The 263,054-nt window shown below is 60.0% G+C and overlaps 22 protein-coding genes across 45 annotated transcripts in view; 11 read left to right on the top strand and 11 right to left on the bottom strand.

The window, feature by feature from the left end:
* Window positions 1-1,361, top strand: part of PGAM1 (phosphoglycerate mutase 1) — a 2,597-nt gene extending 1,236 nt beyond the window's left edge. Inside the window, exons 3-4 of the mRNA XM_040563049.1 lie at window positions 58-238; window positions 332-1,361. Of these exons, the coding sequence (XP_040418983.1) occupies window positions 58-238; window positions 332-501 (351 nt within the window). The 3' untranslated portion in view covers window positions 502-1,361. The remainder of the gene's footprint in view (window positions 1-57; window positions 239-331) is intronic.
* A 522-nt stretch (window positions 1,362-1,883) lies between these two features.
* EXOSC1 (exosome component 1) lies at window positions 1,884-3,811 on the bottom strand. 2 transcript variants are annotated; one of them, XM_040563052.1, is made up of 7 exons: window positions 3,633-3,810; window positions 3,482-3,556; window positions 2,971-3,059; window positions 2,694-2,727; window positions 2,497-2,547; window positions 2,332-2,416; window positions 1,884-2,148 (listed from the first exon to the last, which is right to left on the bottom strand). In XM_040563052.1, the coding sequence occupies exons 1-7, from the start codon at window positions 3,780-3,782 to the stop codon at window positions 2,042-2,044; spliced, it is 591 nt and encodes a 196-aa protein (XP_040418986.1). In that variant the 5' UTR covers window positions 3,783-3,810; the 3' UTR covers window positions 1,884-2,041. The 2 variants fall into 2 exon arrangements, with proteins under 2 accessions (XP_040418986.1, XP_040418987.1); XM_040563053.1 differs by lacking the exon at window positions 3,482-3,556 and having other exon boundaries at window positions 3,633-3,811.
* A 2,279-nt stretch (window positions 3,812-6,090) lies between these two features.
* ZDHHC16 (zinc finger DHHC-type palmitoyltransferase 16) lies at window positions 6,091-9,814 on the top strand. 2 transcript variants are annotated; one of them, XM_040563047.1, is made up of 10 exons: window positions 6,091-6,373; window positions 6,574-6,768; window positions 6,955-7,043; window positions 7,245-7,273; window positions 7,477-7,610; window positions 7,860-7,907; window positions 8,487-8,572; window positions 8,838-8,961; window positions 9,035-9,105; window positions 9,325-9,814. In XM_040563047.1, the coding sequence occupies exons 1-10, from the start codon at window positions 6,137-6,139 to the stop codon at window positions 9,428-9,430; spliced, it is 1,119 nt and encodes a 372-aa protein (XP_040418981.1). In that variant the 5' UTR covers window positions 6,091-6,136; the 3' UTR covers window positions 9,431-9,814. The 2 variants fall into 2 exon arrangements, with proteins under 2 accessions (XP_040418981.1, XP_040418982.1); XM_040563048.1 differs by lacking the exon at window positions 7,860-7,907.
* Window positions 9,815-9,999: 185 nt separating this feature from the next.
* On the bottom strand, window positions 10,000-23,363 carry MMS19 (MMS19 homolog, cytosolic iron-sulfur assembly component). Of its 5 annotated transcripts, XM_040563035.1 has the most exons (31): window positions 23,235-23,363; window positions 20,872-20,920; window positions 20,292-20,392; window positions 18,714-18,799; window positions 18,265-18,339; window positions 17,626-17,695; window positions 17,315-17,443; window positions 17,046-17,107; window positions 16,715-16,801; window positions 16,342-16,416; window positions 16,072-16,149; window positions 15,674-15,812; window positions 15,089-15,243; window positions 14,782-14,860; window positions 14,377-14,502; window positions 13,976-14,057; window positions 13,566-13,663; window positions 13,082-13,222; window positions 12,783-12,938; window positions 12,512-12,611; window positions 12,275-12,377; window positions 12,090-12,164; window positions 11,839-11,965; window positions 11,656-11,756; window positions 11,520-11,576; window positions 11,235-11,421; window positions 11,051-11,133; window positions 10,792-10,956; window positions 10,651-10,710; window positions 10,433-10,533; window positions 10,000-10,356 (listed from the first exon to the last, which is right to left on the bottom strand). In XM_040563035.1, exons 1-31 carry the CDS (start codon window positions 23,335-23,337, stop codon window positions 10,329-10,331), a joined length of 3,078 nt encoding a protein of 1,025 aa, XP_040418969.1. In that variant the 5' UTR covers window positions 23,338-23,363; the 3' UTR covers window positions 10,000-10,328. The 5 variants fall into 5 exon arrangements, with proteins under 5 accessions (XP_040418969.1, XP_040418967.1, XP_040418972.1 ...); XM_040563033.1 differs by having other exon boundaries at window positions 12,512-12,938; XM_040563038.1 differs by lacking the exon at window positions 17,315-17,443.
* A 329-nt stretch (window positions 23,364-23,692) lies between these two features.
* Window positions 23,693-27,488, top strand: UBTD1 (ubiquitin domain containing 1). The gene is made up of 3 exons (XM_040563050.1): window positions 23,693-23,847; window positions 26,410-26,637; window positions 26,776-27,488. Exons 1-3 carry the CDS (start codon window positions 23,781-23,783, stop codon window positions 27,159-27,161), a joined length of 681 nt encoding a protein of 226 aa, XP_040418984.1. The 5' UTR covers window positions 23,693-23,780; the 3' UTR covers window positions 27,162-27,488.
* An 81-nt stretch (window positions 27,489-27,569) lies between these two features.
* Window positions 27,570-30,235, top strand: ANKRD2 (ankyrin repeat domain 2). Of its 7 annotated transcripts, XM_040563046.1 has the most exons (9): window positions 27,570-28,354; window positions 28,465-28,578; window positions 28,653-28,814; window positions 28,913-29,020; window positions 29,113-29,211; window positions 29,400-29,498; window positions 29,596-29,694; window positions 29,867-29,965; window positions 30,041-30,235. In XM_040563046.1, exons 1-9 carry the CDS (start codon window positions 28,097-28,099, stop codon window positions 30,143-30,145), a joined length of 1,143 nt encoding a protein of 380 aa, XP_040418980.1. In that variant the 5' UTR covers window positions 27,570-28,096; the 3' UTR covers window positions 30,146-30,235. The 7 variants fall into 7 exon arrangements, with proteins under 7 accessions (XP_040418980.1, XP_040418977.1, XP_040418979.1 ...); XM_040563045.1 differs by having other exon boundaries at window positions 28,047-28,578; XM_040563043.1 differs by having other exon boundaries at window positions 29,596-30,235.
* Window positions 30,236-30,915: 680 nt separating this feature from the next.
* On the top strand, window positions 30,916-33,095 carry HOGA1 (4-hydroxy-2-oxoglutarate aldolase 1). The gene is made up of 6 exons (XM_040563055.1): window positions 30,916-31,201; window positions 31,346-31,680; window positions 31,787-31,921; window positions 32,077-32,173; window positions 32,286-32,419; window positions 32,813-33,095. The coding sequence occupies exons 1-6, from the start codon at window positions 30,973-30,975 to the stop codon at window positions 32,960-32,962; spliced, it is 1,080 nt and encodes a 359-aa protein (XP_040418989.1). The 5' UTR covers window positions 30,916-30,972; the 3' UTR covers window positions 32,963-33,095.
* Window positions 33,096-33,439: 344 nt separating this feature from the next.
* MORN4 (MORN repeat containing 4) lies at window positions 33,440-36,290 on the bottom strand. The gene is made up of 4 exons (XM_040563054.1): window positions 36,130-36,290; window positions 35,017-35,131; window positions 34,807-34,916; window positions 33,440-34,606 (listed from the first exon to the last, which is right to left on the bottom strand). The coding sequence occupies exons 1-4, from the start codon at window positions 36,194-36,196 to the stop codon at window positions 34,458-34,460; spliced, it is 441 nt and encodes a 146-aa protein (XP_040418988.1). The 5' UTR covers window positions 36,197-36,290; the 3' UTR covers window positions 33,440-34,457.
* Window positions 36,291-36,534: 244 nt separating this feature from the next.
* Window positions 36,535-42,858, top strand: PI4K2A (phosphatidylinositol 4-kinase type 2 alpha). The gene is made up of 9 exons (XM_040564081.1): window positions 36,535-36,975; window positions 39,225-39,425; window positions 39,682-39,813; window positions 39,899-40,052; window positions 40,634-40,695; window positions 41,156-41,255; window positions 41,517-41,650; window positions 41,938-41,997; window positions 42,118-42,858. Exons 1-9 carry the CDS (start codon window positions 36,550-36,552, stop codon window positions 42,277-42,279), a joined length of 1,431 nt encoding a protein of 476 aa, XP_040420015.1. The 5' UTR covers window positions 36,535-36,549; the 3' UTR covers window positions 42,280-42,858.
* An 871-nt stretch (window positions 42,859-43,729) lies between these two features.
* Window positions 43,730-44,750, bottom strand: AVPI1 (arginine vasopressin induced 1). 2 transcript variants are annotated; one of them, XM_040564083.1, is made up of 3 exons: window positions 44,675-44,750; window positions 44,143-44,437; window positions 43,730-44,071 (listed from the first exon to the last, which is right to left on the bottom strand). In XM_040564083.1, the coding sequence occupies exons 2-3, from the start codon at window positions 44,424-44,426 to the stop codon at window positions 43,999-44,001; spliced, it is 357 nt and encodes a 118-aa protein (XP_040420017.1). In that variant the 5' UTR covers window positions 44,427-44,437; window positions 44,675-44,750; the 3' UTR covers window positions 43,730-43,998. The 2 variants fall into 2 exon arrangements, with proteins under 2 accessions (XP_040420017.1, XP_040420016.1); XM_040564082.1 differs by lacking the exon at window positions 44,675-44,750 and having other exon boundaries at window positions 44,143-44,522.
* A 780-nt stretch (window positions 44,751-45,530) lies between these two features.
* MARVELD1 (MARVEL domain containing 1) lies at window positions 45,531-47,708 on the top strand. The gene has a single exon (XM_040564204.1). It carries the CDS (start codon window positions 45,739-45,741, stop codon window positions 46,264-46,266), a length of 528 nt encoding a protein of 175 aa, XP_040420138.1. The 5' UTR covers window positions 45,531-45,738; the 3' UTR covers window positions 46,267-47,708.
* Window positions 47,709-47,953: 245 nt separating this feature from the next.
* On the top strand, window positions 47,954-52,609 carry ZFYVE27 (zinc finger FYVE-type containing 27). Of its 2 annotated transcripts, XM_040563712.1 has the most exons (12): window positions 47,954-48,189; window positions 48,273-48,343; window positions 48,457-48,643; window positions 48,815-48,910; window positions 49,091-49,203; window positions 49,528-49,658; window positions 49,838-49,909; window positions 50,082-50,102; window positions 50,277-50,421; window positions 50,705-50,751; window positions 51,599-51,680; window positions 51,817-52,609. In XM_040563712.1, exons 1-12 carry the CDS (start codon window positions 47,969-47,971, stop codon window positions 51,879-51,881), a joined length of 1,251 nt encoding a protein of 416 aa, XP_040419646.1. In that variant the 5' UTR covers window positions 47,954-47,968; the 3' UTR covers window positions 51,882-52,609. The 2 variants fall into 2 exon arrangements, with proteins under 2 accessions (XP_040419646.1, XP_040419647.1); XM_040563713.1 differs by lacking the exon at window positions 50,082-50,102.
* Window positions 52,610-54,476: 1,867 nt separating this feature from the next.
* On the bottom strand, window positions 54,477-56,760 carry SFRP5 (secreted frizzled related protein 5). The gene is made up of 3 exons (XM_040563718.1): window positions 56,161-56,760; window positions 55,476-55,553; window positions 54,477-55,138 (listed from the first exon to the last, which is right to left on the bottom strand). The coding sequence occupies exons 1-3, from the start codon at window positions 56,684-56,686 to the stop codon at window positions 54,798-54,800; spliced, it is 945 nt and encodes a 314-aa protein (XP_040419652.1). The 5' UTR covers window positions 56,687-56,760; the 3' UTR covers window positions 54,477-54,797.
* Window positions 56,761-58,338: 1,578 nt separating this feature from the next.
* On the top strand, window positions 58,339-64,948 carry GOLGA7B (golgin A7 family member B). 2 transcript variants are annotated; one of them, XM_040563722.1, is made up of 5 exons: window positions 58,339-58,832; window positions 62,356-62,481; window positions 62,837-62,989; window positions 63,118-63,219; window positions 63,356-64,948. In XM_040563722.1, exons 1-5 carry the CDS (start codon window positions 58,593-58,595, stop codon window positions 63,458-63,460), a joined length of 726 nt encoding a protein of 241 aa, XP_040419656.1. In that variant the 5' UTR covers window positions 58,339-58,592; the 3' UTR covers window positions 63,461-64,948. The 2 variants fall into 2 exon arrangements, with proteins under 2 accessions (XP_040419656.1, XP_040419654.1); XM_040563720.1 differs by lacking the exon at window positions 58,339-58,832 and adding an exon at window positions 61,512-61,623.
* A 331-nt stretch (window positions 64,949-65,279) lies between these two features.
* CRTAC1 (cartilage acidic protein 1) lies at window positions 65,280-75,798 on the bottom strand. Its single transcript, XM_040563707.1, has 15 exons — window positions 75,701-75,798; window positions 72,189-72,385; window positions 70,649-70,845; window positions 69,658-69,788; window positions 68,876-69,032; window positions 68,259-68,393; window positions 67,939-68,084; window positions 67,669-67,805; window positions 66,993-67,075; window positions 66,801-66,901; window positions 66,549-66,717; window positions 66,239-66,384; window positions 66,085-66,127; window positions 65,747-65,890; window positions 65,280-65,519 (listed from the first exon to the last, which is right to left on the bottom strand). The coding sequence occupies exons 1-15, from the start codon at window positions 75,749-75,751 to the stop codon at window positions 65,407-65,409; spliced, it is 1,950 nt and encodes a 649-aa protein (XP_040419641.1). The 5' UTR covers window positions 75,752-75,798; the 3' UTR covers window positions 65,280-65,406.
* An 8,766-nt stretch (window positions 75,799-84,564) lies between these two features.
* On the top strand, window positions 84,565-95,467 carry R3HCC1L (R3H domain and coiled-coil containing 1 like). Of its 2 annotated transcripts, none has more exons than XM_040563710.1 (7): window positions 84,565-84,618; window positions 89,432-90,843; window positions 94,068-94,243; window positions 94,339-94,409; window positions 94,546-94,641; window positions 94,769-94,909; window positions 95,031-95,467. In XM_040563710.1, the coding sequence occupies exons 2-7, from the start codon at window positions 89,446-89,448 to the stop codon at window positions 95,084-95,086; spliced, it is 1,938 nt and encodes a 645-aa protein (XP_040419644.1). In that variant the 5' UTR covers window positions 84,565-84,618; window positions 89,432-89,445; the 3' UTR covers window positions 95,087-95,467. The 2 variants fall into 2 exon arrangements, with proteins under 2 accessions (XP_040419644.1, XP_040419642.1); XM_040563708.1 differs by lacking the exon at window positions 84,565-84,618 and adding an exon at window positions 85,173-85,408.
* Window positions 95,468-97,021: 1,554 nt separating this feature from the next.
* Window positions 97,022-102,555, bottom strand: LOXL4 (lysyl oxidase like 4). The gene is made up of 15 exons (XM_040563697.1): window positions 102,461-102,555; window positions 101,863-102,164; window positions 101,542-101,720; window positions 101,221-101,432; window positions 100,667-100,705; window positions 100,353-100,578; window positions 100,062-100,245; window positions 99,751-99,905; window positions 99,278-99,445; window positions 98,960-99,122; window positions 98,598-98,841; window positions 98,146-98,261; window positions 97,926-98,062; window positions 97,610-97,721; window positions 97,022-97,512 (listed from the first exon to the last, which is right to left on the bottom strand). The coding sequence occupies exons 2-15, from the start codon at window positions 102,140-102,142 to the stop codon at window positions 97,442-97,444; spliced, it is 2,286 nt and encodes a 761-aa protein (XP_040419631.1). The 5' UTR covers window positions 102,143-102,164; window positions 102,461-102,555; the 3' UTR covers window positions 97,022-97,441.
* A 1,859-nt stretch (window positions 102,556-104,414) lies between these two features.
* On the bottom strand, window positions 104,415-109,494 carry PYROXD2 (pyridine nucleotide-disulphide oxidoreductase domain 2). 3 transcript variants are annotated; one of them, XM_040563700.1, is made up of 15 exons: window positions 107,942-109,494; window positions 107,660-107,753; window positions 107,513-107,586; window positions 107,269-107,415; window positions 106,976-107,129; window positions 106,783-106,844; window positions 106,561-106,658; window positions 106,286-106,427; window positions 106,058-106,192; window positions 105,880-105,952; window positions 105,616-105,772; window positions 105,357-105,511; window positions 105,117-105,223; window positions 104,915-105,035; window positions 104,415-104,728 (listed from the first exon to the last, which is right to left on the bottom strand). In XM_040563700.1, the coding sequence occupies exons 1-15, from the start codon at window positions 108,206-108,208 to the stop codon at window positions 104,658-104,660; spliced, it is 1,857 nt and encodes a 618-aa protein (XP_040419634.1). In that variant the 5' UTR covers window positions 108,209-109,494; the 3' UTR covers window positions 104,415-104,657. The 3 variants fall into 3 exon arrangements, with proteins under 3 accessions (XP_040419634.1, XP_040419632.1, XP_040419635.1); XM_040563698.1 differs by having other exon boundaries at window positions 107,660-109,494; XM_040563701.1 differs by lacking the exons at window positions 104,415-104,728; window positions 104,915-105,035 and having other exon boundaries at window positions 105,116-105,223; window positions 105,616-105,698; window positions 107,660-109,494.
* A 19-nt stretch (window positions 109,495-109,513) lies between these two features.
* HPS1 (HPS1 biogenesis of lysosomal organelles complex 3 subunit 1) lies at window positions 109,514-114,058 on the bottom strand. 3 transcript variants are annotated; one of them, XM_040563695.1, is made up of 18 exons: window positions 113,864-114,058; window positions 113,578-113,715; window positions 113,368-113,510; window positions 113,042-113,150; window positions 112,653-112,813; window positions 112,468-112,570; window positions 112,277-112,381; window positions 112,082-112,151; window positions 111,903-111,970; window positions 111,422-111,589; window positions 111,175-111,351; window positions 111,036-111,103; window positions 110,815-110,937; window positions 110,664-110,729; window positions 110,363-110,507; window positions 110,154-110,267; window positions 109,961-110,043; window positions 109,514-109,715 (listed from the first exon to the last, which is right to left on the bottom strand). In XM_040563695.1, exons 1-18 carry the CDS (start codon window positions 113,966-113,968, stop codon window positions 109,553-109,555), a joined length of 2,109 nt encoding a protein of 702 aa, XP_040419629.1. In that variant the 5' UTR covers window positions 113,969-114,058; the 3' UTR covers window positions 109,514-109,552. The 3 variants fall into 3 exon arrangements, with proteins under 3 accessions (XP_040419629.1, XP_040419630.1, XP_040419628.1); XM_040563696.1 differs by having other exon boundaries at window positions 111,036-111,097; XM_040563694.1 differs by having other exon boundaries at window positions 110,363-110,729; window positions 111,175-111,589; window positions 111,903-112,151.
* Window positions 114,059-114,264: 206 nt separating this feature from the next.
* HPSE2 (heparanase 2 (inactive)) lies at window positions 114,265-220,922 on the bottom strand. Of its 4 annotated transcripts, XM_040563705.1 has the most exons (14): window positions 220,846-220,922; window positions 219,731-219,839; window positions 212,427-212,470; window positions 211,322-211,479; window positions 200,253-200,414; window positions 144,480-144,653; window positions 143,795-143,966; window positions 135,610-135,657; window positions 128,016-128,109; window positions 125,647-125,753; window positions 125,060-125,174; window positions 116,246-116,391; window positions 115,292-115,438; window positions 114,265-115,215 (listed from the first exon to the last, which is right to left on the bottom strand). In XM_040563705.1, the coding sequence occupies exons 2-14, from the start codon at window positions 219,797-219,799 to the stop codon at window positions 115,050-115,052; spliced, it is 1,602 nt and encodes a 533-aa protein (XP_040419639.1). In that variant the 5' UTR covers window positions 219,800-219,839; window positions 220,846-220,922; the 3' UTR covers window positions 114,265-115,049. The 4 variants fall into 4 exon arrangements, with proteins under 4 accessions (XP_040419639.1, XP_040419636.1, XP_040419637.1 ...); XM_040563702.1 differs by lacking the exons at window positions 200,253-200,414; window positions 212,427-212,470; window positions 219,731-219,839; window positions 220,846-220,922 and adding exons at window positions 213,753-215,231; window positions 218,924-219,057 and having other exon boundaries at window positions 144,480-144,649; XM_040563703.1 differs by lacking the exons at window positions 219,731-219,839; window positions 220,846-220,922 and having other exon boundaries at window positions 212,427-212,958.
* Window positions 220,923-222,984: 2,062 nt separating this feature from the next.
* On the top strand, window positions 222,985-240,133 carry CNNM1 (cyclin and CBS domain divalent metal cation transport mediator 1). Its single transcript, XM_040563693.1, is given in 15 exon segments — window positions 222,985-223,382; window positions 223,384-223,435; window positions 223,437-225,003; window positions 234,631-234,774; window positions 235,136-235,276; window positions 235,602-235,771; window positions 236,001-236,100; window positions 236,236-236,283; window positions 237,410-237,472; window positions 238,272-238,435; window positions 238,543-238,720; window positions 238,822-238,935; window positions 239,019-239,135; window positions 239,306-239,433; window positions 239,795-240,133. Coding segments are annotated over 14 exon segments (3,336 nt in total). The 3' UTR covers window positions 239,386-239,433; window positions 239,795-240,133.
* A 2,206-nt stretch (window positions 240,134-242,339) lies between these two features.
* Window positions 242,340-246,486, bottom strand: GOT1 (glutamic-oxaloacetic transaminase 1). Its single transcript, XM_040563714.1, has 9 exons — window positions 246,223-246,486; window positions 245,882-246,063; window positions 245,191-245,314; window positions 244,889-245,001; window positions 244,625-244,729; window positions 243,875-244,025; window positions 243,572-243,737; window positions 243,323-243,465; window positions 242,340-243,025 (listed from the first exon to the last, which is right to left on the bottom strand). The coding sequence occupies exons 1-9, from the start codon at window positions 246,341-246,343 to the stop codon at window positions 242,886-242,888; spliced, it is 1,245 nt and encodes a 414-aa protein (XP_040419648.1). The 5' UTR covers window positions 246,344-246,486; the 3' UTR covers window positions 242,340-242,885.
* Window positions 246,487-263,054: the final 16,568 nt, after the last annotated feature.

Genomic DNA, 263,054 nt, shown 5'->3' with positions numbered 1-263,054 from the left:
GGTGCACAGCGGCGGCTGGGAGTGCAGGGCCGTGGTGTGAGCGCGGTGTTTCTGCAGGACCGGCGCTACGCTGACCTGACGGAGGACCAGCTGCCCACGTGCGAGAGCCTGAAGGACACCATCGCCCGGGCTCTGCCCTTCTGGAACGAGGAAATCGTCCCGCAGATCAAAGAGGGCAAGCGAGTCCTCATCGCAGCCCACGGCAACAGCCTGCGGGGGATCGTCAAACACCTGGAAGGTAGGGCAGCTCGGGGTGCCCCACGGCCCCAGCTCTGTGCGAGCGGGGCTCTCCCTTGCACTCCCCGCGGGTGACCGGCCCCTGTGTTTGCAGGCATGTCGGAGGAGGCCATCATGGAGCTGAACCTGCCCACCGGCATCCCGATCGTCTACGAGCTGGACAAGAACCTGAAGCCCATCAAGCCCATGCAGTTCCTGGGGGACGAGGAGACGGTGCGCAAGGCCATGGAGGCTGTGGCCGCTCAGGGCAAGGTCAAGAAGTGAGGGCAGGCGCGCAGGCTAGCGAGTTAGTAGAGTTGTCCCCCCTCTGTCCCCACCCCTCTGTGCACACCCCACAGCCGTAGGAACTTGGAGCTGCAGAGCTGGAGCGGGGAGCAGCTCCCCAGGACTTGGCCCCTTCCCTTTGGACCAGGCTTCCCTCTGCAGGCAGCCTGGGAGCCCGGGGGCGAGGGGCTGCGTGCACGGGGGTCTGGTGTGAAAGGGAGCCCTCGCTCTGCCAGGCAGCGACTGCACCCCTCTGCGTTCTCTTCCCAGCCCTCGGGGGATGCTCTGCGCAATTCCTTGCCGTGCCCGGCTTCTCTGCTTTGCTTCCCCAGCAGTTCTTGTCACTGTTACTGTAGTTCTGTTGCTTGATTTAGTTATTCCCGGGGCCCGACAGGAGCGGTGGGGGGAGCGCGGCGCGGGCGGTGACCGGGATGGGTGCCCTCTCCCCTTGTGGGAGCGTGGCGTGAAGACCGGTTTGCTTAGATACTGCCAGGGTGGTTTTGTGGCGCGTGCCCCACCGTGCTCCTGTGTGGTGCGGCACCCAGCGGTGGTACTCGCGAACCTGGACCTAGCTCCACCAGCCCATGCTTTAATTTATTGCCTTTGGACAAAGGAGGGAGCGTGTTGTCTGGAAGTTTGTGTCCGCCGCGCGCTTCCCACGGCCAAAGCCAACCCTAGCCCCGCTGCCTCGTGGTGGGGGCGTAGATGCCGTTGAGCCCCATCCCGCAACCGTGTACTTGGCACCGTCACTGTGGCCTCCCCCGCCGCTGGTGTAGTGAGCCTGGCCTCGCACTGGGTCATTGTAACTGTCCAACAGTAGCAGCTGTCTTGTTCCAGTTCAATAAAAGATTAATATGCAATAAGGAGCTGGTGGTGATTCCTGCTAACGCTGCGCCACGTGCGCCCGGGCCGCGTGGGGCTCCTGCCTTGCCCCCCGCCTCCTTTCCGGCTCTACCACGTGTCCGCGGTGCGGCAGGTGCTGGTGACTTGCAGCTGCAGAAGGTGCTTGGGCTCCGGGGAGCGAAGCCACGGCTCTGCAATCACGGCAGGAGGGAGGGAGGGAGTGATTCACCGCCGCTCAGCCGGGCTTCACTGGCTCGGGGTGGGGCGCTCCCTGGGCCCCAGAGGCACGCGGGGCACGCGTGGCCTGAGGTGATAACGCAGGGTGAGACCAGCTGCGGCCTGCGCTGGTTACCAGGGACCTCAAAGCCGCTTGGTGCTTCCCCCTTCCCCAGCCACAGGCTGGTTAACAGACATCTCCTCGCGCCTGCACCCCTGTGGGAAACGGCCCCCTCAAACAGCTCCGCTGCAGCAGCCGGACCGGCGGGGCTACAGGCAGCCAGAGCAATTCCTCCGGGCAATAACCGAGCGGAGCACAGAGCTCTCAAAAAAGGATTTATTACCTACAGCAGAAACATAAAACCCACCCTGCCGTCCCAGCCTCTCACGCCCGGAGCTGCCTGGAGGAGCCCCCTCTGGCCCCACAGACCCCAGGGTCCCCGCAGCTCCTGGGGGTGCAGGCCGGTGGGCGAGGGGGCTGCTAGGTCTGCAGGAACTGCGGCTGCACGCGGGCCACCTTGCGGAACTCCTTGGTGTGCGTCTGGGGGCACTGCATCTCGCACCAGCTGATGGGCACCATCTGCACCCCTGCGGACATCCCCCGTCAGGGGGCTGGTTCCCTCCCTGCTGGTTCCCTCCCTCCTTTCCCACCCCCAGCAGCCCCAGGCCTCCTCCCACGGCACGCGAGGCTCAGCAGGACGAGGCAGGGAGGAGGCCGTTCGCTCCCCGAGCTGCATCAGCTGCTCCTCACGCAGGGCCGCCCGTCCCTACCTGCCTCGCTGCGAGCCACCACCACGCCCAGCTCGTTCTCCGCCGTGCTCAGCAGGTAGTTGGACTGCGCGTCCCCCAGGGAGATCTGGGCGGAGGCGGGTTAAGGGAAAGGTCTCCCTGCACAGACCCTCCGTCCCCCACTGTCGTCCCGAGGGGAAAGGATACGACTTTGGCCAGGACTATGTCACCCGGGCGGAAACTCTTGTAAACTTCGACCTGCGTGGGACAGAGCGGACGCGAACGCACAGCGTGTGAGGGCGCTGGTCAGCGGCAGCCACCCCAGGGCCCGTGGCAGGACGAGCGCCCCTGCCAACAGGGCGCCGGAGCGGAGGCGGCTCAGTTCCCAGCAGTGCCTTGCTGACCTTATCTTTCTCGGTGGCTCGAATATCTTCTCTCCTGGAAAAGGAGGCACAGGAATCTAATACCAAGCAGGTCTCTCTCCCCCCTCACCCCGTGGCAGGAGCTGCCCCAGCCTCCCTGGACACCATCCAGCACCCGCTGGACACGTCCCAGCAGCTGGAGCACAGCTCCTGCCAAGTGCCAAGGCAGCAAACTTCCCCCAGCTGGCCGGGGCCAGGCGGGGCAGGCCAGGACACCCCTTTGGCCGGCGGGCAGTCGCACGCCCAGCCCTTTCCTTACCGTATGGTGCCGCGGAAAGTGGATTTGAGCGGCGTGGAGCCGACGTAGAGGATGTGCACCTTGGCGAAGCGCGAGTTGATGCTGCAAACCTGCCGGGAAGAGGGGCGGGGGGTCGGCGCCGGCACAGGCGGCGTGCTCCGGTCCTGGTGCTCCTTCCCAGGGCTCCTTCCTCGGCGCCCGGGCTCCAGGGCAGGGACGCCGCAGGGCGCGTGCCGGCATCTCGCGCCCCACGCTCCGCCTGCGTCCTCCTGGCAGCCGAAGCCGTCGCAGCGGAGGCGGGGCGCTCACCCAGCGTCCTCCTTCCTCAGAGAAGTTTCCGGAAGGCAGAGCGCCCAGCAGCCCCCCGGGGCGGGCGGGCAGCAGCCCCCCCCCCACCACCCCACCGCCCTCCCTCCCTCCCTCCCTCCCTCCCTCCCTCCCTCCTTCCCTCCTCCTCCTCCTCCTCCTCCTCCCCCCCCCCCCCCCCCGAGCGATGCGGGCCCTGCGGGACCCCGCCGGCTCCCGGCCGCACCTTGCAGGTGACCACGACGCCCACGTCGGGCAGCAGCTGGGCCTCGGCGTCCCTCAGCACCGACACCACGGGCACCTGCGGGGCACGGCGGGGCTCAGCGCGGCGTCCTCCCCCTCCGTCCCCTCACGCCCCCCCCCCCCCGGCGGCTCACCCCGCCGTCCTCGCCCCCCCGCCGCAGGCAGCCGGCCAGCGCCGAGAAGACGGAGCCGTGCCGCGTGTAGGTGCCGCTGCCCGCCGCCGCCTCCGCCGCGCTGCACAGCCGCTCCCCCGGCACGCAGTACCGAGCCGCCGGCGGCGCCATCTTGCCCGCACAAAAGCGCCCCCCCTCCCCCCCGCGCTATTGGCTGTTAGTAAGGGACGGAGATGAAAGCGGCGCGGCTATTGGTTGCGCTCCGGGCGGGGAGGGAAGGGGGAGCGCGCCGCCCGCTGGGAGTTGTAGTTCGGCCGGGGAAGATGGCGCTTCACCGGCCGGCGCGGCGCGCAGGCGCCGCCGCGGGGCCGTGAGGGCGGCGGGGAGCCGGGCATGGCGGCGGCGGCGGCGGCGGGCGGCGGGGAGAGGGCGGCAGGTGGGCGGCCGCGGCGGGGGGGGGGGCTGGGGACCTGGGGGGGGCGGGGGCGATGGCGCTGGGGGGCCCATGGGTGCTGGGGGGGCCCAAGGGTGCTGAGTGCCCGTGGGGCTGGGGGTGCTGGGGGGGGGGCGCGGGGCTGAGGGTGCTGGGAGCCCCATGGGGCCGTGGGTGCTGGGGGGCCCATGGGTGCTGAGTGCCCGTGGGGTGGGGGTGCTGGCGGGGGGCGTGGGGCTGAGGGTGCTGGGAGCCCCATGGGGCCGTGGGTGCTGGGGGGCCCATGGGTGCTGAGTGCCCGTGGGGCTGGGGGAGCTGGGGGGGCCATGGGTGCTGGAGACCCATGGGGATGGGGCCCTGGGGAGGCCCCATGGGACCCGGGGCGCTGAGAGACCCATGGGGCTGTGGGTGCTGGGGGTCCCCGTGGGTGTTGGGGGTCCCCATGGGGCTAGGGGAGCTGGGGGGGCAATGGGGGCTGGGGGACCCATAGGGCTGGGGGTGCCCCGTGGTGCTGGGCTGGGGGAGGCCGGGGGCTGGCAGGGGTCCGGCCGCTCTCAGGTGCCCCCTTGGCGGCAGCGGGGGCCTGCCCGAGGTCCTGGCTGCGCTGGAGGCCGCGGGCAGGCGGCCCCGTCGTGCTGGGTGCCCCGCCGGGGCGCTGCGCTGGCTGCAGGGGGACGCCGCCCTGTCCCCGGTCAGCTGCTCACCCCCTGCGGGCTCCCTGCCCGCCTGCTGCCGTCTGTCAGGGAGGGAATCCCCCTCGGCTGCGAGCCTGGTGCTCTCGGGAAGGGGGGAGCCGGCGTGGCAGAGAGGTGCTGGGCGTCCCCATGGGGCTGACCCCCAGCTGCTGGCCGCAGCGTTGCGTCTTCCCGCGCTGAGGACGTGTGGGTTGGTGCCACCCAAAGCCTGCCCAGACCGAAGTTGTTAATCCGCTTCTCGCCTGAGGTTTCAGAGAAACGCCCTTGGAGGGGCTAAGGGGAAACGGGAGCTCGGCGCTGGGGTTTGCATATCCCTGATCAGGGTACAGGAGACGCGGAAACCTGGGTAGGAGCTGTGCGTGGGGTGCCGTCCTCGTGTCCAGCCCCACACCGCTCATGGGGCACAGGCACAGCTGACGGAGATGGTTTTGGGGCTGGGGTGTGCTGGGGGCTGCCGCCAAGCACGCTCTGTGGTGCAGCGCTGTGGACGAGCGCTCGGCCCCGGCTCGGAGCGTGCCTTGGCAGGACCCCGGGGCGGCCGCGCTGGTTAATATTGATGGCTGTGCCCGCGCGGAGCCTGGGGGCCCCGACCCAGCAGATCGTTTGCCTCGTTTCTGGGCCGGCTCGGGTTCCTCCTGGCTGCGGCACGGCTCCTGAGTGGGACGAGGGGCTCAGCGGGAAGGCGAGCGCTTGGCTGCGCGCGCCCCTGCTGCCCGTGCGGCCTCGCCTCGCCAGGGGCTCTCCTTCGCTGCCCTTATCCCAGTTACACTGGGGTTCTTGGAGCGGGGCCGTGAGGTTGGGACAAGCGTGGGTTGGCCTCTGCAGCTTGGTCCGGAGGTTGAAGCGAAGGGAAGCAGCGTGCAGGTGCTGCCTTCCGGGGGTGAGGAGGGGGCACGTGTCTTGTGGGGGCTCCCCCCTTCCCGAGCCAGTCGGGACGGGCTGGGGCTGGGGCTGGGGCTGGGATCACCCCGCTCTGCGAGCAGCCCTGGCGCACCCCTGCCCTGGAACGGGCCCAGCACCCCGGGTGCCCGCGCCGTCTCTGGTTTCCTCCGAGTCAGACTCTCCGTGTCGCTCCCCGGCCCCCTCTCCTCCGGGAAAGATGAGATGGGACCAGGGAGCGCCTGAGGTCAGGCGTGGAGGGCTGGGGGACCCGCGTCCCCCCACTGCACGCCCACGCAGCCTCACAGCCTGGCCTCGTGGAGCTGGGGCTCAGCTCCCCCTGCTGCTGCTGCTCTGCGCGGGACAGAGGAGGGCCCGGCCCCGCGTCCTGCAGAGCTGCACCGGTGGCGTCGGCGCACCCAGGAGGGGACGCCCACCCCGAGGGACAGCCGGGCCAGAGGGTAAGAGGACGTCCTGCCCACGCCGAGCCTCTCCCCGGCAGGCGCGGCGCGGCAGGGATGAGGAGCCGGCAGCGGATGTTCGCCGCGGTGATGCGCCTGCTCCTCAAGTGCCTGCGGCTGGGCCGGCGGCGGCGCTTCAAGCTGGTGCGGCAGGGGTGGCAGCTCTGGCACTACGGGCGCCTCTGCCTCCGCTCCCTGCTCTACAACTCCTTCACCAACAGCGACGTGGTGCTCGACTCCCTCTTCGAGCCGGTCTACTGGCTGGTGGACCACGTCACCCGCTGGTTCGGCGTGGTGAGCGCGGGAGGGGGCTGGCGGGGCGCTGCTGGGGCAGACGGGGCTCAGGGCCGGGCGTGAGCTGCGCTGCTCCAGGAAAGAAGGGGCAGGGGCCGCGGCGCGGGTTCTGCTTTTTGCCCTGCGCCTGCGTTCTGTCTCTCCTGAGCAGCACGGGGCAGACGCTGCCCGCTCTGCTGACCCAGACCCCTTTCCCGTAGGTGTTCGTGGCGCTGGTGATCGGGCTGACGAGCTCCATCGTGGCCATCGTGTACATCTGCCTGCTGCCCCTCATCCTGCAGACGTACACGCCTGCCTGGATCTGCTGGCACCTCACCTACGGGCACTGGAACCTCATCATGATCGTCTTCCACTACTACAAGGCCATCACCACCTCGCCTGGGCACCCTCCGCAGGTGGGCACCGACAGGCAGCTGGGTGCTGGCACCGGCTACAGCCGAGCCCTGGGAGCGCCTCGAGCACCCTGAGGGCTCCTCCAGGCTGGGCAGCGCTGGGAGGGGAGGCAGGGGAGGCGCGGAACGCGAGGAGCAGGGGACAGCGTGGGGCTCGGGTGCACATCCCCTCTTCTGACCTGTGTGCAGGCCAAGAACGATCTCACAGGCGTCTCCATCTGCAGGAAATGCATTGCCCCCAAGCCGGCTCGCACCCACCACTGCAGCATCTGCAACAGGTAGGGCTCCCTCGCTGCCCGGGACAGGACACCTCTCCTTCCCTGCCACGCGCTGGGAGGGCTGAGCCCCTTCCCCTCTGCTCTGCTGGCTTCTCGCCCGTCTCTAGCACAGCGTGAGGGGCCGGGGGGGGGCTGGCTGCCCCTTCCCAGACGCGGTGCTTGCGTTGGTGCTGACAGTTGTGCTGCTCTCCTCCCTCCCAGGTGCGTGCTGAAGATGGACCACCACTGCCGTATCCTTCCGCAGTACTACCCAGCGGCGCCCTCCCGGGGAGCCAGCCCTGCTTCCTCCTCCTCTCCCTGCCCCTCTTCTCTCCCGAGTCCCCCGGCACGGGGAAGGAAGGGTGCTGGGAGCCTGGCCAGGGGTCCTGATCCCCGCGGGGCGGGTTTGGACTTGCGACCTGTAACAGTTACAGACCTTTAACCCCGGAGGCAGCCTGGCTGAATAACTGCGTGGGACACTACAACCACCGCTACTTCTTCTCCTTCTGCCTCTTCATGACCATGGGCTGCATCTACTGCAGCATCAGCGGCTGGGACATGTTCCGGGACGCCTACGCAGCCATCGAGGTGAGCAGGCGGGCGACCAGAGCCCCTGCTCTGCCCCAGGAGAGGAAGCGCTAGCGTGCTCAGAGGCTGCCTGGGCTCCCCGGGCTGAGCTTGCAGAACAGGGCTGGACCAGCCCTGGTGTCGCAGTGACTTTGCTCCCCTTCTCCCTCCTCCTGCGAGGCCCGTGCTGCCCTGGTCCGGTGAGGTTTGAGGGGAAAGAGCCCTCCCCTCCGAGCCATGTAACTGGTGCCCTGTTTTCCATCCCCCTAGAGAATGAAACTGCTTGAGAAGGAGAGACTGCAGGTGGCTGCCAACCAGGTGGGACATCCCTGCTCCCCAGCTGCTCCAGGCAGCGCGGGGCAGAGCTGCCCTGCAGGCTGGGTCCTGCTCTCGAGGTGCAGCCTGCGGCCGGCACCAGCCCCCCTGCTTGTCTCACGGGGTCACAGAGCCGGGGCTGGCTGGGCGGCTCTGCTGCAGGCACTGCCTCCAGCAGTTAGGGGCCTGCTTCCCTGCGCACCGAGCTTTTCCAGGGGCTTTGGCTGGTGGCGGCAGCAGCCTCGGGCAGCAGCTGCTTGGCACGTGCTGCTCAGGCCCTGCTCTCCTGGGGAAGCAGCAGCGGGTACGCCTCTCCCCCCCAGCATCACCGCTGCGCGGTGCGGTGACCTGCCCCCCTACCTCCACCCCCCCCTGCTCGTCACTCACGTGCCAGCTCTCGGGTGGTGTCCGTCTGTCTCGTGGCTGTCGGGCTGCCTCCCCGTCGCCCTGGCTGTTGTGTTGGTTCTGGCTCCAGCCCTCTCCAGCCGCCTGATCCCCGCGTCAGCGAGGGGCACAGCGGTCCCTGCCCGGCTTCGCGCTGTCGAGCAGCCGGGGTGACCCACCTCCTCTGTCCTTTCGCAGACGTACTACCAGACCCCGCCGCCCACCTTCTCCTTCCGCCAGCGAGCCTTCCACAAGAGCGTGGTCTACCTCTGGGTCCTGTGCAGGTAACGGGGCACGGGCTGGGCGCGAGGGTGCTGCAGGACGCAGAGTGCGGCCCGCTGCAGTGCTGCCATGCACCGGCCCTCGCACTCCACCTCCCCTGGGCCACGCTGCCTCGCTCTAGCACAGATATCCCTGCCCTGCTGGCTCTTGGGCCTCCGGAGGAGCAATTTCAGGCCCCTGGCACAGGATGAGACTCAGGGAGGCAGCCGCAGCCCCTGACACTAGTGAGGGTGTTACGTGCAACCTGCTGTGCCTTGCTGTTCCCAGCTCAGTAGCCTTGGCCCTGGGTGCCCTCACGCTGTGGCACGCTGCCCTCATTACCCGCGGGGAAACCAGCATCGAGAGGCACATCAACAAGAAGGAGAGGCAGCGACTGCAAAAGAAAGGCAAGGTGAGCGCAGCCCCTGGGGCGGGAGGGCCAGCCGGGCAGAGCCGGACCTGATGTGCATCTCCCTAACGTGCAGGTGTTCAGAAACCCCTACAGTTACGGCAGCTGGGACAACTGGAAGGTGTTTCTGGGCGTGGACGTGCCCAGGTAAAGCCCCTGTGTGGGAAGGTGGTGGCACAGCAGCGGGTGGGGGTGCTGGGGGTGAGCAGGACAGCGCCTGGCCCCCTGCCAGCCCCCCTTTCACCCACCTCTGCGGGCAGGGAGGCTGTCACGGCACCCGAGGGACACGGGCTCGCGCTCCTCGCTGCTGCTGACAGCCCCGGCTCCGCTCCCCAGTGCCGAGACCTCAGCTTTCTCTCTCCACAGGCACTGGCTCACCCGCGTCCTGCTGCCCTCTCCTCACCTGCCGCACGGAACGGGCCTGAGCTGGGAGCTGCCCCCCTGCGTGCGCGAGCCGCTCCTGGCCATCTGAGGCCTGGGTGCCGCAGACACGTCCCTCCCCGCCGGCAGGGGAGCACGAGGGGACCCAAACCCACCACCGCGGCTCTGTTCCGGCCCCGGGGGTGCTGGCAGGCGGGTGCTGGCACGCACCGCTGACCCCGGCCGGAGCCAGAGCCCTGGGAAGCTCTTTGCACTCGGTCGGCGCCTGGACGCCTGCTCTCCGGCACCTCGGGGGCTGCGGGCGGCCCCGGGGGAAGGGGCAGAGCTGCTGCGCCCTGGTGTAGCTGGAGGTGCCGCCCTCGCCGTGCACGGGTCCGGGGCCCAGCTCAGCTTCCAGCAGGCTTGGGGGCAGACGATGACTTACCTGCTCCCCAGGCGGGCTTTTTAAGACCATCCAATAAATGTGTTTTTGTTTTGTTTTTAAGGGCTCTTTTCTGTGGTGGGGGGCACAGCAGTCTAGGGGCAGGGGAGGAGAGGGAGGCCGGTGATTCCCCAGTGAGTAAAGAGGAGTAAGGGCCTGCACCCAGCACCTTTAGCTGTGCAATGGCTGGGAAGGACACTGGAGTCCCAGCCCGGGCTGCCCTGAGATCCCTCACAGCGTTACCAAAACAGACGTTTATTCCTCTTGCAGAGGGGTTGCTGCACACCGCACCCGTGTGCACAGGCCTGCCCTCTCCCTTCACGCAGGGCGAGTCTGTCCAGCACTGTCCCTGGCTGCAGGCAAGCCACAAGCAGCACGAGTCCTTCCCTCCTGCGGGCGCGGGGAAGATGGGGGGGGGGTGCCGGGGTGTCGCTGTCTGCTGGCCCCCACGCTCCAGGCAGTACCAGCTCCGAGGGAGGCTGTGCCCGTGGCGTCAGTTGCACGGCTTGGCAGGGCAGCAGCATCCCCGTCAGATTGTCGGCCAGCACAGGGGGGGGATGCGGGGCGCTCACCTGCCCGGGCTCCCCACCAGGAACCTGAGGGGACAGAGACGGTGCTGAGCCACGTCCCCAACACCCCAGCTCCTTCCCAGCTCCAGCAGCACCCGCTTACCATTCCCCCCGTGCTGCTACCGCCTCCTTCCGCACCAGCCTCTTCTTGTCATCCAAAGGCTTGGCCAGCGCCCGGATCACTCTGGCCTTGTAGGGGAGCAGCTGTAGGAGAGAGACGGCTCTTAGTGAGGGTGCCGGGGTGCTGGGTGCCCCCCAGGAGGCCTGGGAGCCCCCCGCACACCCGCAGGGGCAGGCAGCGGGCTCTGCAGGAGCACTTACCACTATTGTGGGCAGGCTGGTGAGCGCGTGGGCGCAGCGCAGGGCAGCGATGCGGACAGCCTGCAACAGACAGGGGTGAGGGGACGGAGGGGACAGGGGCGCAGGAACGGGGAGCACCGTGTAGGAGAGGGGTGCACCCACCATGGCGGGGCTGGAGGTGAGGCTGAGGAACTTGGTGACCAGCGTGTCGACGTGAAGGCTCATGATCTGGGGAGCTTCGAGCAGCAGCGGCTGGAGGCAGCTCAGGGTGGAGAGCTGCACCACGCGGTCCGAGCAGGACAAGGCCTCAAGCAGGAGGGAAAGCAGCTGCGGGGGGGGTGGAGGACACAGGAGATGTGAGCGGCTCCCAGCTGTGGGGTCTGTGCACTGCCACGGTCCCCCCGCTGGGGCTGGCTCTCACCGTGGGTAGCTCTGTCACCAGCACGGGCTTGGGAAGGTGGTTGAGCACGTGGGACAGCCCCTTCAGGTAGTTGGCCTTCACGTCTGCGGAGGGCAGAGACGGTTACGGGCAGGAAGGAGAGGACGCTGGCTCAGACCCCCGGGGTAAGGGGGCACTGGGTGGCGGGGCTGGGGCCAGCTCTCACCGGGGCCAGCCCCGTGGAAGCCCTGCACCAGCTTGGGCACGTTGTCAGTGAAGAAGCGCTGGCGGAACATGATGCGCACGTCGGCGTGGCAGCCCTTGTGCAGCACGTCCGGGGACTCGGCCATGAGCAGGGAGAAGCCATCGGCCGCAGCGGGGCCCAGCTCCACGTCGCCCAGCAGGCCCAGCAGCTGCGAGAGAGAGAGCGCTGAGACGGGGTGCCCGCAGCCAGGGGCACGGGGGGAGCAGGCGGGCTCCTCCAGGAGCACCCGGCCTCACTGCTGCCTACCTTGTCCGTCAGGTGGGAGCTCAGGGGGTGGTAGCGCAGCACCAGGGCTTTGGTCACCTGTGCAGGCAGAGCAGAGTCAGCACCACGCTGCCCCTCGGAGGGGGGAGCCCTCTCCCACGCGCAGGGCAGGCCTTACCCAGAGCAGCAGGGTGAGCGCCTGCACTCGGCGGGGCCCCTCTGCAAGGCCAGGCTCCATCCTGTTCACTGCAAGCTGCAGGATCTCATCCAGCTGCTGCCCTGGGGACACAGAGGGGACAGGCTGAGCCATTGCCCTGCCATCACTGTGCAGGGACCCGCACACCCTGCCCAGCACCCTTACCCGCTGGGTGCTTGTTCACCAGCCCCGCGAAGCACTTGGCGGCCGTGGTGGCCGTGAAGGGGCAGTTGCAGGAGCAGCTCAGCGCCAGCAGCTCCCGGAGCAACCGTTCCTGCTGAGGGATTGCCACCTGAGAGAGAGACAGAGCGTGTCACAGCCTGGGTCCGTAGCTGCTCCCTTCCTCTGCCCATGGAGCTTGCGGTGGATCTGGACAGGATGGTGCTCAACCAGGACCCTTCTCCCCACCAACTTACGTTGCGAGGCAAGGAGCAAACGAAGGCCATGAGGAGGGCGACCAGGCGTCTCTGTGCCTCCAAGCACTCCCCCTCCTGTGGGGGAAAAACAGCGCCCACATCAACCACGGTCCCTGCTGGCAGCCTGTGCCCACACCCTCACTTCCTGCCCCTGTTCAGTGCCCCAGCCCCAGCGCCCGACGCACCGCAAAGGGCTGGAAGGAGCAAGGGAAACTGTTCTGGGGCAGGAAGGAAACCTCTCCATCCAGGAAGAGGGGCACCACGTGAGACACGCTCTGGGCAGCCAGCCTAGGAGGAAGGAGACATTGCAACGTGCTGCTCTGGGAGCATCACCAGAGAACTCCCCGGAGGCACAGGACCTCCCCCGTGGAGCAGCAGAGGGGAATGCAGCCTGCCCCGTGTCCCACGCCAGCACTACTCACTCAGGGCTGAGGTGGGTGGTGGCAGCGCTGATCACGGGGACCATGGCAGCCAGCACGTCCTCCTCCAGCAGCGCCTTGCCCAGGAGCGGGTGGGCGCTCTCTGCAGACGGCAGGAGGAAAGGGACGTGGCGCTGCCCACCGCAGCTCTGCCTCTGGCAGGGGGCAGCAGGGCCCGCAGTGCCCGCGCCTGCCGGCGGGCGGCAGCAGCAGCGCTCTGCAGGGCCCCAGGGAGCCGCCGCCGTCCCCGCCGGGGCTCCAGCGCCGCGCCTACCTTGCATGGCAGCCAGCACGGCCGTGGCCAGCAGACAGGGCACCGCCGCCTGGTGGAAGTACCAGCAGCCCTCCGCGTCCTGCTGGCACTGCAGGGCCACGCGGTGCAGGCTCTGGCACGCGGAGACCACCTCTCGGGCGCTGCCGGCCTCGCTCCCTGCGGGGCACGGTCACCGTCACGCCGCGCAGCCGCTGCACCCGCCCCCCCCCTCGGTGCCAGCAGCGCCCCAGGGCAGCCACCAGGAGCAAGAAACCCAGCTCCTGCCCGGCCGCGCTGTGCAGAGCCGCCCGCTGCGTTACCTTTCTGCACCTGCCGGAGATGCTGCAGCAGGACGGGGACGGTCTCCCTCACGATGCTGGTGTGTGTGGACACAGCTGCCAGGGCCTGCAGGCAGCGCTGCCGCAGAGAGCGGAGGTCCAGGGATCTCTCCTCGTCCCGCTCTGAAGGGAACGCACACCTCAGAGGGGCGTCAGGGTGGCACCCAGGCTCCCTAGCCCAAGGACGTTCAGGGCCCAGCCTGTGCCGGGGCAGATGGGGTGCAGAAGCTCGGAAGGACCACCCCAAGCCAAGCCCGAGGCTCCCTGCCCAGAGCACGGCCGGGCAGCTCCTCGAGGGCAATGCCAGCTGCAATCCCCAGACACAGCCCTCCCCGTGCCAGCACCGCAGCACTTGTGCTGGGAATTTCACGACAAGGCCAGCCATGGATGGACCTGTGCCATGCGGCACGGCCTCACGGCTTCACCCCAACACCCGAAGTCGTTCCCTTCCCACCACCACCCCTACCTGACCGCAGCTCCTCCCCGAGCCTGGGCACCATGCGCCCGGAGAAAACCTCTGGGTAGATGGGGGCCAGAGATCCAGCTGCCTCCATCGCTGCTTCGCTGCCAGGAGGGAAGAGAACAGAGGGGGGTAACGTAAGCAATGCAAACCCTGAGCTGCTTGTACACCACCTGCAACGGTGTGGGCCAGAAGGTGCCTCCAGAAAACCATTTCTCAGCAATCTGCCTTTTTCATGCTACTGGCTAGCAGCGCAGAGCCCCCTGCACTGCGGGCCCAGACTTTCTAATTTTCAGACCACAAACTACTGGTTTAACCCTTTGCTTTTACACCCGTGCCTCCACCGCCCCTCTCTGCAGCAAAGACGAGTTCTGTTCCTCCTCCCAGAGTGTGGGTGACTGGAGCGCAGCCCTCACCTGCTCTGGGAATCCTCCTCGTGCAGAGCGAGCCGGATGAGGTGATCCACAACCAGCTCCAGGTCAGAGGGAGACAGGAAGCCTGGAACAAGAGCCGCAGAGGAATCGTGCCCTTGGCCAAAGGCAAAGATCCTGGCGTTCTGGCCAGCACCCTCCCCCCGTGTCCAGGCTATTCGCAATGCTGCAGTACGCAGACTCCGGAGATACCCAATATGAACAGGCAAGAGAGAAACCGAGTGTCCCTAGAGATCACGGCCTGGGTAAGAAGTGCTGCCACTGCTCCCGTGTGCCTACGTGCAGCACAGGCGGCCAGCCAGGGTGCCCCAGCAGCCACGTGCACCACGGCTCCCAGAACGGGGTGACACCACCCCCTGCCGCCCCAGGAGAAGTGCGGCACCAACCTTGCAGGGAGCCCAGGACGGTCAGCGCCCTGATCCCAACCAGCTGCAGCTGCACACTGGGGTCCGTCAACGCTGAGAACACCACGGAGCAAACTGGGGCTCGGAGGGACAGCAGCGCACTCTCATCTGGAGACAGAGGCACAGACGGAGTCACTGTTGTCATCCGGCTGTCACAGCAAAGCCACCCCCATGGCACTGGACAGACTCTTCCCGGGGCAGACTCTTTTCCCTGTCAGTTGACACCCACCCACCCACGCGGGATCCCTGGCACAGGCAGGTGGGCTGCACAAGCAGCTGCCCAAGTCGATGAGCTTTTGTTCTCCGTCAGGGTAGGGGAAGGTGAGGGCAGTGCCAGGGACACAGCGGGGCTACGTGGGTACCTCCGGGGGGACCAGCAAGCCTCACCTTCTTCCACACGTCCCCACTTCTGCTGCAGCTCCAGGAAGCCCAGCAGCATTTCCAAGATTGTCCTCCTCTGGCTGCTCTGCAGGGACACGAAGGCATAACCCAGCCCACCGTGACTGCTGGGACCCAGCTACGTCTCGGCCCAGTGCCAGGAGGCCAGAGGGTGAACAGGGGGTGCCACCCACAGCCAGGGAAGGACGCCCATTTCAACTGATGCCCACCCACCCTATTCCCACCGAGCCAGGCAGAGCAACCGGGTGCATTCAGCCCTACTGCGCGTGACCCCTGCGCCCGGGGTGTCCCTCACCTGCGAGTGCTTGGTGTACTGCTCCAGCAGCAGGGGCAGCACGCTGTGGGTGAGGCGGTGGTAGGTGCGGAGGGAGGCGCCCGCTGCTGCCTGCAGGAGTTTGGCACTCGGCCACACCAGCTTCATGTCGGGCTCGCACAGATGGTGCCTGCAATCTGAGATAGGCCGGGCGTCAGCCACGCCGGCAGGACTGCCTCTGCCTCGCGTGCGGGGCGCAGCTGGTAGCTGGGCTGGGACACGCTGCTGGGGCACAGCTCTGAGCTGCAGCGCGGCCTCCTTGGCAGAGCTGCTGCCTCCGGTTCCAGGCACGCAGCACAGCTCTGGACTCCCCAGTCCCAGCTGCGAGGCAAGCAACTCGATCCAATTTGCATTTCCTACTGTACCCTCTTCTCCTCCCTCCTACAGCCAATTCCCTCGAGAGAATTCCCTCAGAAGCCAATGCTAGGTGCGAGACCCAGAAAGAGAAGGAACAGGCTTCAAAGAGAACACGAGGGCAGACCTCCTCTGGCTAGGAGGATGCTTGCAGGCCTGGCAGTGCCCGCAGGCCTGGCTGCTCAGGGCAGGGTAGGTCTCCCTGCCAGCTACCTTGCAGGATGCTGCTAAGGAAGGAGTCCAGGAGGTCCTCGGCGTCTGAGCTGAGCACGGAGCGGGAGAGGCAGGCGGAGAGGGCGTGCAGCGCGGTCAGGCACTCTGCCTCAACCTTCTCGCTGGCTGTCTGGAACACCTGCAGGAGACGCCGTGGGATGAGCTACGCGCAGTGCTGACCCCAGCCGCAGGCTTCACGTTCCCAACACGGGGCTGAAGGGCTCAGGCTCCGGCACGCAGGAAGCCATGCTTCAAACAACGTGCCCCGCAAGCCCCGAGGGGTGGCCTGTCCCCCCATCCCTGTTTTTCAGCTGGGCCGTCCGAGGCCACTGGTGGGGGCTGGGAGGAGATACGGGGCCCTTGAGGACTGCCTTTGTTAGGGGCCCCGCAGTACTCACCTCCCTGCGCAGGGATGACCAGAGGCTGGGGAGGAATTCCTGCAGCTCCTTCTGCCCGTAGATGGCACAACAGGCAGTCTGCAAGAGGGAGCCAGGAGAAAGGATCAGAGAGAACTCAGGACCAGTAGCACACAGAGCAGGGACACTCTGAGACAGGAAAATGTGGACCGGGCTCTGCAAGGGAGAGTCTTCGGCTGTCAGACGCAGGAGAGGAGCTACTGCTGGCACAGGCCAGCTGTGGGCTGAAGGCAGTGGGGGATCCCTCCTTACCAGAGTCTGCAGGGAGTCGAGCTTGGCACTTTGCAGGTCTGAGTCCATCTTCTCGATGAGCAGAGGGAGCAGGAACTACAGAAAGAGGCGGTTAAGACAACCCGCTCCGTGCCACATTGTCCCTGGCCCTGCAGGGCTGCAAGCTCGTCCTCTGCCGGAAGAGCAGAGCTAGAGAGAGACATGCAACAGGCAGCCCCTTCCCAGGGAGCCACCCTCCCCACGCCCAGCCCCAGCGACAGGCAGGACGCAAGGGCTGCCCACGGGCTCCTGCTCCCAGTTGTTCCCTTCCCACAGAGCTGCCCTGGGAGCTGCAGAAGTAGGAAATGCAGCCTCTGCTCAGGCATGGTGCTCGGGAACCCGAGGAGCCACCTACCTCAGCAAACTGGGGCGTGGAGGCCAGGACAGCCCGAAGGCTTAGGATCAGGTCTTCTCTCTGGATGCCATGAGGGTCGTTGGGGGGGCTGGAAGCACAGAGAGCAGGTCGTGAAACAGCAGCCAAGCCTGCGGCACCTCGTCTCCAGCAAGGCAGCAGCAAGGCCAGTCTCTACAGCCAGCTTGGCACTGGCCTGGGTACCGCAGCTGGCAGCACAGCACTGCCCAGCTCAGACTCTTGCCCATCCTCTCCTCCCAATCCCTGGAGGGGACATGAGACCCTGGGAAAACACCAGAAGGAAGGGGTTATGGCACGGGGCAGACTCACTCACTGGAGTAAAATCAATGGGGAAGTAGCAGGACGTCACTTCAAACAGCTCCTCCACAAAGGGACCTGCGGGGAGAGGACGGTGTTAGCAGAGACGCTGAGCAAGGGAGGCACAGCAGCTACGCCCAGCACCCGTGACGGGTCGGCTCTACTGCTCCTAAATCACGTCAGGGACAACCCAGCCCTGCTCGGACCCAGGAGCCATCCCTCCAACGGTTCAAAGAGAAGCGATTACGTCCCTCGATTGGCTCTGCAAAGCAGGCCCAGGCTCACCCAGGGCATAGTTCTTGGCAATGAGATCGCGCACGATCTGGAAGGCCACCAGCAGGTTGCGGGGATCCTTCTCCCCATCCATCACCTGGATGAAGCCAAAGGTGAAGTCAGCACCCAGGCCCTTCAGCTCTGCGGAAAGAAGGTGCAGGACACGAGACCTCACCAACGCAGCACGAAATCAGCCCAGCTTCCCCAGTCCCACGGCCCGTCCAGCTCTCCTCAAGCAGTGCCACAGAGCCCTCGGAGCAGGAGAAAGCAAGCCATGTCCCCAGCCCGAACAGCCCCGGAGCGGTTCTGGCATCTGCCCTCACCTTCCTCCCTGGTGACCATGAAGTTGGTGATGATGCTGTAGACTGTGTGGCGGTCCAGCTGCAGCAGGGACTGGAGGGAGGAGCAGAGGAATCAAAACAAGCCTCCGTACAGGGCAGCACTGCTACCCCCCACCCAGGGGCGCACGCGTGCCCTTGAGAAGCGGGCAGCGCCCCCGCAGCTCAGCTGCTGCTTTGTGGCGTGCGGGTCCCACGTACCACATGCAGGGCGTGCACACGCTTGTGCGACTGCACCTGAACGCGACCGCGTCCATCACTAAATGGACACTATCACAATCACGCCTGGGCCACTTATGCTGCCCAAGGCCTTCCAGCATAAACAGTCTTAAGACGGAGGAGAATTTGGGAGCTGGAGCCACCTGAACACTGCCTGGAGAACAGAAAAAAGGAAATAATCCCCCTAGGGCTGATGCAGGAAAGGACAAGGGCCAAACAGGAGTCTCAGCCGCCTTCTGCCTCTCGCGCTGCAGCGAGCCACGCTGCCTGAGCTCTGCAGGAGCACCGCGCTGCTGCCGGAGGATGCGCTACGCTGCGCTGCTGCTGAAGGTGCTCGGCCCTAAAGCAGGCAGGCTGTCCCCCGACGCACACAGAGAACAGGAGGAAGGAAATCACACTGCTCACCTGCACGTGCACCTCCTGGAAGATGGCTTTGAGCACGGATACTGCTAGCCCTGGGGCTAGTACCTCACACATGCTCTGGGAACAGGAAGAGAAAAGCAATAGCAACGATGACTCTGTACTCGCAGGACCCGCTCCCTCCTGCCCTGGGGGGAGCTTGTCACCCTCACAGAGGAGGAAGGACAGGACGCCCGTCATCCGTGCTGCCCCCAGGGTAGGCAGGGTGTCCTTGCCCCAATGCCAGCGCGGGGCAGAAATTCATGGCATTCTCCACGCCCCTGCGAGGGGCACAGCAGGAGCAGGAGGAGGCAGGGCGACGCTGCGGGGCAGGAGCTGGTGGCCCAGCTGGTCTCTGCCCGGCACGCTGCTTCAACTCGCACCCAGGAGCTGCACCCCCCCAGCACCACCCCGGAGCCACGCTCGTGCTGAGGGCCGGGGGCACACAAGCTCACCAGCGCACGGAGTCCCTGGAGCACCGAGGGGATCACGAGGTGATGGTCTTGCAGCCGGTTCTCATAGAACAGGACCAGGTGCAGCACTGTCAGAAACAGACACCGACGCGCGTTAACCCCGGAAGAGGCTGCTGGGTGAACAGCGAGAACGTCTCGCGCTGGTAAAAGGGATGAAGCGCCACTGCTGGGTGCGCCCCCTGGGTGCCGACACCGTCACCCTCCCCGTGAGGGACCCACAAGCGGCCGCAGCGGGGCAGCACCCGCCTCGGGAGGTGCTGCAGCCACCCGAGAGGCGCTTGCCCCGGCCCGTCCAGCCACGCGGCTGCAGCCACGGGCAGGGAAGCGGCAGCCGCCCGCTTGGCCGAGGCCGCAGGATGTCACGGGGTGGGGCAGGAGCCCCGGCTCCCCCCGCGCTCAGCTCCACAACACGTTCCTGGGGCCTGAGTCACGGCCGCGGGCGCCCGCACAGCCCGGCCCTGGGGAGCGGCAGCAGGAAGCAGACTGGAAGAGCCGGCCGGCAGCATCCTGCGCCCACAGCTGCTGCAGAAAGCCACCCCCCCGGCAGGCAGCCTGACGCAGCGCCTGAGAAATGAACTGCGTGAGGAGGGCCACGAAGGGAGACGGGCTGGCCGCGGTGCCGCAGCAGCTCCCCTCCCGGGGGAGGTGACAGCTGCTGGAGACTTGGTTCTAACCTGGCGTGCTCCCCCGACCCCGCCAGGCCTTCCCCCGAACCTCACCAGCTCCTTCTGTTCCTGCAGAGCTAACCCATCGCCGTCACAGTCACCACACCTGACTCCAGCTACGCCGGTAGCTCGGAGCGCGTTCTCCCTCTGCCCCGCCCAGCGCCAGTCTGAGACTTACACAGAGCCCGGCACGTTCCAACTCCTCCCTTCCCGTCCTCCGCCTCGCCTACTAACTACTCCCCTGCCCTCCTGCCAGCCTGCAGGCGTGGGTTCAGCCACCCGCCAGCAAGGCCCCCAGTCCAACTCAAAGCCCGGCAGCGCTTAACCGGGTTTCCCTGCTGCCAACCAGCCGCCCTGAGGCCTTTAACGCAGCCAAACCTTCTCCTTGCCTCCACGAGTGGGGCATCTTCCTCTCCTACCCCGGTCCCCTCCTCCGCTCTCCTCCTCAGGCTGACCTCCCCTCCTCCCCAGGCGACAGGGGTCCCCCAGCGTTAACCCGGGCAGCCCGAGGGCTGCGGCGTGACTCGCTTTGCGAGCGACGGCTTTCCTGCAGCGAATCGCCACCCGGGGACTTCGACATGCAGATGCGTCCCCGAGGCTTCCCACGTGGCGCTGAGCACGCCTGGGTACGCAACACCCACACGCTGCCGGGGGCACCGGCTGCAGCACCAGGCCCCTGCCAGGCCCCGGCACATTGAGGGAGCCACCCGAGTCGCGTCGGGAGGGTGGCAAACAGGCTGCGGCGCGAGGCCCCGCGCCCTCGCCGGACTTTGGCTCTCCAGAGACACACGCGGAGTTGCCGCGGTGCTAAAGCAGCCCCCTCGCCAAGCGCAGGACGGGCTCTGAGCGCCCCCAGCCTGCCAGCAGCCACCGCGGGGCCCAGAGCAGCGCTTACCCTCCTTCTCCTGGAGCAGGGAGCGACACTCGAGCAGGACCTGTGACAGCAGCTGGATGCCTCGCGCTCGCGTCCGAGGATCCGCGTTCTCCAAGCAGGACCTGGCCCACGCACGGCGAAAACCCGAGAGGGCCGTTGTGAGCGGGGACCCCGAGCGGGCAGGAGGCACGCCCCGAGCGAGCGCGTTACCGACCCAACGGCGCCGCTCGCCGGGCACGGCCCTGCCCGACGGCGCTCAGGGGGGAGCCGATTCCTCCTCCTCCTCCCCGGCCACGCTGTCCCCAGCAGGAGCCGCCTCAGCTGCAACGCGTTCTGGGGCTCGCTGCCTGCCACGACACCTTCCCACCGTGCCGGGAGGGCCTCGTGGGCTGCTCCGGCCCCGTCCGCCCCCAAATGGCTCCCCTGTCCTGCGAGGGCACCGATGGGGCCCCGTGCGGCGAGCAGACGGCACGCCTGCTGCCCAGCGGCGCTGAAGCCAGCCTGCCCTGCACGAGCCGGCAGCACGCACGCTTCTCCTCCCTGTGGGGGCGTCCCCGCAGTCCCCTCACACGAGGTACAGTGCGTATAAGGCTCTCCTTACCCCAGCGCCTCCACGAGCTGCAGCACAGTCCAGCTTCCGTCTTTCACCCCTGGAGAAAAGAGGTAAAGAGAGTGAGCCAGGGACTCCCAGACCGTCCCTTAGGCACGGCGCTACTGAACACCCGGCTGCCCCAGCCCTGCGCCGAGCAGCACCTGCACCAACTCCCTCCAGGATGGAGGGCACGGAGAAATATGGTTTTGTGGTGGGAGTAAGGCAGCGCCGGGACTCCTGGAGCCTATTTCCAGCTCTGACTCAGACGCCCCGGCCGGGTTGCTTCACTCACCTCCTGCCTCAGCGTTCCTGCAGCTGAACCGGGGGAAGAGTCACTCCCCGGGAGGCTTTGGAAAGGGCTGGCTGCGTCCTACGGGAGCCCTGGGGAAGGGCAGGTTCTCCTCTCCCGCCACCCACAACCGCCCCGTGCGAAAGCTCTGCGCGTGCCTTGTGCTCGGGCACGAGGCACGGCGCTGCTCTGCCCAGCCCACTAAGCTGTACCCCAGGTGGCACGGGGCGTTGCTCGCGCCTCTCCCCTCGACCAGCCCGCAGGAGGTCCGAGCAGCGAGCCGCTCCGCGTTTTCAAAGCGGCACCTCCACACAGCTGCCCGTGACCTCAACGGGAAAGAGCGAAGCGTGAGATCTGGCCACAGCCAGCTGTTAATGCTCCCGCGGTCGGGAGCCCCTCGCTCTGCCGCAGCGAGCGGGCTCGCCCCGGTCTCGGGGAGCGGGGGGCCGCAGGGCTTTGCCTCTCACGAGGTGACCGCGCCAGCCCCAGCGGCGCCACCCCTGCCGGCTCGCAGGGACCTGTGCCCTCCCTGACACCTCCCCTCCCCTTCCACACGCCATCCCAGGCACCACTTCTGCACGCTTTCTGTTCCTCCTCTCTCCCCCTCTCCCTGAAAACCTGAGCCCGGTATTCCGCCCCACGGGGAGCGTGCGACGGATCCCTGTCACAGCGCCCTCCCCCCGCCCGCCTTTTAATACCAGCAAACTCAGCCTCCTCTGACACCTGTGCAGCCCGAGCTGCCCGTGACAGCACCGAGGTCCTTCTCCCTACGCGACGCGTCACTCAGCGCTCAGCAGCACACGCGAGCAGCTCGCTGTGCCTCCTCCAACACCTGCACAGGGGCCACGAGGTTAGACAAACCTCCCCTTTCGCTCAAGTATACGTGACGCAATCTAATGCTCTCCGATGTGCGGTTCTGCGCGAGGTCAGAGGGGCCCGAGGTGCTGGCTTGTCAAGGTCGGTTTGCCACAAGTGCCATACGGCTGGCGGGAGCTGGGGACCCCTCTGTGTGTGGCTTTGAGGAGACAAAGCTTTCTCCGGGCACTGCTGTGACGTGACCACGGATGACAACGGCAACTGTAAGGTTATCTTCCCTTGCCGCTGTGTTTTCCGCCCCATCGCAAATACGTCAGGGGCTTTGTGCAACTCTTTTGCGGTCTCTTCAATGTCCCATAGGTTAGTGTCCTTTCATCTCCTCCAATTTCCCTCCATTTTCCACCAACGGTCAGTTCGCAGCCGAGCATCTCGGGAGGGGTCTACGAGCTGCTCCTCTCTGCAACGCAGCCTACGGAGCCCTTCCCTGCTCTCTCAAACCCTTTCCACAGCGTGCCGAAGCCGCTGCCTACAAACACAAACGTGCCGCCTTATCCTTAAAAAGCCACCCTCCCGCAGCTACGCATTCCTTAACGCAACGAAGTCACCAAACCGCTGCTCCAAGCGGAAAGAAAATCGTCCCAGGAAACCAAACGCCTAAAGCCCTGCCGGAAGAGGAGAACCCACAGAAAGGGCAGCACGAGCCTCGTGCTCCCGTCAGCTCACCCACCCCCACGGCCCGAACTCCCGTCCCCTGATCCAGACCAGCCCTGGCACCGCTGCTAAGCCGCGCGCCTTCAGTCCCGCCTCACGCTCTCGACCGGCCCTACAAAATCCTGACCCCACAGCCCCTGCGGCTCCGCTTCCACCGCAGCCCCCAACAGCCCTGCCTCGCCCCGCACCCCTTCCCGTGCTGCTGCCGCCCCCCGTGCGCCCCGCAGACCCCGACCCTTCCCCCTCAGGTGCCGGTTCCCAGCCTCCGACGGGCACCCCCCTGCGGTGCCGCTCCGTTACCCGCGGCCCCCAGCCCCCGCCCCTATTGCTCAGCACCCCGGGGCTGCCCCCACCCGCGTCCCCCCGCCACCCCAGGGCCGCGGCTCGCCCCCGGCTCCAGGCCGCCCTCCCCCGGCCCCCGGCCCCCGGCCCCGCCCCGCTCCCTGAGGCCCAGCCCCAGGCCCAGCCCCCGGCCCAGGCCCTGCCCGCAGCCCCCCCCCAACCCCCTCAACCCCTCCCGCGGCCCGGCCCGGCCCCGCCGCCCCCGTCCCGGTACCTGCCGCCACCTCGGCGGCGGGGCCGTCCTGCTGCCCGCCCGCCGCGTCCCGGACGAGGCCCCCGAGCCGCTCGGCGCCCGCCCCGCCCGCGGCCGCCGCCATGACACCCGCACCCAGCCCGGCGGCCGGCGCCGCTCCCGCCGCGCGCATGCGCGGCCTCCCCCTCCCCGTCCCCCTCCCCCTCCCCTCAGTGAGCCTTGGCGCACGCGCGCACCGACCCCCGCCCCGCCCCGCCCCGCCCCGCCCCGCCCCGCCCTTCTTCCGCCAGGGGTACGGCGGCGCGGGAGGGCCACGCGCGGCGGGAGGACGGCTTCGCGCACGAGGGCGGGGCCGGCGCCGGCGGCGGGGCGGGCACGTGCGCACCTGTGGGGGCGGGGCGGGCCGCGGCGGGGGCGGGGGGGGGGTCCGGCGGCGGGGCGGCCCCGGCGCTCAGAGCCGGGCGGAGGCGGCTGCGCGGCGCCGGGGTCCCGCGGGTCGGGCGCAGCGCGGAGCCGGCCCGGCCCCATGCCGAGCCGCCCGCCCCGCCGCCGCCGTCGAGCCCCGCCATGGGCGGCTGCGTGGGGCGGCAGCGCCGGGAGCGGCCCGCCGCCGGGAACCCCCGCAAGAGAGCAGGTGAGCGGCGCCGGGCTCCGGGGGGGCGGGGGGCGCCGCGCCGCGCCCCCGGGGCGGCTCCGGTGCCGGCGTCCCCGCGGCGGGGCCGTCCCGCCGCCACCGGGGACGGGTTTCCGCGGCGCTCCGGTGCCGCCCGGGTCGAGGAGCCGGGCCCGGGGCGCGGCGGGCGGCCGGGAGCGGGCCCCGCAGCGCTCCCGCCCCGTGCGCCCCGTCGGGGCCGGGCGGCGCCGGCCGGGAACGGGCGCCCCGGCGTGCGCCGGGGGGGCGCTGCCGGTGTCCGCGGGCAGCCTCCGGGCAGCGGCGGGGCGCAGGGGGGGGCTCCGCTGCCCCTGCTGCCCCGTGCCGGCGTCGCGGGGGACGCGGGGGGGCACCGGGAGCCGCAACCGGAGGCTCCCCGGGGCCGTGCCGGGACGGGGCACGGTGTGCGGCTGCCCCCGCCCGCGGCCGGGGACGCGGCGCCGGGCCCGGCACGTCCCGGCACGCGGCGACCTGCCGCCGGCGGGCAGCGGGGCTGCGCCCGGCCGCTGCGGGGTGCTCCCGGTGCGGGGGCCGGGAGCTGAGCCCCGTGGTGCGACCGGGCTGGGGGCGTCGCCCTGCGCCGCCCCGCCGCGTCCCCTCGGGTCCCGGCCGGGGCCGCGAGCTGGGCACGGGGGGCTCCGGGGGCCCCGGGAGATGCTGGGGACCCCCCACGGGACCCCCCCACGGGGCGCAAGGCGCTGGGAGCGGCCCTGGCGCGGGGGTGCCGGTGCCGTCGGGGTGAGGCTGCCAGCCCGCTCCTGTCGGCTCCCGCGTGGGCGCAGCGAGCGGCCGGACGCGGCCGGGCTCCCCGGTACCCCCCGCGGGCACCGGCTTGCACAACGGGCCGGGAGTAGCGCGGCACGGGGCGATTACAGGCTGGGCCCGGGCTGGGCGGCGGCGATAAATAGCAGAGGCTCAGCTCCTGCCTGCCTGGGCAGGGCTGGCGTGGGGCGGCCACGCCGCCGGCTCGGGCCCCGCAGCCCCCGGATCCCGCTTCCTCACCTGGGCCGGCCTCTTCCCTTTCCTGGAAGCCGAGCGGGGGGGGCTGGGAGCCCTGCCGTTCGTCCGAGGAGAACCCGGCCCCATGGGAGCCTCCTGCCCTGGCTGCGGCAGGCCCTGCTATCTGCCGTGCCAGCCCGCGCCCGCCTCCGGGGCCGGTGAAGGTGGCAGCGCCGGGGCTGAGCCGTGGGACGCGGGAGGACCTTCGTCACCCTTTAATCCTCGCGTGTCCTTGTCTACCTGGCTGCCCTCGCACCCGGCCGGGGATGTTCCTCTCCGGCCCCGGCCACCTGCAGCAGCAGCAGCCGTGGCGCTGGTGGCTGCCTGCCCTGCGGTCCCCGCCGCGTCCTCCAGGCCGGTGCCGCCCAGTGCCCGGGGCGGGTGCTGTCCCTGACCTCGCTCTGCCACGCTGCAAATCCCGACGGCCCAGCGCCGTGACTGCTGAATCGGCAGCGCTGGCTGCAGCCGGCTGCCCTCGCTCCTCGGGGATGCTCAGCGCCCTGCCCCAGCCCTCGGGGTGGCTGCGCTGCCCCGTGCTGCACGGGGACCCTGTGCCATGTGCCCAGCTCCAGCCCGGGTGCCCGCTGGGTCCTGGGCGAGCAGGGGACGGAGAAAACGGTCGTGTGGTGCCTTGTGTCACCCCGACGAGCCTCCCGGGGGGGTGGCGGCTGTCCCCAGTAGCAACGGGCGGCATCACCCCGCCCTACAGGTCACGGCGGGCGCTCAGCATCCTTCCTGCGCAGCCGGGGTCCCACCTTCCCCCCGCGCCCCCCGCAGGATCGGTGCCGGCTGGCCGCCCCGTGGGGCGCGGAGGCAGGAAGGAGCTGTTGTCACTCATTGTCCCCAGCTCAGCTGGGAGTGACAACAGCTCCTTCCTGCCCCACGCTTCCGGCCGTGCCGTGGGGCTGGCGGCACGGGGCCGTTCCCACGGGGCCGCAGCCTGGCGCGGGGCTGCTCCACAGCTCCAGCCCGCCCGGTGCCCCGCGGCGGTCTCTCCAGCACCGCCACCCATCCTGGGTGTCCCGTGGGTGGTGACACCCCCGTCCCCTGCCGCAGCAGGGTGCTGCCAGCCTGGGAATGGGCTTTTGCCACCGCCTGGGGTGACATCCTGGTGCGCTCGCCCTGCTGATCTGTGCCCCGGGCGGGCAGAGGACCCAGAAGTCGTGCCCCCCCCCCCCCTCAGCGGGGCTGCGGCTCAGCCCCCGTAATCCTTTTCCCACTCCGGCGCACCGGCTTATTTCCTGGCTAATTCCCCAAGCTATAAATACTGCTCTGCCTCAAAGGGCCCTGCAGTCACCCTGCTGGCCCCCGGCCCATCCTCCCCTGGCCCCAAAACATGCGGGAGAGAGCCCTGCTCCCTGCTGGGGGCGAGGGAAGCTGCTGGGGGGCAGCTGCTGTGCTGGGGGCTGGCTGGGACAGACACTGCTGTGCGTGGTGTTTGGGGTCCCCACCGGACTGCGGGGCAGGGTGCCCTTCCCCGGGCTGTAGGGGCTGGAATTTGGGGTTTCGGCCCCCCTCCCCGAGCTGCCGCTGCCCCCCCCCCAGGCCGCAATGAGCCCCTGAAGAAGGAGCGTCCCAAGTGGAAGAGCGACTACCCGATGACGGACGGGCAGCTGCGCAGCAAGCGGGACGAGTTTTGGGACACGGCGCCCGCCTTCGAGGGCCGCAAGGAGATCTGGGACGCCCTGAAGGCGGCCGCCTACGCCGTGGAGGCCAACGACCACAGCCTGGCCCAGGCCATCCTGGACGGAGCCAGCATCACCCTGCCCCACGGTGAGGGGGTGGCAGCTCGGGGGGCGGCGGGGATGAGCGCCCCACATCGGGCTGCGGAGCCGGGGGGGGGGTTCCAGGAGCCTGGGGGCGTGACGGGGACGCCCCACAGGGCACAGTCGCTCACCCCGCTGTCCCCAGGGTCGCTGACGGAGTGCTACGACGAGCTGGGCAACCGGTACCAGCTGCCCGTGTACTGCCTGGCGCCCCCCGTCAACCTGATCCTGGAGCGGGGCGAGGAGGAGGCGGCGGAGCCGGCCGAGCCCCTGCCCAGCGCCCGGCGCGAGTTCGCCCTCAAGGTGCGGCTCTCCACCGGCAAGGACCTGCGGCTCAGCGCCAGCATGGGCGACACCATCGGGCAGCTGAAGAAGCAGCTGCAGGCGCAGGAGGGCATCGAGCTGGCCTGGCAGCGCTGGTTCTTCTCGGGCAAGCTGCTCACCGACCGCACGCGGCTGCAGGAGACCAAGATCCAGAAGGATTTTGTGGTGCAGGTGATCATCAACCAGCCCCTGCCGCCCAGGAACTGAGCTCTGGCGGGGAGGCCCCTTCCTGCGACGGAGCACGGGGGCACCTCAGGGATGTCCCAGCCCTGCCAGAGCCACCGGGTCCCCTCCCCGGGGCCGTGGCGCCGCGGTGGCCCCGCTGGGCTGGAGGCACGGGCACAAATTTGCAGCGGAAGGTGTGGGACCGATGTGTGCCGGGGGGGCCCCGCTGTGGGGCCGCCCCTCGGGGAGAGGCTGTGACCCGCCAGCCCCGGCCACGAGACCGGGATCCCGCTGCCAGGGGGCTGCGCGGAGATGTCTCCCCTCTGTACATAGCCTGTGTATTTATCAATAAAGCCTTTTCATCCTTCAGCCACGCGGGGGCTGTCCCCATGCATCCTCGTGTAATGGGTGCCTGCCTTTGTGCAGCCGGAGGCTGTGGCACCCGTGGGACACGGCACCCAAGGGACCTGCCCGTGGCCAGGAGGGTGCCGTGTCCCCGTCTGTCCCTCCCCTGTCCTCAGCCCGGTCCCCGGGGGCCAGGTCCCAGCGCATTAACTGTCCCAGCACGGGGCACGCTGGCCTCATCTTACAAAAAGGGAAAGCAAAATCCAGGGGGGCTGAGCAATGTCCCCGGCACCGGGAACAGCTGCGGGCTCTGCCTGCCGGCCCCGTGCGCGGCGGGGAGACCAGGTGGCGCTCGGGATGCTCCGGCCCTGAGGTCATCCTCCAAAGCAGCGCGGAGCCGCCGCGAGCATCCCGGCTGCCCGGGATGGGTGGCACGGGCTCAGCACCTGCGGGTTAACGCACACCGTGGCCCAGCTCCATCCAGCCTCCGGACCGCCGCTGAGGGCTCTGCGCGCCCCAGGTCCCCCCAGCCCAGCGCGGGGGTCCCGGGCGGCCGGCTGGCTGGGCCGTGGGTCGCTTTAAGGGCGCGCAGGAGGTGAGCCAGGGGCACCAGAAAGCGGCAGGGTGAGCTCATGGCTAAGCTGCCCCAGTCATGTGGAGCAGGCACAGCTGTCGGTGCCCTTGGGCAGCGGGACAGAGGGGCCGGCGGCATAAAGCCCCGCCGCCAGCGGAGCCGCCGGCAGCGCCGGGAGCTAACACCCGTGGTGCTGAAGAGGAGGAGAGGCCGCATCCTGCCCGGGGCTGCGCACGGGGCGGACATGGAGCTGGACGTGGAAAAGGCCAAGGAGCTCATCGACCAGAAGCTGGCGGAGGAGGAGGAGGAGGAGAAGGTGGGTCCCGCGGGCTGCCGGCCATCCCGGGGACCTCAGCAGTGCCCGGGGATGGATGCTGGGGCTGCCCCACGCACCCAGGGCTCTGCAGCCCCCCCGTGTCCCCGCAGAGGCTGAAGGGCGATGGCCCGCGGGAGCCGCCGGCCGTGGAGCGCATGAGCACGCCGGAGCTGGAGGAGGAGAAGCGGCAGGGCCCCCGCAACAGGGGCATCGAGGCCATCAAGGTGAGGGCCGGGTGCGGGGAGCGGGGCGCAGGAGGGCACGGCGGGGACGAGCGGGGCGCCGCGTGTCCCCGCAGGGCCAGGAGCGGGTGCGGAGGAGCTCGGTGGACCTGCGCCGGGAGATCATCGACGTGGGGAGCATACAGCGCCTCATCGAGCTGCGCAAGCAGCGCCGCAAGCGCCGGGAGGAGCGGGCGGCCACCCCCGAGCCCCCGCCGCCGCCGGAGCCCCCGGAGATCGTACGTGCAGGGGCTCCCCAGAAAGCCGGGGTGCCCTTGAGGAGCAGGACACGGGGCCCCCTGTCGTCCCCGCTGCCCCAGCCCTGCCCTGCCCTCAGGACGGTCCCGTGGAGCCGGAGACCTTCCTGCGAGCTGCTGTCCAGGGCAAGATCCGCGTCATCGAGAAGTTCCTGGCGGATGGTGGCCCCCCGGACACGTGTGACGAGGTAGCGCAGGGTCCCCGGTTGTGCCTCGGATTGTGGTGGGGGGCACGGGGGGGGCAAAGCCAGCCACCAACGCGGCACCTCGCCCCCCCCAGTTCCACCGCACGGCCCTGCACCGCTCCTCGCTGGAGGGCCACACGGACATCCTGCAGAAGCTGCTGGACAGCGGGGCCACCGTCGACTTCAGGGACCGGGTGAGGCCGCGTCCTGCCCCCATCCCCACGCCCCAGCCTCTGGGCACGAGGCAGCCGGAGCGAGCGGCAGCGGGGTGGGGGTCCCCGCGGCAGGGCTGGCTGTCCCCAGGGCGGAGGTGGCCGTGGGCTGGGGGGGGGGCACAGGGTGGTGGCGTCCCCCCCCCGTGACGCAGGCTCTGCGTGCCCAGCTGGACTGCACCGCCGTGCACTGGGCCTGCCGGGGGGGGCACCTGGACGCCGTGAAGCTGCTGCAGGACCGCGGGGCAGACCTCAACCTGAAGGACAAGGTGAGGGGGGCAGAGCCTGGGGAGGGGGCTGTGCTGGGGGGCACAGCAGGGAGGGGGGTGCTGATCCCTTCTGGTGTGTGTCTCCCCTGAACCCCAGCTGCTCAGCACCCCCCTGCACGTGGCCACCCGGACCGGGCACCCCGACATCGTGGAGCACCTCATCCACTGCGGGGCGGACATCAACTCCCCGGACAGGGTGAGTGCGGGGCCCTGCAGCCGGCACGGGGGGCAGCGCCGAGCCCCCTCCGAGGGCTGTCACGCATCCCTGCCCGGGGTGCTGCCATCGGCACGGCCGGGGCTGGGGTGGGCACCGTCCCCGCGTCCCCTTGGGGACGTGGGTGCGCAGACGGAGCCGGGCTGTCCCGCAGGAGGGGGACACGGCGCTGCACGACGCCACGCGCCTCAGCCGCTACAAGATCATCAAGATGCTGATCCTGCACGGGGCCGACATGATGGCCAGGAACCAGGTGGGCGCCGCGGGGCACGCGGGTGCCCGTGCCATTTGCTGCCGCCCCGGCCCCAACCTGTGCCCCCGCTCGCAGGCTGGCAAGACCCCGACGGAGCTGGTGCAGCAGTGGCAGACGGACACGCGCCAGGCGCTGGAGACCAAGGAGCAGCCGCAGGGGGAGGCCGAGGTCCCCGCGTGATGGCACCGGGCAGGGACCGGGGCTGGGCTCGGCGCCAGGGAGCGGGACCCAGCTGAGTCAGCCGTGTTAATAAAGCCAGCACAGAGCAGAGTTTGGCTCCGGCGGGCTGCTCCGGGGAGGCGGTGGGGCCGGCAGGGGCTGCGTGGTGCCCGGACACCGAGTACAGGGGTGGGTGACACCCGCGGGGCCGTCACACGAGTGGCTCGGTGGCAGGACTCGTGGCTGCGGGACGCCCGGGCACTGTTTGCACTGCTTCGCAGCCCCGCCTGGGCACACTCGGGGAGGAAAACCATCGAGGGCTGCTCAGACAGCAGGGGCGCCGCCAGCCCCTCAAAACACGCGGTGCTGGGGAGCAGCAGCACTGCTCTGCCTCACCGGAGCCGTGCCAGGAGGGACGCAGCAGCCCCCTTACACGATGTGCCGCTTCTGCTGGGCACCGTGCCCCTGGCTCGCTCCCCACCGATGTTCCCACTCGCCTGTGTTTACAGGAGACCCTACACCAACACCCGGAGCAGGCAAACGCTGCTCACGGCCCTGGGACTCCCTGCAGTGCTTATTCCCTTCCCTGGCCCCGCAGGTGCTGCAGCCCAGCTCCAGCCTCGTTAGGTGGGAAAAAGAAGGGAAAGCGCCGTTGGCGCGGCCGGGGCTCATCCGGAGGGGTGCTGAGCTCCTTCTGCAGGCCCCTCCTGCAGGAGGGGAGAGCTCACCCGGTCCCACCCCCCGCCCCGTCTGCCCAGCGGGGCCGCGGCTCCCTCACGTGCCCCATCAAACATTAACAGCCCCTCGGCGGGGCGGGTGGCACGGGCTGGCCGCAGCACCCAGCCAGCATGGCGCTCAGCACCCGCCTCGCCTCGGCCCTCCGGCCGGCCCTGGCAGCTCTGTGCCGGGCAGCCCCCGGGCAGCGCCGGGGGCTCAGCACCCCTCCTGGCCCGGAGCCCACGCTCGACCTCGGGGGCATCTTCCCACCCCTCGCCACCCCCTTCTCGGCCCTGCGGGAGGTGGACTATGCCCAGCTGGAGGCCAACCTGCGCCGCTACGCCAGCATCCCCTTCCGAGGTAGGTGCTGCCCCCGGCCCCGCCGCTCTCTGCGCAGACCCCTGCCCACCGCGGGCGTCCTGCCGCCCCCCCGGGGGTGCTCAGCCCCCAGCTGGGCTTCGCTCGGTGGCGGGCAGCCCCTGGGGTACCTGCCTTGCGTTTCAGGGCTGGTGGTGCTGGGCTCCACCGGGGAGCACCCGTACCTGGCACCCCGCGAGCGGCTGGAGGTGCTGAGCTGCGTGCGCCGCGCGCTGCCCCGGGACCGCCTGCTGCTGGCGGGCTCCGGCTGCGAATGTGAGCGTGGGGAACGCGGGGAGCACGGCGGGGCTGCATCCCCCCGGGACGTCCCTCACCGCTCTGCCACCTCCCCAGCCACCCAGGCCACCGTCGAGCTGACGGTCAGCATGGCAGAGGCCGGGGCTGACGCGGCGCTGGTGGTGACGCCCTGCTACTACCGGGGAGCCGTGAGCAGCGCCGCCCTGGTGCGGCACTACACGGAGGTGAGCCCTGCCCGCTGCCCGCCCGCGGCTCTGCCTGGGGCAGCAGGGCTGGGGACACGTCCCGCCTGCCCCCATCCCACCCGCAGCTCTGGCTGGCTGCCCGCAGGTGGCCGAGGCGTCCCCCATCCCCGTGGTGCTCTACAGCGTCCCTGCCAACACCGGCCTGGAGCTGCCGCTGGAGGCTGTCCTCGCCCTGGCTCAGCACCCCAATGTCATCGGCATCAAGGACAGCGGCGGGGATGTGAGCGAGGCAGGGCTTGCCAGGGGAACCCAGGGCTGGCCCCAAACCTGTCCCCGAGCTTGGAACAGGGTGTCACAGCCCTTCCCCGAGCCACCCCCAGGACCCCGTGGTGGGGACGGGGTGACGCGCGCCCCCAGGCACGCCTCTCTCCCCAGATCACCCGCGTGGGTCTGCTCGTCCACAAGACGCGGCAGGAGGATTTCCAGGTGCTGGCGGGATCGGCCGGCTTCCTTTTGGCGAGCTACGCCGTGGGTAGGTGCTGCCGCTCGCCTGGGGGCGCGGAGCGCCAGCGCGGGGGCACCGCAGGGCGGCGAGGGGCAACGACGCCCAGGAGCTCGCTGCCAACGTGCCCCCGCGTCCCCAGGTGCCGCGGGGGGGGTCTGCGCCCTCGCCAACGTCCTGGGGGCCCCGCTGTGCCAGCTGGAGCGCCTGTGCCGCCAGGGCTGCTGGCAGGAGGCCCGCGACCTGCAGCACCGGCTCATCGAGCCCAACGCGGCGGTGAGCGGGCAGCGCACCCGGAGGTGGCCCCGCAGGGCTGGGGGTGGTGAGGACGAGGGTCCCTGGGGGCTGTGGGGCAGCCTGGGCGGGCAGTGCAGCGCCCGGGCGGGGAGCCAAGCCCGGGCTGGAGGCAGCGGGGTGGGAAATGCCAGCCCTCTCGTGCCAGGAACAGCGCGTGCCCTGGCACCGGGCACCCGTCCAGCCCCAGCGTGAGACCTGCAGGCTATTTATGGGCGGTGACGGGGGGAATTGCTGCGCCTTCCCGGGGGCCCCGTCCCACCGTGGGATGGCTCCCGGTGCCCTGCAGGGATGCTACACGAGTGGGGACCCACCTCAGCCCCGCGTGGCCCTGCCCCGGGGACGCGGTGGATTGCCGCGCCCTCCTTCCCGCAGGTCACCCGCCGCTTTGGGATCCCGGGGCTGAAGAAGGCCATGGAGTGGTTCGGGTACTACGGGGGGCCCTGCCGCGCGCCCCTGGCCCCGCTGAGCCCGGCCCAGGTGGAGGAGCTGAGGGGCACCTTCAGCACCAACGGCTGGTTGTGAGCACCCAGGACGTGGCCCCGCAGCGCAGGCAGCACCGTCTCCCCCCGGCCCCTTCCTGGACTGGGAAGCCAGGGAGCTGGGGACGTGGTGGGGACGCTGGGATCGTGGCCGGGAGGAAGCCAGCCATCTCGCTCCTTCCCGCTGGACAGGGCTGGTGGAGGGGAAGCTCAGCACCCTGTGGCCACCCTCGTGTCCCCCCTGGGCACGCGCCCAGCCCCGCCAGACCCCGGGACAACCCACCCTGGGCTCCAGCTGGGTGCCCCTCATCCATGTGGGCGCCTGCAGGGAACAGGGCCTGCAGCCCCCAGCTTCTCGCTGTCCCTGCGTGGGCCGGGTGGCCCCGAGGTGCGGAAGCCCACGCTGGCCCAGCTGCCCTCCAGAGCACCGCGAATAAACCCGCTGACTCCCCTCCGCGCCTGCGTTTGTGCCCATGCAAGCAGCCTCCCGCCTGCTCCCCAGCAAACAGGACACAGCCCGGGCGTTTGGCAACGTGGTTTACTCAGCTGAGGCCTGTGCAGGCGGCAGCACAAGGCGGGGGCGCAGCAAGGCACGGGACTGGTGTGGGCACAGACCGGCAGGGAGGGCTCGGCCAGGCGGGGAGGGACGCCAGGACCTCATGTCCCTGCGAGCCAGAGCATGCCAGGGGTGAAGGCAAGCACGCGTGCGGATGAGGGATGCACATGGGGAGCGAGGCGGGGAGCTGTGCGCGCCCCGCCTGCACCCCTGCCGTGCCCCTATCCCTGCCCACCCAGCCCAGACCCCCCTGCAGCAGCCCCGGCACCCCACGCTGCCCTGCCCTGGCCCCTTGCCCAGGCTGAGCCTGCTTCCTGCTCGCCATCGCTGCCGTCCTCACCCAGCTCCCCGGGGACGCAGCGTGAACAGGCCAGGCCAGGCATCCCCTGGTCCCCTTTGGCGGGGATGTCCCCAAGGCAATGGGCAGGCTGAGCCCTTCGGGGGCACGGCAGTCACCCAGCGCCGAGGGCACAGGCCACCGGGTGCCGCCCCGCCGGGGGACCAGGGCTGGAGAAGCGGGGCCAGGCGCTGCCCCTCTGCAGGCACGTGGCCCGGCCTGCTGCCCTCCGGCATAGGCACCCTAGGCAATGGGGCCAGGAGCCAGCCCCAGCCCCTAGCCACCCGCCCGGCTCCCCGTGGCATGGTGGCGGCCCCGACCACGCCGTCCCCCAGCCCTGCTGGCGGCTGCTCTGGTGGAGCCGGGGGCAGAGCGGGGGTTCTGGGGAGAACCAGGGCTGTGGGCAGAGGGAGAAGGCACCACGGCGGCCTCAGAGCCGCCCTGGGGCACTTGGGTGGGGGGCAGAGGGGTCCGTTCTCCCACCAGCAGGGTTTTGGCACAGGGGCCCGCCCGGCGTGGCGGGGGGACCCCTGGCCCTGCCGAGGGGGTGGCTGGCAGCGCCATGGTCCTGCCGCCCTGTAGGGCCAGCCGGTGCCCGGTGGGGCCCTGCCGCAGAGGGAGGGAGGTGCGGGGGCCAGGGCGCCGTCACGCCGTGAGGTTGTGGGCAGACTTGGAGGCGCTCTGCGCCCTCTGGATCACCGCCTGGCACTTCTCCCGCCGCAGCAGCTTGTTGTTCTCGAAGAAGCCCTCGTTGCGGGGCACCCCGTGAGAGCCGTCGGGGAACGTCAGGAGCCCTGGGGAGGGAAGGGACGGGAGTCACGGGGTCGGGAGCAGCGGACACGGGGGCCAGGCCTGGGCAGACACGGCGGGAGACACTGGGAGGGCAGGACAGCAGGGGCAGGGGCGAGCGGGACATGCTGAGCTGCGGCCGGCACAAGGCGCCGGCTGCACATCCCGCACCGGCGAGACCCCCCCCGGTGCGCCGGGCACTCACCGAAGCCGTCCACGCGCCCGCCTTTGAACTCGCCCTCGAAGGTCATGTTGTCGTAGCGGGTGAAGACGCCAACGCCGCTGAACTTGCCCTGCACGAACTCCCCCTCGTACCTGCGCGGGACAGCGGGGGCACGGGCGGGGATGGATGTCGGGGGGGCGCGCGCCCGGGGCTGGGCAGGGCAGGGCGGGCCCCGAAGGGTGCTGAGCTCACCTGGAGCCGTCGGCGAAGCTGAGCACGCCGCAGCCGTGGAAGAGCCCGTTCTCGAAGTGCCCCACGTAGGCGCTGCCGTCGGCGAACGTCAGCTGGCCGGTGCCGTGCCGGCGTCCTGGGCAGCGACAGAGAGAGACGGTGAGAGGCGGAAAGAGCCGGGACCGGCGGGGAGCGGCCACCCCTGCACCTGCGGGCTCAGCACCGGCTGCCCCGTCCTGCCCCATCCATCCCATCCCGTCCATCCCTGTCCTGTCCATCCCGTCCAGTCCGTCCCGTCCATTCCATCCCTGACCCATCCCATCCCATCCAGCTCCATCCTGTCCCCTCCATCCTGTCCATCCCCATCCCGTCCCGTCCCGTCCTGTCCCGTCCAGCTCCATCCCGTCCCCTCCATCCCCGTCCCGTCCCGTCCAGCTCCATCCCGTCCCCTCCATCCCATCCATCCCTGTCCTGTCCCGTCCCGTCCCGTCCCCTCCAACCCGTCCCGTCCATCCCTGTCCCGTCCCGTCCCGTCCATCCCCGTCCCGTCCCGTCCATCCCTGTCCCGTCCCGTCCTGTCTGTCCCGTCCCCTCCATCCCGTCCCGTCCCGTCCCCTCCATCCTGTCCCGTCCATCCCTGTCCCGTCCCGTCCCGTCCATCCCCGTCCCGTCCCGTCCCGTCCATCCCTGTCCCGTCCCGTCCTGTCTGTCCCGTCCCCTCCATCCCGTCCCGTCCCGTCCCCTCCATCCTGTCCCGTCCATCCCCGTCCCGTCCCGTCCCGTCCATCCCTGTCCCGTCCATCCCGTCCCCTCCATCCCGTCCCGTCCCCTCCATCCCGTCCCGTCCATCCCGTCCCCTCCATCCCGTCCCGTCCATCCCGTCCATCCCCGCCCCGTCCCGTCCCGTCCAGCTCCATCCCGTCCCCTCCATCCCATCCATCCCCGTCCTGTCCCGTCCCGTCCCGTCCATCCCCGTCCCGTCCATCCCCGTCCCGTCCGTCCCGTCCCCTCCATCCCGTCCCGTCCCCTCCATCCCGTCCCCTCCATCCCGTCCCGTCCCGTCCCCTCCATCCCGTCCTGTCCCGTCCCGTCCCGTCCGTCCCGTGCAGCCCCGCGCCGTCCCGCCGGCCCCACCTTCCTTCCACTCGCCGCGGTACTCCTCCCCGCTGGAGTACGTGAAGGAGCCCTTGGTGAGCGTCATGGCCGCCGCCTCCGCCACCCGCCGCCGCCTCCGCTCCGCGCCGCGCCCCGCCGGGGTCCCGCCGAGGGGCGGCGGCGGCGCGGCCCCCCCCCCGCCGGCCCCCGCCCCCCGCCGGGCGGCGCCCCGCCGCCCCGCGTCCATCCCCGCTCCCCGTTGGCTGTCCCCGCGGCGCCGCCTAGCAACGCGGCCTGCCATTGGGCGGCCTCCCCGCCGCTCCCTCCGCCGCCGCCATCTTCGTGCGGGGCGGGGCGGGGCGGGGCGGGGCGGGGCGGCCGCCCGGGAGGGGCCGCGGCGGAGCGGGGCGGTGACGCGGCGGCGCCGTGCCGGGGCGGAAGCGGCGGGGCCGTGCCGGGATGGACGAGACCAGCCCGCTCGTGTCCCCGGAGCGGGCGCAGGGCCCCAACTACGGCCTGCCGGGCGGAGCCGCGCGCGCCCCACCGGCCGCCGCCGCCGCCGTCCCCGTCCCCCCACCCCCGCCGCCGCCCTCCCCGCCCGCTTCCCCCGGCGGCCGCGACCGCGAGCGGCAGCCGCTGCTGGAGCGCGGCGCTCGGGGCCCGGCGGCGGCGCAGGCCCAGGCCCAGGCCCAGGCGGCGGCGGCGGCCCAGGCCCAGGCGGCGGCGGCGGCGCTGGCGGCGCAGCGGGAGCGGAACGAGTTCCCCGAGGACCCCGAGTTCGCCGAGGTGGTGCGGCGGGCGGAGCTGGCCAGCGAGCGCGGCATCTACCCCGAGCGCATCTCGCAGGGCTCCAGCGGCAGCTACTTCGTCAAGGACCCGCAGGGGGTGAGCGGGGACCGGGCCGGGGGGGGGGCACCGGGGGGAGCGGGGACCGGGCCGGGGGGGGGGGCGCCGGGGGGAGCGGGGACCGGGCCGGGGGGAGCGGGGACCGGGCCGGGGGGGGGGCGCCGGGGGGAGCGGGGACCGGGCCGGGGGGGGGGGCGCCGGGGGGAGCCGGGCCCGGGCAGCCGCGTGCCCGCAGCCGCGGGATCGGCGCGGGGCGGCCCGTCTCGTGACCTGCGGGGCCCGCTCGGCTCCTCCGGCTGCCGCTCCCCCCGGTGCCCTCGGAGGGTCCGTGCCGGGGTGCGCCCCGGGAGCAGGACCCGGCTCCTCTGTCCCTCGTGCCCCCGTTTTTCGGCCCCGGGTGGAGGCTGGCTGCTGGCCGGGCCCCTGCCTGGGGGGGGCAGCGCGGGCTTCCCGCTGCCGCAGCCGCCCCGGCGCCCAGGAGCAGCCGCGGGGGCGGCCGGTGGGGGCTGCGGGGCAGAGCGGGCCCGGCTGTGAGGAGGGGAGGCCCGGCTGGGAGGCCGGGGCTCTGGGGGCTGCCGGGGGACGCGTGCGAGGAGCCGAAGGCCGTGCCCTCCCGGGCGCGTCACCCGGCGGGTGCCCTGGCTGCCCTGCCGCGAGCAGGCGGGGTGCGCGGCCGGTTGCTGTGGCTCGCTGCCCAGGGTCAGCCGAACCTCCCCGCTGCCGCCCGGGAGGGAGCGCGGCGCGCTGCCCCGGCGGGCGGGTCGGGGGCGGAGGGCGAGGGCACCGGGGGAAACCTTTCGCCTTGGGGCCCGCCGGGGACCCGAGCTGTGCCTTTGTCGGATGTGCCTCCCCCAGCCCCGGGGGCTGCGGCAGCGCTTTCGTGCTGGCCCGGCTCCCTGTGCCCTGGCGCCGGGCAGAGCTGTCTCTGCCGCGCGGTTCTCGGAGCGAGCTGCTGCCCGCGCTGCTCCCCGGGCACCGTGCTGTCAGGCTCCGCTCCCCGCTCCAGGACCGGCGTCGCCCCGCTGTACGTACTCCACGCGGCGCCGTGCTCCACGCTGCCAGAGCTCCCGGCAGGCTCAAACCCGAGGACACGTTGGCAGCCTTTGTGGGGCTGATAAGGGGATTGCCTGTCTGTCCCCTCGGCCTCCCGCACCTCAGGAGGGGTTCTCTGTGTGGTCGTGGGACAGCTGACCTGCTCCCACTGCCTCAAACCTTCCTCCCGGTAGGCAAAGCCTTGCTCCCGCCTCCCCTGGGCTGGCCTCTGGCCCCGGCACAGCGGGATTGCCGTGGGGTTCCCCACCGGGCTCTTGGGACACGCACGTCGCGCTTCCGTGCCGTGGCAGGAGCTCGGCTTGGGGAAGTGCCACCCGCTCTGTCCGGGGCTGGCCGGCCTCGGGGAGGAGCGCTGGTCCTGTGCGCTGCCGACTCATCCCGGAGGGGGCTGTGAGCCCGGGCTGCTGTGCAGACCCGTGGGGTGCCCGGCCCCGGGGTGGGCGACCTCGCTTCTGCCCCGAGCCCTCATCTCGGCTGCGTGGCTGGGCAAAGCCGGCTTGGTGACAGCACGGCGCCTAGCTCGGGGCCTCCGAGCCCCTCGCAGCGGTGGGGGTACCTGTTTGGGAGCTGCCCGTGACCTCTTACATACAGGACCCACAGAGCAAGCCCCTCTGCTGACTCTGTTGGGCCCCGCATCACAAAACTTTGTTTTCTGCTAAGGTCCTCCAGCTTGCTTTCTATTTCGGCCCCGTTTTCTCCAGTCAGTTGGGGATTGGCTGCATTCGCTGGATTTTGGAGCCAGGGAGCCCTGTCCCCCTCTGCTCCCCTGCGTGGAGGCAGTGAGCGGTAGCTCCCCCCAGCCCCATCGCAGTGACCTTTGGGTGGTGGGATATTTACCAGGGGACAGCGTCATCAGCGCTCTCGTGTGGGACGAGGAGGGTGGGGGCAGGTTGGAAGGCCGTCGGGCACTGCTCACAGCAGCTACGCAGGGAATGGAGAGGGAGGCACCTAAAAACCCAGGCCTGCACCCCTGGGCCGTTTTGTCCCCAGCTGCTCTGGGCGGTGGTGTCCGTTAGTGGGGGGCCGCAGCAGCCCCCAGGCTCCCTCCCACCCCGGGAGGAGTCTCCTGGACCTGGGGGTGGTGACGGGAAGGGCACGGCAGGGCTGGGCGCTGCGGGAGCGTGGGCTGGGCTGAGCTGTGCTGGTAGGGCAGAGCCTGTCCCCGCCGCGCGCTGGCTCGGGGCGAGTGCCCTGGCTCTGCCAAGCCCTGAGCGTCAGCTCTCTCCCGCTCACAGAAAATCATCGGCGTCTTCAAGCCCAAGAACGAGGAGCCGTATGGGCAGCTGAACCCCAAGTGGACCAAGTGGCTGCAGAAGCTGTGCTGCCCGTGCTGCTTCGGGAGAGACTGCCTCGTCCTGAACCAGGGCTACCTGTCGGAGGCGGGCGCCAGCCTGGTGGACCAGAAACTGGAACTCAACATTGTCCCTCGCACAAAGGTGAGGGGATGGCGGCTGGCACCTCGTCCTGGGGAGGCTTTCGCGTGCTGCTGCCCAGCTCCGCTTGCGCCCTGTCGTGTGGCGCTGCTGAGCTCGGGGATCTTGTGCTGAGAGCTCTGGACCAGGACTGCTCCGGCTCAAGCCGCGGGGATCCTTGCGCAGGGCAGAGCCCGCAAAATGCTGCGTCCTGTTTTATCGACGAGCCTGCGACAATTGCCGGCTGTCCCTGCTGACCCCTGTGCTCCTGTCCCCCCAGGTGGTGTATCTGGCCAGCGAGACCTTCAACTACAGTGCCATCGACAGGGTGAAGTCCCGAGGGAAGAGGCTGGCCCTGGAGAAGGTGCCCAAAGTGGGCCAGCGCTTCAACCGCATCGGCCTGCCGCCCAAGGTAGGGCTCCCAGGCCCTGCACGTGCCTGTCGCTGCCCCCCCCGTCCTCTACGCCCCTCCGTAACGCGGCCTCTCCTTGCCTCAGGTGGGCTCCTTCCAGCTCTTTGTGGAGGGCTACAAGGATGCTGACTACTGGCTGCGACGGTTTGAGGCTGAGCCGCTCCCCGAGAACACCAACCGGCAGCTGCTGCTGCAGTTCGAGCGGCTGGTGGTGCTGGACTACATCATCAGGAACACAGGTAGGGCCAGCCGCCTGCTCCTTTGTGCCCTGGCAGCTGCAGAGCAGGCAGGGGCTCGGCATCTCCTCCTGGCGCCCAGACCTCCCGGCAGCACCGCCTGGCTGCTGCCAGACGGCATCGCCTCTGGAGGGAGCGCGGCTTCCGGGGCTGCTCGCCACCGTGGCCGTCCTGTGCCCGGAGGTCTGGAGCCAGCTGAGACCCACCCAGGTGCTGGGGTGAATGTTTGCCAGCCGCAAGGACCTGGGGACACCCAGAGACCCAGCACCCGGCTGTGCCACTGTATCCTACCTGTATCCAAGCCCCTTCCGGGCAGGAATGGGTTTGAGGCGCACCCCAGGGCTCGCAAGCTGACCTCCCCCCCTCTTTCTCTCGAGAGCTGGGGCTGTGTGGATCTCTGTAGTATCCAGGGCGGGTTGCGTGGGGGCTGATGTGGCTTCCCAGGCCTGCTGCAGGCTCAAGGACTCTGGGGCGGAGGTTGGGCCTTGAAGTCTGTATAAACCTGCCTCGCCTCTGGGTCGGAGGAGGAGTCATCTCCTGCCCAGCACGGGCAGGCCCCCACGGCTGTTTTTCTCTCCCTGCAGACCGGGGCAACGACAACTGGCTCATCAAGTACGACTGTCCCCTGGACAGCGCGGGCGTGCGGGTGAGCGGCTCCTCCTGGGCAGGGGTGCGCGGGGCTGCTGCTCCCGCGAGCTGGCGGACGGGGAGGGGATTTCCCAGCTGGCTTGGGATCCTGGGCGTGCCGGGGCCTGATCTTGTCTGCCGGGCTGCCTGTTGCCCCCCGCGGCGGCGGGTTGTGGCCTGGTGGGACTTGGAGGATGCGCTTGGGCTCCGTGGGGGGAAACTGGGCGTGCTGCGTTGCTGGACTTGTGCGTCCTTGGCGGGAGGCCTGGTGGGGGTAGCTTCGTTTTCGCCCGGACCGGAGGTGCCCTAGCATTTGTCCGCAACGCTCCCCGGTGGGCGAGGGACTGCATTACTGGCGAAAGGCTGCTGAGCCTCCGGTAGCCAGGGCCAAGACCCTGACGGTGGTGCCGCAGGGAGTGGGAGATGGGCCGCTTCTGCTGGGCGGCCTGCCTTGTAACTGGTGCTCCGCTTCTTTCCAGGACAGCGACTGGGTGGTGGTGAAGGAGCCCATCATCAAGCTGGCTGCTATAGACAATGGCTTGGCCTTTCCTCTGAAGCACCCGGACTCCTGGAGAGCATGTGAGGCCCTCAGGCTGTGCTGGGGCACCCTGGCGAGCCGTGCAGCAACGCGCTGTCTGTCCTGGGGACGTCTTCCTCGGGGGCTGGAAGAGGCAGTAGCTGGGCTGCCTCTCTGCAAACCTTCCAGGGGCGCAGACAGCTCCGCCTCGGGGGGGCCGTAGGAAGTGGGTGCTGGACCTTGTGTCCCAGATGCAGGCGGTTCCGTACCCGAGGTCACCTTGCACCTTCCCTGGCTCTGACGTCTTGTGCTTCCTCCCACAGATCCCTTCTACTGGGCATGGTTGCCGCAGGCCAAAATCCCTTTTTCACAGGAGATCAAGGACCTGATTCTCCCCAAGATCTCAGATCCCAACTTTGTCAAAGACCTGGAGGAAGATCTGTATGAGCTCTTCAAGGTGAACTGGGGAGGGGCCGAGGGCGGCTTGGGAAGAAGAAAAGCAGGGGTAGCGCTGGGGGTGCTGCGTCAGGGTGGTGGTGGACAGAAGGGTGTTCGAGCTCCTCACGGTGTTGCTGGGCCGAGGCATAGCAGGGTTATCCCAGTGCCAGGAGCTGAAGATACAGCTTGGGGAGAAGCAGGAAGCCTATGGGACAAGAGGGGAGAAGCTTGCTTGGGAAGTAGTCGTCTCTTGAGTAGTGTGGGGCAGAGGGTGGATACTACCGCGGTCTTCGCTCTCTCTTGCAGAAGGACCCTGGCTTTGACAGGGGGCAGTTTCACAAGCAGATTGCTGTCATGAGAGGCCAGGTAAGGCAAATCGGAGAGGCTCCAGAGCCTCGTCCTGCCTGTCTGGCGGCGGGGGTGCTGGAGTGCCAGCTCTGTTCCCCCGGTGGGACGGCTCAGGCTTCGCTCCGTTGTGCTGTACAGATCCTGAACCTGACTCAGGCGCTGAAGGACGGGAAGAGTCCCCTGCACCTGGTTCAGATGCCACCCGTGATCGTGGAAACGGCGCGTTCCCACCAGCGCGCCGCCAGCGAGTCCTACACGCAGAGCTTCCAGAGCCGGAAGCCTTTCTTCTCCTGGTGGTAGCTGCGGGAGCCGCGGGCAGGGCTCAGCTGCCTCGGACTGGCACTGCGAGAGGAGCTGGGCCGCTCCTGTGGCTGGGATTTGACGTTCCGGGTAGAGCAGCGAGCAGGTGTGGCTGGAGGAACCTGCAGCTGGAGCGGAGGAGCCAGGCAGGTTGGGCACGGTCCCTCTCCGGCTCCCCTGGGGCTGCGTGGTGCGCGTACAGCCCTGCCTGGGGAGGAGCCCAGGGGGAGGCGCGGGAAGCGGCTGCGAGCTGCAGCGTGGCTGGGACCCTGCCCGCGCCTCCTTTCCCTGGCCTGCACGCGGTTCTGAGCGCGCCTCCTCGGGCTGGGACGAGCTGGCTCCCCGGGCCAGGATCCGTCCAGCCCTTTACACCGGCTGCCGGCCTTCCTCTTCCCTGCCGCTGGCTCCGGGGCTGGGAAGGCCTGGAGCGGGTTGTACTGCCCTCCCCTTCCTCCAAGGCGTGCCCTTCTCCTCCTCGCTTTCTCTCTTCTGCCCCAACCCCGTGCAAGCTGCTTTCCTCAGGGGGAGTTCCCGCTGCCTGTCGGTGCGGTGGGGACCACAATGAACGGCTGTTCTCTGGCTGGGGGCTCGAGGAGGGGATGTAAGGAGGACCCTGCTCTTGCCTGCTCCCCGGGGCAGGCTTGGGTGCGGTTTGACACTAAGTGGAAAGGGGTGCTGGCTCGTCCTGGTGCAGAGCAGGCGGCTCTGGGGGGTGCTGGAGCCTAGCCCACCCCAAGCAGGGGTGCAGCAGCCTCGCCCTCTGCTGCCCCGGTCCACCCATCCTGCCAGGTCCCCACAGCTGCTGCTGCTTGGCTTTTGCCCCTGCTCCCAGCAAAACTCCCTGGCTGCTGTGCAGCCGGCGTCGGGCCAGCCAGCACGGCTCCAGCCTTGCTGTACCTAGTGCCGCCCTTGAGGGACAGGGGCGCTGCTGGGGACAGGGGACAGCTGGAGGGGGCTCTTCCTGCTGCGTGGGTGGGAGCCACGCAGGAATTAGGGTACTGGGAGCACACGGGGACCAGTGCGGGCTCCTGGCTGCCCCTGTGCTGACAATCTGATGGGGGGGGGGGGGGGGGGCGAGGCAGCGAGCATCCCCTCTCCCCAAAAGCTGCTGAGCTGTGTTGTATGAAACGGTACCGGGGCTGCTGCCTGCGTCTGCTTGCCTTGAGCTGTGGCTTTCCCTGTCGCTGAGGAGAGCCGGGGGTGGGTCTCGCTGCCCTGTTTGCCCGTCCTTGGGGGGGGTGGGAGGGAAATGAAGGCTGGCTGGGGCTCTGCTGGGGGGGCTGGGAGGGGAAGGCAGCTCACTCGTCTCCTGTGAGCGGGGGGGGGGGCTCGGCCCCGGCTGTGCTGAGGATGCTGCGAGCACAGGGGAGCGGAAGCGAGGCCCCAGCTCCCCAGCCAGGCCTGGCTGCGTCTCCGCCTGACCCAAACCGTATTGTTCTAACGCACTGTAGAAATGTACGTAATGTATTTAAACCACGCAACCGGCTGAATAACAGAGCTGCCGTTCACCTGGCCTCCTCCGTGTCTCAGCGGCAGCTCCGAGCGGCTGTGGGGACGTCCCTCGGGGCCGGCTCCAGCGCAGCAGCCGGGATCCGGGTCGCAGCCGCCTCTGCCCCCCTTTTAGTAACCGCTGCGCTCGTGGCCCGTGCGCTCGGCGTCTGGGGCGAGCCCAGCCAGCGCCGCCGTCCCGCAGCCCCCCGGGGCCGGTTCCCGGGCCGCTCAGCGCCGCCGCGGGGACCCCGGGGCCGCCTCAGCCCCTCCGCCGCCGGGCTCCGGCTCCTTCTCGGGGATCCTGCGGGGAAGCGGCGGGTGAGGGCGGCGCGGCCCGGCCGCGGTCCCCCCGCCGTCCCGGCCCGCACCTACCGCGGGCGGCCGAAGCTCCGCAGCGCCGCCGTCCCGGGGCCGTGCTCGGCCGCTCGCCGCCGCCGGAGCCGCCGCAGGGCCCGGGCCATCCGCCGCTGGCCGCCGTACCGCCAGACGAGGCGGGCGCGCTCCTCGGGCCGCTCGGCCCCGCCGCTCCGGAACAGGCTCCGCAGCTCCGGCAGCCCCACGCCCTGGAAGATGTTGGCCGAGGCCCGCTTGCGGCCGCGGGCTGCGGGCGCCGCCCGGCCCGGGGGGTCGCTCACCACCGAGGCCGGCGTGCCCATGGCCCCGGCCGCTGCGGGCACCGGAGAGAGACGGCGCGAGCCGAGGGCGGGCCCCGGCCCGGCACGGCCCCGGCAGGCGGCGCGGGTCGCGGCCCGCCCAGCGCGGGCGAGCGCCGGTGAGGCCGGGCGCCGGAGCCCCCCCGGCACCGGGCGGGGACGCGGAGGGCCCGGCTCAGGCCGGCGCCCGCCGTCCCGCCCCGCCCCGCCCCGCCGTGACCCGCTTTCCCCCCGCCGCCCCGCGCCCCGACCCGGCGGTGGCTGCCGCTGCCGCTGCCCCCGCCCCGTCACCGCGCCCGGGCCCGCTCCGCTCCGCGGGGTCCCGGCGCTGCCCCGCGCCGCGCGCCCCTTCCATTCACCCGCCGGGCCCCGGGCCCGCCCCGCGCCGCGCAGCCAACCCGCGGCCGCCGCTCCCCGCCCGGACCGATCGGCGCCCGGGGGGGCGTGGCCGCGCCGCCTCCCGGAGGGGAGGGCTACGTGGCGCCCGTGACGTCGGCGAGGCGAGGGGGGCGGGGAGCCCCGGAGGGCGCGGCCACGCCCCCGGGCGGTGCCCGCCTGCGTCACTCCGAGGGGGAATCCCGCGTGACGTCACCGGGGGGACCCCGGCGCGCGGGGGCCCGCCAGCGCCCCGCGGCCCCGCGCCCCGAGCCCGGCCCCGCGGCGGGACCGGGGGCACGGGACGGGACGGGACGGGACGGGACGGGAAGGGAGGGGACCGGAGGGGACCGGAGGGGGCCAGAGGGGACGGGCCCGGAGGGGGGGACGGGACGGGATGGGACAGGACGGGACGGGATGGGGCCGGAGGGCACGGGACCGGTGGGGACCAGAGGGGACGGGGCTGGAGGGGAGGGGACGGGACGGGACCGGAGGGGACGAGAGGGAGGGGGCGTGACGGGACCGTAGAGGACGGGACCGGAGGGACGGGGCTGGAGGGGAGGGGACGGGACGCGACGGAGCTGGAGGGGACGGGAGGGAGGGGGCCGGAGGGGACGGGACGGGACGGGACGGGCCCGGAGGGGACGGGAGGGAGGGGGCGTGACGGGCCCGGAGGGGACCGGAGGGAGGGGCCGGGCCGGGCCGGGTCCGGAGGGGAGGGGACGGGAGGGGCTCGGCCGAACCCCGCCCGGCGGCGGCGGGCGGCGGCAGGCCCCCGGGCGTCCGGTGGGCCGTCGGGAGGCGGGGCGGGGGAGGAGGAGAGAGGCCCCGCGCGGGGGGACCGCTACGCGCCAGATGTTTGGCAGCGGCCGGCGGCCCGAATCGCTGCCGGGGCGCTGAGTCCCGCCCGAGCCGCGCCGCAGCGAGGCAGGGCCCCGCCATGGCCCGCACGGCTCCCCCCGCCGCCCCGCCGCCCCCGGGGCCGCCGGCCCGCGGCTCCCTCAGCCTGCACCGCGCCTACCTGCGGAGCCCCCTGGGGCTGCTGCGCCTGGGGCAGCTGGTGATGGGCGCCGCCTTCTGGGTCACCGTGGCGGCCCACAAGTACGAGGGGGCGGCCCACTTCGCCCTCTTCGCCGCCGTCCTCGTCTGGCTCCTCACCCTGGCCCTCTTCGGCCTCAGCCTGCTGGGGCGCTGGGCGCTGGTGCCCTGGCTGGGCTCCCGCTGGCTGCTCGCCAACCTGCTGCACGACCTGGCGCTGGCCGTGGGGCTCTACGCGGCCGCCACCGGCATCATGGGCTACAAGGCCGGGCGCAAGAGCTACTGCAACCTGCCGGGCTACAGCCAGCACTGCCTGTACGGCGCCTACCTGAGCGCCTCCGTCTGCGGGGCCGTCACCGCCTGCCTGTACCTCTTCTCCGGGCTCTACTGCCTGTCACGGCGCTGCCGGGACCAACGCGACATCATCTGAGACCCCGCGGCGCTCGGCTCCCCTTCTCCCCGCGCGTGGACGGACCGCAGCCCCCCTTCAGGACACAGCGACCCCGCCGCCTGTCCCCTCCCGGCTGACTGCACCGCGCTTCCTCCGGAGACTCCCGCACGGACGGGCGGACAGACAGAGGCCTCCCCGAGCACGGCTTCCCCCGCGTCCCGCCGGGACAGCGTGGACACCCGCCTGCTGCTCGGGCCCCTGTCGCACCCCCGGACAGAAAGATGGACGGATGTAGGCGAGTCGAAGGACCCGAACGGGAAGCCCTCAAGAGGGACCGTGATTTCTGGGAGCCCCGCGGGGCCCTGTCCCACTCCCCCTGCCCCAGGCCCTGCAGATGCCGCGTGCTCAGGTGGGTGCCAACTCTGCCCCCAGGGGGACAGGGAGACCGGCCCGGAGGAGCCGAGCGAGGCGAACGGGTGGGCACAGCCCCCCCACCCCGCCGGCAGCCCCTCGTGCCTGCGCCCAGCTGCGCGGCACTTCTGTTGTTCTCTAATGGAGGCTCTGATTTCGGCTTCCCCAGCCCGGGCCCCTCCTCCTGCCCAGCCTGAACACGTCTGCTTTCTTCCTGGAACTGCGCGGGGCGCAGCCCCTCCCTGCCCCGCGGCCCCGCAGACACCCGGGTCCCGCTCCGGATGCTCGGCACAGCCTCACCCGGCGGTGCCCCCGCCCCGTCCCGCTCCGCGGCCGAGGGCAGCAAGGCCTCCGGCGCTGCCAGAGCCTCCGGCGCTGCCAAAGGCTCCAGCGCTGCCGTGCCCGCGGCCGGTGCCCCCCGGGCAGGGGGATAAATTCCTCCGCCCGTGGGGTTTGAGCTGCCCCGGGATGGAGCCGGGTGCCCCCTGGGGAGAGGGGGGCTTTTGTCGCCCCAGCCTGAAGCTCGGCGCTGCTGGCCCGGCCTCGGGGCTGCGCTGGGGAGCGGGGCACGCGGCGAGTCCCCCGTGCCCCCCTGCAGCGGGGTTCGCGGCTCCCCTCCCACCCCGGCGACCCCCCGAGCCCACCCAGGGCTCGCCCCGCGGGGCCGCGCAGCTCCTCTCGCTCCCTCGCCCTGGAACGCTCCCGTGCGGGACTCTCCGGCTCCGTCTCTGGCCTGCGACGAGGCGCAGGAGGGGAAGGGCGAGCCCGAACCACCGGGGGAGGACGCCGGCGGCGGGGCCGGGAGCAGCCCCCACGGCCCGACGGAGGCGGGGAGCGTCGGGGGACCGCGGCCGCGAGCCCCGCCTGCTGGCGACACGGCCCCTGCCGCCGCGGGGCCCGCGCCCGCGGCCTTCTCCGCTGCCTTTGGGGGCTCCGCGGCCCCGTGCCGTGCCCGGGCCGGTCCCAGCACGGCGCCCCCCGCGCCCGGTCCCCGCTGTCCCCGCGTCCCCGCTGCAGCCCCTCCCGGGTGCCTCCGGGCTCGGCTCCCAAATAAAGAGTTGTCGGCGCTGCCTGCGTGTCTGGGCCTTCACTGGGGGGGGGCGGGGGGCGGCACCGGGAGGGGGGGGGGGGGACCGGGACCGGGACCGGGACCGGGGCGGGCCCCCGAGGCGGCCGCCAGCGCGACGCCACTTCCGCCCTTCCCGTTGCCCTCACGGGGGCGGGGCGAAGGGAGGAGTCCCCGCCCCTCCTCTCCCTCCTCGCTCCTCCGATTGGCCGCGCCCGCGCGACGTCACGCGGCAGCCGGGCGCGCACCGGGAGGCGTCCCGCCATGCAGGCGGCCGAGCGGGACGGGGCGGCGGCGGCGGCGGCCGGGGGAGGGGGAGGCGGCCCCGAGCCGGCGGCGGGCGGCGCCGAGCCCTCCCCGGAGCCCCCCCCGCCCGGCAAGGCGGCCGCCTTCGACCTGCTGGGGCTGGTGCGCAGCTACCGGCGGCTGGAGCTGTACCTGGAGCCGCTGCGGGACGCCGCCGAGGCCGTGCGCTGCCTCCTCCGGTAGGTGCGGGGCGGGCCCGGTGCCTCCCGCTGCCCGTACCGGTGCTGCCCGCCCCTCGTCCCATTCTCCCCCCCCCCCCCAGGTGGCAGCGGCCGCTGTGCTCCCTGCTGGCCTGCCTCGGCCTCAACCTCCTCCTGCTCACCCTGGACCGAGGTAGGTGCGGCGGGAGGGCGGGGGGGGGGGGGGGCACCCCTCCGGTGCGCCGCTCCCGGTGTAACGGGGTGCCGCTCCCCCCGCCCCCCCCCCCCCCATCCCACGTCCCGCAGCCGCCTGGTACTCGGTGCTGGCCCTGCTGGTGCTGCTGCCCGCCCTGCTGGGCTACCTGCAGGAGACGTGCCGTGCCCGGCCGGCGCAGCAGGAGCTGGTGCGCAGGAGGCAGCACAGCGTGCGCAGGGAGGAGCTGCGCAGCGTGCGGCTCTCGCACCAGGAGGCCCTCGCCCAGGTCAAGGGCTTGTGAGTGTCCCCCCCACACACACACGCACTCCCCGGCCCCTGCCGCGGGGCGTCGCCTCCCCGTGGGGCTTACAGGGGCGCCCGGCTGCACGCTGGCCCGGCTGCTGGGGTGCGCCTCCGGGGTGGGGGGCGGGGGGGGGATTTTGGTGAGCCCGAGGGGTCTCGTTGCAGCCTGATCCAGCTGGAGGGCTTCCTGAGCGGGCTGTGCTGCAGCTGCGAGGCGGCGTACCGGGTGCTGTACTGGGAGAACCCCGCCGTGTCTTCCCGGTGAGTGGGGCCGCGGTGGGCATCCCGCGGTGGGCTCAGCGGGGAGGGGGGGCGGGTCTGGGGGGCGGCGATTGACGTGCTTGGAGAGGGTAGGCGGAGGGCCAGGCAAAGGAAAGGGGGGCTTGTGCTGTGGGGGGCGTTGATCCGCCTCGACCAAGGCGTCCTGCTGCTCCTCCCCAGGTTCTACGGGGCGCTGCTGGGCTCCGTCTGCATCCTCTACCTGCTGCCGCTCTGCTGGGTCATGGCCATCCTCAACAGCACCCTCTTCCTGGGCAACCCCCAGTTCTACCAAGGTGAGAGCCTTCCCTGGGGGCGGCCCGGGTGGGGTGGGTCGGGGAAAGGCCCTCTGAAGCTGGGCCCCCTGCCCTCGCCCTCTCCCAGTGCCCTCGTGTGGGCCCAGTGTCCCGTGCTGGGCTCTGCTGCGGGACCCGTCCCCAGCTGAGCAGCTCCTGGCCGGCGTGTGAGCAGAGGAGGGCTCAGGGCACTTGGCAGAGAAGGCTTGCGTGTGCCGATGGCCTTCCTGCGCCCTGGAGGCTGCTTCTGGCGGCCAGCTGCTGCGTGGAGGGGCCGGGGGAGTGGGAATGCCCCTCGCTCCAGCCCTGATCCCCTCTCGCCAGTGATGAAGGAGCTCAAGGCCTCGATCGAGCAGCGTCTGGGCACCAAACCCCTCGAGAGTGCTCCGGAGCCTGCCGAGCCCCTGCCAGCCGCTGCCCCGCCGGACCGGACCCCCACGCCCACCAGCACGGAGGTGAGGGGCGGCAGGGCTGGGACGTGTGGGGTGGGAGCTGTGGGGCCGCCAGGGCTGGCTGTGCCTCCGTCCCTCTGCCCGCAGGCGGCTTTGGTGCGCCTGGCCTGAGAGCCCATCCTGAGCTACCGAGGGGCTGCCCTGCCCTGCTGGGGTCTCGGCTCAATGCGAATCTCTTGCAGGACCTTAGCCCTGGCAGTGTGGAGGAAGCGGAGGAGGCAGAGCCCGATGAAGAGTTCAAGGACGCTATTGAGGTTTGAGCCTGGCGGGGAGCGGGTTGGTCCCACAGGGCAGCCGAGAGGGGCAGGGGGGCTGCTGGGGAGGGAGCAAGGTCGGTGCTCGGGGAGGGCAGGAGCGGGGCTGGGCGCCCCTGCAGCCTGACTCCCCCTCTGCTGCCTGTCCTTTCTGTCCCATGCTGCGGGGAAGGAGAACCAGCTGCTGGTCCTGGTGAGTAGCGCCTTGCTGGGGTGCGCGAGGGGGCATCGGCTCCGGGCTGCAGCCGGCAGCCTGCTCTTGGTTTGGCGGTGACTTGTGGCGACGCCGGGGGAGCACCCTGTTTTCCCGCCCGTCCCTGGGGGCGGGCTGTCCCACAGCCCCCAGCCGCCCCTCCGCTCTCTGCAGGAGGATGATGAGGGCTCTCAGTGCTCAGCAGACTTCGACCTCAGCCTCCCAGACAACGGCTTCATGAGCAAAAACGACGTGATCCGCAGCAAGGTGTCGCGCCTGACCGAGCGCCTGCGCAAGCGCTACCCCAGCAACAATTTTGGTGAGGCTGGGGGCCCGCGCTGGTTGGGGAGGCGCAGCGTAGCGGGGCCTGTGCCGCTCCCAGTGCGCAGCGGTGCCGGAGTGGGAGCGAACAGCGTGGCGTGCTGCCCGCCAGGGCTGCGCTGGCACCTCCAGCGACCTCGCCCTCACCAGGGGGGTGTTCGTGGCCCTCCTGGGACGAGCAGGGGTGGCGGGGTCTTTGCGGCAAGCAGGCGTGGGTGCTCCCGTGCCTCTCGGGTCCCGGGGAGCAGAGCCCTGCCTGACCTCTGCCCTGTCTCTCCCAGGGAGCTGCACGGGCTGCGGAGCCACCTTCTCTGTGCTCAAGAAGAGGGTGAGTCTTCGGCTTCTCCTGCTCGCCGCCCAAGTGAGCTGTTAACAGCGGGTGTCTGGCTTGCTCTGGCTGTCCTCAGTCACGGCCCGGCCGTGGGTGACCTCAGCTAAGTGCTGGGTGTTGTCACGTACCGAATGGTGCCAGGGAGCCTTTGTGCCTTTGGAAGCTGCCTCAGGCCGAACCCGCACGTGCTGCCGTGCGAGGCACCTGCTCCTGTGCCCTGGTTTAGCTGTTGTCACCTGGGTGCTTCCCGGGGAAGCAGAGCATGGTCTGCCTGGGGGCTCGTGTGGAGGTGGGAACGGGGCTCAAAGCCACTACAGCGTGTGCCCAGAGGAGCGAAGGCCACCCCCGTTGTCCTAGCTGAGTCCCCCTGCGTGATGCTTGTCACGCAGCCCTGGGCAGGTACAGGAAGGCTGCATCTCAGCCCTGCTCCGGATATGTATTGCTTGCTGTCTGCCTGCTGCCTTCTGATCTCCAGACTTGGGGCTCCCTCCCTTTTCTCCTGGGTTAGTCTGATGCGTGCCCGGGACTCTTCCAGAGCTTGCGTCCCTCCCGGGTTACAGCATAGGAAATTACAGTCTGTGAACCTCCCCGAGCCTGTGGCTGCAGTGCTCTCCTGTGGCGTTAGAGCATACTCGCATGCGGATCTAGCATTGGGCCTGGGCGCTTTGTCCTGCTGTTGTTGTCAGGCTGCCATTCTGTGACCAGGGCTTTCCCCCCCCTCTCCCCTCCAGCCGGGGTCGCTGCTGGCAGTGCCCTGGCACTGGAGCTTGCTGGGGAGGGCTGGGACCTGGCCCGGCAGCTCCCGGTGCTGCAGTTAGCGCCTCACCTCTGTCTCTCTCCCCAGCGGAGCTGCAGTAACTGTGGGAACAGCTTCTGCTCCAGGTGTTGCTCCTTCAAAGTTCCCAAGGCTGTGATGGGAGCCACGGGTGAGTGGAAGGGGGAGGAGGGCGGCGCGTTCCCCCTCCCTGAGGGGTTTGCAGCAGGTCGCGGCTGCGGTCCTGAGCCCTTAGTGGGTGCTGTGGCGGAAGGGGGACGTCTGACACCTGCTTTCCTCCTTTCCAGCCCCGGAGGCTCAGAGGGAGACGGTGTTTGTGTGCGCGCTGTGCAACCAGGTGCTCACCAAGTGACTGCGGCAGCTCGTGGGCGCCGTGCTGCCTGCTGCAGGCCCTGCCCTTGCTCGCCAGGAGCCCGCTTCCCAGCGTGGCGTCACCGCCCTGCCGGAGGACCTCTGTGCTCGCTGCTCCCCCCGCCAGCACGGGGCTGGGGGCGGACCCAGGCGGTGTGTGCAGCACCGTGGGTCCCTGCAGCAGAGCGCTGCCCGCAGCTGTGCCCCCGTCCCTGCGGCTGCCCCCCCCCCAGCCCCAGTTGCTCAGTGGGGCTCCCCAGCACCGACTGCACCCTGCTGAGAGCTTGCCCGGGGCCTGGCTCAGTGATGGAGCAGCCATCCTCCCTCCTTCTGGTCCTACCTCCGCCTCCTGGCAGGGGCAGAGCAGCCTCGGGGCTCTGTCCCCACCTTCCTGAGCGCCGTGCGGGGTGACCGCTTTTGGGATCGAGTCGGAGCTCTGCCTGCGTTCCCAGGAGATGTAACCTCGGTCCTGGCTCGGCTGAGGCCCTGCTCATCACTCCCGTGTTCCTTGGCCTCGCTGCGTTCAGGTTTAGTCCCCGTCCCCCTCCCCGTCTGGCTGTAGCAGAGGAGGCGAGAGGGTGAGTGTGGGCTGGGCTGCGTGAGCGGCTCTCGGCTGCGGCGAGAGAAGAGGCGTGAGTTGGTGCTGCTCTGCGTGCGTAGTGACTGCTGCTTCTGCTGCAGGTTAATGCGTGTGTATATAGAGAACGACCAATAAATCTCTTGCCACCAGCTGGACCTTGCCTTGCCCCAGCGAAAGCCGCCCCATTCCCTGATGTCTCTGCAGCCTTGGCTCCTCTGTCCTGCACGTGGCCGTGGAGGAATGGTGTCTGCCACCTTGTTACTGCGGCTTCCATCGTTCTGGCATCCAGCAGCCTTGTTGCCTGGGTCCCGGGGCTGCGTGGAGCTGCTCCTCCTTGGCCGTGCCAGGGCCTGATCCTGCTGGCTGGGGGTGAGGCTCCCTGCCCTGCCGAGGCGGTGGTCCCGGCAGCTGCCCGCCCGCACAAGGGTGACCTTTCCCTGCGCGAACAGCAAAGCTCGCAGCTATCCCAGGAATGTGACCCTGGCTGCTGTGCAGCTGGGAACGGCCGCGGCCGGGCCCCCCGCCAGCCAGCTGCAGCTCCCCGGGGGGGCCGGGCCCTGGGGCTGGCAGCGCCCCCGCCCCCGGGCTGACACCCACCGATGCTCCGGGAGCACGGGTGTTGGGGTACCCCGCGGCGTGGGAGCTGGTGTGGGGCAGCCCCTGGGCTGTGGGCTCCTGGACCCCTTTCTCGAGCCCTGCCCTTGGGAAATTTGGGGAGAAGCTGAACTCTGCGTGCCCAAAGTGTGCTGGGCGTGCTACGAAGCTGGGGTGTTTGCTGGGGGGACGCTGGTGTGCGGAGGGGCAGGGGGTTGAGCTCAGCTGGCTCGGGGTGGGGGACAGGGAGCAGTTACTCATCTTCCCAGAGAAAGCGCTTGGCGAGACGAATGCGATGTCCATGTATGCCTAAACGCTCCTCAGAAGGAGGCTGGTGACGCAAAATACAGAGGGCTACAGATAAACGCGGGCTGTGGGAGATGGGGATTTATTTGCGCACTTCAAGTTTTGCTGTAAATGACATAATTGATGATGTTTATTCCTATGGCAGCGCGCTGAGCAGCCTCGGTCGGAAAATACCTCCTAACACTACTCGAGTTTTTCTTCCCCAGTTTTTTTCCACCTTGGCTGTGGCAGAACCCACCTGCCCCTGTGCCAGGCTGTCGCGGGGGCTGCCTGCGCCCTGCCCCTTGCTGGCGGTGGGGCAGGAGCACGTCCCGCTGCTGGGAGCAGGATCAGTGCCCCCTGGGGCTGTGCCCGGGGCGGGGGGGGCAGCAGGAGCAGGGCTCGCCCTGGCGTGGGGCAGGTGCTGGGAGAAGCCAGGCAGAGGCAGCCCGCAGCCTCAGCTCCCCTCTCGTCCCCAGGGGCTCCCCCTGAGGAGCCACAGTGTGCCGCCGCCAGGCGCCGGGTAAATATCCCGGCCTGGGATCTTCGTGCCTGGCTAGGCGGCCAGGACACCCTGTAACGCAGCAGGCTCAAAAATGCGCTGGGTAAACAGGGCTGGAGCAGGACGGGGGAACCCTGCTGCCCCCCGAGGAGCCAGCCCGGGGCTGCCCTGGTCCTGTGCTGCAGGGCAGGAGCCGGTGGTGCCCGGGGATGGGGGCTGCCCCATCCAGGATCTGCAGCCTCCTTGTGTGCGCCCCAAAACTCCCAGCCCGCTGCAGCTCCTTCCCTGGAGCTACAGATCGAGCCAGGACCCTTGGCTGCCCTGTCCCCTGCTTCCCGGGGTCCCGAGAACCACAGGGAGCAGGACGCAGGCTTCTCCGAGGCAGAATAATTTACTGGGGTGGGGTCAGGCTCGGACGGGGGGATGAGGGGTGCAGCGGGGCCGGGTTGGAGGTGGACCCCCACTATTGAGCTGTGTGGGATGGGTGGGCTGGGGAAGCCCAGGCAGCAGCTGTGCACCTCCAGGCACTTGATCGTGGGAGCTGGGGGGGCAGTCTGCGGGCACGGAGGGCAGCAAGGAGCTGCCTTGGCTGTGGGGGGGTCCCTGCAAAAGGGAGGGGGGGGATCCAGGGCTGGGGCACGAGCTCTGCAGGAGGGAACACGGCATGGGGATGCTCTGGGGGGCTGGAGGAGGGATTTGGGGAGGCTGAGGGTCTGAGTCACGTAATTAGGAGCTGGGCAGGGGGTGCAGGGTTGAGGTCTTGGGGCAGCCAAGGGAGAAGCAGGGGCTGTATGCGCAGGCAGGGGTCCTGGGGGTGCAGAGCTGGGGGTTCAGGAGGGGACAGGGGTCCTGGGTGCAGATCGAGGCTCCCTTGAATGCAGCTGGGAATCTCCGGGGTCCTGGGGTGCCACCAAGGGTGCGGAGCAGGGCGAGTGCAGGAGTCCCGGGGCAGAGCCCTAGCGCTGCCCGGCCCCGTAGAGCAGGGGGTGGTAGAGGGGGCAAGGGTAGGAGAACATGAACTTGACGGCGAACTTCATCTCCTTGTTGTGCTTCTGCCAGGGGTAGATGGCGAGGAGGAGCAGGCGGCCGCCCACCTTGCGGCCCATCACCAGGAAGCTGCCGCTGAGGCTGTCGAGCTGGGGACAGGGGCAGGAGCCCGCGTTCCTCATGTGCAGCACCAGCTTCTTGGTGTCCTTGCGCTTGAGGGGGCCCAGCTTCAGCACCTTCTTCTTCTGGGCGGCCACCAGGCGCCGCTCCCCGTTCTCCTCCGTCACCTCCTTGATGCGCATCTTCACCACTGCGTGGGGACAGCCGGGGGGGCACTGCTGGGTGCTGTGGGGTCTGGGGCAGGTGCCTGTGCAGGACAGGGTGCGGCGAGTCCCTGGGGCTGGGTCCTGATGAAGGGTCTTGGGGGAAATCGCTACCTCATGTCCCGTTCTGCCTGTCCCCCACGCTGCCCTATTTCTGAGGCACCCCAAATCACACAAGGTCCAAGGGAAGGGCTCGAGTGGGTTCCCACGGGGCTGTCCCTGGACAGCGGTGCCTTTTGGCCAAACCCCTGCCTGGGCTGCTCTGGGGGCAGCTGGGGCTGTCAGGGGCAGGGGGGTGTCGGGGAAGGGGACCCCAGCACTCACCGAAGTCGCTGGAGCACATCTGCTGCATCATGCCGTCCGCCTTGTGCTCCATCTCGCACTGCGTGCAGATCCTGGACACTGCGGGGTGACACCAGCTGCCGTCACCGCTGGCTGTCACCGGGGTCAGCTCGGTGGGGACACGCTGAGGGAGCCCTGGCAGCCCCCGGGAGCTGCGCCAGGGTGACGGGGGGCACCCAGTCCCAGCACCCGCTTCCCAAGAGGGACAGGGAGTGGGGTGACCCTGCCAATGCTCTGGGGCGCAGCAGGGAGGGTGGCAGCGGGGCGAAGGGTGCCACAACCCTCAGTGCCTGATCCCAACCCTGCTCTGCATTTGGGTGACGTCCCTTCCCCTGCCCGAGGGGACAGCCACCAGCAACCTGCACGGGGCGAGGGGGCAGCACAGGTGCAGCGCTCAGCGCTGGGTGCTTTGGGCTGCTGTGATGGGACGTGGTGAGAAGAGAGGGACACAGCTCCCGTGGTCACCCCCAGCACCGCTCCCTGCTGCCCTGGGGCAGCTCTGTGCAGGCAGCGAGGGGCGCCCAGCCAGGGCTGCTGCCACCCTGGGGGCTGTGCTCCTAGAGGAGGAGCGGGGATGGGGGCTCCGCGGTGGCATCCCGTGTGGGTGTCCCTGCCTGCATGGGTGTGCACGTGTCCCATCCCCTGTCGCAGTGCCCTGCCCGCTTACCTGGCGGCGGGGTGGCCTGGCTGTTCCCGAACTGGACGGCGATGCAGAGGTCGTGGTCGGAGGGGAACTTGGCGCAGTGCAGCATCTCGGGCCAGGGGAAGCCGTAGGACTCCATGACGGGGGCGCAGGAGTCGCGCACCACCTCGCAGAGCGAGCGGCACGGGTAGACGGGCCGGTCGAGGCAGACGGGGGCGAAGAGGGAGCAGAGGAAGAGCTGGGTGTCGGTGTGGCACTGCTTGGCGAGCAGGGGCACCCAGCTGCTGGCCTGCTGCTTGGCCTCGGCCATGGACTCGTGCTCCAGCAGGTTGGGCAGCCGCATGCGCTTGTAGCCCACGTCGTAGCAGAGCTGCATGTCGGCCGGGATGTCCACGCACTGCGGCTCCCTGCCGTAGAAGCGCCCGCGGGGCACGCTCTCGGGCTGCCAGCCGTAGTAGTCGTAGTGCTGCCCGCTGCCCAGGGCCAGCAGTGCCAGCAGCGCCAGCACCGCCGTGCCCGCGGTCCTCGTGGGGCTGCTCGCCCGTGGCATCGCCGCAGCCGTGCCGTGCCGAGCGGGACCGAGCCGGCTGCCTGCTCCCCAGGCGCCTCCCACGCCGCCCTTTCAAAGAAGCCCGCAGGCCTCGCCGGCAGCCAATCTGCTCCGGCTGCCGGGCCCCCCCGGGCATGGCCCCCCGGCCCCACGCCAGGCCGCTCTCCCTCCCTCCCCGCCGCCAGCCCTGCCTCGCACCGCGGGGTGGGCGCACGGCGCTGCTCGGGGTCCCCCCGGAGCCGTGTCCCCACCGGGGGTGACGTGCTCCGGGAGGATGGCTCAGCACCAGGGTGCTTCGTGCCTCCCTGCCCCGTGGGGAGGTGGTTGTGGTGCCCCCGTTACCCACAAGCACAAGCCCAGCCTGCCTGGTCCTGGCGTGGGGTGGGGGACCCCGGTTCCTGCCCTGTTCCCCTCCCCTGGAGAGACCCCCCCCCTGGAGTAGGGGTGTGGGGTGCAGGGGCTGGGGGCGCAGGACAGCCCGGGGACCCCGTGATGCTGGAGCACCCACGTGCACAGTGCCACCTGCAGCCTCCGCTCCTGCTCCGTCCCCTTCCTCAGATCTGGGCTCTCTGTCACCCCAACCTGTTGCTCCCCATTGAGACAGGACGAGGGGGCTGGGGGGGGGGGGACGTTCAGACACTTTCCCAGGCACTGCCAGTGCCTGGGGCACGGGAAGAGCCGGAGCCCAGCGGGACGTGCCGGGGCCACATTCCCCCATCCCCTTGGAGATGGGCCGTGCTGGGGGTGCCGGGCTGAGGACCCCATTAGAAACCCATTTGTCTGCAGGGGTTATCTGGGGCGCCCCCTCCCCTTCCTGCGATCGATGCCCTGGCCTGGCCAGCGCCCCCGTGCCGCCCCCAGCCCCTGCCCGCCGGATAAGGCGCTCTGCTAATGGGCGGCAGAGCAAACAGCCCGCTGCAGGCAGGCGATAGCAGCTGCCCTTTGCCCCGGGCAGGGGGCAGGGACGGTCCCCAAAGCCCCTCCAGGAGCCATCCGCTATGGGGCCGTGCTGGCAGCCTCACCCCCGCACCGTGCCCGTGCCTGCAGCCCGCTCGCCCTGCCTGTTTCCACCGTGCTGGGCGCAGCGCCTTGGTCCACAGCCCCCAGGGATGCTCGCTGCTGGCCTCGGGACTGAGCTCGGCTCTCCTGGGCCAAGCCCCGGAGATGGCACCGTTAATGTGTAACCGCCGGGAGCACGATAAGATAGAGCGGCCCCGTTATCAGGGCTGCCCGGTAGCAGGAGGGGAGGGCGTTGGAGGCATCGGGTTGTCCCAGGAGGAGCGAGATTGCCCGGGGATAAATGGTGATGGGAAATAGCTAACCTGTGATGGATGGCCTGGGGCAGGGCAGCGGGGAGCTCGGCTGATTGCTGCGGGTTCTCCGCTGGGAAGGGGCCAGGGAGCAGGAGCTGCAGGGGCAGGGGTGGGAGCCTGCGGGATGGAGCCGTGGGGGCATGCGGTGCCCGTGCGTGATGCTGAGCCTTGCCCTGAGCCCTAACCGAGGAGCAGCCTTGGCTAGTGGGACTGGGGATGGCGGGGGCGGGGGCAAGGGGCTCCCTGCCCGCCCCTGGGCCCCCCGTCTGTCACGATGCCTTCATTAGAGCCACTGAGTCACCTCCTGGCAGCGAGGCTGGGGGCAGCAGGGCTGGGCTGCAGAGGGTGTTCGTAGGGACCGAAAAAAAAAAATAAAAATAAAAAAGGCACGCTTAAAGGGCAACGGCTGGGATGGGAAGAAGGACCTTGGCTCCTGGGGATGTGTCCCAGCTCTGGGGGTCCATGCTGCACCCCTCAGCCCTTCCCAGCGGGGCTGCCACCCAGGTGCCCCCAGGGCAGGTGGAGCTGGGCCGTGGCCAGGGCGATGGGATGGGATCAGCGCCCTCCCGCTGTGGCAGCTCCCACGGGTGGGGATGAACGGCGCTGCCCTTCCCCGCGCCCTGTCTGCGCAGGCTGTGCCCGTGCCCGCGTCCCCAGCCGGCACCGCGCAGTGGGCCGGAGGTGTGACACTTGCGCCTGTCACTCGGTGCAGCGAGGCCACCAGCCCTGCCACCGCCTGGGTCACCCTGCCCGGCGCTGAGACCAGGACAGGGGCTATGGGGGCTGCCCCCTCTGCGGTGGGGACCCCAGGGATGGCCGGCCACGGGGACACGGTAAGGGGACGTCCCCTGCAGGGGGGCTGCCCCCAGCCCTGCCCCACTCCCCCATCAAGGCACCGGTGCCGGGCTTGGGTTGCACCCAGCGTAGAGCCACCGCCCAGCTTGCCCCGCGGTGGGGTGCCGGAGGGAGGCGAGGGCAGGGGGAGCACGGTGGGACCGAGCTGTCTGGGGGGGCTGCGGGACCCCCAGGGCGGTCAGGATCGGCGGTGGCCACGCACTTGCCCTGCGCCCACACACGCTCGCGCTTGTCTCGCGGCCCCAGGAATGCGGCTGGCAGCACTCCGGGCACAGCTGCGGGGCCGCGGCCACCCTGGCGCCCTCCCAACCCCTCGGTGGCTCCTGCCCCGGCTCGTAAATCCTGCGAGCACACAGAGCCGCTGTGTGCTGCCCGCCCGACCCCCGGCCCCGTGCAGGGCAGGGACCGCGTGGGGACCCCTCGGCGCGAGGCCGGGGGACAAGCCCCTTCCCTCGCCTTGTGCCTGAGGACGTGGGGACCTCTGGGCAGCGCCGTGCAGGGAGCAGGGGAGGTGTGGGAGCCAGCCCTCGCCCGGCCTGGCTTCCCAGCAGGAAGCTTTACAGAAGCTGGTCCGTCATTTTGGGCACCTCCTGCCCAAACCGCATCCCTCCCTGCCCGCTTGCTCGCAGAGCCGGCAGCACGCGGGACCTGGTGCTGCGTCCCCCCGGCCGCACACCCCTCGGGTGGATGCAGCCAGCCCTGGGGACATCAGTGTCCCCTCCCTCAGGGTGCTCAGACTGCGGGCAGTTCGAGGCAGCGTCCCTCTGGAGCAACACCTCCTGCACCAAGGGCCACGCTGGGGTGCCTGGAGCTGTTTGCTGGTGGCTCGGGGTGTGGGGGACGTCCCCCCCCGTGCTGACACACACACACACCTGGTGCCTCCAGGAAAGGTTATCAGCTATCCTCCTCGCCTCCCAAATGTCACCGTTGTCCTCGACAGGGCGGTGAGCTCATGCTCCCCCCCTCGCCGTTCATTCAAGGCCCCCCCAGCGCCGTGTGAAGCGGCCGCCAGGGCTGGCACTGCCCTGGGTCCCTTTGAAGTGGAGCCGGGAGCTGCTGACAGCCCCGACGGGTGGCTGCGGGCTGAGGAGGGGGCTCTGTGCCCCCCAGATGGGCAGGGGCTCGGTGCAGGATGGGGCTGCACGGGGCTCCCCTCCGATGGTCCACAGCCAACGTGCTGGGAGTGCGGGGAGGGTCGGGGCTGTGGGCAGGGGGTGCAGCTCCATGCACCAGGGGACGTAGTGGTGGCACCCCCTGCTCCTGCACCCCTGTCCTGTGGGGAGGATGGCTCTGGAGCAGGGAATAACGGGAATAAAGGCAGCTCCCGCAGCAGCCGTGCGAGCGGTGTCCGCCTCTGCTGCCAGACAGCCTAAAAATAGCCCCCTGGCAAAGCAGGGGGAGAAGGGCCGGCCGCTTACAGCTGGAAAGCCCACGGTGGGGCATCAGGTGGGGGGTCTGGCAGGCTTGGGGGGGCTCTGGGGAGCTGGGGAGTGCCATGGGGCAGGTCCCTGACGCTGGGCAAGGCTCGGTCCCAGGCAGTGAGGCTGCACGGCAGCTCCCTAGGGATGGCAGCACCGCGGGGTGCACGCAGGTGGGCAGAGCCCGGGGGATGCATCTGGGGGCGGCGGGGACAGCTGGGCCCCCCCCCCGGCTGCTGTCGGCCCCTCGCCACCGCGTGGGAGAGCGAACCTCATCTCCTGGCAGGGGAGACATTGCCATGGAAACTGGCACGGCCGCTGCCAGGCGGTGACGTGGGAAGGGGCTGGCGAGCGGGGCCTGGCTCTGGGGGCATCCGGGGACACCCCGGGGTGTGCGAGCCTGTGCCCGTGGGTGCACGGGTGGGTGCACGCATGAGTGCGGGTGCACGCCTGTGCCTGTGCACATCCCCAGCTGCGTCCGTGCGCATCCCCAGCTGCGTCCGTGCGCATCCCCAGCTGCGTGTGTGCATCCCCAGCCGGGTCTGTGCACATTTCTATTTGTGTGCCACCCCCAGCTGTGTGCCCGTCCCCAGCTGTGCGCGCACGTTGCCAGGGCTCTGTCACCCTTTGCCCTGCCCGGTGTCCCCAGGCGCTGAGGGACGGGCTGGCCGCCCTCCTGCCCCGCACAGGCCCCGAGCCCCCGGCCACCAGCCGTCACCCCCTTCCCTGCTGCGCCACCCCCTCCTCCTCCTCTGGGGACAGCGCCTGTTTTCTGCCCGTTTGCCTTCCCCTGGCTCCAACTGAGCCGTCACCGGGCAGAGACAACAGGGAATTCGTTAGCGCTCCCCTTTGACGTCTGCCTGCGCCGTGACCGCAGCCCTCCCTCCGCAGCCGCAGTTTCTGCCCCAGCAACGCGCCCCGGCGGGGCGGGCTGCCAGCCCCTCTGCCGGCCCCCCCCGCACCCTCCCCAGGGCAGTCAGCTCCGTAAGCGCCCCGTGCGCCCTCCCCGGGGCAGCCACCCCCGCGCACCCCCGGCGGCACCCCCCCGGCAGCCGTTTCCCCGGCCCCCCGCGGCCCCCCCCGGGGCGGGGCGGCTCCTCCGGGGGTTCCCCGCTAAGGGCTGCGGGCGCCCACCCCCGCGGCCCCGGGGCCGGCCCGGGCGGCTGCGCACACGGGGCCGTGCCGGGCCCGCCTCCGCCTCCGCCGCTCGGCTCGGCAGCACCGCGGACAGCGCCGGTCCCGCCCGCCCGGCTCGGCCCGGCCCGGCCCGGCCCGGCCCCGCGGACAGCTCCGCTTCCCCTTCTCCCGGCCCGGCGCGGCGCGGGGCGCACGGCGCGCCATGGCCACGGAGGTGGGTGCGGGAACCGCCGGGCGGAGCGGGAGCCGCCCGGTGCGGGGCTGCGGCGGGGACCGGCCCAGGGGGGACGGAACCTCGGTCTGCCCCGGCTGCCCGGGGCTGGGGGTCGGAGGGGTGCGGGGGGGGGTGGCAGGATGGGACGCGCGTGGGGCTGGGAGCTGGGGTCTGCGCGCACGGGCGGGTGCGGGGCTGGGGTCGGCGCGGGGTGCCCTTGGCGGAGGGGGCCGTGCGGGGCTGGGGTGCGGCGCCCTGCTCGCTGCGGGTGGGGCAGGTGGCAGGAGGCGATGGCACGCCGCACGAGGGGTACGACATGCCCTTGGCGCCGCCGTCCTCCTCTCCATCCCCGCTGCGACCCGCGGCTGGGGGAGCTGGTGGGGGGGTTCTCATCCCGCGCGGGGTGCCAGGGCTGGCCGGGCCCTGCTGATCCCTTTTGTGCCACCGTTCCCCCGCTGCACGGCCGCTGCAGACCTGCTTTTGCAGCCCCGCTTTTGCAGCCCCCTGCTCGGCTCGTTGCCCTCCTCCTGCTGGGGACCGAGGGCTGTCCCCGTGCCTGTGACACCCCAGGGGACGCACAACCACGCATGCAGCGGCCGGTGCACACGGGGACAAGCGCGTGGCCCACACCGGGGGCTCCCTGGGGGAACGGCGCCGCCGCCGGGCGCTCTGCCTGGGGACCCTCTCCCTGGCCGCAGCCCCCCGGCTCACCCCGCTGCCCCCCGGCCCCAGGTGCACAGCCTGCAGGAGCTGCGGCGCAGCGCGTCCCTGGCCACCAAGGTCTTTGTGCAGCGGGACTACAGCGACGGGACCACGTGCCAGTTCCAGACAAAGTTCCCCCCCGAGCTGGAGAGCCGGGTAGGGAACCCAGCGGCGTGTGTGTGTGTGGGGGTGCCCTATTTTCGGTGCCCTGTGGGGCCTGGGGGGTGGGAGAGGGGTCTGAAGGCATGGGGTGTTGCAAGGCCCTGAGCCAGCTGATGCAGCTGGGGCAGGGTGTGTGCTGTCACTGCCCCCCTGCCTGGGGTTTGCAGGGACCGGGAGGCTCTGGGGGAGGCTTGGTAGGTCTTGGCATGCAGGGGCCAGAGAGCTGAGACAGCGGCTGAGCAGGGAGAAGAGGTTTAAGTGGTCCCCAAGGCACTCCCTGGAGCGGGACGGGGGCAGTGCAGGGGGCAGCTGCTGGCCAGGTTTGTCTTCACTGCAGCTTCTGCCCTAGATCGAGCGCCAGCTCTTCGAGGAGACCGTGAAAACTCTTAACAGCTTCTACGCTGAAGCGGAGAAGATCGGGGGCAGCTCGTACCTGGAGGGGTGCCTGGCCTGCGCCACCGCCTATTTCATCTTCCTCTGCATGGAGACGCACTACGAGAAGGTGCCGGTGCCCAGGGGAAGGCGCAGGGAGCGGGGGGGCTGGAGGCCAAGGGCAGGCACCCAGGGACTGCCGGGGTGGGGGGGGTGTCCTTGCTGGCGGGCCCCGAGCATCCCTCTGCATGCCGGCAGGTCCTGAAGAAGATCTCCAAGTACATCCAGGAGCAGAACGAGAAGATCTACGCGCCACGGGGGCTGCTGCTCACCGACCCGCTGGAGCGTGGCATGAGGGTCGTATCCTCTGCAGCGGGGCGGTGGGGTGGGGAGGACATCGCTGGGGGGAGGACGAGGGTGAGGGAGGGAGGCAGTGGGCAGTCGGGCGGCGGGTCTGTGTCTGGCGTGTCCCCGGCTGGTCCTTAGCAGTGCCCAGATCGAGATCTCCATCTACGAGGACCGGTGCAGCAGCGGCAGCTCCAGCAGCGGCAGCTCCAGCAGCAGCAGCGGTGGCGGGGGGGGCGGCGCGGGGGGCCGGTGACTGGCAGAGAGTCCCTGCAGGGACTCGTACTGCCGGGACAGCGGCCTCTCCGAAATCCGCAGGCTGCACTACCAGAGCACCCGCTTCTAAGCCCAGAGCGGGCGGGCGGGCAGGGGGGGCCCAGGGGCTGCCCGCCCCCCCTCTGCGACGTGCCCCCCACAGCGGCTTTGCCCCTGCTCAGATCCGCTGCGGGCAGGGGCTGCTGCTGGGGCGTCCCAGGTGCTTCCCACTGAGCCAAACGAGTGCCAAAGGGCTCCCGCAGCCCCCACCCCGGGGTGCTCTGCGCCGCCGCCCCTGCCCCGAGCAGCCCCAGCGGGCAGCACCCCAGTGCCCCTGGCAGTGCTAAGGATGGGGGGGCTTAGCCCCGTGCCCCCGGGGCGCCCTGCTCTTGGTGCCACGGGCCCGTTGTCCCAGTGCCACTTTGTCTGCGTGTCGGTGCCGTGCGCGCACCCCACACGCTGCTCCTGGGGGCCCCGACTGCTCCGGCAGCACCCCGCTCCCTGCCCGACCCCGTGCTGTCCCCAGCGAGCTCCCTGCTCCCACTGCTGAGCCCTCCTCTGCCCCACACATCCTGCATGCGTCCGTCACCTCCCTGCATCAGGGGTGCCCTGCTCCCTGCACCCCGCAGGCACCAGCTCTGCAGAGCCCCCCGCACCCCAATTTTCAGCCTGTGGTGGGGACCCCTGGCTGCAAGACAGGGCCAGGTGGGGGGTTGTCAGAATGGGGGGGCAGGAGATGAGCATCCCCACTACGCCCAGCACCCCAAGGAGAGTGGGTGCAGGGTGGAAGCGAGCTGGCGTGGCTCTCCCGGGGCTGCAGGGGGAGGGCTCTGCCCCCCAGGACCCCCCTCAGCTCGGTCATTGTGTGCGTGGGGACCCCAGGCCCGTTGTTCCCGCTGGGGCACCCTGCATGGAGCCCTTCAATAAACCTCACGCTTCATCCCCGCCACCTGCCCTGCCTCCTCCTGCGCCTCAACAATGCCGGGGGCTGTGCTGGGGCCGGACTCCCCCTGGCACAAGGGGGGGCACCGAGCAGGCTGTGGGGGCAGCCCCGCAAGGAGGGTGAGCATGGGGGAAAATGAAAGGGAGGGATGGGGCATCACAGCCCCAGCAGGACACGTCCCCACAGGAAAGGGCTCGGTTGGCAGCGGGCAGAGCCTGCATGGGGACCGTGCTCAGCAGGGCTGGGGGGGAACAGAGGCAGGTTAGGGGGGGCCGGCGGCGTCCACCCCCAGCCAGGGAGACGCCACAGCAGCATCAAGAGCATCACGCACACGCCCCGTGGGTGGTGGTGCAGAGCTAGATGTGGTCCTGCAAGCCCTGGGGAGCAGCACCCAGGGGCAAGGTGGGGGAGAAGCAAGGGGAGGCGGCACAGTCCCCAGGAGCAGGGACCCTCCAGGCATCTCCTGCCAGCCTCCCCCCAGGGTCAGGGGGTGCTGGGGGTGCTCCCAGGCTGCGCAGCCCAGTTACTAGACAGTGTATAGTTTATTGGGGGGATTCTCGGGGACTGGGGCTGGAAGACTGAGCAGGGTCTGACTCCAAACAGTGGGGTCAATACGTTAAAAAACAAACGGGGGGGTCCCTCCCCTGCCAGGCTAGGGGGACCCTCCTCTGGTGGTGTTGGGGAGTGGGGTCCCCCCGCTGCAGAGGGGACAGGAGAAGCAAACACGTCGCAGGCCAAACCAGCAGGCACATGGTACGGTATCAAGTCGACGGAGCAAGCGACCACCAGGGAGGCGCCGGAGAGGCGAGGGGAGCGCTGGGGCTGCTTTCCCTGGCTGCTGTCCCGGGGAAGGTGCCGCCTTCCCCTGCCCTTCCCGAGGCGGCCGCCCCGGCACGGCGCAGCCGGCGGTTCGACATGGAGAGAGAGAAAGAGAGAGAGGAAGAGACAGGCAGAGGGCGGCCGGTCCTTCCGCCAAGGCTGCTCTGGCGAGTTACGGGCAGGGGCTAAAGTGCATAGAGGCAAAAGCAGAGTCCGAAGCCTAGAGGGAGGAGGGCGCCTTGGGGAGGCCAGGGCCAGCTCCCGGCAGAGGGGTATCCCCCAAAAAAGGCCACTTGAGCTGCACAGAGAATGAGAGAAGGAGCAAGAGAGAGAGAGAGAAAGGGGAGTCAGTGGCAGCTCGATGGGAGGTGCAGGACCAGCAGGCATGGAGGCGAGCAGCTACGGAGCCGGGGTGTGGGTGACGGGGCAGGTGCCCAGCGGGGTGCAGGAGGCAGCCGGGCCCTGGGCTGGGGCACAGCACCATCCCGGGGTGCAGCACCATCTGGGGGCCCCGCCGTCACTCACCCACGCAAGCCGTGCCATCCTCGTTGGGCTCGAAGCCCCGGCTGCAGCGCTTGTTGCTGCGGCAGCGGTACCCGCCGTAGGTGTTGATGCACACGGGCTTGTCCCGGGGACAGACGAAGGGGAACTCCGTGCACTCGTCGGTGTCTGCAGGCAAAGGGATGTGGGCTGGGAACTGCTAGCGGTGGCCCCCCCGGCTCCCCCTGTGCCCATGCGGCTCCCCGCTCCCTGCTGTGCCCCACTGCTGCTCCATCCTCTGTGCCAGCCCCACGTCCCCCTGCCCTCCCCACCAGGTCCCCACACTTGCAGGCCACTTGCCCGTGTCCCCAGCAGCCACTCACCTACACAGCGTCCGTTCTCGTGCTGGGAGAATCCCTGCCCGCACTGCAGTTGGGGGAGAAGCGGACACAGCCAGGATGGGGCAGGAATCGGGAGAGCCCAGCCCCTCCTTTCTGCCCCTCAGAACTCCCCCTGCTCCCCACAGCCGGCCCTCACCTCCAGCGGGGTGGGCGCCAGCGGCTCCTCGGTGTCCTGGGGGTAGGGGACCTCCAGCACAGAGTTGGTCTCACTGCTGGCCACGGCTCGCACCAGGACGCGGCCGTCGGGCCAGGTCACCTCCAGGCTGCTGGCCTCGTCGCGCCCTGCAGGCGGGCAGCCTGTTACAGGGGTGCCTCTGGGGTGGGCAGGGACAAAACCTCCCCTCGCTCCTGCAGCTGGTCCCTGGGTGCTCGGGCCACAGAGCTGGCCCCTGCCCGGGGGGCGCTGGCAGGGTTTTGTGTCCGCCCCCCCCGCCACTCCAGCTCACCCAGCCCAAAGTGGGCCACGGGCTCCATCTCGCACAGGTACCCCGAGCCGCCGTCGATGATGCGCAGGTGGGCGCCGCTGCGCCGCGTGAACAGCACCACCTTGGCCCCCCGCGCGAAGGCCCCGAAGCGGGTGCGGGGAATGACACGCAGCCAGTTGTTGTCAGTGCCCTGGGAGGGAGGGACGGGCAGGGGGTGAGCCGGCAGAGGAGGCAGGGACGGGGGACAATGCGAGGAGCCCCTGCTTGACTCACCTGGGAGCCCTTGAAGATGGAGATCGGCTGTGCCATGGACTCGCCATGGGACAGGATCAGGTCCAGCATCCCATCGCCATCAAAATCTGTCACCGCACCCCCTGCAAGGACAGAATCAGGTCGTGCTTCGTTATGAGGGCACATTATGAGAGGCACACCCCAGCACAGGCCACCCCTGACCCTGGGACCCACCCGTGCCCCGTCCCTCGGGCTCCAGCGCGTCCCCTGGGTTCAGCTCTTCCACGATGGGGTCTGAGTGCTCTCTGCGGGTGAGCCTGCCGGGCACAGACAGGGAGTTAGTGGACATGGGGGCTGGCACATGTCCCCCAGCAGCTCCTCCTGGCAAGTGCTTGCTCCCTCCTGGAGCAGCCCGATAGAGAGGTGACAGCCCCGGTGGCACCTGGAGGTGATGGGGTTAGCAGGGGTGCTGCTGATAGCTGTGCAGGGTGGTTGGGGGACTGGCCCTGCACCTCACATCCCCAACCGCTGCCACAACCCTCAGGGATCGGAGAACCCCCCCCAGGGGCTCCCAGCTCCCCACAGCCCCCCACCCTCCACCCGCCCACAGGGGCGGCAGCAGGCAGACAGCAGTGAGGTGAGGGGGTGCCACCAGGCAGCAGTGAGGAATTGATCCCCACAATTAGCAGCAGCCACGAGCAAGCTTCCAGGCAGCTGCTGATCAGCAGCACGGGGACCCCAGGGGCTGCTGCAGGCACGGCCGCAGCAGCTGGTAATGACGCGGGGAAGGGCTCAGGCATGGCTCCTTCTACGAGCAGAACCGGAGCGGGGGGGCCCCCCCATGTGCCACCGGTGGAGAGCGGCGCGGGCTGCTCGGCCCCCCAGTACGGGGCACGTCCCCCGGCCCTACCGGAAGAGGCGGTTGGCGGAGGAGCCGCGGTAGGCGATGTTGTTGAAGAAAACCTCCAGCTCCTGGTCGTTGTCGAAGTCGGCGGCGATGACGGTGCGGACGGGGGACGGCATGGAGAACTTGGGGGTGGCGATGTCCTGCGCAAGGGACGGGCAGGGGCTGCCAACGTGTATGGCGAGCAGGACGCCGCTGGCGAGCAAGGCTTGGAGCCAAAGCAGGGTGAAGCTGGGGTCCCCCCAGCAGCGAGGGCTCAGCAGCCCCAGCCCTCACCCGAAATCGGACGCGGCCGGGGGCCCCCGCCTGCAGGTAGAGGCGGTGCGGCCCGTTCCAGTTGCCGTAGACGATGTCCACGCGGCCGTCGCGGTTGAAGTCAGCCAGCGCCACGCCACGTCCGTGCTGGTAGGGGTCATCCAGCCCTGCGAGCAGCAAGGGGACAGGGAGACGGGACCCTCCCTGCTGCTGTCTCCCCAGGAGATCTCCGGGGACGCGGCCCTGTGGTCTCCAATCTCAGCCATCCCCTTCAGTCAGTGGGGCTGTTGGTCCCCGTGTCCTCTCCACCCAGGGTTGTCCCCCCCCGTCCCCCTACTCACCCACAGCAGCTGCCACGTCCCGGTACGTCCCGTCCCCCCGGTTGTGGAAGAGGAAATTGGGGCTGTTCTCGTTACCGCAGAATATGTCGGAGGCACTGTCACTCAGGATGGGGCCCACGGCCACCCCACGGCCCCCTGGAGACAGCAGCCAGGGGTGAGGGGACTGCCCTGCCCCAGGGGGGCGCGTGCCCCTGTGCCAGTCCCGGTGCTCTTGGGACCCCCTGCACCCCCTCCTTGCCCGTCTCCCTCCTTCAGTCCCTCTCATCAGGAGAGAATTGGGGCTGGCAGCCGTTTGTGTCACTTCCAACCTAATCACTGCCATCACCATGGTGACAACACTCCTAATTAGTGACAATTTACCACCACAGAGACAGGGCACAGCGGCGGTCCCCGTGGTGGCATGGGGCACAGGCTGGCACACACCTCTGCCAGCATCCCTAAGCCCTGCTGATGCCACGGGGGCGTCAGAAGGGTGACAACAGGCACGGGGGGGGGTCTCACAGGGTGGGTGCCCCACGGGTCCTTCCCACGGGCCGTGGGGCTGCTGATAGACAGGGTAGGCAGGCAGATGCGTGGCACGGGTTGCGGCAAGGGGCTGTGCCCCGTCCCCTCCGTACCTGTGTACCTGCTGACGCCCGCCTGGGCGGCCACGTCCACCAGCACCACGACGCCGCGGGCAGGGTCGCTGGCGGCCACGTCCATCTCGATGAGGGCGTGGGGGCCCACGTTGCCGCTGGCGTAGTTGGCGATGTAGATGGAGTACCTGCCCGAGCCCTGCGGCCGGCGGCACTGCCTCAGCGCCCGCCAACGCCCTGCGGCTTCACCCTGCTCCTCCCGGCCAAAACCTGGGCCCACGGGGATGGGTTCGGGCTTAATCCTCCCTGCCGTGGGGCTGGGTGCTCTCATAGGCGCTGGGTGCCCGGCATATAGGTAACAGTGCCTGGTGAGGGCTGGGTGAGACCGTGGCTAAAAGCACATGGGACTGGGGACAGCCACATTGTCACTCTCCAGTTTAGGGCACCCTGTCCCACCAGCTCCCCAGTGGGGCAGATGCCCCCCCTCCCTCCCATCCCCACCACCCTCCTTGTCCCACGCAGCAGCAGCTGAGCCCTGATTTAGCGATAATCGTTTGGAAACAAACTGCTGGGGGAGGAGGAAGAAGAAAGAGCAGGTGACAGGAACATAAATCACCTCGACAGGCGCGTTTATCAGTTAGCGGCAACCGCACGGACAGGCGCCCGGAGCCCTGACAACCACCGGCTGCTGGGAGGGGGGGACGCCCCCAGCCCTGTCAAGGGTGGGATGGGGATGGTGCCCATGCAAGTGGAGAGCTCCAGGGGGCTGGCCGGGCAGTGGGGATGCGGGGATGCCCCCTGGCCACCCTGCCCTGCCCGCTCACCGTCCGGTCCACGCAGGCGACGGAGCGGCCGGCGAAGCGGCTGGCCACGTCCCTGTTCACCTTGTCGCTCAGCAGGTCCTCCCAGCGCCCGTTGCGGAGCTTGAAGAGCTTGTCCGTGTAGGTGGCCATGCCTGGGGGAGCACGGGTCAGGGGGCTGCAGCAGCCATCCTCCCCCTGAGCCCTGTGTGCAGCCCCCTGGGATGTGAGCTGGTGGTGCCAGATCCCAGTTTGTTCCCCGAAAGCAGGGATCAGTGCAGAGTGCCCCGTGGCAAGGCAAGCATCCCAGCCCCCTGCTCCTGTCACTGTGAGAGCTCCCATGGCTCTTAAGTGCCACCAGGAGACGGAGAGAAGAATCAACTCATTAAGGTAAAATGTGTCCCAACAGGGCACAGCCCCGTAGATCATCCCTGGCAAGGCAGAAACCGATGTGGTGCCAGGCGCAGACAGCGAGCTGTGCTGCCTGTCACAGTGCCAGTGTCGGATTTAGGGACAGGCGTGCCGGCAACCTGGGTAATTGGGAGAATCGGGGACATACGTCTGCTGCCGTGGGATGGGGACAGGGCAGAGCCGGGTTGGAACAGAGACAGAGGGAGCTCTGAGGGTGCCTGGTACCAGCCTGGGGCACACAGGTCCCCTCTCCAGGAGGGGCATCCCCAGGAGCTCAGACAGCACCAGCAGGGCAGGATTAGCTCCTGGCTTTGTCCAGAGGGCACAGCCGCTGCCAGGCACACCGGGACTGGCAACACAAGGTCCAGAGCACACATCCCCAGCGGCGAGGGGACACTGCTGTCCCGCTCGGGGTGCCGCGGGGAGGGCGATGGGCAGCGGGAAGCGCTGACTCAGCAGCTGGCCGGGCTCCGCGTCCCACCCGCGCTGCCATCAATCAATGGAGCCACTCAACTGAGAAATTAACTCCAGCCCGCACACATCCCTCACGCGCCGAAGGTCGCAGGCAGCCGCGCCGGGAGCCTCCCCCCTCCCAGGGGCTCACCGGAGAAGGCGTTGTTGGTGTTGAGGAAGTAGACCTCCTCGCGGCCGTCCCCGTCGATGTCACAGGCTGTCACGCCGATGGCGTTGCCCTGCCGGTCCCGCAGCGCGTAGTAAGGGGAGCTGCGCTCGTCCTCCGCCACGTTCACCAGCCGGCCCCGTGCCTTGTCGTACTTGAGCACCAGGTTCGGGCCGTTGTACCTGTGGGTGCGAGCAGGAGATAGCTCCCCAGGGATAGGCAACAGGATGAAAGCCCCTGTCCTGTCCCCACGTCCCCTGGCACCGCACACTCCCCACGGTGGGCACAGCAAAGACCTGCGTGGTTTGTGGTGGCTGAGGGATGCATGCTGCCCTCAGCACCCAGGTGTGGGTCTGGCTGCCCACGGGGAGGGCTCAGCCTGTGCCCCTTCCAGCACACATCGGGCATCCTGTGTCTGCCCAGCCTGGGCACCCAGGTAGGATGGGGCACAGGTCCCTGCTTGCAGCCCTTTGGCAGGGCAGGGGAGGCAGCACGCAGGGCAAATCCTCTTGGCACGCTGCGCCCCACAGGCTCCCCGCCTGCTCCTGCCCTGCGCACCAGTAAACAAGTTATACAACGGGCACCGCTGCTTACAAAACCGCTGCTGGCTGCGAGCGGTGGCCTGTGCCCCTCCAGGAATCCCCAGCTGCGTAGGCTTGGTGCTCCCTTGGGCAGACACCAGCAGCCCCTGCAGGGATGAGCCCCCCTCGCGGGGGGAGCAGGTTGCTGAGCCAACCCAGCAGCACACAGCCATGCCTGTGCCCCTTGCCCCAGCATCACGTTCTGTGCCATTGAGGGACAGCCGGGCTCCTGCAGCCCCATATGGGCTCACGGGTGAGGGATCCCCCCTCCAGGTGAGGGCACGCGTGTGTGCAAGCCTCCCTCATGGAGGAGTGTGCTGCACACACAGCCTGTGCCACTGCCCCCATGGCTGGACCCGCTGGCAGCAGCTGCTCCGTGTCCAGCCCTGCTCTGGTGCTGGGGCAGCGCAGCACACGGCTCCTGCCTTCCCGGTTCCTGCCAGCCCTTCCGAGCCATCACACCAATAAAGTGCTATAAAAAACCTCCAGCCAATTAAGCGAATCTCCAGAGAGCGCTGAGTCCTGTCAGCGGAGCCGAGCCGGCTCAGGGACACGCTGGCTGTGTGCTGCGGGGTGGGACCTGGCCACTGGGAAGCTTTCACAACCCTACAAAGGGTACCTGGCCCCAAAGCTGGGCTCAGGGCACCCGTGTGGCCCCACACAGGTGTCCTGCCAGCAGTGACACTGGGGCACCACACACCTCCTGCCGGCTGGAGGGGCTCGGCAGGGGATGGGGATTAGCAGAGCAGTAAGCCTTCCCACAGTCAGGGAACTCAGCTGGGCACCACGTGTGCTTTTTTGTAGAAAACAGAGTTTGAGAAAGTCGGGAAATCAGCAGGGAGGCTGCCAGCACCAGGACACGGGGCTGCGAGGAGCTCCTGCCCCTGCAGGGCCACCACATCCCGCTGCCCCCAAGGCGCCGCGTGCAGGCTGCCCCTACTCACCCCGCCACCACGATCTCGAAGTCACCATCGGCATCCAGGTCGGTGACGGCCACACCATAGTTGAGCTGCGTGGGGTTGCTGTCATAGTCGGGCGGCAGGAGGCGGTGGGTGACGGCGGTGAACATGGGCTCGCTGCGCTGCGAGCCCTCGCTGAGCCAGGCCAGGGACAGCAGGCACAGCGCCAGCATCCTGGGCACCTGGGGGAGACCTGCAGCCTGTTGGCTCCCCCCGCCAAGCCCCCGCTCCTTGGAGCCTGAGTACCCCTCTGCCCTTGCATGGGAGCTGCTCTCTTTCCCCTCCTCGCCCCCCACCCCACAGCCCCGCGCTCCTCCAGCCCCAAACCCCCCAGGCACTGCCACAGCACTGAGCCCCCATATGCACGGCCCTGCCTGGCTGCAGCTCACCCTCTGGGCTCCTCAGGGCAGAAGTGTGGCACAGTGAGCTGGGAGCAGGGCCGTGGGAGCCCATCCCATGGGAGGGACCAGGGTGCTGACGAAGCTGGGCTCAGCCACTGCTCACCCTGCCCCAAGGGGCTGCGGGCACCCAGGATCCCAGCAAGAGATGTGGATCACGGGGTTGGCAGGGCCAGGGGGAGCAGGCAGTCGCCTGGCTGGAGAGGTTGTGCCCTGCCTGGCCAATCCTCCAGAGCTGGGAAGGCCCTGGGAACAATGCCTGGTGACTCCAGTGTGCCTCAGTTTCCCCGTCCTGACCCACAGAATGTCCTGAGTTGGAAGGGACCCCCCAAAGGATCATCGAGTCCAGCTCCTGGCTCCACACAGGGCCACCAAAAATCAGACCGCACACCTGAGTTGTACAAACACTTCTTGATCTCTGTTAGACTTGGTGCCATGACCACTGCCCTGGGGAGCATGTCCCAGTGCCCGACCACCCTCTGGGTGCAGGGCCTTCCCCTAGCACCCAGCCTGACCCTCCCCTGTCCCAGCTCCATGCCGTCCCCTCGGGTCCTGTCGCTGTCCCCAGAGAGCAGAGCTCAGCGCCTGCCCCTCCGCTCCCCTCGGCAGGAGGCCGCAGGCTGCCATGAGGCCTGCCCTCAGGCTCCCCTCGCCCAGGCTGGTGCTGTTCCTCCTGGGGACCCCGCGGGGCCAGCTCCCCCCCGGCTGGCAGGGAAGGTGCCTGCGCGGGGATGTGGCCACGGGAAGGAGGTGCAGGGAGGAGAGGCTCGATTAACCCAGACTGCGGAGAGCAGTGGCTGCCAGCACTGCTGGCAGGGCTGCGGAGCTTCTGGAGCTGGCTCTGACCTGGCTGTAGCGCAGGTGACAAGTGAGGTGGCACTCGGGACAGGCAGTCCCCTCCAGGGGACAAAACCCCAGCAGCAGCGAGCTGCACATCCCCAGCAGTGGGCAGTCCCATGAGCTGGCTGGGAGCAGGAGAAACCAGCCCTGCTCCCATGGCCTGGAGGGATGGCTGGGTGGCCCAGCAGGGGACATTGCTCTGTGGTGCCATTTGTCTGCTGTCCCTGCTTCCCCAGGGCAGCAAGGTGTCCAGCAGCAAGGGAAGGGGAGCCTCTGCCCCCAGCCCACCTGGGCTCACCAAGGCAAGCTATCCACACACAGAGACAGGGGTGCAGGGCTGCCCTGTGACCCCAAGCCCCTCTCTCTGTCCCCAGCCTGCAGGGACAGTGGCTGTCCCCATGCCACTGGCAGGGCTCTGCCTCCCCTCCAGCTCCCCCTCTCCGCAGCTTGGCCCGCTCCCTGGGTGGCCCCCCCACCCCATCCAGCTGCAGCCAGAATCCCTCCAAGTTGGATGGAGCTTTTCCAGGAGGAAACAATGCTCCTGATTAGAGACAAAGGGCCCTTCCCCACAGATCCGGTGCTGGGTGCCACGGTGGGGGCTGCCCGGCCCAGAGCCAGGCCATTTTGGGAAAGGAGGAGGAAGATCCAAGCTCCTCGTGGCGGATGGGAGAGGCTCCGTGCCTTCCAGCATGGCAGGAGCCTCCACCGGGGCTTTGAGGACGCCAGGCACTGCTCACACAGCTGGCGCAGGGCTCAGTCCCATCTTGTCCTGACAGGGCCACATCCTGGCTCACGTTGTGAGCGCCTGGAAGCAAGGTGACCCCAGGAGCTGCGGTCACCCCAGGGCACCTTGCTCTGCATGGCAGGGCCTGGTGGCACCGAGCCGAGCTGCGGAGGACAGGTAGAGGTGGCAAGAGGACAGGAGTGTGGTAGGAAGCAGCATGGGCGCCCACGCAGGGGACAGCTGAGCAGCACGGGGACAGGGTGCTGGCCCCACAGCTGCTGCATGGCAGGGAGGTGGCTCAAGGCTCTTCCATCTCCATGCATGGCCGCTGCCAGCAGTGCCCCGTGGGGACGAGGGGATGGGGCTAGGGTAGCAGCAGGGTGTGTGGGACCAGGAAGGGGGCTCTGGGGCAGGCAGGGGGTTGCACCCCACAAACCCCTCACCACAGCTGGGGAGGTGATATCCTCAGGGCTCCTCATGCACATCCCCATGACCCTCAGCACGGGGAGGCAGGAGCTGGCTGCCTGCACAGCCACCCCATCCCATGTGCCACCATGGCGTCGCCGCCTGCTGTGCCTCACATCCCAGCCATGTCACGCCCCACCGCTGCAGCAACAGCCCATCCCGGGCCACAGCCACCACCAGCACCGCTATAACATCGCGTGACATCGCGCAGCAAGGGCCCTGTCACACCCCAAAGGCACCTCAGAGCGGTGACAACACGGTACCATGACAGTGCCCCATGGCATCCCGCTGCCTGTGTCCCAGTGACATGGTTTTCCCCTTCCTGCCACAGCCGTGCCTCCCAGGGAGGAGCAGGTCTAGGCGTCCTGCAGACTCGCTGCCCTTCTCCCACAGGGGCCATGGTACCATGGGGATGCCAGCAGCACCCCTTCCACAGCGCCTCGACCCCAACCAGCCCAGACCCTGCAGTGCCTTTACTCCAGCCGAAACCGTGTGCCCCAGTCCGGGCTCAGCGGTGCTCCCTTCCACACTCCCTTGCAGGCCCTGGCCCGGGCACGCATCCCACCAGGGGTGCTTCTGACGGGCCCGAAGCCCCCGGTTCCTGCCTGTCCCCATCCCCGTCCCCTCCCATGCAGGACTCCTCAGCGCCGGACCCGGCGCGCTGGGGCTCAGCCAGCAGCGGCTAATGCAGTGTGGAGACGAGCAGTCACCTTAGCCTCGGAGCTCAGCCCGAAGGGACACCGGGTCCTTGGGGGGCTTGGCTGGGGCAGCACAGGCGGTCCCCTCCCGCACAGCCGGGCACACCGAGACCCCTCTCCCCACGTCCCCCACCAGGTGGGAACGCCCCCGAGAGAGGGGCTCCCCCTTCTCCCCTCTGCCCCCCCCCACCGCCACGTCCCCAGCGCCCCCGAGGCCACCTCGCACCCCCGCACCCCCTCTCCCACCGCCCCGACCCCACCGCCGCCCCCTCCCCAAACCCGCCCCCAACTTCCCTCGCCACCCCAAGTCTCCGACAAAGTTACCGGGGGAGGGAAACGGGGTCGGGCCGCGGGGGCGCGCCCCCTACTCACGGGCGCGGGGGGCTGCCCGGTGCCCCCGCGGCGGCGGCGGGGGGAGCGCATCCCGCGGCGCCCTCCTCGCCGCCCGCCTCCGGTTCCTCGGCGCCCGGCTCCCGACGGCTCGGGCCGCCCGAGCGGGGTTTATGTAGGGCCGGGGCGGCCGCGGGCTCGCCAATGAGCGGGGCGAGGGGAGCCGCTGCCAATGGGGAGCGGGGAGGTGGGGCCGCGCCGCGCTGATTTACTGCCCGAAATTGCAGTGGAAGCACGGCCGGGCAGCGCCGCTCGGTACGGAGCCGAGATATTACGGGGGGACCCGCTGGGGGATGCGCCGGGAGCGCGGCTCGTAACCTTCACGGGGTGGTGGCTCGACCCGTCCCACCCCATCCCCCCCTATCCCGTCCCACTCCACCCCATCCCGTCCCACCCCACCCCACCCCACCCCACCTGCCCCCAGGACCCCCCGGCGCACAGGTCCGGGTGCTCAGGAGCGGAGCCACCCAGCGGGCAGTCCCCGCAGATTTCCAGCCGGGGCACGGCGAGGGTGGCTCCCCACCAGCTGCCCACTGGGTGCGTGTGGCCGTGGGTGCACAGACCTGCCCCGTCCCCTGTGCCTTGCCCGGCAGGACAGTGTGACTGTAGGCAGGGAGGCGAGAGGGAAGCCCCCAAAGCTGCACCCGAGCGCTCAGCGTCTTCCCCGTGCCCTCACCTGTGTGGCCCGTGGGTGCTGCTCCACTGCTGCCACCTACCCTGCGGGGGCCCTGGACCAGCTGTGCCCTGTCGGGCAGCATGTAACAGAGGCCCCATCTCAGGCCACGCAAGTCATGGACTTGCCAAAACCTCGCAGCCAGGGGGTACCTGAGCCGGGGTCACGCACAGCCCCCAAGGGCTGCCTTCCCTGACACATCTTCCCCCTGGGCAGCCACTGTGCTGCACAGAGCATCTCGGGATGCAGAAAGGGGTTGCGGCAGGGATGGGGGCAGCGCTGGTGGGGCACTGCCTGGGTCACCCCACCGCAGCACGTCCCCAGGCACCGCAGTGCAGAGGCTGCAGCCACACCACTTGTGCCGGGAGGCTGCAGGAGCCCACGGCAGTCTGGGCTGCTTCGAGTGGCTGCTCTCGTGCCCTGCTGAACCCCTTGTTTCTCACCAGGACGTGTCTGGCTGCAGCTTCTGCCCGTTTCTCCCGTTTCTCCTCTCCCTGCTGGATTCGAGAGCTCTCAGTCCTGGTGATTGTCTCCCACGGTGGTGCTGCCACGTGAGCATCAAGTACCCCTCCACTGCATTTCCAGCGATCCCTCTCCCAGGGCGCCTGCCTGAGCAGTGGGCTTCTGCACAGCTGCCTGAGCAGGGTCCCCACGGCTGGCAGGATGGTGGCCAGGCGTGGGTGGCCAGGGAACCCGCTGTGGGGCACTGCTTTGGGGCAGGAACCACCACTGCCCTCAGTGTTCACCGTGAGGAGGCCAGGATGCCAGGCAAACGTGGTGCGAGGGTGCACATGTGTGTGCAATGCTGTGCTCATGTCTCCTTGTGTGCCCCAGTGCTGTGGGCGCGCCGTGTCTGCCGCCTTGCACACACGTGTGCACTCAGGGCAAGCACCCCCCTGAGCCCAGAGCCCCGCTGAGCCGTTAGCTCGTCCCCGGTTTGGTAACCACCCCGGTAATTATTCGCACAAACTCTTCCAACACCGTCCTGGCGAGCGGCAGGTACAGAAAACAAACACAGGCAGCGAGCCACCTCCGGCGTGCCGCGACTGCGAATGGTGCCGGCCACATGGGGCCTGGGGCATGTGTGTGGGGCCACAGGGTGCCCCCCGATACGTGCTGCCTCCCCCAGGGCCCTTCCCATGGGCATTGTCCCCCCAGCGGGCTGGGACATTTCTCTGGGGGGACAAGAGCAGGACCACAGCCACAGTGGCCGTGCTTCAGTCCCTGTGCCCCTGTGCTGGCTGGGGACGCGGGCGAGCACCCAGGAGCTGCAGAGGGGAGCGGAGGGTGGGCAGGAGATGAGCCGGGCTGTGCCGGGGAGGCGAGGCAGGGCGCGGGGCGCATGGAGCCTGGCTGCGCTGGCGACCGGTGGCGGTGGCGGCAGGGACAATGGACAGGAAATTAGAGCGAGGCGGCAGTGAGACATGCTGCGGGGGGGAGGGAGCCTGAGCTTCATGGAGGGCTGCAGGCAGGCTCCGGGAGGCTCTTTTCCTGTGGCCCTTGTGTGCTCGCTCCATCCCTGCCGACCCAGCCCCTGGCACCCTGCAGCCCTGTGCCTGGTGGCTCATCCCCCAGCAGGATGAGAATCAGCCCGGGACCAGCTGGGTTCATGGCCCCCCAGCGTGTCCCCTCCAGCAAACCCCAGGTGGTGCAGCACGGACTGGGCGCAGGTGAGCAGAGCAATGCTGACTCTGAGCACTATCCTCCAAGACACTTTGCTGGGGCTGTCCTTGCTCTTTTTGGAGCACCGTGAAGGCCGAGGCACCTGCACACAGCCCAGCGAGCACACAGCACCCACACGCAGTGTGCACACTCGTGCATGCATGCAATACAGCCTGCGTGCAGCACCCCTGTCTGCACACACCCTGTGCACACACATCACGTGTGAGCACCCAGCACAGTGCCCAAGCACACGTGCGGCCTGTGCACACACCCGGCGTGCACACCACATGCACACACTGTGCATGCTGCGTGCATACACCGTGCACACTGCCCTGCACACACCGTGCACAATGCCCTGCACGCTACTCCTCGCTGCATCTCCTGCCCCGGCTGGTGGCTGCCAGCACAGCTCGGGCAGCAGCCTGCCAGGCCTCACCATGCACCCTCGCTGCTTTTTGACAGTAGAAGAGGGCGCATGATGTCGCCAGCAGCACGCCGCAGGATCCCTCGGCTGCTGAGCTGCCCCTGGCTCCTGGCACCGCTTCCTTCTCCGGAGGGGCTGTGCTGGGACCTCCCCGCTCCGAGGGTCTAATTTCCACCCTAAATGTATTCATGGATAATTTATCCCCAGTTGTTCCTGTGCTAATGTTGTCTTTTAGCTGAAATAGCTCTTCTCCTCCCTGGCGTTTACCCCGCTGATGTATTTATAGTGAGCGCTCTGTTCCCCCGCAGCCTGCGCCGTGCCGTGCACGAGCCGCCGGCCTCCCGCTGCGGGTCCCCCGGGCTCTGCCTCCCCCTGCGATGTCTCTGTTCCTCTCCTCCCAGCACTTGCAGGTCCCCGAGACCCACAGAGGGCCACAAGCGAGTCCCCAGCCCCGCCAGAAATGCCTCTCCTGGTGCCTCCTAGGATTGCTTTTGCCTCTCCCATGACTGCACACCCCTCGCACGGTGGCTCACAGCCTGCAGGCGATGGATGCCCGCACTCGGCAGGCTCCTCGCTCCGTGCCTCTCCTCCCTGCATCCCTCCCCACCACTGTCCCATGGCACCCGCCCTCCTCTCTTGCACACCGACCCCTGCCAGCTCTGCTCCTGCCCCTGGCGCCCAGACACCTCCCAGCCCGGGTCTCTGTGCCAGGGCTCGCAGTGACCTGCGGGCTCCCACCTGTCCCAGCAGCCCCCCAGGAGCACAGGGGCTGCTGCCTCCCACTGGCGACATCATTATGGCCCTTCCTGGGTCCCTGCCTTCTGCCAGCCAGCCTGGCAGCCCCTGGCAAGGGGCTAGCACTGGGGCCAGGTCAACCCCGAGGTGCATTTTGCCTCGTCTTCCAGTTCCTTTCATCACGGGCTTGCCGTGCTCCCTTGGCAGCAGCAGGGCACAGAGGCAGTGCCCCAGCACCCTGCCCCTGGCTCTCCCCGTGCCCAGACCTGCACGGCCCCCAGCCACTCCTGTCCCCGTGTGCAGTGCCCCCGGGTCCCCACGTGGACTCTTCCTGTCGCCGGGACATCATTAGAAATGTTAATTATTAATTATCACTAAAAGCCCTTTTTGCTGCATTGCTGTTCTCCGCCGATCTCTCTGCCCCGTGCTGCCTGTAACCGGATCTGCCCGCGATCGGCTCCTGCCTCGCGGTGCCTGTCCCTGCTTTCCCTCCCTACCTGCGGGGGCTCGTGCAGGGCAGTGACAGCAGGCAGAGCCCCTGTCCCCTGCAGGACACTGCCCCGCGGACGAGCTGGGCTTGTGCCACCTGGGGACATGGAGGAGATGCGGGACCGCCCTGCCCTGTGCCAGGAGAGGGGACGCAAGGCTGGGGAGGGAGCTGGTGGGTGCCGCGATGGGGCCTGGGCCCATCAGCTCTTCTTGCGCAGGGCCATGGGGTCCTCATAAGGGGGCACGGGGACGGGGCTGCCTTGCTGGGGGGGTCTCAGGTGTGTGGAGGCCCTGGGCCGTACCCAGATGGGGAACAGCAAATGGAGGCTGTGAGGAAAGCTGGGCGCTGCTGGCAGCCAGCTGGGGCTGGCAGGACCCGTGGGGCGGCTGCGTTGGAGGAGCCGTGCAGCTGTGGAGAGGCAGGGAGATGTGCAGCCTGCTCCGCTCGGCCTCCTCTGCCAGGGCTCCTGCAAGATTTATCAGCTCCAGGTGGGTCCCGCAGATGGATCGATTCAAATCACGGACCACGGAAAGCAGCCGGGTTCCTGCCCACGGGGCAGTGGCTGTCACCCACGGGCAGCAGTGTCACAGCCAGCGCCGGGCGAGACACGGACAGAGACCCAGGCACGGCTGGCGGGCAGGAACCACCTCCCAACAGCATCCTGGGTGCCTCCCAGGGACCACAGCCACAACAGATCAAGCTGTGACAGTGACAACAGGGGCTAACTTGGGCAAAAGCACAGCCCGTATCCCCCCGCGGCGTCTCTCCTGCTTATCCTGCCCATTTCCCAAGAGCCGGGCTGCCCGGGTAGCACGCTCCCCTGCTCGGGGGTTGTCACCCACGCCCCCAAGCTGCTGCACGGCCATCAGGCACGGTCCTGCTGAGCAGGCTGGCAAACAAGACAGTACCGGGAAGGAGACAACAGCGATTGCTCAGGGAGATTGCGCTCGGGGGCAGGCTCCCCGGGGGAGTGCAGGGAGGAGCACCCAGGCTGTTCCTGGAGCGGTATTGATTCCTGCAGCACCGGCGCTGCTTTCCCTGCCTATTTATTTTCGATGTGCAGGAGAACAGAGGGAGCAGGAGAGCCCTGCTCATCCCCCCAGGCCAGACCTGTGCTCCCAGGGGCATGGCCAGGGCTGCCGGCCCGCAGCCCCATCGCCTCCCTGCCCGCCAGCCGCCGGCAGCACCGGCGCCTGCCCGCACCGCGGGCTGCTTCCTCGCATTATACAGCGCTGTCACGAGCCGCCGGGTCCCCAGGTGTTTGGTGCAATAATGCAACGCAGATCTAATCTGCCCCAGCCCCGAGCTCTCCGCAGTCCCCTCCCCTGGCTGCTGCAGGCTCCCAGGCCAGGCGTTGGGGAGAGCTGGGGTGAGGGCGCACACGGCTGTGATGGGCGATGCCCTGTGTGCCCCTGCGTGCCCACTGCAGCTCCCGGGGCTTTTCTCCATCAAAAGCACTCTGCTAGCACTTGCTCTGCAGCAATAAATCAGCTGGGTGCTCACGGCAGCGTGGGCCCACGTTGGGTTCCCTAGAACGGCTCAGCAAGGTGGGAGCTCAGTGCCAGCTCCCGGCTGCGCTGCGTGACCCATTTATTGCCCGGTGTTTCCGCAAGAAGCGCGACATGCACAGCTCAGGGTTCACGGGTCGTCCTGGCACCTCTCTGGGCTGTACCTGGCTCTCGGTGCGTGGGGAGCCCCCCCCGCTGTGATGCACCGTGTGTGTGTGTCGAGCTGGCAAGTTCTCAGCTCCGAGGACACGGGAGCCCTGGGGCCACGGGCAGGTGACCAGCACTAGGGCTCAGAGGCAGGGCTGGGGGAGAAGAGGCTGCTCGGGGAGCAAGGGCAGAGCCGAGGTTGTCCCGCGCCGCCTCTCCTCCCCGCTCCTGTCCCCGGGGCTCAGCGCAGCGCAGGATGCTGTGCATGCAGGAGCTGGGTGCACGACTTGCCTCCGATCGGAGCCGGATCTGGGGCTGCCGACAGCCCCTTTCTCTCCCGCGCTGCTCCTTTCAGCCTGTGCCTCCCCGCGGCCCCGGCTGACGCAGCTGCAGATGAAGAGACAAGGAGAGGCAGGCAGCACTCCCGGCCCGCTGTGCCGTCCCCTGGGAGGCACAGGCACGGCAGCTTCAGACCCAGGCTCTCTGGCAGCCCCGCTATCAGCAGAGAGCGGCCGGCCGGCTGGCTGCCCGAGCTGTGCCGGGGGGGTTAAGATGCCCAGGCAGCCAGGGCTGGGGTGCAGGTGGGGGTCTGGGACCCCTGGTGCAGAGCCATGGGGTGCTGCAGCTCCCACCAGCGCTCTCCCCACCTGGGATGACTCCCAGGAACCCTAAAACCACCCTAGCCCAGGAGAAGTGAGGGCACGGCCATACAAAGCCCTGCAGCCCCATGCTGGGGCGGCCAGCCTCGGGGCTTGGTGCAAGCAGGGTGGCGGTGCGAGGGGACCCTGTCCCCTTGTGGCACTCTGGAGGGGACCACAGTGTCCCTTGCGGGAGGCAGGAGCACACCAGGAGGGGACACCTGAGGATGTCTCCAGCAGGGGGAAGCAAGGGGGGGGGTCCTCCTGCAGCCCACACCTCGCAGCGCTTGGACCACGCTGCTGCTGCCATGGAAACTGCCTGCGGAGCATCGTGCTGCCTCTCCGTCCAGGGAGACAAGGCCACCGCTGTCCCCAGCCTTCCCAACCTCCAGCCAGGGTGCTGTGACGCCCTGAGCTCAGCCAGGAGCACCCGGGAACAAGCGCTGCTCAAGCCCGGCAAGCCCAGTCCCCCCAGCTGCTGATGGCTGCTGACCCCAAGCACGGAGCTGGGCCCATATGGGGTTTTGGGGTGGGCTGCATGGGTTTGACTGGGCAGGCATGACTGGGTGCTGCGGGGTGCTGTGGTGGGGTGGGGGCACCCCGGAAGGGACACCCCGGGCGAAGCAGTGATGGAGAGGCCAGGGAAGTGCTGGCAGGGGCTGCCTGGTGCCGTTCCCAGACAAACCCAGCTCCCACGCGGCCAGGGGCTCCACGCTGCTTGGCCTCCCACAAACATAAATCATTTTCTAATTTATAACATGAATAATTGATTTTGCCTCCGTAGCTGGCGATAAATCTCCTGTGCGCACATGCATAAGAAAATAATAATAATGAAAGCGATCAGGAGCTGCTGCCATCGATTACTTGCAAGAGGGGCCACGGTCCCCTCTGGGACATGGTGGGCTAGGGCTGGGGCTGCTCCCGACGGGCGCCGGGTGACCCTGCTCGGTGTGAGCCTTCCTCATCCTGCCCTGGGGCCATGGGGGTGGCAGGGATGGCCCTACACATCTCAGTCTTGCCCAAGGGTTGCCCTGCTCAGCTCCCAGGAGAGATCCTGCAGGGCTGCGGTGATGGAGCATAGCCTCCTTGTTCCCCACTGAGCCCAGATCAAGGGAAATAAAAGGAAAAATGCATCATCGCCTGGGCCTGCCACCCAGCATGGAATAACCAGGTCCCGGTGCTCAGGTGCCCCCGGTGCTGAGCCCTCAGGGCTGTACTGGCACGTAGGCGCAGGCACGCAGCTCCGTGTCCCCCGGGCTGTCCCCTGCCTCCAGCAGAGCCCAGCCGGTCCCCGTGCGCCCCGTCCCTCCAGCCCGGGAGTGCTCGGCGGCGGCAGCGCCTCATTAGGAGCCGAGGCTGCGCTGCTCCCCGGCGCGCTCCCCTGCCGCCCACGCCGCCGGCGAACGCGTGCGAGCGCCGGGGCCGCGTTCATTATCCGCTCGGCAGCCAGCCTCGCTCCACGCCAAACCCCAGGAAGGATGCGGAGCGACGCGGCCCGGCGCAGACACCTTCCCTCCGCCCGATCGTCTGGGCCTCCAAGGCGCTGAGCACCCCGCAGCACTCCGCCTGCAGCGGGAAGGCAGGATGCGGCCCGAGGGGCGCCTGGGAGCCTCCGAGCAGGCAGCAGCGCTCCCGCTGCCTACGTGACATTAAAAGCTAATGGGAAATCAATGGCAGCCTCCCGCGGGGTCACGCCGGCGGGCAGCGCTGCGGGAAGCGGGAGCCCTGCGCCCACCGCTCCTGTTGGCCATGGAGCCCCGTGTCCTTGTGTCCCTGTGTCCTTGTTGCCCCATACCCTCGTGTCCCCATGTCCTTGTCACCCCATGTCCTTGTTACCCCATGTCCTCGTCACTCCATGCCCTTGTGTCCATATGTCGTTGTCGCCCCGTGTCCTTGTTTCCCCGTGTCCTTGTCACCCCGTGTCCTTGTCGCCTCACGTCCTTGTGTCCCCACGTCCTTGTGTCCCCACGTCCTTGTCTCCCCATGTCCTTGTCTCCCCATGTCCTTGTCACCCCATGTCCTTGTGTCCCCATGTCCTCATGTCCCCGGGTCCTCGTGTCCCTGTGTCCTTGTGTCCCTGTGTCCTTGTTGCCCCATGTCCTTGTTGCCTTGTGTCCTTGTCACCCCATGTCCTTGCCACCCCATGTCCCTGTCACCCCATGTCCTTGTCTCCCCATGTCCTTGCCACCCCATGTCCTTGTGTCCCCATGTCCTCGTCCCGCTGCCCCCCAGCACAGCTCCTGGCAGCACATCCCAGATGCCCGTCGGGGTTCCCGTGCCCACGGACGCCCTAAAAGCCAGCACCGACGACCCTCGGGGGGTTCCCTGGGGGACACGGAGCCCCCATAACGGGGAGGGAGCAGCCGGGCCACCAGGGTCACCCGCTGCCGTCGCCTCCCCGGCCGCCGCGCTGTCCCCCGGGGCCGCCCCGGCGCGCTTCAGCCCGGTGGCGCGGGGCGGTGCCGTGCCCGCGCGGGTGCCGGTGCCGGTGCGGGTGCGCGGGGCGGTGCCGGTGCCGCCGCACTACAGGTCCCGGCGCACCCCGCGGCGGGACGGGGCGGGCTCGGCGTGGCGGAAGCGGCGGCGGCGGCGCGGAGCGGCGGGGGACCCGGCGAGGCCACCGGTAACGCCCGCGCCGAGCCCCCCGACGGGCGGCCCCCGCTGCGGGCACGGGCACCGGGGGGGCACCGGCGAGGGGCGAGAGCGGCCCGGGGGGGCGCCCCCTGCCCCGTCCCCGCCGTCCCCGGTCCCGCCGTCCCCTTCCTGTCCCCTGCCCCAGCGCGCCCGGGCGGCTGCCGGAATCCCTCCGGCCGTACGGCCCGGGTGCCTCGTCCCCGTTCCTCACCCGACGGGGCGGGAGCCCGCCGTGGTGGGCGTCCGCGGGCTCCGTGCCCCCGCACCGGGGGCTGATTCTGCGCCCGTGCCCCCCCGGCTCCGGTGTTGTGGGGCTCCGTTTTGGGGCTCGCTCGCCCCGCCACCACCGTGCCCCCCGGTCAGCCCGTGTCGGGGTCGGCGGGCACGTTCCCGCTGCGAGCCGTCCGGGTGCCCGGCTCTGCCTGGCCGCGCTGGTTTTGCTTCCCTGCAGCTGGCTTTGGGAGGCCCCCGCCTCATTTGCATTTTTCTGGTTAAAAACGGTAATTCTGCCCTTTTGAGGCATCTTTATTTTTGAGCCGTCATTAATTTTCCCTCCCCCCTTATTTATTTATAGACCTCCTCGCTTTTGTGCTGATCCTGCCCTGGTATATTTGTAAAGCCCTTTGTATTCCCCGTACCCCCCTCGCCTACTAACTCCTTCTGCTTTTGTGTTGTCCCTTTTTTTTTTTTTTTTTTTTTTTTTCCCCTGCAGCTGTTAAGGGACGGTATCGACCTATAAATCACCTCCTGCCTGAAACGTCCCCCTTCTCTTGTTCCAGGTATCTCCTAGGAGCATCGGGAGCGAGAGGCGCGATTGAAATCTCTCCCTTTTCTCCGCGTGTTTCCCTTTGGCAGCCCGCCGGTGTCGGCGCTTCGCCGTCTCCTCGCGTGGTTCCGTGGCTGGTGCCGTGCCTGGAGCACGTCCCTCTCCCGGGAGCAGGGCAGGGAGGTCTTAGAGCCCCAGCAGCCGCGGGGCCGGGGCAGGCGTAGGGTGGGCAGCAGCCCCCCGCTCTCGGGGCGCTTTGCTTGGCGTCGTGTTGTGCCGGCGGCCCTGTGCCATTGCATCACCCCGTAGCCAGTCCGGCCTCACCCTGCTGGGTACCCAGGTCCTTCCGTGGCCCTGCTGCATGAGCCCGTCCTGCTCTGCTTAGAGCAGGAGAGGTGTGGAACGGCTGATATCTGTGATGGGAGACACCTGGGAAGCCTTGCAGCTTTCTAAAAGGGCGCAGGGAGGTGGCGGGTGCGGACGGGCAGCTCCTGTCCCCGTTCTGGGTGCCAGCGCCGTGCAGCCAGCGAGCACTTTGAGGTGAGCTTCCTAATCGGGGCTGTTTAGAATCTCCTTGTAGCTTCGTTTTTATTAGTAGTTGTAGGATTTTTTTCACCCGAACTGCGGCAGGCTGTAAAGAGTGACATTGCCAGCGTGTGAGCTGCGCGCCGAGGCTGCGCGCGGTCCCCCAAGGGCGCTTCCTGCTCCCCGAGCAGCGCTGCGAGCCGCGGCCCCCGAGGTGTTGCCGTTCCCTGCCCACCGTCAAGGCTTTAAGGTTACGTGCTCTATCGATGGCAGTATGGATTGAGTGGAATTAGAAACCTCGAAGGCTAAAAATACAGCGCCCTGCCAGGAAACGAGGCAGCCTGCTGGGAGGGCGCTGGGTGGCACTTCAACTTTTCCAGGAACTGGCACGCTGCGTGCGAGCCCGACAGCCCGGCATCCGTGCGTGGCCCTAAGAGAGGGAGGAGACGAGCGCTGCCCGTGCACGGTGCCGGTGGTTGCAGAGGAGCAGCACGGGCCGGCACGGTGCCCAAGCAGCTGCTCAGACCTCACAAACTCGTGCCGGAGCCTCGTGCGCCCCAGCTGAGCCCGCACGGCGCAGGGGAGAGGAGATATAGGGCGAGCGGTGACTTGGTCCCCAAGTTTGGGATCCATGGGGCTGCCCTGCCCAGCGTAGTGTGAATGAGACCTGCAGCCAGGGCTGTTGCTCTGCCTCCCGGAGCGTGAAATCAGTCGGAGGTGACGCGTGGCCGTGGCATCTGATGAAGTGTGTAATAGACCGGGGGCAGGAGCTGCGCTGCCCTTAGCAGTAAAAAAAAACCCAAACCCTCTGTGCTGCGGTGTCCCTGCCAGCCCGGGCTGGCTGCTGGGGGCTGCTGCAACCTTGCTGTGTTTGTGCCTTGCTTTGCCTGGTGTTCCCTGCGTGACATGCCCGGGGACAGGAGCTGCCTGCCGCATGGCTGCGGGACGCGGCTCGTCCCTGGCAGCGCGCGGGGAGAGGATGCTCCCAGCACCGCCCGTCTGGCTAATGCCGCACCATCTGCTCTGGAGGGTGAGGCAAGGTGAATGGCAAGCTTTCGAGGAGCCCATAAATCCTGCGTGCGAAGGCTCTTCTTGGAGGTGACTTGGGATGTGCCTGGAGCGATGCTGCTCCTGGCTGGGCTCCCCGAGCGGCGCTGGCACGTGCGGTGGCTGAAGGGAAAGGAGAGCACCCTTGCTGGGCAGCGTCCCGGGGCTGGAAATCCTTGCTCCCGCTGGGGAGCAGCGCTGATGGGGCTCAGCAGTCCCCCCGCAGGCTCAGCCCCTTTTGCTGGAGGGGAGCAGGAGCAGCACCAAAAGCCCCGGCTCCTGCACGGGGCGCAGGTCGCACGGTTGGCGCGGTGGCACAGCCACGTTGTCTGCCAGGCCTGGCTGCTGGGGGCATTTCCCTGGGGAAATTCCCCCCTTGGAGGGAGTGGAAGCAGCTCCGCAGCCCTGCGAGCGAGGCGAGTGGTGGAGAAAGCTCTTTTCCCTACTTTTTAGCTATAAAATGCCCTCAGCCCCATGGCCGTGCCTCCGAAACGGCATCAGGCGTGTGGCCTCGCAGCCGGGCGCTGCTCCCCGTGGGCAGGCAGATGTGGCTGGAAGGTGTTTGCTGAGGAAGCGTGTGTTAGATAGCATTACGTGTGCCAAAATGCTGATGGCCGGGGGCTCCCGGTGCCCCCTCCCCACCGGCACACGGCTAGGCTGGGCTGCCGCTCGGTGAGAAAATGTATAACGCCTCGGTGCTGAAAAATGACTAACCCAGAGCTTGGACGGTTTATAGGATGCGTTGCTTTTTTCTCAGTCGATAAAGACAAAGGGGACCATTCTGCCAGCGAAATTAGTGTATCAAAGAAGGGAAAAAAAATGACAAGCGCCGCGTATGTCTCTGCAGTGAGAAAAATGGTGGGGGCAGCGTTGCCCCGGTGCCCCCTCCTGCCCAGCACCGAGTGCCCACGGGGGTGGGCAGGGGCATGGAGCTCCTGGGGAGCACCGGGGATGAGGCTTGAGGTGTGGGGTGAGACCCTGCTCTTTGGGGGCTGTGCTGGGTTGGGAGGTGTGAACAGGGGGCAGCCGGGTCTTTGCCGGTGGTTTCCCCACTGAAGCCGCCGAGCCGCCTGCTGTCTCCATCTCCCCGTGCCGGGCTTGCTGGCGGTTTCGTGAGAGCCGGGAGAGACCCATCCATCACGCCAGGGCTCTGCGGGGAGCGCTGCCTCCATCCGTCTGCCTGTCTGTCCGTCCATCCGGCAGGCGCGGGCAGCCCCAGGCGCTTCCCGGCCGGCCGCGGGGCACAGCGGGCTCTGGCAGCCCGGCACCGCCGGCTCTCCGAGCGGGGCCACGGGCACCAAGCGTGCCACCGCCGGCCGGGGCCGCCCGTCCCGGAGGCTCGGCGTGGTTCGCGGGGAGGGGAGAGGAGCCTAATGTACCGGAGGTGCCGCGGAAATGAGAGCCTTGGACGGATTCCTGGCCCTATTGATCCGCCGGCAGTTTATGCATCCTGACATTCATAATCTCGGTAGGCTCTGATGTTCCAGATTAATGGGCCCAGGGGCTGTCCATCCGTCACTTCACATTAATTACTGAAGAGGTGTTTTTCCAGTGATTTACCTGACAGCGGCCCGTGATGAATACCCCTAAACAGAGTGGGCAGTGATTAATCACGGGGCCCCGGCCCGGCCCCGCTCTGCCTTACCCTCAGCCACAGCACAGCCCCCCACCCCATCCGTCTCCATAAACGCTGCCTGATGCATATTTATAGGGGCACGGGGCCTGGCAGATAGCAGCGCGCCTGGTTGTGCCAAAGATGATGAAAAATAAATCTCCGCCAGGATGGGGCAGCCCGGGAGCCTGGCATGGCCACGGCTTCTTGCCAGGATGTCCCCGTCCCGACCTGCTCAGCGTGCTGGCACCGGGGATGCTGCGGGTGTGTGCTCAGCGCCATGCATTCAGCAGGAGCTGAGCTCCCCTGCCTGCAGCACCAGGGCTGGGGTGGGCATTGGGGTCCCGTTTTTGCTCTCAGCACCTCCTGTCTCCTGTGCGATGTTTGCACCGTGATGGTGATGGTGAGGCTGGTCCCCTCCAGGGGACCTGGAGCACGGTGCCGAGCCACCGGGAACTGTCCTGGGAACCGCAGGCAGCCCCTGTCCTCTGCCCAGCTCCTCTGGCTGTGCCGGTCCTTGCAGCAGCGAGTCCTGCTGGTTGCGAGGCGCTGCAGGCGGCGTGGCTGCCTCTGCTGGCTGGCTTTCAGCTCAGCCGGACCTTTAGTAGTTGCATGTCAGCTCCTCATCTCACACCCGTGTGCCAGGTCCCCGCTGCAGCTCCGTCTCCTCCGTGCGTGGCACGGTCACTGGCTGCCCCTCGTCCCTGCCCTGCGATTCCTGGTGCCCTGCAGCCTGGTGCTCCAGGGATGGGAGCCCTGGGACTGCCTCCTACCTGCCCACCCCGCTCCTGTGGTGCTTGGCCTAAGGGCTGCTCGGGGCGCGGGTGGCACTGACGCTTCTCCCCTCCGCAGGTGGCGGCGGCACCATGCAGCCGGAGGCGGAGGGCGGCCGGGCGCGCCGCAGGAAGCCCGACATGGCGCTCTACGTGCCCAAAGCGCGGCGGGAGAGAGCGGCGCAGGAGGCGGCTGCGAACCACCGGGAGCCCGAGAAGCAGCGCCCGGCGCTGGACGTCGGCCGGGGCGGCTCCGAGGGGCAGAGGCGAAGCCCCGGGGCCAGGACGCACGTGGGCAGAGCAGCCGGCAGAGAGAGCAAGGCGGGCGCTCGCCCCAAGGAGCCCCGGGCAGCCTCCGCCGGGGATGGAAGGGTACCAGGTGCGCACAGCCGGGGCTCCAGGGCTGGCACGGAGCCGGGAGGCAGCCCGGAGAACGCGAGGGCATTGCCCAGTGTGCAGGAGCCAAGCCTGGATCTGAGCGCTGCCCAGCCCTCGGACAGGCAGGGCAATGCATCACAGGACGCAGGGCTCAGGGACCGAAGCTGTGGGGTGCTGCGGACGGTGCCGGACCCGCTGTCCCCGCAAGGTGCCCAGCCTGGGGATGCGGGGGTGACCCCTGAGCCTGGGGGTGACCCCGATAGCCCAACGGCAGCTCCGCCGAGCGTGGTGTGTCGGACAGAGCCAGGCGGGTCGGAGCATCTGGGGGACAGCACCCCGGGTCCGGGCAGGGACCTCTCGGGGTGCCCGGCACAGGGTGGCCTGCAGCCGGCAGGGGAGGGCAGCACGGGCAGCACTACCCAGCTCAGCTGCAAGGGTGCAGGTCTGGACGCCCAGGAGGAGGAGAAAAAGGAGCATGGGGTGTCTCTCCTCGCAGGGCAGAGCGAGGGCTGTGCCCCCAGGGCCACAGGGGAGGAGGAGGGGAGGCAGGGAGGCAGCACCGTGGCTGCCCCAGGAGGAGCTGCCTGCGAAGCTGGGTGCTCAAGGGGGGGCGTGGGTGACGGGTTGGTGCCACTGGGGCAGGCTGCAGGCAGCACATCCCAGCTCCTGCCGGAGCACACAGGGCAGCTGCCGCCTGGCAAGGAGCAGAGCGATGCCCGTGCCGGACATGCCGGTGGGGAGGGAGTCCCTGCGCCCCATGGCAGCACCGGGGCTGGGAGCAGCCCACCAGGGGCGGAGAGTGGCACTGGGGAAGGGGCTCCCCCGGGAAGCCCCGAAGCCCCGCCGTCCCTGGAGCTGCTGTGCTGCGCTGTGGAGCGGCTCTCGCCCAGGACCTGGGCTGAGGAGCGGGCGCAGGCGGATGAGGACGAAGACTCGCTGCAGCAGCACCGGGAGGAAGAGGAGGAAGAGGAGGGAGGTCTCCGTAGCAGCTCCCCAAAGCCAGGGCCCGCCAGCACCGAGACCCAGAGCCACGGCAGCCCGGGCGGCGAGGAGAGCTGGGACGCGCTCTTCAATGATGACGGGGACTGCCTGGACCCACGCCTGCTGGAAGAGGTGAGCTCGGCGAGTCGGTGAGCCTGGGGGTGGCTGGGGGTGGCTCTGGGCTCTGTCCTTGGGGTGCTGCCTGGCCGTGCAGCGTGCTGTCACTTCCAGCCACCCCCAGGGCACGAGTGGTGCCGAAAGGTCCAGGAGGGTGCTGCTGGGAGCTCCTCGCCCCTGCCTGGACCCATTCCCCTCCTGTCCCTCGGTGCCAGCGAGGCCCTGTGAAGGCTGGGGGAGATCTTCCCTCTCTAGTACATAAAGTGCACCCAGTAAAACGTGCTCGAGAGCCGTAAACTGCAACTGCACCCTCGTGAAAGCAGGGCTGGTAATAAAGAAATGGGCTGAGACGTATGGGCTCCCATTGAAATAGCAACATGAAGTTTCCTGAAAACTACATCTTCTTAATCAGCTGTGGCTCATTACCATGCCCTCCTGTAAGCGTGTGCCTAAATTTACTACAATTAGCTGCTTAGCACTGGGGGCCGTGCTGTTCTCCTGCCGTTCGCAAGGAAAGCTCGGCTTCTGCAATGAGCCTGGAAATCCGTTATTGCATTTTAAATCAGCAGCGTAAAACTGGTAATGTTCAGAATGACATCAATGGACCCAAAGTAACAAACAGCGCTAATATTAAAAACGAATGTCCAGCCCTGACTGAGAGCAGGGCTCCAAGTGCCCGATAATAGCGGTGTGCAGAAATGGGATTAGCTCCGGAGGGTTTTCCCTGGGCTTGCACGGGGACATGGCTGTGCCGTGTTATGGTGTGGCCGTGGGATGCTGTGGGCAGCTTGTGCCACTCGGCGTCAGTGCTGGCTCTGAGGAGCTCTGGAGCACCCGTGTTACATCCCCCGTGCACTCGCTCTGAGTCAGGGTTGGCCTTTCCAGGGAGCTTCCCCAGATGGGTGAAAAAGGACCTGAAAAAGGGATTTATCCGTGAAAAGTTGCTGTTTTTCCCCCCTCCACCCTCGGAGTCCCGTGCCGAGCCTGGTTGCTTCCCGATGCCTCCGAGCTGCTGGGAGGCAGATGCGCCTGCTCGGGGAGGGTTCGGGCTCTTGGGGAGATGTAGCTGTTGTTAATTAACTAAAAGGACAAGAAAATTAGTAGCGTTCTTCGTCATAACTGAATCCTTATGCGCTGCGGATAGCCGGCAGAGAGCAAGATTTATGACGTTCTGTGTCGGGAAGAGATTTCTGATAGCAGACGGCTCTTTAATCTAGCAGGAGAAAACATAACGAGATCCACTGGCTGGAAGCTGAAGCCAGCTGAAGCCAGACTCAAAGCCAGGCGCACGTTTTTAACACGGAGGGTACTTAACCACTGGAACAATTTCCTTGCAGCCTTGCTGGATTCTCCACCAGCTTGCCGTGACTAAACCCAGGTGTCGGTGTGCGAGGGACCCGCTGTGCCTCCCCGGGGCTCTGCCCTGCAAGAGGAGCTGTGGGGTGAGGACAGCGCCTGGGGCACTGCGTGCTGGTGGCAGCAGCTCTCCAAATCCGTCCCTGCAGGGCGGGGTGGTGGCTGAGGCACCTGTGCGTGCTCCTGCACCTCTCAGCACCTGGATGGTGCTGCTCCGTGCTTCTCTGGCTGATCTCTTGGAGCAGGAGTGTAAGCAAGGTGGGATGGGTCTTTGGAGAGCAGCGAGCCGCGGCAGACAGACTTCATGTCCTGGGGCGTCCTGCCTTGGCCATCCACGTCCCCCAGCTCTCCCCGGAGCCTATCCATTGCAGGGGGGGGCAGGCTGAATCTGCCCCACGTCCCCTTTGATGGTGCCCTGGGATGCAAAGCTGCACCACTGCTGTTAATCCTGCCTAGCCAGAGCATCCTTGTGCATCGGTGAGCTCGGGCTTGGGTCCTGCCCTGGCTGAGCACGGCTGGGGGCCGTGCTGCTGCGGCTGGGGGGCTGCGGGCACAGGGGGACCTGTTGGGCCATGCCTGCCGCGCAGCCGAGCCCGGCTGCCAGCCGGCTCCAGTCCTTGCCGCCCCGCCACACTCGGTGATTTGTGAAGGTCAAGGACCGCGCCGGCACTCCGCGCTCCGGCTCTCCAATCATCGTCCCGGCGCCTGGCGCTACCCCAGTGCCCTGCTCCCTCGAGCATCGCGGCAGGGCTTCATCCTGCTCCCTCGCGTCCCCCAGAGCAGGCAGGGGGGCTGGAGCCCAGCCAGCTGAGTCGCTCGGCCGACGGGAGATGGTCCTGTCCGGCAGCGCTGGGCTGTCCCGCAAGCTCCATAACTCAGCTCTCCCCTCCGCCGGCATCCAGCCGCCCCGGCGGCACCCCCTCACCTGCCGTGAATCCATCTTCCCCATAAAATTGTCGGAACGAGCACTTTTTATTGACTGAGCTGCCCGGGATTTATGGACTCTAACCTTCCAGCCGTGGTGCGCTCCGCTACGACAGCTTGGGGGATCGGGCTGGGGACCCGGCTGAGTTATGTGCCTGCTCCCCGGCACCGCGCCGCAGCCCCTTGTCCCCCTGGCACTACATATTTTGGGAAGCTGAGGTGCAGCGAGTGGTGCTGAGGGGGCCTATTGGCACTGGTGCTGTTGGGACACAGGGGAGCGGGGTGGCTGCGTGCCCCCGCCGCGTTGTGCAGCTGGCAGTGGGAGACTGATGCCTGTATTTTAAAGTGAAGGTTGAAGAATTGGAGAGGTAGAAAAGAGCTACAGCTGTCATCTTTTAGGGCTGGAGAAATGCCCCGCTGTGAGATACTAAACGAGCACAGCCCGTTCAGCTTATCAAGGCGAAGGCTGAGAAGTGACTTGATTACTGTGAGCGAGTGCCGTCACGGGGAGGGGATGCCTGGGACCCAGGGCTCCTTAATCCAGCAGAGAGGCAGAACGAGAACCAACGGCTGGAAACTGAAGCCAGACAAATTCAAATTAGAAATAAGGCATAAATTTTTAGCGGCGCAAGTAGTTAACCGGTGGAACTGGCTCCTCGGGGGAGCGGTGGCTTTCCCAGCGTGGTGCCGCTGGTGTCTGGCAGGCGGCGGTGCGGGGAGGTGGGACGGGGCTCGCCGATCCCCGTGTTCCTGCATGGTGGGGTGCTCGTAATGGGAAAAGCAACCGCGTGGCACGAGTGTCCTGGTGGCTAACTCCCAATGTCCCACCGCTGTTAATCCAGCAGCAGTGCTGGTATGTGGCACGGGGGTGAGACTGCTGCCCGGGCAGTGCTGGTCGTCCACCAGGCGCTGGTGCTGGTGTCGGGGTCACTCAGCACCATCCCTCTCCCACCCCGCAGCTCTCGGGGGGCGAGAAGCGCCGGCAGAGCCTGCAGGAGCCCCGCTTCGACTACTACGGGGCCGAGCCGGCCGCGCCGGACCTCAGCGATGCCGAGCTGCCCCACGTCATCGAGATCTACGACTTCCCCCCGGATTTCCGCACCGAGGACCTGCTGCGTGTCTTCTGCAGCTACCAGTGAGTCCGCGGCTCTGCCCAGCGCTGCGGGCTTGGCGCCGGGCCCCGCTGGCAGCACCGGTGCCTTGCTGACCCTCCCTCCGTCTCTCCGGCAGGAAGAAGGGCTTTGACATCAAGTGGGTGGACGATACGCACGCCCTGGGCATCTTCTCCAGCCCCATAACAGGTAGCAGCCCGCGGGGTGTTCGGTGGGAAGGCAGAGGGGGGACGTCCCCTCCTGGCACCGTCTGGGCGCACCCCTCGGCTCAGCCGTGCCCCGTGGCCGTGCCGGGCTGCCCGGCAACGTGCCGCCCTCCCCACAGCACGCGACGCCCTCAGCACCAAGCACCTGATGGTGAAGACTCGCCCGCTGTCCCAGGGCACCCGCGCGGCCAAAGCCAAGGCCAGGGCGTATGCTGGTGAGTGGGAATGTGGGGGCACCCCCAGCGCGCTGAGCACTCTCATCCCAGTGCCGTGGCTGAGCTGGGGCCATGCCAGCCCCCTGCGTGGGTGCCCGCGCTGACGCCCTCCTCTGCTCTCCCCCAGACTACCTGCAGCCGGCCAAGGAGCGCCCCGAAACGTCGGCCGCCCTGGCACGGCGCCTGGTGATCGGCGCCCTGGGGGTGCGCAGCCCCCAGACCCCTGCCCAGCGGGACGCCGAGCGCAAGAAGCTGCAGGAGGCTCGGGGTGAGCTCTGGCCCCGGGAGCCTCTCCCTGCGCTGCTGTGGTTTTCTCCTGACCCTGGGGAAGAGCTGTGGGCAGCTGGGGGGCGATGGGGGCTCGGGATTTACCCGGTTTTTCCCCGCAGAGAGGAAGCGGCTGGAGAACAAGCAGCGGGAGGATGCCTGGGAAGGCCGGGAGTGAGCTGCCTTCGCTTTCAGCCCTGCTGGAGGTGCTGCCGGGGGCCCGAGCCCCTCTCTGCGGGCAGGCAGGGCACCGGCACCTGGCGATGGAGCTGGGCCTGCCGCTGCCCCGCGGGATCTGTGCAGGATGGTGCTGGGGCATGGCCACGGGGTGCTCGAGGGCTCTTTGGGGCCGTGCAAGCGCTGTCCCCGTTGGGCGCTGTCGGCCGGTGCTGCCCGTCCTGCCGGCGCAGGCTCCCCTGGTGCTGTGGTGGCAGCCAGCGGGACGCGGGGAGCTCGGCGGCGACAGCGCCGGCCACGCATTGCGGGTCAGCCATGGCCACGCTGGGCCTTGTGAACGAGAGTGTCTTTTATTTTGCTAATAAATACCATTTATTTTGCCTCGCCTGGCCTCCGAGGAGGGGACACAGCAGCGCGGGGTGCCGAGCTTGTCCTCCCCTGCATCTCCCTTGGCGTGTGCCATGTGTGTGCTGCGTCCCCCCCGCCGCTGCTGGGGCTTTCCCCACTGCGGGGTGGTGGGCGAGTGGCAGGAGGGGCAGGGAAGGGCTGGAATGTGCTGGCAGGGCCCCTGTTTACATGCGCGGCCCTGAACAGCGGGGCCCTTGTTGGGCTGCGGGAAGGGCGGCCCCGTTCCCACCCCGGCCCTGTTCCCGGCCCCATGCGGGGCTGTGATGTGGGCTGCGCACCTGGGCCCGGCGGCGGGGGGCTTCCTGCCCTGCCCCGCTGACCTGCCTTTCTCCCAGGGCCGTGGTGCATCAAAACCCTAAAACTACCCCTGCTGCCGCTGCCGGAGGAGCACAGCCTGCCCCGCAGCCCCCAAAACTCTCAGGGCCCTTGTCTGGGGGGCTCTCGTGCCCGCAGCAGCAGGTGGGGAGCGGTGCTGCTGCCTTTCCGCCGCCCGTGCCAGCGGGTTGTGTGTTTTGGGTCACCTCGTGGCAGCCGCCCCGTGTCCCCTGGCTGTCCCCCAGCTCGGTGGCGGAGGAGCTGGTCGTGACCCCGCGGCGGTGGCTGCCTGCCCCCGCTGCCAGCTGGGAACCGTCTCGGCCGTGGCTCTTGGCAGCGAGCGGCCGGGTGGCTCGGCCAGCGGAAAGTTTCAGGGCGAGAGGATGCTCTCACACGGAAAGCATCTTCCCCCGGTCCGGCGGGGAGCGGGGGGAGCCTTGGCGGGGCGAACCTCCGGCAGCACGCGCCTCGCCACGGGCCTCGCTCGCCGACATCCCACAGGGCTGCCAGCCCTTGTGGTCCTCCACGTGCGGGGACAACACATGTGGAGCCTGTCCTGGCTCCGGGGAGGAGACGGGGGCTGGCCAGTGCGAGTCCGAGCCAGTGGGATGGGGACAGGGATGGGGATGGGGACAGGGATGGGGTTGGGGCAGAGCGGAGGTTCGGGCTGCAGTGCTGCCAGGAGGGGGTGGCGGTCCCTGGTGGCTTGCTAGGTGGGATTCCCATTTATATCCTTAAAAAAGTAATATATGCTGGAAACCACCCAGCGGAAAGAAACAGAGGGCAGGGGCACGTTGTCCCCTGTGTCCCCACCTTGCCCTGAGGAGCGAGAGCTCCCAGGGGCAGAGCAGCCCCATCCCTGCTCCTAGGGCTGCTTTGGGGCCGGGGAGCTGCCAGGAACAGCCTGGGAAAGCCCAGCAAGGGCTGCAGCTGTGGCGGCCGGCGGGCTGGCTGCCGGCCCGCGCTGCCGCAGAGCTGGCTGTGCTGTGCTGTGCTGTGCTGTGCTGCTCACGGGGTCAGGCAGTTCAGGGACAGGGTGCCCCGGCCTGTGGGCACTGCTGGCCGGGAGCCGGAGCCGCCTGGCACCGGCCCCACGCAGCCTGCACGAGGGCTGGTGGCCCTGGGTGGCAGGGAGGGGACCTCCTGGGGGCAGGATCTGTCCCTGCAGGGACCAGCTGCGTGTCCCGGAGGGGAAGGAGCAGTGAGAGGGGAGGTGTGGGGAGTTGGGCTGGGCTGCTAATGGGCTACGTGACCCTGTGCCACTACAGCACCCCCGTCCCATTGCACAGCACCTTTATTGAGGACGCGACTGCTGCACGGGTGGCAGTGCCCGGGGCCTGGCCTGAGTCCGGGGGGGCGGCGGGGCTGGGCGGGCAGGCTGAGGTAGTCATCCTGGGGGGCACCGGAGTGGCAGAGCTGGGGGCTGCTGCGGCACCGGGGCCCCTCCCGCGCGTCCTGCTGGCAGCACGGGGCTCGGCCCCCCTCCGGCCACGACGTTCATCCCCATCATCTGTGGCAGCATCAATAAATACAGAAGGCTTCGAGTCCCTGAGCTCAGTCGGGTGCTGCCGCGGCCGGGACACAGGCTGGGAGGCCCCCGGGTGTTGGGGGGGCAGCGTGGCGAGGCGGGGGCTCACACGAGGTTGTTGGCCAGGCGCTCCCGCCGCTCCATCTCGCTCACCACGTCGGCGCCGTAGGCATCGCCTGGGGAGGGTGATGGTGGCAGTGAGGGGACAGGACCTGCGGCACCCCTATCCTGGGTATTTCCCACTGCCCCCTCTCTGCCCCCGGCCCTCCTTACTCGTGTGGCAGCCGTGCACCCAGACGCGCTGCCCGTCGTACTTGCACTGGCACCGCATCACGTTGTTGGAGAAGTCCGACTCGGCCACCTCGTGCTTGGGGTTCACGACCACCTGGGGAGGGCAACGGGCACGGCTGGGGGCACCGCGGCGGTGCCACCGTGCCTGCCACACACACACCACCACGGGCACACGTGGGTGGCCAGGATAAACCCCAGAGCAGGCAGCGGCATGCGCCCACAGGGTGCCGGTGGTGCCCGTGGACCCCAGCCCTCACCTCCCGTTCCCGCGTCCCCCCCAGCCCCTCCGTGCCCGTACCTGGAAGGTGTAGCTGCCCGGTGGCACGTCGGTGATGTCGATCCACTGGCAGTCGATGTCGTGCCGGTAGGTGTCCCAGCACCCCACGCTCACCCCCTGCTCCCCAAAGTTGGCGCAGGCAAAGCGGCGCTGCAGCCCTGGGAAAGGATGGGGGGGGGGGGAACGTGAGGAACGGCGGGGCTGGGGGGCTCCCTGTGCCCTGCCTGCAGCTGCCACCTACCCTCGGGGCAGTTGGTGTCCTCCAGGCAAAAGCTGGCCTTGTGCCCTTCGGCCACCTTGGAGCCGTTGAGCGTCAGCAGGTCGTAGTGGGTGAAGACCTCGATGCTGTGGAAGTGCCTGCGGAGACAGGGGGTGAGCGTGGGCCGGGGCAGGACGGCGAGCGTGCGGCTAGCCCCGACGCCGAGCCAGGAGCAGGCAGCACCTAGAGACGAGCGGCTCTGCACAAATTACAGCCTTGCAGCCAAATAAAGCCCTAATGACAGTGCCGGCCCGGACGCTGCTAATTACCCCGGGCGGGCCGGCCTCTGCCAGGGTGGGGGCCGTGTAGGAGGGACGTCGCCCAGTAAGCGCCCTGCAGGGCACCCGCCCCGGGCAGGGGGGACGGGGCTGCCAGGTCCCCCTGTACCCAGCCTGGCCCTGCGCAGGGGCAGTCCTGGGACGCAGGGCACCCACCGGTGGCACTGGTGCCAGGTCCAGGCGTGCCGTCCCATGCGGGGTCGGAAGTCGGCTCTGCCCAGGTTGTGGATCTGGGAGGAGAAGCGCAGCAGGCGGCGGTGGCCGTAGGGCCACTGCATGCTGTCGGCCGAGCGGGAGAGGCAGCGCTCCTCGTGGGCGCAGTACAGCAGCCCCAGCGGCCGGTCCTCCAGGTAGGCCGTCTCCTGCACCAGCTGCGCGTTCATCACCAGGTCCGGGGCGTCTGGCACGGATGGGATCGGTGGGGACAGAGCTGCTGGCCACCAGCCTGCACCACCCCGGCCACGCAGGGCTGGGTCCCGGGAGAAGGACGGGCGCCCTGTGGGCTGCCAGGTACTCACGGGTGGTGCAGGTGACCCCCGCCGAGAAGCGCCCCCCGCCGCTGGGGCAGTGCACGGGGCCGTGGCGCTGGCACTGCTGGAGGGCCAGCTCGGTGCCCGTGCAGCGCACCCCGCTCATCACCACCTCGGAGGCGTTGGGGCTGCCCGCCCAGTACCAGGTCTCCTGGGCAGGGAGGAGCACAGCGCTCAGACCAGCCCTCGGGCTCCCCAGCACTGCCACCAGGGCTTGTCACCGTGTCCCCACGTGCCCTGTCCCAGCTGCTGAGCCATCGCAGCACGCCCAAGCTGTGCAGCCCCTCGTGCCGGGATCCAACTCACCTGCAGGGCGTGGCTGGCGAAGCCCAGCCCCAGCTGCCTGCAGACGACCATGGCCTCATTCAGCCCCCACTGAGCACCACACACCGCGCCCCACCGCAGCTTGCCCTGCACCGGCACCAGCACCTCCACGACGCCCTCCTCGGGGCTGCGGCCCCCGGCCAGGCGCACCTGTGGGCAAAGAGGGGCTGAAATGGGGCATGGGGCAGCCCCCCAGCCCCCTGGGAGTGGGTCAGGTAGCACCATCCATCCAGCTGAGCATCTTTTCCACCTTCCTCTTCCTCCCGTGAGAGCACTTTCACCACTGGCTCATCCTGAGGCTCCCACATCAGCGTGGTTTGGGTGGCTCTGCCTGTCCCCATCCCCTGGGCCACACTCGGAGCATCCACGCTGGGCGGGGGGCTTGGGGTGCTGGGGCAGGGGCTGTGCAATGGGGCCGGGGCTCAGCGGGTGCTGGCAGGGAGGCAGGGACTCACCTGGCTCTGGAAGTCCATGTGGGGCACGTGGCAGCGCACGGCCGCGTCGTTCTCGTGCTTGCACCCGCTCTGCTCGGCATCCTGGAAGCGGCACTCGCCCAGGGAGCGCTCGTGGCCGGTGCAGCGCACCTCGCTCATGTGGATGGGGCCCAGGCCTGAAGCAGTGGGGGGGACGTGAGCGCTCCTGCCCCTGTGCCCATCCCGGATCCCCCCGCACACCCCCGGATGCTCCAGCAGTGCGCAGAGGGCTTTTCCCCATGCGCTTCCAGGCCCAGCAGCACCCCAAGTCCTTGCCCCATCTCCCGCCTCACCTTGGCCCATCCGGGCTCCCACCAGGGCTTGCTTCGCCGTCCCGTAGCCCAGCTGCCGACACACCACGCTGGCCGCCGCCAGGTCCCACCGCTTGTCACACACGGTGCCCCACTGCCCGTGGCGCAGCACCTCCACCCGGCCCTCGCCGGCGTGGGCGCCCGCTCGCAGGCGCACGGGGAGGCCCTGGCACGGGGAGCGGCCCGGTCAGCGGGTGCAGGGGGGGGGGTGCCGGGGTGCTGCCCGGCCCCAGGAGCCTGCCTCAGGGGGTGCGGGGCCGTGCCGGAGCTCACCTTTCCCGGAGAGGCTTTGCGGGGAGGTTTCTTGCCCCTGCCCTTGCCCTGCTGGAAGGCAGGGCCGGGGATGCAGCTGACGATGGCGTGCATGCCGCGGGGACAGGCGTGCTGGCGGGGGGCCGGGGGGGCCAGCTGCGTGGGACAGCGGGCCAGGTGGGGCTCCGTGCCCCGGCACTGCACCTGGTGCACCCAGAAACTGCTCTTCTGGCTCAGGTTCTTCAGGCTGCCGAGGGAGAGGAGCGGGAGCGGCGGTATTTTGGGGGGGGAAGAAGCTCCCCTGCAGGTGCCCCCTGCCCAGAGCTGGGCCCTACCTGGAGCTGGGGTCCTTCAGCTTCATGTTCCACAGCTTCCTGCAAGGAGCACGGCCGGAGGTCAGGGGGGGCTCAGCGCCCCCACCCCGTACCCCTGCCCTCCCCAGCACCCCACAGCAGCAGCTGGGGCTGGAGGGTGCTCCCACAGCACGCTGGGGCCTTCTCCCCAGTGGCAATTCCCGCACCAAAGCTGTGCCCCGGCGGGACAGCACGACGCCTGGCACCGGCAGGGACTCATTATGGGCTGTATTTATAGCCCCAGCACAAGGCTTGGCTCTCCTGTGCCTGCACCCACGCTGTGCAGGACAAGGTTGGGGAGCATCCTGCAGCTCCCTGGCTGCTGCCAAGCCCAGCTCTGCCCCGTTGAAGCCCCCAGGAAGGGGGCACAGGCATGGACAGGTGCCCACACACCCAGCCATGGGTGCACCCCTTCCCTGGCGCCCCCCCTTCATCACCCTACTGACCACCGTGCCCCAGCTGCTTGTCCCAGGAGCCCCACGGCATGTCCCACCAGCCCCCTGGCACCCTGCCCCGTGGCTCATCCCGTTCCCTACCGGTAGAAGTTGGTGTTGACGTGCTTCTCCTGGGGGAAGCCCAGCATCCCGCAGACCACGCGGCTGTTGTTCCTGGTCCAGCCGGCATCGCACACCTGCCTCCAGTGCCCGTTGTGTTTCACCTCCACGGCTCCCTCCGTCACCGGCATGCTCAGCTTGGCCCGCGCCAGGATGGGTTTGATCCGCACCTCCTCCAGGCTCAGCCCCGGTGCCTGCGGGGTGGGCACGGGGGCTCCAGAATGGGACACGGGGTGGAGGGTGGGGACAACGGGACCTGCCCCAGCCCCTCGCCATCCCAGTGGGCGCCAGGTCCCCGCTCACCTCTCCCAGCAGACCAGGGGCTGCGGCCGGGTCGGGGCCGCTGTGCAGGCGCTGCCCCGAGCACACCACGCCGGTGTCCTCGCCGTGGTGGCAGTCGCTCACGCCCCAGCCGTTGTGGGTGCACTCGGCCAGGGAGGATTCGCTGCCCCCGCACCGCACGTTGTCCAGCCAGATGGGGCCTGGGGGGATGGACGCGGGCTGGGGGTCACCGCTGGTGGGACCCCCTCAGCACCATGGATCCAACAAGTGCCCCCCTTCAGGCTGCCCCCTCCCACAGCACCCCATGCACGTTTCCCCAGCCAGCCCCCAGCTGCCCCTTACCTTCCCCCTGGCCGTAGGTGGCACTGTGTGTCCAGGTGATGGCCGCGGTGTAGCCCAGCTGCCGGCAAGCGACGGTGGCCGCGTGGAAATCGAAGCCATCGTCGCACACGGTGCCCCAGCGCCCCTGGTACAGCACCTCCAGCCGGCCCTCCCCGGCTGGCCCCCGCGGCCCCGCCAGCCGCAGCTGCAGCCCGGCCGTATCCTGCGTGCTGGGGACCACCCGGCACAGCAGCAGCACGAAGGGGAGCAGGATGGGGCTCGCACCAGCCGGCATCGCCATCGCGGCTCCTGGGGTGGGATGCCTGGGGACAGCCCGACGCTGAGCCCCTGGGGAGCACAGCGGGGTGGGGTGCTCCCACAGCTCCCCCGTGCCCCAGCAGCGTGGTGTGGGGGGGGATGTTGTGCCCCCTTGCATGGCTGGGGCATCCCTGTCCCTGTGCTGTGCGGGATGCAGGGGCTGGTCCCTCTCCATCCTGCACACAGCCCTGTCCCCATCCCCACTCCTCTCCCCCTGCACCCCCACTGGGAGCATCGCTGGGGCTGCTGCCCCCCACCCCCCCGAGGTACCCGAGCCCCCCCGGGCCAGCCCAGCACTCACCCTGGGTGTCGGCGTGGGGCAGATGTGGGGCAGGCAGCGGCGTGGGGACGCGGTGCTGGCTCCCGCTGGCCTCCAGCAGCTCTCCTGCCGCCGAGCACCGCCTGCTGCCGCTTTTATGGTGCGGCGCGGTGGGACGCCCCGGGTGGGGGCCCACGCTGCCCAGCCCAGCCCCAGCCCCCCCGCACACAGGGCCCAGAGGCCGGCCCTGCACCCTGCCCCCCCTCCAGCCCCACTCTGCCACCCTGGGGCAAAGCCACCCCTGCCCACCCCCAGCAGCTTTTTGGGGGCGCTGAGTACACATGGGACAGCCCCCACCTGCCATAAGCGTGCCCCCCCACCCCAGGATGAAGCCAGGACCCCCAGCTGGGGCTGCCCAGCATCACTGCACCGCGGGGCTGGCCCCCAGCCAGGCAGAGCATGGCTGTGGTGGAGGTGGCAAATTGTCCCACGGGGACTCCCCAGGAGGACACCCCTCGCCCCACGCGGTGGCTGAGGGGGGTGCTTGGACATGGGGTGGCACAATGGGGCCAAGGACTTGGGGGGGCACTGATACCAGCAAAGGGAGCCTGGGAGGGGCGGGGGGCAGCACCTGGGCTATCCCTGAGCCAGGCTGGCTGCGGGGGTCCCCAGGTGCTGCCTCCCCCCCCAAGCCGTGCAGACAGGGGGTGACCCCCCCGACCAGTCCCCGGGGCACCCCGCCGCCTGCGCCCCGCCGCGGGACGGGGATAAACAGGAAGCGCCTCTGCCCCGGCCGTGGCCACCGGCTGGCCAGGAATGTGCCGGTGGCTACCGGGTTGTTTGTTTGGAGTCAAAGCAGCCGGTTCCTGCCGGGACGAGCCAGGAACAACACGGCCGGGAATAGCCCGTGAGCTCATCGCCACGTCCCGCCAGGGCCTTCGGCACCCCCCCCGGCACCCTGCGTCCCCATGTAGGGCACCCTCGCCCTTACCCTCCGCCCCAGCTGAGCTGGTGGCATGTGCTGCGGCATCTTCTGGGGGGGGCTGGCCAGCCCTGGTGCCCCGGGAGGATAAAATGAGGATTTGGGGCCACGGGGTGCGTGCGTGGGCCACGGGGCAGCGGGATTGTGCTGCAGCCACAGGACGGCGGCCAGGGGAAGCCCTGGGGAAGGGCAGGGTTGGGTCCAGCAGCGGAGCTCGTGACTCACGGAGTCACCACAGCTCACGGTGTCTGGGTGTTTGGGAGCTCAATTGCCTGAGTGTGCGGCCAGGAGCCCCCCCTCGTCCCCCAGGGGACGGCTGCAGGCGGGTAGGGACGCCTGGGTCCTGCTCCCAGCTCTGCCCCTGCTCCTGGGGGGAGCGAGAAGAGGGCAGGTGGGGCTCCGAGGAGCTCTCGGCACCGTGTCCTGCCACAGTTAGGCTGGGGGGGTGTCCCCTCCTTGCTGCCACCCCCAGCCCAGCCCTCGGGGCTCGCCGGGCACCGGCACCTGCAGTCCGTGCAGCCGGCGGCAGCTAAAAATACGGTGCTGCAGCAGGGCAGCCCCGGGCGCGGGAAGCTGTGGGCAGCGGGCGGGCGTGCGGGGCTATTCTGAGGGCTGCGGGCCTATTCCTGGCCGGTCAATATTGATTCAGCCAGCTCAGGTGCAGCAGCGCAGCCCGGAAGCGCCGTATTTAGGGCCCGGCGGGAGGAGAGGCTGGGAGCTGAATCGGGAGCATTGTCCCCGGGAGGAAGAGGGCAGGGAGAGGATGTGAGCTCTGTCATCTGCTGCGAGCGGCGCCCGGCAGCGGCATGGGGCAGAGCGTGGCACACCCAGCGTGGGCTGCCTGAGCAGGGCCGCTTGTCCCCGTTCACCGTGACACTCCTGTCCCCTCCGGCAGGGCCCCCAGGCAGTGCAGGTGGCACAGCACAGCCCACGCTGGGGGGGGACACGGGGTGGGCTCTGTGCTCACACCCCAGGACCAGTGCACCCCATAAAGAGAGCTGAAAAACCATGTGGAGAGGGCCAATGCATAGCCTCTGGCTGTGTTTATTTCCGTGGGTGCCACAACACCCAGGGCATGGTGGGGCCTGGGGAGGGGGTCAGCCCGGGCCCTGCCAGCCTGCCCCCCCCCACACAGGGGTGCTGCTGCCAGTGCCTGGCCCGCTGCAGTGGTGGCAAGCAAGGTGGGGACAGCAGGCTCTGCGTGGGGACAACAGGGCTCACTGCAGCCGCATCCCCACGTCAGCGTCCCCGCTGCCGTCACAGGCACTTGAAGTCCCCGAGAGCCACCCGGGCTGCATTGCGTCCTGCTGCTCCCATCACGCCGCCTCCTGAAAGGCAGAAACGGGAAGCAGTGGCCCCAGCAGCAGGGGCTGCACTGGGGGGGCTGCTCTGCCTCACCGCCAGGGCTGAGACTAGCAGACCTCACACCTTGTGCTCCCCTTGCACCTCGTCCATGCGCCCCTGCCCTCCTCCTGCAGCCCCCTGGGGTTTTCCCAGCTCCCAGCCCTACTCACCAGGGTGTGCTCCGCTCCCACACAGGTACAAGCCTGGAACTGGGGACCGGTAGCCCGAGTAGGATGGTGCTGGCCGGGCAAAGTACAGCTGGTCCAGGGACATCCCTCCATGGAAGATGTTCTGCAACCGGAGCCCGGGCAGGGTGAGCGGGCTGTGCCTGGCCGCTTGCTGTGCTCAGTGCTGAGTCCGCATGGTACCCACCCCGCCGGGCAGCCCGAAGACCCTCTCTAAGTCCGGGGGTGTCAGAATGTCCCTGCCGATGACGGACGCCTTGAAGCCTGGGGCATAGGCTTCGATGCAGTCGAACACTAGGGAGGGACAGAGGCACTGGCAGGCAGCTCGGGGGGACGCGGTGACCGGCCCCTGAGCATGAGGGTGGCTCTGCCTGCAGCAGGGACCAGCATTCGTGGTGTTACCTGGCTCCGTGCACGCGTTACGTACCCGTGTCCGCATATGCATTTCTAGCCTGCTCGTCCCAGGGCCGCCTGCCCGCCAGCTCGTACGGGGTGTACTGGGTGAAGAGGGACACAACATGGCAGCCCCGCGGGGCCAGCCCCGGGTCCAGCGCCGAGGGGATGCACAGCTCGATCATGGGCCTGTGGGAGCGGGACTGAGCCACCCCAAACATCCCCCCAGCACTGCTGTCCTGCCCCTTCTCCGGGACACCATGGGGAGGGAGCGAGGCAGGGGGGGCTCCTACCTGCTGGAGGGGTGCCCGCCAGCGGCCTCGGTGTAAGCCTGGTGCAGGAGGTGGGTGCCCTCGCAGTTGAGGTGGATGGAGCACTGGTGGTGGGGCAGGGGCTGGCCGTCACGGGCGTTGGGGGCAGCCAGGAAGCTGGGCAGGCGATCCACTGCCACTGGGATGGGGGGGAGACCGGGCTGCAGGCTCCTGGGGAGCCCTGCAGCCTTGTGCTGGTGTGCCCCCCGAGATGGGATGGCGGAGGAGGCAGCCCCTTGTACCTACCGTTGATTTTGGTGACGGGGGAGCGTGTGTCGACACGCCGGATACGCCGGGCAAAGTCCTCCGGCAGCTGCTCCTGGAGGGGGACAGGGGACACCGCGGTGATGGAGCCGCCACGGGGCAGCCCAGCCATGGGGGTGACAGCCCACCAAGCCCCGTGGTGGCCCTGCGTGCCCCATACCTGAGGGGTGAGCTCCAGGAAGGTGATCTGGGGGGAGGCGTTGGACAGCACCACTTTGCTCCTCACCTCCGTCCCGTCCCGCAGCACGACGCCCTGCGCCTGCCCGTCCCTGCCCAGCAGCACGCGGCACACGGCCTGGGCAGAGGGGAAGGGGCCAGCACCTCACCCAGCTTCTCCATGGGGCCACCGGGCAGCCCGTGGAGGTCCCCGTGCCCAGAAACCCAGTACCTTCTCGGTAAAGATGTGGGCGCCCCGGCTGGTCGCTGCACGGGCGATGGCTTGGGACAGGGCCCCCATGCCACCAGCCACGTAGCCCCAGGCACCGCGCCGCCCCTCCAGCTCGCCCATGACATGGTGCAGCAGCACGTACCTGCAGGGATGGGGACAGACCTCACCCAGCCCCTGAGCCACTCCGGAAAGCCTTGGGGCCACGCCGGGCTGAGTGGGGTGGCCTGGAGGGGATGGCGTGGCCGTGAGCCCCAGGGAGGGGACGGGACCCTCACCCGCTGCCAGGGCTGTGGGGGCTGCTCATGGCTCCAATCACCGCGTCGGTAGCCAGGGTTGCCTTCAGGGGCTCCGACTCAAACCAGTGATCCAGGATCTGGCCCAAGAGACAAGGAGGGAGCCGGGCTCAGGGTTGGGCTGCAGCCGGGACCTTGTGGGCACGCAGGGAGGCAGAGTGGGCACCCGGAGGGTGGCTCTGTGCCACTGCAGCCGGCACACACCTTGGAGATGGGGGCTGTCAGCACCTCGTAATAGCGGGGCAGCTGCCGTCCCAGCGCCAGCCCTGCGGGGAGAGGCAGCTCTGGGGTCTGCACGGCTGCACCAGGACACAGCCACTGGCACCTGGTGGTGTTGAGGCCAAGCAGGAACCCAGGACCAGGCACACAGCCATTGCCAAGGAGATCCCAAACGTACCTGCCCGCAGCAGGGGCTGCAGGGCTCGCAGGGCTCTGAGCCGCTGGAGCAGGGAGCCCTGCCCCAGGGCAGCTGTATCCACAGGGGGGGCATCCAGCAGCGGGTCAATGGCAGACACTAAGCGCCCCATGAACGCCTCATACGCAGGGTAAGCCTGAAAGGGGACAGCAGGTGGCCAGAAGGGACTGAGCCTTGGTGGGTGCAAAGGACACCCTGCCGTGAGCATCCCTGCTGCTCCACGGGGCAGGGCAGCTCCTCTTTGGGGCTTTGCTTTGCCCCGGCCCCTGCGGTACCTGAGCATCCTTCTGGGAGAACTGGGCGATCTGCCGCTGGGTCTGGGCCATGTCGTGCCCCAGCAGGAGGGCGCGGGGTGGGCTCCCGTCCTCCAGCAGCGGGGTGAAGGAGTAGGGGTCCCGCGGGAGCACCCTGAGGCCATGCCGCTGCGAGACACGGAGGGCAGTGAGACAAGGAGGCAGCAGTGTCACCCTGCCACGTGCCAGGAGGTGCTGGTGGCCCAGCTGGTGACAGGCACTGTACCTGCAGCTCCAGCTCGGTGTAGATCTGCGGCCGCAGAAGGCTGAGCAGATAGGATGCCCGGGAGAACTTAAAGCCTGGAAGACGTGGGGTGGTGAGGGGTAAAAGGGGCAGACAGGGGTCAGGACGACATAGGGCACGTGGGGATACCTGGTACGATCTCCTCGGTGACGGCCGCGCCACCCAGCACGTGGCGCTTCTCCAGCACGGCCGTGCGCAGCCCTGCCCGCTGCAGGTAGAAAGCCTGCGGGGAGTGTGGCATCATGCTGCGGGTGGCACGTGTCCTCCTGGTCCCAACCACCTCCCTGACCCCTCGCCAGGGTGGTTCCCGCTTCCTGAATCCCTCTGGGAGCCCCCAGCCCCTGCTCTCACTGCAGACCCTCCTCGGCCCCACAACGTCCCCAGGGTGAGCGCTCTGCCGCCGGTACTCACTGCCACCAGCCCGTTGTGCCCTGCAAGGAGAGACGGAGGGGAGCTGAGCCCGGCTGAGCCAGGACGGCCCCACAGCACAGCACATCCCCACACCAGGGATGCAGGGCACCCAAATAACAAGCTCTGGACACTGTAGGGAGCATTCTCCCCCATCCCTACATCCCTGGGCCCCAATGGGACGGGGTAGGGGACAAAGGCACATCCTCCAGCTCTGCTCTGACCCCCCCTTAGCCAGCAGCATGCCAGGGAGCTGCAGCACACACCCATCCGTGCCAGCCCCCATGCAGCTCCCCGGCACAAGCAGCATGCCGGGGGCCGCCCCCTCCCCGCCAGCTCCTCACCCCGCGTTACCTGCCCCGATCACCACCGCATCGTACTCCTGCTGCAGCCGCGCTGCGGCCCCGCTGTGAGCCAGGCGCCGTCCCCGCAGCCCGCGGGCAGCAGAGCCCATGCCCAGCCTCGCAGGGAGCCCGGCCGCCATCTCCGTGCAGTGCCTGCAGCTCCTGGACTTTGCTTCCACGGCCACACTTCTCACGGGGCACGGGGAGGGGACAGGGGGCCCAGGGCAGGGGACACCTTGGCGCAGGGCCGGACGCTGCGTCCTGGGACTTGCGGGGAGGCTGGGCAGGACACGGTGCCCACAGCAAGGTGCCAAGCCCCGGCCAAGCATTGCCCAGGGTGTGCAGGGAGGCTGGGGAGAGGCTTTGTGCAGGGCCAGATCCTGCCTGGTGCTCAGCAGGGTGCCGGGCACACCAGCTCACTGCCCTGCCGGCACCGCAGGGACCCAGGGCACTTGGCTAGGCCATTTGGCCACTGAGTGGTGTGGGGAGGGGGAGCTCAGCCCCCCCGGAGCAGCTGGGAAAGGGGCAGCCTGGGGCTGGGCTTGGCTCCAGACCCACAGCTTCTGCTCAGCGGGGCAAATTCCTACCCAGCACGACAGGGCAAAGGCCCTGCCGCGGTCCAGCGCTCCCCGACCCACAGTGCCCAGCCCCAGCTGCACGGGGCAGCGGCTGCACAGCCCCCGGAGCAGGGGGAGCCCCGGTGCCGTGCCCACAGGGCTCGCACATGCACCGACACCAGATGTGTCTGGCGAGCACGTGGGCTGCCTCGGCTCTGCCGCGTGCTGGCTGCCCAGCTCGGCCCCGCCGTGCCCGGGAGCTGCGTGCAGGCAGGGGGTGCATCCCGTGCACCCCATCCCTCAGGGACCCCGACCCCATCAGCCCCACATTTAGGGGCGCAGGGGGGGAACGGGGTGCACCCCATGCCGTTCACGGCGCAGGTTTGGCTACAGCATTTTGTTCTCGGGCCAAAGCCAGGCAGCGGGGCCAAGCCAACGCCATAAATCCTGCTTTGGAAACGCGCTTTTCAACAAGGCCGTGATTTGCCAAAAAGCTCTCAGCCCCGCTCCCGGCCCGTCCCGCGAGGCTGCTGGGTGCCAGCCAAGCAGGCGGGGAGGGGAGAGGCGGGCAGCGCAGCCCTGGCCGAGGACGGGGAGGCTGCACGTGGCCGTCCCCAGGCACGGCCGGCCATGCACCCAGCTCACGTGCACCCCCTGAAAGAGCAGCACGAGGAAACATCCGCACCCGCTTTAATCCCAGCCCCGGGGGCGGCTCAGAGCAGGGGGATGCGGGAAGGCTCCCAGAGGCGCCGGGCCAAGTCGCAGGCCTGCTGGACCACCAGCTCGGAGGGGATGATGCCCAGGTGCACGGTCAGCAGCTCGTAGCACTTCACCACCTCTGCCTGGTGGTTCTTGCTGTAGTAGCGCAGCAGCTTCCTGGGGAGGAAAAGCGGGGGTGTTCTGCAGGGCACGACGCAGCCTGCAGGGGACGGGTCTGCAAAATCAGCCCCTTTTGGGTCATCTTCCCCTAGAAAGGCCCTGCCAAGGACATCCCTGCAGGGCCAGGACCACAGCCCAAGGCTGTGTGACAACCCAGCCCTCCCAGCATGGGTGCCCCTCCACTGCCCCGTCCCAGCAAGCGCAGACACCGGTGCCAAGCAGCAGGGCTGGGGACTGCCGACCTGTAGTAGTCTCCTGCCAGCATCCCGATGGGAGCGGAGTCGTCGGAGAGGACGGGCACCTCCATCACCTCCAGCTTGTAGCCCTGGGGACAGATGACAGCAGAGGGCAGGACCGTACCAGGGAGGGGAGGAATGAGGGGCCGGACCCCAGGGGTGCTGTGAGAGGGGCTCAGCCCCGTCCCATCCCTCATACCAGCTCGTTCTCGAACCAGAGGAAGTAGGAGCAGCAGTAGTCGCCGTCCTGCAGCATCAGAGTCGTGTAGCCCTTCTGCAGGTATCGCCGGGCCAGCGCGACCAGGGACCAGACCTGGGGGACAAGGGGCACCCGAAGGCTGAGCACCAACAGCCGGCTGCACAGCGCTGGCCCCGCTCAGGCGCTGCAGGGCCGCATCCTGCCGGTACCTTGCTCTTGACGAACTCGGCCAGAGGCCCCTTGCCCAGCTCCGAGCTGGACTTCTCCGCCATGCTGAGCGACGGAGCCATCATCTGCCCAGCCGTGCGGTCGACGTAGATGAAGTGCACCAGGCCAGGAAAGTCCTCCAGGTACGTGGGGCAGGTTAAGGGCATCCAACAACCTCAGTGCTCTTTTGGGACAGCCCCCAGGCCCCGGGGAAGCCCCCCTGACTGCCTTCACCTTGCCCACATGCCCACCTCCGCCCACCCTGCGGGGGTCCCGGCCCGCCCGAGCCGCGGGGAGGGATATGACACCATGGTGATGTTGCGCCTGCTCTTCACCAGCAGGAAGTCCCGCCAGTCCAGCAGCTTCTCCCTGTCGAGGAGAGGCGTGGTGAGAGGCCAGGACCCCCCCCCCAGACTGTGGGGCAGCCCCCCAGGGGTGTGGGTACCCCCCTCACCTCATCAGCTTCTGGGCACGGTCCCGCAGGCCCTGCGACAGGCTCTGGCTGGCGGAGCTGAGGAAGAGCTGGCGGTACACGGAGCAGAGCTGCCGCTTCACCGTGCCCAGAGCCTGCAGCAGCCTGGGCCAGGGGTCAAAGGGGACCCGCTTTTAGTCTGTGGTCAGCACAGCAGGGAAAACCCCAGGGGCTGCAGGCATCCCCCGCCACCCCGTACTCACTCCAGGCTGCTCCCAGGCTCGCTGCGGGAGAATATCTTGTTCTTGAACTCCACCCAGGCGTTCTGCAACTAGACAGAGACAGGGCTCAGCGCCTGGCCAGCGCGACAGCAGGACGGGGTCCTTGCATCCTCGCTCCCACCTGGATGTCCTGCCCGCTCAGCTTCTTCACAAACTTGTCCATGCGCTGCCGCAGCTCGGTCAGGATGGGAAAGCTGCGGGGGGCTCCCACCTCCTGCCCCTCTTCCAGCTTCTTCTCCAGCAGCAAGAACCCATCCAGCAGCTGGTGCAAGGTGACGGCCACGTGGGTCGTAGGGCCCTGTTGTAGAAGAGGGAGAGAGGTCAGGCAGGACCCAGCCCAGCTCCGCTGCCTTCACCTTACAGCTCACCTTGGTCAGGAGCACGAGGGAGATGCCCGGCCAGAGCGGGAGGCAGTGCATGGTGTGGGGCAGCAAGGGGCAGTAGCCTTCCCGCAGGTTGGCATCCAGGAAGATCCTCCTGGGGTTTGAAGCTTCAGGAACCAGAGGCTCCAAGGTCTGGAGCAGGTCCTCTGCCACCTGGGCAGAGAACAGGGATGCTCAGCCCCCTGCAGGGACAAGACAGCCCGCACCAACCCAGAACCTTCTGGAGGGACACGGGGGCAGAAGCAACGTCCTGGGAGTTGCAGCCAGGCACAGCCGAACTGAGCAAGCTGGAGGGGCCACACAGCAAAACATCAGCAGTGAGGGAAGCGCCCAGGAATCCCAAAAGAGCAGCACACAGACGGGAGGCTGCTTGTGAGGGATAAGTGGCAAGGAGCAGAGGCCGCAGAGAGCACCACGACAGGCTGGGGAGGCATGGATCCGGGAGCAAGTCTCTGCCCACGCTCACCTGGACATCCGCAGAGTCTGCATCCCCAGCAGCCGCCGGCTCAGGGCTCTCGGACCAGCTCTCACTGCCTGCAGGGAACGCAGCAGCTCTGCTCTGCCTGCCAGTCCCCCACGCCCCCCCCCAGACCCCCTGTGGGGCTGCAGGACCGGCGCACGGCTCCTTCCCAGCCAGGCACTCACCCGTGCTTTGTCTGCCTGGCGAGGGCTGGGGCGTGTAGTAAACCTCGGGTGTGGAGAGATCATCTGTGTCCTGCCAGCCAGGAAGGGCTGGATCAGCCATGCCCTGCAGGCACGACTCTGGTGCGAGCAGCACCGCCAGCGTCCCACGCTGCAGCTCCCAAAGTCCCGGGCCCTAGGGCAGCCACCCACTCTCACCTGATCGTCTGACTCCTTCTCTGCACCGCCGCGGGAGCTGGGGCTGCTCACCGGGATGCTGTCGCTTCTCTTGGGTCCTTGAGGCAACACCTTCCCTGCTTCAGGCTTCCGAGACGAGAGAGGAAGAAAATCAAGCCCTGGCCCCAAAAATGTCAGCCCCCCAGGGGCACCCCAGCCCGCTGCCCCCACACCTGGGGGCCGAGCTCCTCCTCGGCGCTCTGGCTGGGGTACAGGTCCTGCACCAGGAGGATGAGGATGAGCAGGTCGGCGGGGCGGATGGAGCTGGCGTTGCGGCTGCGGAACAGAGAACGGAGGGGTCAGGAGGGATGGTGAGTGGCCGCCCCGGGAGGGTTGGTGGGGCCGGGGTTGGGTGCACCTGGAGTAGAAGGCCAGCAGCTTGGTGTGCACCAGGAGGAAGGCATGTCCCACCTCGTCCCCGCCGCGCTCGGGGCTGGCGTTGATGTACTGCACCACCTGCCTCTCCAGGAACTCGATGCACTGCTCGCACAGCTGGGGGTGGATCAGCCGCTCCACGGCCTGGGGCATGGCAGGGAGGATGCTGAGCCCCCCCTCCATACCCAGCCACACAGCCCCAGGGCAGGCCTGGGCTGCTCCCTACCCCCATGCACCCCATGGCTTGTGGGGCTGCCCCTATGCTCCCTACCAGGAGCCCTTCCCCAGATCCCGGGACGCCATGCAGCATCACACCCTGCCAGCCTGGGGGGCATCCCCGGGCTGTGACCAGCAGGTCCCAACGCACGGTACCTCCACAGCAAAGCTCTGGTCCTCCTCTCGCAGGCGGAGGTAGGTCTCCAGCAGGCCCCGAAGCAGGCTCCAGACGCGCTCCCGCTGCTCCGAATCGGCCGGCCGCAACCTGCGATGGCCTCAGAGCATGAGCCACGCGTGGGGTGTCACCACCCCGGGTGGGTGGGCACCCCAAACCCCAAAAGCAGCCCAGCAAAGAGAAAGCAGGTGGAAATCCCACTGTATGGGAGGGTCTCAGCTACGGGACGTGCTCCCAACCGCCCCGTTTGGCAGCTCCCCCGGAACCTCAGTGCCCCAGCCCGCCCTGGCCGGCGGTCCCCGCTCACTCCTTGCGGATGAGGTGGGAGTCGAGTGTGACGAGGCCGCAGTGAGCCTCCACCAGGCGCCGCAGCACGAAGAGCGTCCTGCGCAGGTCGTCCTCGCTCTCCGTCCCGTCGCCGTTGACCGCGATGTACAAGCAATCCCCAAACTGCAACACGCAGCGGGGTCAGACCCGGGAATGGCCGGGCCCCCCCGCATCCCCTGCCCAGCCCTACCATGTGCAGGACGTGGAGGTGCCGCCCGTGCTCGGCCCTGAAGCAGGTGTAGGTGTCCGACAGCTTCTCCAGCAGCGCCGTGCAGGAGATGATGAGGGGCGCGAACAGCGTGTTCAGGCTGTCCTCCACCGCCGGGCCCTGGGGTGCACGGCCGGCTCAGCACCCCGGGACCCCCGCACTCCCTGCCCCACCCCAGCTCCGCACCCTGCCCCTGCCCCCGGGGCCGCCCCGCCCCGTCCCGTCCCGTCCCGTCCCGTCCCGTCCCGTCCCTCCCGTCCCGTCCCACCTGCACGGCGGCAGCGGCGGGCGGCCGGAGCCGGCGGAGGAAGGCGGCATCAGCCCAGTAGAAGAGCAGCTCGGCGGCGCTGCTGGCGATCAGGACGCACCGCATGGTGTCCCCCCCCCCCGTGCCACCGGGACCCCGGAGCACCGGGACCCCTCGGCTCCGCCCGCCCCGCGCCGCTTCCTGCTCCGCCGCCCGTGGCCGCCGCGCCCACGCGTGCAGCGCCCCCGGTGGCCCGGCGTAACCCTGCACGGCCGGACCCGGCTGTCCCCCGCTCCCGGTGCCGGTGCCGGTGCCGCTCCCGGTGCCGGCGCCGCTCCCGGTGCCGGTGGCGCTCCCGGTGCCGCCCCGGGATGCTCCGGGCCGCCCCGCTCCCCACCCGCCGCGGACAGAAGACGCCGGCGCGGTGGACAGCCCAGCTTTATTACCCCTCTCGTCCCGTCCCGGTGCGTCCCGGCTGTTCCAGCCCGCACCCCCGGTACCGGCGGGCAGCGCTCCCCCATCCCCGCTCGGGCCGGGAGCTCCCCGCCGCGGGGTGCGCACCCCCTGCCTCCGGGCTCTCCGCTGCGGGCCTCATTAATTTAATTACCAACATTTACAGCCGTGGGCCCGAGCCCTGCCCGTACGGCCCGGGGCAGAGCCGGGCGCCTCCTCCTCCCGGGCCGGCCCGCAGCATCCCCGGAGCACCCCCGGAGCATCCCCGGAGCACCCTCGGTGCATCCCCCGAGCATCCCCGCAGCATCCCCGCAGCATCCCCGCAGCATCCCCGCGCTGGTCCAGGCCGGGCCGCGCTCGCAGCGGCCGAGCGGCAGCAGAGGGAGCTGCTTCCATGCGCTTGCTGCGAGGCTCCGGGGAGGGTGCCCGCGCTGGGCTGGCCGCCCACGGCGCCGCCGGAGCGGGGCCCGGCCCCCAGCCCTCCCCGGGAGCCCCGGGGCTTCTCGCTGCGGCCCCGCTCCCCTCCCCCCCCGCCCCCCCAGTTCGCCGTCGCAACGGCTCCGGCCGGGCAGAGCGGAGCTTTTTTGGCCACGGGTTGGGAGAGGCTGCCGAGGAGGAGGGCGTCCAAGGGTGCGAGGCCGAAGGGCGCGGTGCGGAGCCCCCGCGGGGCTGTGCGGGCTGCCCAGGAGGCAGCGTGTCCAGGGGATGTGCGTGGGGCAGGAGCGGGGCTGCCGGCTCCGTTCTGCGCCGTGGGCTATCGGTACCGGCAGGCCAGCGCGTTCACGTTCTTCACCACGTAGAAGCTCATGGTCAGCGGGGGGATGACCAGGGTGCGGCCGGCCCGCAGCGGACGAGGCTTTAGCTCGGGGAGGGTCCCATCGTCCACCATGGCCAGCGGCTGCCCGTTGAGCTGCACAGACCTGCGGGGCCAGAACAGGGTCAGGGCGTCGGGGACGGGGCGGCGGTGGCAGAGCCAGCCTTAAGCATGGCACTTACTTGGAGTGGAGCCCGTCTTTGCCGTAGGGCTGCAGCAGGTACTGGTGGACGATCTTATCCCGCAGCGTCCCCGCCAGCTTGATTTTCTTCCGGGAGCGATGCAGGTTGATGATGTAAAGGGTGATGGACCCCCGGACATAGTTGTGGCTGCGAAGGGGAGAGCGGGAGCTGAGGGGTGTGCTGGCACGTGCCCTGGGAGTGTCACCTCTGAGAAAAGGGCCTGAGAGTGTCTGTGTAAGACCCAGCCTTCTGCAGCCACCCGGATGGGATGCTGCCACCCTGGCTGCCCCTCCATGGGGAGATGACACCTCCCCATCGTGACACCTTTCCAACCATCCACTGCCCTCCTTGGCCACGGGTGGCACAGCTCGAGGCAGTGCTGTGCCAGTGCCCGCAGCAGGGGTGGTGGTCCCTGTGCAGCCCCCCAGGGCCTCGCAAGGAGGAGGCTGAGAACGGACGGGAGCTCTGTGCGCGAGTGGCGTCTGCCCTCGCTGCCCCGGGCACTGAACTGACAGCTCCAGACACTGATCCTCTGTCCCTGCCTAATCAGACAGCCCCAAACAAAGGCTATAAAGCACTTTGCACCTGTCAGTTACTGGACAAGGTTTCCTACCGAGCTGGAGGCATGTTGAAAGCATCTGGACTGTGTAAAGAAACAGCCTCTCCTCCACAATAGCAACTTGTGTCTGCGGAGGGGGTGGCCGCCTCCCCCCCGCTCGCTGGGGCGCTTTGAAAGACCTTATCAGCGAAACAATAACCAGGCCGGGCTCCCCGGCACTGCGGCCGGGCGGGTAACCCGACCGACCGGGGGCCCCTCGTGAAATCCACCCCCTTGATCTCTGCTGCCGGGGCTGCCCCGCAGCCACCGCTCCGTCCCCCGCCGTCCCCGTTCCCAGGCGTGGGCTCCCTCCGGCCCCCGCAGCCCCCAGGCTCCCTCGCCCCATCCCGGCTTACTTGTGGTAGCTGGTGCAGTGGGCGTAAATGCGGAGCTTGTCGCGGATCACCCTGCCCGGCCGGGGTTTCCTCTGGAGCCCGGCCACGTGGATGGCCAGGACCTTGGGACCGATGAGCCGCTTGTAGAGCAGGGACAGCCAGTAGTCCTGCGGGGCAGAGGGGACAGTCAGCAGCACCAGCCCAGGAGAGGCTGCTTTCCCGGCTTGCAGCCTAGCAGAGTTTGGGGCTGTTTGGGTGAAAATGTTCCATGCCAGATGTCTGCCTTTGGGGTGAGGTTTTTTTTTTTTTTCCTTTTCTTTTTTTTTTTTTTTTTTTTGCACAGATCAAGCCGAAATGGCGTAGCTGTTTCCAGGAAGGAGGTTAAGGAAGGAATACATTGCTTTGCCCACACCAAGAGACGCTGCTGTCCTCTAAAGGAGCTCAGCTTTGGCTGGGCTGTGGGGCTTGGAGGGGAGCAGCACGGGTGCCACCTCACGTTCCCATGGACCCGCTCGTAGCCCAGCCGCAGACCCACACTGCCACACACGTGGGACCATGATGTCTGTGAAGTCTGTGCCTTCACCGAGCACGCAGGTCCCCTTCCACCCCACTCTCTGCACGGCGCTGGAGCCACACCGGAGCTCTCCCATGCTCTCCAGCTACGTTGATGGCACACTGACTTTGGGGACTGCTCAGGGTACTCCATTTCCCAGAGGAATTTCTCCTCCTTTAAATCCTCCCATGGAGTTAAGCACCCATGACCATAGCGCGGGGAAGCCAAAGCTCTCAAGAAATAGGAAACGTTGAGCCCCTGCACACATGCGTTAATGATGCAGCCTTTAATTACGTCACCACATACTATTTTTTCCCACAGGGCACGGCCTCGCTCAGCACACAGGATGGGCCCCAAGCCCCGGGGAGGGAGGCGAGGCTGTGCAGTGACGGCGGCCGCCGTCTGCAGGGCCCCCCACTCATCCGCTGCAGAAGCTGGGAGGTGTGCGGTAAATGAAGCAGGGTTGTGGGAAGGGAAGGGGCAGTCTCAGGCGGCGGTCGCTGGGGCTCTGTCCCTGCCACTGCTCCAGGCACTGCAGGTGACACTGGGGACACAGAGCCTCTGCTGCATAGCGTGCGAGCGGGGCCACGCTTCTTCCCTGGGTGCTGCCTGTGGGTGCTGCCTGTGGGTGCAGCCCCAGAGGACAGCCACCTGCTGGAGCAGGCTGCTCTGTTCCAGCAGTGCCTCCTGTCCCAGCACAGGGACGTCCAAACCCACTTCCCCTTGCTGGCTCAGCTTCAGCCACAGGGCTGGAGGAAAAGCCTCCTCCTGCCCTCCTCTCACTGCTCCCAGCCAAAACCACGGGGCTTTGTGCCACAGCAGCCTCGTCAGTGCTTCCTCTGCAAACCCAGGGCCCCAGAGGAGAGGTGAGGGTGCGGGCAGAGGCGAGCACATCACTTGTGCACCCTGAGGATGCTCAGCCCACGACGCCAAAGCTCTCAAGCTGCTCCATACCACAGACGTGTGCTGTGACCGATGCACGTGCTGTTGTCCCCGTGCTTCCTTGCAGCCTGGGGACGTGCCCATGTGCTTCGTTTGGTGCATGCCAGCCTTTCCCCATCACGGGAAGCTGCTCACCCTGCTCGGGCGTGCTGCTGGCAGGATAAGCAGTGCCTGGCGCACTGAGGGCTCCCCGGGGAGCTGTGCTGGTTAGCAGGCGTCGTTACAGATGAGTAATTACCCGGGTTTATGGCGAGGCCAAAGGTGAACACAGATCGCGGTGTTTAGCCCCACGGTCGTGAGTTGAAAATAAATGAGTTCAGCACCCCGAGCTACCTGTTAGCTCAGGCTCTTAATTCTCCCTAGCAGCCCTGTGGGGTTTCTTGCCTCCTCTGCACATTCCCGCCAACGAGATGCTGCATTTGCCTACAAATTATGGGGGCGACGGAGGCTACGGCCAGGGACTCAGAGGGTCTCCCTGAGCACTTGGTGGCCACCCTTGAAGTTTCAGGTGCAGCCGAGGAGCACGTGCAGATGCCACAAGACAGTAAGGCAGTGAGCAGCAGTGCAGGGCGAGCTGTCCTGCACAGCGTGGGATGTCTCCAAGGCAGTGGGAAGTATTTTGGTGCAGCCATTGCCTGTGGGGTCAAATGCTCCCCTGAAAGCTGTGGCTTAGCTGTGTCCCTTTGGTGCCCTGTGTCCCTTGGTGCCACAGCTGCCAACTGCCCTGGCAGGGATGCTCAGGGCGGTGCGGGGACTGATGTGTCCCTCCAGCATCTGCGAGAGGGAGAGCAGTGATACCTTGCTCTGAAACCTATGTTTCGAGAAGGATGTGGAAATACCAAAGAGAGTTCAAAGGAGGGCCAGAAAAATGACCCAGGGGCTGGAAGAGGAGCCTTTCTCTGCAGACCCGGAGGAGCTCGAGCTATTCAGCTTGCTGCAGGGAAGCGCTGAAGACAGCTGCAGCTTTTCGCGTCATCGCAAGCCCGCTTGCAGCAGGGGCCAAAATCATGTTCCTTGCCATAAATTACCAGGAGCTGGTGACACCGAGTATTTGGATGATGAATTGCACACGCACCTAGCATGACGAAAACAAAACCACTGGGCGCGGGCACTTCCCCAGCTGCTCTGGGGCTGCTCCGACCGCTTACACGAGCGAGCCCCAATTAAAATCCCGTAGGGGCTGCTGGGCACCTGCGGCCACAGCTCGTTTTCACTCCTGTTCAAATGGTTACCAACTTGGGAAGAAGCTGGTCTTGAAGCCCATCTTGGCTGCTACCAGGGTGGCTTTTTTCCCAGCCACGTGCCCTGGCAGTGCTGCCACCTCGCAGTGAGCCACCGGAGCCTGGTGCAGGCAGCCCTGCATGGGGTGGCAATGTCCGGAGAAGTGCTTGGCTCCAGCAAGCCCCACCACAGGGAGGACTGGGGTTTTGGAGTTGCCGAGGGCTCCTGCTGTGAGCCATTTATACAGCTGTAACGTTAGAGGAGGAATAGCAGAAAGGAATCTGGTCCGCTATTAGTCCCCGGGGAACCGAGGGAGCTTTCTTGCTTTAATTACTTTGCAGACCCATTAAGCAGTGCTGCTGCTACAGCCCTCCCTGGAGCTGCAGGCGAGGAGCACCTGAACAAAGCCGCCCTGCACATCAGGAGGTCTCCTGGCTGGGACGGCTGATTTACAGGCAGGAAGGGCCGTTGTCTCACGCGGGTTGATTTGTGGGGCTCAGGCCAGCCACATCTTCTGAGTGCCACGGGGCCAGCGGAGGCCCGAGAGCTTTCCACCAGACAGGGAAAGCCCAGAGGGTCCCGCTTTATCTCTTTGCACGTTTTAATTCATTGCAGGAGCTTTTAGAAGCTTAAGCTTTTGGAAACGCGGCTGATTAGCCAGCCCTTCAGACAGCCCTGCTAACCAGATCCTCCTGCCTCCAGGGCCGCTACATGGGGTGCAGGAGCGTATCCCTGTGCTCTCTTCTACAGGCAGCAAAGCAGCTTTACAGCCTGTCCGAGTGTGTCCAGCTGTGCACTCTGCACACATGAGATGAGGTTGCCATAGCCTAAAAGCTTGAGTCCCAGACCTGCAGCCTCTCTGCAAGCGGCAGAGGCAGCTGGACATCTGGGATGGACACTGCCGACCCCGCGGTGCCCAGCCTGCCCCACGTCACCAGCAGCACTCACTGGCTTCTCCTCTTCCCCTTGCTTCTTTCCTCTTCTGAACCCATCCAAGCTCTTCCTCTGTCCCTCAGGCATGCTCAGGTTTCAACGTCCTGCTCCATTCCTGCACCGCGATCTGCATTCTTACAGCCCAAGCAACCCTTACGGAGATAAGGGATCTGGCTTCCCGCACCTCACAGGACAGAGGAGCTCGCCCTTTTATCCCTCTGCTGAGCCTGATGGCTTGTTTTTGGCAAAAGCACCTTCCAGGAAAGCAGTGACCGTGGTTCGGGCGGCTTGGCAGGATGGAGAAGCCGCCACTTCCCATGGAGCCTGTTCCAGCAGCTAAACATCCGTGCTGTTAACAACCCTTACTTTCAGCTTGAATTTGTCTGGCTTCGGCTTCCAACCAGTGGTTCTCGTTCTTTCTTTTTCCACTAGATTAAAGGATCTTCAGCATCCAGAGCTCTCTCCCTGCGGAGGTCCTTGCATCCTGTTCAAGACGCGGCTGGTCGCTGCTCCAGCACGGCTGGACCGTTGCAGCTTTTAACATTACACATGACCTTGGCGTGCTTCTTGGACGGTGCTTCTTGCCCAGCGCCTTTCTGCTGAGGAGCAGAGGGGAGCAGCTGGGCACCAGGTGCCCTGACCAGGGCAGGAGCATCTCCATGGGGCAGGAGAGTTGCTGCTGGGGCCGCAATGCCCCCCCTGTGTGCTTATGGGGGCTTCTTTCAGGCTGGCTCCTGTCCACCCCTGCGGGCTGAATATCTCCTAGTGGTTAGGGAAAGGAAAAGGCCACACACTGACGTTAAGGCAAAATCCAGGCTGGGAGTGTGGCAGCCCTGGGAATCACCGCCGAGCACCAGTGGCACAGAAGGGAGAGGCTGCCCGGGCACTGCGTGGGTGCCGTGGTTGAAGCAGCCCTTGGTCAACACTGCCCTTCTTGTGCTGTCTCCTAGCAAGGCGGGTTCTCTCCCGGCCAGCAGAGCAGCTGGAGGAGCAGCCAGACCCCTCTTTGTCATCACCTCTCCCTAACAGGGTCCAGGCCATGGAGGCAGCAGGAAGGGAGCAGAGCTGCAGGATCAGATGTGTTGGGAACCAAATGCAATTTTTTTTTTTTGCTGTTTTCCATTCTTCTGCTGCTCTTCACCATCACGCTACTTCCCTCTGCTCTGCTGGCAAGTGTGCACTGCCCTGGGGGGCGCCTTGCTGTCCCCACTGGTGGGTGGCACAGGGTGGCTGGGTGCACAGCCTGCGCACAGCGGGGCTCTTTGCTGCACGTGTCCCACAGCCCCAGCGTCTGGGGACCGAGCTGCAAGCAGCAGTGCGGCTTTGAAGCGTTTGAGAGTCCAAGCATACGCACTTCAGAGGCTTTTTTTATGGCGCATGAAGAGGGAAAGGGCCCTTAACCCAATGTGACAGCGAGCAGAGAGTAAGCGCTTTAAATCTGTCTCCTTGTTTGCAGATAAAAGGAGCCTCAGCGGGCTCAGAGGTCCTGGAAGACTGAGTGCAGTGAGGGTAGGGACAAGCAGGGGATGCCGCAGTCCCTGGCACATGGCACAGGGCTGAAGGAGAAGGCAGCAGGGGGGTGCTCAGCCCCTCGGACCTGCACTGGGCAGCTCCCACCTGCAGCTTTGGGAGCTCACTGGAGATGTCTGCAGGGCACCATTTCCCCTCTGCCCATCAGAGGACCGCTCTCTGGCTGGAGCTGTGCTGGGAGAGCCCTTTCCCTTGCTCGCACTCGACCTGCCTGGGGTTTCATCCCTCCCTCCCGCAGCCAGAGCCCACGTCCCACACAAGGCACCGCTGTGCGCCCTCGCCTCTCCCGTCCCTTCCCGGTCTGCAGGCGTCGCTCGAGCGAGAGCCCGTGCTCCAGTGTGCGGGGCAGATGGGGGTGCCAGACACCCGCGCTGCAGATTTATGGCCCCGAGGAACAGCTTCCATCTGTGTGCGAGCTCCATTGGACCAGCTCCCTCTCCCCACCCTCCGTCACTCCCTGCCTTGGGACGCTGCCTTCCCCTCTGCCTGCGCAGCGCCCAGCGCCACGCGGCCCCATTCGGGCGGCCCCGAGCCAAGGGTCCTGGACCCCGGCAGCAGGGTGGCTCAGTGCTGAGTGTGCAGATGGGTCAGTGCCGTGGCGTGGCTGAGCCCCACGGCCCCACAGCCAGCTGGCTGGGCCGGGGGTAGGAGCAGGAGCGTTTGCAGGAAAGAGCTCTCTGCAGACCCAGATGCTGGGTCTCCTCTTTGCCCCGGGGTGGGTGCATGCGGCCATGGGGCAGCGGGGCCAGGCTGGGCACGGGGGGAGAGGATGCGTCCCCCACAGCTCTGGCCGGGGGCTCCCTTCTGTGCTGCACGAGGCAGGAGAGGCTCCGGCCGGGGGGAGGCCGGGACCTCCAGCTGCACTGAGCCGCACCGCCGGCCAAGGCAGCTCAGCTAACGAGCGCACCGGGGACACGTACGTGCTGCAGGCAGGGAGCACGGCCGGGAGCCCTGCTCCCAGCACTGGCACCGGGTCTGCCACCTCGATGCCGGACCCGGTACAAGCCCGGAGGCCTCCAGGGGCCTCCACCCTCCAGGACTGACTGTAACTTTCCCATCGAGTTCCCCAGTGCCTGTGGGCTAAGCAGAGGAGGTGAAAAATAACCCGCAGCATCCCGGCCCCGCCAGGCAGAGCACTGCGCACCGCTGCGCTGCTCTCCCAAGGACGCCATCAATTCCCGCGCAGCATTACCCTGTCTGCTGCTACCACAGCTGAGCAGGCAGCCTCTGCCATCGCTTCACCCCGCCATCCCTGGGGCCTTTCGCATGCCTCCATATGCTGTATATTAAACTTACAGACAGAAAGGAAGTTTTAGCATCTACCTATGGCAGGAGAGCCAAGTGTCTCAGCATCTACAGCCTTTGGGAGAAGGTCTGAGAGGAGCCACGTTATCAGGAGATGTAAGTCGGGATTTCAGCTTTGGCCTTTCCCTGGGGCTGGAATCGCTCTGGCCCTGCCTAGAAACATGCCCAAGTTTCTCCACACATACCTATAACCTCACAGCACTTTTCCCTGTGCATTAAGGGAACAGGAATCAGCACTAAGGATGGGTAATAAAGAGGGGAGTGCTACATGGAAGAGCATCTAAAAGGGTGTATAACATGCTCTAACAACCTGAAGAGACAGCTCGCACTTACCTGGGGGGGCTTTGCAATGAAATAAATGTTTTGCATCATTCTGGACTGTTTCAGAATGATATTAGACAGGGGGATGCATTACACACACGGCGTGCCTAAAATGAGCATACAGCCACTAAATGCCAGACGGGCTTTTCAAACTCACTGCCCTGTGAAGGGTGAATATCAGTGGGCTTCTGCCCTTGTTTCCTCCACTCCCCGCTCCCACACACGTGGGGATGGGTTTAGGTGCGTGCAGACAGCCTTACATACAGGACAGAGGCTCTGTGTGAAGGGCTTCTCAAACACGTGCCACGCAGTCGAGCCCTGATTATTTTACAGCTGGCTGCCCCAGTTGCTCAAGAAGAAAAAGCTCTCCAATACCTGAACAAATTCCCTCAGAAATAACAAGGCATTAAAGCACTCGAGATCAGCAGCATTAAGGTCAGCAGAAGCATCCATATTCCCCAGGCTGATCGCACCTGTGCCCTGTCCAGGCACCTCGTGCCAGCCTGTTTCTCCTGTTTAGTACCCCAATAGTCCCAAGAAAAGCCCATTTCCTCAGCTCTGCCCCTGGAAGGAAGCTGGCCTGATACATTAATGGCAGTGCCTCAAAGGAGAGGGTGGATGGGCACCCAGGGTGACCTGCATCCCGAAGCACCGCTGCCCTTCTCTCAGCAGCCGGCTGACTCGCGCCCAGCCCGGCAGTGGAAAAGCCTTTGTCCCGGCTGCTGACGGGCAGATTGGGTTTCACAGCCTGGCGACCCCGCATATTGGGTTTCACAGCCTGGCGACCCCGCACAGGTACATCCAGATTGGGTTTCAGAGCCTGGCGACCCCGCACAGGTACATCCAGCAGCTTTCATCCCGCTGATAGCTCCCACGGGAAAATCACAGCCGCTGCGCCTCGGTGCAGGTCACGGTCTGGTCTCGCTGGGCTTTTTTCATGTCTGCAGCTTTGAAGCCCTGCACCAATTTGCACCTGCTCGTGGCTCTTTTGAAGCATGGGAAGGGGCCTGGGGAGCAACACTGGCACTTGTACAGGACCTTGGTGCTGCGAGGTGGGAAGAGGATCTGCTCTGAAGCATGCGGGGGAGCGAGGAAGAGGCTGTGAAGGGTGTCTAATTTATTGGGAAAACTATCTTTAAAACAACAGCATGATCTACTCTCAATACCTTCATTGTCTTTAACAGCCCGGGGTTTTTTCCCTGAACTCCTCCACTGGTGCTGTCCTGCAGCAACCCCATAAATTCCTTCCCGGGGCGTGCAGAGCACCCAGCCGCCCTGCCAGCTTCTCCGCTTACAAGGTGGGGGATTTACTAGACCAACGGGGAAAAAAAAAAAAAAGAAAAAAAAAACATGAAAAGGAAATCTGCTACTTTTAAAAGGGTTTTGCATATGCTTTCTTTATTAGCACCCTCTGCACGGGAAGCCCCAGCTGCCCAGGAGTTTTTGAAGATTGAGGGATGCTGCAGGGCACTGTAGCCCCGTGTGAAGCCATGCGTGCCCTTCAGCTCAGCTTCAGAGCCCTGCAGTGGGTGTCGAGGCTCCAGCCCTGCTGTTCCCAGACCAGCAATGGGGCTGGGACTGATCCTGCCATGCGCACCTGCCTGGGGCTGTCCCCCAGCCTGTCCCCATTGTGCCCTGCCCCATGTCCCCCATCCTCACTGTGGCACCATCCTCCCTGCCACGCTCCCGAGCCCTGGGCACTGGATGAAGTTTCAGGCACAGCGGCAACGCTCCCCCATCTGCCTCCAACATGCTGCGTTTGACATTAACTAATGCCTCCTATTAACACTGAACGGAACGGATCTGGAAAAATTCATTTGCGAGCCGAGTTCAAACAGGCCACAAGCAGAGGTGGATCCTCAGCTGTGCCCTGGAGCTTTCTGTGGTGAAGCCAGGCGTCTGCGAGAGGGGTCGGGGACAAAGGCAGCACATCCTTCTGTGCGCAGGGAAGAGAAAAACCAGATCCCCCCCCAAAAAAAAAACATCAAGGAGAAGGGCGCATCTCTGCGAGCGCCCCCGGGCAGACCTACCGGCAGGGGGTTGAAGTTCTGGTCCACCAGGTGGTTGTGGCCGTGGTCGAGGAAGGAGTGCCGCACCACCACGTCGATGCCCTGGCTGGCCAGCAAGCCCAGCGTGTTCAGCCACCTGCAGCCAGGGGGAGTGGGGAAAATGGTTTCCAGACTACAGCCTGCACCCTGTGCTCTGGAGAGATGCAAATGCCCAGGGAGCAAAGGAGGGAGTGAATGCATGCAAGGACATGGGGCTGCAGAGCAGAAAGAGGGCACGGGTGCTCCTGAGCTGGCTGAGGGTGGCAAGGCCACGGGGTGCAAGCCCCGGATTTGGGGTGCTCGGGTCACAGCCTCCCCTTCCCTTCCACACCCTGTGGGCACACTGGGGGTGCTGTTGTGGGGTCCCCAGCAGCCCCCTCACCCACAGAGCAGCAGGGCAGACGGGTCATAGGGGTGCTACGGAGAAAAGAGCAGCACCCAGGCTGCTGCTGGGGCACCGAAGCAGCGTGCAGGGGGGCTCTGGGCGCAGGGCTCACCCCCCAGCTGCCGCAGCCACAGAGCCCACACGGACGGCAGCACCCTGGTGCTGGGGAGCTGGCGGTACTCACAGGAACCCGGCCGCGTAGGAGTCGGAGAGGTTGTTCATGCCTCCGGCTGAGGTAGCGCCAATGCCTTCCAGCCAGATCTTCTTGCCTGGTGTGTAGGTGTTCACAACCTGTGCAAGAGACAAAGGCAAACACGAGACCTCACTCCTGTGCCCTGGGGAGGGCAAGGTTTGCTGTCTCCAGCATGGGACAGCTGTGTCCAAGGCGGGGACAGTGTGCCTTCATGCTGGCAGCGTGTGATGGAAGGGGACATGGCTGCCAGTGTGGGAGCACCCACACCTTGGCGTCTCTGCAGCATGGGACATGGCACCCACAGCCAAGCACAAAAGCACCAAGGGCTCAAGAAGCACGGGCACGTGCTGGAGCCCCTTTTGAAGGCATGGTGGGAACCAGAGTGGCTGTCCCCAAGCATGGCAGCAGCATGGCTGAGCAGGAGCCGCTTCACCACCTGCGGGGTCCCTAGCACAGCCGTGACGTCCATGTCAGAGCACACTGCCACCCCTCAGAGCTCCAGACAACAGCACAGACACCTGCGAGATGCCGGGCACAATGGCACGGCTCGGGTGGCAGGAGCTGCCCTCTCCCAGCCCGAGCAACCTGCAGCACCACGCAACAAACCCTCTCCTCTCCGGTGACCCCGCTTCTCCAGGCCCGGCCACGGGCTCCCACAGCCAGATGTCTGCAAGCCCCGCGGCCCGAGGAGCGCGCCGCGCAGCCTGACGGATCCTGCCCCATTAGTGAGGAGCGCTGGAATGTGCTGGATGGACTGGGATCCCTCAAAGCTGTTAAATACGCCAGCTCTGGGCTGCCTCCCACTCACAGCCTGCGAGAGTCGACATCCCTGACTGAAGCCCCAGAGGTGTTGGCATCCTGCCTGTAATTATCTAAGCCCGCCACCTTCCCCAGTCGGAGAGGAAGCAATAAAACAGGGAAGTGGACAAGCCCAGCTGCTCTAATCAGCCCCGGCAGGATGCATGGACTCAAAGCCAAGCTGGAGGCTATTAGCACCCAGTGCTGTGCTTTCGCTCAGCCACACTGGCATTCCCGAGAGAGCCCTTCCCTCTCCCAGACCCGATGGAGGGCAGCTCCTCGCTGCTGAGGGTTGGGGCTGGATGGGGACCAGGGACCCCCAGGGCTTGTGCCCTGTCCTGCCAGGCTGTCACCGCCCTGCTGCCCATGAGCGCGCCCTGGCTGTCCCCTGCCCTTCCCCTCGGTGGCCCAAAGCTGAGACGGGATACGTGCCACTGGTTCCGTGCGGGAGCAGGGTGGGGTAATGCCCTGTGCTCGGCCCCATGCCCATCCCGTGCTCCCCGCCATGGGGGGATTGCCCGCATGCCGGGATGATTCCCAGCTTGTGCTGGAGGACTCGGCAAGCAGCTCCTCTCCCCCAGTTTTGCTGTGCCGACCATCACATCCCCTTTCCCGGGGCCTCTTCGAGTTGTTTACTCATCCTATGGTTTCTCCCTGCAGGAATTACAGCAGCGTGGTGACTGGTATGGGATGAAAACCTAGACAAGACAAGCGGATGGACATGTCCCCTAGTCCTTAAACACCTCCCCAATTAATACGTGTTCCTCATTAGCTACAGGACTGGCAGCTGTGCCAGCCGGGCCACAGCCCCGGTGCCCACAGCAGACAAGGCAGGGACCCCTCGAAGCCCCCGTCCCCTGCACAGGGGCTGCAGCCGGAGCCATCCCTGGCCGGCGGGGACGGGAATGCTCGCTGCGCGCTGCGCTAGCCAGGGCTGCGGGCTGCGACACAGCAACAGCTGGGTTTTATAACACAGTCAAAACACGATCATTGGGGGAAAAAAACAGTTGTTCATAGTGACCGTGATTCTCTGCTAGTGAACATCGCCCTGGAATTGCAGCAGTCACAGCGCCGCAAGCAGTGCTTTAAGCACGGGCAGAGAGCAGGGTTCAGGACGAGTCCTCTCCTGAGCCACCGCCCTGCAGGCAAGGCTGTGGTCATGATCTGGCTGATTTGGTTCCTCCTGGTCCTCTCCTCTTCCTGGGGAGGATGGTTTGGAGGATACTCACTCTATATGTTGCTCCCTTTTTGGGTGGAAGACTCCAGAGAGTCAGCTGCTTTAGAAAGGCTTTGCACAGCAGCGCCTGCCCACGTGTCCAGCCCTCATCCTGGGGCACCTTCCCTCCTGATGCCCCACACATCCCGTTTGGGGCCAGCACTGGTGCTGCCCCTTCTCTCCTCCCATCCCTGGGCACTCCTGTCGGCTGCCCCCATCCTTCCCCACGAGCACCTGGGTGCTGTGCCAGCCCCACGGGGCCCCGAGCGGTGCCAGGCTGGGGTGCTGAGCTGCAGCACCGTGGGCAGATGCCCTCTCGTCTTGCAGAGCCTTTGCACTCACGCACTTTCTGGATTTTCCTGATCTGGTCGGACAGCGTGTCTAGCAGGCGCGTTTTCAGGAAGTCGGTCACTTTGGCCACTCGACCATCGATGTAGTAGCTGGAAGGAAAAAAAGAAGGCGAGAAATCAGACCACTGGCAGGAGCTCTGCCCCAGCCCACATCCTCCTGTCCTGCGCCAAGAAGGCTTTTTCCCTCCAGTACAGCCCCTGCCTGCACCCTTTGGCTGTGCCTGTGTCTAGAGGATACTTCTGGTCTCTGGAGTGCGACGTGATGTCGTTGCACCCTGCATACAGAGCATTGCACGCTGCAGAAACCACGGGAAGTTTTGCTTAACTATTGCTGGTGAAAGAGCGATGCTGGGAGCAGAATGCAAAGGGCCAGGAGCAAAACAGCACCGATGGCTTCACAGCACCTTCTGCACTGAGACCCCACAGAAGGGGACTCTCAGACACAAGTGCCTGTGATAGCAGCACCTGGGCTGCACGACCAGGGGGGCTTGGGCATTAAGGGGTACCCTGGGGCACAGGGGTGCTAAACGCAGGAGCTGAGCAGCCTGCACCTAGGAGCTCCTGGGCTCCCCTCTGCAGGCTCGGCACTCTGTCCCCTACTCCCCCAGCAGCAGCTACACCCAGGAGAGCACTGGCAGCACCCAGAAGAGCACTGGCAACACCCAGGGATGCCGAAGGATGCGCACCCTGCCCTCTGCTTCCAAAGGCACGTGCACAAGGGGGCCAGCCTCGTTATTACCAGGAAGATTGCTTTTATGGGATGTCAAAAGGATGTCACACATCTAATGGCTTAAATGAAGGGCCCCTTAGGAGGTCACTACACAGACACCAAGGAGAAGGACCCCTAACAGCGAAACACCCTCTGAGACACACTGGAAAAAGGCAGTGCTGGGCACCCTGGGAGGAGATGGGGGCACTGACATTGCTCCTGGAGACCACGAGACTGCGCTCCCTTCTGCTCTGAGCACCAGCACCCTCCTGGCTAAGCCCTTGCTGTTTTTTCTGAGCGAGGACTAGTGACATTGGGGTCCCCAGGCTTGGAACCTGGGGCACCAGTGCAAACCCTGCTCCCAGTACTTTCCTCATTCTCCAACCCAGCACAGCCCACAGCCGTGTGCCCGTCTGCAGAAAGGCAGCGTCCTGCCCTGCATCCCCCACCGGGAGGCTGCGGGGAAGTCCTGCTCCTGCAGGGATCCCTGCTGGCCTGGAAATGGCACAGAGCGCTTCCCATCCAGCGGGCTGGCTCCTGCTCTCCATGTGCTTGCTTACATAAAACACGGCTCTAGTGCTGCCAGTCATAATCTGAATCAGCTGTCTCCAAGTGTGGGAGGAAGGCTTTGAAATGCCTCAGTGCTGGCTCCTGGCTCCGGGACATAAGGTGAAGTAGTCTGCCCTGGGGTGCAAACATCCCACATTTGGAGGCTCCTCCTGTATGAGTGTCCGGGGCTGGCACCTCTGCCGCCACGCGAGGAGCAGTGGCACCCCTTGCAGACGTCTCAGGGGCTCCAGGTGACACCAGGATGCCTGCTGCAGCGTGCACTGACATACCCCAGGGACAGCCATTTGGCTGATAAATAGTTTTTGCAAGAGCAGCTCTGTGAACCTCCTCCTCCCGGATCCACAGTGTGCAGCAGCAAGCCCCGGCGCACGTCGGAGCCGTGCCGGGTGATGCAGGAGCAGGGGGATGATGGTGGCTATGGGGGGGCTGGTGTTAACTCGAGTTACGTGGGCCCTTCGCCCCCTGCACAGCACCCGTGGGCACCTCAGCAAGGAGGTAATGGAGCACGAACCTTACAGCACCTGTACCTGCCCCCATGGGTGTTTTCAGGGCACGCTGGGGTGCAGCAGTGGGGTTTGCCATGGGCTGCCCTACCACCCTTGGCACTGGAGCTGGAAAAATGGCAGGGAAAGAGGTTTCCTCAGGGCTCAGAGCTTGGCGATGGACACAGAAGAGTGCAGCAGGGCTTTTTGGTAACACATATCTTGTGGGTGATGCTGCTGCAGACAGGTGGATAGGTACTACATGCTGGCTTTGGTTTCCTGGGGCATGAAGAAAGGCAGATTCCCCTTTCAGGAGGTGCCTGCTCCTCTACAAGGTGATTTCCACGTGACAAGCATCTCTACCGCAGCGAGGCCCTCGTGAACAGCCTGGTGCTGAATGCTGCTGTTTCTCTAGGACCAGGTCCAGCAGAGACAAGAGGCAACAGCAACGTCTCCTTGCAGGGACACTGTCAGCAAACCCCTCTCCACGTGGGTGCAGGAAGGTGAGGGCAGGAGCACTCCAAAGGATGCCGCAGCCTAGATCAGCCTCAGCCCAAGCACACGGCACACGTGCAACATGCACGAATGCTCAGAGAGGATTTCTGCTTCTCACTGCTCTGACCCAGTGATCAGGTAATGGGGTAAGCTTGGAGCTGTGCAGGGCTGCAGGGAGGGAGCAGCCAGCACTGGCTGGCCCAGAACAGGAAAGAATTACAGCTCAGCTAGCGGATGCCCTAAACACCAAGGGTCTGCTCTGCAAATCCTCTCCCAGCTGCGTGGTTCCAGCTGTGTCCCGCAGCAAAAGTCAGGACCGTGCCAGCCAGACCCCCAAAGCCTTGTGTCAGGGGGGAATAAGGAAGAGGCATTTTGGCACATCTGTGCTGACTGCAAGGGCAGAGATTATCTCCGGGTGAGGGGCTTGGGAAGCGCTTGCCATCGCTCACCGTGCTGCTGACTGCCGAGAGGACAGCGGGTCTGAGCAGCAGGCAGCCAGGGGGCTTACAGAGATCACTTTTTAAGACAAAATTACAAAGCAGTGGACTCTGGGGATGGCAGATGTTTGGATTTTACTACAGCACTTAAGAACTGAACAGAAACGATTTTTTGGACTGCTGTGGACAAAAAAAACCACCATCACCTGGGCTGAAAACTGGCTGCAGGGCCGTAAAAGGGAGGTTGTGTGAAGTGGGAGTGGATGGAGTTAGCGAGACCTCAGCCTGTGGGCTCAGCTTGTAAAACCAATGCAATCTCAGAGCCCAGAAGAGACCCTCAGAAGCCAAAAGCAAGCTGGCACCCCCTGGTCGGATCCTCCTCCAGCAAGGTGTGCTCTCACCTACAGCTCTGCTGCCTACTGGGGACAAGATCTCGGCTTTAACCAGGAGCAGCCCTGGGGCAGAGCCACCATCACAGTTTTTTCACACCTGCGTTAACCAGCCAGAGAAATTGGGGTTGGCACGGGGATGAAAAGCAGAAATCAACCTGCTTTGGTCTCAGGAAATCTCCTTGTTAACAGCTCGCCCCTCAGGGCAGCAAGGAGGGCAGCACTGTGGCTTTGGGTTTTTAAATGGAGCCTGGAGACAATCCCAAGATTTCTCTGAGGTTGCCAGAGACCTCTTGCAGATCTGCCTTGCAAGTTTTTGGACACCAACAAGTTCTTTCAACGCCTCCAAACCGGTTAGGAGGGGAAGTAGCATCAGTCGCACAAGCTCTGCGAGAAGAGAAGGTGTGGATGTCTGCGCTGCTTTGGTACCAGGCTGCCGAGGGACAGGGAGGTGACCTGCGGCTGTAGGCTCTGTGGCACGTTAGTGCATTTCCTTTTGAGAACCTCAGCTGTCAGTTAGGACAGCACAGAAATCTACACAGAACGCAAACAAGCGACAGATCTTTAAAGCAGAAGAAGCGATCGTTAGGCGTGGATGATTCCCAGGAGCAAAGGCTGCAGCTTTTCTGATATTCACAATGACTCAGTGCACTTGACTTAAAACAAAACAAAACAAAGTAAAAAAACCCCAAGCAGCCGCAACTCTCCAACCTCCGAAACCGCCAGCAGCAGCTGCAGAGCCCCGGCGCTGCCGAGCACGTCCCCGGGCGGCAGCAGCAGCAGCAGCAACACCGTGCACAGGCATGGGCAGAGGCAGTGCCAGGGCTGCAGCCTCCCTGCTGAAGTCCAAGGCCAAAGGAGATGCGTGGTCAGGTCCTCCCAGAGCAGCACGGTGTCTCTGGAGGTTCAGGGACAAGCAGAGCAGCTCCAGCCCAGGCTGATGGGTGGGTTCTGGGTATAACATAGCACCGGTGCAGGCCCTGAAGGACACATGGGCACAGAGCATGCGGTTTCTCCTGGTATGGGAAGAGCTAGGTAGTGCGACTGCACTCAGAGCTGGCTCAGTGTGTCCCCAGTTTGATGCTCCATCCCTGCAGACAGGCTATCTGCAGGAATATAAAGGCCAGCCAAGGAAAAGAGGGATGGAGCAAATAAAGTCTGGATGAGACACGTCTCTGAGGAAGGGCCACGTGCAGCCTCCTCGGGTGTCCCAGGGATCAGTGTGCTGTACAGAGCTGAGCCCGTTGCAGAGCAAGGGGTACCCCACTGCTGGAAAAAAAAAAAAAAAAAAACAACGTTCAGATACACAACAGAAACCCAGTAGGTGCTCGGAGCACTGTGCTGGGGGAGGCCCCGCTGTATCTCCCCAGAGGCGGACACGGCAGCGCGGGCAGGACCCAGCCGTGGGGTGAGCCACAACCTGTGCCAGCGCCCCGTGCCCGGCCCCAAACCCTGGCTGCAGCCAGAGCCTGGGAGCCGAGATGCAAAGGCAAGGCGGCAGCCCACCAAAAAGCACCGCGGGGAGCCCAACGGGGCAGGACTGAGCTGGAGGTGCCCCGGTGCTGGGGTGGGCTCTGAGGGTGCTGCTGGAGAGGGGCTGGCAGCACAGCTCTGCCCTGCCACCCCTGAGCCTGCTGCCACCTCCGCAACGTTTTTCTGGAAGGATCCACAGCTTTCTGCGTGGCACCACAAGCACCGAACCGTATTTAATGAAGGCAGTGCACTGGCTCCTGGGCAGCTGGTTTCATTTACCTCCCCTTTCATTTTAAAGAGAAACCTTTGCCCCTATTATCTGACCTCTTCTTCTGTTGCAGCTAATTACATTAAAGCCCACTTCCCAAAGCTCAGGAATTTCCGGATCTACTTTGTTGCCTGCCGCTACGGGGAGAGTCTGCTCGGAATTAGGGCCTGCCGGGGACGCGAGCGGGGCCGACCTGGCCGTCAGCATCACACCCAGCTGTCACCAAACCGGGACACCTCTGCCGACACGGGTGGCCCCATCCCTGAGCATCTCCCCAAAATGAGGCACGGGTCCTGCCACCGCTGCCGCCTCGGGAGCGTCTCTGCCTGCATATTCCGCCTATCGAGGCCAGAAGAGCTGTCATCCAAACCCAGCCCAATTAAAGCACTTTAAGCAACATCCCATGCATATCTGTGTGCTTGGCACTCCTGCTTTGCCATACAACGTGGGTGACTTTCCACCTCGGGAGGTAACATGGTGTTCTCCAAAGATCTACAGGGACAGATGTCCACTGGCTCTGAAGATGCGAACATTTACCTTCCCCATGAGTAACGGGGATTTGTGTGCTGCACAAAGGGGATTTGCCCGTTAAATTAGCCGAACTTGGAGCTCTGCACAGCACTTGAGATGGAAAACCAGCCATGCAGCCACACACAGGAACGGGCCCAAGGCACGGCTGTAGGTTAAGGAGGCAATGAGTCTTGAACGTGTGCAGGAACACCGAGCTCCGGAGCAGAGCCAAGAGGAGATATAGCTTTGGGAAGGTTTCTGAGTGGTGGAGACGTGCTTCCAGAGACTGAGGGGGTCTGCAATAAACCGAGCATTTACTCCTAACCAAGCATAAACTAGATTACACGAGGAACGCCAAAACTCTCCGAGCCACTGTCAGTCCTACCTGCCACACCCTCTGCTAGTGGAAATTCCCTGAGCATTTCTAAGCCGTTCACACATCCCTCTCCAGCAACACATTACTTCTGAAGAGGGAGGCACACATGCTGAGTTACATATGTAAGTGAAACCATACTAAGAAAGGCTGGCAAGTCTGCTTATTTACACCCAGTGTCACTTCTCTGTCAGATGTATTTCAAGAAGAGGGAACAGTCGTGTGTTTTCGCATAGATGATAGGGATCCCTGCAACATATTCCCCACTCAATTCCCTCTCTGGATTGAGCACAACCTTTTCAAAGGAATAACAGATTTGACAAATTTATAACCAATATCCCGGGAGAACGCTAGGGTTTGGAACAGAAAGGCTCGTGCTTGCAGTTAGACAGCAGTTCAGTTTCCTGCTAATAATTTTCTTCTTGGATACAAAGGAACTTGTTTTGTTTTGTTTTGCTGTTTGGAGCAGAGGGATGAGACACTGTTTTGACATTTACTCGTAAACAGTACAGAAGCCCAGATTGGAGCCGTGGCCATTGCCAGTCCTCACAAAAGCATACGGGTGCAACCCTCCCGAGCTGGAAACCCGGGATGGGGGAGAAGCAGCTCCTGTGCTTGGGTGGAAGCGTTCAGCATGCGATGTCCTGGCTGCTCTGCCTGCCTGCAGGGGCTGTGCCATCTGCCCTGCCTGCAGCACCTTGCCCTGCTCTGGCAAGGAAGGGTTTGCAAGGCGTCGTGCGGGCAGTTCCCTGCACGCCGGGCTGCAGTTCCCTGCGTGAAGGCTGTACGTTTGTTCCTGCAGCTCATCCAAGGGCTTGGCCCAGCCATCAAGCCCCGTTTCAGCAAGCGAATTCCTGGACTAAGTAAATGCGATCAGCACATCGTGTAATCATGAAAAGCGAACTCCCAGCTGAGACATAGATCATCATTGCACAGCGTGAGCCTGTAAGTAACACAAATCCCGCTCCAAGCGCTCTGCTACCCCGCTGCCCCGCTCGCACCGAGCTGCTGCTGCTGCAGGGAAGCCCCGGGCGAGCCACGCGGCGGCACAGCGCGGCAGCCCCAGCTCCCCGAGGAACGGCACCTGCCAGGCATAAACCACTCTCAGACGCAGACGTTGCTTTTGCAGGAGGCTCCCAGGCTCACGCACCGACACAGAGACCCTGGGTGCGCTCAGAAGAAATCCTTGTGTCTTAAAAGCCACTGAGCTCTTTTCTGCAGGTCTCCAGATGGGTTTACAACAGCAAGTGGGATCTGCAGGAGTGGAGCAAATGCCTTTGCACCCTGGCCAGGGAGCCCTGAATCACCACACTGCTCTGCTCCAGCAACCCCCTGAGCACTCCCAGAGGGCTGGCTGCTGAAGACCAGCCTGGGGACACAAGCCCACCCGGGGACGTGAGACCCCAGCTCCTGTGCTCAGGGCACCAGAGCACACAAAGTGGTCTCACCCTGCCTTCTGCTTCCAAAGGCACGTACCCCCAGCTTAGCTTTGGGCCAGCAGTCATGGGGAGGGAGGAAAAGGGCTCTCAGGCAGTCCCCTGCACCCACCACATGCGTCTTTCCCCTCCCTCTCCTCCCCAACCAGCACCCCGAGCTGTGGATGCAGCGGTCCTCAGCAGGGCTTGGTTTCCTGCAGGCAGGTGGTTTTAGCCTCTGCCTCAGGCGCAGTGGTAGAGGTGGACACATCCCCTCCTCTATTCCCTCCAGAGGCCCCAGAAGGAGGGGCAGCACCTCCTTTTCCTATTTAAAGGCAGTACAAGGACAGCGGAGGTGGCTCCCATGACCTGTCCCCTTCCCCACCCAGACAGCCCATTAGTTCTGCTCTAGACGTGGTCAGATCGCTGCAGTTAGTGCAGGAAAGCAGGAGGAAAGGCGAATACCTACTGTTGCCAGGTAACAGCATCCACCGTGCTGCCAGCCACTTTCATGAACCTATGGGAAACAGAGGGAGAAACGAAATAAGCCCAATGTTGTCGCAGGCGTCCATAAGCGCAGGGGCAATGCGAAAACAGCTGATGCCCATCCTACATCACAGGATCCCAGAGATGGTCACCATGCTCACGGTGTTGTCAGACCCTTTCTAAAGAGATCTGTGCATCCTTTAATTGGAAGAATAAATTATCTGTTAGAAACAAGATATGGGATATGTACTTAGTTCTATGAAAGCAACAGCTTTCAACAGTGATTAAAGAAAAAGCTTTAAATGCCCATCTTAGAAAGAGACACTTCTTCACCCAACACGTGTTTGAGGTGAGGAACCCCTTCTGGGTTCCAGTCCCGTCAGAGACTGGGAAAATTAGTGGAATTAAAACCCAGCAAAGCTATTAAATTCAAAGATGCCACCCCCAGCTCAGGAAGCCCCTTAGCATTGGAGGACGGGAGGAAAGGCTGGACAATTACTGCTACATGCTTGCCTTGTTCTGGTGCTCTTTCCTGGGCATCGGTTTTTGGAAAACAGGGAATTCAGCCGTCAGTGTGGCCAAGAGGACATGATGATGCTTTTTGGTACACAGAGACCCAGGAGCTGCCCCAGGGAAAGGAGCTGCGAGTCCCACAGCCCCCCCCCCCCAGGCCTGCAACCCAGGGTGGGAGGGGAAGGGGAAGGTTTGTGGGGAGAGGGGAGACCTTTGATCAGAGCAGCTGGCGAGGCAGGGAACAGCAGCAAGCTTTGCAGCACATGAGCCTCTAATCAGGTCTGAAACAAGAGCAGCAACTTCAGCCTAAATATAGCTCGGAAACAATCATTCCGACTTTAAATTAATGACGATGGTCAATTATAGGCTGGGACAAAAGGGCAGCTGGACCCTGTGAAGCATAAGAGGACACTGGCAAAGGCAGAGGTAATAAATCCCTGCGGACAGGGGGGAAGAGACACAATTAGAAATGGAAAAACAATAACACGCTGTAATAGCGCTGATGCGCCGCCGCTCCCGCTGCCCAGCAGGGCAGTGACTGTCAGTTCCCAGGCTTGTTCCTCAGCAGTGCTTTGTGTCTCTCCCAGGGCCTGGTTGGAGTGGTGGCACTGGGGACATCTCCTCCCCAGCTGCACAGGGCAGGCGGGATGAAGCACAAAGCGTGAAATCTGTGCTGCATGCACAGGGCGTCCGGCTCAAGGGGAAAAGGAGCACCCATCGTGATGGAGGCGCCTCTGAGGCTGCTCTTCTGCAAAACTCACCCCTTGCACAGCCACCACACCGGTCTTTTGCGGGGACTGAAAGCAAAGCAACCCCCCAACAACAGCCAGCATCCCTGGAGCAGAAGCAGTACCTCTGCCTGCCCGATCTCCCAGGGAAAATAATTGACTTCTTGTTAATAAGCTCCTGGGAAAATTTCATTCTAGGGCACAAGCAGCACTCTGCAGACCAAAGGCTTCAAAGAAAAGGTCCTGGATTGCTCCGTTTTCCTCTCCTGTCTCCATAAAAGTGAAACAAATTGAATAGTTCTAGTCATTTTCAAATCTTAACATAAAAGATGCATATCTAGCTCAAATTTTGCTTTCTGGATCTGTATTTTTTTTTCCATGTTCCTTTTTTTCTGCCATTTTATTGAGACTTTCACAGAAGGAGGATCAAAATTTCCTGCTAAAGCTTAGGGCCCTGCCTCAGTGATGGAGTCGTGCCTGGAGCATCCCAGATAACTTGGGTGTTGGCCTCTACCCTCCAGAGGGATCCGGGATCAGCTCAACAGCCGAGAAGCTGTACTGCTGGAGCCGGAGATGAAAGCCTAGGGCAGGTGGAGACCAAGCGATGCACAGGTACTCGAATATCTGCAGCTCAGGAATACAGATGTTATTAATCCCTTTATTCCTCTAGCACCTGTACTGCTCGAGCCGTGGATTTTGAGGCCAGCGAAGCTCCGTACAGCCCTGCAGTCCGACCAGTGCTGGCACACGTCTGCCTGGGATTTCCTGGACTGCACGATGCGCACATGTGCAGCACCACGCAGGCAGAGCGGTCCAGAGGCTTCCGGCATGGATCAGATCCCCCTGCACATGTGCCGCCCAGATGCTCCATGCCGGTGCAGTAAATCTGCCATCTTCCCTAGGCTGGGCTCTGCGAGCACTGACCGACGCCGCGGTGCACGTGCAGAGAATCACCCCCTAGGAGCAGAGGGACAAGCGTGGGGCGGGCGACACGGGCAGTGCCTGGAGCACGTCCCGTAATTCAGGCGGCAGCCCCAGATACTGCAACGTGCCTGGCTGGGCTTCCACACAGCAAGTTTAAGCATCCTCAAAATCTGGTGGGGCTCAGATCAGATGCCCAAAGCAGCTGGCAGCCCAGAAGGGTACTGCTGGTGTGACACGGGGCAGCACCCCAAGGACAGGGCAGGAGGGCGGCTGCACTGCCTCTGTCCCCAAACCTCTGTGCTGTGAAACCTCACCTTGTGTCTGACCTCTCCCTGAGCACCTCCCCAGGCACATCACAACCTTCATCTGAGCGTGGGCACGTCTCAGGAATACATCTCCTGTCCCGATCCAGTACTCGCCAGTCCTCGAGCACCCACTGCAACCTTAAGCAAATTGCTCCCATGGTTAATTAGCCTCCAAGTATGTTATTCCTCATCTGAATGTGTCTGGCTTCAGCCTCCAGCCACTGGAACTTCCTAGGCTTATTCCTGATACATTAAAGAGCCATCTGCGTTTGGAAATCTCTTTCCCATGAAGGTAATTGCAGATTGTCAACCTTGAAATAAAAAAAAATAACAAAAAAGTGATCCTGTAACAGACAATACAGCTGCACAAATTACTATCTCGCAGCCCCCAGGTGGTTCAGCATGTCCCGGCTCCTGGAGCTGGATGTAACAAACATGGCTTGTTGCATCTCTTACTCCTTGGAGTACTGTGAAAGCAAACTGTGCCAGGGCTTAGCCACCAGAAGAGTAGCTCTGGAAAGCTGGGGCCAGTGTCAGGCTCTGGAGTGGAGCATGCTCCCATCTGCACTGATTTTTCTGCCTTGCCACCTTTCTGGTAAACCCAACAGGGCCAGCACCCATTCTCTGGATCCAGCACTAACTGCTAGAGCAGCCTCTGCCCATACAGCTGTGCCCTCTTTGCCATCCTAAGGCCTGCCTGACTATGGGGCTCTAGCCCACCTTTTTACCCAATAAACTGAACAAATTGAGACCTGAGAGTGGCTGCTATAAAACAAACAAAATAATCAGGTGCATCTTTATCTGCTGACTGTAATGGGAAAAAAAACAAACAAACAAAAAAAAAACATAGTACAAGGTTTCCAGAAGCACAAGTACCTGCAGCAGCACTCAGAGATCCCAGCTGCTGCAAGGACTTTGACCTGCATGCCAGGCTTCAGACCAGATTTCCCTCTGGGGACTATGTAAAAACCTGCTGCGATATCACATTCTCTTTCTGCTCAGCAAGACCTTCCTGCAACCAGCACGATCTGCCTCAGGGCTGGCCAAGCCTTCTGGCAGAAAGAGCTTAGGTGAGAGCAGCACCACCCAGCTGTGCAACCTGCACCCCCGGGGCCCTGGGGGCTGCATTGCATCGTGGCACTGCATTACCACTGGCATGTTTCCCCACCAGCAGTTTGTCTAGTCCCTTTCTGATCACACACACTGACGACAACTCCTGCAATGCCATGCATGCTGTGTCAAAAAGCCTTCCAAAGCTTCTTTCCAACCCACTGCCTGAATTGTAGGAGAAAGCACAACCCACTTAATCTCCTCTCACGTGGCGGACATCGCATACCTCCGCACATCCTCGGCTCCTCTCTGCTACCTTTCTGGTTCTATTACTCCTTTTCTGAGATTGAATGACCAAGATTGTAGATAGACGCCAGGATGAAGGTACACCGTGTACCTATGCAGCGGTTTAATCTCATTTATATCTTTTCCTACCAGCTCGTTCTCCCTATACAGGTGACAGCGATTTTGGCTTACCAGCCAGATCGTTTCAGTCACAAAAATTGCCTTAAATCTTTCCCCCGAAAAAGCAATAGCTAGATCCTTTCCTTACATCTCAGATCTTCATTCCTGCTGTAAAAGCAACTGCAAAATGCCTCACCACATCCCTCACGTCTCATTTCAATGTATTTATGAATGCATTCATTCACAAGCTTAACGCTAACCAAGTTTGAGTTTACACTGCAGTGTCCTTCCCTTTGTATCATTAATTCCTTGTCCTGTGGCTTGATTTTTTTTTACATAAAATTCCTGCTCTGGACCTATTCAATATCCTGGTACAGCCTGTGCCACAAGACTTGCTGTAGCTTGCAAAAGGGTGAAGCTGAGGTGCTTATGTGGCAGAGAGGGCAGAAGCCCTTGTCAGCAAGACAACAGGCCAAATACCTGTGTTTCTTCCTGAAACACACCATCTGTGGATGCGTGGAGCAGGGCTGAGGATGGGGAGGTGTGTCCCACAGCCATGTGCTGTGCTCACATGCTCTACAACCCACCAGGAGCCCCACCACCGCCAGCATCTTTCTTTGAGGGTGATGGAAAATCCTCCCACAGGAGCCACAGCACTCAAAGAGGCTGCCCTCAGGTATCAGAAGACCAGATGCCATCAGTCCTTTGGTTCACCTGGGCAAAACATTAAGCTGGAGCAGCCTGGCTCCTCACCCAACCCCAGCCACCAGCTGCGGTGCTCAGAGGGTGACCGGAGGATGGATGAGCAGTGATGGCAGCAGCAGCAAGACGGGGCTGAGGAGGCTGGAGAGAGGGCAGAGACAGAGAGCCGAGGAGGCAGCAGGACTGGTGGGGAAAGGCTGTAGCTCCAGACGAGCCTTTCTCTGCTCTGATTTATGCTTCAGCAGGGTCCAGCACCCTGAGTGCCCACAGAGCAGCCTTGTGTGGACAGGACCTGTGCCTGCCTGCCCTTGTCCTCCTGCCACTGCACCTCCAGCCATGGCAGAGGTCACAACTCGATGTCTGTGAGTGCCCAGTGGAGAACTAGGCACCGCCAGCTGAGGAACAATAAATGACAAGACCCCCAGCCATATCTGTCCAGACACGTCAGCCTGAGATCTGTACCAAATGTCGTGAGCTTTAACATATGTTAGCATCTCTTCTTCCTAATAGCTTTCCCTCGTGTTTCTGCTCTTCCAGCACTGAACCTGTGATTCATTGATGCATTAACCTTTGTGTCTGATTCCTGATCTGCTGTTAAAATCTATGTTAATTCCTTAAAATCCTACTTTTTTATTTTTTTTTAAATTCTGAGCAGTTCTGGGATGCCTGTACCTACAGACTAGCTAAGGTGGTCTGGTCTCCGACAGCTCAGGCTGCATGAATGGTCTAATTAACACCTCATCAAACTCAACTGTGAGCGGTGTCTGGACAAATTCCCCCTTGCACCTGTGCACTCACAGGACACAGTGCCTACCCTCCCATGCAGCAGGGCCACAGCAGCGCTCTGGCACCGCAGAGCCCATCCCTGTGGCAGTGATTTAGGGCTGGTCTGCAGGTCAGGGCAGCCTGTGGTGGCACTGGCACTTATGGTGGCACTGCAGCTGCTCTGAGCCATTGTCCCGGGCAGGGTGGCACAGGAGCTCCGCAGCAACGGGGAAATGTAATTTTATGTAGTGCTTGGCAGTGAGACTTTTCTCTGGGTGTTTCAGCACTTCAGGTAGCCCTGGAGGCTTTCCCTGGAGAACACCTAACGCCACCTTCTGTGTTCTTCTACTGCTGGCAGCCTCTCCCTGGCTCTCTCTGAGCTCACCTTTCCCACTTCAGCTCATTTCCACCCCACCAAAATTCACTCCCACACTTTGCGTAACAGGGCACTGCCTGCCTAGCAAGCCAGCCACCCATCCTGTCTTCTGCACGGGGATGTCTCATCTCCAGCCTTAGTGCTCACATCATAACCTTCAGTTAGGCATCTCTCTTCCTAGCTGGTTCACTTCTGCTATTGACCACATTTTTAAAATAAAACTCCTAAATTCCAAAATTCCTCCCAAATTCCTAAATTCCTCCTCCTCCCTCCTGCCTGCTGGCTTAGTGGGGCTCCCCCAGGATCTCCAGGGGCATGCCTTGGCTGTGCCAGCTCCAGGCACAGGCTAAGTCACATCCCGTGGACCAGCTCTGTGCTGCTCCTGCAGCAGGCAGGCAGCTCTCGGTAGCACAAACCCAGAGTACTGAAGAGACCTCGGGGAGCTGCTGTGAGCAAAGCTCAGGCTCTCAAGCAGCTGTCTTTTTTTAACTCTGGTTCTGAATACTGCAAATGAATGTTTAACCGTCTTCATTTAATTTGACATTTAATTAACGCCATGGAGCCACGTGCTGCTTGCCACGAGGACACAAAGCTGTCCCGCAGGGGAGAGAAGCACTCTGAGCAATGGGGACCAGCGTTGCCCTGGCAGGCAGGGTTGGCAGTGGAGTAGTAGCATGCAGCTCAGAGGACAGGCATGCTCCTTACAGCTCTTTCAGACTAGTGTGGGGGTCCGGAGAGCCCCCTCCACCCAGCTCACACCCTACCTCTTACGCACCTCCTTCCCTTCCATCCGAGGCTGGGTTGCCGTCGTCCTTCCCACCCCATGGCACACCACAGCCCCGCTCCCAGGTCACTTCCCCTTCTCGGAGAGCTGCTTGGCTCTCATCCCCCTTGTTTCCCTTACTCAGCCCGCTCCTCCTGCTGCTAATAGGCTTCCTGCTGCTCAAGGCTACTACAGCACTTCGCAGCGCCCCGAGACCCCATCACTGCACTGAGCCAACCGCCGGGGCTGCAGCCAGCCATGTGCCGGTGTGGCATCAGCGTGTCCACGGCCATGGTGCCGGAGCAGGGGCTGTTCGCTTGCTGTCAGCACGAGGGATGCTGGCGTCGCAGCTGGGCCAACCAGCTTCAGGGGCTCCTTGTGCTGCTGCAGCAGGGCTGAGAATCTGGCCCTCGCTCCCTGCCTGCCTCGCCGGGGACCGCATCAGTGTGCTGTTTATTGTTTCTGCCAGATCATTCATGCAGATGTTAATGAATGCGAGACCCAGCATTGCTCCCAGCAGAGCCCCTTCCACACCTCCCCCTGCCCAGCCCGCTGCGCTGGAGTTTCTGTTTACAGTCCTGCAGGGAATTTCCCCTCTGCTGGATGGTCTTCGAGTCTCCATGGCCCAAATTCCTGCTGCCAGCAGGCTCCCACACCTCCCTGGTTCCCGTAGCTGTCCAATGTCACCTCCAGGTGTCTGAGTCCCTCACTGTCACCATTCTTTCTCCGCACTCTTCTCTCTGGCCTCCCCACACTCAAGACCTGCCAGTTGTCCTACCCATTACTTTAAGCATACAAACACTACAGCCACCTCCCAGCATCTCTGTCAGATCCTGAGTGCCATTTTTACCTAAAGGGATGAAAAATAAACCAAGAATCTAAAGCCAGAGGGTCAGTATTACCAATGGAAATCACAGGGGTTTGATTCTGGGATGTGTTGGCTGGAGCAACATCGCAGCACTGAGTGGTACCTAGGTACAACACGATAGGCAAGCCTTTCCTCGAGGGACAGCGGGAGGGGAGAAAAGGGCATGTCCCAGACAGGTCATGAACTCTGCTGGTGAAAGGGGTTTGAATCTCTGTGCCACAATTGGGAAAGCTGCTTATGTAGCTTGGTCAGAATCAATGTGAGTAATCATGAGAAATAACGCTGTGACAGTGGCTCTGTGCCACGCATTGTCCCCTGCTCTGTACGGCTTGTCCTGGCTAGGAAGGAGTGGAGGGCTTGGGCAGCGAAGAAGGGTGCTACAGGCTCTCCCTCTGCAGAGATGGGGAAAGCACAGGGAGAAGAAACCTCCAAATGGGAAGAGTGAAGTGTCCAGGAGCCAACATATGCACTGGCAAGAGGTACCAGGAAACACCTCCTGGCACTGAAACCCACAGGCGTGTGGCAGCCTCCAACCACATCCCTGCATTGTCTTTGCATCCCAGCAAGGCAGGCACCTCGGTCTGTCTGTAATTCCACCAAAATCCCACCAGGGACCTTTGTGAAAGCAGACAACCACATCCCCAAGCCACTGGTTCAGAGTTGGCTGAGCTGTCCTGGCAGCTGCTGGGAAGCCAAAGAGCATGTCTGCCTGGCAAGGGGCATCACGAGGGTTTTCTGATCCCTTCTGGATCAAGGCAACATCACTTACCCCTCCAGGAGAGCAACAACATTCTTTCTGGGTCTCCCGATGTTCGGCCCGTAGAGGTTTGCTCTGGAATAAGTGCGGATAAGCTGCAGCAGGCTTCTCAGCTGGATGTAGTCCTTCCCCAGCTGGCTGCCGTTCACCGAGCGGCCGATCAGGGTCCGGTAGTTGTTGGGCTCTGGGCAAACGAGAACAGACAGGCAAGGCTTGCCGGCTCTGCTCTCCCACCCCCAGTGCTGGAGAGCGCTCACGTGCTGTCACACATGAGCAGCCAGGAGGGGCTGGGATGCTGCGGGGCTTCTCCTCCCGTGACCCTTTGGCTGTGGGCTGGGCGAGGGACCTGCACCTTGGTGTCATTCCCCTGTCCCCATGGTGTGCCTGTGCCCCTGGCACGGCAGCTGCCCTACAAGTCCATGCAGCTGCTGCTCTGCCTACCCCAGGACCAGCTGTGCCCAGCAGCTGGGGCAGCAGGAACATTTCTTTTATTCATACCAACCGACCAAAACTTCCAGCTGAGGCCCTAACACAAGCCAGGTCTGTCCTAGCACTGCACTGCCTTATAGCGGGGACCTCCAAATCCCTCTGAACCAACTGGCCAAGTGTCCCGGGACCTGCAAACACCCCCTTCCAAAAGGGAACAGGGCTCTGCTGCGTCGTGCTGTGCCCCGGGGCTCCCCATTCCCACACCCACCGTTGCCCAGCTCCCAGGAGATGTTGTATTTCTTGCTGGCGCTGTACTTCAGCAGGCTGAGTGCGTTGGAGCTGTTCCAGGAGTTGTTGGGATTTCGGCGCAGGGCATTCAGTGCAAAGATCAGGTGAAGGCCAGAGCAGTCAGCAAAGTTATAGAGTTTGTCTAGAGACCTGGCTGGGAAGAAACAAAACACAGCTTGTAGTTCAAAGGAAAGCAAGTTCCGGGGAGGTTCAAATGATCCTGCTGTCCGTCAGGCCTCGGCTTCTGTGTGACTGAGCCAGGGCCAGGTGCCACCCCGTGACTTCTGTAGCTGCAGAAATGCACCTGACCTTTGAGACCGGGGTAGGATTCCCGGCGTGGGCTGAACGACACTTGGATGCCCTTCACCACCGTGTCAGAGCTAGAGGCCATCTTGCCAGAGTCAAGGGACTTCATAACGTCCCTTTTCATCTGCTCCTGGCAAGGGAGGTTCAGCCTCTCCTCTGCTTATCCTGCCTGACATCCCTTTCGGAGCAGACCTCTGCAGTGCCTGGGGAGGACGGGAGGAGACCTGCAGGAGGAACCACCGGCGTGGCAGCCCACTCACAGCCACAGCTCCTACAATCCATGACAGCCTGCACCGCTGGGACACGGCACAGGTGGCACGAGGGACACGATGACAGCCACGAGCTGCCTGCACCAGGCAGGATGAGCACACGCAGCCCTACGTCTGCCTCCAGCCTGTCAACTCTCCTGGCCACCGAGAGCCTCGGCAAACGTGGGGCAGTCCCTGAGGTCTGAGAAGAATGAACTGATTTTTCAAGCGGTGCTTTAGGGGGTCAGGGAAATCAGTTAGCCGAGCGGTTAGTGTTTAATGGATCACAGCAAAGGCATGGGAAGAAGAAAGGAAAAATGTGGAAAATAAATAATCCTCATACAGCTTTTTTTTTTTTTTTTTTTTTTTCTAAATGCTACTGGTTGTTTGAGTGAAAAGTAGCTGAGTTAGATTAACCTAATGTATTTATCCCGCTGGCTCAGGCATATTAGCTGGTTTTCTGGATGTTTAGTGGATTAGAGACAGATACAGTTACTTAATACTCATTTACTTCAGACCTCCAGGCAAAAAGCTGTGCTTGAAATGGAATTGCTATGGAGAGGATAAGACAGACACCTCGACGGCAACACAAGGACAGCCAAAAGGTGTCACCTGCAGCTCCCCTGATAAAAAAGAAATCTTTTCACTGTTCAGAACAGCCCGAGTTCTTAAATGCTACAGGAGGAATTTTGTTCATCATTAGGAGTCTCTGCAGAGGACTGGGAATTGATTTTCCATGCATCCACCAGAGGAAACAAGCCGTCTGTTTAACCCAGCGCAGGCCCTGCCACTGTGAAACGATATTTTCCCCATGACACTTGTTTCGTTCTGCGCGCCTGCACACAGAGATGCCACGTGCGTTTCATGCTCTGCCACAACTTTCCAGGCTGGAAACCTCCATGGAGAAGGGCAGAGAGCTGGGGAAACACGCAGCTCTCTCGGGGCTGTTCTCCTAGCACGCACCAACCTGCAGAGCACAGCGAGGCCACGCAGAGCTGGAGACACTGTCAGACACCTCTGAGTCCTATTTGAGCCATCAGGCAGGTCTCAAACCCACTTATCTCCTTCATCCTGGATGGCTGCTGTAGGATGGAGAGGATTGGGAAGCACCAGCCCCTCTGGAGGCTCGGGCAGAGCCTCGATGCCCAGCTGGCACAGGGTGCCCAGCCATTAGGTGGCCCAAGGACCCTTCGGTCCCACCTCGTCTGGCCACCCCGCTCTACATGTCTCCATCACTTTCAGCTGCAGTTAGGTGGGAAGAGCTCCGTCATGGGCGGCTAAAGTACAACAAGAAGCATATTTAGTAGACCTTGAGTGATGTCCAGCCCTCCATAAGTACAAACAGGGCCAAAAGAAATGGCTGTAAATATTTTACTGCCATGACTAGGGATGGCCACGTTACTTCTGAGTAATGAGAAGACGAAGAATCACAGTATTATTAACAGCTGGCTAAAACTCACTTTGAATTCTGGATAATTGCACCATTTTTTCTTCATCAAACACAGAAAATCTTCCAGGAATTTAACCTTTCCCCAGCTAACAGATCATTAGGCAAGGCTTTCACAAAGCTTTTCAATAGAGAAAGCCATTGTTGTACCAGAATGAATCTTAATAGAGCAGAACTGGATTTATACGACGCTCTCGCTGCCCTTTCTCCCCCTCTGCCTGGTGCACGTGCACACGCTCAGAGGGAATAAGGAAAAAAAATTAAAAAGTAAAGAAACCTGTACACAGCAGGATAAGAAAAAGCACTAAAACGTCCAATTCTGAGTGTGTAGACATGAAAACCAAGGCAGTGGTCCCAGTTAGCCGTCGTGATGCTATACTGAGCAGCACGCAGCAGCTTTCCTCTGGTAGGAGCAAGCAGACAGAGTCTTTGCACCCCATGGCCCTGGCACAAAGGGAATTCAAAAGCTATTTGGGCCTTGCTGACCCTTTGCATCCTTGGTTGCAGAGGTCTGGACACATCTAGAGAGTGAAAGCCGTCATACAAGGCATGGGGCCGGCTGGCAATGAGTGAGGATCTGCTCCCAGTGCTGCCCTCAGCTGAAGCCATGCACAGGAATTGGAGATTCTGGCCGTCTGCCTGGACCTCTCGTCCTGCTCTGAGGGGGACAAAGCAGGAGGTGGTGTCTGTGAGGCCACAAGTGGTGGTGGGGCTCATGGGGCAAGTACGTCCTATGAAGTCGTCTCCCTTTTTTCTCCTTTTATACTGGGCTAAATTTTAAAGTTCTCTGAAGGATGGATGGCACTTAACTCTGCGGCATGCCAGCACAAAATCTGAGGCGTATTAAAACATCTCTGGCAGTTTAAAATAATTGGAAAGCGTTTCCAGTCGCAGTTACTGAATTAAACATTATACTAGAGACTTGATAGAGAACATAGCCTTGACTGCTATTTGGTAAGAGGGACAGTTCAATAATCTCTGGGTTTGAAAGTCTTCCACATTTTTTATTCTGCTTCAGGAATTCTGCTTTGGCAAGGCTCAGCAGAAGTGGAAATTCATGTGCATGAGAGGGAGGCTGAGACCCGGCGGAGGGGTGGGGGGCACAGCATGGCACAGCATGGCACGGCACGGCATGGCACACCATGGCACGCTGGGAGCTTTCATAACCCTGGGAAGCCAACCAGAGGATGGGGGAGAAGAGCCTGTTCTTGCTCCATCTCACTGCTCACCACGTCTGCCCCATCCCTCCTTCCCCACTGCCTCCCGCAGGCGCAGTGTGTGCCAGTGTCCCGCGCTCCCCGCGTCCTCAGGTTAGCTGAGAAAGCACAGAGGGAGTGCTGAGACCAAGCAAATGCGCAACAGATGAAGCCTTCTGTTTATAAAGCAAAGAAATGCAGTTCTAGGAATAACGATTTCAACTAATCACGGGTAGTGCTCGGCTCCGCATTACCCATAAATTCTGGAAAACGCCTGGAGCATCCCTGCAACTGACTCCTCGTGCCAGCACCGAAGGCAGCAACATCCGCTGCCCCTCCAGCACCCCGCAGGAGATAGCAGAGGGAAGGGTTGGGAAAGACCTGGCAAAGAGCAAACAGAAGCCCACGGAGAGCTTTGCAGGGAGGGGGGCATGAAGGGCAGGACAGAGTGTTCAGACAGGAGATGAGTAAGCTGGGGAGAACGATGAATGGAAAAAGAAAGGTATTCCCACTGACAGAGGAACAAGTGGGCACATGGAAAATTTATTTACAAACAAATTGCCACCATAGCCAGCTGAATCCCATTTGCACTGGCTCTCTCAGACTGAAAGTCCTCAGAAAGCCATGTGTGTGGCAAGGACTTGATGTTTTCTTAGCAAATAAATATGAATCAGAAGATATGTAACAGGCAATCAGAATAACACCAGCCCCATGGGAGAGGTCTGCAAAACTGGCTTGAAATCTTCCCATGGCTCCCTTCCCCAGGCATGGCAAGGTTTCGGACAGGAAAATCAGACCCCCCTGCTCACAATGTGCAAGGTTAGAGCACCAGAGAGCAGCCTTCATCACCATCACTAAATCAGAGGAAAAGCCTCATCCCATTCTGTCCATACACACCATAACATCCAGCTTGATCCACACAATCACAGGAAGATTTTTCTATTCAAGCTGTATACTCAACTATCCTTTCAAAGCTGATGCTTAAAGCAAATTTTAAAGCTTTCGAGGCTACCAAGAAACCCACACAGTTGCTGGAAATTGCATTCTAATGATGACCATCCCAGCTGGGAAGCTGTTTGGTTTTAATTCAGTCTTCTGAAGCGTTTTGCTATGCAGTAAAACCACACGGTGTAAAGATGCTCAAGAATTCCCAGGCAAAATTGCTGGCAGGAGGGAAAAGTTTGCTCGCCTCAGACAGACGGACATTTCACCTGAAATGCTCCCTCTACCTTGCGAAGCTCCTGGTGTCCCCCAGAGAGGACGGAGGTCTGCAGAACCCCCCGCTTGCTCTCATCTCACCACCCAGGCTTCTTCATCACCCTGCTGGTGAGCAAACACAGCAGGCGTGCTGCGCCCAGGGCAGTGGGGAGCGCATCCCAAGGCAAGGTGCAGCGTTGGAGGTCTGCTCTGAGCCACCAGAAGTGCTCTGGCAGAGCCTCACGGTGCTACAGAAAGGGGATCTGCTTTAACCCCATCTGAGGAATACCTGAAAGTTGAAGGGACTGGCTTTAATGCTGCCCGCCAGTAAAGCAATGCTGCACGCTGTGTGTTAATGAGAAGCTGGATTTTGCATCCAGCTGGATGACAGATGGGGGATCTGGGGCTATTCCCCTCGGAGTATCGAGGGGGCTTTGTTCCAAGGGAATTGTTGTCATCATCCCTGGTCTTTAAGCAGCTGAACATTGACCCTCGATATTCATTCAAGTCTTTAACTAGATATTTTATTTCGTTGCCAATCCAGAGGTGATTATGCTGACCACGTGAGCTAGGTTTAGTCCATAACAGCACCGTACAGAAATAGCAGTCTGGGGGCTTGGTGTCAATCTCTCGCCAATAAGGAGCTTGGCTGGCAGCCATGGATTGTGGGCTGAGTTCCCAGCTGGCATATAACTTGGAAGACAACCACGAGGTCTGGGTTCAATATCCAATTGCTAAGGAGTCTGGCTGACAGCCTCATTTTGTGGAATGAATCCCGAATTAATATAATGCTTTTGATACCAGACAAGGGGCATGGCCTGCTTCCAAATGCTGTAAGGGCTCAGATAAAAGCCGTAGGCATCGGGTTCAGTGTGTAAATGGTATCGAGGTCGGATAACAGTCAGGATTGGGCTTAATCCTTGGATGGTGAGAAAAAGGAATGAACCCTGAGCTCTGCCTTCATGCGAAAAGGAGCTGAAATGAGCAGAATAGCTCTGTTTTCCATCCTCACACGGTAAAGAGCTCACAGGACAGTAATGGTTTCTAGGAACAAGTGTATACTGACATGGAGCTTCAGAAGAGATGTGGGATCTGGGTTCAATCTCAAAGTGCTGTAAAGCTCAGATAATGGCCAGAGGGGCAATTTCCAAACCCTCTGTTCCAGCCTGGTGCCTGGGCAGGAACCAAGATCACATTACAGCTAGGAAAGCTGTTTTCCTGTGCTGCATAACTTGGAGATTTAAGACATTTTCCCTTTTTGATCAGGATGAAATCCAGCATCTTCAGAATTTTCAGAGAGAATTGGAGGTGGGCAGCAAGAGGGCTGCAGGTTTGAACAGAGCAGAAGACCAGAACAAGAGAAAATGAGGCTGTGGTCACCACCTGCTCACATGCACCACCTCAAATCGCCGAGCTTTAGCCACTGAAACTGCTCCAGAGAAGACAAGGGCACAGATTTTCAGCATCCCCTGCAGTGCCAGCACTGGGCCCCCCTGGGACTGCTGCAGGAGGCGGCTCATCCCACCAAGAGGCAGCACCAACCTGCCTTGCACTTATTTCTTACACCGCTTGCACAAGGGACTGGTGTGAAACACTGTGTGCAATGAGAATTCACTCTCAAGCCTCACTGTGGAGTTGCTTCCTTATGTAGTTAGGATATTTTGCTTGAGGTCATTCAACTCCATATAAAGGAAAACTATTAAAATTTATGTAAAATATATGAGCACCACTTTGAGTGGGCATTTAAAGCTGGTCTGTTATGCAGGAAGCCCTTCCTTGACAAGCTTTTTACCCAAAGCAATATTGTTCCTGTTAAAAATGTCAAATTTGACACTCCAGTGCAACCTCCTCTTCCTTGAAGAAATTCCTGAAAAATCTAACTCTGTTCCCTGGGACTCTCAGCTTGAGCTCCAAAGTCCAAATGGGATGGACCACAGAGGGCTGATCTCTGTGAGCACTGCTATAACAAGCCGGGGTCTGTAAGTCTGACCTCCAGCTACCCGGTATCTTGAGCATCAACCACAGATTTGGGGTAAAGCACCCCAAAATACCCCGTAAGGACAGCAACCGCCCCTTCCTAATGAGCAAGGGAGCAGAAGACAAGTGCTACCAGTGCCACCCCTGCACAGGCGGTATTTTTCTCTTAGCCTGCGTGAAGCTGCCCCGCAGGTGCTGGAGAGCTGTCACAGCCCGCGGGGCAAATCCGCCTTCCCCTGGCTTCACCTACGGACACGGGGCGAGCGAAGGCGCCGGTGCTGGGAACACAAGTGCAGATATAACCCAGCTCGGCTGCCAGAACGTTTGCTGACAGAATGACTGTTTTATATGGCTATAAGAGCAGCTATAAGCGCAGCTGTCTGAAAAGCAGCAAAATCTATGATGTGTGTTTCTAAATCCAATGACAGCTGGCAGGGCTGCGCTGCAGCTCATTCCTTCTTTTACACAGTTTAGCTAAAACACTTCTCCACGATCACCCCAATTTATCAACAAACAGCAGTTTCTGGAACAATTTAAAAGCATTCCCAAATAGGCAAGAAGTGGTCAGCTCCTCAAGCACTCAGTGATCCGTGAGCTCCCAAATAGGCAGGCAGCTGGGGGTGGATGGGGAGGGCTGACGGGAGGAGCGAGTGCCCTCCCTGCCACCTTGCGGGGAGGACATGGCTGTAGGTGACACGGGGGGGATCAGTGGGGACTTCGAGGTAGCTGGGAAACTGCAGGGAATTACCCATAGTGGGGAGGATGGTGGGTTATATGGCTTAAAGCTGTTCTCAGGTGCAGACGAGCCATTTCTGCGCTGCCAGGGAGGAGGGGTGACACGGCCACTGTCCCTGTGTGGTGTGGACAAGACACAGGGACAAGCATTGTGCCTGTCCCCATGCTCACCTCCTCCTGCTGTGATGCTGGGTATTGAAACCACCATGGGGACCCATTTCCCTGCACAAAGCTGCTCAGCCAAGGTGCACCTACATCATCATCCCGAGGTGCCATCATTGCAAGGCTGAGGTTTTCTTTACAAATGTTTTTTCTTGACAGTGCCTTAAGTGCTATCACTGTATCAAGAGGATGGATGTTTTCAGCACTTTCTTCTAAAAACTGAGCTGCAGCATGGGCTGATCAACATCCCAGGCACACTTGATCCCAGGTATCAAGTGTGTTTTTAACGTTCATTTAATCCCAGCAAAATGCCTAACCTGGGCAAGCTGTGCATCCAGACCACGCATTCCTGTAAACCAGGGTGCAGCTCCAATATAATGCTCTTGCTTCGCTGCCTGATACGCTGTCATGTGGCAGATGCACAGCTCGCTTCGGAATAGCCTCGTGCAGGGACGTGAGCCAGATCCACCCAGCAGCATCCGCGGAGCCGCCACGGCGCAGCGCCGCACACAGCTCCCTACATCCCATCCTGCGGCCGGGGTGAGTGGGACTCGACAGCCACATTAGGAAGCTTTAGCTACCACATCGGGAACAAATTCAAACCGAGGATTTCAGTGTTGCCAAGTCCCGACATGGAAAAATCATGAGTCAAATTCCCCCAAATCATGGGACTGGCTCGAGCACCCTGCTTTGAACAGAATTTTCACTGCCTGCTGTTTTCTAAAATTTTGGGAGCGTTGTAGGACATCCTTAAGCTCTTCTACCACCAGGAGGGCTAAAACCTGGCTTGGTTCCTTTTTTTTTCTTGTAAATTGTGTTGTTTTACAGGTTGCTTGGGCTGGCCGTGCATCCCCGTGGGCTGCCTGGATGGCAGGGGCAGGCAGCGAGCAGAGATGCTCTGCCCTTCATAAGGGAGCTGCGTCTGCCAAGCTCCCCTCACCATCCCCACGTATGCAGGGGGGAAAACCAGAATTCAGAAAAACCAGGTTGTTTCACACTTTATGAGCCTGAATCTCCATTTCCTATTGTGCACAGAGCCTCAGGCATGAGGCACCTCTGCAAACGGCCGGTCCCGGTCCTGGCCTGTCTCCTGCCTGAAGACCCCCTTCTTGCCATCCCATCCACCTTCCCCAGCCGCTCCAGCCCAGCGGAGCAGCTGATTTCCCCGGGAGGAAGAGGGAGTGACTGGGGCTCTTCACACACTTTGTGAGCTGGGCATCTGGTATTTTTCAAAACTCTAAAACATTTTAACTGAAAACTGTCCTGAAAAAAAACACCACAAAAAAACACCACAAAAAACACCACACCACCCCACCAAAAAACAACGCATAAAACCGGAAATGTTTCAATCTGAAATCCTTAATTAAAACCACACTCTTTAGTACATAAAGAAGGAAGTTAAAAAAGAAATGTACTTTTGCACATTACAGACAGCATTATAATAAACACAAAGCTCTGCCAAGAAAGAGGCATTTTCAAGGCTAAAGTAGATGCCTCCAGCTGCACTAAAATAATGTCAGAGGGCTTGTCCACATTACGAAGTGTCATTGTATTTGAACACGATAGCGAACAACCAAGCTGGATGGATGGGGAAGACAGCAATTATTGGCGCGGGCCGCCAGCGCTGCGGTGAGGACCATAACCCGCTGGGGTCTGTGAACTCCTCTGCCTTCCCACAGATCCCAGACCCCGGTCTTAATCTGTAAAATATTTGAAGGAACTGGCCCCGGCTCTTCCTGCTCCTCCGCTCCGCTCCGCGGCTGGGCTCAGCAGATACGGCTCAGCTGGAGGGACCCGGCTTGGCAGGAGCTCTCCCCAGCTGATCTTTGGGGAATCTTGTACCAGAGCACACAGGGTGGAGCCTGAACCCGATTTTTGAGGCACAGACAGAAGGCCGGAAAAGACCGGTGTCACGAGCCTGACGCCCTGCTCGAGGCAGCCCGGGGAGCATGCAAGTAGTGCAGAAGTCAAACCCGGTGCTTCAGCAGGACAGAACTGAGCTTTCATAGAAGTATCCATTATGGGCTTGAAATCTGTTCTAGGGAAATCAGCTGATCCCCATAAACATGTTGCAATTATTACTTAATGTCCATGATCAAAATAAGCACCTGGCTTCTAGTCCAGACTTACCTGTCTTGATCCTAGTGACTGGATCTTGCTATATGTACCACTGCCAGCTAGGATTTAGTTTGTTTCGGATAGCTCAACTTTAAGAGCAAGCCACACCTAATTATATTTCCATTAAGCAGTACCTTTTGCAGCTCTTCTGTATCTTCACAGTACAGGAAGCTCTCCAAACTTCCAGCCAGTTCTGTGGCTATTTGCTGTTCTACAAGTCCTACCAAGTTATGTCAACAAACCTCCACTGCGCTTGACATCTAGGATTGCATGAAACAATATTGACGTGCTTAGGAAGGACAGAGAGAGGATGCTGCAAAAAGTAGTGTCTGTGTGAGGAGCGAGAGGGCCCCGAGGCGATGCCCTCCAACCCAGCAGGACTGGAAACTAGGTCTGAGGGGAGCCACTCACAAAAGCTGCTGGGTGCCCTAAAACCAAGGCTTGGGGGTACAGGTAGGGGGAAAGGGAAATTGCAATCGGATCAGAGAAGGACTGAGTGAGAATACCAGGACAGCCTTTTGATCACAGTTTATGTCTATACATAAAAACCAGGAGAACAGGGAATAAACAGGAAGGCTTCAAAGCCCTCATATACAACTACAACATTTAGCCTCACCCATACTACATGGAAACACATTGAAGGGCAATATTGGTACAAGAAGATATAACTTGCAGGGGAAACAGAAGAACAGAACAGGAGGTTGTTGGGTGTTTTTTTTTCATTTGTTTTTGTTTGGTTTGGTTTTTGTTTGTTTGTTTTGTGTGTGTATGAAGAATACATTGGGCTTCAAGCAGAGGTGAGAAGCAAACTCTTTGCATGTCCCCAGGAACAGAGAGGCAGACAGAAAGTTGATTAATAGTCCAAAACTGGAAGCAAATTTGAGTGAAAGTGCCTACAAAACCACAAAGTTCTGCAATTTAAGACAGTGAAGGAACAAGAAGAATGGATTAAAGATAATGTATTAAAAAAAAAAAACAAAACACAAAAACAAAATCAACAAATTTGAACAAATTCAGGGCACAGGTCAAGAGGATCTCTGGGGAAGGGAGTTTAAGACAGCATTTCCCAACCAGTGAGACATGGAGAGGCAACAGCTGTGCTCTGGGTCCAGGGGAGAGAGCAGCACAAAGAGCAGCAAGAAAATACCCTGGAAATATAAATAAGAGGAAGAAACAGGAAAATATCAACCCATAACTCAATGCAAAATAGTAAACAATGTATTGACATACAGAAAGATCTTTGCTTTGCTTTTCATAGAAAAAAATAACTGTGACATGGTTGTTAATCACTTTAATTTTAATTGTGAAACAGAAGCAGATCTGAAGAGGAAAGGAACAGATGAAATACGATTTAGGAAACCTAAACCACGAAGTGTTCAGTTATCACTATAAAGTCTGTGGGAGATTGTTTTGCCAAACACAGAAGTTTCGTATTTATTCAATACAAACTTTTTCTGCATTTTCACTGAGAGTTTTGCCATTATCAGCATTCCCTCTTGCAATAAATGCTGCCCTTCTTAGCCCTTTACTGAAATGGCTTTACTCCTGATATGCTTGCAGTTTACTGATTGCTTTACTCCTTTGGACACAGATGCATTCCCTGATACCCTCTGCTTCCTCTCGCCGGTTGCCAGCGTTACAGGGGAAATGCATCTCTTCCAGCTTTACTGCAGTGGATATGTCATCAGCCAAGCTGCTTCTCTTCACCCTTTTAAGGTGAGCAGGGAAGAACAGGCATGACTCCTGCTGAAGCAAGCACCCAAAGTGTCTTGGGTGAACTCTGTTGGGGTCCATGTCTCTCCATCTCCCTGGAGGGCAAGCCAAAGCCAGCCAGCCCTGAAGATCAATGCTACAAAGACATGGACTTGGATGGGCTGAATGCTACATTTCACAACAGCCACTGCTGCCAGCACCACTCCTCTGCATTAGTTAGCACATCCCCAGTCTCTGTGGAGATGGAGAGGGGTGCTTGCGCAGCCTGCCAGGACGGTAGCTCCAGACACCATCCATTAATTGTATAAGCATCGTGGCTAGAGGTGGCTGTCAAAAACCCAGGGAGCCATGCAGGAAGAACAGGCAGAGGGGAGCACAGCTCACCCATGAAACCTGGGGCTCAGCTGAACACACAGCAAAAGGCTCTGCCACGAGTTACTGCAATCAATGAATGGATTTAGATGTCAGAACTTATGTTAACTCTTTTCCAGAGAGACCCTCTGCACGTTTCCTACTACGCCTGTGTACCCAACTGCCGAGTGACCTACAGCACTGCCCTCCCTCCTCCTCCTCCTCTCTTACTACTGCAACACAAATCCTCCAACTGAAAATACATCATATTCTGGAGCTAGAGTCATATTAAAATTGAGTATATGAGGTGCTGGATTAAGCTAATGGTATCATTGGCTTGCCTTCTGGGAGAGGGATCTGAGATTTTTGCAATGTACTTGTCAGATTTTTAAACTTTCTCAACTAAACAAATAACCACCGCTAAGCCTCTGAAAGGGATTCTGCCCCCAGCCAGATGAGAAGGCATTTAGAGACAATTCTTGGGGATAAAGGTTGATCTAAAGAAGCAAAATTTCTCAGGGTTTAAGTGTAACTATGTCACTGGTTAAGTAAACCGTTATCTTTCTGAATATTGCATAATCTCCGTTGAAAAAATAAATACATGGAAAATAATAAAATCAACTTATTAAACTATATTCCCTAAAATTGCATGGCAATCTCTAATCGAGTAACTCCACCTGAGAACCACATCCTCTCCAATCACATATGGGATATGCCCACTGGCTCTCACCTTGGTTAAATGGAAACCATGTGGACAGCATTACGAGAGGGAAGTGCAAGAAAAGGTGAGCCCAGCGAAAGGCAGAGGAATGCACCATGGCATGCCGAGGAAGATTAAAGGGAGACAAAAAAGGAGGGCTGAAAACTTTTGACAGCAGAGAATGGGAAATTTTCCGTATCTGAGAAATGCTACAATCTTTCTCTGAGTGGAAAGGAAGGTGTTGGAAATTGGAAAAAAAGACTAGAGCTTGTCCTGGGAGGAAATGCTTCAAAAGCACTTATTTTTCAGCTTAGCAATGACCTTGCTCCATTTATTGCTGAGGTCTGTGGATGTTGGAAGCCTGAACCTGCAAAATGAGGCTGGCTGTGCATTATTGTACAGCTGATAAACGTTACACTTTCAGAATTGGAACATATATTTATGCTCACAGCACTCAGAAATGACTCAACAGATTCTCACTCAGATTTCAGGTCATCTCCTCAAGCCCTCAGTCTGAAACTTTAGCATAAGGAATTCCCATTTAAACAGAGATTATAGGATAAAACCATAAACACTCAAAACAGTTTTGCAATTGCCAACCTGGGTTTCAACATGCTCTTGTGCTATATTGGCACCAAGGGGACAAAAAAGGTGAGCAGACAGAAACCAGGAGGTGAGGCCGGGCACCAGGACCACCTCCTGGAAAGAAACTGGAGGGTGCAAGAATGAGGGCAGCAGTGGCCACAAACTTGGCAGCCCCAGCCTCTTCCCAGCAGCACTGATCCCCAGGCCAAGCACCATCAAGAGCTGGTGGTGGAGCACTGCTGAGCAAAAAAGCTCTGGCCACAAAGTGGTTGAGGAAGGGATGTGAAATATTTTGTGTGCACGTGCACACAAACAGGTAACAACATTTTTAGCCTTTTTGGCCATCCAATCAAGAAGTCTCAAGTTCAGCACTTGTGTTAGAAGAGAAGATGGCAGCGGGGATGAGGGCTTTATCAAGCTGATGCTTCAGGTCCTTGTTAATCATGATGTTTTTCTGGTGAGCTTCATTGGCACTCCAGCACACACAAGTCCTGGCACAACAAATGCAACACAAGCCTGTAACTATCAGAGGGGCCTGGAAAGCCTCATTAGCTCTCTGATGGCCCCTCACCCTAGTGCAATCTAATCACCAAAAGGTCTGAGCAGAAGGGAAACCCAGTCCCTGCAGTGCCCTGGAGGAGTTTTGGCAGTGCTATTGAGAGCCATGCTGCAGGAGGGCATTGCCTGGGGCAGTGCACTGAGAGCTGGTTTCTAATCGGCGCGTTTCCTGCATACCCCATTCCTTGGCACAAGAGGTGCTGCAAGTCCTATCACTGATGATTTCCCACTTCTTGAAGGATGGAGATCTGCAAAATTTCCTTAGCCTCTAATGGCTCCTTCCCAAGGACAGACTCGCTAGGAGGTGCAAGCTATTGGCAGCTCGAGGGCCCAGAGGAGCTGTTGACCGTGTTTAGGCCACAATCCAGAGGACTTGATTTCATCCAGCGTAAGTGGAGCTGTTTTATTTATTCTAGTGGTCTGATGGCAAGGAGGAGTGCTCCCTGGCTGCCCACAACAGCCACAGCCCTGTTCTAGACACGGGGCCCAACACACGGCCCTGCCCCAGCAGTGCTGCTCATGTGGGCCTGGTGCCCATCCTCACGTGCCACCTGGAGGTGAGGTTTTGGCAGGCCCATGCTGCCTCTCCAATCCCTTTTTCTGCCTTGAGAAACATTTGTTCTTCTCTTAGACTTTGTTGCCTGGCCCTATCAGATAAGCCCCTGTGGTTGCTCAACAGTAACAGCTCCATGTCATGCCAGAGGACCATTTGAGGCCTCTCCTATCTCCAGCAATGGCCAAGAGCAGATGCATGAGGAGAGCATGAGAGGTGCAACCATGCCACGACACATCCCAGGGTATGCTCCCAGCATCCGGGAACCATGGTGTGGGGACATCCTTAGCCAGAGGCACAGTCTAGATGTTTATGAGACTCTTCAGGGATTTCTTTTTCAGCACCTTGTTCCAGGAGTCTCTGAAACGCTGTAAACTTTTAGCCATCTCGCAGCCTAGTTGCTGGTGGTGTGAAAACCCCTTCTTCACAAGGCCAGGCTGGCCTCCATGGCCTTCACCAGGAGAGAGACCAGGAGGCACTTTCCTTCCACATCTCCACCACAGGCAGAGGGCCCGGTGTGCCTCCTCTGTTAGGGAAAGTAAGTGTTTGAGAAGCAGCGAGTGGGCAGAGAGAATGGGAGAGCATGAGAGGCACCCATCCCGGAGATGTAATCTCCTGGTGGCAGCTCTGCCACCGAGGTGCAGGGCAGAGCACTGCTGCAGGGAAGCACTCAGCATCGCAGGATATCCGGATCCCTACTTCCCGAATAAAAACAATAGCAACAGCAAGGAAACAATGGCAGCCCCAGCACTTCATATGCAACACAAGCATGACGAAACTCAGCTCGGAGTAACCTGCTGTCCCATCTAAAAGTCTGAGAGCAAGATGTCCTAGTTCACACAAAACAGCAAGTGTGCTGAGCCCTCAGAACAAACCCACGCCAAATTATAAATAAAGATCCAAGAAGACTTGACACAAATACTGAGGCAATGACTAGAGAAATGACTTATGAAGTGCACACTGAATGCCTGCAGGGCTGACCAAATGGAGGAGAAGCTTTTAAGAACTGCAGGAGCTTTCCAGAGGAACAGAATCTAAGGAGTGCCAATTTGTGTCAAAGATTTTCCATCTGCACATAAATAAATAAATAAGGAAGATGGAAGCAGACGAGGAGAAGCCTGTATTGTCCATCACAGAGCCCTATGTGGGTGTAGCTCCTCCAGTGCAAAGCCTGTGCTGGACTCCAGCGAGACTGAAGCATTGCAGATGGCCTGTGGTAGACATCTGTATGGAGCTGAGTTATATGTTATAGGTCTAATTCTGCCTCCAAAATTAATACCATGTTCTCTACGTGTCTGAATTACTCTCTGGACCCGCACAGCATTCACCTGCTGGAGAGGGAGCAACACCATCCCTCTGAGGGATGGGAGACCAGCGAGAACAAAGGGGCAAGAAAAGAAGACGCAAGACAATAAGTAGAGGGGACAAAGAAAACATCAATCGGCCAAGCCATGGTGTCTTGGGTCCCATGAACTCCCACAGCTGTTAATCACAGCTTCTTGGCATAGGGACACTAGCCTTAACATCCATGGGGTGGTCAGCACGCCTGCAAGGGAATGGAGAGATGGATGGCAGGCAAAGAGGGGCGAAGGCACGCTGGAGAGCGCGGGAGGGAAAAACATTTTGGGGTTTATTTTTCACACAAGATTCACAACATTCCTCAGAAAATTTAATTTTGTCGTCCTGTTCTTGTTTGCTAACCAGAACCAATTTAATTTTAAAACAACACGCAGAGCCAACGGGGGGAAACATTTTGCAATGGCTCTTCGCTCCCACTTGGAACAGCCAGAACAACTTAACTCGTTCGGCTCCCACAGCCGGCACACCAGCCAGCCCGTGGGCCCGCCGGCACGGGAGGGAATCGGGGACTTGCCGGCGCCGGCAAACGATATGAGGCGAATGGCTTTTTTAGAGCAACTTGACAAATCCCACCCCGCGCATCTGCAGAGGCTTGAGGCCGCGGCAGAGGAGAGCAATCTGTCGTGTGCAGCCTCTTCCTCTCGCCACGGGGCTGCCCCCAGCTCCCCGGCCGACAGCTCGCTCTGTGGTTTGGGGGGAAAAATGGTTTGTTACTGCACTTAACAAAGAGCAGAGAGCTCCTATTCCTCTTCCGCTACCAAGAACACGCACGTTTCTCGTATCAGCATGCGAGTCTTCTGTGGTTTTATGCCTTGTTGTGACAGTTTGGTAAACAAGCTGATAAAATCAAGCACTTTTCAAAGGCAAGGTTAACACACTCATGTGCAACCTGGCTTGTCAGAGAAGACCAGAAACTCCAAACACATTGCTTCTGCTTACCATCTGCATGAGCTTATTCAGACTAAAATAACAAAGTGTGTTTCCTGATCTCCATCAACGTAAATAGAGCCATTAAGCTGCAAGGGTGTTTACATTCTAGAAAATAGTCATTGCATTCATCCTGATTGCTCCCCATCCCGCAGCCGCAGCTCTGCTGCAGCCCCACACCAAGCATGGCTGGTGCCAGCCCCACCAGCCACCAGTTAGCACTGGGCACCGGGGCCCACGACATCTGTGCCTCAAAGCCAACACGAAACCTTTCACAAATATTATATGTTGCTGTCCAAATTTGGTTTTATGACTAAAAACAAGGAGGCACTTGAAGGATCCAGCTCTCCTCGTAATATCTGGCAGGCAGAAGTAGGAACATTCACATTTTTAAATGGAGCTCTTCTGGTAGGTAAAACTGTAAATGTTAGAGCAGCCCTGGAGCTTCCAGGCAGCATGCTTACAATATCCCCGTCCTCAGCATCACACACACCCTGACACTACAAAACAAGTGTGTAGAGGTGGCACAGCCCCCGTCCCAGGGGATGTGCATCCTGGAAGGGGAGGGGACCAGACCATCTGCTGAGCATCGCATCTCCAAGCACCGGAGCCAAACGCCACGCTCTTTTTTGGCTGAGGCAGTGCATCTGCTCACTGAGAAGGGCTGGGAGTGATGTGCCCCAGCCCGTGTGGAGGTCCTGGCCCGGGGTGGTAGGACACTGGCAAGGTTGTGTCCCCATGTCCCCACAGCATGCACAGTGCTGGACGCTCGCCCCTGCCGCTCGCCTCCTCGCAGCCCCCATAGGTGTTCCTTTAATTGCCGAGACCATTGTTTTCTCTTGGCCTAGCTTCACCTGCAGAATTTTAGAAGAATGAGAATTCCACATTTGGAAATAATAACAAAAGGATAAAACCGGGCAAATAATCGTGCAGGCCAGGTCACACATTCCCGTTTTATTAGACTCAAACCCTCCTGAAAGAATTTCCTTGAATCTGCGTGTACTAGCTAAGCGCAAATATTTTCTAAAGGACATTCTGTCTCACAAAATGGAGGGGCTCCATTGCTGTAGGAGTTACATCATAAATTATCCATTATAAGTTCAGCAAGCTTTGTCTTTGCGCTGTGTAGCATAACTGCCCTGGACCTGCCCTCTCTTTCCTGCTTGGCAAGCCAACCCCACAGTTTCACGGTCCCATCAACAACGTCCCCCATCGCAAGGCCAGAAAGCTCCGTCTGTCTGTATCGCTGCTCTTCACAGCTTTTGTCTTTGTCTCAGTCCCAGCTGAAAATATCCCTTCCCTCCTTTGCATATGGCTCTTCCCTACCCTCTCCCTCTGCTAGCAATTAACTCTGGAGCATTCGGGAAGCAGAACGAAAGACAAGGTGGAAGGCAAAGTTGTTTTGTTCCCCACCATGCCGACAGGGACAGCTCTGCTCAGCCTAGCTTCATGCCCACAGGCAGCCTTCAGCAAAAAGCCCGCACAACGCACATACGGGTGAGAAAGATGCGAGTATGAGAGCATTTACTTCAGCTGCTGATGTTCTGCCAACCACGTCATACGCAACCGTTTAACAACAAGGCTCGTGAAAAACAGCACATGAATAGCTGCTTTTACCTTGAATTTCAAGGCATTCTAGCTATGCAAGTGCTGTTTTTAAGAGCAGAACAAATATGTTTTTTCATTTGTACGTGAGCAACGGTGAGATGGGATAGCACACACTGCAGGAGTGCCATCACCCTCAGCACAGCCAAATGTCCAAGGGAAACGTCCTGCTGTGCCCAGAGCAGCTCATCCCACACCAGGAACCATCTTGGGTCCAGAGCTATGCACCCGCTGGGAGAGAGGCTTTCATCACAGCCTGTAATTAAGGGGAAATGTTAATGTTACATGTTAACTTGGACCATGAGCTATCCTGGGAGTTCAGAGAATTTAAAAAATGCAAGTATTTTGATAAAGCTGATCAGTTCGCATACCAACTTTAATTCCAAATAAATCAGGGAGGTTTGACTTTTTTTATGCTGAGATACTACTGTAGAAACAGAAAGCACCTCAGCAAATCTCGGATATGCTATAGGCAGGCACAACGTGTGAGCACTCAGCACCTTGCATCTTTCCTTCTGCATCTAAACTGGTTAAAGAATTACTCAACAATTTTGTTTTGAGTAAAAAATTACTCAACATTTGCATAATACACCCTAAATATCCTTACAACCCCACAGATTCACTTTGGGGGGGCATTGAGTAAAAAAGGATGCCTGTGGCCTGACTGTGTATTATAATCACATCCAGCCCTCTTCATCTGAGGTGTATGTATCAAATATCTGTCCAAACAGGAAGGACGCACACACGGGATAGTCAGAACAGCCGAAGCTCACGCACTTGAGAAGGAAAACATTTCTCAGTTGTGCGTGGGTTGGCTCTGAGCATCAGGAAATGCACGGGAGACGATGCCCAGTGGTGGGGCGGTCTCATCCACGGGACGCGCTTAGGCACACTGGGATGGGGTTACTGGGAAAGGGACATTTTGAGGACAGGACTGGGCAGGAGACCACCCCCTGCCCAGGGTCAGGTCCTGCTCAGAAGCCACCCAGCCCAGCTGCGAGAGGTGAAAGTGGCAGCCTCGGTCCGTTCTCAAGCGCATGGCAATGCTTCATTGTCAAAAAGATGGTGCTGGCCAGAAATGTTACTACATTATTCAGCATTAAGAAACATTTTCCACTTAAGAACAGACACAAGTTTCAAGCCAGTGCAAAAGCACCCTTTCAATCAGTAGTAACAATGGCATCATTCAGTTCTGCTGATGCTTCAGCTGAGATCGGTACTTCTGCCTGTATGGTTTTAATAAAAGCAGCCAAATAATCCAGGGATGGGCTCCCTAGAAAGCCCTACGGAGGGTTTGTGTACTCCAAACTGGAGCACAGCATTCATGGCAGTTAAGGTGGTACTCATGAGAACACAGCCCCCTGGGATAAAGATGTTCCCGGCACAAGCTGAGGCAGTGCAGAACTGTATGCAGACAAGCCCCAAGAGAGAGGGAAGAGAATTATGGAGTGTTGAGCTAATTAAGTTCACAGCCTTAATTATTGGAGCACTACAGCTGATAATGCAAAACCAGCCTTGTAAACAAGCTTCTATTTTCAGCCACTCATGCCAACAACTTTCTTCTGAAAGCATCTGCTGCCGCATTCAGACTTGTCCCATCCCAGGGGCACGTTCTGGAGAGTGTAAAAAGGCGTTCTGAAGTGCTGCAGTGTCAGGTAATTAAAGCAAAAGGGATCTTGACAATTCCCACTTTTAAACAAATAATGAAAACATGATGGAACATTTCAAACTCATCTGTGGGGTTGGATCACGCATGGCTTAAGTGCTGGTTGCAAAAAAAAAAAAAAGAACATGGGAATTCAGTTTTATATATGACTTCCAAACTCATAACCTTTAGCTTCTCTTCAGAGCATCCTCTCCCGAGCTGGGAGGAACGAGAGGCAGGGTCGCACGCAGCCCCTCCGCCTGCCTCGGGAGAGCACAGATGGAGTCGCAGCCTCACACCTTAAGTGGCCTCATCCTTCCGGCCATGCGAAAACTTCTGAGAGGCTCTGAAGCCGGAGGAACCATCGCCTCACCTTGTCTGACCTCTTGTACATCACACGCTATAGTATTTCACCCACTTATCCATGTGCTGAGCCAAATAATGCAAATTTGGCTGAAGAGTGTTTTCTATAAAAGCATCCAGACTGAATGTGAAGCATTACAAGATGAAGAAGAGAAGCCACCTTTTTTTGTCCTCTGCCCCCCTCATCTCCCTTCCTTAGGTAGTTTATGCAGACAGTTAAATATTTGTGTCCCATTCCTAATTGGAATTCTTTGGTTGGCTTCCAGCCCCTGGTTCTTGCTCTGCCTCTAGCCAATAGATTAACAGACTCTGCAGTAAATTATGAGTGGTTTTTTTTCCCGAGAACACACAAATCAAGTAACTTTTTGGTCTTCTTTTTGATACACCAAGCTGCCTGAGTTTGTGAAGGTGCTCCCTCCACACAGCAAGTCAGTCTCTCTCCACCCCACGGAGCACCCTCTGCCTGCACACATCCAGGTGAAATAGCAAACTGCTCGCCCTTAGTAGATACATGCCTCAGCTGGTGCATGGGGAGGGAGAAATGAATGGGGACAGCAGCCTGGAGACGGCACCAAACTGTCCTGCAGAGCACTGAGGTTTCCATGTCAGCAACATCTAAAACACCATTCCTGTTCACGTGAATGCTTCACACGTCAATGCACAGAAATTAATCCTTGAACGAATCAATGCTTACGAAGGCCAGAAGAGGTCATCACATCATCTAGGTTACCTTGTGCATAGCCAGAGCCAGGTACCTCCCAGAGACACCTTCATCAAACTCAGTAGAATAAGAAAATCTACTTTTTTTTTTTTTTTTAAATGTAAAACATGTACACCAGGTTTCCTATCCATTTATGATGCTACTGCCCACTCAATGAAGGGTTGAGTGTTTCCTGGTATAGGGTTTAGGCAGTGATGTGAGGGTTTGGGAGCTGGGGCGGCTGGAACAAACAGACTGTCGTGCGCTGTCAACATGTGAACAAAGCCATCAACTGTGTGATGAGATTCCTGGGTGTTAAAATACATTTCACAATTCCCACAGCACATGGTGATTTATAATTCACCCAATTATCCATGTCTCTTTGTGGTGTACAGCAGAAATGTTAATGAGGGAATCAGAGCAGACTAAAATGACCAGCTCTCCATCATGGTCATACGTGCTGTAATGACAAGAAGCACATTATGACATTCCAGTGGCCATTCAAGGGAAGCAGGGCTGGGAAAATGGGGGAAAGAGGTTAGAAAAGGACCAGATCACCTATTGCTGCTGTGAGTAGCAGTCTGAAGAACAGGGGAAACCAAGACACAGCACTTCAGTCCTGGGAGAGCAGCAGTGGCTGATGAGCCAGCCTTACAGCCCCCCAGTATCATGGCCTTGAGGGCAAACCAGACCTTTAAATGACAATGCATTTCACCACTTCTTACCTTTGCCCTACCACTGTAAATGCATGGGGTCAGGCAGGTTAATGAAATAATGTGCCGCTTAAGCCCTGCCTGGTGATAAGCCTGACCCCACGGCTCCCCACCACTCACCACACCCGTCCCACATCCCTCGAAGAAGTTGTGTGGAGGGGCTGCAAGCCCGCTGCTGTGTCCTCACCGCACAGAAGTGGGGGTCCCCTCCCAGGCCAGGACATGCCCCAGAGTGCTATCGTGTTATCGGTTCTGTGTATCTTCTGTTTCACAGCACTTTCCAACTTAACTCTGGCCAATCCACCACTTAATTGCAAGGACTTAGTCATTGAGTGAGTGACTAGAATTGGCAGGTTATGGGAAAAACCTTTTCTGGAAAAGGTTTTTCTCAGCTGCTTGATAAAAACCATGATAGCAGGGCTATCATGGCTAAGATGCAGGGGTCACCAGGAGCTTGCTGCTGTCAAACTTTCACAGGCTCTCTCGGACCTCCAAAAGAAGCCACTCAAGAAACAGGGGCAAAATCAGAGTAATCGAGCTGCGCGCCTTCCTCTTGTCAAAGCAGAGGTCAAACACCATGCAATAAAAAAATAAAAATAAAAATACAGAGCTTCTTTTGTACACCTCTTATACAGACAGGGTGTAAGAGCCAGGGATGGAGAAGCCCTCACGGTCCCTGACACAGCTCTTCCTCGGCACTGCAGGGAGGTGCCAGGGACACACAGATGTGATTGTAAAATCAGGAGTGGTGGCAGGGACGGGCCAATTATTTTAATTTCTATTTTTTTTTAATTTTTAATTTCTAGCTTGACTTTTAATTAAAAAGGCAGTGAAATTAATACAGCCAAAGTGGTTAGGGCATACTCCTCTACATTGCTTCAGTAAACACTTCCTTCTGACACCAGGAGGCACCAGCACCCTGAGAGGGATGGAATTCTTGTGGGTGATGCTCCTGGCTAATTTCTAGGTATGGATGCATGCACTTTTTCCAGCTGAGCAAGCACCGCTTCCCCCTAAGTGTGAGACTTGTATTTGCACACAGCCTTCCCTATCCCTTCATCTTATCGCAGGCTTTCTGGTGTATGACTATCTGTACCAGCCATCATTTTTTCCCCTCCGCATTCCTACCCAAGACTTGCACCTGTCTGTCACCCATCAGGAGTTATTTACAGTAAAACCTTGCTTTTTCTCCCCAGAATGTGACAACCCCCCTCCGTGTGCATCATTACCCAGCAGAACTGCAGCAGCACCCATGTGCCCAAGCAGCCACTAGCTGTTACTGCAACCACCAGCCCGAGGTGTCCCCTTCCCATCATCATTATCCCTAGACATTGCCACACTTGAATTGCAACAGGGAGACAGGCTCCTTTGTATATGATGCTCGGCTTATTTCTGAGCATATAAAATCTCCTGTCTGTGGTTAGTTACGCACCAAGGCACCCAAATGCTGAGCAAGCAAGCAGCCTGCATGTCTGACGTGATGAGATGCACCACGGCAGCTACATCCCCACTGAGCACTCAGTGTATTTGGGTGTTTGTCTGTACTTGCAACAAGCCAAAATGAGGACGCACCGCAACACCTGGCATTATTCTCTCCCTCCTCTCTTCCATCACACTGTGCATCCAGTGAGGTAAACCCCTGAGAGGGACAGAAAACCACAGGAGTCCAAGGCACAACCTTAGCACTGGCTGTATTTAAATTTTCGTTCAGAAACTCCATCAGTGGGAATCGGGCTCCTTTGGTGCCCAAGGAGGGAGCTACAAGAGAGCAGGGTTTCTGTATCAAGAGCTGGCAGTCGGAACAGCACATCCCCAAATGGCACTGAATTAGTGCCAGAGGTGCTTGTCCCTTGGGAAGCGGCTCCAAGGAACCCACACCATGCACAGCCCCTGCCAAGGGGGGGTCCCTGAGCCTTGCACACAGGCAGGAGGCAGCACTGATGTTAGAGCATGCCAAAGCACACAGTGCTGCGCTGAGCCTACAGAAAGCCACCAGAGTGGATCTGCCCCGCAAGGTCCCAGTCAAGTGTTTCTGCAAAGCATAAACCCCTTAAACCTCATGTTTCTGGAACTTAAATCTGCCATTTTAAAGCGGCTTAAACGTGATGTGAACACTAATAAAAACACCATCCACCAGCTCTGCTGCTGCAAAGCAGCTGGGCTTTGAAGTTGGATAATTCACTTAGCAGGAGCTCAGCCTCGCACTGCTCGTGAACAAGGACAGAGGGACTACAGGAGCATCGCTAACAGCTAGATCTAGCTGGAAGAACTACCAGGTTGTTTCTATTTACTGCTCAGGGTACTAACAAGTCCAAAAAGGAGAAAAGCACATGTACTTCCCTGCTACAAAGGCAATGTGAGCAGCCCAAACGCACGAGGTAACTCACACACGAGCCTCTTAAAGCAGCGCTTGTAACCAGTTCTGGGTTCTGGGACACGGTTGCCCCAAGGGAACAAGTGGCTACGTGACACACAGCCCCTCTGCGGGATTCACGCTCTCGGGGGCTCACTGAGGCTAAAGCTTTTATTGCATTTTTACTTTGTTTCAGGGCTGGATAATTTTATGGCCATTAATAGCACTTAGAGCTAAGTAAGATATGCCTATGAAAAGGTAATCGAATGTCATGCATGAATCCAGAAACCAGCAGTGGTTCGTTCAGAGAGGTCTGAGCAAATGGCGAAATAATTATCTTTGCAAGGAAAGAGGAGATGTACTTATATATTAGCAATTAGCAATACGCACTTACAGCAGCTATACACGGGCAAATTAAGCAAGGTGTTTGGAGCCATGGGCACGGCTGGCTCGAGGCGGGTACATCAGCATCTGCCAGGGCAGGGCACCCTGCCTAGCTGACGGGTAGCACAGGAGGGGATGGATGTGACCCAAGCTAGGTATTGCCACTGTGGCAATGGGGACTTTGCTACACTGACGGAGCAGAGGATTAAACTCTGATTAAGTCAGAATGAGATGTGCTGTCTGCCTGCCCTGCAATGGGGTCAGTGGGGCGCTGCAGGGAGCGCAGCAGAAACCACAGCAGCCGAGCACCTCCTGCTCGCACGTTATCGGTGTAACTGATGTCCACTACAAGGTTTTTTTCCGGAGAGGTTTCCTGAAAGGTTAATTAGTGTCAGACAGCATCAGAGAAACACGTGGCTGGTCTGTCCCGCTGAACAGAAGTAATGACTGAAGGTTTGTTTGTGAAGTGACCTGCATGTACTGGTGCCGCACTAAATCATCCTCGCCATCAGTTTCTAGTGTGGAGAAAGCAGGCTGCGGCTACAGGAGGGGAGGTTTTGTACAGCCAGGATGCATGCCTGCACCCAGCTTGGTGACACTGGTCTCTTTAATAGCACGTTCTCCTGTACTGCATGGGCCCCTCAAGCGCCCCGTGATGAGGATGGAAGTAAAAGAGATGGGACAGCATTCATCAGAAAAGATATCTGAATAGATGCTCTTTGATCACAGGGAAGGAAAGGCAGGTTGTGACATTATGTGGAAAATGAACCCCTGAGAACCACCTCATTGCAGGGTGAGGAGCAGGCTTTTTTCCCCAGGCAATGCTCCACACAGACTGCCTAAAAAAAAAGCCACAGAAAAAGCATAGACTCCAGCAAATTAAATGTAAAAGCATAATAAAGCAAGTCAAAAAGATTTTAAGAAACAACTTACTAAAGCCTTAAAAACTAATAAAAGCTTTTTTTCAAGCACATCAAAAGGAGGAAGCCTGCCAGAGAGTCTGTAGAGCCAGTAGATGGCTGAGGCAAAAAGATAAGGCTACAGCAAAAAGCTAAATTAATTCTTGGCATGTGTGTGAAGGAGCTTAAAAAGGTTCCCACAGCAGAGCCTTTCTCTCCGTGGGATGAGCCAGAGGAATGTCTCCAGCCGCAGCACCAGCAGAGGTGCAGGGGCTTGCAGAGCCGGGCAGGGAAATCACAAAGCAGAAATTTTAACTCACACCCATGTGAGCTTCCCCCTTGCTCATCCCCTTTGTAATTAAACTGAGGAGCTCATTACTAGAGGGGCACTGTGGGTGCCACAAGGCTGGCTGAACTCCCCGAGCTCCGAGATGAAGGCATGGGAAGAAATGCCCCATCAGCAATTAGCACTGAGCTGGAGGTGCTGTGCTGGCGTTTCTGCACGCCTCCTGTTCGGCTTTCCATCAGAGGTGAGAGGGGCAGGAGACCCCTCAAAGGGAGGGAGAAGCAGCCCCAGAAGGAGGGGAGGCTGTAGGTGAATGTCAAAATGAGCCTCACCAACACACCGACTGTCACTTTGACTTTATTTTAATTATTTTATTTTATTATTATTTTATTTTATTTTATTTTATTTTATTTTATTTTATTTTATTTTATTAATTTATTTTAATTTTATTTTATTTTATTGAGAAAAGACCCCAGTAAAGTTCCCAAACCAGCAGAGGTGGGGAGATGGTGCAGTGAAGCAGGCCGGTCTTGGAGTGGTTCAGAAGTATTTTCTGGGGGTGCTAGAGGTCAGGGACTGCGCCTGCAACCACCCTGGACATCCTCGACCAGAAAACTTGAGCCACCAGCAGAGGGGAGATGTGTTGGTTCCAGTCCCTGGCTGCTTCCAGCACAAACTTTATGTGATTTGCTATTAAGCATATTCTGTCATCACCACTCACAGGGCTCTGCAGCCCAGCCATAGTACTGCAGATGATGAAATTAGGACCAGGGTACACATCCCCAGCAACACTTACTTGGCTTCGCAGGGTACCTCCCAGGAGAGCCTGCTGCAATGCTGTCTGTGACAGAGCTGTATTATTAAAGTTAATATTGTTTTTGTGGGAAAATTGCAAATATGGGAACGGTAGAAAATTGGGGGGGTTGGAGTTGGAAGTGTGTAGGCTATAGAAAGGTGTTGTTGTATAACTGGACTTTTTGTACACTCACGGTCATCAGAGAATAAGGAAAAAGTACCCAGCTATAGATGGTTCTTTAGAATGTTTCCACTGCTGAGCCAACGTGTCAAAAACCCCACAAGTGGCTGTGTGCAGAGCTGGGCTGGCGGGGACAGGGGCAGTACCCCACGGTTTGGCAGCCCAGCTCTGGGTGCCTCCAGCACACGGCTTCGGGACAGGGGCAAGGAAAATAATAAAATACCTCCACAAATGAAGTGAAATACTGATTTTTAGTAAAGCATCTTCATCGGCTGCTGAGGACTCAGCGAGCACTGGTGCATGGAGAGAGCTGCCTGGCTGCATCCGCTCATCGCCCGCTTGCCCTTCCTTGACCTGGTGGTTGAAATTTTCTCTGTATGAACCCAAATCCTACCTTCAACCCCCTGGAAAATTTCAATATTCCACACAAAAGACAGCCTATAGATTATACATTCATATATTTAGCTTAAAAAAAAAAAAGTCAAGTCTCGCTTACTCTTTTTCACTTAGACCTCCTTGGGGCAGGAAATGAGGGCTTTCAATTTGGCTCTGACAAGGGGAAATTTGCAGATGAATGGAAGATGGCTTTGCTCCTAGAAAAGCTGGCATAACTACTCCACAGTGAGACACCAAAGAACTTCAAGCTATTCAATTTATTCTAGTGACAGATAGTGCGTCAATCACTGCTTAACCACCGGAATATGTTAAAAAGATTTTTTTTTTTAATTATAAGTTACACTTTAATTTATCAAAGCCAGGGCAATTTTTAGACACAGAGAATGAAGCAAGACAAATGTATGTACTAGAAATAAGCCTCCTTTTTATACATACATACACTGAAGGCAGTTAATCATTGGAACAATTTATCTACACTGTGGAGGATTCTCCATCACATGTTATCTTTTTAAGGCAAGAATAGAAAGTTTTAATAAAATCTGCTCTGGTTCACCAGGAGTTGGGAGTTTTAAGTAGGAATTTCTGAATAAGAATTTTTGTTCGATGTTATTATGCAAGACAGACAAGATTTTTGTGTTAGTGCCTCCTGACCCTAAAAGCCAAGAATGACTATAATGAGAGAGGTTTCCCATTAAAGGGGATATTAAGGGAGTTAAATTATATTTCTTTGAACTATTCTGAAAATTTTTGCTTTGATGTAGATATTCTTATTCAGTCAGTGTTTATTTAGATATCAAAAGGTACTGAAACTAATCACAGGAGTTTTTCTTAATGTATATTCAATATAGCACAATAGACTTAGTGGAGGATGTAAAATATCTGAAGTATATTAGGAGTTTAAAAGCTTGTAAAACTATGGATTACTAACCCAGTGCTATGAATGCATTCGGGGATTTGATGTGATGTTGCAGGATATTAGTTTCCAACCCCAATAACTGCAGCAGGGTGAAGGGAAAGCTCAGGTCCCTCTAGCAACACAGAGGCAAAACATTAGGAACCCAAGCACTAATTTCTTCTGAACTTGCAGCTCTCTGGTTGCACGAAGGTCCTTCCCTGGTCACACACGTCCTTTGCTAATGCAAACAACCGCCTGCGAGAAGGAGTGCTGAACTTTGAATCAGAACTAAAATAGGTAGAATAGTCAAGTATTAAACTAACCAGAGCTCTGGATCAAACTTTTCCACATTACATTGAACTCCGGCTTATGCACACCACACACCCTCTTTCAGTTAACACAGACTAAATCAGATCTGATTCATATTCCAGCTAAGGATCAGCTCTTAATTCCCTCAAACGAAATCCAGACACAAGGTGCCCCACGTTCCTGCACTGCACGGATTCTTAAACATTTTCTTCCTTCATGTACACACCCGGGACACATGCGTACACATCATCGTGGTGCAGGCAGATACACAAAGATGGCTTTTCGCCAGATGTGCTCCTCTACAGCAAGACATAGCAAGCCTCCTGTCTCATCCCTGCTTAGCTAAAAGCAATTCACATTCGAAATACCCATGAATAGTTCAAAAATGACAACAAAATTTAGGCAAGGCTCACAAAAGCCAAGCTCCTAGCAGCTCCCTAGCTGCCAGGCACGCTTCTGTGCCAGCCACGGTGTAACCTCTTACGCACTGCCACTGTGCTGGTAACAAAGCCTGCCTGAGACCAAAGGGGCATAGGTTTTCATCAGTCACTCCACAGCCAGATGGCCCTGGAAGGCAGGATTCACCCCAAAGTGGTCCCGGCCAGGAACCTCAGCATCTCATGTAGCCCTTGCCCCACTGGCAGGGAGGAATGGGCATAGCTCACCCTTCTTGGCTGTCTTCGTTAACAAACACTGCACATGCCACCAGGAACCAAAGGAGACGTGTTTGTTTGAAACCCCTCTGAACCGAATCTGAACAGCAAAAGTGAAATAATTCAATGCAACTATTGAACAATACTGGATTAGGCCCTTTAGGCTTCCTGCACGATTTTTCTTCCCAGTTTGACAGAAAACCAGCTGTACTTATTCTTTGAATATGTTTTTTCCATCCACTTTGTAGAAATTTCATCCAAACCAAGTGTCCTTGGATTGTTTATGAGACAAATGCTGCCTCACAGTCAAAATATATCACAGCTACTATTACCTCCCCAGATCAATGGATGTCAAAACAGAAAACAAATTTATTCTTGACTGGTCTAGGTTAGACCGATGTTTCTTGTCATCTTATCCTCAAAGTGCTTTTAAATTAGTTCATAATTTTCTCTAGTATCTTCCTCATTATCGAAGTCAAAATGATCAGCCCATAATTACCCAGATTTTCCTTCTTAGGAAAGAAGGATGGTGTTTGTGCTCCTTCTGCTGGGACACAACCCATCTTCTACGGACTGCCAGGCACGGCTGTGTTGGGGCAGGCCGGGTTATCTATAAAATCTCTGGAGCATCTTTTCCTAGCCTGGTTTCCTGCCCCAGCCATGCACAAGCCCCATACTCATGGATGTTTTTGCCACATGTTCCATGCCCTCAACAGGGGAGATGCTGGAAAGCTGGGACACCTCAGTGAGGCTGCCTTTGAGCAAGCCTTGCTTGCCGTTAAACACTGCCCAGAGCTCTGCCCGGTGCCAGATCAGCACCACACGGGACTGGTCCTTGCATCAGTTACGAGTTGCATACCAAGGGCATGGGAGACCTGGGGAAGTGTTCCCATGCACCAGCAATGTCACTCAGCCACCTCAGCCCCAGTGCCAACAATGACAGCATGCCAGGCTGCCAGCTGCCAGCACAGGCTCACCGAGCCCTCTGGTCCCCCTGCCTGTTTACATGTGCTTGTCTGAAGTTGGGGGGAAAAAAGGAAAAAGGAAAAAGAGGAAAGAATAAGAGAAAACGAGCATTTTAATTTCCCAATAAAATCTATGCCACAGTATGAGTCATTGTTTGCTTTTTTACACTAGTTGGGAGAGGCCTTCTGGTTTTAATAACTAATACTGCTGAGTTCAATAAAAAGCACTTAATTTAATTTAATCCAAACCCTGATTAATGCCAGCTTCCCCTGGAATTTTATCTTTGTTTTAATTTGAGTCACTATGTCAAGGAAAAAAAGACAGAATGGGATAGGAGTCAATTAGTTCCTGTGCTTGTTTCTGGGCAAAGCACTGGAAAATGGAAGATTGACAGGTAGGGGCTAAGAGTCTATTTTCCCCCCATTCCTTGGGCTGACTTTCCCCTAAAAACCTAATGTTTGCTTAGTCTTAAAAAGGGAAGCTTAACGGCTCACAGCTCAGTTTGGAAAATAAAATATTCCGGGGCCAATTAGGATCAGATTTCTTTGCTGGAACTATATTGCTTTTAATGTGTTAATATTCAAAAGATATGCTACTGTTTAATTGGACACAGAGAGCCCTTAAAGCTCGACTGCTCTAGCATTAGAACAGCCAGCCTCATTCATGGGCTCTGGAGTGGATACAGAAGGAAATAATCTGGGATAAAACCTTGATAAGAGGTTTTCATCCTTTCCCTACAATTGTGCACACATATGTTTATTCAGATTCATATCTCATACAAATAACCGACACTAACGAGTTTTGGTTTTTTTTTGGCTGGAAACCAGAACATCCAAAAGCTAGGAAAGCCTAGTACACGAGCTGCTGATAATTCAGTTCAACACCCGCTGCGGACGCAGGGGATCAGCTCTGCCCAGCATCACACAGGAATCCTGTGACAGCGCCAGGGTTAGGATCGAGTTCTCCCACATCCCTCACCAGTGCCTTAACTACAAGTAAACATTCCGTCTCCTCTTGCAGCCCTCTATCTTATTCTGCACAAGGAATACGCCAAGGTCCTGCCAAGCCAATAGTTTTTAATTACATGATCACATACTATTGTAATGCATATATGCAAGGGAACTGAATTAAGGTTGCATGGGCCTGGGTATTTTCTAGCTTTTGTGACTGATATCTGCAGCTTTACAGGGAAGGTTTTGGACACTGTGTCTAGGATTACTTGTCATGAAAGAAACTGGAGAAGTAGTGAAATCACATGAACATACAGGACGCCTCGCAAACACCAGCAGCAGAGCGTTCAGTTAGGACCTTAAAACAGCAAGGCAGACCTTCGTCTTGTCTGCAAAGAGCCAGGGCTGGGAGCAGGAGGCTGGAGCAGTAATTACATGGCAGACACTTTGCCACATATGGGTTTCAGGTCTTTTTTCTCCCCTCTGGGCAGGCCGGGATGCTGGAAATTAGTGAGCGTGAGCTCTCTGCTGTGCTAGGGGCACTCGGCAGCGCTCTGGCGTAGGCGGGCACCGCACGCTCCTTCTCGGTCAGATGTCTGCCTGAAAAAGTCATAACTGTGTGCGTGTGCAACAGACCTGTAAAACTATAAACAAGCGGAGCAGAGGGGCGAGACTTGCCTGGATTTGCTTGCTCCCAGCTCGTCCCATCATCCCCAGGTGAAGGGGCTTAGGATGACCACCGCAGCAACCCTGGTGGCCAGCAGCAGTGGGACAGAGCCGTGCTGGATGGCACCCTTGGGTGCAGGTGGTGTGAGCCCTTCCTGCTGGCGTCCTGCACTAATGCCTTTCTCCTGGCACTGCTGAAAGGGTGGCCCTGCTGGAGGCTGGGGGACCAAGGCCAGCCAGGGAGGGTGAAGAACCCAGCAGCTCCCCCCAGAACACAGCAGGAGCTGCAAGGCGCCTCCTCCAGTGCCTGCCCTCATCAGGCACCCTGGGGTCCCCCCAGCAGCAGACTCCTACAGCAAGTCAATCCTTCCTGCTCATCCCTGGGAGAGGGATCTCAGGCCCTGCCCCTCTATCTTCAAAGAAATCCATCCCCTGTAGTTGTTGGGCAGCTCTTCTCTAATAAAAATTAAGCAAACAAATGTAATAAAGAGTTTTATTCAGAATAGAGGCCAATTTGCTACTAATGGCAGCATTAAGGTCCTAAAACGGTATTGAGTTACGGAGCAGTAAAGCCACAGAAAACAGCCTGTAGTTCTAAAATAGCTACAGGTGCCAAAATTAAGGAGGACAAAATTACCAGTCTGGTTTCAATGTTGGCCTGCAAATACACAACGCAACATGAAAAATAAATGGCAAGTGATTGTTTTCATATTAAGAAGAAGTTGTTTGAACATTAAATGCGTTTCATTGTGTAATTTCTATATTTGCTCTGTTCCCAAAACAGGGTTATTCACCTAATAGATTAATGAGATGACACAAAACAGGGGGGGAAGGTCACGTATAATCAGAGCACTTTCTGCCAGTGTTTATAAAAGCCTGCACCCTTTAGCCACCCCAAGGAAGAGCATGCCGTACTCAGTACTATGTGCCTTGGGAGGGGCTGAGCACCTGCACGGCTCGGAGTGTACAAGGACCTTAAAACAAACCAAAGCTGCCTTGGCGTGAAGGATGGCAATCTTTCTGGATGACAGAGAATGAGATTTCCTGCCAACTGACCTCCCATCTCCGAGGTGGTGGGGAAGAGCCGGCCATCGGTAGCATCACCATTCAACTGGGAGGAGCGTGTGTTCCTCGCCCGAAAACGTGACGTTTGGGCTCAACGTGACAGCTGCTTGCACAGCCACATGAAGCAGCATAATGGCACATGAAAGAAAAGGTCAAATTTACTAAGTGTTGAGGTGTCATTAAAAGCCACATATTACTTCAAGATGCGCCTCCAGCAGCAGAAAGCCCGTCCACCCACGGGGAGCTCAGGAATTCCTTCCAGCCCCGGTGGAAATCGCTGATCCACACAGACTTGCACAAGACCTGGCTCTTTTTCCTTCTCTGTCCTTCTTTAAAGAGCCAAAAAAATAAAACCAACCAGAGCAGCATGAGCCTCTGGCAAGCCCCTGTGCCTTCCTTCCCATTTGCAGAGCCTTGTGATTACCTGCGGGCTGCTAATGCAGTGCCATGGCTGTACCCCACCTCCCTCAGCTCTCTCTTTGCTTCAAACCATTGCTTCCAGCAGCCTGATGCTTCCCAGAGGGATTTGCCTGACAGGAGGTGGTTAAAGTCAAGCTCCAAACATCTTAAACCTGCTTGATTCCCTCACCTCTGTGCTTCCCCTTGAGCGATGCTGGTGGGAGCTGCCTGCATGGGGCAGGAACTCCAGCCAGCGGCACCACCTGCAACATCTTCCTCACTGCCATCTTCCTCGCTGCTTCCTGCTACTTTCCAAATAAAACTAGCACGGAGCTGCAGCCAGCACAACTGTCAGCAGCAAGAACAATGTGCTAAGGCAAGCACCAAGGCAAACAGAGAAGCCATCAGGCTCTCCACAGAGTAAACACGAGCTAAAACCCGGAGTCGCATAAATCACAGGGATGCTCCAGGGGGGAGGATGAAGGGAGGGACTCGTTTGTCTTCCAGCAGCCCCAGAGGCCCCTCTGAGACCCGAGCAGCTTGGGCAGCGGTGCTGGCAGCGTGCTGTCCGGCTTGGCCAGGGAGCTAGCTGTGGGGTAGGCACTGGCACGTCTGCTCCTGAGCTCCTCCAGGAGGGCTTTCAGGCTCACGGCCAGCTCACACTGCTCTGCTGCAGTGGGAGAGCTGCAGCCAAGAGGCAAAGCCCCTCTGTCACAACCCCTGAGAATGGGAAGTGACTTTTGCTTCTTCTTAGGCTGCACACCACAGGGCACTTCTGAGGGTGGATCTGCAGCTCCAGACCACAGCGCTGAGATTCAGGTGTGGTGGTTTGTCCTCGAGAGGCACTGAGGTCTGGACGGCTCTTCCCAGGACACAAGCCCTCTAAACACTACATATATGGGCTGAATATCACATATAAAGTCATTTCCATAGCAGTTTGGGTTTCCAAACATGCTTGGGCTAGAGGCACTGCACAGATGGACTTCACTATCTCTTTTGCAACATCCTTCCAAACTGCAGGAGAAAAGCCATGCCCATTAAGGTCTCTGCTCCTGAGGGCCCTTGTTCCCCTGGAGGACAGTCACTGTATATACCAAAAGCAGTGCTGCGAGAACTTGATATCGAGTCCCAGGTTCCTCACTTCGCAATTCAGCAGCAACTCCCATTGTAAGTTGCATGACATGGAAGCAGGAGATAGTCACTGTGCTAGAAAATGAAAGGGATGCCAAAGTTTGAGCCTAATGCAAGCAGTCCCTTCACTCTCCAGCTTATTTCTCCTCCTGCATTGTAGAGCCCTTGTGGTGTACCTGGGTCCAGTTCTTCCTGGCACTAACACTTGATAAAAAACATCTGTCGTACACTAACTGTAAAATGCATGCGTTTTTCTTTTAGGTGCTATGCACATTCTTGACTTTTACCCAACACTTCTTGGATGTCTTGGTGCTGCAGCACCAAGTCACACGAGTCAAAGACTCACCCTGCCATCAGGCATGGACAAATGTGGCACAGAATTAACTTCACAGAATATCCTGAGTTCAAAGAGACCCAGAAGGATCATTGAGTCCAACTCCCAACTTGTGAGAGTCCCTAAAGGTACATGGCACAGGACATGAAAAAGTTAATGTTAAGGATTAGTATCGAGACTTAAAGCACAAGCTTTTTCATGTATTGAAGTGCCCTGTGAGGCCAACATTTTCAGAACACTTTAAATTCATTAGTCATACAAGACTAAGCATTCGGGAACAAATAAACATTTGCCGAGGGTAGTGGAAACAGGGGTTGGCTGTTTGTACTGAAGAGAGACTCTTGTGCCCAACTTTTTAACACACTAGCATGCTCTGTGTTACATATTCTCAAGTTCTGCTCTCCATTCACATTATTTGGCTCTTGCTGAAACTTTGGGCTTTGCACAAACAGTAATTGTGCAAAACAGTACATTTCAGTATTAAGCTCATTTTAAGTTTTCTGATAATCTCTGCCTGGCAAAATGTACACAGAAAATAAAGAGATGATTACAATAAGCTGCTCAAACAGTAAACAGCAGTTTTTTCTTAATTCAGTAGCCTCACTGTGTGTATGTCTGAGCTTATAACATCCCCGAGTACTGCATGTTGGTTTAACCTATTTTGCAAAGCTCAGGAACAGAGATTAATTTAGCTCCTTTATAAGCATCTCCAACAGCTGAATAAACTTTCCTTCAAAGACATTGTAGGCAACCCAGGAGTCATTAAGGCAGTGCCACATATGATGTTTTTGATACCAACATAGATAAGGCAAGTTACAAACTTTTCATGAAACATATACAGAAGGAAATGCTTTTCCTTTTGTCGTATAGTCAGCAAACAACCAGAAGAGTATTATTGCTAATTGCTCTGAAATACTAGGATTGAGATATTCATTTTAGATTAGCCATATACTTGTGCATTTTCCTTTGATCCCCCTGCCACCTCCCCCTTCACAAAGTGAGTTTAAGTCCAGGAAAGTTCTGAAAAATCTTTTTAATAGCAGTTGACAGTGGTTGTGTTCAAATCCAGTAATGTATTCCTCAAATGCAAGAAATAAGAAATGTGAAGTCTGTAACCCACTTTACATCCCAATATACAAACTGTCTTTAGCTGGTGTCACCTCCTTGCAGGGACACATCCATAGCCACAGTCCCTGGTCAAAGCAGCAGTGCTACATCCAAGTTATGCTGAACTACAGGACTTTTACTTCCAGAGACTTGCCAGAGCTCTGCTGCCTCTTCTGGGTTTCCCTATTTCTACGTGTACACTTAGGGATTTACTCTTTTCCTCTATTTATCCAAAACTGATAAGTTGAAAAGCTATCCACTTCCAAATCTTGCTGCCATGGGGAGCTCCATGAGCTTTCAGACAACAGTCAGCAGATCATCATGCACTTGGAGGAGACTCCAGAGAAACCAGAGAAAACAGGAACTTCCTACCCACAAAATTCCAGAGAGCTCATGCATACAGACCAAGTTAGAAGCCACTTGGGATGTGCCATAAAGCCATAGCAAGTGGGAGGCTACACCTCCAACCACCTCCCTGCAAAGCCTGATGCCCGTGGGATAGCATCCAGGGTGCTCAGAGACATGCAGACAAGCCAAGTGCCCTCCCTCCCATGCCCTTTTGCACGCAGCCTCATCCAGCACAAGCCACATTGGCAAAGGATGGAATTTTCACTGAGCACTCTCCTGTAACAGAACTATGAGAGAAATCCATCCCACAACTCTTCAGTGCTGGGTTACAGAGATGAACACTTTGAATCAAAAACGTGTTTCTGTAAGAGACACCCAGGACCTGTCTGAGGACCGCCTTAGCCAGATACCTGCTGCTCTTTCTTGGCCCTTCATGCAGGAGCAAACCTGGGATTTATGAAACAAGAGAAAAAGCCAGATTCAGAAATAAAATGTGCTGCATCCTGTTTCTTCAAGGCAGGCTACTTCAGCAAAGTCCTGAGGAGGTCTCCAGCAGATGGATGAGGGTAGGACAGGGAGGTTATGTCTATGCTGGTAAGTGTCCAGGGACATTCCTGGCACCAAACCCAACTTGCACCAAATATCCCGTGTCTACTGTAATTATCTAACAGCCTCCAAAATAAGCTTGTGAGTCCAAGTGTTCCAGCCACCATCCCACACCCAGGAATTGCTTGCAAAAGACAGGCTGGCATGGCCAGAGCCGTGCTGAGGACTGCTAACGCATGGGCAAGCTGCCCTGGCACGGCTGGATATGCTCCCATCCAGCGTGCTGGGGGAGTACTGCCATCTGTGAACGCTGAACAGCATACATCCCCTACTGCCCCAAATAGGTGAGCAGGTTGGTGAGAAACCACAGTTGATCTATACAGCCAGAAATAGTTGGAAAGTGTGCATCGCCAGCATCTCTCATTTCTTCCCACCCTAAGAGTTCAAGGGACTCCAGGGCAGAGAAGAGGGATGGAAAGTGCTTGAGGTGCACATGAACAGCATGTTTTGAAGAGTTTGGCACTGGTAAGTGGCCTGATTTTTTCCCTTCATGCTGTCCACACGCACATTCATAGTGTTGGAAGCCCTCACGTACGCCTCTGAGTCACATTGAAGGGAAAAACTCTGGAGTCTTTGCAAGGGCAAAGCACGGAGGGATGCTGTGCCAAGTGTTGTGTCATGCCCAGAAGAGTGAGACAACACAACAGCACTTGGCAAAGATATGAAAATCCCTGCAGGCTACCCAGAAAAAAAAATACACACACACCAACAACATTTAGGTATCCATTGGTGTCTGAGACAACCCTGAACATATGGGCAACACCACCAGTTATTCAACCTTGATGCACCTGCACCGAGTCCTGACACAGCCTCCTCTGCGCAGCATCCATCACTGAGAGTAGCTCAGTTACTTGAAGTTTTGCCACAGAAACTAAGAAGGGAAAGTATTTACACAGAGAATGTTATTTTATGTAAATATGATAAAGGTGAAGACAGAAATGTAGGAAGGGGTCCATGGCACACAATTCAGGGATGCTGCAAACACACAGCAGCTCTGACATGCCAGATAGGCTCTGCACAGCCCATTTGATGCCTTGCTATTCCCCAGCTGTGCACCTGCCACAGTAGTTCCCATGAGAGCTCCACAGTGTATCTGGGAGGTAGGGGCTTGGAAAGCAACCAGGCACCTCTGCAGGGATTCGGTCCTCCTGCAGGAGCAGAGCACCCATCCTGCCTGCATGTGGGCATCATGCTTCTCAGTGGGCAATGTTGAAGGGTAAGCGCAGTTCCGCTTGGTAATACCAGGTTAAAGCTAAAAGCAGCTAATTATGATATGGAGAGTTATAAAATGGTAGCATAATGGATGCACAGTCAACAAATTCCTGAAATTTAGATTATGGTTTGCTGGTTTCTTCCCTGTGGTATCACCCAGTCATTCAGGTTGAGGATGGGCTGTAGCCAAAAATCCCCTTTCAGAACAAGCTCTGAAAACATAACCTGAGCTTGGAATATTGCCTGCAAGTATCTGCTCTCTCGTTTCCAATAAAATACTGAAGGGAAGCAAGTCTTCAAGCAGTTTCTGGTCCCTCCTACTCTGTTTCCGGTTGCTCACTTTGGTGATGGTAACATACGAATTTTACTATTTCTCTCCTCTTTCATCATCTGCTCAGAAGCGCACTCTGCTCTAGCTCACACCAACACTGTTGTTCACACTTCTGTCCAAAAAGCCCTGCTTCCACTTCTTTCCACACAGAGGCCAGGAGATAAGGATTGCTTGTTTCAGCCCAATCATTTTTACTGTGGTTTCTTTTGTTTTTCCTGACCGGCCTTCTCAGCACAGAAAACTCCGCTGATGCATTAAACTTCCAAAAAAAAGCCATTACAATCAAGAAATAATTATCTTCAGCAAATCAATACACCTTCAGCAGCATGCTGAAATGACATTGCATATGCAGAATAAGCAGTGGCATTAGGAGGGGGCATCTGGAGCATGTCCAGGCGGGCAGGGACCCTGTGGGGTCTCAGGCTGCCATCCCATGCTGGGACCAGCCCCAGCAGCCAGGGCGCTGGGTTCCTCGGGGCACCCATTTCATTTTGCTCCCTCCACCAGCACCGAGCTCCTGGCAGGAGCTCGAGGGTTTGTAATCACTCATATGAGCACGGGGATGAGGCAGGAAGGAGGACGCACAAGTCAGGAGCATCCCTGCCCGTCCCACATCCCGGCAGGAGGAGACTGACTGCCAAAAGTTCATACAGAGAGGGGTATGCAGCAAGCCATCGGCCATGACCTGCTCCACATCTCCTAGTGACAATCGAGCTGGCAAAACACTCCCTGCTCTGCAAACATTGCCCTGGGTGTCTTGCGGTACGTTAATCACCCTGCGTAAACACACCACCGTCTTCACCACCACCCGGCACATCATAAATACAGCGGTTTGGAGCCGGCCATTGGTCACTTGTCCAAGGGATGGTGCTGTAAATTCAGAGAGCAGGAGAGCCTGCACAGGAACAGCCCAGGAGAGAGCAGGAGACAGCTGTTTCATTTCTACATCTTACAGGAAAATATTTCCATGAAGTGTAATGTTTGGAAAATGTCTAACAACCCGGTTCATGCTTTCTACAGATTATGTGGACTTAGCATTTCTGTTGTCTATACTGGGATAGATGAATAGAGAGATAAAAGGAGGCATGAAAATATAAGACACTTGGAATGCAGGAGAATCTACAGAATGTGCGAAAAATGTAGGAAAAACTAAATAAAAGAAGAAAAGACAAATGAGATATCGTCAAGGCAGCAAGGGAAGGAACAGGGTCCCAGTTCAGAGGCAGAATCATTAAATGACAAGCGAGGCAGCTCTTGCCTAAAGCCCACACGATTTTTTAGCCCTGGAATTCACTAGAGGGAGCGTGCACACCAGGGCGAATGCCAAAACAAATCTGTTCCCCTGGAGAAGAAGGGAATATCCTGAGAGTTTCATCCCCTGGAAGGGGGACTCAGGGAATCAGTGGCTGGTGCCTTGGCCATAGCTGACGGGAGCCCCAGCACACCACACAGCGAGCGAGGCAAAGCAGCTTTGCTCGTTTCTCAGAGCTAGGAGTGAACATTGTGGGTCTTCTCTGCTGCAAAGAGGAGGGGAACACACAGACCCCTGCAGGGACCTGCACAGAAAGGGGACAAAGGCAAGTAATCACGGAGTGTTGGCATGGAAAAAGAGTTTGAGGCTCCGGACATACCCAGGATCATGCCTCCTCGAAGCCAGGCCATGACAGAGTGCCTTCCTACTGATTCTGATTGAAAACACCCACATTTCAGAAGGGAACATAAAGGCCTAGCACAAGCTGGCTGGGATTTCCCAAGTATGCATGTCTGTATGGAGCAGGCTGTGCATGTGCAGCAAGCCTAATCCCTCCGGGGACGTGCTGGGCTTGGACACGCGCAGACCAGCTCCTCGTTGAGATCTTGCATTTCCTTCAAGCTCACTAGGAGCAATCGTATAACACACGCACACTTGGTCCATCCAAGGCTCCCCAAGAGGGTCCAGTTCCAAGAAAGCATCATCAGTTCCCGGACAAGCAGCAGCTCAGGGCTCCCATGCATGCGGGCACTCCTTACATCTCCAGACGTTTGGCAGCCGGTCAGGACTCCCGCATGTGCAGACACATCTGGATTCCCCAGACATGTGGCCGTGCAGAGTTTCTGTACACGCAACATGCAGCCTGCAAGGCCCAGTGGCACTTGAATCCCCCCAAACCTGCCTGGACAGGAGGACACATCTGGGGAAACTTGGAGAGATGGCTGGATGAAAACCAAAGTAGCCCAGGAGATGGAGGCGGTGGAAGAAGGCAGGGGCACCACAGATCGGCACAGCAGCCTGCATCCCTCCCCTTGCACCTTCTGTCTGGGGAAGGACCAGTGCTTGCACCACCTGGGGCCAAACCCTAGAACAACAGAGGGGTGAAGGCAAAGGCTCGTGCTGCTCCTGGACTGCCCTCCTGTTCTTGCACAGAGGAACAGGAGGCACGGAGTTACTCCCAGCTCCCCAGGGACTTCCAGAAATAACACAAACATAACATCTCGCACCAGCTGGCCAAAAAGACTAAGGAACAGCTTGAAGAGGAGCCAAACCTCCCATCCAGTTCTCATGGCCCCCTCCCCCAGACCCAGTCCTTTTTCTGGCACTACGGCATCCTCAGCGTTCAGCCCCTAGCAAGCTGCTCCTCACAAGCCACCATCATTTTGACAGTCACATAACTAATTGCAACTAATCCAACCCCCTGTTTGATGTAACTGTGTATCCTAAACCTATTTAACATAGATGTTGGTGGAAACAAGGGATTATTTGCACATACCTCAGCCCTGCTCCCAGGGCTGTCCACCACATACCCATGAAAGCATCACCCTTCTCCATGCTCAGAGCTCCTCATTAGCCCCTTAGATCACATTTTACTGATGTTTGCAAAAGACACTCTCCAATTAAAGCAAGTGCACTGTTTTTTCCCATGAACATTAGAAAAGATGTGCAAAAAATAATATATGTAGAAAGCATTTTCCTCTCGAGTCAGTGCAAAAGGAGGCTGGCACACTCAGCAGTGTTTGGGCTGCATGTAGATGAGCCAAACAACATGTTTCAAGATGAAAAAAGTCCAAAAATGAATTTTAGAAGAACGAGCCCCTTATGAAAAGACACCCTTTGCAGCAAGCGGTCCTCTCTGCCGGGCAGAGCTAAATTAAAAACATTCCCAGCCCGATTCAGCCTGTAAGGTTCCTGTCGTCTTCTGTCACACGTTATTAAACAGATCAGAAACAGGATCTGGGATTACAGAACAGACTGAACTCAGGACTTCAGAAGACACCTGTCCTATAAATAGGAATCATTTACCAGTTCAGAACACCACACGTTTTGGCAACCTATCAGCCAATAAAAGCAGAAGCCCCAACACCAGAATTACCCTAGCACTATTATTTTAAATGCAGAACAAAGATTTACATCATCGTGACTTAACCCCTCATTTCCCAATTTTCATCTAGCATATCTGCGCTGAATCTCCCCCAACATTTACCTTTCCTGTAGGAAGCCCACTATTACCTAAATCTTTCCCAGTTTCTGAATTGAGATTTTTTTTTTTTTAATAAAATCCACACAAGAATAGCAGCAACTACAAAAGCAGCACTAGGTTTGGAGCTGTTTATCCAGATCTATTGATTTCTTAGGGTTTTTTTGCCTGTATCCCCACACCCCGGGGTTTCAGCTGTGAAACTCTGAAGCCTGCTTCAGTTGCTCCAGACATCAGACTTCCAATTGCGAAGTGCTTCAGAAACACCAATTAGTGATTCTGCGCAGGCTCTGATTTGTTGACACTTGGGTTTCTAGGAAAAATTAACAAAAACACGTGCAACAGCCTACATAAGGAACAACGCAAAGCGCTGCTTCCAAACAGGTGCAGCCGATTATCTGAGGCAACGCTGTGCCTGAAAAAAAAACACTATTTTCTTCACAAATTTTAAGAGCACTAAAAACTTCCAGATAATGGGAAGTCCCTGAAGCTTTTAGAAAGTGTTTTCTCATACTCCATACCTGGTATGACAGCTGCTTCTTTGCAGCTATGGGGAGTTGTGGTTTTCCATTTGTGAAAATTCAAGTGAAATCTATCATTTTTTGGAAAGAGTCGAAGTCCTGGGGTTCTCAAATATCTTTACAGGTTGAACATTTGGAAAGGATTCAAGACTCCAATCAGAGCTTGAATATGTGGAAATATTTAACTCTCTAAGAAACAGTATATAAAATAAGCTGTTTCTCTGCTTGATGACTATTTCAGGATTGACTAATGACTTGTCGTGGTGCCAAACACCACGGAGATGGCTCAAGAGGATAATTTCTGAAACTTGAATTTGTAGCATTCTATCAAATGAAGACTATTTCTGTGTCAAAACCCTAGATCTGGGAATTTATATATAGCAAGATCATAAATGAACTTTTGGACACCAAAGTTCAGAAGTAGCTCTACTACACTTTTCAATGAAATATCTGCTAAATCTTTTTTTTTTTTTTTTTTTTTTTTTTTTCCTGGGGAATGAACAAGCTTTAAAATAAAGCAGGAAAATAAAGACTACCGTATCAAACGCAGGCCCCTCCTGGGGAATCTCTTGCATTTCAGCTGTTTGGCTCTGGATCTTGGTCTGGGGAAGGACCTGATGGCAGAATGACTACTACCCCACTGTCCCAGTCAGCCCATCAGCTCCTCTCTGGGGGGCATTATGGCAACAGAGAGCAACTCAGCTTGTCTAAATCCAGCCAACTCTGGCCAAACAGCCCAGACATACACTTGATCTTCCTTGTAGTGCACGTGATGCCAAGGCCAGACAAGTTCTGGCCTAGGCAGGGGCTGAACTCGCATCCTTGTTCAGCCAGGACAAAAAACAAAGTCTGACCTCAGCATCGTTCCCTGCAGGGTGAAGGGCCCATTTGGCCAATTTACTAGCAAAGGCTAATTAATTCAGCTGGGTTTCAGGGAGCAACAAATCACTATGATCAGCTCTTCTCTAATGGGCACACTCACGTTACACATTTATTCAGATTATAAGGATGGAAAGGGCCATTAACATAACATCGTTTTGCTTCCTGTTTGATAGGGGTTAGAGGACCTAACCTAATAATTACCACACAAAATCCATAACTTCTGTCTGAAACAGTTTCAGCAAGAGCCTTGATTTAAGGCTGACTGATTGTTAATTCACCTCATACCTAGGTAGAAGTGTTCCAACATTTATTCTCAGCATTATAAATCTGCACATTATTAGCCCAGGGTTGTCCTGCACAAGGCTTTAAATCATAGGTTCTCTTTGTGCCTTTCCTTGCTAACACTTCAAGCTCTTTGCTCTGAGCTCCTTCTTCCCCTTGTTGGTACTTGTACACTATGATCAAGTTACTTTTTAATTTTCCCTTGGACAAAATAAGTAGATGAATCTCACTGGAACCTTGTCGGCAACTCCATATTTCCAGGATTTGGTCACATTTATTGCTCTTTTCTGAATATTTTGTAACTCGACAGCATCTTTTCTTCCGTAAAATGGACAGGAGAACTGGACTCAATGCCCCGTACTGCCTCACCAATGCCATCTCCAATGTTAAAGCTTCCCATTGGCTCTTCCAGGGCTCCCTTTGGGCACAGGGAGGAACAGAGCCTGTCCTCCCAGCCACTGCTGCCCGTGCCCACCCTGCTATTTGCAGCATCTCCTTTTTCATTATCAACATGAGATCTCCAACTCCTTTTTCATTGACGACTTCCACCTCACAAATACAGCCTGTACTCTTTGATCCTGTAAAGACCCAATTTACATCCAGCATCAAAGCACACGGACATGTAAAACTCAGATGCCACTCCCAGACTCGAAGCTTGCTAACAACAGGAGACTGCAAGAGCCAGGCAGCAGATTTTCCACCAGTCCCCTGACACAAAATGTGACATAATTGAAGGCTTTGGTACTGTGAGCACAGAGATACAGCAGGTGTTAGAGCAGTGATGTCTATTTAATATCTTACCGTTTTAAAATAGCCTTATACTCATCACTAGCATTAGCGGGGAGCTGCACCAGCTGGAGGCGGTGTCATGTGGGGTTTCCACCATGCCCAGGGCTGGAGCAGAGCTTGATACTGACCAGGCAAAGAGAAGAGGGCCCAAGGTCTGATTAGCAAGAGAGGCTGCACAGCATGATGGCTGGGAGCATGACAGGGAGGATGAGAAAGGAAAAACCATAAGAGTCCAGCAGAAGGGCCATGAGGCTATGACGAAGGCAGATATCCATCAAACCCAGCTGAGCCCTGGCAGCACAGCAGCTGCTGTGCAGGGAAAGGGGAGCGGGAGCAGTTTATGGGGACACGGGGAAGATGCTGCCCTATGGGAAATACAGGAGAGGGTTAAATGGGGGAGATGAACATGGAGTTGGGTTTTGGACAGGCTGGGGAAAGCAGGAAGCTGTCCATTGTGGAGGTTATGTGGGCTGTGCGGGGCTGGTGGGTAGGATGGGGAGGATGTCCTTTGTGGGACATTGCCACCCCAGAGAAGCAAGCTGGGTCCAAATCAATATGGCAACCTGCAACACTCAGGGTGAGAGACCTGAGCATGGGTTCTCATGTTTGTGCCACAAGGGGAAAGCTGAGGGCATCGAACCCAGCCAGGAAGAGAGGAGAGCAGCATGGAAGATCAGCCATCACTAGGAGCTCCGGCACTTGGTTCCTGTATGCCAGCCTCACGGGGCACAGAAACAGCTGTGGCACAGGCCCCTTGGCAAACAAGACAACAGACACTTGGCGAGGGGGATGGAGACATCAGTTAAGTGCCACGCATATAGAATCATGACATACAAGTCAAATCTTAGAATGTACCAACTTGGAAGGGGCCCACAAGGATCACTGAGTCTGACTCCTGGAACCATACAGGACCACCCAAAATAAATAAATAAATAGATAGATAGATAAATAAATAATATATATATAACCACAGACTATCACAAATATGTGCACAAAATCAGGCTGCTCTGCCAGGCACTAGTGCCAAGCAGGCCGGGCAAAGGGCATCTGCCCCCTGTACCCACCTAAATGCAAAGCCTCCGGAGGTACAATTTCCACTTCCACTGCTATACACAAACACCTGTGGTTATGGCCTCCTGCCAACCTAAGGACTGTCACCGTGCCCAGGTTCCTGTTCTGCACAGACGACATAAAAAGGGTTACCCACCCAGCAAGGCTCTGGGTGTACGTGCCAGAGAGTGACAAGGAACAGCTATCCAACATCAAAAGGTTTCCAGGACCTTCTGCATTTGGTACAACTATTACTTTGTCAGACATCTAAACAACTTATTGGACTGTGTCGTCCCCCCCTTCCTTATTTTTTCCTTCCCATTAACCTCCAAACAAATCCCAGAGCTGAATCAGTTTCCTCCATTTAGAGGCTCCACTCAAATTGTTTCTAGGATTCCCATCTTTCTCTTTCTTTTTACTTTACAAATATATAAATAGTCACATCGTCATACGAGACAAGTAGAGACTGACTCTTATGGGTAAAAAACAGATGTTTCCCAATCTTCCCTAACAAAGTAATATTTTATATATGGCTCTTCAATGGATTTATAGCCAATGAAGGGATGTTACTACATTAGCTCATGGAGGGGGTGGGTGATAAAAACTGGAAAGGAAGAGCCAGACAGGGAAAAAAGAAGCTATCCAGAGCGCTGCAATTGGAGAAGCATGACAAATGGGCAGCACAGTTTTAGAGGGCTTCGACAGCAAGGCAGATTGCCTGGCTGGGAGTGATTGTCCACAGCTGGAGCATCGCAGAGACCATCTGGTATTTCTTAAACATGCTTTCCCCAGGTGATCCGACTCTTGGAGTGCCCCAGCAAAGAGAAGAAAAAAGGACTGCGAGTCTCAGCCCCATTTCCAGGGCTACCCTAATTAGTTAATAGAATTATAGTTGAATTGGTTTCAGTTTCTCCTACAAAACATCTGCTTTTGCCACCTTCTCAACAGAAAATAAAAAAAGTACTTAAATTCATGGAGTTTCTCATTTCTTCAAGAAAGTCAATGATTGTGTCTCTTGGCACAGCAACCCAATATAAAACTTAATGAAGTAAAAAGAGATCCAAAGTTTCCTTTGAACACCTTGCAGCCTCGCTTTTCTCCCACCACATTCAGCCGTGCAGGGCATACATTTCCACAGGCTCCCACATTTGTCTCCCACCCCTGGCGTACCCATCCCCAGCATGAGCCTCTGTAAAAGCAGACCACAGACTGCGGGTGGGACTTGGAGATCCTCCTGTTTCCAGGATTTTGACCCTTTCCTCAACTTGGAAAAGCGTTAAAGAATTTGATTAACAGTGCATGCCACAGGCTCCTGTCCCCACGGCGAGGGGCGCGGGCAGAGCAGCAGTACGAGGGTGTTCGCTGCATCCCTCACGTCCCCCATCCTGAGCCAGGAGCGCCAGGAGCCACTAATGAAGAGAGCAAGAGAAAGCAGTAAATAATAAATGAGCGGACAGATGGAAAAAGGGTTAGCATGAGCAACCGGGGAACAAATCCTGGGAAGCCAACCGCGTTCCCACCAGCAGGCAGTGCCCCCACCGAGCAGCACAGGCAGGAGCCCAGCTCTGGCTGCAGCTCCTCACCCCCCACACCTCTCCCTTCTCCTGTTTTCTCTACGTCTGAACCCAGCCACGGAGCGCGGGGCCGTCAGATGCATCCTGTACGCCACAGAGGAGGCAACCACCCTGCGGACATGCAGTCCTGATTCCCAGCTGCAAAGCTTTCCAGCAGCACATAAATACTGGTCCTGTTATTTTTCTCGGGGAGAAAATATGTTGGGATGGTGGCTGGAGCGCTGAACCTGATGATACTCCTCCGACTGCAGCGCGATTTGTTGCTATGTCACAGTTTGCTAGATTTTTTTTTTTTAATTTATTTTTTAAACTGCAGAGAACTTGGCACGCACAGTCTGTCCATATAGGCAGCCTTGGCTCCAAATGGGTGCTGGAGAAGAGCTAGTGAAGCTGGGCAAACTGAACATAATACCAGCCAGAAATACATTCACGAGGTGCTTCAGCTTCTCCAGGCTGAGAAAAAATCTGTAAGGAAATGATTGGGACAAAATATTGCATAAAAGACTATTTAAACTTTAAGTGTTTTAGATGGCCAAAAGCAGCATATTCCAGCACCAAAAAAAGCAGGGAATTTTGGATGAAAACCCATCCTTAAAAAGTGGCATAGACAGCTAGAAGAGCAAATAAAATAAGCTACAATTATAAAGCTAAAGAAATATCAACCAACTGGAAATTACAAAGTGTAGAAAAATTATAAAGTATTTAAAGACATGAAGAAAAATATAATATCTTGCACAGTTATTAGTGGGAATTTAAATATAAAGGAAAGGGAAACATGAACAGAGATATAGGTCCATTATTCTGTCCACATGATAGAATTACTGACTTAGCTACAAAAATATAAATATAAGCACTTTGTTTTGGAGGAAAATATATGATGATGAACTAATAAGATGATGTACTTCACAGTTTATTAATAATCGAGAGATGTGTTAGATAACATCTGCTTTAGATAAACACAGTTAAGTCATCCGCTCTGGATAATTTGCACCTCTGAGTACGCTAAGGAGATCTCTGACCCATTGACGCTAATTTTTAATAAATCTTGGAATGCCAAGTAATTCTAGATGGGTAGAAGAGTGCAAACCCTGTGCTGGTATTTAGCAGGACAGGCTAATTGCCTGGGGAATTGCCGCCAGTCAGCCTGGCATCAGACCTAGATAAATTAATTAAAAGCTAATTTGACAATCTAGCGATAATTCATTATATTCATGTCTCAACTAATTACCAGCCAACATACATCGTACAGAATGAAGTCCCATCTAACTGTTACAAGTTGATTTAAGAACTTGCATTAATAAGAATAGCTCGGCATAAGTAGATGGTGAGAAGTGGCTGACATGACAAAAACATTCATAGCCCGCTTCCGACCCCACATGACTCAGTGTTTTTATCAATCATTTAGATAAATATAAAATCCTTGGAGGCAGCGTGCAGACAGCACAAGCAGGTTAGTAAATAACGAACAAAACAGACCGCGTTCACCCTGCGATCCGATTTGTATGGCTGCATGGCCACAGTCCAACAAGGCATGCTTTAATGCAGCCAAGTGCAAGATAATACACGTACGGGAAAACAATATAGAGCTCGTATTGACAGGATGGAAAAGTCTGTCCTGCAAGGCCACAAGACAAAGGAGGAGCTACAACTGGAGTTTTGCAAAGTGGAGCTTGAGGAGCCAAATCTGTTCCGCTTATGAAGAGAGAAAAGTGAAGGAGTGCCCCGGGTGCTGCACGTAGGCGCTGCACGGGGCAGCGAGAGGCAAAGCAAGGTCCCAGGATCCTGAGGCTGGAAGCCAAAGCTGGGCCCAGGGCTGGCAGAGAGGGAAGCCATCAGCAGCTCAGGGAGAAAGAAAAATCCCATGAGAAGACCTGGATGATCCTGGGGCCCAGCAAAAAAAGCAGGGGTGAAATTCAGTCACGCAGAGGGCAGGTATAAAAACTCTGTGTAACATAAGAGTGGAAGGAGCCCAGACACTGGCACACTGGGGGTCTGCTTCAGGCTACAAGATCAGGGAGATCAGAAGCACGGGCTTATTGGGAGCATCTGAAATACAGAACCCGCTGGTAATTAGGGACCTTTAACTGCCCACACATTTGCTGGGAAAGGAAGACATCAGACACAGTCTTGCATCAAGTTCCTGGAATGCACCGAGGAAAAAATTGAGAGAGGAGACAGGAACGGCACTAGAAAGGAGGCTTCTCAAGATTTGATTCTGATCAACAAAGAACCAGCAAAAGTGCGAAGGTAGAAAGCAATGTGGGGAAGGGATCACAAATGAGGGTGTTCGTACTCGTTAGGAACGGAGAGAGAGTAAGAATAAAAGCAGCCTGTTGTGAGCTGAGCTGCAGCTCACTCTGAGGACTGGCAAGCAGGATTGTACACAGAAGGAAAAGGGAGCTCAGGGAAGATGGTATTCTGCAAACAGGCAGCCAGATAAGGCAACAAATGCAAGTTCAGGAGGGGAAGGGGGGTATGATGAGAGCAAATCAGAACACACACACACACACAACCCAACGACCTGCAGCACACGAAGGAGAAGTAGAAGCTACAACAGAGTGGTATGGGAGAGTACAAAGGGAGGGCACAAGGGAAGAGGGACAAAGCAAAAGAGCCAAGCATTCAAAAGAAACTGCTCACAGCAAGGATCATGAGTGGTAATGAGGAGACATTTGATAACTACATTAGTGGGAAGAGACAGACCAAAGAGTTCATCGCCTCCTGAGCAGGGAGAAAAGGTTAATAGATGGTTTTATGCCACTGAACACGCCACAAGCCCTCCTGAAGCTGTTAGTGCGTGTCAGCCCTCCCCCCCTCACACAGAAATCTGTTTTCTGTTAGGTTTATGTGTTTTCTTTATTCTCCACACAGCACCCAGAAAAAGCTGGTTCTGGTAATGACATTACGTATTAAAATCAACAATTATAGTTACATTATAAGATACACAATTTATAAAATATTTTCTCTTATGAGGCTTGTTAAATAGGATGGTAAATCGAATTTAATAAATACTAAATATGCGGTAAGAAGTCACATTCCCCACAGTTACAAAAGAAATAACCAAAACAGATAATGAGAAAGCCAAAGTGTTGTTTAACAGACTAGAGAGTGTCACCTGAAAAAGAGATTCACCTTCCTGACCTCTCTCACACACACACGCGGTCAGCACACAATGAGTTGTAAAACCACTAATTAGGGTAAGAGAAGGCAGTGGTCCCAGGGGGTTGGCTTGCAGCTGTCTCAGGAAGCAGAGAGGTATAAATTGGGACACAAGAAAGGTATTTCACAATAGCCAACAACTTGCAGAGCTGTGCACAGAGACAAAGCTGAAATGTTTCAGTGCTTTTGTTGGTTCAGACTTCATGCAAAATGATAACAGACCACACAGTTAACGCAATTAAAAGCAGCAGAGTTCAACTGTAAGCTATAGTAGAGAATGAGCAGAAGAAAGATTACTTAAATGTGATGTTCCTAAATGGGCCTGAGGTCCGTCAGCAACTATCTTTGAGAATTTCTGGAAGACAAATGAGGTTTCAGAACACTGCAAAAGGGCAAGTATAAATGGCTATGTTCAACAGGTTGAAAAATCAAGGAAATTGCAGACCAGTCAACATAACTTCAATTCCTGGAAAAAATTTTGGAACAAATCATCAAACAACCCATCTGCGAGAAAGGGCTGGAAGTAATAGCAATGCCATGTGAAGCCAACCTGCTTTCTCTTTGACATAGAAAAGGAGTCTCATATGTGAGATAGAGCCAACAGATGTTATATACCTTTACTTTAGCGAGGCTTTAACTTCAGTTCTGTATAATGTTTTAATTAGCAAATTAGGAAAATAGAGTCTAGATGAAATTCCATACGGGGAACACACAACTGGCTGGGAAACTGTACACAAAAATGCAGACATGAACAAGCAGTACCATGCCAATAAAATCCACGATTGTACAGGGGTACACAAACAGGAGTGTCACACAGAAGACGTGAAATAATCCTGCGGCTCTTCTCAAGAGAGAGCTCAGCACAACATGGCTCATTTCAAGGCAAGACACTTCAAAAAAAGCCCAGACCAAGTGGAGAGAGCCCAAGGGACGCCAAGCAAACAAGAACCACAAAAAATTTAAAGAGCGCTGAAAGGGACCTCAAGAGGCAGAATCAGCCACGCATGTGTCATTCAAATTGAAAATAACATGGCCATGAGGAAAGAGCAAAAGAAAGGCAGTTGTTCAGCGCACAGAACAAAAGTCTTAGGGGAAACATGATAACAAGCCTCAAATATGCAAGAGATTTCTGCAACGAGGAAAGGAGCACTGTACGCTGCTCTCCTTGTCCACAGGGAGAGGACATGGTGTAACGTGCCTAAAGCGAAGCAAGAGATTTTAGAAACCTCAACCGCTCAATGATATAAATAATTACATCCTAGAGCTGACTGCTGCAGCAGGGTATGGACTCTCAGTTGCAGGAGGTTTAAGAATAAAAGCCACATCGGTTAAGTCTGATAATGATGATGTCCCAGAAACTAGCGCAATGCTGGTGCCCTGCCACCGAGCCCCGCAGCCTGCTGGCTTCGCACACACGCTTGGGACCACGATATATTTCAGCTACACACCAAATGCCCTCGGAAAGCTGTGTAGCAAAAACAAACAGCCACTTCATTTCAGAATGAGCTCATATAAACAGCTGATAAAGGCACAAACCCACTTGGTTACAAGAGAATGTTTTTCATGGTGTGCTTGCCAGCACCACCCCCTCAGCTCTGATGCTGACATCTCAGAAGACACCTGCAAGCCATCTTCAAAAGGGACTCTGCCAGTCACTATCTACAGCCCCAGTACAGATATCACTTTTATGACATATTACAGTTTTCCTGACCCTTCCTCCTGGAAAATCCTTCTGTTTCAAGGCAATTATATTCTCCCTCTCTCTCCCCCATTGGAGCTAACAATGTCATTGCCTCCCTTTTGCTGGCATGACTCCTCCACCAGTACCTCAGTTGTGTTAATCAATGAGACGAACTCAAGAAAAATGTTTTCAACGTGTATTTAGCTTTGAATGTTGCTTTTCCTGTGTCACCTCTGATAAAAGGTTTGAGCCCCCAGAAGTCTGTCTGCTTTTCCAACAGTATTGGCTGGTCGGATAAAAAACACTGCCTCTCCTTATACACCTTTCCCCGAGCAGAGCCCAGGTACAGCTGATTTGTCACGGAAAAGGCTAGAAGATGCCCTCTTGAGGTCCTTTTCAGATCTATTTTATATGATGCTGTGGATAACGTGCACAACATAATGGTCTGTGATGGAGCGGAGGGCAGGCAGCTTGATCCGAAGTCAATAGCCAGCCTGTTACCAAGCCTCAGAAAGAGGGAGAGGGGGAGCAAGCACAGCACCAACCACCCTGCTGCAGCACCCAGTAAAATAGCATCGATACACAGTGCCGCTGTACGGACCACATCGTGTTCAGGCTGAGCCAAAATAAGGTGTTGAAAAGGGAAGAAAGCTGCACTTACCTCTGGAAGGTGGTCAGACACCCTCCTGGGTCCTATCTCACAAGCCCCCCCCCTTCAGCCCCACAGAGTGTCCTCCACGGAAGCTGGCTATAAACTGAGATAAAACTATATGTCTGGGGAAACTGTAGCAACAACAACCTAAGCAACCTTTCTGTCTGGCAGCACAGGCACCTAAAGCACCTTCAGCCCCTTGCCCCACTCCCTGCACAGCCCCTTGCAACGTCAGCCCCCAAAGCACCCCCCCAGCACCCCACAGGAGGGCTCTGGGCCCTGCCGACACCTCCTGCTCCAGGACCCCCATCTCCCAAAGCAACCTCCCTCAGCAGGAATCACAGAACTGCCAGCCACCAGGGGAGGCCCACAGGTGCAGGAAACACAAATGTCACAGGTGCTTGACCTGAGCCATGCGATTCCCTGCCGCAGCAAGCAGGGCTCTCACCATCATCACAGGAGACGATAAAGGCATACTGATGGTATAAAATATGGTATATTTCTCTCGGTGGGGCTGGAAGAGGCTCAGCGAGCGCCCTCAGTAGCGTGGGAACACGTGTGGTGGGCCGGGAGCTTTGTGTGCCTTGGGGAGGGTCTCCTCTCTTGCTCCCTGCCTTTAGGGGCTGTGTCGCACAGTGTGGCAGGGCGGGGGGCTCCCACCGCACACCCTGCGGTTGTTTTGCTGTCTGCCCGATGCAGATGTGGGGTGGTAGGACAGGCTGGAGAGCTGTCAGCACCGGTCTCCTGGTGCGGGGAAGTAATCTGCTTTGCAGCTTCGACCAGAAGGCAGAGCAGAAAGAAGAGACGCTTTTCTGCTGTTCAGAATGAGGAGGGGGGGGCACTATTTTGTTTCCTCGGGATGGGAACTCCTGAAGGCAAACATACTATTTATGGTTCATCCTTGTATCTTGGGAAGCTCAGTTACACTTAACACTTCATGCAAATACAGGAGGGGACAGTTTCTCACATATGTCTGTTGACCTCCTGTGCAATTCCCTCTTCCATTAGGCTTAACGGGCTTTACTTAATAGCAGTGCAGAAACCAGTCTGTGTGGTGCACAGTGCAGATATCCAGTCCTTCAAAGCACAAATGCAGGACACCAGCCCAGCACAAACTGGCACCACAGATGGAGGGTTTCAGACTATATCTGTCAAAGCTCTGCCTGCTACTGCCCCACTCTCCCCCCAAGGTCACCACTAAGACCTGCATGCACCGAGTCTCCCTGCCCTGGGGCAGTTCCTCACACCTCACACGCTGACAGCCCAACGCTGTGCAATCACCAGGCCTCCAAAATCCCCTCACTGTGACCTGGACATTTCTCCTGAGGGCTGCAAAGGAAGGGAGCCTGCTGTGACTCTTGCAACTTTTACTCCTGCTGATATGGGCTATAAAAGAAACACCTCCTGCTCCCGTTAGCTCAGCTGGGCAGAAGCAGAGAGGTGTTTGTAGGGAAGGGCTGAGCTGCAAGCAGTGGTTTCCAGAGGGCAGGCAACTCTGTGCACCCCCCTGCTCCACCACCGGCTGGCCTGGCAGCACAGGAGATGCTGACGTGTGAAACGAGATACCTATCTCTGAGCAGCACGGGGAGGCAGCAAAGATTAATATGCCTCAAAATGTTATACAGCATTTAAATAGCACTGTCACAGATCAAAGACTATCACTCATCTCAGGCAGGCAGGCTCGGTAAGCCTGGAGAGATCACGTACAGCAAACAAATGCAAGATGCAAGAGAAAGCCTGCAGACAGGAGCAGAGGAAAGCTCATACTTGTCCAGAGAAATTGAAGTGGCCTAAGCCAGAGTCCAACATGTGTTCCTGGAGGAACAAGAGCCAGAAAGACAGCCTGGTTTCACTCAGTCTCAGTTGTGTCTTAGCACAAAAAGCACATTTTGTTTTAAGACAGCTTCTTACCTTGGAGGTACCTGCTGCTGGGAACAGCTCAACTCCCGGTGCAAGGACACAACCCTGCCTGATGGCTGGGACAGGGAGCCCGCTGGGGACTGTGTAGCGACTGGTGACTGTATTTGGAAAAGCCCCTGGTTTACAACAGTGCCCCGGGGACTGCAGAATCATGCTCCTTGCATTCTAAGATCTTTCATTCTTAAAGACATTGGGATACTGCGTGGAAGTGTGATGCCAATACCACTTGCCCACGCCTGCAGTATGGGAGTAAGTATTCTCACGTGACTTTGGGCACGACACTCCATTTGCATTCCTTTGGTATAACTGAAGCATGGCAGGAACTAGCAGTAGCAGAAGCCCCATTTCCACAGAGGCTTGGGGCTGAATAGTCCTTTGCTCTGGGTTGGACGCTGGTGCTCAGGGTTGCCCACAGTGCGTGCACTGCATGAGACCAAGTGACGCCTGGATACAGCCCTCCAGGGGAGAAACCTCATCTTCAGGGATCCCCAAGACACTCCATTCTTGCTCACTGATCCCCTTCAACATCCTTCCCCAAACCAGGTCTGGGTCCTTGCTCCCAAACCTCACCTCGTGTACCTTGCTGCCGACCTGGGGACTCCCTCTGGCACCGTACAAACACATTGTGCAGGACAAAAAGAAGTCCTTAAGCAAACCCTGGCTGATTGAATTTTGAAGGTAAGGAATGCCCTTCTGCAACAGATGTACAACCCCCTCTGCCCACCCCAAACACCAGATCCATCACGGAGAAGGGAAATATTTACACAAGTTAGTAGAGTTCCAGTTAAATATTATGCTTAGCTGTCTAGAGTCCATGTTCTCAGACTATGTCTATGAAATAAAAGATTAAACTTCATAACAATTATGAAGTTGCTCTGCTCACATTCAAAGGGAGTTAAAGGACATTAAAATAGTTCTTTGGGTAATATTACAGTGAAATTGCTCTCTCCCTCCTAGAGAGTTGGAGCTAAAACCTTGTGAACTCTCCTGTAAACACACTTGGAAAGGCTAAGAGCTGAGCTGATAACCAGGTAGCACCTCTGCTCCGCAGGTTCCGTAAAGTATGTGAGCAATGCCTGAGAGCTTTTGAAGCAGTGAGGGAAGGAGGATAGGGGAGAGCAGCTTCTCTTCTCGAGGGAAGTTTGTTTAGTGGAAAGTAAGCAAGTTGTCAGGGGAAAAGCTGACAATGTTGATTCCAGCAGTTGTACTGGGAATAAACAGCCAAGTGGATTACGTTACAGGGAATGAGAAACGGCTCTGAGGATCCCATTTAAATGCTGGGCTTTCAGGAATGATGCGATTCAGCCACACTCCTGGCCCCAGTGCCCACCAGCCCCTGGAGCTGAGCCCCCTGCCAGCCCCGGTACGGCTATCCCTCCCCCGGGGGGGTCCCCAAGAGGTCGGCACAGCCGATGTCCCCAGGGGCACCAGGGCTCACAGGGACAGGGGAGGGCATGGACGCATGCTGGCTTAGGGCTGGGGGCTGGATGCGAGGCTGCGCAGCACCCGCTCGCCTCTCCCAGCCCAGCTGCGGGGGCCGCCATGGGGTCTGCCAGCACCCCCCCGGCCGGAGCGCGGGGCCCTCCTTCCCGTAAAAATGGGATGCCTCCCTGCCTTCCACAGGAAAGGACCCAGCAAGAGGGGAAGGGGATCTCGCTTGATTTATTAGCCTCTTCCTCCTTCTCCTCGTCTGTGGCTCATCCAGCTGTAGTGATAAGAACGGCTATGAAAGGACACTGCTGGCTGCTGGGATCCCATCCTTCTGCCCACTCACTGCCTGAAGACATCAGTCCTTTACAAGCACCATTAAATGTGTATCCAAAATGTGGCAGTCTCCTCCATCCTTTGAGATTGTGTTCCCTGGATAATACAAACAGTTGCCAGAAAAAGAGTATCCTCTCAGCTCTGTCTGGGCCATTATCCCTTTATATTTGCTCTTTAATATTTACTGGGTTCACACAAAGTGCATGCTCTGAAAAAAAAAAATAAAAAAATCAGCTGCAGCTTAAAGGACTCCAAATTTAGTAATTGCTGCAGCCCCACCGACACGAACAGTTAGCAGGGAGATTTCTCCAGCGCTTCACGTGCTGTGGTATTCTGCTTAGGTCAGACTGCGGAAAACCTTCTGTCCAGAGGCACCAAATCTGGAGTGTCTGCAGAGGTGCCAGCTGCAGAGGCCTTATGAGTCCACCATAATTTCCTGCAGATCCTTTCCCTCCCAGAACCCAGTAATCTTGGTAGGAAACAGAGGCAGCCAGCAAGATGCTGATTCGTACCGAGGTGAAGCACCCGAGGGTTTTAACACACCTGTGAGTTAGCAAGAACTAGCCACAGCTCCTGGCTCCAGAGCTGGTCTTGCAGCCTTACCTGTTAGTGTGAGGTTGCTGTATGTGTTTGAAAACTGCTCCTTTAACAAAACCAAGTGCATCTGAGCTGCCTTTTCCCTCTGTAGCTCCAACATTATGTCAGGATGCTGGGCGATCTTACAGCCTTTCTGCTTATCCAGGGCAATGTCACTGCGAACAATGTCTACAGCAAAAGGGAAAGAAAAAAGGGAGATGGCCAAACCTCAGCTTTCATTTTCACCAGACGCTTGGATCAGAACCAGCCAACATGACAGCCACACAACCATCACTCAGCATGAGCAACCCAAAAAAAAAGGGTCCAAACCCCTTGGATCCACCTATCCAATGAACCTCCTCTGCTCAGGTCTCCTTTTCTCCTACAGAAAGCTCAAGTCATTGACTTTAAGAGGCTCACACCACCTTCCACCCCTTCCATCCAGAACCTGCCTACCAGCTGAGCTCTTACAACTATGACCCCTCCCTTGCAGGAAAGTGCAAATGGCTCCCAATATATTTATTTTGACGCTGTTACTGGTGTGTTTGACACTAAATAATGAGAAAAGACTAAATCTTGTTCTGGTGACCCCTGCTTTCCATTTACTATGGCTTGACAAAGGCAGCGAAGAAGGCTTGGTCTTGCCCTGTTCACTCAGCATGGCTCTTAGAACAGGTCTCTACACACTTCTAACTCCTGACATTCAATTCAGAAGGCAGGAAGCTTACCTAATAATTATATTCTCTTCATATGAGCACTTTTAAAAATCATATTGTGGAATAAGAATACAATATTCCCTCTCCTAGAACAACTCACCTGCTGGGGAAATGCGAAGCTGGGGATAGCAGGGGAGAACAAGAATAAGATGTGGCCAGTCTCTAAACAGGGCAGGGGCACAAACCAGTCCTTTTGGGACCATTTTCTGAGCTGAAGGAACTCTGTAACGTGCTCAGATCCACAGGCACCATATGTTGTACCGAATTCTTACAAAACCTTAGGCAGCCAGCAGTGATAAGGAATGACGGAAGTTGGAGTCCTTCCATCGCATTGCATGAGGTCACCCTTTGCGTCACAAGGTTGCCCTTTCCTTGGTTTAATTCCCATCTAGCTAGAAGTTTCTGAAGGAGCTTATCATCAGAAGAGAGCCATTTCTTGCTCCACATGCGCTCTCCAGCTAAATTATCACTATGCACATCAAAAAACACCAAAGCTGTTTCCAACAGCCGTGTTTCTGTCTTTCAAGGTGTCAAGCCTGAGGTGCAAACCTAGGTTTCAAACCCTGTCTTGGGCTGACAGAGAACCCCCTCCGAGGGTGATGGGGAGGGCTGGAGGCCACATTGTCTGGTTTGGACCAAAACAGGAGGGAACTTCTTCAGGTCGTGCCTTGTGGGTCAGGACAGACACTCAGCTCACCTCCGTGCCAGGCAGGTGCAGGACTCCAGGCCTGCCACTGGGGTTGCTCAGGGCCCATAAGAGCCTGTCCAACCTGCTGACTTTTTTGCTGTTACATGATGAGGAACTGAAGGGCGGGAGATCCAGCAACGGGATTTGGAGGGGACAAGCCATTTCTGTGAGGTTTCCGAAGGCCCCAGAAGAGTTTTCGTGGGTTTGGTGAAAAGACAGAACAGGCTCTCCTCCAGTGGGACAAAAAGCTTCCTGGATCACAGTAACCGTGAAGAAGGAGAGATCTGCAGGGTGCCACGGTGAGCTCTTGGTCCCCCAGCAGTGGCATAGCCACATTCAAAGAGCACACCCCTCCTGCTCGGGCCTGCTTTTGCTGCTCCTAAAACCCAAACCACAGTCCACATGGACCCAAAAGGAGGAAGCAGTGGCCTGGTACCAGGGGCCCTGTCCTTGCAGTCAGGGGCCAGGGCAGCACCTTGGAGAGTGCAAGGGGACATGGCAGTGGTCCTGTGTGACACCCCCACCCCTGTCTTTGGGGACTACGGGTCACAGCAACCACACGCTGTGTGCACTGTCTCCAGAAATGAGGGGCAAGAGCAGTGTTTCGGGGCCTGTCCTTAGATGATGGAGTAATAGGGATTAGCACAAGGATGCCAAACCCCATTCAGACAGATCCCCGGTCATTTTACAGAAGCTGAGGTCTGAGGTGGTGAGGGGGAAGGTGTGAAGGGCACGGAAAGTGAGGACACTTTTCTTGAGGTCGGCTTCATGGGGTTCCCAGAAAGCTGCCACTGCAGAAGTGCAGGAAGCGGAAGCAAGGCATGCGGGGTCCCTGCCTCTCAGACACAAGAGTCCAAGAGATTTGCCCAAGACCTACAGCTGGAGGTGGAGCCCACACTCATTATAGCTGCAGATTAAATGCTGGGTGGATACCTGGGATATGAGGCTCCCCAAAGAACTCAATGCCCAGTCACAGACCAGCAGCATTGAGGGAAGGGGGCTGGCAGGGTGCAGATGCTGTGGAAGCTCTGGGGAAACCTCAGCAAGAGCAACCCAGGGAAAAGAGCCCACGGCCATCAGGTCTGAAAGTAAGGGAGAGAAAGGGGAGAGATGTGAGGAGAAGGAGAAAGAGAAGGAGAAGGAGAAGGAGAAGGAGAAGGAGAAGGAGAAGGAGAAGGAGAAGGAGAAGGAGAAGGAGAAGGAGAAGGAGAAGGAGAAGGAGAAGGAGAAGGAGAAGGAGAAGGAGAAGGAGAAGGAGGTGCTGGGCAGGGCAGTCCCTGAACAGGACACTGCCTTCCGGAACGTGGAGCAGCAATAAAAACAAACACCAAAAGTCGAAATAAAATTAAGAAAGAAAAAAAGAGAAAAAAAAGAAAAAAAAAAAGGAAGAAAACCCAGCACAACAAGAAACCAAGCGTCTCTTGCCAGAAGTGAGAGAGAAGAACTCCAGATGTGGGAGCCCCAGAGGACGCCAAATGGTTTCCAAAGCCGGCAGCTCTGCCTCGAGAGGGAGCGGCCGGGCCGGGCCGTGCCGGGCCGTGCCGGGCCGGGTCAGTACCCTGGCCAGCTCAGCACGGCACGGCTCGGCGCGACTCTCCCGGGCGGGTCCCCGCGGCGCAGCCCCGACGGGGCGCTGCGGGCCAGCCCCGCTCCGGCGGGTCCCCGCTCCGGCGGCGGCGGCGGAGGCGCGGTGCCGGGCCCGGGAGCCTCCATGCGGTATGCCGGGAGCACACCCGTGTGGCGGCCAGGTGAGCTGCGGCTGCCCGGAGCCGCCCGCAGCATCGCCCCCCGGCCGGTCCCTGCGAGAGCTTCCCCCTGCCCCGCCCGGAGCCCCCGGGACCGGCCGGGCTCCTGGCGGCCCCCCCCGGGCGAGCCGCCTGCCCCCGGGGCTGCCGTGAACCCGCTGAGGCTCCCGGGCAGCCCCCCACGGACGGGCGAGCCGGGAGGAGCGGTCTCATGGCAGAAATCCAGCAGGCACCGGGCAAAACCCGAATCCGTTTCGGGTTGCCGGGCTTAGAGAATACCTACTTTTTAAATGAACGCCTTTAAAAATGCTTTAAAACTCAGATTTGTCTCCTGGAGTTGCCATAAAGAGCCCACTGTCTGCAAAATGAGGAGCACAGCTTTGATGTAGAAAGCCCAAAGATTTCTCAAGCCAGAAGCTGCATCCTCATCGTGTCTGTCTTCAATAGGCAATCCTCTGACAGATTTGTCTCATTCCTTTATTTTAGATGGGAAAATTCCCTGACAATGAGTTCCACAAGTTATTTCGCACTATATAAAAAATCATATTTGTTTGTTTTATATGTAATAATTCCGCTGGATGCTCCCTATTTCTTGTGTAATGAAAGCAAGGAAATAATTATTCCCAAATTGTCTTCTCTGCATGCCTCTGAGTTCATAACATTTATCATATCATCAGTCATTTTTCCCAAGCTGAAAATATACTGATATCTGTGTCTGAAAGCTGTGATTTTGACTGCCTCCATCACCTTATCCTACACAGATGTACTCTTTGCACGGGTTCGTGTGGTCCCACTATAGCACAGTGTGCGTATAGCCTAAGAATGCTCTCAGTGGGTTTCTTTCCTAATGCTTCCTAACAGTGATTCGCTTTATACTTCCTTAAGTGCATTCAGAGAACAATCCATAATAAATTCAAAACATTTTCCATGAATGGCAACAGCCAATTTATAACCCAGTTTTATAGGAAGTCACACGCATTTCCCCCGTGCATGTTATTTTGCATGAATTATTTCTAATTCATGAGAAGATGTAGCATAGAAAGAAATGCAGAACTTAAAAAAAAAAATAGTAATGTTTTTTAGAGAATTTAGGATGCTTATTAGAAACAATGAAACATATAACCACAGGAATCTTTTGTCTCACCCATATAGCAGCAAATGGCTAACTAATCAGGATCTCATTGTTTGATTGCGCCATTTCCTGCAGTTATAAAGCAATTTTCATGCACGATTCTTGCAAAACAGTTTGAAATTTTACAAGAAAAACGGAAATAAACAGCCAGTCTTCGGAAGCATCTCCTGCACAGAGGTACCTCCCTTACCTCATGTAAGGTGATTTCTGTGGCCGTTTTTTATTTGCCAGGAAACGGCTAAGCACGGGGGCTCCTTCCACAGAAGCCCCCGCCACGCAGAGCAGGTTGTAGTGCTCTCCCTGTGCTCACAGCCCCTGGGACCCAGCAGGCAGGAGGCTGCTGCAGAGCTCCCACTGAGATGTGGAGCTTTCTACAAGCAGCCTGGCAAATCCCAGAGCACCAAAGGCCATCAGAGGATCTGCTGGTCTTTGGGACAGAGTGCTCGCAACATCTGAGCTGCTGCAAGCCTCCCAGAGGAGCTGTGTTTTAAACACTTGGAGGGTGAAAAAGCAACTGTTTCCTCTGTGAGCTCTGAGAGGACAGATGCCTAAGCTGTCGAGGGACACAGGCAGACAAACAGGTGCTCTGGGAGATCAGAAACAGAAGGTGGTTCCTTGAGTAAAGGGCAGCTTGTTTGTTTGTTTATTTTTACGGGGACAAAAGGATGATTCAGCTCCTTCAGGTACACCTGCTGCACTCAGAGCAGTTTTATGAGCTGGTGGAGCCAAAGCAGCAATCCCAACCACAAGACAATAACCCTCACTGCTCTGGCGTCCTCATACCCCCTGGTGACCCTCATCATCCTGCTCACTAAATTCACAGAAACAAAAAAAAAAAAACCACAGGTGCCTTATTTTCCTGAATTAGTTTTCTGCTGGTTTGGCAGATGATCAGAAAAGTGCCAGAGCCACCGCAAGGCAAGCAGCAGGAGGACACAGCACGGAGCAAAAGGAAGGCACTGGGGACCGACACTTTTGGTGGCAGACACCCTAGAGATGACCTTAACCAGGTTCAGGGGACAGTTTTGTCAAATTTAATCTTACCAAGACTGATGCTGCCACAGTCCTACCTTTCACTGCACACTTTCCTTTCTTAGCACTTGTGGCCACACATTACTTGGTTAAGGCAGCTGCACTAGCTGGCATGCAATCACCTCTCCGCCTTTCATTTCTGGCCTGAACTGACTCTCCACATAAATTCAGGCTCCAGATCCAGCAGACGGCAGGAGCATGCCAGAAGGGGCAGGCAGGTAGGAGCAGCAGCGTGCTGGCACACACCTCCGCATCCGTAACCAGTCATTCCCATGTTCTCACCCTGACAACTTGGGTTCCAGGTGAAGGGAAGTGCCACTTGGCAAAAGGAGTATCTTTAACAAGCCCAAGTGCAGGAGGCAGAAGATGCCAATTTTATGTTGAAAGAATATTAAGGAATCCTTGGGTCATTTAGCAGTTTACTGTCTTCCTTTCAACACAATACCTAAGACTTTCACACATATTCTAAAAGCACAGCATCCTAGAAGCAGCCTGTGAAATACAGACTTGGCACGGGTGGAAGGTGGAATCCCCCTGCTGAACAAACCTCCGAGTTCAGGTGCAGTGCCAGATATAGAAAGGTGTCTGAAGAAGTGGATCCCAGACGAAAGGATACCCACAAAACCCAGTAGCCAGGATTACACAGCACAACACAAGGTTTCCCACACTATATGGCAAAATCTCCTGACTAGTACGGAAGGCATAAGGAACATGTCTTTTCCCAGGTTTTTGTGGTAATTGGCCATTTTTCCAGATGCCCTGTATCCTCTCCAAAAAAGGAAATAAAATAGAAGGAAGTAACTTACCAGCAATTAAGAGAGTATTTTTGAAATGTGTTGTCCATATGCACTTCAGCTCCGAAACTTTCCCTATGCACTACCTACAGCATGTATATGTGCTCCCCTTCCCCTCTCCCTTCCTCAACCCACACAGGGCCACGCTGTCAGTGTGTGGTGAATGTCCTCTGGTCTCTTCTCAGCCACAGACTCCCAGTAGGCTGTGAAGGGACAGAGAAGTCCCGGAGGCCACGCACTTGGGCCAACACATCTTGAAGAACCTCCACTACAAGAAACTTCTCTTTTTCCCTTGAGTTTCCTTTACAGCACATACGCAGAGGGGGAAACTCTAAGTAATGTTTATACTACCACAGGTTGTCCAAAACTGGTCTCTGTGGCTTCAAGGTAAGAGGCAGTTGAGGACAGGAGGCTCCACCTCAGCCGACCAGCTCATGCTATAGCACCAGCAGGGACCTTCCAGAACAGGCTCTAGGATTAGGATAGCACCTGTAGCACCCCTTGCTGAACCAACAGAAGAGACACCAGCTCTCCAAACCACCTGCCCAGGGATCAGACGTGTGCCTGTGGCAGGAAAGAAGCATCTCCAGCTAACAAAGCACAATTCTCAGCACAGCTGGTGAGGAAAAACAAACTCAGCAGGGCACATACAGAGAAGCTGCATTTAAGGGAGACACAAGTCTCTCAGGCCAAACACGTTGCACCTCTTGACCAACAAGTGTCAAAAAGTCCCCAGTACAGCCCCACCTCCTGGTACCAGAGCTTGGTATACAATAAACTGGTTTTCCATTGCGAGCAGACTTCAGGCAGACCAATGCCATATTCAAAAAGGTTGGACTCGGGGACTGACCGTGCAAAGCATGGGCTGCACGGGATCGCAGCCACCCAGTGCGCACTGTACATGGGGATTTAATGTAACAGAAAATGTAGATGACCTTGTAATATTCCACAAAGTTCAGGGGATACATACAGATGTGCTGCCATCAACAGTGATCACATGCCCTACGGTGCACCCAATCCATTTCTCATAGGCAACTGCTTTTACAAGTTCCTCTGTCAGGTATGAACAAATCTGCCACCAGGTGATGGCATTTCTGTGCCAGCTTTATATGCAGCGCCGAAACGAGTTGCCACACGCACTCTTTGTGGGCACTGCAAGCTGCCGCCGCAGATCACTCATCACTTTGTTACCCTAACTGCCCAAACATGACGGGTCTGGGGTGGAGTGAGGCTGCTCAGGGTTACAAAGGAAGGATGCCATACCTGGTGTTTTACAATGCTTCCAGGTCCGTGCTTCCAGGAAGAATTTGTGCAAGAAAGGAATGACCCCGAAGTCTAAAGGGAACGCTTTACTGCAGGAAAATGAAGTATACTTTAGAAACAAGCAAAAAGAAACCACTATAACCCTTGGATTCACCCACATTCTCTCAGGGAAAGAATGCGTGGCTGTAGAATAAGCTGTTGAATTACTAAATTACCACTGGTGAATCCGTATCAGTTATGGACCTGAGCCCAGTTGTTCCAGCCCCACTCAGGTGAACACGAAGAGGAGATGAAATCCGGATTATAAGGTACTACAGAGCACTCTGCTAAGCACTGGGTCTTTTGTGCTAAAGCCCCAGCAATTTTCCAGAGGCATCTGCCTGCCTGAAAGTTGCAGACCTAAGGAGGCAAGGCAGGAGGCTGACCTGTGCTGGCACCTTGCCTGTGCATCGGGGGGCCTCCAGGGACACCCTAAGAAGATACCACCTAAGCTGATCCCTAATGTATCCACTTCTGATACACAGCCTCCAAAAATGGCACAAATGTCCAGCTCTGTGAACTGAATGGGTACACCTTGGTGTTTGTCTCTGTGTGTGTTTGAGGGTGGGAGGTGGTGCTTCCTAACCCAGTGCACCAGTACCGGGTACAATTATAAGGTGCACTTCTGCCCTTCGGGTATACGGGGGAGAGAAGAGGAAAAAGAAGGGCTGGTGAACCCAAAGGAAGACCTAGGTAAAGGCAGTTTTCAGAAGGTGGTGTTATGCATGGTTTTAACAGTGTGAAAGGGAAATAAATGTAATTTTACATGGAGGGAAAGAGTTGGGAGAATCTCTGAAAATTTCAGATTATCATAAAGGTGACGCACTACAGGGACGCAGTAGAAAATCAAAGGCAGCAGTGAGGAACCTGATCTGGAGGGCAGCAGGGTAGCAGAGGAGGATTTGCAACGCAAATATCCCTGCCTGGAGATTCATTCAAACTCTAGCAAGCATCGTCATGGTGCAGAGCATCCATGAATGATGCTGCAAAGCAGTCCTGTTGCTGCTGCCCGGCTGAATGCTTCAGCTAGCACATCTGGGTGGCCCGTGAGCATGCAGAGGTGCAGCGTGAGCACCACTCACAGAAGGTACTTGCTAGTTCTCAGAGCAGCCTTGTGTGCATGCCCTTCACCTCTGCCTCTCAGCCCTGCACATTACTGAGTAGTTGCAGCTACAAGGAGATAGAGGAATGTAAGATGTGCACTTCCCTCCCGGTTATGTGCGGGCCACATGGGAACACAGGGCACGGGAGCATCCATAGGGGCTGCAAAGAGAGAACAGGCTCTGAGTTCACAAGCCTGGAGTCTGTCTGCACCCACAGGACAAATGTGCAAAGAGACAAATGCTCAAAGCAGAAAACAACTGAGCTATGACTTGTCACACCACTAAAAATCACCAAGGTGACGTGTCAGGCTTAGACATTCACAGATTTCTCTTTTAATCGCTGTCTTTTTTAACTAACCATGTCCCATAGCTTCTTTCCCGCACCCATGCCACTAAAGATCAGACAAGAAATTTCAGAAAATAGTTGCTGGCCGAACAATAGCACATGCACACGGACAACAACCCAAATCACCCCAGATAACTCAGGGAGGGGGCAGGGAACTAGCAGGGCGCTTGCTGGCTTCCCCCATGCTCAGACACTGATTGCCATCTTTTTCTGTGCTGCCTGCTCAGCTCACAAGTTCTTCGAAGCAAGGGCAGGGTTGCACGTTGGTGCATGCCCTGAGCCCAAGCAGATCCTGGACAAGCCACAGATGAGGGAACGAAAACCAGAGCAGCGCTCCGAAAGGAGAACATGGCTGCTCAGATCCAGTACAGTGGGGCAGAGAGCTGCAGTGGCATCAGGATTTCATTTTGGAGAACTGGATCCCTCTAGTGAAGCACTCGGTGCAGCCTCAGCACAAAAAGATGAGAGCTACTAGCAATTCTAGCCCCGGAGTTTGCACACAGATCTTAAGAACAAATAAGAAAGCTTTGCTTCCAGGCAGGAAATCCCTTTTACCACACCTTTCTGATTTACACTGATGCTTGATACACACCACATGTGTCCCCTCCTTCCCTCACCCACATTTGCAATGGTTCTGTTCCATATTTAAGTGATGAAAAGTTAAGACCTGTGGTTACAACTTCTATGAGAAGCTTCATTCTGAAGGACTGCTACATTTCAACTTTATTGCCACGAGGAAAACTGAAAAAAAAAAAACACAAAAGCTTTCAGTCCTTCCCTAACATGAAAGCTGTTGTGAAGACATTTAATAAGTGTAAGTTCTCTACTGCAAGTTGTTGAAAAATTGACCTTTAGGCTGAAGTAGGAAAATTTATTCCTACAAATGTTTTGTATGAATCCCCTCCATGGTTTTATGTGCTACACTTAATTTCTCCTATCCGAGGTGGCTGCAGCAGGGTTGGTCAGCAATTCCTCCAGAAGTTCATCTCAGTAGGCAGAGCTTACAACAAACCCTTCACCGGAGATTTGTTACGAGAAGGAAAAGTAAAACAAGTTATAACATCGGGACTGCTCCGGGTCAGAGACCAAGCAAAAGAAGGAGCACACAGACTTACCCACCTGCCTGCGTGTGGGACTAGAGGGACGCTCACCTCGCCGAGATCAGACGTTACGAGGGGGAACAGCGGGAGGGAGAGCCATCAGAAAACTGGCAAACGCATCTGCTTTTTCCATTCAGCACTGTGCTGCTGACTAGATCTCTGCAAAACTTCCTCTGTTCCACAAAACTGCCCACTGGGATCTGTCTGGCATTAATTGGCCTTCAAAATTACTTATGGAAATATCTTCAGCTAATTTTTCTAAGTCATGAGTAAGAAAAAAGTTTTTTTATTAAAAAAAAAAAGGGCAACAGAGAAAAATCAATAAATTCTTGCATGCGGACATGGTATTCTGCTTCTTAAAATAAATGCCTGAGGATGGAGACTCGGCCCTGACTTTTCTACCAAGTTTCTTTGTGCGAATTAAGGGCCACAAGAGGTAAAAACCTTTTGTGCAGCTGCAGAACCGCCGGGGAGGAGGGCACAAGAGCAGGGAGGAAGGGAGCAGAGGAAAGCCGGGAGCGAGTGAATTTGGGACAGAGCCGCGGTGGCACGGCGGGCTGGACGGGGAGCGACCCCGCCGGGCACCGACGAGCGGCGGCGGCAGGCGGGGACCGGGCGGCCCAGCCGCCACCGAGCCCCGTTGTGCGGCGGGGAGCCCCGGGCGGAGAAACACGGGAACGACGCCGGGGTCCCCGGGGAAAGGCAGGGCTCCCCGAGAGCACCGCAGGCTCCGGGCAGGGCGGTGCAGAGGCAGAGCGGGGCGCGACCCGCGGGGACCCGGGGACCGTCCGGTCCCTCTGCGGCTTGCGGTACCGTGCGGGAGCGAAAGGAGCCGGGGGGGGCACGGAAAGCCCCGCTCCCCGCTGCGGGCCTTTTGTTCCCCGGGACCGGCCCCCGCCGGATATACCGGCAACGGGAGGGAAAGGGGAGGCTCCCCCGCCCGGTGCCCGGAGGGCAGCACCGCCCGGGCACGGCACGGCACGGCCCCGCCTGGGCGCACGGCGCTGCCGGTGCCGCGGAGCCCGGGCAGGCGGAGCGGGGCCACACGGTGCCCGCCGCCCCCCGGAGCCCCCCGGAGCCGCTCCCGCCCCCCGCGCCCGGCCCGGCCCGGCTCGGCTCGGCCCGCGGCGCCGCTCACCGTCCTCGTAGTTCTTGAGGTAGTAATCGGGTCCGGGCCCGCCGCGGCTCTTGGCCGGGTTCTTCACGTTGTGGAACTGCAGAAAGTCCGTCCTCTTGCCCGCGAAGCGCAGGAAGGCGGGGGCCAGGCCCCTCGCCAGGGTCACCAGCCGCCGGGAGCTGGGGAGAGGAGAGAGGGGGCTGAGGGGGCTGCGGGACGGCCCGGCCCTACCCGCACCCGCACCGGCCCGCTGCCCGCGGGGATCGGGGGCTCACCACGGCCCGGCCGCCCCGCCCGGCACGGCCCGGCCCGGCCCGGAGCGGAGCGGGCACCTCCGCAGCTGCGCCCGGCTGCGGGGCTTTGCGCCGGGAAAACGGTGCGGAGCGGGAGCGGGGCCGCCCCGCCTGGTGGCGGCTCGGAGGTCGGTGGGACCCGGCTGTGCCCCCCTCCCGGTACCCCCCGGACAAGTGCAGCGGCGTGGCGGACGCAGCGGTGCGCCCCCGCAGCCGTGCCGTGCCGTGCCGGACCGTCCCGCGGGCACGGAGGAGCGCAGCGAAGCGGAGGCGGCGGCCGGCGGGACCCTCGGAGCGGGCGTGCGGAGCCCCGCTCTGCCTCCCCGACTTACCCAGCAGGGAGGGAAGGGGCTTTCTGGCCGTCCCAGCGCCTCCAGGCCGCGGCAGCTCGGCGCAGCTGCAGCCCGGCTCTGCCCCCCGCGCGGGGCTGGAAGTCCCGGGGAGCGCCGGGTTCTGACACCCCCGCTCTCCGCCCGTCGGGACCTGGGGAAGGCTCGGCTCGGTTCGGCAGGCGGCCCCGTTCCTGCTGCTGGTTGTTTATTTATATATTATTTTTTCCCCTGCGCTGCCTCGGCCCCATGTTGTGCTTTTTTTTTGCGGAGGGGCGGTTGTTGGAGCGAGGGGAGCACGACATTTTTGCAGTCATAACTGATAAGTCTCCGAAATGCTTTCTCCATTGCAAACATGTGCATCTTAATGGAAACCATGGCCTCGCTCCCTCCGTCACAACAAGCGCCGCCAGCAGCGCGGAGCCCGGCGGGGCTGGGAGGCTGGGGCCGCCGGGGCGCCCCGCGGGCGGCGTGGGGAGGGCGCCGGGGGGGCTCCTGCCTTACCTTAAGAAATCGAGCCAGCCATCATGAATGATGGAGGGGTCCAGCTGCAGGGAGAGGAAATTCTCACTGATTATCCTGACAGGGCTCTTGGTGTTGACATCAAGGAGAATGAGAGTTCTTCCCTTCACACCTGGAGATTTCTCCACCGGCAGCGCTCTCCTGTCCCCGGCCTGGGAGGGCAGCGAGAAGGTGGCCATGAGGGCCAGCCCAGGTGCCATCAGGGCTAGGAGCCCGGGGGGGCAGGAGCTGGGACAGGGCATGCCGGAGAGCAGGAAACCCCTAATTAACTCGCTGTCTGCAGGGGCTCGCTGGTGGCTAATTGTCCTTATCTAAAGTGTGGGGCGCTCTGCCTTTTTTTGCAATGTTTTGGTGCTGGTGGAGGGGAACTCACGCCCCTGACCAGCCTTTCTCGCAGCCGGTGCCAAGACTCCTTGCAGCCAGCACCGCCCCTTTAAGAGATGCAGGCTCCAGACATTTTTAACTTTTTGAAGGTAAGGGGAGGCTCCTGGTTTAACCCCCTCGGCTCGGGGCCCGCCGGCCCGCCAAGACGCCGCCAGCACCGAGCTTTCGCTTTGCCCCAGCTCCGCCGCGCACCGGCGGCCGCTTTCCGCCGCGGGAGCTCCCGGAGCGCGCAGAACCGGGCCGCAGCCGGGGCACCGAGACACCGGGGAGCTCGGCACCGGGACCGGAGCGCAGGCGCCCAGCGCGGCTCCGGCTTGTAAGCAGGCGGTAAGGCAGCGGGGGCGGCCCGGGTAGGGGAGAGAGGAGTCGCCCACCCCTAAAGGCACCAGCCGCGGGGAGAGCTCGTGCGGGGCTGCGGCGACCGGGGCCGAGCGCTGCCGGTTTCGCGGGACCCGACGGGCGCGGCGGGAGCCCGGAGCCCCCGTGCTGGAGATTCGGGCTCGGATCGACCGGGACACGGACACCGTGGGGAACCGGGCGCCGGGGAATCGGGCCCTCGGCCGCCCTCGGGACCCGCCGGTGGCCGACCCGCCGCAGACGCTCCCGGTGCGGAAACGGCAGCGCGGTTCGACGGGACCGCCGGTGCTCCCCGCTCCGGTGCCAGCCCGTGCGGGACCGGGGCGGCGGGGCGAGAGCCGCCGCCGAGTACCGGGGCGGGACGGCCCGCCCTGGGTGCGCAGCGGAGGTTTCAGCGCTGGGTGCACCATGCAGGGGGCTGCCGAGCTGCCCGGGGAGCGATGCCTCACCTCCGGGTGCGCCCGTCCGAAGCGGGCATCCTGCCCCGCCGGCTGCCGGTTCCCGGGCAAGCCCCGGGCTCCCGCACACCGGCAACCGGAGAGCTCCGGGCCGCGTAACGCGCCCTACCTGGGCCCTCCGCCGCCGGCGTGGTCCGCCCCGGCCCCCGGCGGTTCGCGGGGCCCCGGTGCCGCGGAGAGGGGCCGGGCCCGGTGCGGGCCGCACGGAGCTCCCGGTGCCTTCGGGGCCCCGCGCCCCCGAGGACGGGGCGCCCGCAGCGGGAGCCCGCAGCACCATCTGCTGGTCACGGGCCCGGTCCGGGGGAGCCGGCACCCACCTGCGGCCACCCCTGCGCCGGGGGGGTCCGGAGGTGGCGGGGCCGAGCGGTGCGAGGATACCGGCACACACAGCTGCCTGCTCCCGGTGTCCCGGGCCCCGGGGAAAAAAAAGCCGTGGGCGAGCACGGAGGGGGCACGGTGTGCCCGTGCGCTGAGTAGTAGCGGGGGGAAGGATGAAGAACCCCCCCACGCACCCCGTTCCCCGGCAGAAAGCTCCGCTGAGGCTTAACGGGAAATGCACAAAATGGGATTTGTCGTGGAGTGGCCCCGTGAACGCGGCCGGGCTCCAAAACAGCCCGGGAGAGGCCGCCGGGCGCGCACACGGTGACAAAAAGCAGCAAAGTGTGCCCCGGCGCCAGGCGCGGAGCAGCGGGGACTCGAGCGCTATCGAAGTAAGAGGATCCGGGGGAAAGGGCTGTGCAATTTCAGCTGTGCAAAGCCCTGGCATCCCGGGACAGGAAGAAGGCAATTTAAGCTTGGAAATTTGTGTTCGTCTGCAAACAACTTCAGTTTTCAATAGCACTTAACCGACCCGGGACCTGGAGTCTCCAGAAGTTGCTCGGTTTCGGGGTCACCGCCAGGGAGGGACACGAGTTTCTGAACCGTCGCCTTGCTTTTTCTTGTTTTTAACCTTTCGGTTTGTTTGTTTATCTTGTTTTGGTTTTCGGTATTATCAAAAGACATCAGCAAAGCTCCGGTGGCATTTGTTGGTCAAATAAGCGTTGCAGTTGCAGGCCGAAATTTCGCGTCGTGCCTCCTGCTAAGCACGGCTCTGTTTTAAAACGAAACGCGAAGGCGGTACGCAGCGAAGGACACGAAAGAAAACAATTTATCCCGCTTAACCTTTTCCCTTACAAACAAACCGCTTCGGAGGGGAAACGTGTTTACTCCGAAGCGTCCCCCGCAGTTACTCCCCGCTCCGGATGCTGGGAAGCGGTTTATCTGCGGGGCCGGCCCCGCCGGCACGGAGCAGCAGAGCACACAAAGCCTCCCGGCTGCCAGCGGCTCGCACACCGCCCGGGGGCTCGCCGTCGAAGCCCTTCCGACGCCGCTCACCTGCGGCCGGCGGAGGCACGGGCAGCCGGGAGCCCTCCGGGAGCCCTCCGGGAGCCCTCCGGGAGCCGGCAGCAGGGCGGCTACCGGCGAGGGAGGAGGCTCGGTTGCTCCTCCGGTAGCCCGGGAGGGAGGGAGGGCGGCTCGGCTGGCGGCGGAGGGGCTCGGGCTCGAAGCGCCGGTCCTTTCTTGGATTACGGTAATTGCTTTAGAAAGCCTGGGTAGCATTAAACAAAACAAAAAAAAATACAACCCTATCTATAAAGATTTACTCGCGGTTTTGGCCATTTGGAAATACATTTCTCAATTTTCCATCTACTCTGAACTTGCTGTTTTTAATCTCCAGAACAGTCATTGGGAAAGAAAACTGGGGGAGGAGAAGCATTTCTATAAAGAGTTTAACCAAAGCACATTAAATATTTTCCCAACATCACCAAATAAACAACAATTCTCCAGCTCCCAATAAACTATTTAAAGCATGTCATATCATCTCTTCTGCTCTTGCCAATGTACTTTCCTTCTAATTTATAAGCCGATTAGAGCAGGGGCCTGTCTTTTGGTGTATATTTGCAAAATGTCTGGCACCCTTTCAGTCAGTCACAGCTCACAAACACATAAACGTGCATTTAACTTTGTTATCATAGGTAGTTACTGCGATTTTTTTCCTCACTTTTCTACAGCTACTGCCTGAGAAAGTGCTTGTTGTAAATGATCTGATCAGTTGTTGAAGGCTTTCAGCAAAGGAAACCTCTTTGGATCTCAGGGTTGATACAAAAAGCAAAAAAAATAAAAAAGAAAAAAAAGAATAAGAAGAAAAACTAAACTGAGATCTCTGGCTGTATAAATTGGCCCAAAAGAAAATAGGAAAACCTCCTTAGGAGGAACATTTTTAGCTCACTAGAAAATAAACGTCTGCTCATAAATGATGAAAGTTATTATCATCAGAGGATGTGCTGTACCAAACAAACCTCCATTAGGCTAGGAAGAATAAAAACAAGCTAGACAGCCTTTTTAAAAAAAAATCATCATGTCTTTGATTCCCAAGATATCAACCATGTCTGTTTCTGTAGTGCTGTCAAGTAAACCTGAGTTATGGATGCTCTAAAAGAAGCCAGCAAGGAGAAAATTCAGCTAGTGAAAGTAAAGAACGGTATCCATAGATAATTTACCAAAATATGTTTTCTTTTCAGACTCTTAAATGCCTGCCCTGTACCATGGCCTGACTTAGTTGTTCTCCCCAGACAATTTCTGAAAAGAGCAAGGACAATGAATGTGGTCATCAGACCCCGTAACAGCACAGCAGATTCTTTTTATTGAGGTTTTTGCTCTTTCTGCACTGCTGTGTCCATCATTTTCACCACAAGAGCCTTAATGTCTGGAATGCAACCTCCTAAAATTACCAGTGCCCAAAGGTGGGTGCTGCACAGCCTGAACTCCACTGCTGAAACCATTTTCTAGCGTGTTGATGTATCATGTCTAACCTGAGCGAGCAGGCAGAAGACAATTGCTTGATTTAATGCAGTATCCGTGCATTATTCTTTAATGGAGGTGTCCTATGAAGTTCTGTAACAAGCAAAAACATCTGTCTGGGCTAAGACGACCGGCTGGCTAGGGAGCTGAGCGACAGCACGAGGAAAGCAAGCCTACTGAGAGAGCTTCCTCCTTCCATAAGTGCGAAAGGCAAGGCATCGATCAAAACCCACCGCCTGGGCAGGAAAAGCACATTTGGCAATGCCATCTTTGCGTTTTTGCCAGCGTGAAAGGAACTCAAACTGGTATCTCCAAACCTAGCCACAGCACAGTTAATTAGTAACTTAGTAGCTGCCTGAGTAAGAGCCCTATAAAAATAAAAAAATAAAAAAGGATAGGAACAAAAAGGAGGCACCAGTGCATGGGCTCTCCCTGGCTGGGGCACACAGATGCCACAGAAAGATGCATGAGATACAAAAGGACTGAAGTTGCATTTTAGGCAGCTGCTGCTAAATTCTGTGTTTTTTTTCTTGTTTTATGCCTTTTTTCCCAGTTCTGTGAGCAGCTTGGTACCACGTACTCTGCTAGAATAAATTGTTTTTATTCTTTTCCTTCATCTGCCTAATTTGATGCATGGTCTCAGAAATACTCTGGCAAGCCCAGGGTACCTCAGCCCTGCAGATCTGTCTCCAGAGAGAATGAGCAAGCTTCCAGAGCGTCTGACTCCCAACAGGTGTTCCAAGGATCCTGAAAGCTGAGATGCACAAACTGCACAAAGCTGTGAGAACTGCTCTGGAGGTGGTGAAACCAGGTGCTGTCCGGCCCAGCAGTCAGAAATCCCTTTTGCCCAGTGCCTCTTCAGCAAGCAGGAAAAAAAATAGAAAAGAAAAAAAAAAAAAGTGGATAATGACTGGGAATATCTCTACGTGTAACACTGCCTTTTGGCAGAAGGTGCTCTTTAGACCCATGAACTTCCCTGTGCTAATCAATGGCTGGGTCTGAATTAGCTTTTGTCTTTCATATCTTGAGTAGAAGCAAATGTGGCAGCAATTCGTCACAGCCAAGCAGATAGAGGACAAACACAATAGGAGACCCGTAGCTCTGCTGCACTCCAAAGATCACAATAGCCTCATAAACATTTTCCTCAAACTGAGCCCAGCCCCAAGGAGCAGAGAAATGGGTAGAATTATCCTCATTTCACATCCTCATGTGAAAGAAAAAGAGAGGAGAATACGCCAATTTTACAAGCCTGAGAATGAACACAAGCAAGTATTTGTCCCACCATCTGTGAGGAGATGATAGAGGTGAAGGAAGAGGGAATACGGGGGGATGGTAGAAGTTCACAGAGACCTTATATTTTTCTGGAGAGATGCTTCACATTCCAGCAGCAAAAATGAAGGAAGCGGACATGAGGAGTAGATCAGAGAGGGGAAATAGGAAGATGGATGAAGTGCAAGGCTGGAGGAGCAAACAAGTCAATTACAAAAAAGAGGAAGGGGCTGTGTGCAGAGACCAACGAGGAGAAGGAGCTCAGAGGAAGAAACAGCAGCCAAAACACTCTCAAGTCAGAGGCACTGCTGGGGTCAGGGAGGCAGAAACAATCAGAATCTGTCAGGTAATTATAAAATTGTGAAGCTCTGTCCTCTGTGTCTGTCTGATTATGACACCTCTGCCACCAGAGTCTGCAGCTCTGTCAGGACAACTGAACACTGCTCTACTACAGAGATGAGAAAAATCAGCTGTATCAAAGCTCCAAACTGATGGTCTGCAAAGGGAAATCAGAAGAAAAGTGTGCAGCTCACAGGCAGGGAGCAAGAGAAGGAGCCACTGAGAACTATGGGTTGTGACTGAAAAGCACACAAGTAGAAGAAGGAGAAGCAAAGTGAAATGCTGGCAGTGTAGAAGCAGTGGATGCCCAGGACGAACCCAGGAGATGAAGAGGATCAGATGGGCAAAAATGAGCACGAGGACGAGGAGAGAAGGCCAGCAGGTGCTGAGGTATGCTAAGGGAGCCATGAGAAGATGGGCTGATGCTGGATAGACCTCAGACTGACCCTCTGCTTCCATTCTCCAGTGAAAGCTCTAAAATAAATGCAGAAAAAGCAATAATTTCAGCTTACAAATTTTAAAACCAACAGTTAAGTTCCTGACCTACTCCTCTTTAAGGTGGTGGTGGAGAGATGAAGGTCTGCACGCATCACTTGTCAGGCTGAAATCCATAATCTGGAGGACCTCTTTGGGATTCTCCAGCCATGCAAGAGCATGGTCTGCCTGCAGCTTCACGTGATTCTGGTACAAAACCCATCCTTCCCACTGACCATCAACAACCACATAGTTCCTTCTCCCATCTCAGGAACAAGGGGGCAGGAAAAAAGTGCTGCACAATGACAGAGAGAAATGAGAAGTATTTCCACGGCCCTTGCAGCAACACGGCCTCACCTCAGCACTGTTTCAATGCTGGCAGGTCTGCAGAAACAAGGGGGAAGGTTGCAGGGAGGGTGCAGTGTCCCTAGCCCAGGCACAGTAACTTCTCAGCTAGAAACAATTGCAGGGAAAGAGCACGTATCCACTGCCCAGGCATCTCCTTTGTCCTTTCTACCAGGATCTGTGTGTTGTATCATTTCTTCTCTCTCCAGTTTCCCTTCTGTTAGCCCTTTAGTAACAGCAACATGGAGAAAGCTAAAAATAAAGCAATATAAGCAATATAATAGGCATGCAATTGCATGTCTATTTGCTTTGAAAAAATGATGCTTTATTTCCTGTACAATGGAAAGTACAGTTTGATGTTACAACTATTGGGTTTTGACTGAATGCAGAAATTTGACTTAAACAATGACATTTCCCCCTGTATTTAGTATTACCATATGTCCCTGATTATATATTTAAGTTGCTGAAATGAATTAAATTTCATGGCTTCCCCAAGTTAGATTCTCTTGGAGTGGACTGTCTTTAACAATTAACCAAAATACTCAGAAGACACTTTAAATCAAAACAGCAGACCTTTTGGTATCATTTCAGGAGAAAATTGGTTATCGCAAACCAAGCGCTTAACATGTCAACATCCAGAAGGCCGGCTAAAGCTTTGCAAACCTGCAGTAACCATGTCCAGGACACAGAGAAAAGGAGTTAATTCAACACCACAGCCTCAGAAAGAGGAAAAAAAATGAAGCTCCCTTGCCTGGGGTCTTATTCCTTCTGCTTCAGAAGTTATCATATATCCCACATCTCAGTGCTTATTTCACTTACTTGGGCAAAGTATCTTCTCTCGGCTGGCTGCAGAGCATTAGTGACAATCACGTTGCAGACATGTTCCATGAGAAGCCAGCTCTGTGCTTGCTAGTTTTCTTCCCACTTTCTGGGGGAAAAAAAAAAGAAAGAAAGAAAGAAAGAAAAATCCAGCTTTTCTTTACTCCTTCTGTTTCCCATCACGATTTGGAATTGCTAACATTTCAATCCCCAACAGCAGTCCCCCAGCAGCTCCTCGCCCCTTTCTGGAGGACCAGCGGACACCAGACCCCCTGGGCTCTCCTCCACCAGGAAGGAAGCAAATTGCATCCCGCAGCCTCTGGGACTCTGACTTCAGACCTCAAAGTCAAGTTGATCTGAAGGGGCTTTACAAAACTCCCCATATCCATGCTGCCCTCCTCCTCCTCCTGGACCTGCACCGTCAGAGCTGGACAAGGACAGCTGTGATCAGGGGTCTCCCCACAGGCAGGGGCCATGGACCTTGAGAGCTGCGGCACAGAAGCCGCGGAGGGAGCAGGTTATTATTCCTCACTGAATAGCAATAGCAATGTCACAACAGAGAACAGGTAAAAGGAGGAGACCACGGTATACGAAGAAAACAAGGGCGGCCACGCAGTGCTCACTGGAGGACTCAAGAGGCAGGATGCAGCCAGGACAGGCCTCAGTGAGAGCCTTGGAAACTCATGTCATACTTTGCCAAAGACTCAATCAATTGAGCATGTGCTAAAGCTCAGTTTGTTTTGTCTTATTTTGAGCTTTGGAAGATATTTCCTATCTTGAATCATTGAACATGCTCCAGCCACACACCTGCAACTTCTGGAGTGCATCCTCTCGGCGAGAGGCTGGCTAGCACGTCGTCACTTATGCAGGTCAAATCCTACTGAAAGCACATCAGACCACAGCTTTCGCACCAGTTTACTTTTACATGAAGCACATATAAGCTAACATCTGGCAGGAACACAACTATGTCCTGAGCTAGATGCAGCTCGTTGCAACAGATGGTGTGCTTGAGACCGCAGGACCAGGGCAGCTTCGCCCCAAACCGAGCATTCTTTCTCCTCCACAGCCTTGCACAGAGTTGAGCTCTTGCCACGAAGGTTTTGCAGTCCCCTCACCTCCTAGGCTGCTCCAGATCGTACGTAAAACCCAGCCTGCAGGTCACTGGTCCAAGCACCCGGGTTATTTTGCTCCTGCGGAGGCATATCATTGCATGAAGCAGGATCCTGGCACAATTATGCTGTGCATCAGTGTAACGTGAGGTTAGCAATACTCAGAAGCAGCTTCTACAGACAGTGTCTCCAGTGAAGGAGGAAACTGCCTCGCCAACACACACGGTAGCTCTGCCAGCACACACACAAGCAGCCTTGGTAGTTAGCGATCTAACAAGTTGCATCTGCTGCCCGCTTGGGGGCAAAGGATGGAGAAGTTACCAAAGAGGCGCCTCCAGTGCCACTTCTTCAAGCCTGAGAGCTTCATCCTAAAGGGAGAAACATACAGAAGAGAAAACCTGACAGCGCACATGGAAAATACAAGATGTGACCAACCGCCTCTGCAGCCTTACAGTTACTGCCCAAGACTTTTCCTCCCAGGTTTATTTTGCCAGTAGAAGCACGGAGAGAGGTTGCCACCTTGTGGTTCCTCCTCCTGCAGTGCCACGGCTCCGTGCGCCCGCCCAGAGCAGCGGTGTGCAACCTGCCGGCTGAGCATCTCCGGCAACCAGGGTACTACGGATGAGAGAGCTTCCCGAGCACCTACTTAACTAAAAAAAAAGAACACTGTAATTCGCAGCCCTCAGTTCCTACACTGGAAAATCCTTCGGGACTCTTCAGGTTAATAAGGATGAGTAACCACTGACACAGGTACCTAGCTTCCAAACGGTGACACAAAGTGCTGACAGGGATGCACAAAACCAGATTGTCTTTATGACATTCTCAGCATAAGGTTTTTGGACATTTCAGGGCTGGTGACAGCTTGCTGTTGCAAAAATATGGGGTAGTGTCAGACAGTGGTTCCCACATGGCCCTGATACAGACGGAGCAGCCATGTGCTTGCTCCCAGCACTTGCACACAGAAAGGCAGGAGCAGGCTGAACTTCTCCCTGTCCCTTTGGGTACTGTTTAGGGCAATTTATGAGACGTGTTCCTCGGGTGGTACAAGTTCAGCCCAGGCGAAGGTCTGGAAAAGGAGGTTATGAGTTAGCCTCTGTAAGTCATGCCCAGGTAGAGCACCAGACAGTGCTCCTCCACTGGAGCTAGGGAGGTAGAAAGGGAAAACCAGCAAGAGCTTGTGAAGCAGCACAGAGCCCCCATGAAGTCCCAGGGAATTAATCAATTTTGAAGAAAAAAAAAAATTAGCTGCCTCTTCTGCAGAGGGGGAGAGTTTCTCCCAACACAGCAAGGAGCACAGCTCTCCCTGGTAGCTCCTCATGCCTGTGTGCCTGCTGACATAGTGACGCACAAAGCGGCCCATTTTCATGGGTGTGAGGAGGAGACGGTGCTGTTAAATGACAGCACTGATTCACCCCACCAGCCACCTTCTCCTATAAATCCCTCACTTGGCCCTGCCCAGCTAAGGCAGGGCTGTCTGGCTCTGTCTGAAGGCAGAGGGACCGATGGTGGGACTGCAGGGCAGGTCCATGGCAGCAAAAGCCTCTCGTGGCTCCGAGAGAGGTCCCCAGCACTGACGTGCTCATGTCACACAGCTTCTGCTCCAGTCCTGCTCCTGGCACTGGAACAAAGGCAATGGCTCTTGCAGGGGGTCTGGGCTTCAGCTTCTCCATCAGACTTAGAGCAAGGTGGAGGAGGATGCAGGTCGTGTCTTGGGCCACTGTGGATCTGGATGCCTTCCCTGGAACGACAGAGTGGGGAGGAATAATAATGAATAATAGTAATTTGGGGGGAACTCCATGACGTTTTCTGGCTAGCTTTCTGCTTTGCCATTAGTGAGCCTGTCAGAGATGTAAGCAACTGACTCTTTTCCAGTTCCCCAGCCTCTGCTTCAAGGCTGTCCTGGATGGTGGTCCAGGGAAGACACAACAGTTCCAGCACTAGGCGACTTGTTAGCAAGAGTTAATACCCCCTAAGTAAATGGGGGGATATTCAGCACATACTTCTGGAGCTGATAAATCACTTTTGCATACCACACTCTCCATCAGGTCTAGGCACAAGAATAATGTTCGTTCCAGAGCGGTACATTTGTTTCCTAGCAAGACTGCAAACTTAAAGCTGTCCTCCCATTAAAAACCAATAATAACGATGCCTCCCACAGGAAGAAGAGAGATGAAAGCTGAAAAGCGAGACGCTTGGGCCTCAGCAGACCGCAGGGGGAGGCCGGCTGCGAATCCCTCGGCAAGGCCACCGTGCGCCCCCCAGGACACTGAGCCGCCGAGCACCGGGGGGGCGCAGCCAGCCCCCAGCCCCGCACCGGCCGGCTCCCCCGGCTCCGGGAGCGGGGGCGCGCTCCGGAGCATCCCCGGCACGGCCGGGCCAGAGGCGGGGGCAGGCGCGGGGCCGCCCGCCGCGGGGATGGCTGTACCGGGGGCTGCCGGTGCCATCCTCCCCGTGCCACGCGTGGGCTCCGCGCAGCGCGGCTCCTCCCGCCGGCTCCCGGTCGCACGTGGCGCGGCGGCTGCCCGCCCCCCGGCCCACGTGTGCCGCGCCGCGCCGCGCCGTGCCGCGCCGGCTCCCCGCTGCAGTCCCGGTGCGGCGGCGGGCGCTGCGGCATGGCGGCGGCGGGCCCGGGGCGCGGCGGCGGCGGCGGCGGCGGCTGGGGCCGGAGCCGTGGCGCCGTGCTGCTGCTCTTCTTCTCGCTGTCGCCGCGGCCGCCGGCCGGGGCCGCCTGGCTGCTGGGGCTGCGGCCCGAGGACACGGCGCCGGGCCGGGTGTCCCTGGAGGGCGGCGCGGTGCAGGCGGCCGAGGGCAGCCGCTTCTTGCTGCGCCTCTACTTCCAGCCGCCCCCCGAGGGCAACGGCAGCCGCGGGCCGGCGGGCGAGCGGGAGCCGCGGCTGGTCTTCATCGAGGAGGCGGCGGCGGCGGCTGGGGGCAAGGCGGCGGCGGGGGCGGCGGCGGCGGCGGCGGGGGCGCGGGGCCCGGCGGAGCGGTGCCGGGAGCGCAGCGCCTGGGCCTCGGACGTGGAGGTGGTGGGGCCGCTGCGCTCGGGGGGCGCGGCGGGCTCGGCGCTGGCCGAGGTGCGGGTGCGGGAGCCCCGCAAGGGCGAGGCGGCGGCGGCGGCGCCGGGCGGGCGGCTCTTCTCGCTGTGCGCCTGGGACGGGCGCGCCTGGGCGCACCACGGGGCGGCGGGGGGCTTCCTGCTGCGGGTCCGGCCGGCGGCCCCCGCGCTGGGCGCCTGGCTGCTGCCGCTGCCCGAGGCCGGCTGGCTGCGGGCGCTGGGCGCCCTGCTGCTGCTGGGGCTGTCGGCGCTGTTCAGCGGGCTGCGGCTCTCGCTGCTCTCGCTGGACCCGCTGGAGCTCCGCGTCCTGCGCAACAGCGGCTCGGCCGCCGAGCGGGAGCAGGCGCGGCGGGTGCAGGCGGTGCGCGGCGGCGGCGGCACCTACCTGCTGTGCACGCTGCTGCTGGGCCAGGCCGGGGCCAACGCGGCGCTGGCCGGCTGGCTCTGCGCCTCGCTGCCCGGCGGAGGGCCGGCGGCGGCGGCCGGAGGGCCGCGGGGAGCGCCCTGGCTGCCGGTGCTGCTGTGCGCCGCCGCCGTCTTCCTGGGCGGCGAGGTGCTGCCCTACTCGGTGTGCTCGCGGCACGGGCTGGCCATCGCGTCGCGCACCCTGTGCCTCACCCGGCTGCTGATGCTGGCCGCCTTCCCCCTCTGCTACCCGCTCAGCCGGCTGCTGGACTGGGCGCTGCGGCAGGAGCTCAGCGTCTTCTCCACGCGGGAGCGGCTGCTGGAGACGCTGCGCGCCGCCGGCCCCCACGGCGACCTGGTGCAGGAGGAGTTGGCCATGGTGCAGGGCGCGCTGGAGCTGCGCACCAAGGTGGTGGAGGACGTGCTGACGCCGCTGGCCGACTGCTTCATGCTCCGCGCCGACGCCGTGCTCGACTTCGCCACCGTCTCCGAGATCCTCCGCTCCGGCTACACCCGCATCCCCGTCTACGAGGGCGACCGGCGCGACAACATCGTCGACCTGCTCTTCGTCAAGGACCTGGCCTTCGTCGACCCCGACGACTGCACCCCGCTGCAGACCGTCACCCGCTTCTACCGCCGCCCGCTCCACTGCGTCTTCAACGACACGCGCCTCGACACGCTGCTCGAGGAGTTCAAGAAGGGTGAGGCTCAGCCCTGCGCCCCCTCTGCACCCCCAGTGGTCCCCGATCGGCAGCCCTCCGCGGCCCACCCTGCGTCACCTCGTGGTGGGACCTGGCAGGTACCGGGAATGCTGGGGGGAGTCGGGCCCTGCATGCGCTGCTGTGGCAGTGACCTTGGTGTCCCCTGGGGAACCAGCCCCCGGGTGGACGGATGGAGGGCCTGCAGTGCTGGCCATGCCTGTGATGTTAACGGAGACCGTCAGAGCCTTCGGCCTCGGAGGTTGCTGTCCCACAGGTGAGCCTGGCTCGCAGGGCCTGATGTCACAGCGGGGCTGGCGTGGGGCATGGTGCTTGCCCCGCATCCATCCCTGGGCAGGGCAGCGCTCACGGCTCTCTTCTGCATGGGGGAGTTCATGGCAGGAGATCGCATCTCATTACTCAGCGCTCGCGTTTTCAGCTTAGCAGTGAGAAGCAGGTCTAGAAAGTGTTTCCATGAAAGTAGTTAAAAGGAAGGGAAAAAAAAAGCCTAAACCCTTAGAACAAGCTCTACTTTCTTTGCAGCTGCGATGCTATTAATAATGCAGCAGCTGCCAGCAGCCCCAGCGAGGCTGAGAGTTGTGTTTCATTAACCCTACCTTGAGAATACACACAGCATGCGTTTTCTTTTCCCCACTGGGAATCGTGAAGCGCTTTGCTGCGTGATGTTCGGTACGTCATACCGTGGTGCGTGAACCTTTAAGAAATGGCTGCAGCAGTGACATCCTGCGTTATGTAATGCAGGATACACTCGGCTCCCGGGCTGCCTGTGGCCTCTCTGCTGCAAGCAGAGCTGATCATGTGAGAAGGGCCAATCTGGTCCATCCCAGATACAGAGGAGCCTCTCTGTGAGTCATCCCCACACTAGTTTTTGGAGCTGGGGGGCACTGGGGGATAGGATGTTTCCTGAACACCGGGAAAGCGGTCATCAGATACATGCAGGTCAGCATCCTCTCCGGAGATGCACAGCTGCATCCCCAGCACCGAGAGGGATCGCAGGGAGAGGAGTTCTGTGTGGCACAAAACACTCAACCTCTCTGCCCCGCAGCACAACTGGGGACTCCTCATGTGGTGCAAATCAGCAAACTTCTGTTTTTAATAACAAGGCTGAGAGCAAAAGCATTATGATTGCTCTCTGGGTTCAACCCTGATGAGTTGGAGGAGCTCCCCCCAATACCTCTCTTAACATAACCAGCAGTGTCTCCTCTTCCCAGTTCCTTATGTACCTTGCAATTCTTTCTTAACTCTGTTTTCCTGCATGATGCTACAATGTCACTGAAGTTCATGTGAGATCCCCACTGCCTCTACCTTGCCTAGAGAGTCAGCTGTTAAAGATATCAGATGAGGTGGGCACAGTCTCCCCCTGTCAGCGTCCCCTGCATTTTATCTGATTTCCTTTGACGTATCCAACTACTTTTCCTTCCAGATTTGTTTTACAGCCCGGTACCCTATGGATCAATAGACCTATAGAAATGGACTTGCGGTTGCTCGGCTCCCTGCCCTTTGCTTGCCCTCCTTCCCCCTCCTCCTCTTAGCTGAAGATGTTTTCTGTGTGTCACTCCCTCAAGTGGCAGGCACATTAACAAGCCTTGCTACCAGCCTTCTGCTGCCCCGTACTAGCCTTCATCCCAAATGAAGACTTTCCAGCCTTCTCCAGCCTTGCTCCATTAAACTCTTGGCATTTTGCTTCGGGTTCTTCCTCCCCTACATCTGTTTGCCATCATGGTCTTCTGGGACATTTTGCTACGGCACTCATGTAGAGCTGTCCCTAGAACTTCTTTCTGTTCCAACCTCATTTCTCCTTGTGTTTCTTTAAGTCACATGGCTGAAAAGTCTTGCTTTTGGTCTTAAAACCCAACTCAGCTTGGTGTTTAGCAATTCCAGCTCTTCCCCCACGTGTTCTTATCCCCGGGTGTTGCTGTTCTCTTCCGATTAATCTTTCTGCTGTTTGCAGGCCTTTTGTTTACCCCCAGTACCTCGTATTTGTAGATGTCCACCCCAGCCACCCCTAGCCCAGGCCTGAACCCCTCCTAAACTCCCATTTCCCAGTTCCCAACACAGGTTCCTGCTCCAGCTCCTGCTCCGCCACAGATGTTCGCTCCCAGCTGCCTCCAGTCACATCCACTGCTGTCTCAGCCCAGTTCACTTGACTATTTAATTTCGAAAATAAAGATTTCCCATTTGTAATTAAGAATCTTCATCACTGTCTCATTTTCTGTGTCCATGTGAATTACGTTGAAATATCTCGCTTGATCCAATCGAGATTGCCTTCCCTGGCCAGGTCTTCTGTGACACCTCTGATTAGCGAGCAGGTTCATTGCTTGTTGGCTAAGTGAGTGGTTAATGAAGGCATTCATCAGTTCACACATCCAAGGTGTCGGCAGGACAGCAACTGCTCCCACTGATAAGACCCAGTCTTTTTCTAGGAAATTAAAGTGTCTGCTAATGATGGGCATTGCTAACCAGGTCCCCAGGTTTGTGACAAACTTCTAGAGTGACCCTTCTAGATTTCTTTTCCTTCTCCCACGATTAACACTTTTTGTATCCTTTATTTCTTTGGGTTATTGCAGTGTTTATACAAAATACCCATCACGTTTTGTATCTTTCTTTCCTCGATAGCAATATATACTTCAAGATCTGCGTTTTGCTAGTGATTAATGTTCTGCCACATGCACTATGCCTATAATGTCATTTTTTGCATAATGCGTAAGTAACATTCAATTTCACTGCCTGAGCTCCTTGCCATAGTACACAAACATTTGTTCTTACTGAAAATGTCAGTATGATTAAATACAGCACTTTGTGACTCTTGCTTACACCTCCGTTAGCGCTTTCCCTTTTCTCTCTCCCCTCCTACTCAGTGCTATCACGCTGCATTATCCTTGTTTACCTGATGCATTTTCCTCTCATTGTGCTATCCTAGCTATGAAGATTATCAGTTTTCCCCCCATCTCCAGTCTTCAAACAGGTTTTGAAGTTTTCCTTCATTAGTTTCTAGGTATGCCCACAGATAACTGTTTGAGCTCAATTCCCTTCAGATGCGCTGATGTCTGCCTCAAGTTTCATCCACACACAGCAGAGTCCCCTTTTTCCCCAGCAGGGCTTGGGGCAGGTGCAATTACCCTGCCATGGGCCTGGCAAAGGGCACTTCTGGCTTTTGTAGAATCCAATTGCCAAAACGTGTAAACCAGATGCAAACAGCAGCACACACTTCAGTAGTGCCTGAGGAGTTGGTGTGGTTGCAATGACAAAGAGCAGCTGTGAGCTCCTGCCCCATCACAGCAGAGACATGGCCAATCCCTTCCCACCTGCTCCTTCACAAGCATCCTTTGATGCCTGTCTCCTGGAGAAGGATGGTTAAACTGGGGGCACTGGTGGGAACTGGGAAAAACCCAGGGAAGGCTGCAAACAGCAGCAGAGGGGAGACCTGGCCTGCGAGAGGAACAGCTTGGACTTCAACTCACAGCCTGAGAGAACAGGGTAGCTGCTAAAGCAGTGCTGGAAAATGGCATTACAGCAGGGTGGGGCAGCTCCAGCTGGTGGCAGGAAATGCTTGTGCTAGAGGGCGGTTTTGGCTTGATCTCCTCGGTCATCTCAGAGTACCCGGCTTTATTCTAGGCTCACAGGAGGAGTTACCTCATACACCAGAAAAACTGCTGCACCATATTTAACAAAGTGAAGCAACGTAGAGGGGCAGATGAGGTCCCAGTAAGACAGACTTCACCTGAGGAGAGTTGAGCTAGGAGGAAAGGTTTATGCACACATTCAGTGTGGAATGCTGCAGGCAATGCAATGCAGTCTGCTTCCCCTCCACCCCCAGAAGATAACCGAAGCAATGTGTAGTGCACCTCCAGCCCTGTGGTCTATGGCATAACTCCATGGGGAGCACTTCCCTGAGGTGCACCTCCTCGTTCCCTACGTGCCTTTGGGAAGTCACAGTCTCTGCCTATTAAGTCATTTATGGGTTTTGCTGGCACATTTCCTTGGGGGGATTTCTATATTCAGAAGCGGTACCTTTCAGCGAATAACCTTCCACTGTCAGAGAAACGGCGGAAATTTGCTCTTACAGTCATCTTTCTACAGTAGGCCAGAGACTGAGATGCAACTCAAATTATTCTTCAGTGGTTTGGTGTCTTTTAAAAGACACTAAAAGTAAGTTCTCCAAAAGCAAGCTTCCTGACTTAGCAGGGAAAACAGCCTGTTTCGTCAAGGACAATTTTGCCCTAGGGTCTAGCTTTGCTTTTAAAAAACACTCCACAGCCTCTATTATTAATAGATTTCCACAAATCGAACGTAGCTGGAAGAGGTGCTCAGGCTTGCCAGGAGCGGGGACTGGTCGCATTTCAGCTGCTTTTCTTACTGCCCTTTTCCTGAGCCCGCAGTCACCGTGAGCACAAAGCATGGCCTGAGCTTTAAACCAGCCTGTAGGAGATTTTTGCGAGTGGGACTGTTGCTGTCCCAGACATCCTGGTGGGATGAAGCCCTGCCCTCTGCAGCCAGTTGTACAAGCTGAGGAGCCCGTTGTCATCCCAGGACCCATCCACGTGCACTGAGCAGCGATCGCCAGGCTGGGAGTGGGTGAGGTGCTGATACACAAAAGATGGTTTCAGTGACTCACGCTGCGACTCTGCATGAAGCATTACTTTAATTTCCCCCAAAACACCATGCTAAGTCTCATCGTGTGAACGCTGTGCTGCTACACCCCGCCCCAGCAAGCCCCGAAACCAGTTTGCCCTGGGGAGGCATCCAGCATGGCCAGAGGGGAGCTGTGTCCTCGGGAGAGGCGCCCAGCTGCCCAGTGCCCTCAGGGCCTCTTGGGAACTGTGGGAAAGAATAGAGTGTTCCATGCTACAGACACCACAGAAAATGGTTTTGCATCAGCCTTTTGGAAATATCTGGGTTTCTAGCTTGGAAGAGTCTCAGCACCCTCGTAGGCTTCCCTAGCAGCAAGGAACATGCAAGAGAAGCATTTGTGGGCAGGCAGATTGAGAGCCAGGAGGCCAGAGCCCTCTTGTACAGCAGATGGAAGATGAGACTCCGTGTCTGGTCTAATCTTCCTCTTACCCTCCTCATCTCTTTTGTCAACCATAACACATCAACTACTCCAAATAGCTTATGTCCCTTCTTTCCCCCAGATTTTCTTAGGATTAGGAAAACACCACAGCAGAGTGTGAGAAAGGCTTTTGTACTCCAATAGAGGCAGAAGCAAGCAGATGAAATTCTCATCCCCAAGGAAGTCTGGATTCAGTTAGGATTCACGATTTTCCCTTTATATGGTGCTGATTCCCTGCAGAGCCAGGCACCCTCACAGCCCTGCTGGGCATCTCCCTGGTGCTCAGGTGCAGACGTGCGTTGCCTCCTGGAGCAGCTCCTCAGGCGTGTGGCTTCATGCTTGGTGCAGGAGCCTGGTGACACAAGAGCATGCTCACTCAAAGTTTTCAACTTGGGGTCCCCAGTTAGTTCAGATACAAGTCTGCAAAGAGGCTGGAGCTGCTGACAGCACCCCCAGCCCAGAGAAGCGCTCTGATGAGAAGCACACGGAGAACAGACTTCAGTTGCACTGCAGTTGTTTCTTGAATCCAATTCACTTACTAATTACTATTCTTTTGCTTTCCATTTTGTAGCTGTAAATTATTTGTGCCTGTACCTTGAATTCATTGGAACAGCTTTAGACTTCACAGTAAAATTCACAAAAATAAATTTCATACTCGGAGTGCTCATCACGTGGAACAAGAGACAAGACTGAAGCATCTTTAACATTCCTCTGGCAGAGCACCTACATAAAGAAATGATAAGGAAGTAGTGTGGGCTATATTTGCAGCCAACAGCACTTTCTTTCCCACAAAGAGAGGCATTTCCATGTGTTCAGACTGTATTCTCCCGCTGGGGAGGATGCTTTGAGGTGGATCTATGCGCCCAAGGTCGTTTGGGTACCAACAAAACCCAAGGCTCCTAAAAATGGGTATAAAAGCTTTATATATCTGTTTGGATACTGGCTTCTTCCGGAAGCTTTCAGCTGTTTACATTAGCTCTGTAATTTTGCATTTTGAGGCATTAACTTCTCAGAGAAGCTGTTGTTTGAGAAGAGCAGATTTCGTGTGGCTCATAAAGAATTCAGTAAAGTTGTATCCTGTGCTGAGCAGACACTTAATCACCTATAGACTTCCTGTGTGAGAGCAGTCCTGCCGAGGCCAGTGGAGCTATTCGCACAAGTAAAGTTAATTGCCCGTTTGTTCGAGCATTTACCAAGCCAAGGCTTTGATTCTCAAGAGTCTCACCGTGCTTCCTTGCAGCAGTGATCTCCCTGTAAAATTCGCATGTGACAGCCTGCTAGCGGTGGAACAGCTCGCCCTTATAACTCATTTCGTTGGAGCTATCAAGCAACAATTACAATAGCACGGTTTTTGGAATTGGTTTTACGGATCTTAAAGCTGTTTTAGATCAAGTTTGTTGTTTTGTGTAAGTGATTTATCGCTCTTTATTGTGCTCCCACTGCAGCAGACCTGCAGGGTGGTGCTGGAGAAGAGACTGCCACCCCCTGCTGTCCCCAGCTGCGTCCCTGTACTGCCACCCCCTGCTGTCCCCAGCTGTGTCCCTGTACCACTCTCCTTCTCTCAGACAGCTTTCACCTCGAAAAATTACCCAACTTCTGCCCTCATACCTGCTCCGAAAGCCTCTACCTTTCCTCTGGGCAAGTACAGCAGCTCCCACAGCCAGGCAAACACACCCTCATGAGGCAGCACCCCTAGCCAGGGCACTCAGACACCTTGCTGCCCTCCTGAAAGGCCTTTTAAAAGAGCGGTGGGAGGAGATGTGGGACCTAGCAGGTGTGGGGGCAGCAGTTAGAAAGTGGTATCGTGTCCCTCAGGGGGAAGTCAGAGGCAAGGTGGGTGCAGCTAGAAGCAGTGGGAAGTGCACCCCTCTGGCTGGGAGGGAGGTGTGGGACATTTTTGTGATACGGGCATCAGCTGGCAGGGCAGGGGCTGAGACCAGTGCTCTCCTTGTGGGGCAGGAGCAGCCACACGAGTTGCAGCCATTTTCCCCTTCTGGGGACCTGCTCTGCTTCTAGCGTGGGTGTTAGCCTGGAAACCTAAAACTGGAGGTTTATAGCATGGCTCCAAGTGTTTATTTTCTGTGAAAATAAAGAACCCTTGAGCGCTCTAATAGCCCTGCTGGCTCTGCCCCCAGTGTGGTGAAGCCCTGGGTCTCCTCCCAGCACGATGGTGCCGGGTTATTTCTAAATAACCTGATTTGCTGCTCTGTGAGCGTGGGGCTGGGATCGCGTTTCTCTGTGGCCGCCCTAGAGTAAATTATAGTGTCGATGTAGGTGTTTGGCCAAAAAAAGAATTGCCTCCATTACTCTCTGACTGCCTTTAAGTAGCACCTAAGCTTTTTGTAAGGGTTTGGTGGTTTTGGGTTGCATGTAAATGTCATTAACAACAAGCTTTTGGCCAAAAGAAATAACTTTTCCCCTCTCCTCACTCACCCGAGGACTTGTAGAAGGCCAGATGGCCCCAGTGTTTGGGAGTGGGTTTTGGCAAAGGAGTCATTTTCAAAAGTTGGACTTTGCTGAGATGAAACGTAGCTGTTGCTGCTGTGTTGCAGCCAACTCTGCTTCTTTTTGCTTTTTAAGTCTCGAGTTGTGTTGCTTTATTACCCACTGAACAGACAATGTGCACAAACCCTTGTGTGAGGTGAGGGAAATAGCCTGGCCAGCAGAACGTACCGAATTCTCAGTGCCCCGAGGCTATTGATTTGTTTTGTAAAATGCATCTCCAGCTTTATGGGAAGAACAACAGTGCTACTTGCGGTGATGTTATGTTCTCATTTCTAATTCTGTAGGCGTGGGAGGCAGCGAGCTGCTCTCTGAAATCTTGCAATAAAAGCTTGGTATGAGGAGGAGGGAATTTATGCTGTGGAAAATGCCCAAGCTTTTTCTGTGAGAAATGTATAGTGCTGATCTTCGTCTGAGAAATAGCGTTTGCTCGTCTCGGATCCAGGGCAGGGTTGTTTGAAGGTCGCGTGTTCCCCAGAAGGACGCGTTTGGTGGGGCTCCAGGCTGCCCTGGATGCAGAAGTCACCAGCGGGTGAGGAGGAACCTCTGCAGTAGGCAGGAGCCCACGCACATTGCATTTCTGTACCTAAATAGTGGTCCCGTCCCCTGGCCCAGGTATAAATGGGAGAAGCAGATGCAGAGGCACAAGAAAAACTGCTTCCCTTTCAGGTAACCATTGCTGCTCAAGGAGCTCAGCTCTGGGTCTTTGGGGGGAAAAAGGGTGTTTTCAGCTTTCCCGAGGGCCCTGCAGTGCCCATGGGAGGGGTAGCTTTGTGCAGGATTAGCGCCTGGGAAACAGAGAACAAACAGAGGGGAAATGGCTGGATGTGGTGCTGCTGAAGGACATGTTTAGTGTTTTCAGCAAAAGTAGAGGTCCAGAACCCGTGTGCGCTGCTGCGGGAGCCGCACTAAGTAGAGCGGTGCTGTTAGCTGGCAGGTCCGAGGTGACATCTGAGCTGGAAACCCAGGAGTTGTGCAGGGCTTGGGAGTTGGGTTCTAGTCAAGCTGTTGAGCAGGAGCATAAATCAGAACAGACAATAAGGGAAGGGAGAAGTTGAACAAGTCAAAACTGCTTACAGAGAGCAGAGCTGGACACGCGAAAGCAGATAGCGATGTTTAAAGTATGCCAAAAGCAAGAAGCCTGAGAATGTGTCAGCACAGCTGCCAGCTTACTGGGGGCAATCGAGGAAGCTGAAATTGTGATTGAGAAACATGGTGACTTCTGAGCCGGAGTCACCATCACTGCAGCTGAAGGAAGGTCCTGCTCCCAGTCTGTGTAAGGTAACGGGGTGCTGTCAGGGGCAGGGTTTGGAAAAGACGTTCAGGTGCAAGCCAATTGCTTGACAGGGGCTCAGCCTCCCTGTCCAGATGGTTCACCCAAGAGTTCGGCAGGAGCCGAGCTGAAAGCTGCGAACAAACATATGCATTTCTGCATTAAAACCAGCTGCTGTTCCGCCGAGCTGGAGGCTTTGCCTGCGTTTAAAGGAAAACTTTCGGATCGGTCCAGACAGTGATGGATAGAAAGATGTGGGGGAGCTGTTCCTGGCAATTTGGTAGGAAAGATAATTAACAACAGAATGAGAAAACACCAGGAGGACAAGGGAAACCAGTAGAGCCCAAGGACACGCTCACGTTTTTGTGTCGGAGGACGCTGTCTCCTTCCTCCTTTAGAGCTGTCTCGTGCCAGCGAGGCAGTGGGTAAGCAAGAAGGAACTGACACAACGTATGTGCAAGAGGCTGCCAAAGAGCTAAACAGGGGGTTTGGCTGTCCATCTCCTCGGTAAAGAAAGCAAGCAGCCCCAAAGAGCTGGGCAGACTCCTGCAGCACCCCAAGGCATCAGCCTGACAGTGGCTGATGGCTTCTTCTCCTTCTTCTTCTTCTGGGTTAGCACAGCTGGGGTGGGTTTGGGTGATGGGGACCGCTTCAAGGTGTGGCTGTGCCCCCCACCCAGCCCTGTCCTGCCAGCTCGTGGTGCTGGGGATACCTCTCATGGGGTGGGGGTCTCAGTGCTCTCCCCCGGGGGTGGGGATCTCACTGCTCTGCTCTCCCACCACAGGGAAGTCCCACCTGGCCATCGTGCAGCGGGTGAACAACGAAGGGGAAGGAGACCCGTTCTACGAGGTGATGGGCATTGTCACCCTGGAGGATGTCATTGAGGAGATCATCAAGTCTGAGATCCTGGATGAGACAGATCTGTACAGTTAGTGTCCCAGAGCAGCTACTGCGGTGGTGGGAGCCCACAGACAGATACATGGGAAGGAAACGGGCCAGAGCAAATTGTGGTCCTTCCCCAGAGCAATTAACGGGCATGGTGGGAAAGACAAGAACGATGGAGAGATGCCGGTCAAATGCTAGGGAGTCTTGAATGCTTGAGACAGATCAGCATCAGACTCATGCCCGAGAAATAAGTGTGTTTCACCAGGGAGCTGCTCCAGGGGCCATGATGCCCAGCGCTATTTGTCCACCCCGCTGCTGCCCCAGCCCCACTACAGCGTGAGCAAGACGAGCTCTGCACGTGGGTGCTGCGGGCTCGGTGGGTAACAGCCGCTCTCTGCCCACAGCGGACAACCGCAAAAAGGAGCGCGTGCCCCACCGGGGCCGCAAGCCCCAGGACTTCTCCATCTTCAGGCTCTCGGACAGCGAGATGAAGGTGAAGATCTCCCCCCAGCTCCTCCTGGCTACGCATCGGTTCATGGCAACAGGTACCCTTGTCCCGGGGGATACGTGCGACACGATGCACAGCAGCAGGTGTTCGGGGTCTTGCATCTCCCTGCAGTATGACCAAGCACCCCTCAGCTGGTCCTCGTTTGGGCTTCCCACCACCACCAGCAATTTCTGCTTGCCTGGTCCCCCCCAGGCTTCCCTCTGCCCTGCCAGCATGGTCTGCGTCTGGCTGCCCTGTGCAGGGGGGTGCCGGTGCTGCGGGGAGGGGGCTGCTCAGCTCCAGGGGTGGCAGGTTCCTGGCACCCCACGTTCCCCCCAACAGCCCTGGCCCCGCTGAGCCAGCCTGTGGTGCCTCCCCTGTAGAAGTGGAGCCCTTCAAGTCCCCCTACCTCTCCGAGAAGATCCTGCTGCGGCTCCTCAAGCACCCCAACGTCATCCAGGAGCTCAAGTACGACCGGAAGAACAAAAAGGCGGCCGAGCATTACCTCTACCAGCGCAACCGCCCTGTCGACTACTTCGTTCTCATCTTGCAGGTGCAGGGGCAGAGGGGCCGGGGAGCCCCCTGCTGCGTGGTGGCATGGGGTGGCACGGGGTGGCCCGTCTTGTCTTGCTCCTGGCTGCTTCTGCAGCAGGGGTGGCTCTGGGGTTTGTAAAGGATACAGAAATTCCTGTCTTCTTGTAGGGTGGCAGGGACCCCTGCAGCGGGTCAGTGGGCAGGGGTGTGGGGGGCCCCATCTGAGCGGGTTTCCCTCCTCCTTCCAGGGGAAAGTGGAGGTGGAGGTTGGCAAGGAAGGGCTGCGGTTTGAGAACGGGGCGTTCACCTACTATGGCATCCCCGCCATCATGGCCATCGTCTCCTCGGGTAAGGGCTCTGCGGGCCCCCTCCAGCCCTGCCCTCGCTTCCGTGGGTGGGAGAAGGGGCTGGACGTGGCTGTGGGGCGGGATGGCACCCAGGACCCTTCCTCTGTGACTCATGTGTCCTCAACTGTCATTTCAGATAGTGACGTGCGGAAAGTGAGCAGCCTGGCTGGGTCCTCCTTCCTGCGTAGGTATTTGGGAGAGGCTGGGGCTCTCACACCTCTCCGGCTGGGGGGACGGTGGGCTCACAACCCAAAACAGCAGCTCTGGCTCTGCTGCGGGGTCAGAACCCGCTGAATTCGGACTGATGGGAGGTGCAGGGAGGGATGTTGTTGAGGCACAGGGAGCGGCAGGGGCAGAGGCACAGCTGTGCAGGGCTCACACCAAACCCTGAAGAAACGAGCGTGAGTAGCGGGTCACAGCGGGGAATGCGGACATGAACCCTTCAGCATTTAACCACTTGTTATTAATTAACCCTGGTTATGTAACTTTTTTATTGCCTGGCTATCTTTGGTGTCAGCGGCTGGGGCAGGTGTGAGGCGAGAGCTGGCCCGGAGCAGGGGCGCAGCACGGGAAGGTCGGGAACCGAGTACAGCGCCAAGTGCCGGTGTTATCACCCCGACCTTTGCTCTCTGCTGGCCGAGGTTGCTCTGTCAGCTCCTGGTGCCGCTGCCACTGCTTGGACATTTATTTGCAGACGGTCTCGGACCAGGGGAGGACACTGCCAGGAGTTACTGGGGGAGGAGCAGGGAGGAGGAGGCTGCAGGGCAAGCTTTCTGGGGAGTTTAGCTTGAAAGCAGCTGAAAAACATTCAGCAGATGGTTACCAGAGCATTGCAGCCCCGTGGAGGGCAGGCAGAGTGCCCCAGGCAGGAGAGCCAGCAGGGAGGGGTGACAGTGTGACAGCAGCTGGAGAAGAAGGCTGAGAGCCAGCAGTCTGGGCTCTGCCTCTGGTTTCTGGGTGAACACTGCCAGCAGTGGGAGCAAGATCAGCTATCGGGAGTGTGTTGCTGACGCTGTGTGTCAGTCTGTCCACGCTTCCCAGCCTGGGAGCCCTGCATCACTGTTGCATGGCCCAGGTGCTTGTTCACAGCACTGGGGTCTGTGTCCCTCCTGGAGTCCCTGTTCCCAGGGCTGGCGAGTGCCTCCCCCCAGAACAGCCCCAGGGGGTGGGAGCTGAGGGAGTGAGGGGAGCCCAGCCTGGGGCTACTGGCACACGATTCTCATCCTCATTTTTCCTCTTGGTCTGTCCCTCTCCTTACCACCTCCTCTTGCCTTGCCTGCCCCGTCCTTCCTCCCACCCCCCTCTTGCAGTGCCTGTCTCGGTGTCCCGTACCTTCGCCTTCAGCAGAGGGGACTCCCTGGCTGGCTCACCAGGTAACGGTGCATGGCTCAGGGAAGGGGTCCCTGCATGTGCCAGGCCCTCCCCAGCTCCGGGTGCCCCCGCAGCACCCCACACCAGGCAGCCCAGAGGCACAGGGAGCTGCATGGGTGCCTCACCCCCCTATGCCCATGAAGAAAGGGATGGGGACAACTGGGAGCCATAGGTGGCTTGGGCTTTTTTTGCTGGGCAGTTTCCATAAGTTTAAATTCCTGCACGTGCTGCTTGTGCTGAGTTTTCTGGCTGCTTGCTGCTGCTGACCGCGGTTACCCACAGCTCTGCGTGCACGCTGCCCTGCTCGGCTTGCTTTCCGGGAAGCCAGGTAATAGAAGGGCGTTCCAGCAGCACAGTCAGCAAAATGGTGACATTGCCCATCCAAGGAACAAGCTGCCTTTGTTCCCTAATAAATCACCGGCCAGACAAAATCCATCACGCTGCGTGTCAGAGGCCGTCGGTCAATGTGAGTGATGGGCCAGCTGGCCTCTGCAGCCCTGCTCCCGTCGGGTAGGACACCCTGCACCGGGGACACGTGCCTGCCTGCCTGCCTGCCGGCAGGGTGGCCCCAGGAGCACAGCGCCCTGGTGCGCAGAGGACAGAGAGGACCCCCATGAGGGCTTCCTCCAGGGAGGGATGAGCCAAAGGGCCCTGGTGTGCACAGGGCACTGCCTCTGGAGGTGACAGGGATCCCCTGGCCCTGCTCCAGCACCAGAAGCCCACAAGGCAGCACAACGTGATTTCTTCTCCTTCTTTCTCGCCCCTCTCTCTGCCTCCCCACCCGGCCCCGGCCCTCCCCAGTGAACCGGTCACCCTCACGGTGCAGTGGGCTCAACCGCTCCGAGTCCCCGAACCGGGAGCACAACGACTATGGGGGCAGCACCACGCAGCTCTACAGCAGCAGCAATAACATCTACACTCCTGACTACTCTGTGCACATCCTCTGTGACGTCCAGTTTGTCAAGGTACGGCTGGGCTGGGCTGGGCTGGGCTGTCTCTTCCTGCGTTCCTGGGAGCATCTTGGTGCCCGCAGAGCCAGCTGAGCTGTGTGAGCATGCCTCTGTGTGCCCAGGTCACCCGGCAGCAGTACCAGAACGCGCTGGTGGCCAGCCGCATGGACAGCTCGCCCCAGTCCCCCGACATGGAGGCCTTCGACAGGGACTCAACCAAGGCTTCGACTGCTCGGGGCACCCCGCAGACACCGAAGGAGGACACTACTGCCCTCCTGAACGAGAGGAACAGCATCATGTGTGAGTCACCCTGCGGGCACCCCTTGCCTGCCATGTGCACTTGTGCCCCCATCCCTGCCACCGTGCCACCCCGCAGCCTCACCGGCCCCGTGTCCCCGCAGGCAGCCGGCCCGAGGGGCCGCGCAGTCCCAGCGAGTCCGTGTGCCTGCGCATGGAGGCCATCCCCTTCATCCAGGAGGAGCTGCCTGAGCACAAGGACAACAGCAAGCGGCAGGGTGAGTCCGTTCAGGGGCAGAGCCTGGGGGCGGCGAGGCCTTGTGCTGCCCCGGGGTGCTGCAGCCAGGCTGGGCTCTTGCAGACAGGGAGTGCTGCGGTACCGGGCTGGAGGCAGAGTCCCCGGGCAGGGAGGCTGGGACCGGCTCCTCTCCCAGCAGCAACGAGGAGACCCTGGGCAAGAGGCTGCTGAGATCGCTGAGTGAGTGACCGACCGGGGAGGGAGCGCCCGGGGTGCTCAGCGCCCTTCTGCCCAGGTCTGAAGCGCGTAGGGCTCGCCCCCACCCGAACCCCTGCACCCCCGGCCCTGAGCACCCTCGCCCCCTGCCCCGGGGCCCCCCCACCCCAGCCCCCTCGGTGCCGCTGCTGCAGGTGGGCGCAGGCAGCACCAGTCGCCAGAAGGTGAGAAGGCGCCGGAGGAAAGCTCCAACCTCGTCCTGCTCATCACCTGAGCAGCAGCGTGGCCGGAGCACGGTGCTGGAGGCCCACGTGGACCAGAGGTAGGAGCCTGCCCCTTCCTGCGGTATTCCTCCCCAGCAAGGGGGAGGGTGCTTGGTTTCAGTAGCGAGAAAATCAAGTTTTCTGTTGTTGAAGCAACGTGGTTTGGAGGGCTGCAGAAAGACCCACCCAGAGCAGACATGGGTAACGGCAGTCCCACGCAGGCACGCGTAGCTGGGGGCTGGAGATGCAGCAACAGAGTCCAGTCACCCTCAGGGAAGGAGCAGAGGTTGGGGAGAGAGTGAGACCCCGACTCGTGTATTTTCACAGATAGGAATGTGTGTCTGCACCCGTGCCGCAGAGCTCGGTTGGGGTGCGGCAGGGCTGAGTAGCAGCAGGGCAGGCTGTGCATGTGTCTTCCAGGTCTGCAGCATGGGGGTCTCCCGCCGCGAGGCTCACGTCCAACAGCAGCAGGTCTGCACTCGCTCGCTGCCCACCCGCCTGCCCGCGCCGCCCCTCCCTGCAGGACCCATGCAGGCCCCATCCCCAGGCGAGAAAGGATGAGCCCCCGGGGGGGCCAAACCACCCAGGCGGCAGGGACCAGCTCACAGCAGCCCCAGGGCCCTCGCCCAGCTGCTGCCTGGTAGCATCTGGTCTCGAGGAAGAGGTGAAGGAAGGAAAAGGGGAGAAGCGTTCCCTGCCGCAGCGCAGGGAGGGGCGGCCCGACCCGAACTGCCCTCAGCATCATTGCCCATCCCCATCCCCGCGAGGCCCAGAGCCCCTCGGTGCCGGGCGCTGCACAGACGTGGTCTCCACCATCAGGAGAAGATGCTTTTGGGGGGGTGCCACGTGCAGCTCAGGGCCCCAGGACACGTTTGTGCCGTGCCCGGCGCCACGCACATCGCAGCACATGCTGACCATCGCCACAGCCCTCCCCGGGGGGGGACGGCCGCTCCACACCGCGCTCACCCGTCCTCCCGGGCGAGGGAGGCTCGGGTCGAGCCCCCAGGGGGGCACAGGCCAGGCCGTAGTTTTTGTAGAGGCTGACTGCAACGGGGATATCAGCATTAAAGGTGATTTCTCCCCAAGTGAGGCCCTGTCTGTGTGAGGTGGGGTATGGGAGGCACATGGACGCTTCCCTCCTAGGCCGGGGGGGCTGGGCCAGGCTGGAGGCACAGCAGCGGCCCAGAAACCCTCACACGTGTGCCAAGGGAGCAGGTAGATGTCCAGCTCAACAAATGCTTCACATTTTCCCCCTACCCTCCATGAACACGGGCTCCTGGGCAAGGGGGGGGCAGGCCTTCCCTCACTCCTGCAGCCAGGAGAGCCCTCAGCAGTGCAGGGTCAGACCTCAGAGGAGGACTGGGGAAGGAGAAAGGAGTTAATGATACGCCCCTGCAGACACAACAGTGGGATACACATGCTGGAGCACAGCCTGACAGATAACAAATCTCACAGTTCAGCCATGCTGATAAAACCTCAGCTGGACTAAGTACACCCCAGCCTGGGGACTGCTCTGCTGAGGAGACAGAAAGCAACTGCCAGGAGGCCAGAGGAAAGCAAGGGCTGGCAAACAGCCTACCCCGAGAGGCTGAAGGAAATAGGGTCGCTTAATCTGAGCTGGTGAAGGATGTGGAGGGGGGAGAGGAAGTTTTCACATACATAAAAAGCCTTTGGAAAAGAGAAAAGGAATAATCTGTTCTCTGTTGCCATGGTAAGTGGGATAATGGTAATGAGCTTACACCACAGAGAAGGAGAAATTTAGGTCACTCGTTAGAAAAAAGAAGTCTGGTAAGTGCAGCAAAGTGCTAGTACCAATCACGTGGGTGGTTCAGGCTCCACACCTAGAGGTCTGTAAGAACAGCAGTACAGGCAGATGTCAGAAGGAACAGAAGTTAGTTCCTCAACTCTTTTCTCTACAATCACCCCTGGAAGTCACCCGTTGACCATCATCACCCCCAACTGTGGGTAGACACCAAGAGGAGAAAAAGCCTCCCACCTGTCCCTCTGCACAAAAAGTGCCTCTGCCTCACCGACTTGTGTGATGTGAGCGACTGATCTAAGAGGGACGGACACACCAGGGTGCATGAGTCCCCTTGGCCCTACGAGGGAAGCAATAACAGGGGCAGGGAAGGTTCCTGAAGGCCATAAGGCATTCTGCTTCATTGCAAAGACCCCTGACAATCAAGAGACACACACTGCAGACACAGGAAGGAAACAAGGCAATTTTCCCCTTTGCTTTCTAAGCTGCAGCACAAGCAAAATCCATCAGGACAGTAGTGACTGTCACTGACTGACCCCGTTCCCCTTTCCTCATCAAGGTTTTGGCAGGAGTCTGCTGTATCAAGGTGGTAATGTCAGCTCCCAAACAGATCTGCAAAGACAGAAGCAGATGGTCCCAGCTCCTTTTCAGTGCCAGAAACCCAGGCTGTTGCTGGCAGAACCCACTAAAGCCAGAGTAGGTGGTAGTTCACCAACAGCATGCTGACAAGGGGAAGCAGGAAGGATCCACAGGCCAGCAGCTCTGGGCCAGGGAGAGACAGCCAGATGGTGGGGTAACACGTGAGCATCCAGCGAGGAAGCACAGCAGTGTCAGAAAGAGGAAGGAACAAGACGGACGCGAGAAACCGGTCAGCTTCACGTGCGGTCACAGGGAGCTCCAAACTACTCTTCCAATAGGGCTGTGCTCCATTAAGCAGCAACTGTGATCATCAGAGATACGACACACTGCAAGGAGAAAGGAAAACCCCTGAAACACAAGGCGTGAGACAGAGTGGACAAAGTAAGATGCTAAGACTTTAACCTCAGCCTGAAAGAGGCTAACATGGCCTGAAAGCAGCAGGGTACAGAGGACCTTCAGTGCTGAGCCTTCCTGTGCAAAGTGGTACAGCTCTGCAGCGTGGGCCCTTCCTCCAGCAGTGACCTGCTGGGTCCTTTCCTACTGGGAAGACATCACACAAGCCAGGGGTAGTGTTCAGAGATGGAGGTTTAATTTTCCGTCAGCAACACAAAGCAGTTATTACAATTATGAATGTTTGCTCGCGTAAGGCTCAGAAATTGGTAGGGGAAAGCCAGCAACGGCCTTGCCCCTCCACAAAATACTATTGAGTAACATTAATTCACAACCCGTATGAGCCCAACTGTTTGGGCTGTTATCCCATAGCGCATTGCACTGGCACTGGCCTTAGCCTAGATCAAAACAATCAGTTACATGGAGTTGATTTGGATGTGCTAAAGATGCAGCTCTAAGTGCCTGAAGACCAGGCTACTGTCAGTCAAATGAGAGCCAAGGCAGCTCATGCTGCCCTCACCTCCTGGGGCAGTGGCTTACCATATTGCAAGGAGTATTTCAGAAAAAAAAAAAAAAAAAGTCATGATTATCCCTGATTGAGCTACTGCTCCCATCTTTATTAAACCCCAAGAGGTGTGGACAAGGCAAGCTCTGAGCACGGAAATACACGGACTACACACTACAGCTTTGGTGACTTCATGTAAGTTTGGTTGTTCCTGTGCTTCATTGGATTTTTGTGACAGCTTCATGGATGGACTTGGCCACATAGTCCAGGTTCTTGGTAGTCAGGCCACACATGTTGATGCGCCCGCTAGCCATCAGGTAGATGTGTTTTTCCTTGATCATGTACTCCACCTGTTTAGCTGGAGAAGGAAATGGACATCAGGTCAGAGCAGCAACCCCACAGCTCAGAAAAGCCTCTAAAAACAGTCAGGGCTGCTTAAATCTTCCACAACAGGCAGAAGACTTCCAGCACTGGCCACTAAAATGCTGGTGTTTCAGCCCTGCCCTGCTATGGAGGCAGTGATACCAGGACTCCAGCAAGGTCCCCAAGAGATCCCTGCCTGGCCTGCTTCAGCCCATTTCACCCTTGCTACCACTTTCCTCTCCCAATCCTCCTTTCCCCTCCCTACGGCAGCACCAGGGCACTTTGTACTTACGGTTCAACCCCGTGAAGCTGAACATGCCAATCTGGTCCGTGATGTGGTTCCAGGTGCCCGGGGTCCCCAGGGACTCCAGGCGAGACCGGAGCTCCGAGCGCATCAGCAAGACCCGATCTGCCATCGTCTTCACGTTCTCCTTCCTGCAGCAGGCAGGAAGCAGAGCGTGAGGGCGGGCACCTAGCTGGTTTGGAGCCTGACACTCACGGGGACGGCTTCCCCCTTCCCTCTCCCACTGGTGACACCTACCACTCGGCAAAGAGCTGCGGGGACGTAAGCGTAGTCGCCACGATGCGCGCTCCCTGGGAGGGAGGGTTGGACCAGGTGGTGCGCACGATCTTCTCCATCTGGGAAAGCACACGCTGCACGTTGTCCGCGTCTTTCCCCACCACGGTCAGGTTCCCCACGCGTTCATCTGCGGACGAGCCAAGAGACGTGAGCCATCGGCCCCGCGCGTCGCTGCAAAGCAGAGCTCTCCCCCCAACCCCTTTCCCAACCCCGCACGCCAGCCCCATCTGTCTGGGTGTGGCCAGCTTACTGCCGGACACTCACTGTAGAGACCAAAGTTCTTGGAAAACGACTGTGCACAGAAGAGCTCAAAGCCCTCGGAGACAAAGTATCGCACAGCCCAGGCATCCTTGTCCAGGCTGCCAGAGGCAAAACCTTGGTACGCCGAGTCGAAGAACGGAAACAGGAACCGGCGCTGGAAGGAGGAACAGTGTTAGAGGGTAACCCCTTCCCCACAGCTTTCACTTCACCCCCCGCTGTCCCCATTGGGGGACAAATGACCACTGAGCTTCTGGGGGAATACAAAAAGAAGCATGGCCCAGCAACACCAGACTGGTGGGTTTTCTTTTTACTAGGGGCAAAAGACAACGAAGACTAAAGTGGCAAAGAAGAGGTCAAATGCAGGAGAAAACTCCACTCTGAAGGATGAGGTAGGGCACAAAATATATACTGTCTTATACCCTAATGTCCAGCACCTGTGAAAAGCAGGTGCCCCTGGAGAATCTTCCCAGCGTGAAAAGCCTCAACACAGCCCATTCCACTGAGTTTGGACGTAGAAACTTGGAGGCGCGAGCAGAACTGGGATGCTTCCATCCTCCGAGCCCTCTATCCTCACAGCACAGATGAGCAGCATCCCGTCAGCCTCTCCCTTCAACACCTGCCCCATGGGACTCCTCCAGCCCCTGCCACATCTCGTGCCATTCCCTAGAGCCCAGTTTTGGATGCAAGTCCTCCGGCTGGCTCAAGAGCAACCCGTCCCCTCGGCACGGCTGTAGCCCCACCGGGAGCCCATACCTTCATAACGGCAGCAATCTGCTTCCACTGGTCTGGAGTAGGGTCTGTGCCCGTCGGGTTGTGCGCGCAGGCGTGGAGGATGAAGATGGAGAACTCCGGGGCTTTCTGGCGAGAGAGCGGGTTTCGGTCAGGTGCACTGACAAGGCTCAGCACCCACAGCGCAGGAGGACTGCGAGCTGCTCTGGGAACCAGCAGGGCTTTTAGCAGAGATGCTCTGCCAGGCACAGGACCACGCTCAGCCCACCCCGCGCCAGGTTTCCTCACCTCCATGTCATCCAGCAGCCCCTGGAGGTCCAGGCCCCTCTTGGCGGCATCCCAGTAGCGGTAGGTTCTGATGTCTTTAAAGCCAGCATCCAGAAACACAGAGTTGTGGTTCTCTGGGGAAAGTAATCATGCTTCAGAAGAGCGAACTCCACCTCTCTGCAAGCCACCTACCCCAACCCGGGTACGTCCCTAAATTCCCCAAAATACAGAGACAATTCCTGCACCCAGAGAGGCTTTCCCTCACCCCGAGGAACCCCGCCGTGCCTCTCTTGGGCATCGACCCGCGTGGAGGCGGCACTCACCCCAGGTTGGCGAGGAGACGTAGACCGGGGTGGCCGTGTTGTTGGTGCCGTTGTACCACCGCCGCAGGAACTCCGCGCCGATGCGCAGGGCGCCCGTCCCGCCCAGGGACTGCACGCTGCCGATCTGAAACAGGGGGGGCCTGGCCGTGAGCACACGCGGCACGGGCACCCAACGAGGGGACCCGAGGCGTGATTCCTGGGTCACCCCACCGGGAAAACCCCCTCCTTCAGGGCTCTTCAGCAACCAGACCCAACCTGACACCTATAACTTTAGGCTCCATTTTTTTTCCTAGTCTTTTTTTTTCTTTCCCCTATTCTGGAGTGTTTTTTTTTTTTTTTTTCCTATTAATTCATGGCGCAAAGATTCCCAGCTAGCCTAAAAGTTGCTCGTTACCAGGAGGGCCGGCTGCTACCTGACTCCAGATTCCTGGGGGGGGGGGGGGGGGGGGGGGGGGCAACCGTTAAAAAACGGCTGCGACAAATCCTGGGCACAGCCCTTCCCCGTAACGATGCGGGGGGGGATTCATCGGGGTACGCGCAGCCCCCGCAGCCCACCCAGGCCGGAGGAAACCCTCAAATCCTTCCCGACCGCCGTTACCCACGCCTCTGCCCCCCGTGCCGCGGGGGCGGGGGCTCCTGGTGCCCTCCCGGTCCCGGTAACCCCCCCCCCGGTGGTCCCGGTGCCACCCACCCGGTTCTCCTTGATGGCGGGGCTGTCGTCGCCCAGGGCGATGCGGGAGGCGTTGGCGCGGAACTCGGGCAGCCCGAGGATGGGCAGGTACTCGTGGTTCAGCTTGCCGTCACCGGCGATCAGCTGCTCCACCTTCCGCACCACCGGCAGCACCCACGGCAGCCCCTCGTCCGTGCGGTAGGCTGCCGGCGGGGGGGGGGGAGGGGGGGAGGAACGCTGTCACCGTGACCTTTACCGAGCCGCGGGGGGCAGCGCCGCCACCCGCGGTCACGCCACGTCCCGCCGCCTCCCCCCGCCCCGTTAACGGGAGCCCCCCGGAGGCGGCCCCGCCGCGGACTCACCGCCCACGCCGAGGTTGACCTTCCGCGAGTCGGCGTCCTCCCGGAAATCCGCCGTCAGCTTGAACACGGCGACCGGGGGGGCGCGCGGCACGGCGGCGAAGATGGAGGCGGCGGCGGCCATGGCCGTGTGCGGGGCCGGTACCGGGGCCGGTGCCGGTGCGGGGCGCTGCGGGCGGCGCGCGGCCTCTGGAGGAGACGCTCACCTTCACCGCCGGGGCGGGGCGGGGCGGCCGCGCGCCTCCGCCAATCAGCGAGCCGCCGGGCCCCCCGCCCCCGCGCCCTCCGCCAATCAGCGGCGGGCCGGGCGCCGACCGGGAGGTGGCGGGGGGGGGGGGGGGGGAACGGTCGCGGGACGGAGCCGTCGCGGTGACGTCAGCGTCGCGGTGACGATTCGCCGCCGCTGATTGGTGGGATGCCGACGAGGCCCCGCCCCGTCGTGGCGCGCGGCGGCGCGCCGGCGGGAGTTGGTGGCGGGAGCGGTGCCCACGCGTGGGGGCGCCCGGGGCGTGGCGCGGGGACGGGTTGATAACGGGGGGTAACGGGGGGGGGGCGGGGGCGAGCTCCCGGCAGCACCGCGGCCTCCCGCCGGGGCCGGCAGCCGCGGCTGTGCTGGGGGGTGACGGTAGAGGGCAGAGGCGGCCCGTGCATCGCCGCCGCCCCGTCAGCAGCCCGCCGCGGCTGCGGGTCGCGAGCAGCGGAGCCGGCCCGAGGGTGTCCCCGTCCCGCCTCGAGCCCGCCGCGCCCGGGGCTGAGCCCTGACCCGCGCCACTCGGTGACATTGATGACTTGGTGACGCTGCCGGGCGCTGCGCAGCACCGAACCCTAACCATAAGCATGACCTTAACCCGAACCCTAACCCTAATCTCGTTCCTAACCTCAACCGAAACCCTTCCCCCAACCTAATGGGGAGCACTTGGGCTCCTTGGGGTCTGTGGACACTCCTAACGCAGAGACGATGAGCAGGGAAGCAGCAGATGAGAACAACGGCGCCAGAGACAAATGGGGGTAGCCCACCTCTGGTAGGTCACATTTTCGGCTCACGAGGACCAAAGCTCTGTGCGAGTGGGATGCTGCGAGGGGAAAGGCCGACCGAGGCTGCGGAGAGCTTCCCATTCCTGGAGCGGACAGAAACGCAGGGGAGTCCCCAGACTGGCGGCCTTGCGCTGCTCTAACTGGTTTCTAATCCGACCGCTCTCCAAAGAGCGCTGGGACACTTGGGGACAGGGCCAGGCCCTTCCCCAGTGCAGTGGCACTGCCTGCTGAGCTGGCTGTGCCAAGCCACCGCGCAGCCACTTGCTGGGGCAGGCTGAGCGGTGCCGCTTGCAGGGAAACAAACAAACAAAAAAAGCTTTTTCCCCAAATGGCCGTGGTTTTGCTCCCCCCCCTCAGGGACTGCCAGGCAGCCCAGCAGTGCTGGTGTGCTCTGTGCCGCTGCCCGTGCCTGCGAGGCCGGGGTCGCCGAGCCGGCAGGAGTTACCGGCTGGTGCGGCGGCTGCCCCCAGCCCCGCCGGTGTCGCGCGCCCTCGGCTCCGTGGTTTGGGGCTCCTCTGGGAACAGATGCAGGAACGAGATAGACAGGCACAAAGGAGCAGGCAGCCGGGTGGCTGTGCGTTAACAACATCCCTCTGGCCCTGTGCTTTCATCTCCCCAGCCTACACAAAGGGTGCCACCAAGACGCATGGAAAAGCAAGAGAAACATGGGAGCCGGCCCCGAGGCAGCCCTCCCTTCATCTCCTGCCGCAGACTGACAGCCAGCAAGGACCTGCCACTCAACGTGAAGGCTCGCACACCTTACCCAGAGCGAAGCAGCCCCCCGGGCGTGCACCGCACGCAGGCACGGCCCCCCGCGCTCAGCCCCTCCGGCGGGGGCACGGCAGCCAGCACGGCTCCCGCACAGCTCGGGCACCCCGGGGACGTGGGGACCGCTGCCCTCCCACTGCCTGGAGCCCGTCCCAGGGGACCGAGGCTGGGCACAGGCAGGGTGCAGGCAGGGGCAGCATCACGGCCGTTCCCACCGGTGCTGCGCGGGGCCGTTTTCCCAGCCCTCCTCTGAATACAGATGTTTTCTCAGTGCAGGATCCAGACAGAGGAGGGTAAAATGTTTTCATTCCAAGCTCCCGGGGTCAGGTCATGGTTTGTCTAAATGGCTTTTGTTGCTGTAATTATCAGATTAGCTGATCTCTGGCAGCGCGCTTAGGGGCAGCTACATTAACTGCGGATCCTGACACCCCCTCCCCACCAGCACCCTGCCCAGCTGGGGCAGTGGGTGTGCAAAGCAACGGGGTGGGATCAGGGGTGGCACAAGAGCCATGGGAAAAACTTGAGCTTGATTTGGGGCTGGTACCCAGAACCCAGGAGCAGCCGGCATCTTTTGGGAAGACTCCAACCTGCAGTGCACAGCTGCTGCAGATCCCCGTCCCAGGCACCTGCCTGCTGCCACTGCTGATGCTCAGCATGCGGACACGCGATGGGGGCACCTGAGGTGTCTCCCCCCTTCAGGGCTGGTGCTCCGGGGTGGCTCTGGGGTGAGGGAGGGGGCCGGTGCCTGGCCGTGGGGAGGGCAGCCTCCAAGCAGGCAGGGAGCTCCGGGAACAGGAGCGTGAGATAGCAGGCCAGACGGGGAGACGAGAGAGCAGGGCGAGGGGCAGATAAAGAGGGATCAGGAGTTTCCGGCCCCCGCCAGCCCCTCGCTGGGTCTGTCTGTCAGCACCTCTGAGTGCTGATGGCACTGAGCCCCGAGGCAGCCGGAGCTGCCGGCCCTACCGCGGGGCACCAGCAGAGCCTCGAAGGGGCCCCGCCGCTGTCTTCGCAGTAAGCCACAACACCAGCAGATGCTTGGCCCCTGGCATGGCCAGGGGTGGGCAGTGCCCGTGCACAGCCCCACGGGTGCCCCCAGTTTTTCCATCAAACGAATTTGTTAAAAAGCAGTTTCACTGCATTTCAGTTTCTGAAGTCTAGTGGTGCCAGAGCGCAACGTGCTGCTAAACGAATGCTTCTCCCAGGAGCAGAACATCTACACCTCTGCTTATGAAGAGTGTTTCTACCTCCTTAAATGTTTCAGAAAATTTCAAGAGCAAAATGTTGCCTTAAACACCATGTTCCTTCAGGAAGTGTTGTCTCCAGTAAAATATAATAAAAATAGTGGGAGGTATATTCCCATAATTTTTCCTAATTCCATGAAAGAGCTTGGTTAGCTCCAAAGGCAGGCTCTGGAAGCTGGAGAATAGCTCAGTGCAGTGAGGACAAGGCCTGTGTGCTCACAAGAACAAGGGAGCACACCCCCCACCTGGGCTCCAACCTCTCCTACCACCGCTGGGCACCACCAGAGGTTCTCCAGTTCCTTCTGTAAGTCCACAGACACATCGCTCCTGGTGTCCCAGCGTGAGCGGGTGTGTGGCACCCAGCACCCACCTGCTGGCAGAGGGCAGCAGAGCTGCTCGGAGACCGCGGCCATTGCATGAGCCGCCCAGAAAATGAAGCCCAGCGCCCTGGGGCATTGAAGGTGCTGTCCTAAGGGTGCAAAGGACCAAATGGAGAAGGGACTCGGTTATCGGTCCCCAGCATCCCCAGCCCCGGGGTGGGTGAGGCATCGCTGTGTCAAGGCACGGAGTTTTGCACAGCTGGGGACGGGGGGGACGGAAGCACCCACGGCACAGCCGGTCCCAGCTGTCCCCTCCGGGCAGCGCCTGTCCCTCTGCCTGGCCAGGACGTGGCCAGGGGAGAGGAGCCCGGCTCCTTGCAGGGCACCCCGTGCTGCGGGTAGGTTCAGGACCCTGGTGTAGGAGCAGATTTACTGAAAACAATTTATTTAATATAAAAAATAATTTTCTTATGGCATTTTGGCTGGCGTCAGCCAAGCGCTTACTCACCCGGGAATTCAAACAAAGGCAGTGCTGGCGCCCAGCCAGGGGGTCGGGCGCTGGGTGGTCGTGTCCATCCCGGCCTCGGACCCGCCTCTGGGTCACTTGTGGGCTTGTGGCATGATGTCTCCATTTATTTATTGGAAATGTTTGAACAGGAAATGCTAATGGTTTGAGTTTTGGAGACAGCTGGAGGGGTCCAGCAGGAGCTGCTGGGAAGGGGAGGGTGCGCACGGACGGGGCGGCTTGGGGAAGGAGGGGTCGGTGCCGTCGGTGCTGCTGATGGAGACCTGTCCCCTCCGCACATTTGGGGTGGAGGACCCAGTGGAGATGAGGCTGGGGATGGCTCTGTCAGCTCCACTGCCTCTTCCTCTGCCTCTGACCTTGAGCACCCATGCAAAACGTGCGGCACTGCTGCTCCCAGCACACCTCCTGCCCACAGCCAGGGGACGGCAACCACGGTCCTGCAGGTCCCATCCGCGTCCCTCAGGGCCTGGTGGTGCCCGCCAGCAGGGGAGGGATGGGATGTGAGAGGTGCCTCCCCCTGCAAGGGGGTCGAGAGGTTCCTCCGCAGCCTGGCTCTGGAATGGGCTGTTCCTGCGTTTGCTGATAACAGAGGAGGTGAAGCCTGACCCAGGAAAGCAGGCAAGATCCGCAGAGATAAACTCCCTGCAGCAAGACAAAGGCACTGACCTCTGCGCAGCCCGAGCCGCCGCATTCCCACAAGCACAGCAACAATTGCCCGGGAGCAGCAGCGAGCCCCGCAGCGAGCCCCGCAGGGGCACGAACACCTCCCGCAGCCTTGGCTTTTAAGCACATCAGCTGCAGCTACCAACTGCCCAGGCAGGGGCAGCACAGCGAGCCCCTGGTTATTGCTCGCTCTCCATTTCGTGGTGCAGCGTGTGTGGCGCTGCCTGCGTTGCATGGACGGAGAGCACTTGCACCTCGTAACCAAAGGGAAATTCCTCCTGGGCAGAGCATCCCTTGGTCCAGCTCCCCACGCCCTCCCTCTCTTTTAGCTGCCAGAGTTCAGCCAAGCAGGTGCTCACACACATTCCCCACCTTACATTTCAATGCATACGCCCATTGCTTTAGTTTTCAATCCCAAACGCAGCAGAGGCTCTCAAGCACTGGTGCACATCAGGGTGCGCTTTGTGCAGGGGCTGTGTGTCCCCTGGCACCCTGGCGCACCCCGGGAGGCTGAGCCGCTGCCTCTGCCAGCCCTGCTCCAGGGCCCGAGGCTGAGACGCCGGGCACCCCCGCGCCTGGCCCTGCCACGTGTCCCTGCCCCTCTGCCAGCACTGCCCTGAGACAGCAAGAGCTGGAAAAGGCAGAGGCGCTTAATGGGATTTGCAGAAGCAGCCAGCTCGGTTACACGCCTCATGCCTGTTGTCTCGGGCATGTTTTTAAAATCTTTATCTCTGCATCATTAAGCACTGATCTGCATTTGAAAAGGCTCCCTTCGGTTCCCTACCTCTGAAATGAGGATAACTCTGCTTTACCTCATCGCAGGGTTACAAGGATAAACAGATTAAAGGCTGCGAGATATTGTGGCAGGGAAGGTTAAACAAGACCCTGTGACAGACAGCCCACGGGCAGGAGCGAGCATCAGAGCGAGGCACACAGCACAAGCCGGCGACCCACCTCTGTGCCATGCAAATGACCCCCAAATCCCAGTGTCGGGTTTGCCACCGGCTGCCTTCACAGGACACGGTCCTCCGGCAGCCAAAAGCCAGCCGAGGGGCTGCTCCCACGGCCAGACACGCACCCGCATCCCAATTCTGGGAGCAGGGAGAGCAGGGGAGGCTGTGCGGAGGAGAGGCGATGATCAGGAGCTGGAGGCTCAGGGAGGATGTCGATGGCGCAGGTACAGCAGAGAGGGCACCCAGGGCAGAGACAAGAGTGGGGGAACGTGCACTTCTCCAGAAAGAGCTGGTGGGGGAGAGGATGAGCCAGACAATCACTGTCTGGAAAGTCTCACCCGGGTCCCTAGTAAAATAATGGCACAAATATTAAGAAAAGGAGCTCTGTAAACATCTAGAGGATAATGAAACCATGAGCTATAAGCAGGATGGGATTTGTAAATAAAGGACCATGCCAAAAACAACAAGCCCTCCATAATTGTTTTGGATAGAATGACAAGATTAGTGCGGGAATGGGACTCGGCGGATGTCATGAGAGGAGACCTGGAAGCACCAGGTCTGTCCCCCCAGCCTGGCCATTAAAGAGCCCCCGGCACGTCTGGGCAGGTTTCGGTGGGCTGACCTGCTGGGGCGCAGGCAGAGGTGTCCCAGCACCGTCCCACTGGCGGGGCTGGCACCTGGGGACGTACCTGCCCTCCGGAGCTGGGACCTGCTGGCGCCTGGCACATGTCACAGTCGGTTCTGCAGTCGCTGTCGCCTTGGCCACCTCTGAGGGGAGGCATAACCCAGCTGTGGTGCCATGGATGGGAGAATGAGAAACAAAACTGAGTAGGGCTAACGGCAGGTATATAATGCTAGCACTTTCCATGCTGTACCTCAGGTTTAGGCAAAGATTTTTCCTTTGTGAGCATCAAAACGGCACATTCTCCAGAGCTGCAGGGTTCCCTTGTGCACTGCAGCATCAGATTTTTGGCCAGACTTGCAGGTAACATGCATGCGCCTCCTTGCAACCAGGCCTTTGAAATGCAATGCTGTGAAAGCACAGAAGTGCCAGCACGGCACAGACCAGGCAGAGCCAGTTTTGATGCCACACAAAAGGCGGAGCAGGGGCCTGGCCAAAACATACCTGGTGGGAGAAGGGGCCAGCCCCTGGGCTCCTGCAGAGCACGGGGCCGTGCTGGGCTGGGTAAGAACCACGCTCCAGCAAGCATCTGGCAGCATTCAGCACGCACTGCAGCATATACTTACAGCCGCGCACAAACCAAGGGTGAAATGCACCATATATGGTGAAGATATTATTAGTTCATAGCTGTCTTAATAGGATCTTCCTAGGAATTCTTGCTCGAAAATTAGAAACAAATAGGTTTCAATGGGGGACTGAAGTGTGGACACAAACTGCCTGAAGGACCAAAAGCAGCGACTTCGAAGAAGCAGCGAGCAGTGAGGCCGTGGCTATCTCACACAGATATCTGCAAGGTGCTTAGCATCGTACAGTATTCTGATTAAATATTTGTCCTAAGTAATGGCAATTGTCAAAAAATGTCCCTCAAAGGCTCTGGGTGCAGCCAGACTGAGGGGCAGCACGAACTGGCTGCTGGCATCCTGCTGCAGCCCCTGCTGTAGGACAGGGACACAGGGTTGCCTGCTGTGACCAAGTCAAAGTAAAAGCTGGATGTGAGCTTGATGCCGGGACCACGTAGCAGCTGCAGCCTGGGTTGTGAAGCCGGGAGCGTGGGGAACAGGAGTTAGGATGCGGTGTCCTGCACCCGAACACAGCATGGGAGGGGGAGCCAACCTGGAGGTCCCAGGGCTGGCCTGGTGCCCCCATTTCAGAACCTGCAGAAGATGTCCTTTCCCCTCACCATTTCAGTCTTCCGTAGCACCCTCACAGCCAGACTGGGGCTGAAAGGGGAGGGGAATGTGGGTTGAAAACTGAGAGCAGCACCAGCACTGGGGAGGCGGCGGCATCTCCATCTTCAGACATTTCCAAAATTTGACTGATGGAGGCCTGACCAGCGGGGTGTACCGCCAGAGCTCCCGAGGCCAAAATTATTCTGTGAAATGAGAGAGGGTGCAGAAAACAGCCACAGAAAAGACACAAGGGCAGGAGAACGCACCCCACAGTGACAGAATCAAGCTCAACCTGTTTTCTTCTTAAAAAAGCTTAAGAAATTTGACTGCTATGCACAAGTACTCTGATAGTAAGAAAATACCATGTACCAAAGTGTTTTTATTCCAGCCAAAAAGGCAGAACAAGAATCAATGGCTGGAAATTAAAAGCCAGACAAAGCTGCATAAGAAATAAGACATGCATTTTCTGAGCAATGCTGATTAGCCGCTGGATTAACCATTAGTCAGTAAGACAAATCTCTGAGCTCCCTCACTTCTTCAGACCAGATGCTTGAGTGAAAACCCAAGTTATTTGGATCCCAAAAGAATAATAAGATGCAGCACTTGGGGAGATCAGAATAGGTGATCTAATGACTAACTCTGATCTTAAACATACTGAGTAAAAATGTATCATGTTTTCAGTACACACACAAAAATTCACATCGCATGAACTCGGTGTAAACACGGAAGAGTTGACATCTGCGGGCCCGCAGATGGAGGGGGGCAATTGTTGTAAGCCCTGTTTTCCAAACAGAAAAACACTCAGCCCACGGACGACCCATGGGGGCCTTGCAGTGGGAGTGAAACCACGAGCTAGACAGGAGCTTGCAAAACCATGGGTCTGTCACCAGACAGATTCACGAGCAAGGCTGGGTCTGCCCTAGGGTGTTCTCGGATCCCACATGTAGGCATACGGTCAATCGGATGGGGAAGAGGAGGTCTCTCTGTGCAGGGCTTGGTGGAGACCACACAAGGCATGTGACCTTCCCAGGAGACGAAGGACCATGGGGATCTACAGAAATGGAGAAAAGATTGGATTAAAAAAAAAATGTAGAAGAAGTGCTTCAGATTAAATAACAAAAATGATGAAGGGGTTGACGGAAACCTGGATGGCATCCACAGCTGAAGAAAAACACACCTGGCAAGGACCAGTCCCGAATAGACTGGCTAGAGGCAAAATGATCTCTCTTTCTAGTATCCGTATTCATAGAATCATAAAAAATAAGCCTGGAAGGCCCTCGAAAGGTCACCCAGCCTGTCTGCCTGCTGCCGAAGGAGGCAAACCCTTCCTGGTGGTGGTTTTGTCTAAATTCTGCCTACAAGAAGCCGCTAGTGGTGAAGGCAGCTCCCAAGAAAAACAAGTTTTAATCTCCTTTGCTGCAGTCATTGCAGGGTGAGCCCATGGTTTCTCGTTCTTTCCACCCTGAAAAAAAGGAATAGCCCATTATCTCTTGCTTCGTAGCAGCACTTTATGCATTTGAAGACTTTTATCTTATTTCCCTGCAGTTGTCTCTTCTTGATACTAAGCTACCCTGGTCCTTCAGCCTCCTCCAGTATGTCATGTTTTCTGAATTTCTGATCACTCTTGTTCTTCCCTGGGCTTCCTCCCAGAACCACAACTTGAAATGCTCAGCCCAAAGTGGGACCCAGCACTCAGGCTGACACTTTCTGAGTGAGGCAGGATTACATCAGGTGTCCCACAAACACCTTGTTTATATGTCCCAGTCTCACTTCGCTCTTCTCACTCAGCAGGACACTGCTGGCTCGCTCTCCCTTTGGGACCCACCGTCACCTCCAGCTACCTTCCTCAGAAAAAGCTTGCTCAATGCACAGCTAGTGGGTGTGCAGTTGATTTTCCCCAACTCATAGAAAAGCCTTATTTTGTTTTTATCTGTAGTTTTCTTTCAGATTTCTCCAATTTGTCAAGAGAAGCTGAGCTGCACTCTTGCAGGCCCTACCAGACTGCCACTGCTTGAAGGTGAAGATCCCATGAAATCATTGGCCAGGCCTAGGTCCAGAGCAGGTCTGTCTGAGGGTTAAGCCCTGGTAACTCCCCTTTCAACAGTTTTCCAGACAGTTTTGCTTCAATGTAGCCCCATGTGCATCTAGACCTCATTCATTTAGACCACATTCCTCTCCCTCACCCATGAGAATTTCACATAGGAATTTAAGTGAAGTCCCACAAACGTTGAGACTGAGCACACCTTCTGTTTCTTCGCTATCGGCAAGCATAGATATCCTCAAGTAGAATAAAATTCAGTTGTGGCTCTTAGCTGACAGCCAAAGCTGCCACTTACTTCGTTATCTCTACTTGCATGTCGTGTCCCTTCATGATGTATTTGCCTGTCTTCAGTCTGTTTATGCAAATGTCCCATTTTTCCTTTGACTCTGCACCCCTGGTCTTGAGTAAAGCTCAGGAACTTGGAAAGATGCAGAGGTTCATTTTGGGAAAAAAAAAAAAAAAAAAAAAGGAAGAAAACTGCTCAACAACAACAAAATCCTCGGAACTCACATGTTTATCCAAATTCATCTGAACCTTCTGGGGACAGTGACTTTTTAGGGTAAAATGAAAACAAGTTCAAGTGAGTTTTCCATCCCTGCGACCGTACGGTGATTCCAGCCAATCTGAAATAATTTTCCAAGAAGATTTCCTGCAACCCCACAGTGATTAAAGGAAATAACATTGTGAATAAAGGGACATTCTTCAAAGTCAATGAAGGAGCCACAATTTGTACGTTCTCACAGAGGGCCGGAAAGCGCCGGCGCGAGGTGGACCTTGCGGCGTGTGGCCCCCCAGAAGGAAGAGGGTGGGATGTCAGGTCCGTCCCTCTTCCCCAGCCAGGGGTTGTGACCGGGCTCCTCCCGGAGCCGGCGGTGAGGGAAGAGGCCCCCCAGGCTCCCCATGGTTGAGGACGAGAGGCTTGGTGGTGGCGGGTGAGCATCCAGCATGTTCGGCATTTGTTTGCTGATGAGCCACAAGACCCAACGGGCCCTCTCCAAAGCGGGGGTGATGCGAAGACCACCACAACTCCTGCTGCCCGGCCTCCACGCTGCTTCCTCCATGCCGGGAAAGCCCCGTGCCTCCCTTTGTCTGAACCAAACCTTCAGCACGTTCGCCCGGCCGGGCTCCGAGATTGACAGGGCAATGTGAACGGGCCCGAAAAGCCACTTTGGTGGAGGCAAAGGCGCCGGGCAAGCAGGGTCCTGCCCGTTCCGCTGGCTGCAGCCCCTCTGGCTGGGGGCTGCGGGAGCCAAGCAAACACCCCGGGAAGGGCGAGGGAGGGATGAGCACGCGCCCAAAATGGCCGAGCCAAGGGAAGTTTTAGAAGCCCGCCTTCCTAGCTAAAACAAAGAGAAGGGAGTGCAGCGGAGGCGAGGCAAGCTGGGGGGGAAGGCGAGAGGGGGCTGCCTGCAAACCCAAACACACATGCTTCAGTTGGTGCCGCGTAATAAGGGAATTAGCTAATGAGCTTACTGCGGCACAGGGACCAGTCCTTTAGAAATATCATGGCCACCTGGGGAGGCTCGCGGAGGAGCTGGGCGGCCTTAAGCTGCAGAGCTGGGAGGATGAGCCCCCACGGCCCCAGAGCCGGCCCTGTTCCCTCCCGACCAGCCCATGTCCATGGAACGGGTGGGAACCGAGCGAGAAGAGCTCCCAGAAACATGGGGAACAAAACCGCGTTTTGGAAAAACCCAGCCACGGGCTGGGGCTGCTGGGTGCGGCCAGTCCCCAGCACTGAGCGCTGCTGCTGCAGCAGTGATGGATGTGTCGGCAAACCAAGGAACTCAACAATATGGATTTTTTAATTTTTTTTTTTTTTCCGAGCCGTTCAATACAGCTGCATAAAATCCGAGCTGTAAGTGCGTGTGAGCACGCTGGTTTGAACTGAAAGCGGGTGAGAGAACGTAATGTTAAAAGTCACTTAGAACAATGCAAACATTAAATATACAAATACTCATCAAATGCTTCTTTAGAAAGCAGTTTTCAGACAGCAATCAGGCGGGGCTGCAAAAAAAAATTGTTTGCTGATTAATAAATAATAACGAGTTTAAACTCATTGAGGAATTTGTGCACAACGCAGTATTTGCATGAATTAGAGAAGGGAAGTCTGAACAGCGCTGAAGACATAACACTCCTCCGAAGAAAAAAGGGAAAAAGCAAAAACCTGAGCCAAAAATGAGGCTCCACTTGAAAGAAAAAATTACTCCCACAGCAGTGAGGACAGCACCCGAACCCAAATATTTGCTGAAAAGTTGGAAATCGAGAATTTTTATTTATAACGTAGAATTATCATTACTAAAAATGTGAAAAAATAAGTTATGAAAATTACTGAAAATTTTCTTGCCTAAAACGAATTTAACTGAAAACTATTATATGGAAAACAGGAGCTTTTCATTTAACTTTTCTATGGGATTTTTTGAAATTATTTTTTTAATTAAAATTTTTATTTTTTTCAGTTTCTTAAGCCAGAAAGCTGATCAAAATGTGGAAACAGCTTGTTTTAATGTTTCCATTGTCTCCTTTTTCTCCCCAACCCTGTAGCTGCTTGAAGAAAGCTGGACGTTTGCATGAGATTTCCTCCTCTGTTTTCTCATCTTGTTTTCGCTATGCTGTCATTTTTCTAAGTATTTGTACTCTTAGAAAAGAGAAAAGTATAAATAAATGCAATGTCATTTGACCAGCTATTTCAAAGCTATAAGAATAAAATAGTAGAAGAAAGAATACAGAAATATTTTTAAGATTTCGGTAATTTTTCAGCTGTGATAGAAGCAGTTTGTGCCTATGTAGAAAATGCTGCAACTTACAGCCAGATGAGATTAGATCTGTGTGTGTGTGTGAAATTCTTTTCTAAAATGTTGAATTATAAAATTTTTGCAGGGGAAAAAAAAAATCCAGGGCTATTTTCCTGGGCTTCGATTGGCTTCCCCGAGTACCGTAGCAGAGCGGGGTGCCGGGACAGCGCAAGGACAGAGGTGCCACAGCTACCTGAGGGCTCAGCTCCTGCAGAAGAGGAGCCCAAGCGCTGTCCTGCAGCTCGGTGGGACGGAGCAGCCAGACCCTGGTGGTGGCAGCACCGGGATGGAGCGGGTGGCCACAGGGGGAGCGCAGCTGGGGCTGGGAGGTGACAGGGACACGGGGATGAGACCCTGTGGGAGACGCCGGGTAAAGGCACTCACACACCTGCAATGTGGCTAAAAGGGAGAAAACCCACCAAAGCTGGATGTGGGGAAGGAGGGTAGACGTCCCCATGCCGTGCTGTTCACCTCTGTTGCTGTGGGAGGTGTCCTGGGGACGCCCCAGGTCCCCCAGCGTGGGCAGGGGCCAGGGCTGGGAGCATCGCCCTGCCCGGGCTGGGGGCTGCAGGCCAGCCCCTCACTCCTTCGGCCCCACGGTCCTTTCCCGGCTCCCCACACCTCCTCCTGCCTGCCGCGGGGGGGCTGTCACTCCGAACAATAGTCAGCCAGCGTTATTTATTTTCTAAATAAATCAGCGGGTCCCACGCCGAAGGGCTGGAAAGCGGCGGTTGAGATTAGACCCTCCCCGAGCCCCGGCTGGGCCTTGAGCCGCTGTCAGGGCTGCAGAGAAACAGCAGCGAACTCTCACGCAAATGGCCTATAAAAAAGGCCCCTGTCAAAGGCACCTTGACCTGCAGGCTCGCTTTGGTGCTGGGCTCCCCAGCGGCCCTCCCCTCCCTGGGCTGCGCTCTCCTCGCATGATGTATTTCCCCTGCCTTTTTTAGAGCTGCATTATGTTAGCTCCAGGAAACAGCCTCTTCCTTCTTATAAACACAGCCCTGGGTTACTGACCAGCGGCCCTGCCACTCCACAGCCACTCTCTGTCCATCCATCACACCTCGCTGTCACCCTGGCAACATATCTCTTGGACCGGTCCGGCTCCAGCGATGGGAGAGGCGGGGGGGGGCGGGGGGGGGGGGGGGGTTGAGCGGGGGGGTCACATACACAGAGCACAATTCCAGCCTGCTGACTAATTCCCTGGAAACCCTGGGGCTGCACAATGAGAAAGCCTTTCCGAGGGTTTCTCGAGCGTTACTGGAAGGTCAGCCGAAGGTCGGCGCAAGGACACGGCTCCGACTTTCCCCGCCGTCAGCAGGGCGGGTGCGCGGGGCAGCGGGGGGGCGGGCGGCGGGGGTACCGGGCGCGCGGCGGGAGGGATGTTTGGAGAAGGGCGCCTGGGCCCGAGTGGCCCCGCGGCACAGTGCCGGGCGCTGGGGACGTGCCTGGGACGGGGCCGCCGGGGTGTCCCGGCAGCCAGACAGGCGTCAGCGGGACGGGGCATGGCCGGCCGCGTGGCCCCTTCCCTCCCCGCGATGGCAGGGATGGGGAAAGGAAGAGCTGCCTTGGCCCCGTGCTAGCTCCCAGCTGCCTTTGCCTTGGTCCGTGCGCCCAAGGGTTGGCGTGACACCATTGCAAAGGTTGTTTGCAGCGTTGGTGGAGGTGACCCAACATGGCTGCCCGTGGGCTCCAGTGCACTGAGACAGGGGTAAGCCGGGAGTCGCACCAAGAGAGCCAGCTCTGCCAGCATGGGGACAGGTTTTGGATGAGTCTTGGGCCCATCCAGCCTTTTGCATGTGTGCCTGAAGCACAGCAAGCAGGAGGGGGTCACCCCTGTCCTGCTCCCAAAGTGCCACCCATGCCCTGCTCCAGGCACCGGACACGCCAGCCCCACCGCCACCTGGTTGTCCTCCCAGGCAAGCCATCACCTCGCAAACAAAATGCCATTGGAAGGCAAGTATTTGTGATGAAATGGGAGGTGTCTGCTCTCCAAACAGCACAGCCTCGCTTCTGCCCATTCCCAGTGCAAAGTTGGGAGTCAGATTTACATGGGGAAAAAAAAACAAAAGGCAAGCTTTTAAGGACACATCTTCACAAACCCAACCCAAAGCCCCATGAGGGCAAATCCTCTCTAATCCATGCTCTTCCTTAGAGGTGTAAGTGGAGTGGAAGGGTGGAGGGGGGATTTAAATCTGGAAAACTGAGTTCCCCATCTCTTAGGTCTGGCAGAGAGCCCACTGATAGACTAAAAACAAGTCTGCAGAGAAGCCTGTGTGGGATAATCCGGCACTGGCCCCAGAGGGGACAAGAACAATTAGGAATCCTCTCTCAAGACTCCACTCCAAGATAGAAAAACAGTTTATAATTTCATCCAGAGTTGTTGTTAGAAAGTTCTGATTCATTGGGATATACTAACAATTCCTGCGTAGTAATTACGAGGAGAATTCATTAAACTAACTCAGAGATAAACTATTAACAGAGACCTTCAAATCTCCCACCTGCCTGCCTGCGTGAGGGACCCAGGAGCTGCTCTATTTGTGCAGCAGCCACTGGCGAGGAGCTGTCGCAGGAGGAAGCAACATGAGCCGCAATGGCAAAACGCGAAAACTATTTTAAAGGAAAACGAAAGAATGGGTGTTTATTAAAAGTGCGCAGACCGAGTGCACGCTCCGCAATTAACCTTTCCAGCCACAGTAGCCAGACAGGGAGCTGTTTTCCTTTGCTTCCCCTCAACATGCCGCAGTCTCCACCCGCGGCAGCCGTTCCACTTCCAGGGAAAAACATGCCACAGCACCGGGAGCTCGCCTGCAGCCGCCTTGGGAAGCGGCGTGCAAAACGCCTTCCAGCCGAGCCCTCCATGCCGTGCTGCCTGGGGCTGCCGACTGGGAACAGCGAGGACGAGCTTCCCCTGTCCTGCTCCCGCACCCCGGCTGCAGGTAGGCGAGAAGTTTTCTTCCAGGCGGTGGGATGTTTGTGCTCAGCGCTGCCGACCTCTCTGGTGACAAGTTACCGGCTCAGAGGATGAAGACCTGCAGTGCCCCGGAGCCCCCAGGGGAGTGCCACCGCACCAAGCAGTGCCACTGCCTCTGCACTGCCTGCATGCGCCCCGGGGAGAGCTGCGGCACAGCCAAAGTTGCAGCATGGTTTCTGCTGAAGGAAGGCTGGATTTGGTGTCCCTTTGAAGCCTGCTTACCCTGAGAACACCCTGGCAAAGCCACACCGTGTACATGGTGGTGCACATTTGCCAGCTCTGGGGGCAGCCGTTTCCAGGACGGCCTCACCCGCATGGGAACAAGCCCTGCCTGCAGCCGGAGGAATCTCGATTAAGCAGCGAGAGAAGTGGGGACTGGCTGCCAGGGAGATGCCCTAAACAAGAGGAACTTATCGGCTCTGTTTCCAAGACGAGACATGTGTCAGCACCTCGCACAGATGCAGCCTGGCTTCTCGCTCCTCACAAGCACGCCTGTGCCGAGGCACGAGGCTTTCCATGTCTCGAAAGGACGCCTGCAGAAACAGCCGCGGAGCGACTTGCGAAATTTCTTCTAGAAAAGGCTTTGCTTGGGCTAGGAAAAGCACTGCACCCAGAATGCTCCGGGGGACGCCTTGGACGGGAACAGGAGCCAGCGTGCAGCTGCGCTCACAGCGCCATGTGTTTGTCTGGGGACCGGCCCCAGCGGCGGCGCGGGGAGGTCCTGAGCCGGGAGGAACACCGAGTGCCGCGGTCAGCAAGGATCCGCTCGGCGAGTACACACACAGCAAAGCCTGACACGGCTAATCCCCCCCCCCCGTTTATTATGTAATAAAACGCTTTCCAGACCTGTTAAAATTTAATTGGTTTAATCTGAATTGTTCCATTTTCTACAGCGCATGCAAACACAGAGCCTGACCCTGCCACTCTCGTGTGAACCGTCCCGCTGGCTGCGGTGGGAGCAGGATGAAACCCGCTGACCTCAGCAGGATTACGTGCATGAATCAGAGCTGCAGGCCTGGGCTCGAAGCTGAAATCCAGCGCCGGGCAGGCCGCCAGCGCAAGGCCCAGGGTCCACTTACGCTCCACTTAAGCCCTATGGGATGCAAGTGGTACACGGGCCTGGGGATGCGAGCGGCGAGCGAGCCTCGTGCTGGGCCTCTACCGAGGGATGAATTTCAGCCCTGGTTCTTAACCTCATGGACGCAAGAATGCAGCAACAGCCCCCGAGGCACAGAGCAAAGGCGCTCAGAGAAAGGCTGCGGGTTTTGCTGGTGTGCGTGTTTGCGGCGGTGTCCTCCAGCTGCAGCCCTGGCACAGGAGCTTCTCGTCGCATGAGCGGTAAACTGTGATTTATGACAGATTCTCCTCCAGAGGAAGAGGTGTTTGACAACCCTCTGCACGTCCACAGTCGCAGGGCCATGTTGTGCAGCAGGGTGGCTTTGTCAAGCCTGCATATCCTTTGTGAGCAAGAGAAGACGAATCAAAGCAGGCAGGAGGGGGTCCTTGGTGCTGACATTTCCTATCCTGCATTGCTTCAGATGTAGGATGACCTTTACCTGCTCCTGTGGTTTGGCTCTCACTGAGCTCAAGCTGTCAGGCTCAGTTTTGGAGCTCTATTGGACACTGAAATAAAGGGCAGCCTCCCCTTTGGTGTCCAAACCCGCCGAGCTTCCC

This window comes from Cygnus olor, chromosome 7 (assembly GCF_009769625.2).
Source record: "Cygnus olor isolate bCygOlo1 chromosome 7, bCygOlo1.pri.v2, whole genome shotgun sequence".
NCBI classification, from domain to species: domain Eukaryota; kingdom Metazoa; phylum Chordata; class Aves; order Anseriformes; family Anatidae; genus Cygnus; species Cygnus olor.
This window is presented reverse-complemented; position numbering and strand designations above follow the sequence as displayed.

Excerpts from the sequence above, each read along its gene's own strand:
- ANKRD2 (XM_040563039.1), top strand. The coding sequence starts at position 28,117 with ATGTGGAGCAGGCACAGCTGTCGGTGCCCTTGGGCAGCGGGACAGAGG. Across the intron at positions 28,579-28,652 it reads GGGGCATCGAGGCCATCAAG|GGCCAGGAGCGGGTGCGGAG; the intron begins GTGAGGGCCGGG and ends GTGTCCCCGCAG. Across the intron at positions 29,212-29,399 it reads CCGTCGACTTCAGGGACCGG|CTGGACTGCACCGCCGTGCA; the intron begins GTGAGGCCGCGT and ends CTGCGTGCCCAG.
- SFRP5 (XM_040563718.1), bottom strand. The coding sequence starts at position 56,686 with ATGCCACGGGCGAGCAGCCCCACGAGGACCGCGGGCACGGCGGTGCTG. Across the intron at positions 55,554-56,160 it reads CCAGGCCACCCCGCCGCCAG|TGTCCAGGATCTGCACGCAG; the intron begins GTAAGCGGGCAG and ends GTCACCCCGCAG. Across the intron at positions 55,139-55,475 it reads GATGTGCTCCAGCGACTTCG|TGGTGAAGATGCGCATCAAG; the intron begins GTGAGTGCTGGG and ends GTCCCCACGCAG.
- CRTAC1 (XM_040563707.1), bottom strand. The coding sequence starts at position 75,751 with ATGCGCTCCCCCCGCCGCCGCCGCGGGGGCACCGGGCAGCCCCCCGCG. Across the intron at positions 69,033-69,657 it reads TCGCCTGCGTGGACCGGACG|GGCTCGGGCAGGTACTCCAT; the intron begins GTGAGCGGGCAG and ends CGCCGGCCGCAG. Across the intron at positions 66,128-66,238 it reads TGGCGCCCACCCCGCTGGAG|TGCGGGCAGGGATTCTCCCA; the intron begins GTGAGGGCCGGC and ends CCCCAACTGCAG.
- EXOSC1 (XM_040563052.1), bottom strand. The coding sequence starts at position 3,782 with ATGGCGCCGCCGGCGGCTCGGTACTGCGTGCCGGGGGAGCGGCTGTGC. Across the intron at positions 2,417-2,496 it reads ACATAGTCCTGGCCAAAGTC|ATCTCCCTGGGGGACGCGCA; the intron begins GTATCCTTTCCC and ends GCCTCCGCCCAG. Across the intron at positions 2,149-2,331 it reads GGTGGCTCGCAGCGAGGCAG|GGGTGCAGATGGTGCCCATC; the intron begins GTAGGGACGGGC and ends GGATGTCCGCAG.
- GOT1 (XM_040563714.1), bottom strand. The coding sequence starts at position 246,343 with ATGGCCGCCGCCGCCTCCATCTTCGCCGCCGTGCCGCGCGCCCCCCCG. Across the intron at positions 244,730-244,888 it reads GGCTGCTGGATGACATGGAG|AAAGCCCCGGAGTTCTCCAT; the intron begins GTGAGGAAACCT and ends CTCTCTCGCCAG. Across the intron at positions 244,026-244,624 it reads AGATTGCTGCCGTTATGAAG|CGCCGGTTCCTGTTTCCGTT; the intron begins GTATGGGCTCCC and ends TCCTCCTTCCAG.
- GOLGA7B (XM_040563722.1), top strand. The coding sequence starts at position 58,593 with ATGAACGGCGCTGCCCTTCCCCGCGCCCTGTCTGCGCAGGCTGTGCCC. Across the intron at positions 62,990-63,117 it reads TGGAGACGCACTACGAGAAG|GTCCTGAAGAAGATCTCCAA; the intron begins GTGCCGGTGCCC and ends GCATGCCGGCAG. Across the intron at positions 63,220-63,355 it reads TGGAGCGTGGCATGAGGGTC|ATCGAGATCTCCATCTACGA; the intron begins GTATCCTCTGCA and ends AGCAGTGCCCAG.
- MMS19 (XM_040563033.1), bottom strand. The coding sequence starts at position 23,337 with ATGGCGGCGGCCGCGGGCGGGGCGGGCGCCGAGCGGCTCGGGGGCCTC. Across the intron at positions 20,921-23,234 it reads CGCCGCCGAGGTGGCGGCAG|GGGTGAAAGACGGAAGCTGG; the intron begins GTACCGGGACGG and ends TCTTTTCTCCAG. Across the intron at positions 17,696-18,264 it reads TCCAGGAGGTGCACGTGCAG|TCCCTGCTGCAGCTGGACCG; the intron begins GTGAGCAGTGTG and ends TCCTCCCTCCAG.
- UBTD1 (XM_040563050.1), top strand. The coding sequence starts at position 23,781 with ATGGGCGGCTGCGTGGGGCGGCAGCGCCGGGAGCGGCCCGCCGCCGGG. Across the intron at positions 23,848-26,409 it reads GAACCCCCGCAAGAGAGCAG|GCCGCAATGAGCCCCTGAAG; the intron begins GTGAGCGGCGCC and ends CCCCCCCCCCAG. Across the intron at positions 26,638-26,775 it reads CAGCATCACCCTGCCCCACG|GGTCGCTGACGGAGTGCTAC; the intron begins GTGAGGGGGTGG and ends CGCTGTCCCCAG.
- MORN4 (XM_040563054.1), bottom strand. The coding sequence starts at position 36,196 with ATGACGCTCACCAAGGGCTCCTTCACGTACTCCAGCGGGGAGGAGTAC. Across the intron at positions 35,132-36,129 it reads CCGCGGCGAGTGGAAGGAAG|GACGCCGGCACGGCACCGGC; the intron begins GTGGGGCCGGCG and ends GTCGCTGCCCAG. Across the intron at positions 34,917-35,016 it reads AGCTTCGCCGACGGCTCCAG|GTACGAGGGGGAGTTCGTGC; the intron begins GTGAGCTCAGCA and ends TGTCCCGCGCAG.
- R3HCC1L (XM_040563710.1), top strand. The coding sequence starts at position 89,446 with ATGCAGCCGGAGGCGGAGGGCGGCCGGGCGCGCCGCAGGAAGCCCGAC. Across the intron at positions 94,642-94,768 it reads CAAGGCCAGGGCGTATGCTG|ACTACCTGCAGCCGGCCAAG; the intron begins GTGAGTGGGAAT and ends GCTCTCCCCCAG. Across the intron at positions 94,910-95,030 it reads GAAGCTGCAGGAGGCTCGGG|AGAGGAAGCGGCTGGAGAAC; the intron begins GTGAGCTCTGGC and ends TTTTCCCCGCAG.
- PI4K2A (XM_040564081.1), top strand. The coding sequence starts at position 36,550 with ATGGACGAGACCAGCCCGCTCGTGTCCCCGGAGCGGGCGCAGGGCCCC. Across the intron at positions 36,976-39,224 it reads TCGTCAAGGACCCGCAGGGG|AAAATCATCGGCGTCTTCAA; the intron begins GTGAGCGGGGAC and ends TCCCGCTCACAG. Across the intron at positions 40,696-41,155 it reads TGGACAGCGCGGGCGTGCGG|GACAGCGACTGGGTGGTGGT; the intron begins GTGAGCGGCTCC and ends GCTTCTTTCCAG.
- PYROXD2 (XM_040563698.1), bottom strand. The coding sequence starts at position 108,248 with ATGCTGCTTGTGCCGGGGAGCTGCATGGGGGCTGGCACGGATGGGTGT. Across the intron at positions 106,845-106,975 it reads GCAGCCCCTGCTGCGGGCAG|GGCTGGCGCTGGGACGGCAG; the intron begins GTACGTTTGGGA and ends CTCTCCCCGCAG. Across the intron at positions 105,512-105,615 it reads GGCGGGCACCCCTCCAGCAG|GCCCATGATCGAGCTGTGCA; the intron begins GTAGGAGCCCCC and ends CCGCTCCCACAG.
- HOGA1 (XM_040563055.1), top strand. The coding sequence starts at position 30,973 with ATGGCGCTCAGCACCCGCCTCGCCTCGGCCCTCCGGCCGGCCCTGGCA. Across the intron at positions 32,174-32,285 it reads TTTGGCGAGCTACGCCGTGG|GTGCCGCGGGGGGGGTCTGC; the intron begins GTAGGTGCTGCC and ends CCGCGTCCCCAG. Across the intron at positions 32,420-32,812 it reads TCATCGAGCCCAACGCGGCG|GTCACCCGCCGCTTTGGGAT; the intron begins GTGAGCGGGCAG and ends TCCTTCCCGCAG.
- HPS1 (XM_040563694.1), bottom strand. The coding sequence starts at position 113,968 with ATGCGGTGCGTCCTGATCGCCAGCAGCGCCGCCGAGCTGCTCTTCTAC. Across the intron at positions 111,590-111,902 it reads CAGACTCTGCGGATGTCCAG|GTGGCAGAGGACCTGCTCCA; the intron begins GTGAGCGTGGGC and ends TTCTCTGCCCAG. Across the intron at positions 111,104-111,174 it reads TGAGCGGGCAGGACATCCAG|TTGCAGAACGCCTGGGTGGA; the intron begins GTGGGAGCGAGG and ends GTCTCTGTCTAG.
- MARVELD1 (XM_040564204.1), top strand. The coding sequence starts at position 45,739 with ATGGCCCGCACGGCTCCCCCCGCCGCCCCGCCGCCCCCGGGGCCGCCG.
- ZDHHC16 (XM_040563047.1), top strand. The coding sequence starts at position 6,137 with ATGAGGAGCCGGCAGCGGATGTTCGCCGCGGTGATGCGCCTGCTCCTC. Across the intron at positions 6,374-6,573 it reads TCACCCGCTGGTTCGGCGTG|GTGTTCGTGGCGCTGGTGAT; the intron begins GTGAGCGCGGGA and ends CCTTTCCCGTAG. Across the intron at positions 6,769-6,954 it reads CGCCTGGGCACCCTCCGCAG|GCCAAGAACGATCTCACAGG; the intron begins GTGGGCACCGAC and ends ACCTGTGTGCAG.
- LOXL4 (XM_040563697.1), bottom strand. The coding sequence starts at position 102,142 with ATGGCGATGCCGGCTGGTGCGAGCCCCATCCTGCTCCCCTTCGTGCTG. Across the intron at positions 98,262-98,597 it reads ACCTGGCACCAGTGCCACCG|GCACTTCCACAGCATCGAGG; the intron begins GTGGGTGCCCTG and ends CTGTCTCCGCAG. Across the intron at positions 97,722-97,925 it reads CGGGCAGCTACACCTTCCAG|GTGGTCGTGAACCCCAAGCA; the intron begins GTACGGGCACGG and ends TGCCCTCCCCAG.
- ZFYVE27 (XM_040563712.1), top strand. The coding sequence starts at position 47,969 with ATGCAGGCGGCCGAGCGGGACGGGGCGGCGGCGGCGGCGGCCGGGGGA. Across the intron at positions 48,911-49,090 it reads AACCCCGCCGTGTCTTCCCG|GTTCTACGGGGCGCTGCTGG; the intron begins GTGAGTGGGGCC and ends GCTCCTCCCCAG. Across the intron at positions 50,103-50,276 it reads AGAACCAGCTGCTGGTCCTG|GAGGATGATGAGGGCTCTCA; the intron begins GTGAGTAGCGCC and ends CGCTCTCTGCAG.
- HPSE2 (XM_040563702.1), bottom strand. The coding sequence starts at position 214,409 with ATGCCAGGGCTTTGCACAGCTGAAATTGCACAGCCCTTTCCCCCGGAT. Across the intron at positions 125,175-125,646 it reads TCCTACGCGGCCGGGTTCCT|GTGGCTGAACACGCTGGGCT; the intron begins GTGAGTACCGCC and ends CCCTGGCTGCAG. Across the intron at positions 116,392-125,059 it reads AGAACTTCAACCCCCTGCCG|GACTACTGGCTGTCCCTGCT; the intron begins GTAGGTCTGCCC and ends TCTGCCCCGCAG.
- AVPI1 (XM_040564083.1), bottom strand. The coding sequence starts at position 44,426 with ATGGGCACGCCGGCCTCGGTGGTGAGCGACCCCCCGGGCCGGGCGGCG. Across the intron at positions 44,072-44,142 it reads CGGAGCTTCGGCCGCCCGCG|GATCCCCGAGAAGGAGCCGG; the intron begins GTAGGTGCGGGC and ends GCTTCCCCGCAG.